The sequence below is a fragment of the Anopheles merus genome, chromosome 3L, assembly GCF_017562075.2.
Source record: "Anopheles merus strain MAF chromosome 3L, AmerM5.1, whole genome shotgun sequence".
Classification (NCBI taxonomy): Eukaryota; Metazoa; Arthropoda; class Insecta; order Diptera; family Culicidae; genus Anopheles; species Anopheles merus.
The window spans coordinates 25,114,682-25,384,003 of record NC_054085.1 but is presented as its reverse complement, the minus strand read 5'-3'; the positions used below and the strand labels follow the sequence as shown (position 1 = coordinate 25,384,003).

Genomic DNA, 269,322 nt, shown 5'->3' with positions numbered 1-269,322 from the left:
GGTCGTGACAACATTTTTTCGCATGCGATTTTATCGGACGGCCTGTAAATTTTTTTAATGGGATTTGACAGATAACGCTGGACCTGCAATTTCGTCGTCGTGGAGTCTCGCCACAACTCAGAAGCAAACATGCAGCTCAATCCTTCGTTGGCATATAATCCCTAGTACAAATTTCTTCAGTTTAAATTTTCACAACCTACCGAAAACTACCGAAAAACTGATCCTCCTACCGAAAACTACCGATAAAATTTTGCTGCTGCTACCAAAAACCGCCAAAATAATCTGGCCACACTGGTCGAACCAAGGTCGCTCGCACAGTGGGTGTTTGGTTTGAATTAAAAATCGATTTTCCATACAAATAGGATTTTCTTAACAATTGTAGAGCTTTTAATAATTGCGTTCATAGCATTATTTACATTCAACTTCGTTTCATTGGTGTAAAAGCTGTTTGCTCAATGAATAAAGTTAAAAAACGGCTTTCAACCGTTGATCGATGAAACGGCTACATCGAGGTCGTGTCTTTCGTCGACACAGTGTCGACACCATGCGTTTATGTGTGTATGTGTAAACAGCGCTTCATATGTGTCTATCCCGTCGCTGTGAGATCAACACAGACTGCACAATTCTTTCCATTTCCTGCTAAAAACTGCCACAAAAACCCCGCTAAACTGTGTCCCAAGACGGGTAGCGTGTAAGCTGTTCGTGTGTGTGTGTTTTTAACAGTGCACTGCGCCCGAAAGTCACACTCAGAGGGACGCCGCGGTCAGTGCGATGGAGTACTACGCCATTTTCATACCAAACAACACATCCAACTTTGGTAAGTATGCGCGCAGCCGACCGTTTGGTTTCAAAACCCCTAAAGGTCTGAAATGACTCTCCTCTCTGTGCTGGCCACCGTAGCCATCAAAAGCTTTTACAACGACAAGGCGGAGGCGCTTGCCGCCCTGAAGGTGCACAAAGATGCCCGGATGAAGTCGTTCCCGTCGAGCGAGGAGGCCGTCTACTTCTACCTGCACGGGCCCGCGGACGGCGGGGGGAGCACTGGAGGAGGCGGTGGAGCTGCTGCTGCTGCTAGCCTAGGTAAGAAGGATGAAGACACTATTTTTTATTTGCGTTTAATTTCATCAAACTCACGGCGTTGAATTACAATTTTATTTATTTTTAATGTCCCCCACTCCTCTCGCCTGTCCCCTGTCACCATGTTTTCGCCTGTGACAGTGCCCCCCGGAAGCCCGATACCGCCGGCCGAACGGAAGGTACCGAAATCGCCCTTCATCGCACCGTCCAGCCAGAAGCTGGTCGCGTTTCGCAAGCTGATCGAAGCAAACAACGTCGAGGAGGTGCGGGCGACGATACAGCAAAACCCGCGCTACCTGATCAGCTCCGGCGACACACCGACTATCCTGAAGGAAGGTCCCCGCTACAACGCACTGCACATTACCGCGATCGAGGGACGGGGCGAAATCTGCCGCCTCATACTGCAGACGATCGAGAGTGCCACGTACATCGAGCTGCTGCACGGGCAGCGCTCCGCCTCGACCGACGAGGTCACCGCCATCCTGCTCGACCTGTACCTGAACACGCCGGACAAGTGCCGGAACGAGACGCCACTGCACTTCGCGGCCAAGCTCGGGTGGGTGGAGGTGGTGCGCGAGCTGATCGCGTTCCCCCAGTGCCAGGTGAAGCCGAACGCGGACGGGCTGTACCCGCGCGACATCATCTGCAGCCGGGCGCGGCCGGCCAACAACACGCCCGAGGTGCGGGCCGCGATCGATGCGCTGCTGAGGGAGAACTTCTTCGTGCCGGTGATACGGGCGGAGGACAACACGCTGCCACCGGTCGTGGGGGAACCGTTCTCGCCGACCGAGCTGCCCAAGCTGGAAGGGGCGGGGCCCAGGGACAAGCTGGGCGCCCGGCGGGAGATAAAAGCGTACGCCGGCCCGATGGATCACGACAAGGCGCAGCGGTTCTGCAAGCGGTGGAAGACACCGCCGAGGCTGAAGGTGTTGGGGAGCGCCGCGGCGAAGGTGCAGAGCGACGGGAAGCTGTCGGAGCTGCGGCAATGCTCGACGCCGATCAAGGGTGGCACCGCGCGCCGGCTGCTCTTTGCCAACCGCTCGTTCGATGGAAGGCTGGAAGAGGTAACGGCAACCGGAATGGATGGTGAGCAGGTGGAGGAGGAGGAGGAGGAAGAGGAGGAGGAGGAGCAGCGCAACAACAATAACCATAGCCTGGTGGAAGCGAGCCTGGACGAAAGTTTGGTGCAGCCGGTGGAGAAGCTCCTGCCGGACGATAACGGCAATCACCTGCGCCTGTCGGTCCCGTACACCCCGAACCGGCTGTTCTTCTCCTACCGCACCAACCACCTCGCCAACGCCAGCTTCGACACGAACGGCTCGTACTGCGACAGCGAGCCGGACGAGGGCAACTTTAGCTACGTGTGCGAGGAAACGCAAACCCTGTACGGGAAGGCGAACGTGACGGAGTCGCCCTCGTTCAAGGAGCGCTCGATACGGCTGGCCGATCCGGCCAAGGGTCTGGAAACGGTGGGCCGCATGCTGGCGGAAAAGGAGCAGGTCGGCTGGAAGGAGCACTGGAGCTTTCTGGGCACGTTCTGCAACATGGCGGAGGAGGCGGGCCTGACGCTGCTTGACCGCTATCTGGCGCAGCGCAAGCAGCAGCTGGAAGGCGCCAGCCGGCAGCCAGAGCCCATCGTCCCGCCCGCTGACACCGGGGAGGAAGTGCCGGCGGTGCAGCGAGGCGATGCGGGAGACCGTTCCTTCAGCGACGAGCTGAACATGATCTGCGAATCGACGGAAAAGATGACGCTCAATATGGCGGGCGATGGGGAGCTGCACCGGACCGCCGTCTCGAACCCGTACCGCTGTCTGCTCAACTCGCTGCACGTGTTCGGCACCCGGCTGGTGAACAACGTGGCCAAAGCGACCGCCAAACCCGGCGACTGCACTGCCGCCGAAATGTTCCAGGGCGAGATACGCAAGGTGGAAAAGCTGCTGGAAAACTATCGCAACGATGGGGCCTTCCGAGTGGTCGACTTTTCCAAAGTGCACTCCCTGTTCGCCTACCTGATCGTGGCGAACGTCGCGCACAACCGTACGGGTGAGGAGCTGGCCAGCATATGGCGTCCACTGGTGCAAACGAACGGGTCGCTGCACGACGCAGCCAAATGTGTCGGCACGTTCTTGGAACAGTATTCTAGCCTTGCTGCAACAATAACGCCCCTCGACTTTGCCGACCAATCGGGATGGAGCGAGAACGAACACATCGCACCGTGCGGGTGTCGTACCGGTGCGACCACCATCCACGCCGGCACCGGCGGCGCTCCGGGCATAATGGAGCGAATGAACAAACGGCGCGAAAAGCGTGCGATTCGGACCACTCCGGCGTCGGAACCGGCACCAGCGCCGGTAGTGGTCGACTTTCACACGTACCGTAGCGGTGGCGGGAAGGAGCCGCTCCAGCTGAATGGGTCGAAGGACGAGGAAGAGCTGTACTACAGCTGCAGCGATTCCGAGAACGAGCAGGAAGAGGATGCGTTCTTTACGCCACCGTCAAGCCCGAAAGCGCTGCGCAAGGATCGCAACGGCAACAACAGCAGCGGCCACCACGAGACGACGGATGGTTTACTGAACGGGGCGGTACACGCCGACGAAGGAGCACTACTGAACGGATCGATGGATACGAGCCCGGTGGTGGAGGAGCGGCAGGAGCAACAGCAGAAGGCAAGCTATACCGCATTCATTTCCGAAACGATGCCAACCAAGCAGGACTTTGACGTGTGGAACGTGCTGAAAATGGTCGAGATCGATCCGCAGGCGCATCCGCACGTGCACGCCTGGAAGTGTGCGATGGTGGAGTACGGTTCCTAGGGGCGCGCGATTATCTTGCGGGATTGTGTCTCGAACGATTGTGTCTCGAATCTCGAATAAAACAGGTAGCGAACAGCTGGTTTGGAAAATTGTCAGACGAAAGCATGAAATGCTTAAGAGAGAGGATAAAAAAAGGATTAATGTTTGTTATTGGCAGTTGGTGGGCTTTGGTTTTGTATTGCGTGGAGTGTCTACAAAGGACACATGGAGGGATAACCTACGAACTGTAACAATATAATTGTCATGCTGGCGCACGTCATGTTTTTCATGTAGAGGAGTTGTTGTTTTTTTACAAAATGTTTTTATGCGATCAAGTTTATTTTTATTGAAAGGATTGAAGGAGCTTTTTTCGTTCGAGGTTCTGAGCAGGGCAGGAAACAATCAGCACGCACATGACTGTACTCAATTAAAATTAAAGTAAATTATTAAGACTACCTCATACTCGTCTTTTATTTCGGGTGATTCCACACAATTTAATGAATATTTTGTCCATATTCCCTATTCGCTGCATGCATTTTCATCCGTTTTTGTCGTTAATCTGCATTTCTAGGCGGTGGTCCCGTGGAACAGTCGTTTACTCAAACGACTCAATAACAACATACCCGCCATGGGTTTAATACGGACGTCACACGAGGCGTAAACTCAAAAAGTTTACGCTTGATTTGTATGGGAGAGCGTAAACTTCCTGTCTAAAGATTTCAGGGTTGTATGGCTGAAATCCAGTTTACGCCAAAGTTTACGCTTCGTGTGACGTCCGTATAAGCCTAGAATGGACTGACTTAACTGGCTTGCGTGGTAATGAATTAAGTCTCGAAAGCCTGTATAAGGTCGGCCGGCGGGGCATCACCGACAAACCGACGTGACACTTCGAACAAAATGAGCTTCAAAAGTTGTCTCCTTATTTCAAATGAAAATACGTTAAACACTAGCGCCATCTCTATAATGATTCGCTTACTACACTGACACAGAAAAGAAACTGCTAAACCCCCTTTTTGTTTTTCTTCGCAAATTCCAATGCGTATTGTTTTATGTACTTCCCACATCTTTTGCATTGATTTGGAAACTTATAAAATGATTTTCCTGGGTGTTTTGTCCAATAATTCTCACAAAATCTTGCCTCACACTTCCTTCGCCATTTGTATTTAGAAAAGTTGTTTACATCGAAGCAGCAGTGAACAGAGCTTACTTTGACAGAAGTGTTCGCCTCACTGGTAAATGACAGTACTTTCGTGTGGGACACTTTTGTAACACCAGTGTCACGTCGGTTTGTCGGTGGGGGCATGTCCGCGTAGGACGTTACGCCAAATAGAAGAAGCATTCCAAGGCCTTACTCCATTAATTGGTAGTAGAGTAGTCAGCCTAGTGATGGGGAAATTTTAAGTTTTCGTCGGAATCGATTCCAGCTAGCTCCGAAACGTTGTCTAGAAACGATTCCGGATAGTAGGTTCGGAATCCATTCCGGGATCGAGGTCCGGAATTGGATCCAAAATAGGCTCCAGAGACGGCTCCGAAATCAGAATCGGTTCCGAAATTAGAACCAGTTCCGGAATCAGAATTGGCCTCGAAATCGGGGTCCAGAGGCGGCTCTAAAATCAGAATCGTTTTCGAAATTAGATCCGGTTCCGGAATCAGAATTGTCCTCGAAATCGGAGTCGGTGTTGGAATCTCCGTAAGAATAGACGTTCGGGTCGAATGCTGATGCTACGTATTGATATCCGCAAAGAATCCAAAATGATTTGTGAACGATCCATTCTCATGGAGATTCCCGGACTGATTTCGTCTCTGAAACTTCTTCAATTCAATTCAAGAAATGATTCTCATTCCCGGAGCTAATTCCAATTCTGGAGTCAATTCCGATTTCGTTTCCGGAACTAATTGCGATTTTCATGTCGATTCTGGTTCCAGGGCCAATTCCGATTAACGAATTGATTCCGGATTCGGTGTGGAATCCGGAATCGGCGCTGGAATCAACTCCGGTATTGGCTCCGGTACCGGAATCATTTCTGACATTAGAATCGGCTCCGGAATTGATTCCGAACACGAAATCGGAATCGAGTAGGTCCAATTCCGCGCTTTCACCCCATAGCCCAGTCCGTATCATCAGCGTAGGCCAAGGTTTGGGAGATACCTCCCCGAAAGTTCGGTGACTTTCATAAACGGAGCAAAGTTTGTTGGAGCTCGTGAACAGACAAATAGGAAAGGAGTATCCTTGGAACCATGTCAGCACATCGCACTTAATTGTAACAGGACCACTGATCATGTGGAGCATGAAAAGAAAAGAAAATAAGAATGTAAAAACGGTTAATTTGAAATTTGTACGAAAATAGCGCTTTGTTTACCTGTTTTTTCTTCTCTCGAACGAAACGTCAAAAGCAGCACAGCTGTGGAACAGAAACCAAAACAAAAAGGGGCTGATTAATCAGCTGGATGGTTTCCTCGTTTCGTTGCTGATTTGGCTGCTAGAGTGGTTAACAAAGTTCCTTCCTATTCCTTTTCCCGAAAATGGCGAGCGGTGGTGTGGAACCGAATATAAGCAAATATTTCGCCAATGATCCACCGAGCTGTTTCGATAGTTTGACCGCCGGCGAAGGTACGTACTTGAGAAAACAGCACAATAACGAGACTGAGCGCTACTATATGTGTTTCTACTTCTTTCTACTTCTGTTGCAGAAGGTCTCTCGCAGGGAGCAGTGGCGGAAGCGTACCTGTCCTACGACTACCTCGCCAGCAGCTCGATGGACCTGCAATCCCAACCCAACATTCCGGACGGCGTGCGCGATCTGTGGCAGCCGCCCAGACGGACGGCACCGGGTGGCCTGCCACCCGCCAACCTAACCATGCCCGGCGTAAGCGTGGCGACCGATCTGACCGATCCGGTGCAGGACGCGGTCGGGTTGCTGGTCGACGCGAGCGAGGCGCAGCAGCGCAAGCTGCTCCTCCCGGACAACGTAACGCAGGACGAGCGGGGATTGCGCGAGCTGATAGAGAACGGGTGCTTCCGGTCGGCGGTGAACCTGACCGCCCGGTTGCTCACGATCAAGCAGCAGGGGTTCGGGCACGCCGGGCATCCGGTGAAGCACAGTCCCAACTCGCTGCAGCTCTGGTTCACCCGGCTGGCGCTGCTGGTAAAGCTCGGCCAGTACGAGATAGCGCGCGTGGAGGCGGAACCGTTCGGTGCACTCAGCAATCCGGACGTGTTTTACGAGTTCTACCATCCGGACATGCACGCGGACAGGAAGGGCTCGATGGCACCGTTCTCCTTCCGGCTGCTGCTTGCCGAGCTGCCCGTCTATCTCGGTGCGCCACGTGTCGCGCTCGATCGGCTGACCGATCTGTTGGCGGTGGTGCATCAAATCCGCTGCTACTTCGAGCGAACTGCCGGCCTGCCGAACGGTGCCGTGCCCCATGCGCAGGAAGCGTTCGGCTTTTGGACCGCGCGCGAAACGCGCGTCCTGCATTCCATCGTGAACTGTGCGCTGGCGGTGAAAGATTTCGGGCTGGTCGAGCAGCTCATGGAACGGCTGGCCGGGGCAGCGGCCAACCCGCAGAAGCGCATACTCCTGTCTGCCTGGGGCCGGATGCGGCTGCAGTGTGGCGATATGGCGGGTGCGGAGAAAAAGTTTGCCGAAGCTCGAAGGCTCAAAGAGGAGTAAGCCGTTTTCCTTTTCGAAATTCGTCTTGCGCGCTATCGTACGCAACTCTCACACAAGTGCTTTCGATTTTTTTTTATTTGTCACAGGAAAGCCTCCGAGGTGCCGGATCTGATCGACCGGGGGCTGCTGGCCGTCGCCCAGAACGATTTCCAGAGCGCATTTGAGCTGTTCCAGAAGGCGTCGGCGGCCGCGCCCTCCAACACGATGCTGTACAACAACATGGGCGTGTGTTTGCTGTACTCGGGCAAGCTGAAGGAGGCGATCAAGCTGTACGAGGGCGCAATCGAGCGTAACACCAAGGCTTGTCTGAACGAGTCGCTGCTCGTGAACCTGTCCACGCTGTACGAGCTGGAGTCGAACCATGCGAAGGAGAAGAAGATTAAGCTGCTGAAGCTGGTCAATCGGCACCGGGCCGACCTTACGGTCGGGCTGGACGTTTGTCTCAAGCTGCAGACGACTGTGTAGGCGGGCGGCAAGGGCTAAGTGATGCAGAGGATAAAGACAATTATATTTATGCTTTGTAGGCAGCCGTAGTGACGCAATATAGAACTGTTTTTTTAGGTTTAAATATTAATTTTAAAAGGCTTCAAAAGGTATTTGGTTCGTAAGTAGACAAGGTAGAAATCCAGCTAATGCAATTAAGATTGATCATGTGAAAGGAATGGAAAGGAAGAGAAAAAAAACATCTGTGCTTATAAAGTATTCATAATAAAGAAAAAGGACTAAAAATAAGAAAGCCAACGCTCTCGAGTGAAGCGAAAGATAACTCCTTCTCGGCAATCGAAGACTCTGCTCGTTACATATGGCGGGGCATGCCGCTTCGAACATTTTCCATAAATGTCGGAATTAATTGGCCCAGATGGTTCTCCTACATTTTGGAGCAAAGGAGTGGCCTTCCCAGGGTTTTTGAGCATTGGTGCGTAGTAGTTATAGGTAAAGTTCGCAAAACTTCTGAGTCGACTCCGACCCGACTCCGATAATATCGGAACCGACTTCGGATGGTAGGATCGCCCAGCATTATTCGGAGTCATTCGGAAGACTGGAAGACTCCGGACGACTCTGGACGACTCCGACTCTGGGCAGAGCTAGTGGTTCCGAGCATTAATTCAGTAGCCGATTCCGGAGCCGATTCCGAAGTCGGCTTGTGAATCAATTCTGGGATCGAAATCAGCTCCAGAATCGGAATCGACCTTGAAATCGCAATTTGCTCCGGAATGAGAATCAGTTCTTGAATTGAAGTAAGAAGTTTCAGAAGCGAAATCAGTCCGGCAATTCCGATTTCGGAACCAATTCCGGAGCCGATTCCGAAGTCAAGTCCGGAAACTGATTCCGGACCTACTATACGGAATCGATTCCAGAAAACTTCGGAGCTAGTCGGAATCGATTCCGACACAAATTTATTTTTTTCCCATCCCTACGTGGAAACTACACTCAAGGTATTTTTTAATTGCAAACGAGAAAAATTGCAAATTATATAAAAGATAAGTTTAACTTCTTTTTTAATATATTTATATTTATATATTTTTTTAAAAATATTTTTTTTATCACCAAAATGTCCCATTCAAATGACGAATCGCGTGACCGCAAGTATGAACCACTGTTTCTCCAGTTTGTATTTTGTCGCTGCTAAAAGCAATTTCGTTTTTTGATTGCGTTTGCTAAAGAGTGTTTTAAAATGTGTGGGAAATTGAGCCTCAAGACAGGCGCAGTGTTAAACTAAGTGGCAAATGAAATTTACCGAAAAAAATAACGGCCACAGTGTTGCCTCCAAACTCCAGTCAAACGGCAGGAGCCATCCCCTCCCCTGCGCGGCGTTTGACATCAAACGTCAGTTCTGGAGTAGGGGGAGAGGGCAGCAGCAGCAGCGCAAGGAAGAAGTTTAGCTCGAACCGAACGCATCAAACAACAGCTTATTTCATCTCAACAATCCCTGGAATCACCATGGCGGCCGCGGACGTTGCAGTGATGAAGGTAAATTTCGTGACCGGGGACAATGCTACCCCCTTATTGTCTATTGTTTCACAACTGTGTGCGTGTGTGTGTGTGTTTGTGAGCTAAAAAGTGTGAACCCAACAGTGCTTCTCGGCAGGGTGGTCGCCCTGGAAAGGGTGCGTCCTCCAGTGGCAGCAGCAGTGCACTGATTCATCAGCATAAATCATAACAATCGTACCAGAGGCCGGAAGTCGGCACAAAAAAATAGTGTTCGTGAGAATATGTGTGAAACCGTTGCGAGGGATAGGGAGTGGACCGTGGGGTGGCACGTTCGGTCTGGCGTGGTACATGTCCAGAAAGAGCCCCCTAGGGGAAGAATAAACATGACTGTTTTTTTTTGTTTTTCCATGAGTGCATGTGTGTGGGGCGGTGGTGCGGATGTATTGGTGTTGTGCGTGAATATATGCCGTGTGGGCCAAGAGCTGCATAAGAAATAACAAACTTTGTTGCAGCAAAGTGTGCACTATAAAGTAAAAGAAGTTTTCCGAAGTAAGAAAACAAAAAAAAACGGAACAACCTGAAGGAACATATTTAATGGAATTTAGGATGGCTCACATACAAAGAGAGCCTTTGAGGGAGTTATTGAGCTACTTATAAGTCTGAGGAGATTTTCACCCTCACTAACGGAGACACAAAAGCAATGCCAAAATCCCCCAACCTGAATCTTGCCGGAAGCGTGAGTCTTGCGACAAACACGCACCAACACATACACACAGGCACATGCCACAGTACAAACGGAGCAGAACGCAGCGCAGCCAGGCATCGAAGCGCATCCAAGAATGCTGTGGTGGACTGTGCAATATGAAACGAATGCGTTGTTTATGCGTCACCCGGCATTCGATTGTGCGAAGGAAGGAACGAGGAGGTCGTCGGTCGTCGGTCGCCGGTCGGCTGCTATCTGGAGAACTGGCGCGTCCTTCGCGTTTTACTGCCTGTGCACTTGGGAAGGTTTCAGCTAGCGATGTGCTCTTTGGAGCGCACCCACGACTCCGATCCAACTCCGGCTATTCTGAAGTCCGATTTCGACTCCGGCCAAATCCGAACCTCTAGCTCTGCGCGGAATTGGAGTCGTCCGGAGTTGTCCAGAGTCGTCTGGAGTCGCCTGGAGTTGTTTGAAGTCCGAGTCGTCCGGAAAAATCAAAAGTCATAGGAAAACAAAAGAAACAGAAAAGGAGAATGGACCCTGAATCTTCCTCCTTAAAAACAGATTTTTAAAACTCTGATTATGGCTCCGTATGACGGAAAACATAGGAGAATATATCCCATCAAAGCTAATAAGAAGTTCCAGGCGCTACCCAAACAAAGCTGCGGCGCATTCTTTTACACCTACATATACCCTCCCCCTGTAACACCGCACTGCGAGCAATCAGGAAAATGTGTAGGGAAATTACTATCGCCCCTGGAAATGGCCCGTATCGAAGAGGGGTTTGCTGTGGTGGGATGAGCCGTTACCCGCCATAATAGACTCGTTACCGCACACAGCTCACAGTTAGCGTACGGATTCGGCACACACTTTCTAATTCCGGGTGGAGCCGTTTGGCCCGCTCTCGAGGGTCTGGCCGCTGGCCGTTACACGACTCAACATAGGAAGAGGCTTTTCTTTGAAGAGAGAGAGAGGGAGAAAAAAAGATAAATAAGCAATCCAATGCTGCGCGTTCATATGCTGGCGTACGTACGCAACGGCAGCGCGTGTTGTTGCTGGGAAAAACGCATAAACAGCAGTCGGAATTGAATGCGAACGGGCAATGGAAATCGATCCGGCGGGTTTTGCTCTTTACGCCTTTACGGAGGAAACGATCGCTGCCTGGAAGTGATCCAGTACAGGCAATTTTTAACGTTGAAGTGTGATTAATGCGTTGATGCCGCTGTCCGTTGAGGCGGCTTTTCAAATGACGCATTAATTTGTTCAGTGGATTAAGCTGGACAAGGGCATCTTTTACGGGCTTTAGTGTGTGTTTTTGGGCGGAAAAGTTTGACTCAACATTTTTCACGAACACTTTTGCGTAGCTATAAATGATTTTTTTGTAGTCTAAGGAAGAACCTTAATGTCGTTAATCAGAATATCTATCAGGATCGTTTGTATTACATGCTATTTTTAAAATTGTCAAAACTTCCTAAACTTAACGGGCAACTTTGCCTGCTAATATGTGATAGTAATTTTTATCAAAATCAATCAAGTAGTAATGGAAAGTAAAAAAAGGCCCGCAACATGCTATCCGGCCCCAATTTTGAACCATTCATGTTGATTGATCGGTTCCCTTTAATCAAAAAACCCCGTCGATCGATTGGTAGAAAATGCTTTGCTTTTTAGGGCCATTAGGGACAACGATTTCACTGCCAAAAGCCAAAATTGATCAGAAATGCTTTCTCCCGGCAAGCGACAAACAGAAAACGCTCAGCGGTTAAACTTTTTCAAATCAAACCAATTGTCTGGCGGGTAAAGTAGGTGACATCGGAAGAACAACAATGTCAAGCGTCTAGAATAGGCAATAGGGCCACCCCTATCCCGAAACGGGTCGGTCCACTTTCTCACCCGTCGAAAGGGGAGAAAGTGCTCCAGCCAGTACTTGTAACGTTTTGGGTAGGCATTGAATTCTATTACGGTGCAACAAACCTGCAACCAAACTCCCCGGCTGGCTGCATGAGTAATGAGGCCTTGAAAAACTTTGTCTCGCGCCATCACTCAACAACCCCCGCGGCGGATTGGACAATAAATAAATTAACCGATTGTTAGAAAATAGGTGGCCATATCTCTTTCCCCTCGCGCGAACTGCGCGGGAGGTCAACTTTCCGGAATTGCCCCACATTTTAAACGGTTGAGCTGTGTTTGCTGTTGCTTTACTGTTCGATAAAACGCATCTGCGCACGCGGGTGCTTTTCTCGATCGTTTCCTTATCGGTTTACAATCCTGCCTCTTGCCAAGCGGGGTGGTGAAATATATTGACCGGTAGAGGGATGGCACCATGTGGCGTAAAAACATAAAACACTCGACCACACATTCTCTTTGGACCGCTTCGTTAGGAGTGTGGCCAAAAAAAAAGCTCACTATTTCATTTCAGTCACGGAAATTAACAAATCACGTACTCTACTGCAACACACTCTTTTCAGCCTTTGTGTTGTGTTCACAGTTCGCTAAGACGGTGGCGGGCGCGTTTCGTTTGGAGGCATCCTCCTCCTCACCGGGGGTGGGTGGTTTATGGGTGACCCGATTGTCTAGCTTCCCGGCCACACGGATCGATGACGACCGTCGCCCTGACCCAAACGCAGCGTTGTGGATTGTTGTTTGGAGTACATTAATTTTCATTTATCATTTGCCGCTTGGCGAAGAAAATTGGGCGCCGAGTCGCATGAAATATTGATGGGTGACGAGGGATGGCATCGTCTTGCTGCTTGTTGTATTGCTGTGTGGCGCTTCTTTTGCAGCATTCATTGGATGCACTGCGGGGCCAAGTGTAGCGAAGCGTTACTCTTCTCTTCGTCCACTTTGTGCGGATGAAACTGAAACCTTCGTGGCTGGTAGTGGTGGGGGATGATGGCAAGATGTTCAAGGCGTATGGTTAATTTAATCTCCGTAACATCGTTTCGTTTCTCGCCAAATGGCCAAACCGTGACGTACGGTTAATGTTTTGCTTGTTTTGCTCGGTTTGTCTGTGATGCGATTGCAAAATGGGCTTGTTGAGGTTGAGGAAAAGCAAGGCGATGATGAAATGGATGATCCACTATCATGATGATGCGATGTATGCAGGTTTTTAAAAAATGAAATCCAATCAGGAAACTGCATTCCTTCGCACAGTGAAAGGATTATACAATTGATCTGACAGTAAAGTGTGGATAGCATGGGATGTTACATACGTCTGCTTAATCTTTGCGTTATCGTGTAGAGGTATGGAATTTAATTTGAAATGCTCGTTGCTCCTATTGTGTGACACAGGGGGCAGCGATAAGAGCAGCCTTCTTCGCATTCTTATGGCACGGTAACGATCTGTTGAAGCCAAGACATTTTTGGTGCAATGATCTACACGATCATGCCGGTCTATACAGACCTTCGAGACTTATGGATAGTATCACGCAGCCGGACATTCAGTATTTGCTACGCGGTACGGTCCATATGAGGCTTGACGGACAGGTTGTTAAGTTGACATAGACTTAATCATGGCATGGATAGTTAAGTCCTTCGGGACAGTCCAGATGATGACTACGTGCAATCAATATCGATGGAAAATGTCCTGTACCAATTTACAGCGATTCTATTGATGATCTATTGATTAACACAATTAGGCACCAAGTCATGTTCATCTGTGAAATATTGGTTGAAATCGTAGATTCTGGTTTGGGTTCGTTACAGGGTGTTCCGAGTCAATTTCCGCTTTTCTACATTTCTACATACAACATTTTTCATTGCTTGCTAGTTGTTTTTCAACAGCTGTCAAATGTAGTATTTGCTTCTCAATAATGTTTCAGTTCTTCTAAATAATTTTCAACACGTCTCATTCTGGATTGAGTTGAACAGTTCTTTGTGATGTGTTGAATGGAAATCATGTGTAAGAATGGAAATTTTATTATGATGCAAATCGACCATTTGAAAGCTGTGGAAAAACTTCTTGAAGGCGATGAATAATGATGTACACATCCGAAAGTGACCTGGAAAACCATGTATGCTTTTCGAGGTCTAATTTACAAAACATCCTTCTTCAACTTCAACTTTAAGATAAGAAGTTTTTACGTTGGGATCTGCTAACCTAAACGATTTTGAAGTTTACTAATTGAAAAATAAAGAATAGGACACTATTGAATTTACTGGGGCCTCTGATTGCCTTCAACTCCTTCGCTAGGTCTGTCCACTTTCATATATTTTGGATCGATACATGCATGATGGCGGTAAACCTTAACTTAAACCTCGCTTTCAAAGATGAGATAGACAAATTGACGTTGTGTTGTGGGCATGATCACTTTGAGACTAAGTTACAGTAAAGTTAGTTAATTTGAGTCATGTTGATAAGAATGAAGAAGGGTGTTTGTTTGTAGTTTGGAATTAGATTGATCTATTATTGTGTGTTCTAAATCTACATCGATTTGAATATTTCTGCTGATATTATTTTTTATAAGTGTAATAAGTGTAGTGCCAATGTCTCCCATCAGCACTTTAAAGAGAGAACATCATTTGACATTACTTGCTTGCTTCCATTCTAGAACGATCTTACTCGTACACTGAAGCAATCGGGACACGTCGGATTCGACAGCCTGCCCGACCAGCTGGTCAGCAAGAGCGTCCAGAATGGGTTCGTGTTTAACATCATGTGCATCGGCGAGACGGGCCTGGGCAAATCGACGCTGATGGACTCGCTGTTCAACACGAATTTTGAATCGCAACCCAGTCCTCACACGCTCCCCTGTGTAAAGCTGAAGGCCCACACGTACGAGCTGCAGGAGAGCATGGTTCGGCTGAAGGTGAGAATCGAGCGAGAACTGTAGAAATGGATGTAAGTAAAAGTTGTGTGTCTTTTTCCCCTTTTTTCTTCCCCTCTCCAGCTGACGATCTGCGACACGGTTGGTTACGGCGACCAGATCAATAAGGACGATTCCTTCAAGTCGGTAGTCGACTATATTGATCAGCAGTTCGAGGCGTACCTGCAGGAGGAGCTCAAGATCAAGCGCTCCCTGTCGACGTACCACGACAGCCGCACGCACATCTGTCTGTACTTCATCTGCCCGACCGGCCATGGGCTGAAGTCGCTCGATCTGGTCTGCATGAAGATGCTCGACTCGAAGGTGAACATAATACCGATCATCGCCAAGGCGGACACGATCTCGAAGACGGAGCTGGCCAAGTTTAAGGCGAAGATTAACGAGGAGTTGCGCGCGAACGGCGTCCAGATCTACCAGTTCCCGACCGACGACGAATCGGTGGCGGAGGTGAACACCACCATGAACTCGCACATCCCGTTTGCCGTCGTGGGCAGTACGGACTTTGTGCGCGTCGGCAACAAGACGGTGCGGGCCCGCCAGTACCCATGGGGTACGGTGCAGGTGGAGAACGAGGCGCACTGCGACTTTGTGAAGCTGCGCGAAATGCTTATCCGCACCAACATGGAGGATATGCGCGAGAAGACGCACACGCGCCACTACGAGCTGTACCGGCAGAAGCGGTTGGAGGAGATGGGCTTCACCGATGTGGACAGCGATAACAAGCCGGTCTCGTTCCAGCAAACGTTCGAGGCGAAGCGTAGCAACCATTTGGCCGAGCTGCAGGCGAAGGAGGACGAGGTGCGTCAGATGTTTGTGGTGCGCGTCAAGGAGAAGGAGGCGGAGTTGAAGGAGAGCGAAAAGGAGGTACGTTGGTGTTTTAATGGCGGTTGGTCTTTGTTTGTGATAGATAATTAATTTCATTTCCTTTCCTTCCTAGCTCCATGCCAAATTCGACAAGCTGAAGAAGGACCATGCCGAGGAGAAGCGCAAGCTGGAGGAGTCGCGCAAAAAGCTCGAGGAAGAGTTCGTCGAGTTTAACCGGCGCAAGTCGCAGATGACGGCACACCACACGCTGACGCTGGGCAAGAGCAAAAAGAAATGAACGAGCTAAAGAGGGGCGCTTCTGGTGGTGGTTGTGGGGAGAGCGCCTTCCAGTGAATTTCCCTTTTTTTGCCGTTGATTCTCATTGCGTGTGCTTTTGCTCTATTATCTCTCTATGGTTGCAGCACTGAAAAGGCTTGCTTTCAACAATCCCGAGGAAGAGTTTTTTTTGTTTCTATAATGAAAAAAGCGCGATTTTTATTCACTTTTTCACCATCTTTCCCATGTGTATTAACTTCAGATAATATTTTTTAGGCTTGAAAGTATTTTGTAAATTTAACTGATTTCATTAAACCCGTTTTCGTTACAACCGAAGCAGTAGACAAGCTTTTGCTTAGGAAAGTAAGGGAAACTATCGAACCAAAACAAAGAAGAAACCGAAACAAAACGTGCAAAGTTTTTACTAGCAACAATACAACAAAACGAAGCAAAACAAAAGTATAATGTTAAGAACATTGAACATGTAAAATCTTCAGAAAGGAAATCGTTTTAAACTGAACAAGGAGCAGAGAACGCATAGCCAAAACTAGTATTGCAGTAGGACGAGTGGAACGAAGGATAACAAATGGTAAGAAGATTTTCTTTTAGCAAAACGATTTAGGAAAACGATTTATTCTTGGCAAAGATGCTTCACGTACAAACTATGGCTTTCTCGTAGTAGCTGCACTGGTTAATAGATAGAGTTTTACCTGCTCAACCAAAAAAAAGAAGCAAAAAGGAGATTATCGAAGGAAGAACAAAATTCACCTAACAAAAAAAAGTAGCGCGATATCAATTTTAGTTGAAGCAGAATGTTCCGACCGACGAAACTAGCCACAAGCCAGTCTCACGTTGAAAGTGAACGGTTACAGCACGGAAAATGCGATATAAACAGGGTGAGGATTAGGCAATCGACAATCATGTTTGTCCCCGCCTTTAACGTGTCTGCCGTTCGGTGAAACTGTGTCCATTTGTGCGTTCGTAATTATAAAAATGCTTGAAACAAAAGCCAAACCCGTTCCACGTTCTTTATCGGTTCGATCAAATGCAACCGTTTTAAATTGGTCTGCGTATCGCTTTATTTTAAAATCTATAGCACACTAAAAGCAAGCAAGAATTACAGAAAAAGTTAAGAGAAAAACATACAAGTGGAGCATACGAGAAAGAAGCGACCAAATTTTATTTACTTATGTTTGGTTTTGATTGACATTGCTTAACCGCAAAATTGCCGGCAGCGTTTTTATCCGGAGGCTACGTATCACAACCACCGTTGTCTCTGTGTGCCGCGTTTGCGTTGTGCAAAGCTCATCTCGATTAAATGTAATACTATACCGCCTAAAATACACACAGAGTCTGTATGACGATAGAAATAAGGAAAGCAGGTGTCGTACGGTTTACATCTCTACTGCTGGAAGGAAAGAAAATACAACTGTTCCATTCGTTTTCCCCACCTGAAACACTTTCAAGTGACGCGCTTCCTAATTTAAATTGTTTTAGAGATGGGAACGTAAGTAATCAAAAGTAACGGAAAATAACTCGTTAATTTTCAATCAGTTACTAGTTACTGTAACTAGTTAAAAGTAGCTGATAGAAGGATTGAATTGCAGTGAACGGTTACAGGTAACTAGGAAAAGTTTTCGAGTAATTAATTATTTTTAACCAGTAATTATTCCTGGAAATTCAGATGAGTAATTAATTAAAAGTCGCCTAGACAACATAACTGGGTATAACAATTATATTTACTATTATAGAGACTAAAACTTAGGATATAGAAAATATTGAGAAAAACTAGTTATGATTGTATTAGATGTGGATGATATTGGAATAGGTAACACAAACTCAATTTTAAACTGAATTTTGAATCGCAAATTCGTTCTACATGTGAAGAAATAGGATTTAAAACTGATTCCAATTCCACTGATTGCAATCTACAAAATCTAAAACTAGACGAAACCGAAAAGAAAATAGCTTATAAAAACTACTCTACGAACGGGCATTATTTTTAGTGAACTTGAAAACAATAGTAACATGGACAAATGGTAGATGCCTTCACTATGAGTTATTCTACTGTATTTTTGTTACCTCATGATTTTAAGAAAAATAACTTTATTTCTACCTGAAACTGCAAAATATTCCCATCTCTAGCCCAAGTAAGGTTGTTGCTCTGTTTGGGATCGAATTTGAAACTCACAATGTGTTACAATGTTTAAACTAAACAATGCGTTCTGCTGCGGTACGGTAGTGAAAGCTGTGCAATGATTTAAAAATAAGTTTCTTTATTTATCAAGGGTGGCATTAACAGTTACTCTCAATCCCTGATCGGTCACTACTTTATATGTTCAAATTTATCCTCTAATATTGTTTTGATTACCTTTAGAGATCCTCTTGAAGCCGTTTCAACATAAACTGCAAATCATCAACAGGCATGTGAACGTAGAATGTTTAAAATGTAGACAAAGTAACCAGTGAATCTACCGACAACGGATTTCTGCCATCAATTCAATCCTGCAATAGCTTAATTTTCGATCAGTTTAAACGATTACCAAGTAGAGCATTGAACAGTGCATCTGGCTTATATCAATTGCCTTTAGCTGGTGACGTGCTAGGATTTTAAATTCTTTTCCAACTAAACAATGTACAGCTTCGTAATAGGAGAAACATTATCGCAGGTAAGTCGTTGCATCATTCACTGCTAACGTTAGCCCATCTCACAGAGCAACAGAAGATTATCCTATTCAAATGATCGGTGTAGTGTTCTTAGAAATCCTAATTGTTAAATGAGCAGCTCATGTTCGTTACGGATTTGTTTACCAGTCGAATCGAATTTCATGCGCACTAGTTGTGGATGTGCCTCTAAAGCCAACACAATCGAGAACCGTAAATGTGGAACTGCATTGTGCAAGTCGAAACAAGGTTTCAATTGCACAGCCATGGTCCGGTGTTTGCCAGGTCTATGTTCCCGGTTTTCTGACATGGAACGTCCCATTATTGTCGCAACCAAGCTCCCCATGCACCTGATGCCCTTTCACAACCGGTCATCCGCCGTCATTCAAGAAAGCTCTATCTCAGTCGTAGCCGTCCTAGTTCCTGCTTTCATTTATCCACCTACTAGCATCGAGGGAAAATTTGACGTGCATTGTGGAGTAAATTGAATTGAATTGGAAATAAAATATGCAAAACGGTACTCCGGCTTCTGTGAATGCCACCCATAATGGGGACGAAAGGGGCCCATAATGAAACGGGGTAGCAGCTGACTAAATCCGAGACACACAGTTGAATCACGATAATCGAACCCCCCCCCCTCCTTCTTCTGGTTCTGGTTTTGTTGTTGACCAACACGGGCAATTCTTCCCCGTAGAACCTCGGGCCTTAAACAACAGGAATGTGAAGAAACTGAGTACCGGATTTCGGTAGTTTGAAACACACAGCATTTTCATCCCAAAGAAAACAACAACTTCTTGATAAAAACGAAGAGAGAAACAGATGGGAGCAGCCCAGTGCATGTAAACTCAATCATCAACGAGTTGGAACCAGGTGACATCGGAAGTTCTGCAGGGTGGAGGAAAAAGGTAAAATATTTATCAATCAATTTCATTCGAAACGATTCGGGTTCGTTCGTTCGGGTTCGATGGTTTTGCTATACGTCCTCTCCTGCGTATGTGAGGCGAGATAAATGGGTCTAGAGAAAATTCGTTGGAAAATATTATTTTTGCCCCATAGAGAGTAAACTTAATTTGTTGTGGAAAATGGGAATTTTTTTCTCCCATGCAGCTCTGCCTTTGCAGCATATGCTAAATAACTGAACGGAGGGCTCACAACAGCGGAAAATAGTGGAAATGGGGAATGTTTTCAATCTGCTTTTTTAATGTTTTAAAATTTATGCTTTTTCTAGAATTCCGGTTTTTTTGCTTTAAATAGTATTTTAAAACATCCCATCCCAGATATGGTTGGTTAGTCTTTCCAAGAAGCTGAAAATGAAATGCTTTTATTTTCAGGTAAATTCAAACCATTGCTGCATAGCATCGTTGCGAATTGAAACAACTATCGTTTTTTAAACACAAACTGTAATGCTAGTTTTCCTGTAATATTTTTTAACATGAACAGGGCTTATTAAAATCTATCTTTTTGCTATACAATTGGTACCAATTTGCTAAATGGATTTGAGTTTCAGAAGACTATGGGCTCCTTATTTCTAAGGAATCTGATTTAATTGCACCCATTTGATCGGCAATGGATTTGATTTCAACAAATTCCTGGAATTGCTCACGAATCCATAAAGGTCATGGAACTGATCCTGAACCCATACAGGCTCTGGAATATATCCTGACCCCATGCTAATCCTTGAACACACATCGGCCTTTGAAACTAAGGTCTAGAACCCATACCGGTCCTGAAACTAATCCTGAGCTCATAACAGTACGGGAACAGATACTGATCCCATGACGGTCGGATCCCATAATGATCCTGAACCTCTTCCGGTACTAACCCTGAGGACTCTTCTTGAACTCATATCGGTCCTGAAAGCCATATAGACTTTATAACGGTACGGGCACTGATCGTAAAGGTGGGGATTATGGTTTCATATCGGTCTTGGAACAAATATTGACCCCATAGCGATCCTGAAACATATCATAGAGCAAAGAAGTTTGTAAGACGATTTCAAATCAAACCTTTTTGTTCAATGTTTGACGTAACAGACATCATATTATTAAATTGTTCAATGTAATTTATTCAATTGTACAGATAATTGCACCTTGTTTTCACTTGAATATTATGGAATGCCTGTAAAACTATGTAAACTAAAAAACAGAAGAAACAGACTGCATCACTCATTAACTAGCCAGATGTCCGATGTACAATCGCCCCCGGGGTACCTAGAGTCACCGAAAGAGAAACAGTTTACTTTCACTTCAACTTCAAAAACCAATTCTCAATCCCGCTGCTTACCGCATCTCGTGTGGCAACCCGGGACCGTACGGTTCGCCGCCAAAGTCCACCAGGAAATTCTCGTTCAGCCTCATGCCACCGTTCTCGACGTCGATGTCCAGCTGCACGATCGTACCGCCGGCCGCCACCATCTCCGGATAGAACTGCTTGTCCCACGGCGAGAACAGGCTCGAAGACACGTACAGTCGGCGGCCGTCGAGCGATAGCTGTAGCATCTGCGGTCCACCGAGCAGGCGGCGCCCCTTCAAGAACACCGGTGCCGGTGCTTCCTTCAGCTCCGGATCGTTGAGGACGCGTCTCGGCGCGTCGCGCTGGATCGCACCGCCCAGAAACACCTGCCCGGTAAGGCGTGGATTGGCCCGATCGCTGATGTCGTACTGCCGCACGTCACCGTGCCGCCAGTTGCTAAAGTACAGGTAGCGATCGTCCAGCGAGATCAGTATGTCCGTCATCATGCCGCCCATCATTTCGATCTCGCCGTTCTCGCCCTGCACCTTCTTCACCGGCACATCGATCACCTTCTCGGCGGTGTACTCGTCCGAGCCGGGCTTCTGGTAGAAGCGGTACACGTTCGCATAGAACGCGCACCCAACGTAGCCCTGGTTTTCGCGCGGATTGTGCAGGAAGCGTATCTCGAGCGGCGTTAGCCCATCGTCCCCGAGGTCGATCGTTTGGAACAGTTCGCGCTCCTGCCAGCGGTAAAAGTTCAGCCGGCAGCCGTACTGCGTCCGATCGTCACAGTCCGTCGGGTGGTAGCCGCGGCGGAACAGCTTCGGGGCGCCCCACTCCGACGCGACCATCACGTTAAAGTGCGGCTGATACCAGTAATCGTACCCGCAGAGTGCTTTCCGATCACCCCGGGACCAGGTGCCGACCAGCTCAAAGTTTTTGTCGAACTCGACAAAGTCACCCTTCGCATTGCCGTCCGCATCGCCCATGACCGAGATCATGATGTTGCCGTTCGGCAGACAGTGCGTGGTGTGCGGTGCGGTACAGTCCGCACCCTTCAGCACGTCGCCCTCGATCACTTTGGCGAGCTTGGGTGCGCGAGGATCGGTCCCGGTATCGATCACGAAGATGCGGTCCGAGTTCAGGCAGGGCAGTACGAGCCGATCGCGCGTAGGCACTTCCTTGCCGCCTGGGACAAAGTGACAGCTGGAGCAGGTGTTCCAGCCGCTGTGGTGTAGCTCATTGTGCTTGCTATTAGTGTACGTACGGTGGATAACCTGTTTTGGAAGGAGCGGAAGAAAGAGCGTTTAGGGGTTTCTCCTAGACATTGATATAGGTAGTTTCTCACTCACCTGACAGTACGTTGGACTGGCGGGATCAACGTCCACCGTAGCGAGATAGTCACCATGCTCCTCGTCCAGGTTCGGCTGTACGCATACAACGTACAGCAGCTTCTCCACTGGACCATTCCGAACCGCGTCCAGCGGTGTTGCATAACCCGGACCACATTTGCACTCTGACCAAAAGGCAACAAGGCCCGCTTAATTTATCATGTAACAAAAACCTTCCCAATTGATTGCTAAATTAGCTCACCCTTACTTACTTGATTCACTCATGTTGCTACTGCTGTTCCAGACCACCGCACAATAAGACAGGCAGCGAATGCACTTGATAAGGGGGCCTGTTCCTACAGTGGAGCGATAAACGATTGGCCAGCGCGAGACACAACCGTCGTCTTCGGAGATCTATCACACTCCGAGTTTGGTTTGCGATTGCGAGAAAGTGGACGCGGGACAGTTGCTATTAAGTGAGGGAAATTGCATGTCATGCCCGACAAGACCAACTGGGAGAGTGCGATGCGGCTGCTGCTGCTGCTATGGGACGGAAGAGCATCCCACAAATAAACTTGTAAACAACGCGTTAGCGTTAGACCGGTTTGCTCGAGCGTTTGCCGGTGTGTTGGTGTGATCGTGCTCGCGTCGGCGCTTATCTTGCGACGGCGGAACACAGTGATGGGAGTGTGAGTTTGTTCAAAATTATAAGCCACAAAATCAATTTGAGATAAATCTTTTGTATGAACATTTCAAAGAGATATGAGTTGATGGAAAACAGAAGAATTACGTACAAGAGAAGAATTAAAATAGTATTTTTCTTTATTTTTTACTTCAAGCAGTGAAGAGTGATTGTAAAAAAAACATAAAATTTTTGTTGAAATTTTGCTCATCTGCTATCGTTGCGCTCATTGTTTTGACCTTAATACTCGATCTTTTTTTCGTCCACAGACTATGCTTATCCAAATAACTTCTTTCAACTGGATCAGTACTGGATCAGACCAGCAAGGCATTAAACATATTCTCAGAAGTAAATTAAATCACTAATTCTATCACTGATTGAATCACTGAAACTAATTCTTTATCTCAATCCTTAATCTCCACTACAAACCATTAGACAAATTAGTAATTTATATATATATATATACAGCACGGGAACTTTTGGTGTAGACAACAGGACAGTCCCGTTAAATACGGTACGACTGGGGAGTCTACTATGAGAGATTTTTGCTTCCACTGTTGATAACAGCCATTATCTCCTCGAAATATTAATGTTCGATAGCGCTTTTGGAAACCAATCGGCTGGATTTGCATTTTGATAAGGGATGGTAGATTTCGTTGAAGCTATTGTTCAATGTGTACTACAGTATCAGTTCAAGGAGCTGTGTGGATTTTGGAAAAGCATCAGAATCGATTTGGTGTAGAGGTACATTAGTTACAGATATGCGATATGCGTACAGGAAGTGTCTCAGTATTGGTCAGTTCCATGATATTTTAATACCATAATGTCCTTCAATGATGTATGAAATCACACCTTAATGAGCTGCAAAACACTATTCAAGATAAACATAATTTTGGGAAATAAACTATAGCAAATGGACAGTAGAACGATTACTGTAAACACGTGTTTCTCCCTCATCGTTTGCTTGATCGTTTGTTGCTGTTCCTTTGAACTAAACGAATATCAACGACACACCTCCCATGATTGCTGTCAATGATCTGTTGCGACCACGGTGAATCGTAAATCATCTTCAACATCGAGTTTTTCCGCTGCTGTTTTGCACATTCGGCGTCTAATATTGTCTCTCTCTCTCCCCGGGCGCCATATTTACCCCTAGTGCGCTCCGCAATCTACGCATAGGGCACTATTTTTAAACCCGAAACTCGAACAGCGTACGCTAGATGCGCCGGAGGTTAGGGACAGCAACTATAGCACAGGCGAAAAGGGAACCCATCGTCACTATGTGGCGCGTGGCGTAGCGCGTTTGCGTGCGAGCAGTGCACCTCTGCGCTACACAAGGCGGAACGTCACAGCGAGGCAAACGTGCAGCACATCCTTGGCAAAGGTTCACCGCTTTAATGGCGGTGTCTGGCCGAAATCGAAACCTAACGGTTTGGCACAAAACGCAAATAGTCTGCGACTTTATTGTGTCGACAAGCGGCAAGTTCGTTCGTTTGTCTGCATACTGCATCACATGGTAGGATCGTTACGAAATGAAGTTCTGCACCGGTGTGCAGTAATGGATGCACGTTTGGTTGAGGTAGGCCCGCGGTACGATCACGTTTAATGCACATCTGTGCATGCACGTTTGGGCAGTGATAGTTCATTGATCTGCCGGCCGTTTGAGCGAAAGATCAAGCCTATGCTTGTCTGCATGCACTTCTAGCCGCTCAACGGTAAAGTCAATCCAACGATGATATTTTACTGCACTGTATACAGACAAGATCGGTGACCCTTTTAGCGTGATTTCTAGCAGTAGATCGTCCAAGATCTTTGTGTGTTTTAAATAGCCGCAGCTAATTAGGGATCACAACACAATGCCAGGACAAAACAATGCTCTGGCCAGCTGTTGCTCTGTGTTTCAAGTACTTTGCGGCGAAGATCACCTGATCGAACTTGAGCGAGTCTACATTAATCCTGCAAATGGACTATTTGTGGATCATCCAATCGATAGTCCAGAATCGCGTTGCCTACTATGCTAATGTGCAGTACTAATCTGGTCCGTTTATTTTCTCCTTTTGAATGATCTTTACAGCAACTTTACACCACAGGTCAGCGTCGTTTACTTACCCTCAGGGAACCGCGTACGATCGCGGTAAAGGAAATAAATAAATAACCCCCCAGCACTAATTTACGTCCGCTGCCGATTCAGCTCTTTCACTCTCTGCCGGCTTTTCCAGATAAATCATACCGCCGATGGAGCGTGTGTTCATTTCACGCGTGTTGTCTAAATAAACTAATGCTCTAGTTAATGCGTGACTAGAGCAAACGGGCGGCCAAACTTCCTACCCCGTGACACATTTCCGAATGCTTCCGTCAGTGCAACGGTTTCCCAAGTGTGGTTTACGCTTGCGCACTGCCGGGCCAGTTTGTTCATTTTGTAAGATGAATTCGTCGGTTCGTCAAGACGGTTTCTAATGCCAACGAGCGAGATTTGGATTTAGTTGATCTTTGCAAGCCGCCGGGAGGGAAGCGTGTCTCGTGTTTTGGTTGACGTTGGTTCCGATAGATCTGTGACGAAACGTGTACTTTAAACATCTTAATTTTGAAGATTTGTTACAGGAAGATCACAGTGCTCATATCGATTTTTTCACCCAATAACTAAAACCTAAACTGTCGAACCCGGTCGAAATCGTTGCGTGTTAGATCCGATTGTTAAAGATTCTTTTTTTTTTGTGGCTTTTGTTGTACCGCTCGCTGACCCAATGGTTCGTGTGCCAGTGTGGTGAAGATAAAAATACCATTTCCTGGTGCTGACACACTGAACACAGAACTGGGGTAGTAATAGTTCACGTCGGGAGTAATAGAAAAGCCAGTTAGTCGCAGTGATCGTGGGTTTCTGTGAGTAGAAGCATAAAGTGTGAACGGTACAATGCTGGAAGACGAAGATTCCGATCGCATCGAGAAGATCTGCCCTGTTTGCAAGAAGGAGGCGAGCAAGCGATGTTCCCGCTGTGCCATGGTGTATTACTGCTGTGTGGAACATCAGCAGCAGGACTGGAAGGTGCACAAAACCACCTGTCAACCGTTTAAAGTAGGTTCTGTTGCTGGTTTGAAGTTGAAGAGATTCATTTGCTTTTGTTTGGTGATAGTGTAGTGAGAGCACGCACATGTACTTGTTGCTGCAATATGCCACTTTCATTCAGCCACGAGTAACGTTAGTTACTAGTGTGTTGGGATTTATTCGTCTAACTGTTATATTCTGAATCTTCTATTTACGGTCAGATCTTCTCGAACGAGCAGTATGGACGGTTCCTGGTGGCAACGAGAGACATCAAAGCAGGCGAGATCGTACTGAAAGAATCGCCGCTTGTGCACGGACCGGCACAGATCACCGGGCCGGTATGCGTTGGATGTTTGCAGGTGAGTTAGGTTCAGTTTAAAAGTGTTTTATCGCTCTTGAGTTATGTGTTTATTAATGTTTGTTTGTACATCATCTACAACGTTTATGTTTGTTCCTTGTTGAATAATACTGGTTTTCCCTGTAGAGCTCGTTGAATTCTATAATTCACTTGTCATTTGAACTTCTTGTAGTTTAGATGTAGTTCTCATTAAAAATATAACCCATTATTTTGTTCGGAAGAATATGAAGTCCTTTAACCTAATCGATGATATTGTCTCATTATTTCGAACTCTTTCTATTTAACTGCTAAAGTTCAAGAATGTCTGTTTAATTAAATTTGTTTATACATAAATTGAGTAAGAGCCTCAAAAGTTTTTGTTTAATTAGGATGTTTATGTATGAAGAATTTGTATGTGGAGAACCAAAGATTTTCTAGGTATTTTTTCCAAAGTATCCAAAGATATTTTTCGCAAAAAATCTAAGATATTTAAAAAAATATTGCTTAGAATTTTGTAATACAATTCTTTAAGTTATGCAACAGTAAATTAAATTTTTGACATCTTCGTATACTGTTCGTCTTTCATTCTTCTAGGGTTTGGAGGAGAAAAAATACCTAGACTGTGAACGCTGTGGATGGCCAGTCTGTAAACGATCCTGTCAAGACAGCCCCTCGCATCAGGCAGAGTGTAAGTTTACGATCGCACGTGGTAGCAAGGTAAGTTAGGATATGAGAATATATGCTTATAGTTATCTAAAAACATCAAAATGTTCGTCAAAATTGCAGATCTCCATCCAGCACTTCTACGTGCCCCATCCAACCTACCAGTGCTTGATGCCGGTGCGCTGTCTTCTGTTAGCCGAAAGTGATCCGGCCCGATGGGAAACCCTGTTGAAGTTGGAGTCCCACGAAGAAGAGCGGCGCGGCTCGGAACAGTGGCGAAACGATCGCGAAGGCGTAGCAAAGTTGATTCCACGGTAGGCCTGGGTGGTGCTCGGCTCTACGAAACAACAGCCATTAACACCGTACGTTTCTTCTTAGCTTCTTCAAGTGTGAAAACAAATGGGACGAAGATGAGATACTGCGCGTCGTTGGCATCATTCAGGTGAATGGGCACGAGGTACCGATGACGGAGCCGTCGTCCGTTGCGATCTACAACATGGCCTCGATGCTGGAACACTCCTGCCGGCCGAACCTGGCGAAGAGCTTCACGAACCGCGGGGAGGTGGTGATGTGGGCCCCGAACCCCATACGGCGCGGCGACCGGCTAAGCATCTGCTACACTGACGTGCTGTGGACGACGGGCAATCGGTTGGAGCATCTGCAGCAAACGAAGATGTTCCGGTGCGAGTGTGAACGGTGCAGCGATCCGACCGAGTACGAGACGTACTTCAGTGCGGTGCGTTGTTCCGGCTTTCAGAAGGACTCCAAGTGCAAGGGTTACCTGCTGCCGGTGGATAACGCCCAGTGGACCGGCGAGTGGCAGTGTTTGCGATGCTCGAAGGAGGTGTCGGGCGCGACCGTCTGCCAGATACTGGAACGCGCCCGGATGGACCTGGAAGCGATGGAGAAGCATCGGGAGGATCATTGCAACCGGTACATAAAGCACTACTCGAAGTGGCTCACAGCGAACCATCAGTACATGGTGGACGTGAAGATCTCGTTGTCGCAGGTGATCGGTGGCAAAAATCCGGAAGCGATCAAGAAGATTCCGTACGAAAAGCTGATGAACAAGATAAAGATATGTCAGGATTTGATCGCGCTGTTTGAGAAGATTTGCCCGGGTAAGTGAAACACCGACACGTGCCTCTTTTGTTGTGCACGGTGCCTAACTTTAGGCGCTTTTGGAAATTGCAGCCATTGATTAAACAACTTTAACCACTCGTTTTATGATTATTTGTTTCCCTTTCTGCGCAGCGGAAGCTCGTGCCTTTGGAGCAACCCGTTTCGAGCTGCACGCAGCGCTGGCGGAGCTTGGCAGACGCTCCACGGAAGCAAACAATCCGGCAGCAGCAGCGGTACAGCTGGAAGATTCACTGCACAATGCAAACGAGTGCATACGGATGCTGCTGCACGAACCGTCCATGCTGATGGAGAGCAAAATATGTGCTCAGGCGCGTATCAACGCAAACACGCTGAAGGCATTGCTGGGAATTAAGGAGTAAAGTGCGACAGCGCGTTTGGTTCTAAGCTTCAGGGCAGGAAAAGAAAGCGAGTTTTGTGGATGGATGGATGGATATGGATTGCACTTAGAATGATGATACTTAGTAAGTAAAACCACCGCAAGTGATTCCTAGAAAAATAGTCAATATGCACAGTTGAAAAGGTGTGTGAGTGACTGCACACGAAAATAAACGACGGCTAATCTACGTTATACATCATGCGGATGTTGCTATTTAATATACGCTTCGCTTTTGCGAGTTGCTTTTCGAACAGATGAATGAACATTCGAATGCATAGCGATGAATCGACCGACGCTTTCCATTCGATGCTGAGGTAAGGGAATGCTCGATAAATATTTTACATGTACGTACAGGTGCCCGATTCACGGGGGAAATGCAAACATACTGGTGAAATTTATTGAAAGCCCGGCAAGCGCTCTCGTGCATCATTACCGGTTCTAAAGTGCCCTACTTCACCGTGCTTTTGCTAAGCACCGTGCTTCGAAAAAAAAAGAAGGGTGTATTGAATGGCAAGTGTTCAATGAATAAGCAAACGGTGAGGCGGAATCGTTTGATATAGTTGCTTCTATTAAGTGTGGTATGTGCTGTATCACTTTTGAAGCAGTATGTTTGATGTTACTACTGGGGGCCTTCACGATTCTAGTTAGTTTTTTGTATGGAGTTTGACAGTTGGAGGCTGAAATCATGTAAACACTCCATACAAAACCACACAAAAAACTAGCCTGCAATTTTCAGTCTAAATTATTCTAGCCACAAAGCTAGAATTAGATTCGAGTACCTGCTCGAAAACACGGTATTGTTTACATTTATCCCATTCTTCTTCTTGTTTGGCTCAACAACCGATGCCGGTCAAGGCCTGCCAACCCACTTGTGGGGTTGGCTTTCAGTGACTTATTGATCCCCCCATAGCAGGATAGTCAGTCCTACGTATGGCGGCACGGTCTATTTGGGGCTTGAACCCATGACGGGCATGTTGTTAAGGCGTACGAGTTGACGACTGTACCATGAGACCGGCTACATTTATCCCATTATATTATATTATTATATTTTTATTGTTTACATACATATATTTAAAGTGCATTAAAGAGATCAGGTGGTGGAATCTGGAATCAAAGTGTATGTATTCCAGGTGGTCTCATAGCATTTTTTTAAAACCAATTTTGAACATCACTTTTTGACAGAACGAGTGAACACTTTTGATCCAAAGAGCTTTCTGGAGGCTTGACGAATACTCAAAACACTCTTACAATCTTCATTCAGAAGCAGAAGCGATAAAAATCAGCCTTCTAAATTCATACACCTTGGAATAAGCCCACCTTTATATTATACTCACTTAGATAGCTGCTCGAAAACTGTTATACATGCAAACAGCTGAAATCTCTGAACCGGCTGTAATTTCAGCCTACGAAATTCAAACGGAAAGGGCCCCACTGTTAGATACTTACTACCGTTGGATAGTTCTGTACACCAAACAATTACATAGTTGTAGGAAGCATCTGCATCCATAGGTTGGTAGAAGATTTTATCAGAACTCTTCGGCATCAGAAGATCCTAATTTATTAGAGATTTTTTAGTAATAAGTAACACGCAATTTAATACAGGGTCTCCCACGATTTATTGGTTGGTTCCCACCAATTTTTTTCCATATTTTTTGGTGCGTTCCCATGATTTTTTGACCGTTTCCTACAATTTTTTGGTCTAATTTTATTGATATCCAATCGGAAAATACCAATACATCGAACCAAAAAAATCATAGGAACTGACCAATAAATCGTGGGAAACCCTGTAAGTTCAAAATTTAAGCACTATATACACTGCGAAGTTTGCTGATGCAACTGAAGACCTTGACTAGCAAATGCGAGAAAGATTTAATGTCTCAGAAGCGTGTTTCTCTTCATTTAAATTAAATTAGTAAGCAAAGGCAACAAAACCCCTTAAAAGCGTATGAAATACAGTGTGAAAGGTATGTAAGTTAATGCTACTGCATGTATGAATCATTCTGAAGGTACCCTTCTTTGGAAATGTTCTTCCTAATCAAGGTATCAAGCATTGCGCCGTAATGTATGCTATTAGCATCACAAAAGTCCCCTAGTAGAAATTCAGCCGTCAGCACCGATCACAGGTATTATCAATTGATACATTTTACTGCACGCTAATTTCACAGCTCAATAATTCTTTACACCCCAGCAAATACAAGTCTTCCGAAAACCATCTGCCAAAAGCGTGTCGTTTCATGCCAAAAGCGATTAATTAGTATTCGCTATGTTTTCAAAAAAATGTTTGAAGCATTTAATTGCTGCGCTTTGCTTGCTTTGCTTTCCGATCCCGATTTGTCACCGCGAGTTCCGTGCGAGCTCGAAAGATTGGTAACAGATGCTCGCCGCTTATTGCTATCTTTCACACCCGCGTACAGCGAAAGGTGGCACGGGGCCGGCAATCATATCTGTCGACGTGCTGCCGACTAATTTGATTACAATTTCATGGGCGTAAAATTTTAATCAAAACCCATCCCCCGTGTGAGTGAATGAGCTAAGCGCAGTTGTGTCTGTACGTCTGATGCTTGCGCGGAGTGGATGCTTTTAATGGTTACCATATTTTACGCCCTCAAACTTTAATCGAAATAAACATTTTAAAATTAAACCAAGAGAGTGGAGATGCTCCCACAGACATTGTTTTTAATTTTAACCACGTTTGTGATAAGATATGGCCCCGTTTCATATTTCTACGAATGCAACATGTATGCAGTCAAATGAGAGAAACGGTTTGGGATTTGCATCGTTTTTCTACCCTTTGTGTTGGTAGCTATCTTGTCGGAACAAAAAAAAACTGGAGCAAACTCAGCGAGAGAAGGGTGGCCAAAACTTTATTCATTTAAAAAGTATTCAATATTGCTTGCTGCTGCTGCTGCTGTTACCCTTAGCCGCAAGTGTTTCAACTGTGTCGCCGTGATATGTTTTTTTTCTCGTGTTTTCTTTTCCACATGGTCGTATTTATTTTATAACTCAAAAAGTCAAACCTTCCAAAATCAAGACGCCAGCGGAATGGGTCGACTGGAATGGGGCCGGTGGTAAAAACAGTAAGCACACTTTCGGCGAGAGCTTTTGACTTATCAACCGTAACTGGCGAGTGGTTTTATTTGCCGCAGCCAACCGTCTCGCGAGGGTTTGAAGTTTTGGACCCGGGGTTTTTGGCGAGTTTTTAATTAAATCTAATTTATGCATAACCGATTGCAGGCTGTGATTAAGAAAACCGAGCGACCGACCGACCGAGGTGGTGATGGTACGGGTTCGCCGCTGTTCGTAGTCGTTGTGTCGGGTTGGTGCAGGCATTGTAAGACCGTGGCAGCATTGGTTCGGGTTTGTACCACAAAACCTACAGTAAATTGGGTAGTAAAAGAATCATTCGCTAGTTTTATTAATGTAAACTGTGTGTGTGTGTGTGTGTGTGTGTGTGTGTGTGTGTGTGTGTGTGTGTGTGTGTGTGTGTGTGTGTGTGTGTGTGTGTGTGTGTGTGTGTGTGTGTGTTTGTGTGGTTGGCATACTTTTGCCGACAGTCACTCCATCGTTTTAAGTGAATGCAAATCGCTTGAAGAAAGCGCCTAAAGTTATGTAATAAAGCTTGAATGCCGCGCAGCAAACGAATAGTTGCATAAAGTAGTCTAAATTCAGGCGCAACACAGTAAAACGCTTCATCCTAGTGTACCGTCACACGAAGCGATACGAAATGGTATGATAAATTCAAAACACAACAAATAGATTAAACAAATGACGTATACAAACAACTTCACATTACGAGCGCATTTCCCGGCAGTTCAAAGCGAAGCGGACATGAAACGTGATTTTCCAGCGTAAATGGTTTGCATTCACGTCGCTGGCACTGGAAAACCAGCTGGGCAGCACCGTGTCATGGAGAGTATGCAGTGGAGTTTTGTCTTTTTGTTCCTTTTATCTCACCGTTCCCTTCCACTTGTGCCGCGAAATGCATTACGAATTTCACATGAACCTACACGCTCCATGCACGAACAGTGGTGCAAACGTGTGGAAAATAATAATTCAATTTACTGCATACCCTGGGCCGGTGAAGTGCCAACGAGTGCCAGCGAGGGTGGAAAACAAGCAGTTTATCTGTTATATCCTTTGAAGCTGGTACTGCATCGTACGTTGGTAACAATGAGAGTATGGAGTATGCAAAGAATTGCTCGGGCTATGTTTTGTTTTGAAGGATGACTCTATTGGCTAAAAAGGGAGCAAAATAAAAACAAAGCCAAACAAAATATTGTCCATATCGAGCAGGGTAATTGGTGTGGCTCGATTTTTGCAAAGGAAACTATGCAATCATGTGCTTTATTTCAAATATGTTCGCAAGTGACGTAGATAGTAGCGCAACAAGTGTATGTGTAAGTCAAAGATCGCGTTTCTCAGTTCAGTCCAATCCACGTCCAAACCCTCGTTGTGCATAATTTGGAGTTTGTCTAGGTGAATTGGATGGTTCATCTCTTAGATGGGCGTAAATTGATGATTGCAATATATGATTTTAAATCAATATTGGAGTGTTCCTTAGCGCAAAGCTCATACGGACCGTGTCTTCCATACGTAGGACTGACTATCCTGCAATTAGCAATTACTAAGTCATATATATCCAAGCCAGAAACAGTTATCATAAATTAAGTAATAATATTAAAATACACCACATCTCGTTGCACCTGTAAAAACATCACAAGCAAAGAATTGTGCCATCCAGCCACCAGCGGATGGCTGGAAAACTGCTCGAAAAATATTCGACAAACTCTGCTCGATTGGGAAATCGTGATTTTGGTGGCCATTTTTTAGCCGGAATCGTTCCGTGGAAACGTCCCTATTGAAGTATTTGTGTTGAAGTGCGAAAGAAAAATGAAGAATAAATGCCTGAGACATCTAAGTAGTTATAACAATGTATAAATCTATCCTCACACTATATATTAGCGTCATGCAAAGCTTACATAATATGAGCAATCTTGTTAGTCAACAACATGACGTGATTGTCATACAATTGTGAGAAAAGCGAAAGCTGTAAATGTAAATCTACCTAAAAGTCGGTGAAAGTACAAAAATAAAACTCAAGAGTGCGTTCCAGTAAAAGCAGTGCTAGACAAACCAATTCAATCCGCTTCCCAGCAGACGTAGAACATACTGGACGGCTGCTTGCTGAGAGTTAACGTGAAAGGTTTCGGTCGTAGTAGGTAAGTGGTGCACGCTGGTAAGATAGCTAACTTTTCCATCATATCAACTAGGTGTGGGGTTGTGCTGTCGGACCACCGGTGCTTTCGATAGGTCAGCCGAGAGTGGGCAGCCGGACCGGTCCGAAAACGAAAAACCCACAAACTCTTCCCACACCCCGATCGCTCCGGAACGACATTATTGCAGTTTGTGGTGGTGAAAGGTATGCACTTCCGGGACGATTGCTGACGGTCGTTTTGCTTCCCAAGCGGAAGCCGGCGTCCGAGGCGGGTAGATTGAGTAGAGTTGCAAACTAAACACGGTCCCACAAGTGTCTTGTGCCTGCCAGCAGCACGGGAAGACGTCGAGATAGAAGAAGAAGAAGAAGAAGCAGGGCTATGTACTCGACTCGACACACCGACACGAAACCCGGCACCATTTCTAACACCCTGTAATCCGAGTGTTATTCCCTGGTTATTATTGGAAAGAATATTGAAATAGGTCCTTACCGCAGGCGGCCGACTACTGCCCAGATGGGAATATAATGTACCGAACTGCTCTCTCTCTCTCTCTCTCTCTCTTTTTCTTTTCCCCTTTCTCTCTCTCTCTCTCTCTCTCTCTCGCTTTGTATCGTCCTTGCTTGTACTGTCATGTTCATTTATCGTTCCGTACCCGTAGATTGCATACATAAACAGAGCACCGGAGATTGGGGAATGGTCCGGCACAATGCGAACGAAAGACAGCTGCGCAACAACGCAGACACAAATATACACTCTCTATTTGCTCGTTGTTTACTCTGCTGTGGCCGACAGTGCCGGTTCAGTGCGATATACGTTGCCCGGTCTCCGTACACAGCCGGGGAGAGCATCTTTCAGTCGAATGATATGACAACCGAGCTCAAATATTTGACCAATCATCCGTACTGCCGGTAAGTACAGCATAATGTGTGTGCGGGGGAAGGAATGAATCGGTCGGTCAGTTTTATGGGTCACCAGCAAGGAAAATTATCTACTGTAATGTGGTCTTTCTCGGGATGATAATTGTAAAATAATGAAGCATTGTGGAGTAATACGGCATGTGGTTCGTCTTGTGTTTTTTCTTGTTTTGTTAGCTTTTGATAAGCACCAGAATTAATGCTAAATGTTTAATATTAGTTTTTTTTAATTTATTGTTATATTCTGTACCCAATTATTATATAATTTAAATTATAATAATATAATTTAATTTTCAAAATTATTAAAAAGTAACATTTCGTTGAGTTGCATACTTCCCGGCGTAATTGTTTTTAAGGGATGCGCCTAAAGGTATGCTACATGTACAACAAGTTTACAATTATTTAACGAAAATCTGCCAAGAAGCTATTTATAAAACTTAAATGTCGATGAATTGACGTTTGGCCAGTTCTTTAAGAATCTAAAATTACATTAGTTTAGTTAGTTAGAAAACTTTGAAAAAAAAAATAGCTTTCGAAATGAACATAACAGCTCATTCATAGAATGTACGGTTCCAGCAGAACAAACACTATCAAGCTTTATACGTCTTAACTTGGATGTAAAGGTTCAATGTTAATCATTCCTTCACTGTTTCTACTTTCCTTCCTGGTCAGCAGTTTATTGTTCACCCCATCCGCCAAAGTGAATAAATCGTCGACATGTGTTGCCATTGCTTTCGGCTTAGCTGCCCCGGGCACAGGCTATCCCATCACATGTTCGCATTATTACGTGAGTGGTGCCGGATCGAACGAGTGGTAAAGATAGGCTGTTCGGAACGTTTGAAATTTAGCTGACGTGGAAAGAAACACTCGAAACGAGCACACGCGAGCTGTGGATTTGCTTTATCTGCAAAATTGGTTCAGCTGTAGATGTCATTGAAAAGAAGGAGAGAGAGAGAGTCGAAAAAGATGTGATTTAATTAAATGAATCATCGAAAAAGGGAAGATTGAATGTGACAGTGACATGTGAAAAAATAGTGTTGATTAATACAGGATTTTGCTGCGCAAACCTATCCAAGAAGCGCCTAAATGTAGGCAATAGAACTGAATCGGATGGATTTTTATATTTGTGGAATCGTTTATACATTCTCCACCATTGCCACAATACAACATATATTAACACAAATTTTAATGTTGTTTTACTATACTTAAAAACAACATCCAATAGAATAACAACAAACCAGCTGAAAGCCACTCTCATAGCTACACTATGATTAGAGTTGGCAGGGGTTGATTTGCATCGCGATTGCATTTACATTTATTCTGTCCCGGAAATGTTGTTTTCATCGCTACCTTGAAACCTACACCTATCGTCGAATCGAAACTAAACCAACTATAGCGATGCACAAATTAGCATAATTGAGCAACCTTACTGCACCTTGTATATCTTGCAGTATTTCCAGTTGCCATGAAACCAGTTACTATGATACTGTCTGCGCCGTCAGTGTACCTATAAGCGGCGATTTCTTAGCAGGAAGTCACGAAGTAACTCCGGAAGCTTGGTGAACAGTGCAACGAGCACGCTTGCATGATGTAACGAGATCTATGTGTAGGCGAAGATCGAATTGGCAGGGATGCGTACTGTGCGACCACGAACCTAGGGGCGCCGGTGGGCTTTGCTGGGTATGAAATTTAATGATGCGTAAAGCTTACACATGAAGATAGAATGGCCGGCTTAAGCTTTGCATAGCGAGATTGATATCTTGCAAGGTGGCAGTAAATCTTGGTCGGATCGGAACCGAATGCTTGAAGGTGTAAAGCGTTGAGGAATTGGAAGGTAGAATGGCGGCAGAATTAATATTGCAATGTGCAGGACCAGCGTTGTCAAACTCAACACGTGCTGAAGCTTAAGTAATGTGGTGTGACATTACTGAGAATTTAAAATATGTAAAAAGTATAAAACAGGATTTGTCTCACAATTTTTTTAAAGAAATTCTCACATGGCAGCCTCACAGCCTTGTGTATGTGATTGTTGTTGGATATGGAATTGTATTTTTTTTAACAGAAATTTCTCTTTTTTTCTACTGCGTTGATGTATGAGTTTCAATATTATAAAAAGGAGCAAATTGGAAACCCTAAAAGATTTACATGAGTCGAATATTTTTTTGGGTCACAGCGTATTGTCCCTGAACTGGATGTTTGACATCTCTGGTGTAGGAAATGCAAGGCTTGTTATTTGAAAGCTTGAAGGGCACTAGGCGTCTCCATTGATTACGAGAACTTTGGTAAAGCATTGCACTGAATATGATGCTTTGAAATGATTATAAATTGCTTTTGAATGGAAATTTCCAACTGCTTATTTATGTCGTAAATAGTCTAATATGACTTTTAATTACCTAAATTGCAGCACAAAAATGCAAATTTTCAAAAGCTTAGCAAGGACGATAAGAAGCAAAAACGGCACTATTTGATTCATATATTTTAAACATAAGATCTTTACGCCAAAACCGAATAAGAAAAATTAATCAAATAAAATCAAAACCGACCATAGCCGACAGCACAGACGTACACTTCACCTACCCGGGAACAGCGGACTGAAATTCGATAATTCTTCCAGTCCCTTTATTTCGTTTTGCCCTATTCACCGTGCTCAATCAGTCATAAGCGTATGTAGAAGGTAAATTGTCCAAGCTGGTGTGCAAGGCTGCTCGGTCCTTTGCACTAGCGAGATTCTTCACAGGAAGAAGCGCCTGCTGAAACGACCGGGTGTGTCTGCCGCATCTGTCCGCCGAACTCGGTCACTGTGCAATATAGGATCACGCGGTACTTTGTGGGCCAGTTCCATTTGCCAGTGCACTGTACTGCTAATGCTGCTGCTGCTACTTCTGCCATTGCTGCGTTGCTGGTCCCGTTTGGTGGTCCCCGCATGCAAGACGGGTGTGATAAGCGCGTGAGCCTGAACAGGGGAACAGTACAGGGCCGGACCGTAATGAATTCGTAATTGAAAAGTGAAGCGGAAAGATTGCAATTTAACACTGGCCGATGGCAATACTTGCAAGATCTTTGTTCGGGCCGGTCGTGTGCGTGTGGGCGGTGGGCTCAGGACTCGGTGGTGATTTGAAATACCCTCTGTCAGCGTATGTTCTGGCGTGGTTGTGATTTTCTTCCCTCATCATGTTTCGCTCGCTGCTTCACGTTTGGTGTGCGATGCAATCGGGTGAAATTTTGAACGAACGTACCAGATTCAATGCAGAGGCTGGTGCAGTTTTGCAATATTGTGTTTTGTCATTTCTGCATTGGGTATAGCGTGAGATCAATGAATGTCTGTGGAAGAGGGAAAGAAATATGTTTTTCGACTCGAACAGTCACTTGCTCAAGCTCAATCGAAGAGAAACGGGAGTTGTCTACATACAACGGTTACTTTAATTTATTCCATAAAGGTGCTGCTCAGTAAAGCAAATCACCATTTTATGTCATTTTTGACGTCCGCTTCAATTGTTTCTGCTTGAATTGAGTTTAAGAAAGTGATAGTGATAGTATTATTATAACGATAAAACATAATTTAAAAATGCATAAACATTCCATTATTTACTACATGTTCAAACGCCTCAAGGTATGCAATGCAGAACAACGCTGTTAACATCCAAAAAGAACTGCTAAAAGTCAAAAGCATTTTTTTTACTGTATCATGCGTTAAAATGTATAGAAAATCCTATAAACTTCATCATCCCTCCACACATATACAGGGATAAAACGATACCGAGCTGTGATCGAAACCGAAACTATCGGATATCGAAACCGAAGCGAAATAGTTGCAGTAGGTCAAAACTTTGCACATTGCATTTACATTTCCAGCGCACGGGCAACTCCATGTCCGGCAGGTTCCAGTTTCATCTGGCAATTTTTCATTTCGACACTAGGACTTTCGGTTTGGTCCGGAAAGTATGCAGCGTAAGCTTCATGGTGCAAAAGTTGAGTGGTAGTTCGTTGATTTTCGATCCACGGTTGTTTGGTGCATAGCTGCAGGGGGTGTGAAGCTGGTTTTACGATATCGAAAAGCCTGCGCGTTGGTGTATTTAAAATAATTCGTAAAATAATGGAAAGTAAATTAAAAATATTGGCATGATGAACCTCTCAACCCTAACAACAGTAAGTGAACTTTGATTTTAAACTTCGCCTAAATGTAGATGACATCGTTAAACAAACATGTCTCTAAACGCCGTAAAGTATGCAGTAAATTATCTACATGCTTTTATTCAAAAATACTGCTCATGTTATTTGCCCCTAATAGTCCGCATTTATTTGCCACGATTCTGGCAATGTTTGCGAACCACTGCAGTACAAACCATCTTGCAAAAATACGACCGTGAGAGCTGAAAATGAAACTTCAATCAATGCCCCTTCAGTGCCCGACCGTATCGAAACGCGTATATCGATAGTCGATGGTTGTTGAGCAAGTTGTTGAAAAAGTTGTTATAGTTTGGACAGTGCAAAGTTTCATCGTGCCGCGTCTACCTTCTCCCCGCTGGCACTTACAGTCAGGTGATCCGCTCTTTGTCTCTCTCTCTCTGCTGTGGTAGAACAAATACATTCGTTCTCCTTGCTGCAGCAAGTGAAAGCAACGTTGGATGTAAACATGAGGAATGTTTTTTTGCTCTCTCTCTCTCCTGAATAATTTTTGCTGTTCCAGCAGCAATCTCAGGAGAACGCAATTGACCAGCCAGGGAGCGTTGCATTTGTGACGTGACGAACCGACAGGTGACGGGGTGTACCGTTGTCTAATGACTTCGGGTTCCGTCTTTTGCTGGTAGCCAGAGCTATACGTGTACGTGTGCTTCTCTGGCGGTGGTGTATGCACATGTGCTTTCCGTGTTGCAACCCTCGGAACCTTTCCCTCACAGCTGCAGTATTATTGACCCAACCCAACGGATACGGATCCCTGTTTTGGCTGAGTTTGGGGTTTTGTAAGTGAGAGCTGGTTCCGGTAAGCTAAATGCAAATATTTTCCAAACTGCAATCAGCAGCGCATCAGCAGTAGAATCTCTTTGGGGGTGGGTTGCATGGGTTTTGTTTGCCTAAAGGCTAAATAGCAGGCAGCCGGTATCGTCGTCATCGTCCCGTAACCGACATTTGCAGGAAAAACCTTCCACCGTCTGCCGGCTTCCATCCTTACCGGGGGATATCCGATTGGCTAAAAACACGGCAGCTTTCAGTGGTGGACATACATGCTTCCGGATATTTCCGAATAAAGTTTTGGGGGGAATGGGGAGTGCAGGTAATTTCGGAAGGTTAGGAGCAGGAGGAACTTCCTTATACGGACCCTTCTTCCTGCCGTGGGGCGGTGTATAATCGCATTAATTAGGATTTTGCAAACTAACTAATGCAAACGATCCCATCATCGACATCAGGGCTCGTCTCAAAGTTCAAGCGAGTGTCTGTGCCGTCCCAGTGGTGTGTGCTGTCTTGGCAGTACCGAATGCAGTCACACATGCAACCCGCAGCTGTTCCTTCATATTCTTCACTGTCGGAGCTTTTCTAATTGGAGCCGAGCCGAGGAGAAGATCGAGTTTTTCTTTCCATTCCAACAGACAAACATACACACACATACACACACATTGAAGACAAACGGGTGGCAATTATAGTGGTCTGGCATTGGATTTCCTTATCGTTTCGATTGGATCCTAGGGCCTACCTGGGCTTACGTTGATGATGACCAGCAATATCAGGAGAATATTTGGTGTTGCTTTCGAAGAGGAAGGATTGCCAATGCAAACGCTCAAATTGGTGCCACCCGGCAATGATGTGGCAGCAGCAAATTGATCTTGAAAATTAGTTTCATGAGGGTATGGTAAGTCTAAAGAGAGAGCAGACAGAGATTATATCTGGAACGGAGTATTGAAAAATCAATCAATAATAACGATTTGTTATGGGTTGTATTTATAGTTTCATCCATTTACGTATGCATGTAGCTAATTTGAATTCTATTTTGTTTGACAGGAATGAAGAAGTAGATTACATTCGTCTCTGTTTAATACTATTAAATAATTTTACATTTTTACCTCATTCATTACGATTTTCATTCAAAAGCTGCTTCCAGTAGCGTCTCAAACGGATACTTTGCAGCAGTTTGTGGGCGTTGTATAAGCCTGTTTCAGTATCTACAATTTCTTGACATTATTAGACAACAATTAGAGCATCGAAAGAATGCACGGTTCCAAATGGCCGTCAACCCTGAGCAACTTGAGGCTCCAAAGGAAGCTGAAAATGAAGACAAGACACAATCGCTGCGTTAGCTTGGCCGGAAGATCGATGCCACCCGTCAAACATTGAAATAAATACCTGGGAAACATGGTCAAACATATTCGGAAGCAGTAATCGTGTCCACAGACTTCGCAGTGGCAAGCAATGACGCCAAAACTTAATACGATTATTTCAAGCTGAATTTCGACATGACATCATACTACGCGAATAGGTCCAACATCCCTCATCTGCGTCAAATCAAAATGTCTTCGTCCGTCGTGGTGAATAACTGACGAAAGGCAGCTCGCAGGGTCGTAGATTTATTTCTGCAAGAAAGCCTTAATAATACTCTTTCAAAGGATGTTCATGGAAAGAAATTATCTCTCTTAGTTTTTTTTTCAACAGCCATTTGAAAAAAGTTACTTTTTTAAATGCAAAGGTTTGTAACGAAAGAGTTCACATGGACCAAAATCTCTTTAGTATACCAGTCAGCCAGCAAAGTGTAATGCAATAATTTGACAATGTTTTTTCTTGATTGAAATTACCATTTTGTTTTATAGTTTTTTTAAAATTATTTTAGTTATTATAATATACTTTCTAGAAAATGTCATGTTTTGCTGATATTCTCAATATTTGCATTTTACTATTAACAGTCCTCATTTTTATATGATTACATTATTTGTGTACATTTTTACACAACAACTTCAATTCACCAACTAGTGTGTTTCAATAAAGTATTTCTATTTGTCTCTTTTATCCCCTTCAAATCACTTCTGCTTAATTGCAATGCCCATCTCCAAACGAACTTAATAACATTTTCGCTCGTTCAAAGTAATAAACCAAGCGAAGGCAGTGAATCAAACGGAACGTACCGCTTTCCGAACGTTGCGCCCTGTCACAAACGCTATCAGTAGAATTAAAGCCCAAATCGAACCACTGCGCGTCTGCCTGCTCCGTCCAATCAATGGAGTCAGCTGTAGGAGTTGGCTTGCGGTTTGGCTTTATGCAATATTTCACCTTAATATCATGGCACAAATCAAGGGATTATATCCTCGCTCACAACCCTCTAGTTTCTTGCATCCCACGTCCCACGAGCCAAAACGAACGCTAGCAGGAGAGAGACGCGAGCGAAAGATAATATAGATGAAGCGAAAAAACACCTCAATCAAACGCCGCCCAATTCGCTGGCCCGCAAACCAGCACAGCGTCTGGCCGTAGCGTTCGATCGCAGTAGCTCATTTTCGTTCGCAGCGCCCATTACCGGGGAAGGATTCATCAGCTTTCTGTTGCGGCAAAAGGCGGCATTTAGTAGCGGGACGGGAGTCGGCGGGACGAGAGCCCGTAAAGCGGAATTGATCTTTTCATTTTAGAGTCCAGCGGGCCCGCTCACCATCGCCCCCGGGGATGGGGTTGATGGATTTTTGGCCCAAGAAGGAAATGTTTCTCGCTATTGAATCGAGCTGGAAATGGGTGTGGGATGGGGAGAGCCCACCATGAGTTGCCCAGCGCGAACCGGAGCAAGTGGGAAATTTATCTTCTATTTTTCTGCGGCTTCCGTCACGCTCACGGTGCTGCGGGAAAAGTTTTCGTAGGTTTTTCAGTTTGCTTTTTTTTACTTGTGAAATGAAAATGTGTAAGCGCAACAAAAAGAAAACGGAAAAGTAAAGTGCTTTCGAAGTACATTTTTCAGAAGGATGTTCACCACAGCTGGCCCACACCGATGCGGGGGGAGATGAACACATGAGCGGTGACAAGGGTTGGGGTTTGATTTTTAGTGCAATAAGCGAAGCAAATGCACCATGAGTAGGGTGAAAGCTTTCAAGATTGCTTAGAGCTAGGATGGGGCTAAGGTTGGCGGTAAAATGGGTAGGCCGAAAACAGATCTCGATGCACGGTTCCGTATGCTGTTTTCGTTTCGAGAACGGTTTCTACAGACAGCAAGAGTGAAAAAATAAAAAACTACTTGTAAAAAGTGTATTGTTGCTACACTGATTGCATACTTGTAGGCGCATATATTGATCAGATTTTAAGAATTAAATGTACTTTAAAATTTGAAGTATATCAATAATTACTTGTAGTGCAGTTTATTTAAAGCGCTATTTAAATTGAAAACAAATCTGACAGAGAAGTATAACCTATGCAGAGCCGATCCAAATATAGATCTACTAGTTGAATTATACCATCAATTACTTGTCGGTGCGAGGGTGGCTTCCTATCAGGCAGAAAAGCAAAACTAGAACACAAGCAATCCCCGGAGCGGACATGAAGCAAACCAACAGCTCTTCCCTTTATATTCCTCGCACCCTTTGCAGGCGTATTTAGCAACCACCGTAGGAAACAAACAGTTCCAGGTCACCCACATCCACATTGTGTCAGGCTCGGGCAGTTGCAAAACGCGTCAGTCGAGCATTCGCTCGGGCAGGCCTTTGATGAGCCGAGTTTACCCACAAACCGGCTTGACGACTAACTTTTCTCTTCGCTTGCTTCTGCTCGAAATTGACAGGTTCGGCAGGCATTGGAGGTGCGGTGCCAGCTGCGGTATTGGTAAGTGCTTTACAGCGCTGGAAGGAAACGGGAAGCGGGTGGAAAATTCATTTCGATGGCAAAGTCGACGGCATCCGTGTGCAGACAAGGCATGCTGCTGGTGCACCTGGTTGTGAGTGGCATTTCTCTCAAAACAACGATCAGCAGTGCAAGATTTTTCCGAATCTGTCAAGCTGGCACGGCGAGGCGAGGCAGTGACAGGCCCGACAGTCTGAGCGTTGCAAGCTGCAGGAGTGTGACATTCGTCAACGGAAAAGATGCTACCGGCTGCCTATCGGGCGTTCGTGCGGTACGGTTTCCTTGTTCGTTCCGCTTCTCCTATGAAGTGAGATAAGCACGGTAGACTGAATACGTCAGTGCAGTGGCAGGTGTGCTGCTGCTGTCATTGTTTTGGGAGCGGGCTCTGTCCGAACAGTATGGTAACAATTATCTGCCATTGCTTGGGTAGCGAGAAGGGGGTCGATGCTGATGAGGTAGAGGATAATTAAAGAATATTATCCTTTCATGCTTAAGAGCTTAGCCTCTAGCTAGAAAGGGGATATTGTGCTGGGACAAGCGTTTCCGATGTGCATCCATTCATCGATGTGCTAATATTCACAAAATAGCAGCTTAGTGGACAAAAGATTGTACGCATAAGGCTCCAAAGAAAGGATATTTGGATGGAAAGAAAGTGAGTGGATTAGATAAAAATGTTTAACTTATAGGTATTGTGTGACCTAATTGGACTACATATAACATATAAATGATAATATCAATAAAACCAGTAATAGTTAACACCAATTACTAAGCTGCGTAGATAGAAAATACATTACTAAAGTAATGCAATCAAGTTGTACTAAAAATCGCCTGCGAATTAATTTAATTGTGTATGGCATCGTTTGTTAAAAACATATTACTAAGTCTTTAATCAAATAAACATTCTTTTATTAATATAAATTACTAAGGTGTATAGATAGAAAATAAGCTCCTATTATAATGAAATTAAGTTGTACTAAAAATTGTTAACGAATTGATTTAATTTTGGATTGCAACGTTCGTTGAAAAGTCGGGTACTGCCTATAATTAACTAATCATTCTTTTATTTTTGTAATAAATTAAATCGTTGCTACTGTCATATATGCCTCCTGTATTATTTTATCCAATTTATTCAATTAAATGCGACACCAACAATCGATTAGAGTAGCGCCTGAAGCTATGCAATGTGCATTTCATTGGTTTAGTTTTAATACATTTCGTTTGGTCGCTGGCTTGTTGTTTGTAGTCTCATTTTCTGACCGTGTAAATTTCAATTCCAGATTTTAGTTCAACTAATGTCATGCATAGGTAGGCTTAGACCAAGCGCAATCATCGTTACAAAGTAGAAATTAAATTAAATGCAAAGAGAAGAAAATCTTCATAATGATTGTCGATTCTGTGGTAATTTTCTCCATTTTCTCTAATTGAAAGAAGAGGACATTACAAGAAAAGTTAGAGCAAAGTACTTTTCTACAAACAAAAAAGAAACCACTCACTAGAACAACGCCTCATCATCGTTTTGCATGTTTACGTGCCATAAAGATAGCATTTAAATAGCTATCAGTCGATGACATGATGCTGGTGCTTATTATGGATTTAATTCTTGCTGGAAGTTCATTAGCTAAAATCACTACTCAGTGTTCCCAGTCAGTGGGTAGATGGGTGGCAAATGCGTGTTTAATTACCGTACCGATATTTAAAGGTAATAATCCTTCCCATCCATCCAGAAGCTCAGCTATAAGTGGTCGATGCAGACAATCGCAAAAATCGTCCAACGCCAGTGTGGAGCCATTTCAGAGCTCTCAGAAGCCATACGTAATCCGTTCCTTTCTTCTGTGCAGCAACGGCTTCCAGGATGGAGCAAAAGCTTCATCTGCTTTGTGTGCGATTTTCTTGGAATCTGATTAGTATCTATTGTGAAAGATTCCTGCTTGCCAGCGTTAGTATCTTGCAGCAATTCTTGGTAACCTTCTTCATTGCCGTTTATTGTTGATTGGTGGTTTCAAATTAAGGAGGCCTATGCGATGGTTAGGGCTTACTGCTAGAAGGTTGTTATACGTCTCGCCCTGCAAGGATGCACTGTAGGATAATTTTAATCGCAACTACTACGCCTTGAAAGCCAATTTTCAAGCTAGGCAATATTTTCCCCCATTATTGTGAGAAGCATATTACAACATATTACCGAAAGCATGATCTTTTTACCATAGATCAAACCATCCACGCTAACGAACGGATAATGATACGGGTCAACTGCGGTGGAATGGGATGGCTGGGTCGTTACGGTTTAACGCTCGCCTCAGTATTATAAAGGGGCAAGGAAAGCACCGGCTCGAGTTTGTCGTTTTCGCACTGTTGCGAAGGGTGTTGAAGTGAATGGCAAATATTTACACCGCCGCAATATTCCACCCATTCCCGTCCGGCTCATTTCTAGTCGACTAGGCTCTCGGTCCTGTTCCTGGTACGCGTAAATGTTTGCGGTAATAATCCGAAGAACGCCAAATTTGTGCCAAAGTAGAGGAAAAAGCTGCACTGCCTACCAAGAAGTAGAGGAAGTGTGTATCTACACCAAATGGGCATTAGGGATGGAAGTTCATTTTGTTGCATGATTTCGGGGTAAATCAACACTGTTTATTTTGCAATTATTGGCCTATTGGTTTGATGGGTTGCTGGTTAGAATTATTTTTGTACGCCAGTACGTGCGTCCCTTTTTGGTCGATTTTTTTTTTTCATAGAGACTGATTATCATATCTGATGTATTATCGTTTGGAACGTGTAGGCGAGTATAATGCTCGAGCGAACGTTAACAAACATTGGCGCATGGGGTGAGGTGAAATGAAGATATTTGTAGAAAGCATTTCTAGCAACGCTAGAAGGATTGCTTCCAGGCAGCGCGAGCATTAGTGTCAGCGCGATGTTTGCCGAACTGATAATCGTCTCAAACCGCGAATCGATCATGTCACTGCTTCTAGGGAAGCAATTAGCAGCTTTGCCGTATCATTTGTTATGGCAACGGAGCGTGCGAGGCGTTCATGAGCTACACAAAATTGGTTGGTTTACGTTGTTCGATGGCGCAATGATTGGGTTTTGACAGTTAATGTGGCATGATATTTTTGTTCGGCTTATTTTTATCATAAATATGTTATTTTAAAGAAATTAAATGATTTCCAAAATGGAACAATTTTAACACGAAGAGAGTTGCCTGATATAAGGGCATTGAAAACATGTTATATAGTATACATTTAGGCGATTGATATAATATGCGAATTAAAAAAGAAAAATAAACGTTTTGATCTAAGACCTACAAAATAATGAAAAAGATAATTTATTGCCATCATTCAGGCGCTTTATTACTGCGTAATAATAAAAAAGTAGTTCTTGACTATTGATTGCAGCTTTATGAATTAAGTGATAAATATCATAAAATTATTTGTTTAAAGCAACCAACTCCTAACACGGGACGCACGTTTCCAGAACACCTTCTTCGGCTATAATTATTGTACATAGCATACATTTAGGCGTTGAAAAAAAAATTAACAGTTTAATTTGGAAAGTAAAGTAAGCAAGCCTATATATCTCAGAACTTTCCCCGCCCATTTTGTGCTACCTGCGGACAATGTGTTTTAACAACATACAGCTGTAATGAAAGCGCGTTCGAGCGGCAATATACTATTAATGTATATTTGATGGCAAATCCTTTTCCGAGAGCCGTAAACAGTTTGAAGTTACTCTGACCTTTTTACACCGCTGAAGAACACACAGCGTTGCGAAAAACCTGTTTTTAATTTATTTCGTTTTAAATGAAAATGAACATTTCGATATGTGTTCCCACTTTTGGGAGGCAGTCCCAGTACGGGCAAGAGCTTCAGCGGGTGTTGAGTGAATATTTTGGGAAACCGAATGTCTACATCAGCTTTGCGATACTGTTCAGTCCCCGGACTAGCTTATATCACATAAGTATTGAAGTCAAACGAGGACGGCAACGAGCAGGGACATTCGTTCCATGTGGATAAAGCTCGGAGTATGTACCGCCACAGCGAGAGGGGGCAAAGTTTTTGGAAGTGCTTTCGATGGGAAAGGGAGAACATTTTGTAATGAGCTCTCGGAAAATCGCAGGCAAAATTGTGTTGCCGTAGGTATTTACATTTCCTGGCCAGGATTATTCCCGTGTATGCGGCATCGCTGGTGGCTGTGTATGAGCGCTAAGCTCAAAGCAACACGCAAGCGCTGGAGGTAGCATGAGAAACAGGGAAGGGTGGCCAAATCGGCAATGCATAGCCGTGAATTGGTAGTGCGAGCAAGAATTTATTTCCGTTCTTTGGCGTGCGAGCGAGCCCAACCCTTTTCCCCCCTCACATGCCTGAGGGATAGCATAATTAAGCTCGCTTCTGTCATGTTTCGGTACCGGTCTGGTGTCTTATCTTATCGTGAAGCCGTACCCAAAACTCGACTCCACACTGGCTCTCACGAGCGAATCCTAGGCACTCGTAATACCGAGTAGAAAAATACGGCCTCCGGGTGGAGTTTGCAGCACTGGGGAGTGCTGGGGAAGGAGTGTAAAGTAAGTAAGGGAGGCTAGGAATTATCAGTGCCTTCAAAGTGGGTTTACCGATTAGGTGAAAATTGGCTGCCAGAACCACCAAACGAAATGTTGGGGTTGGCTTGAACACCGAGAAAGGAGAGGAGAGCACATTTGTAAGAGATTTTCCACCACTGTGACACACACACACATACACACACACACACACACACACACACACACACACACACACACACACATTTATTTGGGACTGCGGTATGCAAGATTAGGCTGCGGTGGGGAAGCTTTCGACAGTCAGTCTAATGGATTCCTGGGCTGTGTCCTGGCTCTGGAAATGTGAATTAATGAGTGTGGATGCATGTATCTACTGTGGGTCGCGGCAAAACGTGCCCGGCGAGGCGTAAAATTTTATGCCACACGCTTTAATGGTACACGGCACGGTTTCGTTCGAATTAGCGGCGGCAAAATCATTTCCGAGACATCGCCCCGCGGGCGTGACGGAGAAATTAGCGAAAGGATGCTGGGCTCTGGCGCTTCGATGTTTGAAGAGGAAGCTGAATTTACTCATTAGTCTGGCCGATTGCTACGGTATGACAGAAAAGCAAGGGTTTAGTTTTCTTCTGTACGTGCGAGGCGATTGTGAGGCAAGTGGGGTGGGGGAGATTTTAAATGGAAACGTTAGATCACGCTTGCTGCCGAAAGTTATGTAAGACAGCAAGACAAAGGACTAACCAACTATAATATAGCTGTTATCTGTAATATCCTATTTAAGCGGAATCATATTCAATTACGTTACGTTTATTTTTTATTCATTTCGTGAAATAGCTTAGAAATATTGGAGAGCCTTTGAATAGGTCTTGACTTCTATCTAATCTTGCTCTCAGCTGCTGGTACATAAAATAGTTTTATCAGCTTATTGTTCATAGCTTGTCAGGGCTGAATATAATAGGCGTGAATCAGTGTGATTATCAATTTGGACGCTCCATTTTACAAGATCGGTTTCATCTTCATCAGTTCATACCTCAGTTTAGCAGCGCAAGCTCAGTTTATGTTGATGGTAGAGCAAATGGCAGCCTTAATGGCGGACGCCACCACGCCATCGTGCCTCCTCAATTTGCCTCCTACTACGCCTCCTTGTGGACGGCCTAAAAAGCCTTTACGGACTGGGTCGGCCGTTTTCATACGTACAACATGGCTAGCCCACTGGAGCCTGGAGAGCCTGATAGTTCTTCACTGTTCATCTCGTATAGGTTGTCGCTGTAAGGAGCGGTCCCGCGGTACAGTCGTCAACTCGAACGACTCAATAACATGCCCTTCATGGGTTCAAGCCCAAAATGGACCAACCCCCCCCCCCCCCCCCGTAGCAAGAGTTGACTATCCGGCTACGTGTTAATGAATTAAGTCTCGAAAGCCTGCATAGGCCGGCATGTCCACGTAGGACGTTACGCCAAATAGAAGAAGAAGTAAGGGCTCCTCCATTGTCCTTCTAAACACACGGGGCCAAGAATCCTTCTGAGCCTCTTCCTTTCCAACGAGGCTAAAATGGTTTCAATAGATTTGAACAGTGTTCATGTCTCAGATGCGTATGTGAGTACCAGTGCTATATAACTGCTCTATAGTCCCATCATTGTTCGTCGCGATATGCTCTTAGAGGTGAACTGATTTCTCAGGCTCTAGAATGATCCTTGCGAGCATCTCATCTACCATGCTATTGTCGTTGCTGACCTTTGACCCGAGATAGGTGAATTCTGGGACGATTTCAAAAGTACAGTGACCTATCTGTACGTCATGCCATCGTAGGTTTGGATTTGTTGCTGGTAGGATCGCTGGGGTTGCCACTATCACTTTGGTCTTTGCCTCGTTTATATGAAATCTGTAATGGTAGGCTTCTGCTACATAGAAGAGCCGCAGATTAATGATGTCTAAATCATCAGCGTAGACCATGATCTGGGTTGACTCTTGTGATCTGGGTTATAGAAGATGGTTCTCGAGTCTCCATCCTCGATTCCCGTCGTCAAGAACGTTAAATCCTGTAAGATTTGTTGGCACACAGCTACCAGCTTATTAATAACATCATGCATTATGGATCTACAGTTCAAAATAAAAAAATACCCCACCTTCAAATAAATCTGAGCAACTTAAAAACTATTTTATACTCAAACTAAACCATCAGTGTAACGAGCACTTGAAAAAGAACAACTTTTTGCCGACTCCAGTTATTATTAGTCTGATTCCGACTCCGGCAACGCCGAAACCACTAGTTCCACCTGGAGTCGAAGTCGAATCGGAATCAAACTGGAGACGTAGTCGGCAGGATTTAATTTCGTAAAGTTTATTCGTCTTTCGCTTTGCGTGAGCATTTCGTAAACAGGTCTTTATTTCTAAGAATAGCTCTTAGCGACGACAGCAATGCTTGGTGATAGTATGCTGCATCAGGCGTCTCCGGTCCCTACACTGATCGACTCTGGTCGAATCCGACATCAGACGACTCTGCGGAGTAGGTTCCGAAACTTTTGGAGCCAGTTCGGAATCGACTGCAGATTATTGCCAACTGTACCCATCTCTAGTTTTGATACTTTTGGTACTTTTTGTTGACTATTTCTGGTTATAATTTCCAATATGTCTTCGTTATAAAACATTCACTTAAGTGCCAGCTTTACCACAATTGCGACAACAGTATCACTTTCCGTGTGAAAGATTCAAGAAACTGTAGCAGTTTGGTTCGAAATTGATGTTTCAGAAGAAATCGTTTTAATCTGTTTTTTAAATGTTTTTTGACAAATTATTTAGTTTAGTACTCGATTTTGTGTTGAGTGTCGACATAGCATCCAAAGGCGCTGTAAACTAAGTATTTGCAGAAAATAATAAAAATTGACTTCTGATGAAAACTTTCCTTCTGAAACGAATTAAAATGCACAATTATGGTTAAATAGGTACATAGGTAAAAAATGCTAATGCCCTTATAGATAATGCCCCGCGATCTGCAAGCAAAAAGCTGCTTTTAAATACAGCTAAAACTTCCTAATCATTGTTGCGTGGTAAAGCCTCTTTGTTTGCCGTGCCACATAAAACATACATACACAAGCACACACCATTCAAAAAGCTATTCAAAACGAACGCAAATCACAACTGTGAGTAAAAAAACGGGAAGGATGAGAAAAATCGTAACGAATCCATTCAAATTACTCGTTCGAATTTGCCGTTGCCCGTGGTGGTGGCTTGCTTTACCACCAGAACAGTTGAGAAAAGTTGGCGCAGCGTCTCTTGTGTGCAACTTTTCCACTTAAATTTTCCACTTGAGCAACCGGTAACGGGCGACTGGTTTAAGCATCCCGCTGGGAGTTGAGGGGAAAAATGAGAACAGGACGTGTAAAAAAAGAAATGATCTTTTGCTAAGCATTTGCCGTGGTTGTCATTTGATTTGGTGCCACATTGGGCGTAGCCTATTTATTATTGCTTACCGATTTTTATTTCAGCCATGTTACGAGCGTTTCCTTTGACTTTTGGTAAAACTTTGCTAGAGGTTATTTGTTCCGAATTTGCTAAAACTTCTTTGTGGTGAAGCAAATGTTTTTATTACAATATCTCAAAGCACTCGGTTACCACGAAATACATGGTTGGTTGTTGTTGAAGGCTTATAGAAAATATTAAAATATTTTCTCGGACCACTGTGGGTCGAACTTCGCTCTGTGGTAAGCTGGTAGTGTACAGGAATAAACGCACCGAACCGAGCGCACCCATCATTTGCGCATTGACGACAACAATGGCCCTATCTGGTGTTATTTACCGGCGACCGGTATCTACCCGGTGGTAGATTTTCCATTTCCCGATACCGGGCAGCTTTTAGTGGTCACACTCTCGGTGGACAGTTGCTGGAATGATTTATTATTCCAACGGCTTGTGCGCTAGCTTTACTTGCTTTTTTTATTATTTTTGTTGTGTTTGCTGTATTTACCTTGCTGGCTAGAAAGAAAAAAGTGCGCTGTAGACTAAGCACAAGCGCTAGCGTTCAAGTTGACATCCTTCGCACAGGAATCTTATTCAAAGTTCCGCAATGTTCGTTTTAAGTATACACACACACATACACGTACACGTTTCTATGCAGCCCACCTGAGGTGGAGCGAAGAGCCAGTAAAAAACAACAACAACAACACCTGCCGGTTGCAGTGGTACCGCGACAGGGTTCCGCCGCTGAGCGTTGGTGATAAGTAAAATTAATAGTGTTCTAAGGCGATAAATTTGGCTGGTGGCATTATTTGGGCCAGCCCAGTCATCCGGGCCAAGCGGCTCGTGAATAATTTGGAATCACCTTTGGTACTGTGCCTAGTGCACCGGACAGCTAGCTAGTGAAGGTTTTATTGCAATTTTGCTGGTACTAGCTCGCTTGAAAACCTGCTCGATTCTGGTAGAGAAAAATTTGTTTCTAAATAATTTGATAGAAAAAAACATATGTGAAAACAAGAGTTCTGTACCAACTTGTGTTCTTTTGTGTATACATTTAGGCGCATAAAATAATTGATTTTTTTAAGTCTGAGCATGTTGGCATCATTTGCATCTTACAGGCGCTCAAATCAAATTCGCCTGGTGTTATGCAATTGGATGCCAATCGATTTAAAATTTGATGACTTTACTTGATTGTGTTAAAAAAAAACACATTTTCTTATGATTTACATTAAACAATGTTTGCGCCTAAAAGTATGTAATATTTAACAAAAATATACAATAAATCGTCACAATCATTCGTAATCAATGGAAGTAAATTGATATTAAGTAGAAAATTTTAAATCTAATTCCTTTTACTGCCAATCTAACTGGCTAGGTTATACAGTCTGCTATGAAAAATCTTATTTAAGATAAATCTCAATACAATACAAGAGATAAAGCAAAGTAAGAGCAAAAGAAGAGAAGAAACAAAATCTAATACAGACGAAGCAAAAGGAGCTTGATCATGAGGTAAGCAGAATGGCAACTCACAACCAGCAGGCCCTTAAAGTAATACGTAAAGTAAAAACAAGTCTCTTAAAACATTTCTGTACACCCTCACTGGCGAAGCTCTTTGAAATATGATGTGTTGAAAATTATTATAATCCTCTTGTTCTGGAGATGAACACGTCGTATGATATTATATTCTCAATCTTTACCCAGCGAGACAATGTACCCTCCCACTCGTGCCTTCGAACAGGTCAATAAGTTCTAAACTCGTCGCCATTCCATTGCTGCCCCGTTACCAGTCCTGCTGGGTCCGCCAACCGTTTCGGGCCTCACCAGTTCAGCATCAGCTTGTGAGGGCTTCTTGTTAGCATAGACGGGATAAAGATGTTCGGTCCGCTCACCGCGTGCAGCCGCTTAACGCTTGTTATCCCTCCCGGTAAATTGGCATGCTAAAGTACTGTCTCTACTGCCGTCGCGGAACAGGTGCCACGGGCCGTCCCGGTGTGGCTTAGACGCTGATTAAACTTTATCCTCATTCGAGAGCGAAACACGAGAGTACACTTGTTAGCCCCCCCCCCAAACCTGGTACCTGTACCAAAAGGAACCGGTCGGGCAGAAAGGTGGTGCGCGTTTTCCGCAGGCGGACGGCACTTCTTCCGTTCTTATTTTGGGAGCGGTCCCATTTCCGTGGATCGATGAAAATTGTCTGGGAAATGAAAACAGGAGTCTTTAGGAGCGGCGCTCGGGTCTCATGCGTTTATGGGAGGTGTAGGAAGAGCTAGGGTGAGAGATTGTAAGGGAGAGAGGATTGGTGAAGTATTTTGTATGTAAAGAAGAATCGGCTCGAGCCTCCGGGTCGATTTGCATAATTGTCGTACTGATTTGATTAGGATTTACACGTTTGTTTTGGGGAACTCCGAACTCCATCGTTGGCCGTTTGCGTGGGGCCGCCTTGCCAGGGCTTTGGGCCAGCGCGTTGCTCGAAATTTAATAGCAAACGAAGCTACAGCATTTATCGTTGATTTATATTGCATGGGCAAATGGGAGGTAATGTAGATTTACGGTGCAGCAGGCTCGCTTAACGTGTAGCGGAAGCAATGGCCCGTGTTGATGGCGCAGCTGACAACGCGTAAAACGCGAGGACTTACACGTTTCGCTGCTCGATTTGATTGTGGGGAAAAGGGAGCATTTGTTGTAGAGCATTTGAAGCCGGTAAGGGGGGTTGTCTTAGTATATTACGGCTTTCTATTTGATACATTTTATTTTACTGTTTTATATGCAATAAGGTAATATTCCACTGGTACATGGAAATAGAAAGAAATTGAGAGAAAACTCTAAATGGAAGCTCAGACCTGAAGGTGTGTAAAATTAATTAGGTCGTTAGAAACCATAATAGATGTGGAAAATCACAAAGAATTTTGAAAACGACATGTTTATTCGATTTTTGATGATATAAGTCAATTTAGAAAACAAATTCTACATTTGATGGTTCGTGTCATAAACGTGTCATTCGTAAATCAAACTCGTGTCATAAACGCATTGTGTATGCTTAAATTAACGCTATTAAGCCATGTGCACTAATTGTTTTTACTAAAAAATACAACGCATGCTGCCATTCACGCGCAAATAAAATAATTCACATATTTCACACGGCTTACTGCAATACTGCATCAACAACGTAACACACACACGCTCTGCATGGAAGCTGCACGAATATTAGCCAAATGAAGTGCATTCACAGCACTAATTGCATCCCTTGCTCTACCTGGCATTCAGGAACGAAGAAAGGGACCATCCATGCTCAACTGTGCAACACTGTACAATTACCGTACGTGTACGACTCGAATGTAAAAGGTACGGTGCCACTCCTTCCCGAACTTTCGGACGCCACACCGATGACTGCACTTGACCTGCCTGCCTGGGAAAAATCTTCCCGGAGAAAGAATCTCGAGAGCGAAGGCACCATTAAATGAAACTAATTTCAGCTGAAGTGGAACCTTAATTGAAGCAAAACATACCCAACGTTCCGGAACCATCCGTCAAATGCTTAACCACCAACACGAGCTCGGTTATTCTGTTCTGCTCCCGGGTTTCGTACACTGGTGCTCTCGGACCAGAACCACCTGCATTTTCTGTTGGTCTGAGGAAACTTCTTGCTCTCCGAGCGAAACGGCCCGATGTGGGTCAACAGAAGCTGCAGCAACTGTTGAGCTGCTGACAGCCCCGCGTGGGGACGCGGAGGTGGCCCTTACCCTTCCACGGTGCCGAAACCGATTAGTTTCCTGCACAATGCCAATCGGGCTGCCCATCGGGATTCCGAAGTCCCGCAGTCGGAAATGCGATTGACGAGGACGAGGACCCACTTGTGATAGATTATTTTCCCAATATGTCGAAAACGAAAATAAATCACCCCCACCAGCGTAACCGCTACTGCCGCTGCTGCTGCTACCTGATGCTCCATCTCTCCCTCTCTGTGGCTATTTTTTATTTGTCTCGGCCCAGCTCGCCTCTCCAATTGGTCATCTATCAAATGGAAAGTGGATCTATCCTTTTCGGGGATGCTTCCGATTCCATTTGGGTGGCATGGCACGATCCACCACGTGTGGCGTGGTGTGAAACAAACACTGACAAATTGGGAGGCCGGCCGGGTTTTGGAACGGGTCAACCCAGCATTGCTGTATGATCCAAACGATGGCATTGCTTTATTTTTAAACGCATGGATTAGCTTCCGCAATCCCGATAAGGGGTGGTGCTTTTCACTTTCGCCTCATCGAACCACTCCGGGTAGCGGGCACCGGGAAGTGGGGTCGTTAGAGCTATAGCTCAATCGATTGTTTGTGGACAGTGGGGGAGAAATGGAAGAAAGGAAAATAAAACGATAATGTGTCAAGTGTCGTCAACAGATATTGTAAAACCGTCCGGCGAGTGGCTGTACCGTATTTCGGGGTTGAGTGCTTTAATTTGTTGTCCATCAAATAAGTGCTCCCCCGCTCCCCCCCCCCACCCCCAAACAGATGATTCGATTGATGGGATGTGCGTTTTGATAAAGTGGAACTACAGCACACTGTTCTGCCTGTTGAATATAGCGAAGGTGAAGGTCAAGTTCATTGAAGTGAGTCATCGGTGAGAAATTAGTTAGAGCACTGTTTTTTTACTCCAATCATTTCTGAGTGTCCAGCGAACGGAATGGTACTTATTTATTTGTAAATCAAGATTTGAAATAGTTTACTGTACTTGATGAAACATTATAGTTACAATTCCGCATATAAAAGTTGATTTTTTGATTGGTTATTCATTGAAGGATAGTCAGTTCTACGTACGAAGGGACGATCGATTCCGGTGTTTAACCCTTGACGGTCATGTTGTTCAGTCGTACGAGTTGTCGACTGTACCACGAGACTAGCACAACCATACATTATACACTTTTTAACTATGGCATCATCCATACATTACGTATCAACGTTATTGACCAAAAATAACATTTTTTGACCTCATCTCTCCCAAATGTAAGAAAATAAACTGCAGGTAGTCGATGCTCCTGAGTTGGGATCTTGCTGGTACAAAGAAATAAACAGATGGCAGTATCGCCGGGCAGTATATGCTTTCGTTGAGTAATCCTGTGTTGAATACGGAGATCTAGACGTAGGAACCCGAGTAGCAATCAGTCCGAGTCCTGTAATCAACAGCTGTAGAGTCCTGTAATCAAATCAATGAGCTGTAGAGCGTCGCACCTTATTACAACATGGTGCAGCTGTATCTAAAACGAGAGTTTCGAATCTCAAATGAGAGTCTAAAAAGACGCCTATATCCTTAACACAGTCTGTTCTGCTCAGTCTTTGTCCTCTTACTTACTAACTTATCAGGCGCTACAACCGCTCACGGTCTCGCGCCTTCGTCTTCCAGTCCGTTATCCCGGCCTTAATGGCGGACGCCTCCACGCCATCTTGCCACCTCAGTTGGGCTACCATGCCTCCTCTGTCAATGTGGACGGCCTAAAAAGACTTTACGAGTTGGGTCGTCCGATTCCATGCGTACAACATGGCCAGCCCATCGGAGCCTGGCCAGCTTCATACGCTGAACGACAGTGAGGTCACCGTACATTGTTGTCCTCTTACAGTGTAAGTCCTCTTACAGTGTAAGTCCTCTTACAGTGTAAGTCCTCTTACAGTGTAAGTCCTCTTACAGTGTAAGTCCTCTTACAGTGTAAGTCCTCTTACAGTGTAAGTCCTCTTACAGTGTAGACATTTGGGATCGGCTGAAAGTGATGGTCATCATCACCACACTTCTCCACGCTGAGGGTAAACGCATTACGCTTATTTCAGCAGTCAAAATCACACAAAGAGATTTGAAGTTGTTGGTTGTCTTCTGGGCATCAGATTCTTCGGGAGGTTTATGCATCATCCGGATATAGGAGGTGAACATTCTCTGGCAGGCAGACCATTGACAAATCGTTAATATACAACGTAAACAACAAGGACCCTAGGTTGCTGACCTTGTTGTACATCGGAGGAAACATGAAGAGATCTAGACAGATAGGTCTTAAAAGTTCTCGGAGAACGTTGAATTGTGTTGCGTAAATATGAATTCTCTCTCTTCGTCCTAACGCGGCGTTTAATGAGAGATTTCCTCGACGAAGGAAGAAAGCCAAATCAAAATATGACAGGTGCCTAAGGCAAGGAGGAAGATGTGCTCCAAAGAGCTAAAATAACTCCTCTCTATAACAGATGTAACACACTCCCATCTGTAAGTAACAGATAACAACAGTATTCTTGAACCGCTCCCCAGTCAGAATAAGGTAATTTATTGATCTTACCTATCACTTCCTTCTTAGCTTGACTGAATGGTTTTCCCAGTGTATTGCTTAAACAGTTCAATTCGTTTTTCGATCCATTGAAGCGCTGCATGCCAGCTCGAATTTATTCTGAATCAATTATGTGTCAGCTGGAAGTAACTAACAAGTTCCATGTAAGCTTTGCTCCATGTAAGGTAACATACTTAGACAAGTTCTTTCCAATGCATAGGGAGCCTTAAACGTCAATTTTTCCTACCCAAACTTAAGTTAGTTGTACCGTGTACCGATCAAACTAGACCAACGTTTCTATGAGCCCGAATGGTGCTTACATCTTCTCCGTTCGCATCAAAGAGATTATCGATGCATGATCAAAAAGCTTTCGCTACATGACACCAGATTGTTGGACGATTCGTTAAAAAGCGAATACATTATGCAAAGGTACTTGTGGGTACGGTTACTGCGGTACCATACCCTTGTTCCGTAGGTTGTTTACGGTTGGGCAAATTTATATTGTCCGAATTTGGTCCTACCAGAAGCGACATCAAACTCTTCTCGATCGCCAGAAGCTAAGCGTGCCCCAGTACATGATGTTTGTGAAGCATGTGTCGGCATGGGTGGAGAGGGTGTTTCCTTGTCGTTACCTACACGGAAGCATAATGCTAATGGCATGTTTCAATTCAACCCGAACACAGCCGGGCTATTAAAGTGTAAGTGGGGCGGGTTGTGCATAATTGAGGTGTGGTTTTGATATTTCCTGCAGGCGATTGGGTTAGGCAAGGTGAGGAAAACACACGTAACAAATGGGGATCTTTGATGTTGGTGATTAGGCCACAGTTGTGTAGTGCAGCAACTCAGCTGGGAACACTATAAACTCTCTTCCCCAAAAAGTGTCAATCGTGATGGGTTGTGTCATGTTGTAGGAGTTTTTCGATAGAGCTCGTAAAAGAAAGGAATAAGCGGGGAGCTGGAGAAATGTAAGTGTGATGTAGACGGTGATGTATGTGATGCAGTAGGAAGTTACCCAAAAAAAGCGTCAATTGAAGTTACCCAAAAAAACGGACCAAAATTTGCCCGAAAATGATGTCCAGCTTAAATAATACTTATAAAATAATATTGTTTAACAAGGGCTAGAGCCCCGGTTTATGAAAATGTTGAGTACTCAGAGTCTAGCACTAGATGTAACGCCTCCCGAAAGAATGGAATTGGCTTTTTTTCATATTATTTTTAGACGTTCCGTACACACGCTAAGCTATCTTTTCATTGTGGCCCCCACACAACTGTCGTGTTAGGCCCTTAAAGGATTATTAAACTTTTCTCCGAATGTTTTAATTAAGCAATGCCTAGAAACCATTCCACCAGATACACTGTATGTAATTTGTTGACGCCAAATTTCACAGAAGAAATCAATCTTGCGCCACCCTGACAAGAGGCGAAAGCACCCCGGGGTACGTCGGCGAGTGCTACTCAGGCACCCACTTCATTTACACCTCCGGGATTCGTTTCTCATTATCGCTACCATGTCACAGTCGAGTGCATCCATCAAAGCGGTTCCTTCGGTCGGCGACGAGCAGGCAAGGAAGAAGGTGAAGGAAGATTGGAAGCAGGAAGCTCCATAGCTTAAATGTGATTAAACAAGTCATTAAAACTGTGTGCCTTCTCGCAGAATGCTGACTGTGCGGTGCAATGTGGGGGAAAGGGATGATGCTCGACCATCATTTGAATTTGTCTTGCCGAGTCGGTGCGCTGCACACCGGCGGGCAGATATGATAATAATCCCTCGCCGGTTTCTAACCGTTGTTTGCTATCCGCAGGTACAATGTAAGCCAGCTGCCTGAGGTTTGGATGGTTTTACATTGTGCGAATGTGTATTGTTTGTTTATCTTTTTTTCGTCGCTTTTACAACTTTTGGTCGCGCTTACACCCATAAATCAAACGCAAGAAATGAAAAAGTTTCAGCGCTGAGAAACGATGATTTAAATTTGCCGTTGAGGAGCGAGATTGGTTTTCGAAGAATCGGGGAAGCCTTTGGGCGGGATGGTAAACATGGCCTTTGAAATATAAAATGTTGCACTTAGAAAAGTAGAATTAGCTTAAACAAGGTACTAGAAAATATTTAATACTCAAGACATTTTAAATATTGTTATTTTATGTATTGTTGCCCAATTCTACAGTTGTGACCTGGCATTTAAATTATGAGGATAACTTTAGAGCTATATTAAGTTTAAACAACAATTTTCCTAAAATATAAAAATAAATCTTCTTATTACAATTATTCTAGTTATTTTTAGAGAAACATACTCAATTATTCCTTCATGTCAGAGAGTAGAAGTAATAAATTATTTAACTGATTTAAATGATATTTAAAAAAAACATTTTACTGTTTAATTTCCATACTTATTCAACTTTCAGGGAGGGGACTTAACAGACCGGTTTCATAACGAATATTATTTGGTGTGTCAAAATGCACCAGGATCAAAAATCGTAGAAAAACCACCGCAATGATGCTTGCATTTTAATATTATTCCGTCCCACAGTACTAAGCAGCCTTGTGCTGTTTGTCCCGCTGTTTGGATGCTTATCAATATTCATAACCCTGCTGAGTTATATTAGATCAAAGCGCATCCGATTGGCTGCTAGCAGCGGGAGGGAACCGGCTGCATTTTTATGGCTCTCGATGTACGAACGGAAATGATGATGTCCAGTGCAGTGCGGTGCTGGAATGGGTAGTTCCATAGCTGCTTACTAACTACACCGGCGGTGTCAGCGGTCAATTTGTAGCTTCGTTTGAAAATGGAATTGATTGTTGGAGAGGGTTCAAACCCTGTGGAATGTCGTTTTTGATATTTATTTTTTTGTAATAACGTTTTGAGACCTGCAGAAAAGGAAGGACAAAAGCTAGACTTCATGGTGAGTCCTGCTTTGCGCCGTAAGGTATTCCATGGTGTGAATTATTATAATATTTATGTGAACTACTCTTTATCAGATAAATTGTATGCGTTTGTTCAACCAATCGGTTCAATTTTATAATTTTAAGAATAAAAGGTAAAAAAGATATAATTGATTTCGTATCAAAAAGTTTATTTGTAATGCGTTTTGCTGAACAGTAGACATGCAGTTAAAGCTTTGCTTGTTTTGTTGAAGACAAATAACGCAATTTGAACATAGTATTTTGTGTTACGGCCGGGGGACACTGTCCGTACTCGCTAGTTAAATTTCGATTTTCACTAGCGCATCTGGCGGCGGCTGGTGGAAGCTTTTTTTGGTCCTCGAGGGAATGGTCATGCCGGATCTCCAAATTAAGTAGTTTTTCCATCGTTTTTGTCATGAAAATGGATGAAATGCGTACAGGACATGTGCATGTACCTTTTACAAAAAAAATCCTTCTCCGATTTAAGTAAAAAACATGCAAACAAATAACGTATTTTCTGGAGCAGCTCCAAATTGTTTGGCAAAATGCTTCGGTCAGCCGCCGCCAGATGCGCTAGTGAAAATCGAAATTACACTTGCGAGTACGGACAGTGTCCGCCGGCCTTTATGTTTTTATTTTACTCAATTCAAAATCGTTTGCAAAACAATCTTACCATTACATGAAAAAACATTCTTTGCTAATCGCTTGACCGAACGCTTGTGGCGAAGCCGCACTCAACTAGCGGCAATTGAAGTAAAAGCTGCAAACGCTCGTTTAAGTGTCGAAGCAACTTTGCTTGCAAAGAAAGAACATTGTTGCACTCTAAACGAGGATGTCTTTCAAGAAGCATCCGATGCTTTGTTCACCTGTGACACTTTCATAAAATTGGCAAATGCTGCAGCTGGACGTTTTTAAGCTAATGGCTGCTCGTATGAAAGGATCAAGCGGGGAGTTGTAATGCAAAAGTTGGATGAGGTTGATCCTTTTAGAACCAAATAGGTGACAATTGTAACTCATTGTGATCGTTTTAGCTAATGTGAATGCATTATAGGTAAGGTTTCTAAGATAAGTAAGTAAGTAAGGTTCTAAGTATAAGGTGAGCAATATTTGCAGCTGCATTAAACGATATGAAACAGACGCATGTACACGATGTAGTTCGAACAAATAGTTCAATTGCTGATCATTTTAATCGATTACGCCAAACAAGCGACAAATCAGAAGCTTTCAGCGCATTTTTGACAGCATCTAGTCACCCCCAGCAATGCTTAAATTTCCTTCACCTATCAGTAAGGATACAAAACTGTCTACACATTTGTGCAAATGGATTGATGGCTCCCCCCGACCGAGAATGGGTATCCATTTGTTCTGGAATTAGCATGATTACGTTTTGCTTTTAACGAAACGCGCCTGGCTTGGAACGCAATGTTTGGTCAGCATCAGGCGAAGCTGCTTGCGGCTAATGTATTGCTGCTGCGGGCCACCGTGTCCACCGATCGGTCCACCGGCGTCGATGGCGGCAAATCTAAGTCATCTTGGTTCACCGTGGTTCACCTTGGGGCGGTACCGGCATTTCACTCTCTCTCTCTCTCGCACGGCAACGTATTTTACTTATCTTAACACTTAAGATTGAGCAGCCAGAAACACGTACAGCGTAATGCAAGCAACTGTCGCTTTTCTGTTGTTCTTTTAGCTCTACAGATTTTCCGTAGCGAAGAGGAATGGTGCAAGCCGTTCCGCTAACGATGGCTCTAGCTGTTCGATGAAAAATCAACACTGCTCGTTCCGTTTCCTTGCTGCCACTCGCCATGACGCCCAGGCTTGCCGGTGGAGTGTTTGACATACAGCACAGACGCTTGCCTTTCGCTGGAATGGAAGAAATTTGGACGCCCACTCGCAGACTGATGACTTTGAGCGCGCAAAGTGTTGATTATATCAATATTTTTCCACGAACCGTTTCTCTGCACCGCAAATCTTCGCCTGGGAAAAGGCAAAGGGACGGTCATTGCTGCTGCTGGTTGTTTCACGAATGTCGGCCAGCGTGAAGCATTCCGGCGAGAAACAGACGGAAGCTGATAAGTGTAGAAACATCGGTACGGTCGAATGAATGGAGCGTTTTTGCCCCCCCCCCCCCCGCAAAACTAGGTCTCGTTTACGTTCTAATCTAAACGAAAAAAAAGGTTAAAGATTTCACTTCCCCGATTCGTAATCAACTTTTACTCTAACTAGTTGGACCCAGGCTCTTTATCGGAGGCAAATACGTTCTTTAAAAAAAAAACCAACTTGATGAGATGCGATGATGCGAAAAAGATTCGCTGCGGATCTTAACGATGACTTGCCCCGAATCTTTGGAAGACAATTTTAATGCATGGCGGAAATCGCTAAGCAGAAGCTTTTAGTTGTGTATGGTGCCTTTTTTTTCTTCTTGTCGCTCGCAGCAGCCAATGCTGCTCAATATCTTTGCGAATGTATTTTCATTTCCTGCCAGTCGCTCTACAGCTTTCAAAGACATGTTTCCGGGTCTTGCTCTCCTTGCCAGAGAATCTTATCGATAAGCACTCGCTCGAATGGGGTGTTGATCGAAGCATAATGTTGATTCTTCGTACGGTTGAGTGGAAAGCAAACAGGATGGAACCATCATTTGCAGATGTTGAGACAAAACGAAACCGTATGCAGATGCTTCGAGTGTGCCTGTGCGAAAAAAAAAATACATGTCGAAACATGCATTGAAAAGCGTTTAGCTTTGTTTTCGTTTTGATAATGGTATCGATTGTATTGATGTTCTGGTAGCAATTGTTGTGCACATTGTATGTGGGACGGTTTTAAAATGTTGCTTCTTGTGGTGAGATGTGTTCGCATCACATGCGGAAACAAGAGAAGAACTGAGCTTTACGATTGCGTTCGATTCAATCCCGTGAACTACGAACATTTTTCCTCAGTTTGTGTCATTTACGAGCTCATCTTACCCAGCTAACGCACAACTTACCTTACAGATTGTGGAGGCTAATGGAGCATGTGATTGACATTTCTTCTGTGCGAAAATATATATATTGCATTGGAAAAAATCACTTGCAGATCAGAACAATCGATAAACAACTTACATACACTCTTTCTACTGTAAATAGCTCTTAGGTCACATAATTAAAATAAGCTAAATCGAAGCACCTGTACGAAATTAATTTATTGCAAAGTAATAGAACGCATGAAATACGCACCACGATGCCCAGTAGCGTGGGAAAACAATTAATTCCACTGTAGCATTAATTTATTGTCTACCTAATACCGATCGGTAACATCGGCTCGCTCGTGACAGGCGTTTATTTCATAGATCACAGGCCGTTTTTGTGCTCAAAACTAACGCCAACAGCGACAGCCGTGCCCTGCGTTCGGCATTGCTGGTAGCGGCGTGAAAAACAATCAAATCCGCGACTTGATGGTGTCGAAATTTAGCACCGGTACGTGCCGCGGTTTAATAAGATACCCGGTACCGGCACCCGCCAGCGGAAAAGTTGCTCCACCATCGTGCTAACGCATGCAGCATCAGTTAACACTCTGGTCTGGGAAGAGATTTCCGTGGAAAAACACAAACAACTCAATGGAGAAATGGTGCCCGGCGGCATCCGAACAGTGTCTGTCTGTCCCGGAGGGTGGCTGAGAGGGTACAGTACAATATTTACCGACTAACGTGACCGCTGATTGGTTAGGCGGTGCGTTTCAGTGAGTTTGAAAGCAGCACTTTTTTGCGTAGGTTTGAATATATTATATTTTGTTGTATCGAGAGCGCATTGGGCGGAACGTTTTGGGCGATGAATTGATCAGTTTACGAAACAACTGCACATTTTGTTCGCATAAAATAGTTTGAATATGTACGCAGGTTAATTTGCAATCTTTTATGTGAACAGGGAACTGGAGCACTTTCGGTAGGACTTAATGGTGCACAAATTAAGGAATTATTCATTGTGCGCCTAAAAGTATGCAATTGTCACCACAAATGTAGCCTTACAGTGCAAGCTTGCAAGTTAATTGCATCGGTATTAAAATAAACCATTTCCAACAGATGCATCTGTTTCGTAGAAGCAATTCGTTCGCATGTTCTGCGACTTTATTGCCTTTGCTAATAAAATTGCTCGTTAAAGTTAAAGTAAAATTGCACTCACTGTACCTGCCGTTTGCCAGCTTAGCCCCGGTGTCGCTAATGTGCTGTCGGTGTACCGCATCCGGGCTAGTGGGGCTCCTTTCGTTGCAATTCAATTAAAAACTCATTAAAATTTTCCTGGTAAAACACATCGCCTCGCGGTCTGAAATACATCGCGAAACATGGCCTGATCCATTTCAATGAATACACGCTCGGTTCGGAATAAATTACAATCGCATTGAAAGCACTAAATGTAGCTGAAATATTTACCAAACCTTCCCACTGCTCGATCAACGTTGAATATGACTTACCGATGCTGGAATGTGGGTAAATCACTCCCCGGCCACTGCCGCCACTTGCATGCGGAATAATCCGTGAAGTGAAGAAAGTCACTGTGAGGATGTGCACCCACCAGGCAGGTTGCTGCAGGTGTGCCACTCAATTATCTTTCAATTGCTAATGGAATGAGAAATTTACATCGGGATGCGCTCCGTTCGGGAGACACCGTGCGGAGCCGGTGGCAGGAACTGCACTTTCCGAACCGAAGGCAGCAGCAAAAGGGTTAGCAGGCTTAGCGCAAGCGTTTCCCTGCGCTGCATTACTATTTGCTGGCGGTGGAATTTAATTTCATCGTTTTCAATTCGTTAGCAGCGTAACCTGCGCCTGCACACTTGCTCGCGAAGGCCCGGCATCGCTGCTGGAAATTGAGTGAGCTAATCTGTTTTTGCCACTTACTTGCTTACAGGCGTTTCGCTTTTTCGCGCTCGCTTCCCTAGCACATCTTGCCCTTGTACATTGGGCGAAAAGTGGGCCGCAGATGTAGTTGGAAGCTAGCGGCGAATGGAAATGAATCTGGCGTGAGAGCTGCAGAAAATGTGTGTGTGTGTTCGTAAATGTACGGTCGAAGGTGATGTGATGGGTGCCGTGACCAGGAATTAAGTGTGCTAGTTTCATCTTCGATATTTATCGCACTAGGAAGCAGCCGATGATTTGGTGAGTTATTCATTTTAAAGGGTTGAATGTGAATGTGAGAATTTATATACAATGAAAGGATGCGATCATGGTCGTACGGGAATATAGAGTAAAATTCAGTTCAAAACTATTATTTCCAAAGTAGTGGTGGGAGCTCGGAATCGGACCTACCCGATTCCGATTCCTTGTTCGGAACCAATTCCGGAGCCAATTCCGATGCTGGAATCGATTCCGATTCCGGAGCCGATTCCAGAGCCGACACCGGAATCGATTCCGAAGTCGACTCCGGAATCGATTCCAGGATCGGAATCGGCTCCGGAGTTGACTCCGGAATCGATTCCAGGATCGGAATTGGCACCGGAATCAGAACATGACTCCAGAAATGGAATGGTTTGAATTGAAATAAGAAGTGTGGGAAGCGAAATAAGTCCGCAAATCTCCATGTGAATAGATCATTTACAAGTAAATTTTGATTCTTTGTCGCTATCAACACATAGCATCCTTGGACCCAAACGCCTATTCCTATGAAGATGGACAAACCGACTCCGTTTCGAAGCCGATTCTGATTTCGGAGTCAATACCGATGTCGGAACCGATTTTGATTCGGGAGCCGATTCCGGAGCCGATTTCGGAGCCGATTCCGGAACCAATTCTGGAGCCAATTCTGGAGTTGGTTCCGGAGCCGATTCCGAAATTGGTTCCGGAATTGATTCTGCAAACTCATTCCGGACCTACTATCCGGAATCGATTCCAAAAAAAAAATCGGAGCTAGCCGGAATCGATTCCGACGAAATCTTCATTTTCCCCATCACTATTCCAAAGGTCATTGGTGCATTCTTCAAAATCTTAAAGTTGTCAATAATCAAATAATTTCCAAATCCTTCCATCGATAGTCACAGCCTTGCAAACATAAACAGAAACTAGAAACTCATTCACAGACGTCTCTAAACCCCCTGATTAAAATGGGAAAACGCCTATCGCAACGATAGGCTCTACAGGAACAACAAAAAAACTACTACACCCTCCGATCGGAACTTTTCTAGCACTTCCCACACGGCTCAATTCCCTCGAGCGCTTTCGATCGGCTTAGCTGGCCAACAATCAAATTAAAATTCACTTCACGATAATCTTTTCGCACGTTCTTAGCAGGCAGCCTGAAGCACGGTTGGGCTCTTGTAACGTTGCCGGCGTAAGATAAATAAAAGAAACGGCAGGTCAGTCGAATAACCTGCCGGCCTGGAATGCTTTGCCGGAGGAGAGGGGAAGCCGAGCATGCAGTGGGAACGTTTTTCTAGGAAATTTGATTTTTCACTCGCTTGCTTGGTGAGCCTGTCGGAAAGTTTTTGTTTGCTCGAGGGGTGCACCGACAGCCGACTGAGAAGCGACGTTGTGCGTGCTTTAGTGACCAGGCGTTAGACCAGGCGCGGTATGGGAGTAGAATGAAAAGCAAACGTTTAGAAGGGTGCTGTTTATATTGTAGAAGATATCAAGCGTAGAAAAGGGTATATTAAAGAACTTCTAGTGGGTGTTACTATATTGATAACATAGAAATCACTAGATCAAAAGAGTGATAAAATACTTTGCAGGTTGATGTGTTGCAAAAATAGTTTGACCTTACATAAGAAATAAATTGTATTCTTGTATTTTTTAATGTATTCTTCAATAACAAGTTTAAAGATCTTGATGTCAACATCATATAACATTTACAATGGTTTTGTGGGATTTACAGGAGCAGTTTGCCTTATTTACAGAATCACTGAATTTAAGCGATCCAATCAATCAAGATTTAAAGGTAATGTTCTTTGCAGGAATAAACTTCTCGTAAAATATTTACCATATCCATACCACCTTGGCGTCACCCGCTAGTTAAGAAGAATTGAACCAATTCCGGTCGCAAACTGGTCGCTAGCAAACCTAGCATGCAGCACACCGTTCTCTTCGCACCCGTACACCGCATCCCCCGGTTACCGGAAATATGTTCGATGTGATATATGTTTATTTGTTCCGGGGCGACATCGTATTACACTAGCAGATGATAAACGGGTAAGTTTTGCATGCATGCAACTAGCGATTGCGCACGGTTCGCACGCGTATATACAACACGGCAGGGAACGGGGGCACAGAACCATCCATTTCCGTAACGGTGGCGGTGGTGCCTGAAGTCCCACATAGATCATATTAGCAGAAACGGCAATGGCTTCCAAGCGTCGGGGAAGCGTGGTGGACGCAAGATATCGATAGTTGGCGGTAACAATTGCTAAAGCGTACGCTAACGAACGCCGTGTGGGAGAGAACGTCGTTAGTTAGTTTAAATCCTTTTCATAAGGGAAGGCGAAAAAAAGGCTCTTAAATCAGCTCTGGATGAGGACATTGGCAGTTTCATAATATAATGTAAAATATAAGCGAAGGAATGGCACGGAGCAAAAGGTTCCCATTGATGTCTAACCGGTTCCAAGAATGCAAATCCTGCCTCGATGTGCTGGAATGGTTTCTAAGAACTTGTTGCAAATTGCAATTGCATGTTAGCATCGCCAATAAAACGTTGTAGGATATTGTTAACTGTTATGATTGTATAACGTGTTATGATTGTTGTTAACTTTATTAACTTTATTAACGGCGGATGATTTTACCGAATGAATCGAGGTGTTAAAAGAGCGTTGTTTAAACCTTTACTTATGATTGTTGCAAATGTTTTTGCCTAGAAAGTATAGATAACTGTATTGTCGGTCAATGAAATGAGAACATCAGTTGCATCAGCAACGATACGACTTTCACCCGTAAATCGAATTACAGTCATTTAAAGAACATTTCTTCGCTTCGATAACAGACAGCTCGAGTGGGTAAAGCGGTACGCTAGAAAGACACTTTTACGATATGCAATTTTACTGCCAGTGTCACTTTATTCGAAGCGCGCCAATCGGCCCCATTTCCCATGCTAGTAAATAGGGAAAGGATTTGCGCCCGGTTGCGTTCCCACCATATGAAAGGGATTTCATTCGCATTCAGCGTCATTACTCACTTACTTTAGGGATCAGTCCGGCGTTTCGGTTTAGAAATGTACGTTTCCCGTTGTTGAAATCCTGTGTTACGGTGTCATTATTTCCTTACAGTACAGACGCATGACGATTGATACTGTCCTAAGTGATTCGAAGCAATGGAGAGCAGGAACGTAATGGTTAGATGGGTAGTAAACATGATTGTGTAAACATGTCGTTTAAGGTGATGACTGTTCTCTGATGAATGGTTAAAACTTTAAACCCTAAATGGTGTCGGTGGCTTCCGACCATGGTCTGACATCACAACAGTGTAGAAAGGGTATAAAATCGTAAGATAATAAAATCATTAAATGGGAATCTTTCAATTGTATTGCGTTACTGTCGTGCATTACAAAATATCATTAAACGAAAGGTTTTATAGATTTGATGCTGACGACACATATCTTTTGGTGGATTGTTTTACTGCAGCAAATTAGGCGGCGCTCTGGAACCAATCGAACGAGACAAACAAACACGACTCTGTTGGATAGGTGCTCTGTCAGCTGTTCGATGTCTTATAGACCTGTCATGAGGCACTGCAATACGCCTATCTTTTCATTTCGAAAATGAAGCATTTTCATAGTTTAAATGAATATTCATCTACAGGGGGAAGATTTAACAAATAATTTACTAGTTATTTCCATCAATAAAACCATAAAAATCATTCAAATTTAATATTGATAAATGTAAACAAACGTCCATGCCAAAACACATACAGTGCATACACATGCATTGTGTACATGTAAAAGTTTTATACGTTTCAAACCTTTATATTTGATGTTATAATTGATCGTGAAGCATTGCAATAATTATTGATATCTATTTAAAATATTTTACACGCAGTTTTAAGAAGAAAAAGAGACAAACTACGAAAACAAACTTGAAAATGTCGCGAATTGAATTCTATCTACTGTAGCTGTGAAGCGTTTGACGTTTGAAGGATTTTTTTACAAATGTCCAATTAATGTTAAAAACGTTTGTTATTTTCACTCGTTAACGATCTACATTGATTTTACAAAAGTCAGAATTTTGTATCTGTTGTTTTACTTTGGTTAATTGGTATCATTAGCCGGCATCGCGAATAAATGAACTCTTTTTAACAGTCGTTTAAAGTTCATTTTGGTTTAACTGAGTTCATTAGTTGTTCATTCCTGTTAAAATAAACGATCGTCAAAACAGTTAACTACTGCTCGATATCGCATATAGGCAAACACGGGGAAAAATTCGAGCAGTATAATTAAACGACCGTTCATTTGTATCGCATACGCTCTTGACAGTCGTTTGTTTAACGACGGCATAGGACCAGTCGTTAAAATTAACAAACGAGCTCAATGCGTTCGCGATGCCAAATTTTAGCAATTTTTTAACGACTCTGGTGAATTTTTAACGACTGTTAATTTTAAACCATTTCTTTCGCGATGCCAGCTATTATTTGCTTAAACTTATATGCTCTATTTAAAAAAATGATAGTAAGCATATATTTGACCTTATGAGATGCATGATGTTTTCAACATATTGTAGAGCGTGACGCATTTCTTCAAAATTTTACTATTTTAGTCATTCTAATCGGCTGGAACTGATTAAATACAGAATCTACGTGTTTGATCTTAGCAAAACCTCGCATAGATTACGAAGCAGTTTCTTGATCAGAAGAGCAAGGAGTAGTAGGAGTATTTCTTTTGAATATAAAGACACTATTTGTCCCTTCTATATTTTAAGCTGGAAAGCTCAAATTTTAAGCCTGTCAGTGGAACAGTATTCATCATCCGTATTGTATCCACGTGACAGTTACGGTCCGCCATATTGGATTTCAGCAATTGTGTACGAACAAAGATGCACTTTAAAATTGTGCGCCTGCAATGAATCGGCGCTTGTTGATAAATTTTACAGGCTTAAATAATTTAGACTTAACATTGGAGGCTAGTTTTGCTTGTGGTTTTGTATGGAGTGTTGGCATGATTTCAGCCTCCAACTGTCAAACTCCATATAAACCAGCTGGCTGATATCGTAAAAACCCCCATTAATGAACATATTGCCTACATGGAGGCGCTTTTTTATGCAAGTTGCATAGTTTTAGGGGCTTTTGTGCATTAAAATCAAGAACCTTAATAGTTAGGCAATAAACTGTAGCTTTACTTAGCAAAACGATACCTTAATTGAACGACAACCCACAAGTAGTTCCTGGCACAATGTTTGTTCGCGTTTTTTCCCCCGTTTCACTTGGCTCAATTCAATTCCATTGCTCATCATTACGAAGCTAAACTTCATTGCAACTAGAAAGCCACTGCTCAAATTGAGGAGTGTCGGGTAGTTTATTTACGTCTCGGCTCCGGTTCTCGGTTCTGTTCTCGAGTTCCACGCAGCTTCCACGGCTGTTACCCATTTGTTCGTCAATATTTATGTGATTTTCTAGACAAACAAATCACGCAAACCGTGTGACGCGTGGTGCGTCCGCAAACAGTAGCCCGGGTGGGTCGGTAAACGATGACGAGCTGACGAAAGCGGTGCGTTTTTGCGATCGCCGTCGTCGACGTAGTGCAAAGTGCTGGTGCACAGAACGCTTCCTCCAACGGCATGCGCTTCAGTGCGAGTACTTTCGCAATGGCCGAGGTTTTTTTAGGTTGCTGTTCATATTGGTTGGCCATCGTTTCTTTTGCGTCATTTTTTTTGCACCATCCCATACACACATTTCAGCTTGAGGTTTGCCAAGTTGCCCGAGTCGCCTCGGGGGAGGAATGCTGAAAAAGCTCACCACTTGTGAGGTTAGTGCAGCCGGAGAGTGTGTGTGGGATCTTTTTTTGGAACGCGTGAACCTTTTTGCAAGGGAGTGGAAGGGTGTGCCACATGATGCATACCGCAAGCTCGATGGCGTCCTAGCCAGACGTTCGGCTTTCGGTAGGACCGGATATGGTTTTGGAGCTTTTTGATCGAGGCGAAAACGATGTTTGACCGGAAATGATTGGTCGGATGGGAGCGACTACTTGCGTACGTTTTGGGTTTGTGTGTGTGAGTGTGTTGATGCAATTCCGCCCAGGGAACGGGAAGCACCGGGCTTGCCCGAAAAGAGCAAATCAAATTGGTCCGCTAACGAACTGAGAAGTGGCAGGCGAATGCCCCACAATGTTCCCCTTGCGTACAAAAGCACCGAAGGAGCAAAATGGAGGGACCTATTGGGAAGACTTTTACTCCCCCATCAGCCGCCACCAACCAGAGAGAGAGAGAAAGATAAAAAGAGAGGGTGAAGCCATTTTGGAGCGTTTTTCGGCTCCGGCCCAGCAAATGAAGTGCAGTCCGAGCGTTTGTGTTTGTTTGTGTTTGGTTAGTAGATTTGCTCTGTGGCCACCGTTCGCGTGTTTCGTGCCGGAGTGAATGTTGCCGTTTTTTGTGGCTTTTTTAGCTAACATGTATGGATGTGTGTGTGTCTGCAGTTTCTCAACGAAATAAAGGGAAATATGTTTTCCTTACCGACTGCATCATACGTCGTGTTAACTTTATTTTCGTTGTGTTGTTGTTTTGACGGTGCTGTGATTTTTCGCACAAAAAGGTAAAATGATTCGCTCGCATGGCCGATGGTGCACATGGGCATGGATGGGTAGTGTTTTTGTTTTGTTTGTTAACGAACTACTTTTAGTGAAGTAATTCGCCGAACGGTACGTTTGATGAAAGTCAACTTGATTGTCCTAATGGATACCGTTGGTAGTGGTTTTGAGACTATAGGAATCGGTAGAATATGAGCTTTTGTTATTTAATTGACTTTTAGGAGAACTTATCAACTTTTTGAAACAGTTGAGCTAGAACGGACAGATAATGCAGATATGTTTAATAGGATTTTATTTAATTTTAACGATAATAAATGTCCTTGTTTTGTTAAAAGCTTCTCCACCAACTTAAAAACTATTCTGTCTATTTTTATCAACATAAAACAGTTCAAAACAGAGGAACTTTGGAGAATTTGGAATTGCTCCATCTTACTCTCTCTCTCTCTCTATCTCACTCTATCTATCTACCTCTCTTACTCTCTCTCTCTCTCTCACACTCTATCTCTCCTGTTGGCCTACTCGTTACGTGCCCCAGTAAACAACAATTCTCCAAGATGATCGGTCCCTGGCTGCAGCCTCCCATCCCGATCTCCGACAGTCTCGCTTCACCTGATCCTGCCATCGAATTCGCTGTGCTCCCCTACCCCTCGTGACAAACTGGAGATCGCTTTCGAACACCTTCTTGGTGGGGCATGAGTCCGGCATCTTCATGACATGCCCCAGCCATCGTATCCTGCCAGCCTTCGCCACCGTCAGGATGCTCGGTTCGCCGTACAGCTCAGCAAGCTCGTGGTTCATCCTTCTCCTCAAAATTCCATGCTCGAACACACCGCCAAAGATGGTTCGGAGCGAATCAATTTGCGATATATCTCACATTTCGTGTGGGCTCGAAGTCTCCTGGATCTAAGCAGTTGGTGAAGCTCATAATATGCACGACAATGTGTCTCCGGATTTCGACACTGATGGCGATGTCCGAAGTAACGACCGTCCCGAGATAGCAGGACTACTTTACTACTTTGAACTTCCCAGGTAGTCAGTGTCTCCGGCAAGCAGGTACTTCGTCATCGTCGCATTGATTCTCAATTCAATTCTTGCTGGTTCAAATGATGCCGATGATGTCGATGCCATCCGCGAAGCCAAGAAATTTGAGAGACCGGTAGAGGATCGTGGACACTTTCCAGGGCGATGTTGAAGAGCAGACAGGTGAGTCCGTCACCTTGCCTCAAACCCCTGTGACATTCAAACGATTCCTACGTCAAGTTCGATACTCTTACCTTGCATTGCACCCTGTTCATGGTGGCCTCTAACAGCCGAATCAACTTCAGCGCGAAGTGGTACCGATGCATGATGTTCCATAGCCCATTCCGGTGTATGGTGTCGTAGGCCGCCTTGAAGTCGATGAATAGGTGGTGCGTTCGAATCTACCTTAGAGTGAAAATTTGGTCGGTGGTGGATTTGCCTCCAACAAACCCAGCTTGGTAGCTGCCGACAAAATTTGTAGCAAGGGGCGCAAGTCTGCAGAACAGGATCTGGGACAGGACATTCCATACAGACTCGAAAGAGATTTATAGTCCATCCGATTAATAAACACTAAGCTAAACTTTCGTCAAATATTTCTGTTTTGTAGCTAAAGCCACTGTCTAAAACATATATCCATTCAATTAAGTATTACAAATTTCGTGTACGATGTACTATGCATCTGGACTACAATAATAAGAATTGTAGACGAAATTATGGGGCCCTTTCCGTTTTAAGTTCGTAGGCTGAAATTTCAGCCTGTCAGCTGTTTGCATTGTATTGCAGTTTCCGAGCAGCTAACAAAGTGGGTGTAGTATACAGGTGGGCTTATCCCAAGGTGTATGAATTTAGAAGGCTTATTTTTATCGCTTCTGATTCTGAATGAAGATTTTAACATCGTTGAAGATTTTAAGAGCCTCCAGAAAGCTTGTTTGAACAAAAGTTTTCACTCGTTCTGTCAAAAAGTGATTTTTAAAATTGGAAAAAATGCTATGAGACCACCTGGACTACATACACTTTGATTCCAGATTCCACCACCTGATCTCTTTAATGCACCTTGGGATAAATGTAAATAACCCCGTGTTTTCGAGCAGGTACTCGAATTTAATTCTAGCTTTGTGGCTATAATAATCTAGACTGAAAATTGCAGGCTAGTTTTTGTGTGGTTTTGTATGGAGTGTTTACATGATTTCAGCCTCCAACTGTCAAACTCCATACAAAAAACTAACCGTTTTGAAGCCAATCTGCTTAGAATACCTCCGGCGGTGAACTGACTGACAGGACCTACTAGAGATCAGACACACGTTTAATTGATAGCAATAGATCATATTGGAACCATATTAGACGTGTGTAAATCGATGTTGGACTAATAAAATTCCGTAGAAACTGTCATCAAAAGTTCGTGAGCGACAAAATATGCCGAAAACATCGCAAAAGGATTTGGTTAATTATGTATGTTGCAGAAGCCTTTATTGGCCAACAAAACCGATTTGATATGTAAGACAAGGAAGAAGCCATTTACATTTGAAAAAAAAATGTACAACAAGTTACAATAATCAAATGCATTCAATGTAGATTAATTTTAAGGGATCTTTAAGGGGAATATTTCAAACGATTCCTTGATAAGTTAATGACAATACGTTCACGAGCTGTTGGCTGATGTAGAAAACGAGGTTTAATGAAAGCCATGTTCTTATTTTCTTCAAGTCTGTTTACTTATTGGCGTTTTTTTAAAGGTAAACTTAACTACAAGTCATTGTCTGGTATGGTAATTAATTAGCCAAAAGTTGTAATTTCATACTGAGTGAAAAGTGCAAAACAATGGTATTTTAATTAACTTGTCTATACATCACACGATAGGTATGAGAAATGAGACTTCCCTGCGGCTCACGGCGGTTCCATAAACAAACTACTCTATAAATAAATAATCTACGGCTCGTAACCGTACAATCTTGCACACGACACCCCAGATACCCTTGGGGGGGGGGGGGGGGGGACTCGCAGTGCAAACGAAAACTTTGCCAAACTTGCAACTTAGTTCAGAACTATAGCTTTACATGCCCGCAGCCAAGGGTTGCGAGCAGAGAGTTTGGCGATCGAGCCATACCTGCCGTGCCGTGGGGCACTTTAACTCGCCGACCAGTGTTGCCAAGTGTTTGGCACAGCAAAAGCGGAAGGAAAAGTTCAATTTGCTCTAAATAATAGCCGATGGCTGTTAGTGCGAAGAAGTATTTCCTAGTTTCCTACGGGACTTTTGGGCCAGGGCGGCTGGGCCAGGCAAATGGACCTGGGCCCAGTAATCGGCAATCTATCAACGGACTCACATGGCCGCAAATGAATTGCCCCGGGGCCATCAGCATCCCAACCTCTTTCGCCGCCAGCGTTATGATGTAAAAGTGTGCAGCAGTGGCAGAAAGAAGGGTGCAACTTCGCTCCGGCTAAGGAGCAATTTATTGCAGGTGCGATAATTTATATCCTTCCCTGCCTGTGTGTGTGTGTGTGCGAGCATTTTTTCTTCACCATTTCATCTTTTACCTACTTACGTGAGCCAGAAACCGATCGTATGATTTTCCATTAAATTAAGCCGATCGAATGCCGTGTCGCGTGATAGTCTTGCTGCCCTTACGCGCTGGAGGGACGAAAACTTCCCCAAATGGGACGTGCACGGCAGGCATGAGCACGTCGACAACATAAATTAAAGGGAGGAAATGAAAGAAAGGGTAGAAAACAAACTTTCCATCCCGAAGTCGAACCCGGCGGAGGAATATCTCCCAAGCATTTCGTACGTGTTGGGGCTGATTATTGGGACTTTACTTTTTGCGAGCAGTGACCAGAAACTGACCATGAAGTTCGTTGTGTCGTCACATCCTGCTTCCGCAGCTCTGGGGCTACTGGAGTGTACTGGGGGGTGGGACAACGGTCGCAAATATCTGTAATGGTGATACGAATTATTGAACAGTTGATGAAGACCACCGCCTGCACACCTGCAGAGCTGTTGCATCAAACGGTGCAAAGTGATGACTGCATTATGCATGAAGAGTACATCAGGCAGTGAGATCCATTGAAAGTGAAGCTGTGTTTTTTGTACACCATGTACATATTTGCCTGAGTTGAGTTTCTTTAGTAATAATTGCATGAACTTCATGACAAGTGGACATGACTTTTTGAAGGGTTTGATGAAGTAAATAAAAAGGAAGAGAGCTTGTTAGAAAAATAGCTTACCATTGGAGGGCTGAAATATTCTTACGTGAATGAACTTTTGAATCTGAAGTCCAATGAAAGTTGTTTTCGAACTTGAAAAATCGATCGTCGGTTCATAGAATTTTGGAAACATTAGGTACTTCTGGTAAAATGATACACCAAAAACTAGACACGACTTACAGGGTTTCCCACGATTTATTGGTCAGTTCCCATGATTTTTTTGTGCGTTCCCACGATTTTTTGGTCGTATCCCTTAGATTTTTGGTTCGTTCCCATAATTTATTGGTATTTTCCGATTGGATATCAATACAATTGGACCAAAAAATTCTGGGAAACGACCAAAAAATCGTGAAAACGCACCAAAAAAATATGGGAAACCACCAAATGGGAACCAACCAATAAATCGTGAGAAACCCTGTAATAAACAAAGTTATTTGGTATTTCACATAGCATTTACCGTATTATTATTTCTACCACTAGAGTGGATTGGAATATCTATGTAAAATAATAATTTAAATTGTTTACTGCTACATTATATAGGTTTCAAAAATAATAAACGTCAACAAAGAAAGAATAAAAAATATAAATATTGTTAATTGAAGGCACAAATGTGTGAGCAGATCCGCTGTAGGAGGGGTTGGGAGTAGCCGCATACTTTTGCTGCAGTGAAACAGCTATTTCATTGACTGCTAGCGTGTATTTTGAGCTGCACAGGTGCAATTGATGAGCTATGTACAATTGATTTCCACAGATTTTCCCAGCTGTCATAACTCCGAGCTCGGAATTCCATTGCATCCATTGTGTTTATCCATATATAACTAATTTTTAGCTTTGAGAACGTGTGTTGAATTAAGTGTTTATCGTCAAATGAAGCAAATCGGAAACTAATTCATTTTGAATATTTTTTCTTACTGCTTGAACGTCCTCTCATTCTCCCAGCAGGTCTTTTTATAGCACCAATTATTGGCCGACATAAGCCTCGACTTTGTTAATCTCCTGATTTTCGCTTGGCATCGAATGATGGAAGTATTGAACTTTTCACGGCATTACATTTTGCGTGGGTGTTGGGCGCAGGGAATTAGTTTACGCACAAACAAGACAAACAAAACTTGATACGAAGTGCTTAAAGTTTTGGGCGAAAGGAGCGTCTTTCTCCGTTCCTGCGCTGCTTGTATGCCCTACTGTCTGTGTGTGTGTGTGCCTGTTGTGAAGCATAATTTGGACCAATTTTCCCACAGCACACACAGCACCCGTGCGAAAAGCCTGCTGCGAAGGTGGAGTTAAACTGCCGCCGATCCTTCATCGCAAACGCAGCCGTGGTTGCGCTTCCGCTTTGGCATTTCTCACGCCTGCGTTCGCTGTCTGCTAGATGATGATGAAAAATGCAAACACCTCCTTTAATCGCTTTTAATAACTAAATTAAAATTAATTTGGTCTTAAAACGAGATTAAGATTAATGAACCGCGGCGTTTTCCGGGACAGGTTTTCCGGGCACGCGCGTACACTCGTTCGCTCGCTTTCGGGCTTTCGTTTCTTTCCCCGGGAACCGAAAGGCTGGAAATGACGGCAGAGTTTACAGAGGATAGCCAAGCTACAACTTTACAGGTATGTATTTGTTTGATTGTGTATTGTTTAAAAAAGGAATACATAACGACATAAAGAGTTTGCCGATTACCACTAAAATATTGCTGTCTAGTGTTTATAAATGCTATAAACACCGACGGACTGACGCGGCACTTGCGTTACAAAATTGTCCATCACGAATGTACTGTCATTTGCAATTGAGGCGATTACTTTTGTCAAAATGAGCTTTGTTCGCGGCTGGTTAAATGTAAAAAAACGAACTCAAGTATAAAATGCGAAGGAAGTGTGAGGCTGGATTTTATTTATTTATTTATTTATGTATTTATTTACCCAGGACAACCATTTTATAGGCTTTCAAATCAGTACAAATCATGCGAGAGGTGGATAAAACATTCCACGTTGGAATTTGGGAAGAAAAACCAAAAGAAGGATCAGCAATTTCTTGTGTGTGTCAGTTTAGTAAGCGATTCGTTATAGAGATGGCGCTAGTGTTTTCGTATTTTTATTCGAAATATGGGGACAACTTTTGAAGCTCCCTTTGTTCGGTGATATAACTGCTTCAGCAGTTAATCATGAAACTAATCTATTGGTTTCGAAATATTAACACTCGAAGCTAATAACTCATATCATCTGCATGGATGGGAGGCTGCAGCCAGGGACCGAGCAGCCTGGAGAATTACTGTTGGACCGGGCCATGTCACATCGACGTGCTCTATCGTGAGCAGGCCAACAAGAGAGAAGAAGAACTCATATCAAAGCGCGTCAACGGTTTGATCGCGTCCCACTTGAGCAAATGCTTTAAAATGATCCTTTATGAATATATTCATTATCCTCCAGATTCGATGATTGCTCGTATCGATTTCCAATGAGTGGATCAATTTCAAATGCATGCCCCTTTTATATGCCACCATGCAAGACATTCCGTGGCTGAGAACGCTAGATCCCTGCACATTCAAATGTGCCAAACAGGTGCGATTATATTTATCCACCGCTTGAACGAAATCCAAAATCGATTGCTTCGTTCGGTTGCTGGCGTACGAAGAGTGGCAAGCGTTCGTAACGCACAGTTCCCATCCAGCATCCGAATCCGCGAGCCGCTCGACTAGAAATTGTTGCACACATTTCAATTGCATCGCCACCGGAAAGTGTATGGGGGGTTGCAATTTGGTGTGTGTGTGTTTGAATAAAATGGTAACGCACGCCACAAAATGGTGAAGAAGGCGCCCGCCCGACTGCAGCGCTGCACTTGCCCGGGGGCTCAGACTACGGGGCTAGGTAAGGTGAGTCAAATTAATTTCGTCACATCCACGGTCACATCCTCCCCCCGGGAAGCTGCCACGACCGAGCTGGATGGCAGTACTGAACGGCTACATGGTTGTGGTGCACATCCGGAATGGGCACTTACGGTTTAGTGTGTGCGTGTGTGTGCAGGTGACTTCCAAACGAAGAAAATGTTAGCCATTTGCCAGGCGGCAGTACGCTTAAGCACGCTTCCATCGGGCACACATATCGGCAGTACGGGGTTTGCGAAAATTGCGCGGAATGATTGCGATTCGGAAATTGGGAAATGCAATATTGGATTAGTAATGTTCTGTTTTGCAGGCGGTGATAGGATAAAGGCCCTGCAGGTTGCTTGGGAAGGAGCAATAATTATTTATGAACGCATTCAGCTAAGTGGAATCGTGCAGCACGGTGCGGAAAACCTGGTCGATTGAGCGTGGTACGTTCGGTGGTATGCAGCTTCGCGTTAGTATTGGAATGGGAAATGATGGAACCAATTCGAGGCCACTTTGGGCAATGATCGTATTCCGCTGTTGGAAATTCATAGCTAGGGAATACGTAAAATTTCTTCGGGCTAACAGGCTTTACGACTAACAGATAGGTTAAACTTAACTTTACGAAAACGCCTAAATATATGCAAACAACATGACACAACAGTACATCATTCAAAATTCTTTGCTATCGTTAAACGCGTCAAACATCAATAACGTAACGCTAATAGGGGGGAGGTTGTGTGACATTGCAAGGGGACCGAAAGGATATAATACGTGACATTTGTTCATACGAAAGGATATAACGAATAATGTGAAATAGACTAATCAGTTTGCTGATGATTCAATATATAAAGCCAATTAGAAAATAAGGCCAATTAGAAAAAGTCAGAAACATTTGGAGGAAGATGCACAAAGGCCTGTGTCTCAATGTATTTAGTACAAGTTATGCATTGCAATACAATTGAGCCAAAAATTCTATCAAACGCTCAAAAATTATAAGAACACCCCAAACAAATATAAGAAGTAACCAACAAATCCTTGGAAACCCCTGCAATTAGTTCCTTTAAACGCTATGATTGCTCACTATGGCCAAAAAATTAGGAAAAAAATGTGAAAAAAATCAATGAAGGTTTAAAATTATATCTTATATCAACTTTCTAGCATAATAGTCCATAAAGCTGGATATAACATTTACCAGCTCAACGAAGTCTCAGTACACCGCACTGATTGTACACGGGTGTGCTAATGTAATTACGGAAGTAAAGGTTTAATTATTCAAACCAGTGCCAAAATTTGTTACCCAAATTGCTTATCCGATCTGGGGATGTAAATGAAAAGCAGGACAGTTGTATGTGTGTATGTGTGAGTGTATGTCATGATTGCAATCACCCCATGTTACCAAACAGCGTTCGCAGAACTCTCGAAACTCACGAGTCATTACGATTCATTTGGTGCGGCAACAATGGTTTTGTAGGTCAGGAGTCTGTTGCACCGCATCAGTTGCACACATCTCGCTGGCGGTGCGGGCCGTAATGGCAGCGAGCTGTGAAAAGTGAAAGGTTCTAGCTCCGCCGGGCCGGAGCATTGCAGGGCACGAACGGCTGCTGTCTTCCATTATTCAGACATCAATTACATGTTATAAATTTAAAATTCCCACTTCCGCATTTTGAGCGGGATTGTTGGTTTCGTTTCGGGCGCCGAAATGTAGGCAAGCATTACACAGCGCTTTTTAAGCTCGTTAGTGTTGCTTCAGTGATCGCTGTGTGTGTGAGTGTAGGGCAACCGAACCCGCAGTCAATAACTCGCTGGTGCAACACTCGCTGGCACTGGAAAATCCTTCCCGGGAAATTATGCTGCCAGCCAGAGTTCAAACGACCAGGCAGATCAACGAGCAATGGATGCAAACTTCCTTCCTTCCCGGGGTGCGCAGAGTGCATTGTCATCCGGGCCCCACATCCCGATATGCAATTCCGATTCTGTGCTGCCCTGCTCGACTAGGGCGATGCAAGTGCAAGTTTATGAAGTGTTAGCATTAAGACCGCGCAAGTTATGTTTCTAAATGGTTAATGTAGCACAGTTGGGTGCTGGATGCTTGCGGAATTTGCTCCACCTCGTTGGTGTGTTTAGCATTCGTTAGCGTCCGTATGGCATGGTTTTCGAGCTGGATGGCTTTATTAAAACGGCTTTCACGTGAAATTCGGTCACACTAGGGCACTTGTTTGGGGATGCTATTGCTGGAAGGCGATGATGCTCGGTCATCACTGATGAGACCGTTGAGATGCATTTGCTTACTTCCCGTTTCTGTGATAACGATAGTTTACCACTCAATAATTATGTAGAGCATTTTCGAAATGAATGATAGGTTATTGGACTTTATAATACTGCAATTGCTAAATTATTTTATTTCTTAAAAATTGCATAATTTAAACCTAACTTTTTTATTGATTTGTACTGAAGATACAAGCATTTATATAGTACACAAAATATGATAATAACATCATAAATCAAACGCATGAATTGAGAGCTTGTTCGCTTTTAACAGGTAGAGCATCTTTGACATCTTCACCGAATAACTGGGAGCTCTAATCGAATCCATAATGGCCTAACGTAGAAGCGTCCAGCGGTCCTTAATTGAAAGACACTTGAGAGTAGGAAATCTGGCGTAGGATTTCTGGTGTGCAAATTATGCACACGGCGACAAGCGAGATGAAACCCAATGCCATCACTTCGCAAACACTCGTGAGCTGGTGGTCACGAACTGATTATAGAATAAGCTTCACTTGGTTGACTGTTTATCCAGACTAGCAAATCAAATTACTATTCATGGCGAATATGACGCGGCGAATTTGTGTGTTTAATTATGACCTAGCTTTCTGGTTTGGTGATATTTTGTTGTTTTAAAGGAGGAACAAAGGATTGTAAATTATATTAACCATATTTAATGATGATTTGTATTGAACAATCATAATAATGTTTTATTTGATAAGTGTTTCATGAGCCTGTCATGGTTACCTCTTATATGATTCTTTTTTTTTTTATTCTAGACTCACAGTGAAAAACGCCTAAATGTATACCATTATGTTAACTTTTAACTAGATATTAACTTTTAACAAGATAACCTCTTTTATTTTGTTGTGAGTTGTTAACCAAGTTCACAGCAGTGAGTAAACTGTTTTCAAAATGTTTTCTTTCAGATGGAATGTTTGTTTTTCTGGTGACAACGTTATTTTAAAACATTGCATATCTTCAGGCGCATGGTTCGAGCCTGGGGAATGTATAGAAGAATGATTTAATGCAGCAAATGTGTTGTAAGTAGCCAAATGCTGGCAAAGGTCTGTTAACAGTTTGAAAAACCATTTCACCTTGTAGTTTTTCTATTGCAGTTATTTGCGGTGAAATAAATTGAAAAATAAAATAATCTTTTAAGCTGGTATATTCTTTCAAGATGATTAGGCCTTTCAACCATTTTTTTGTAAGATGCTGGTTTTTATTTTTTAATTATAATATAATTATTTTTGGCACGCAAGCATAGGAGCATAGCATAGCATAGGTAACCCAACACACTAAAAAACTATCTTGCAAGCAGCTAGTGCATGCACACTATGCTTTTAATTTCTTTTTAGAACGTCCCGTAAACTTCGGATGGAAACAGCCAGAAGGAACTAGTCCGGAACAATGCACCAAATTAAGTGCAACTTCTTGCGGTTAACTTTACCCGCTCACAGCCTGCTGCCACGCGGTCGGTACTGATACACCGGTAGGACATAAATAAAACTTTGCAACGCGATCCCGAAAAAGGGTGCATCAAGGAGTTTAATGTTGTTTGATGCGGAGTATGATGATGGTTGGTGTGGGATTTTTTTTTTTTCACTCTCCTAAGAAGACATATTAAAACATTTTTCACAACTTTTACCATACCGAGGGATGAAACGAGAACAAAAAAGAAACAAGTACTCACTGATGGCTTCTATGTTGGTGCGTGCATGCATGTGGGGAGTTTGAAGCAAAGTTTGTGCATATTTTCTGTTGCAATGAATGTACCCGGGATGCACCATTGCAGTCGGTTGCTTCTCAGCTTACCACACGGAAATTTTTTCGTAACTGCAACGATATTGCGATACTTTTGCAACTTGGTTGTGCGAGTAAAAATGGTAAAATTAAGCTACCACCGGCAACTGTGCAGCACCGCCCTAGGCGCACTGTCGTGCGGTGAAATTTACATATCGCCCGGGGGGGGGGGGGGGGGGGGCAAAATAGTTTTGTTTGCCAGTTTTGGCCAGCATCGTGCAAACGTGCTTACGTGAATTGAAATTTAACTCTTTCACGCACGAACTTCGGCCGAGTGATTTCGGAAGTTTATAGTTATCTGTTGCATACCCACTAGCCAGAGACCGTTTACCTTGCGAATTTAAAAGTGCAAGAGCAAAAATAAACTTTCCACACGCACCGGAAACAGCCAGCAACGGAAGGAGTTTTTTTTTCACCAAAAAAAAGGTACGAACAAAGCTACCGAAAATAAAACGAAAAAAAAGCGGCACGTAAAGAATGCAAGCGAAACCTTAGAAAATATGCACACAAAAAAGCTGTTACAAACATTCTGCTTAAACTGGTTCAGCATGACCTGATGCCTTGGTTTGGCATTTGCCTTCCCCTTCCTTCACTTTCTCCAGCCCTCCCGCACCCTTTTTACCTTTTCCTGTCATTTGCCTTTGCTAGCAACGTTCCGGATCGATGCCATAATGTATCCTGCACTATTTAGGTGGCCTTTTCCCCGGGTGGGCTTCCCTGCAAGCTAACTTTGTTACGCTTTTGACTTTCGACCAGTTGGGACAGGGGGATATGGTTTCGAAACACAAATCGCTCGGTGCTTCCGATCCGCAACCGAATCTGCGAGGGCTGCGAGAAACGGGTGAGCAGCCAAGACAAGATGCATATGTATGTATGGGTTGTGCGCAACTTCCGGAACGCCTTGAAAGGTAATGAAGTTGGTCTTTTTTATGAGAAAGTGTGTTTATGGTTCTTTTTCTTTTTTTGGTGGATCTAGCTTGTTGCAAGCGAAAACCGAAGAAAACTGAGAGAGAATTGAGGGCTGAGGTAGGGCAACCGGCGCAAAGAGATGCATTTGCGAGGAGAAAAGAAGTGTAAGTAAGAAAGGTTTTTTGAGAAAGCACAAAAAACTCGTTCCGGCTGGTGGTTCAAGGTGAAGAGTTTTGAAAGAAGAATTCCAGAAAAAAAACGAACACGCAAAAGGGAGCATCAAGCAAATTGAGCTAATTTTTGTAATGAGAGTTTGCAGTTGTGCGGGACTAGCTGTGGTGGTTAGTGTTAGCAATGGAAGGAATGTATTTTGTGTGCGCTGAATTAGCATTTATGCACAGCGTTTAACTTTGTTTTTTTTTCTATTTAAATTGTAATGTTGAGGATTTCGAATATTTGTTTTCACTGTTTTTACAATATAAAACAAAATATGCATGAGAAAAAAATATCATAAATAAATTATCTTCAACGCCTAGATGTATGCAAAGTGTTAATCATTTAATTATTTTTAGTGAGAATAAAAAATGACTAGCAGCACACTTTTAACAGTTTTCTACATTCTAGAGGAAGTTCTACTGCACAACAGCAATGGCTACTCCATTGGAAAAGGGAGCAGATAATGCTCATTCAAAATCAAGCAACTATTCATCAGCCGAGGAAGGTGCAATAATTGCTGTACATTTTACAATCATTCATTAATTATCATTTGAAAAAAAATGACCTGGAACGGCTCTTTTTCAATTCTCTTTCATGCACCATGCGGCTAGTTATCTTTTCCCACCTTTTTGATGTTGGCGTTGGTGCGACCAGTTTATCTTTCGCTGCCGCCGGCGCGTTGGGGCACAGAATTAAATGACCATTTTATTCGACCACCAGTCCAGTCTGCTAGTTTTTGCATCCGTGTTTTTACTTTATTTTTCTTTTCTGTCACAAAGAAAATCTATTCCTTTCTCTGTGTGCACACTTTTCATGCAAAGTGCAAGATGAAACCAGCCGTGCGGTGTACTGCATCGGGCCGGTATCTTGCTGTGTTAATCAAAAGGCAGCGCGAGCTCGATTGCAGTGACGGACTGACTTGAGGCGAAGGCATTTCGGTGCGCCATTTACGCTCTTCTCGGAGCTCTTTTGAGGGGCAGCTCTTTATCAAAATAGACCATCTTGCACTGGGCCGTGTTCAGTTTGACCCCCTGTACACTCGGTGCCATGACCGGGATACACCAGGAGGTGGGATTGTATGAGCCGATTAGCAGCCGACCTTTTGGAATGTGTTTCGTTTTACCCGGTCCCGTGGTACGACGAGCGAAAGATTAATGGCATCTTGGCATCCAGGGTCCCGGTAAGGACTGCTGGACTCTTCGGGCTTTCTTTGGTAGAATGGAAAAGCTGATTGTTCGAATGAGATAACGCCCTGGAAGTCATTATAATCTCGCGCGATGGCCACCGGGCATAAGCGCTGCACGCTGGTTGGATGATATAGGAACGTGAGACATTCGGTTCGGCCACTAGAGCGATCTCGGATGGGCGTCCGATGGTATGGGAACGGTTTCAGTTTAACAATCTTTCGCTGAACAAAAGGCTAAAACGGTTTGTTTTGCTGCGCGGTGGAAATTGTTTGCGTTACAGAAGCGGCTTACGGTGGATTAAATGTTTTATGTGCAGTTGTGCACCACTGCTCAAGAAAGCTGGCAGATACCACTTTGACATCGGATGAGGTAGCGATGTAAAGCCTTGGGATACGAGAAAGAAATGGAAATGAATCTGAATAAGTGTTTAAAAGTTCATAAGTAAATGTAAGTAAAACCTTTCAATAAATCATACAGACATGGAAAACGTTATATTTATAAATGAATTTGAAGCAAAACACGCCTAAATGTATGCAACAATCATATCAAACTTTTTTTTTAAACCATACCTGCACTGTTTTAATTCAGTGAATTTTGACGGAAACTATTATACCACAATTATAAATTTAAAATAATGTGAATTTTCTTTTTTCAAAAATTTTTGAAAAAAATAAAATGAAATAAAATGATGTGTTGGCGTGCATAACTTTAGGAGCTCCGCAAGGCCATAGGAAACTTGTAAAAAAATTTGGAACAGAAACTTGCAGCGTAAAAGGGAGGATGTTTTTTATATTAAATTCTATGAAATTTCATACAGTAAAATGCTGTACATGTGTATTACAAATAATTTGTTGGCATGCCTGTTAGCAAACACAACAATAATCACCACCAACTGATACATGTGTTTTACATACAAAGAAGAGCCATGATGGAAATGACAATACTCAACTGTAATCTATTGCATGCCAAAAATTCAAATGCCACAAGCTCTGCCGGTGTGATTGTGTGTACGGAACCGGAAGCAATGCCAAAATGACAAGGTTTTGTCATTTTCTTTGGTCTATCTATCGTTCCTCTGCTAGCAAAAAAGGGAACCAAAACGGCCCGATCCTTCTTAACCATTGGTTTGACTTTCGCAGAAAGGTGATTGTTAGGGGTTGCGGTTTGCCTTTAAGGCTGGTGTTTTTTTTCATTTTGCTACTGGTTTGTTAGAAACCGCAAACGATGGGGTTTCTTTTGAGAAGGTGAATTGTTGTACTTTACTGCTTTATACAGGGTTTAGATGTTGCCTTGAGGAGAGTTGTCATCACCTTATTTGGAGTGAGGGTTATCAAGCTTCTGTTGCACTGATCATGTGTTGTGTTTTGATTTTTTTTGTATAATTGACATTAGTTGAAGGGTGTTAAGAAAATAGCCACCTTTACTTTTGATGTTCTTGTATCTTGCCCGATAAATTTTTAGTACAAAAAAGAGCTATCAGCTGCGTGTTCCCAAATATGAGTATTTTATGACTGAAACTTCTACAACACCGCACTCTGGGCTGACCCGTCCGAAAAGAGAGAAAACAAACAAAAAATACATGAAAAGACCAAGCCGCTTTGCATCCAACATTAACGAAGCGGTTCAGAAATTCATCGACGTTGATGAAAGGAACAATTTACCGCCAGTCCCCAAAACAAAAGTGCGCACTGGTCCGGCGGTGCACAGCAAAAGTTAGATCGTTGCCGAGATGGTACAAGTTTTTAACCAATTGAATGAAACTTAGCTATTAGTTTTGGACACCAACTCGGCCAACCGAGGGGCAGAGTAATTTGATCGCTCGTCGTCGGTTAGTGCAAAAAAGGATGCCACTTTTGCTTCTCTACCCAAAACGGGCTGGCATGATGCGGATGCGAACCAAACCCGAGGGCCCGCCCGGTACCGTCAGTTTGTTTCCCATAGTGGAGTTGTTAGTAGGTATTGCTTTTTTGTGTGTATGCTGTATAGATTCACTTGCTTATTGTTGGTCGAGAGTTTCATCTTTTTTTTTGTTGTTTCTGTGCAAGGAAATGAATAATTCATCCTTACAGCACGATCGCTATTCTTATGAACACTTGTCGGGCAAATGGGTGGGACGGTTGGTTCAAGTTCCACGACAGAGGCACCGTTCAAAGCGCGTGCATGAAAGAGAGATAAGTTTGAAACAATTTCAATCAAATTCCATCATTTGTTTGTCACAATCACTGCTCGGGGTTCGTTATTTTCTGCTTTCGGGGGGGTGGAAAAGAGGGCTAAGTGCAAGCATGGTAAAGTAATAAATAATTTTCCACAACTGCAACTTTGGGCCCCGGTGCACAAAAGTGCAAATTAACTTCTCTCCATGGCTGTGCAGGGCGTGTGGCAGGATGGAAATGATTTTTTTTATTAGGAAGTAATTTTGGGGATCAAAAATGGTTCATTAAGTTCAAGTGGCTCTGTGAGAGGTGTAGGCTTTTATGAAGGATTTCTAAAAGTAAATAAGAGACAATTTTGATGACAAGCGATATAGCTGAGTGTGTTTAAATTTGAGGTCTTTGTATAGAACGAGCTTTTGATCGGTGCATACTACAGTGTCGAAAGATTTTAAAAGAGAAGCTCTCGCATATTGTTGTATTATTCAATTCTCCATGCAGCATGTGGAAGGAATTGCCTGAAGGTATGCAATATACATAGCAAAAGCTGAATTTGAAGGAATAATGACAGCTGTAGTATTGTTTTAATCTCAAATTGGTAATAAAATGATGTTATTGAGTGCGATGGCACGCTAACATGCTTTATTTTCGTTCAAATTAGATAAATTCAAATCTAACAAATTCATAATTAGACCTAAAACATGTATCAAATGAATAAAATATAACGCCTTAAAGTATGCATTTGTTCTCAGCAGCTTTGTTGATGTTCATTCTGCAATGTTGATAATTGTAGCCCGTAACATAGAAAGACATAATAAAAGTAAAAATGTTGAATAAAACCATATTTGTACAGTTCGATTCGTGAAGCAGACATATGCACTGACCGTCGCTCGGTTCGATCGAAATCGATTCTTTATAGCACAGGAACTATAATCAACAATGCACGTTGATTGCCAAACAGCTCAATAAGTAGTGAAAGGAGCAAACGCCTCTTCAATTCCCTTTGTTCCCATCTTAAACCCTCACAGTCTGCTTAGTAGATTGTCACCGAAAACACAACGACAAGTGACGCTATCCTTTGTGAGAAGTACCAAAATATGCTAATACACTAGCACCGTTGGTCGACGCGAAGCAACGCGAGCCATCGGCGCTTGAGCCTGTGCAAATCCTCACGCCTTGCCAGCGCTATCGTCATGATTGAGCTCTCCTCTCCTAGTCGTATGACCGGGCACGGGTGAATGCTGGACCGTTTGCTGCATGTATAATTGTGCGATAAAATTATGTGACAGAACCTCACAAACCGAAGGCGTACGAGTGGGCCAGTACGTGGCCAAATCCAAGTGTGGTGGTTCATCTTCGGCCGGGCGTTGGCGTGCACCGCTGGGGGATTCGGGAAGTCTTTGCTCGATACTACGCCGAAATGTTCCCGTTAATGCTCGACGAAGGGCTCGCTAATACCCTGAAAGAGCGCTCGGTTTGGCTTTTTAGTGGATGTTGTAGCTCAGCATAAAATGCGTGCCACGCTCGCCGTGAGCCGTGTGTACGGCGCCGTTGCATTTGCAGCTAGCGCCAGCACGGTACTGCCTGGGGAATATTATTTAACAAGCCTTGTTTCCAATTCGACCACAGACAGTGCCGAGCATGGACACAGGGACGGTTAAAAAGGCAACGCTTTGCATTTGCGTTACGGGGCTGCCATTGAGGTTAGGCATGCGGAGCTAGAGCCTGTTTCGTGTTCCCGGTGCAAGGATGTTGAGGTCAACGGCAATCGTGCATTGCATTAACTAGACTTTTGCGGGCTTTAAGCGGGGCTGATGCTCGAGGAAATGAGATGTTGAGGTAGATAGGGAGGTGCCGGTGCCGGTGTACGGGTCGCACTTTGGAATGAAGAAATAAATCATACAAGATTTTCGCTTGTTACGTTAGCTTGCGCTGGCCGTGCCGGGGGTTGTCGCCGGTAATGGTTCTAAATGGACTGGCCCGTTGCGGCGAGAGTAATGGGGAAATGTGAGCAGTGGAACTCATTTCCTACCATTGCCAACTCGTTGAGATGTTTGCTTGTTTCGGCGGACAGAAAAGGAAGAGAGAAAGGTTATTGGAAAAGTGTAAAATTTTAATAACCAAATCGAGCGGTTTACTCCGTCCTTTTAAAGGAACCACAAATAATAATGCAACAGTAAATAAATTAATGGTTTAGCGACTTCATAACTTCTCTGTTGATGGACAGTTTGTTCGGAGAATTTATTTTAAATTGAAGGATGGTGTATATGAGTGATATTGCATACTTTAAGGCGGTTTTAAAAATTTAAAGTAGAATTGCATACTATAGGGCGTTTTGTAACTTTTAGTGATATTGCATACTTTAAGGCGTACTTTAATTTAAAAATATTGACAAATTTACATCAAAGTGTATCTGATTTCACTCATGAGTTACTTTTTTATGACACCGGAGTATTGACAGAATGTAAAATGTTATAATTCCTACCGAGCAGGGTATGAGTAATAGCTAAATTTTATTTGCGTTATTGGCATGTGAACTTGAGCACACTAAACCAACACAATATACTTAATGTACCCCCGTTAATGTAGGCTAAATGCTCCCGAAGCATAAGTAAATAATTGGATGACCATTTTAAGAGTATGATTTTGTGTTGGACGTTTTGATACCCTTCTCTCTTAAGTGCAAAACCTTAAAGACTTTCTATCAGGATTTCTTACAATTAAAGAAAAAAGAAACTTTTTCTCCCTTCTCTACTCATTCCAGCGGGCGAAAGCTAGCATCCATTTGCAGGTGAGATTGAATTTTAATACCTGTCAAGTGGTATAATTTTAATTAACCTGCTACTCGCCACCTTCTCCGAAACCGTAAGGTGTGTTTGCTGTGCATGGCAAACGGGACGCTTTTCGGAGAAATGTCACATACAGGCATTTAATTTTGCTTATTAGCCGTGGGCAGCGTGACACCGGTTAAAAACGTTGCTAGCTGATAGGGGCGATGGACTTGAATGTAGGAAAGTTTTATTTTTAAGTGGAACTTTTACTTTATTGTAAAGATTGTTAAGTCAAATAACTCATATTAACACAATTCTCTATTTCTATTAATTAAATCAATTCGTCTCGAGCGCCTGAAGGTATGCAAAAGCAAGAAAGCTTAAAGTTTCAATTTATTTATAGTACTTTGACTTAGGTAACACACTTTAAGGCACATCTTACTGGAACAATTTGTTGTAAAATTACGAAACGATGAGCTTGAAATGCATAGAAAAGGAAGAGTTTGACGTCAATTCGTTGCGCGGTAAGCGTCTTAAGCCGTCCAGATTTATAGTCCGTTTGTGTCCGGGGCTTCGGGATCGTAGTTTGGGCAAAGTTTGCATTCCGGTGGTTTCGGTCCCATGCCCTCCCACCCTTCCTCGAGTAGGTCAGGTTGCAGTTCGCAATGCAATCGTCCACACCACACGTACCTAGCCAGTTTGTTCCCACACATCGCTTCTCTTCCATTCGGTGGGAGAAACTTTTCTCACCCACCTTCTCGAAGTTGCTGCAAAACCAACGTATGTTTGCGGCCGACGGAAACGAAACCCAAGGCCGTGGGCCAAGATCTGTGCTCCGCAAAAGGCGCGTTGCGCTGGGGGACTTCGTTTGGAAGCACGTCAAGATCAAGCGTGTAGGTCGTAATGCCGGGCCGGTAAGGCGCTGGGAGCACATCTGCAGGACAACGGAACGAACACGGCGTTAGCACATTATCGGTTGGGATGGGCTGAGCCAAAGTTTGACTTGCCCTGTTGTTTGGCCGGTGAAAGTTTAGGAAACTATTTCATATGTTCGCTTTGTGGTTTACGGGGTTGACTTGCTGGAGCACGAGCAATGCGCACTGTTGAACCGTGCTTAAAACGTATGCCAAAGAATGGTTTACCGTCACAAGGTCTGGCAAAGAAAGGTGTTGGATTATGTGTGAGTGTGTTTTTTGTGTGTGTGAGTGAGGTTTGGACGAGTTTAACACAAACAAACGTTTAAATTTGCTACTGAAAAAAGGCGTAAGATATTCCTAATACCATGAATATGTAATGCATATTGCATACATTTAGGCGTATGTATTGCACAGGCAGTGGTTTTTTGGCTTTTAATTATTTGATAAGTGTTGCTTTTTTCATATAACGGTTTGATGTTAATTAGGATTGTAACAAAATTTCTAACATGAAATTATTCAAAATTGCATTACGACAGAATTTAATTTCGGTTTTATGCATAACATTCATAAACCTTAGTAAACATAACAATACGAATCCAGTTTATATTAAACTTTTGACTGGTTTTGAACTTTTCTTTTTAAATTCAATCAAAGGAAGTTGTTAGGAGTGTTCAGTGAACACTTCTTTACCTAACCAAACTGAAAGAAACTAACTCAAAACTCGCTGAGGAGATTTGTTAATTAGCTTCTACAATGCCGATGAAGTGCTGGCGCGTAAGCTTACAAACAATCCTGTACTGTAATCAACAGATTAAGTCAAGTGGGGCATTATTTGAATAAATAAATAAAAAACAAAACTTCGTCACGGTTGATTTGCCCGAACAAAGTCATAAATAAATAACGGCAGAATTTAGCCGAGCTGATGGAATCAGGCGGAAACTTTCAGCAAAACCCCCACCACCATCATCACCAACTCGTCCCGAAAACAATCGTGGCGCAAATTATGCGCCCTAATCCACCAAAAACACTTTCGCAGGTACATAAAGGAGGCCCGCTGGCCGCGCAAACTTTGTCCATTACTTGGTCGTTTAATTAATTGATGATCGCGGATTGAAGCCCCATTGCCGCGGAAGCGGGCACGGGACGAATGGCAAAAAAAAAAAAAAACTTTGCGTTTTAAGCCAAACGATGCCACTCCTCCCTTCCCGGCGTTCGGTTTATACCGCAAACGGAAATTTGGAAAATTAGCGTCAAGGAAATTAGAAAACCGGGGAAAACCTATCGGCAAGACACCGTGGTACACAACGTGGTCGGTCGTCGTTCTAGTTTGGGGTGCGTTAATTGTGATGATTTTAATTATTCCGCATAATGGGAGGAAGGAGTGAGCGGCATTGGGTGCATGGGTGGTACTGGCACGTGGAAATTGAATTTAAGCGCCGTAATTCAATGGACAAACCTAAAGCCAATCATAACATGTGAGTGGAAGGAAACTGTCCATTAATGGATGCTTTGACTGGGCAGAGATTTATTTGGTGGATTGTTGTTATGGCGAGACATTTAAGCTGTTTTAATTGTTTCCGAAATACTGTGAAAAGTAAATAATTAGTTAAATAATGAGTTGGAATAATAACGAATGGAGCTGTGAGTACCAAGCACTTTTTGTTTTAATTTGGATGGCTATCATATATGATAGGTATGGACCCCAGGAAAGTGTAATTTAATATAAACAAATTATAAGTTGAAGAAAATAATGATTTTTAATACAATTTGATTTTTGTTTGTGTTTTCATTGTTTTGCTTTGTTTTGATCATTGAATCAGGAAATAACAGTTTAATATTATGTGCAGATTTGTTTTCAACAGGATGCCTCATTGAAAAACGATCATGTAAATAACTTATGTTGACATTTAGATAATATTTTTGCTAATATCAGCTGTACATTAGATGGTTCGAAAATTCAAATTATAACAAAAATATGTCTGGCTACACTATATTGATCGAAAGATTGTACATTTACAGGATTTTCCACGATTCATTGGTTGGTTCCCATAATTGTTTGGGCTCTTCTCGCGATTTATTCGTCGTATCCCATAGATTTATGGTTTGTCTTCACAATTTGCTAGTTTCACCCGATTGGACATCAATACAATTGAATCAAACAATTAGGGAAACCCAATGGACCATATAGAAGAAAAAGAAAAAGAAGAAGAAGAAGAAGAAAAAGAAGAAGAAGAAGAAGAAGAACAGAAGAAGAAGAAGAAAAGAAGAAGAAGAAAAGAAGAAAAGAAGAAGAAGAAGAAGAAGAAGAAGAAGAAGAAGAAGAAGAAGAAGAAGAAGAAGAAGAAGAAGAAGAATTGTATAAAAAGGAAAAACAAGTAAAATCCTTATACATTACAAAGTTTTTTCGTTTATATTTTTTTATCTTTATGCAAACTTTCATAACAATACGCCCTATCTGTTACAAGATATTAAGATTTAAGTCAGTTATCCCTAACTATGAGATGTAATAGCCATGGCCTTCAAAGTGTTAGTCGAACTGATAACCTCTACCGCATCGCTGCATAGCTATACCAACCCAACTAGCTGTTTGTTTTACTGCACAGTGTGATAAATTCTTTGGAATTACTTTGAAAGCTATAAATAGAGTGGAGATAAAAACCAGGCAAAACAAAAGCAATCTCCAACGGTTAATTAATTCGACACAATCACGTTATAGGCTTGGGGTAGGTTTTTTGTTTACATTTCGCACACAGCAAAGAGGAAGTATTGAACAAAAAATAAACAGCCTTTATCCCTACAACCGTCTCAATCACCGCCCTAGTTGAAAGTAGATTTCAATTCCGGACCGGGTCCTGCTCGCACTCCGCCCCGCTGTTCACCTGCATTTTTCTTTTCCACATCCTGATTTATATCTTCGTTATCACCAGCAGCTAGAAAGGATGCGGAAGTCATAAAACTGCCGCCAGCGGAAGCGGGAACCATTTCATCCGAAGCTTGACGTGGCACGCGTCTCGGTCAGCGCTTTCCCGCGGCGGTCGACAGTGTGCCGTGCGGAAGAGTAATTTAATTTAAAATATTGTTGCGGTTTTTCTCACACCAGCCACGTCTCTCGGAGGCTCAGTGTATGTGAGTGTGTATGGAGCCACACACCGCTTCCTCCACTGCCACTGTAGCCGAGCACTCCTGTGGAGGAAAATTTATTCAGTAATCAGTTCCCTCTCTTCCACAAACCGGGAAAAAGGTATGCTGCTTTTCTCACCTTCCTTGGGTGCCTCATTTTGTGGTCAGCGTGGCAGCGCCTGGACTAGTTTCGGTGTGCAGTGCAGGGATGAAGCGCGGCAGCGGCGGGGGGACCTGAAGGATGAAATTAACATTCATTACCCGTTGCCGTGTTAATGAGTTTTTCACCCAAAAATGTCGCCGTAAATGTGGACACACGACAAGCGGCTGGTGGGGAGACGAAGCTCAAAAAAAAAAAAAAAGGCCGCGACAAACCGGAGCAGTTCCCGGTCGTTCACGGGGGGGGGGGGGGGGGGGGGGGGCTGGCCAAAATCGTTTGCAGCAGAAATAGTTTGCCGTTTTTCCATCGCGTGCGCGTGTGTCGAATGACAAATTGTAGCTCCCGCGAATCGATAAAGCGAGTGCAATCAACAAGCTGTCGAGAGGCTCGCTGTGCTGGCTGTATTGAGCATTCCATTCGTATGCAATTTATTTCGCTCGCACACAGATGTTTTTTTGTACTCTTCTCCATCACATTCCTGCTCTGTCTCGCACGCTGCGTTGCTGTATTGCAACATATCGATGAAAGCTGCATTTATTATGCGATGAGTGTTACTCATTTTCGAGCAAGCGTATTTACTAGCGGCGGTCTTCTGATGTGCATGATTCGATCTGCTGTGTACTGCATACATCATCATTTCGAGCAGGGCAGAAACAGTTTGTTGCACATTTTTCGCACTTATGTGTTCGATGCTACTACTCGCTTTCTCGGTGGCCGGGGTGCAGATGCGCTGAGTGTGTTCGGTTCTGGCGGTGGTGTATGAAATTAGGAAACCGTACGCTTTTCGGTATTTAATTAATATCGTTTTAATTGGTGCACGGAGAAATCGTATTGAATTAAGCCTTATTAAGAAAAAAAAAACAATACGAACACGGTCTATAAAAAGTTGAAAAAGCATTGAGAATGGTACGCTCTTACATTTGCTTGTGTGTATTTGTGAAGCATAACTAATTTTCAAACTTAATTGAAATTAACTATAAAATTGTATCACTGGAATGCTCCGTGCATATTACTAGCCAATAACGAATAATATAGTAACACAATTAATATGTGATGCATACCTTTAGGCGCATGATAGACTTTAAAGTATATGTATGTGAAAGACTCCCGAAAGTATGCAACACGCTGGAAAAACAATCATTCTTCTACAATTATAGCATTCGTATGAGCTTAATTAAGTGTTGGTACGATATTGTATTACTGATTAGCCTGCAGCTCACACTAAATTTAAAGGTCGCATAATTTTTTTTTTTTTTTTTTTATTCAGGAGTAACGGTCCAAAAAGGCCGTATTGCTTAAGGTCGCATAATTATTGTTTGCAAAATCTTGGTCGCAAAAGTTTTGGTAGCATAACCCTTGGACGCAGAATTATCGGTCGCAAAATTCTTGGTAGCAAAATTCTTGGTCGAAAAAGTCTTGGTCGCAGAATTTTTGATCGTATCCTCTGAATACTTACACTTTAGTCATAAAAAAACAACCAGTACATGTAGCATACATTTAGGCGATTCATATCTTAAGGCTCTTCTATCTTTCAGCCCCCTAGAGCATTATCCAATTCAACAGGAGCCATACTAATTTCATCTTTCTAAAAGCTCCCTTTTATTTTTCTTGAACAAAAACCGAAATTTATGTTCACTGTTTAACTTGCTATCGTAGGACAAACTGACGCAAGTAATGTCAAACGGAAGCGAAACGCAAAAGATGTAGCCCACAGGTGTATGCAACGTGCGGGTGCGTGTTTGGAAAATCATGAACGTGATTACTGTAGGGAAGATGAAAGTTTCCTTTGCAACTACAAAATGCGTCCATGCCATGCGAGACAGGTGGCCGGAAACCTGTTGAATAAAAGCCGCTGCCATCCCTCGTTTCGACTGGCTCTGGACATATTTCGGTACAGTGTGCTGGGTGGAGGGAACAAATGTCCCTTTCCACATTTCTTACCCCAGCAGGGATAAACTTTCCCAACTGGTGGATTGAGATGTGGAAGGTACGCATTTATGGGAAGCTTGCGCTTCGGGAAGAACGGGACGTGACGGGAAGTAAAACTTTAAGCTGGGAGCAACGAGCAACGAGAGCTTATTTGCCAAAGGAGAAGTAAACAGGGTGGAGCCTGTTATGGGGGGGGGGGGGGGGAATTAATTAAAAATGTTTCACTACGCTACCATGAATGTACCTCGAAAAGATTGGTTAGAAATGAGTAAAGTTCACAAAGCGATGTGGACGAGGAAGTGTTTGAGAAAGGGCACAGCTTCGAAGCCAACTGTTGCCAACGCAAACAAACACGTGCTGGATTTCGGAGACATTTGATGAGTATCAAATGTCTTGTTTTGGGTATCTTGATTGAAGGCTTTATGCTGATGAACATTTTAAACAAATTCATTTTAATGAAAGTATTTAGGCACTTGGACCGAACGTGCTAGTAAGTATATGAACAAATCACAGACAAGAAACGAAACGCCTGGAAGTATGCAATCGAAATGTTTTTTTTGTTTTTCAAAGGTATCTTAACAAGGTAGAAACCCTTTATACAGACTTTAGATGTAGGTTTCCATAAAAAAAAACTTTCTCACGTTCACGATGATCCATTTCTGTAAAGGATTCATTTTGCATGTCTCACGTACGGTTGTGCTTCTGGCTTACCCTCGCGTAATGATGGCTATCGATATAATCGTAGCCATTAAATAGGTTCACCACCCCTGATTTCCTGCGCACAAGTTCTCTTGTGCTACACAAAGCTTATCCCCCCTGCTCAGCTCAAAGAAAAACTATCCCAAAGCATCCTTGGCAGTTTCACGTTCCACCGTAGACGTCGTTAGAGATTTTCATATAATACCGTCGTCGATCGCAGACCGGCGATAAGCAACGACGTGCTACAATAGTTAAGGAACGATCATCATCGTACGCACGACGTGGTTGCAACAGCACGTGGAAGCGGAAATACGCTGGTACGCCGTACCGTAAACACCGAGAAAACCGGCCGCCGGTCCTGAAAGGGGTCAAATATGAATACTTATTGGAATATTTTATGAGCAGAACAACAGAGCTAAATGGACGTTTCGTCCCCCTTCCTTTGTATTTGGGGCCGGTTAGGTTTTCCTCTCGCCAGCAGGTCTTATAACCTCCGTTCAATGGCCTCCTTTCGCCGAGGGTTAAATGTGTGTCATTGGGCTGCATGTGTGGTATGTCTCACGGCGGGATACAAATCCATGACCGGAATCGGACGTTATCAGTGTGTAAGAAATGAGCTGCTTATCGCAGAAGGGAGCAGCATGTGAATTAATTTAAAAGAGCTCCCCGGTGTCTTGATGCAAAACAGCAATGGAAGGCAGGAAAGGGAAAGAATGGATGCTGTTGAAGATATTGTAAGTATTGAAATAGTTTGCCGAATAGAGTGAAGGTTTAAAAAAAAGGATAAAACAAGTGTAACTGTAGTGTTAGATTGTTGAAGATTTGAAACTAGCAAACAAAATTATTTTTGAAGCATTTTTTAGTTCATTTCTAAAAGACATTTTTGCTTCCAACTGCTATTTTTTGTTATTAAAATAAATAGTTACATCCTCTGGATATTATAACAAACTACTTATTTTGATTTTATAACTTATCTTCCAGTCATACCTTGATGTGTAAAAAAAACCATATAAATCCTGCATACCTTTAGACAATTCATTGTCTAAGCTTCTTTTGTCTTTCTGCCCACGAGGGTATTAACCAATGACCCTGAAAGACTCAGAAACTGATCACTATCATTTGAAGTAAAGCCACCTTGCTTCATAACTTCCTTTACAGCATCAAAACCCCCAAGCCAGATGATAGTCCACCAGCAGGAAATACGATGCAGTCCGTATCTGTAGTGAAGAGGGCGAGAATCCGATTTGCATAGCATTTAATAAGCAGCGTGCTCACAGCGATCCGGAACACACAGCTCCGGGATCTCCTTTGGGTCCTGCTCGCTCGTTGTACCATCCGTTCCGTCGTTATTGGAAAAAAACTGAATGGATGGTTTGTGATAGCAGCTAGTCTCGGTAACTGGTCTGGTCGATTGGTTGGACCCGGTGGACTTTCCCTTCCGCAGCACTTCCTCAGCGACGCTTCGCTGACCAAAGTACCTTTGACTAGTGATGCAAAGGGTAACGATATCTTTCCGTTTTTAGTAGTTGTTGAAATGAATCCCGACATGGGCAGGATTGACCGATCTTTAGTCACAGCAGCGGGCGTAACTTTAGCAAACGAATTACAGTTTTTCGATAGCGACCCGCGCACCTGGCGTGCTTTGAAGTGGCAAATGAAAACGGATGCTTTGGAATGGCGGCGTGATTTGTTATGAGCTAGCTGCAGGTGCTATGTCGGATAATGAAACTTGACATTGAATGTGACATCAAAGAACAAGTTAAGATTTTAATCGATTTGAGAGAAGGTTGAAGTGTGAGATGCTACTTTCTTTGTCCGCTGGGTTGATTGTGTATTAGCCAGAAAAACACTCAAAAATTTCTGTTCAATCATCTGAGGAATGTGATAACTTAAAAATGTATATATTATCAATGTAGCTTGCGATAACGAACGCTGCCATATGCATTCAGAATCGTCCATTTTAACGAGCACATTGGTTCGAGCTGTAGGAATACATATACACTCAAGCAGCAGGACGTTGATTCATTAGTTCCGTCCGGTTCAATGGCGTTTTTATTGATACTTCAAAGGTTGGGTGGTTGCCCGGGCACCAGATCAAAGTTGTTGCAATGCGTTGGCCCTTGATTGCTGTCGTATGATATGATCTTACTTTAAACCGGGCTGCAGTGTAATCGTGAAGTAATCACTGGCATCAGTTAGATAATAATCAATCTTTAGTTAATGGTGGCTTGTTGAAAAATAAAACAAAGTAAGAGAGCATCATTAGTTGTGTATAAAATTTAAATTAAAAATAAAATTATGACAAAAAAGTACCGAAATGTATACTTTATTTATTGAAAATAAATTGTAGTATTTTTTGTACACCCCTAGGGTCACATATCTTAAAAATATATTAAAATAATTATCGTAAGGTAATAATAGGTAATATAAATAATAGTTTGAATAATAACTTTTTTATGTAGTTTAGTACAAAGCACAAATTTCTTTATAATATTATTGACTGACAGGGCTATTTTTAATGAATAATAAATAATTTTATAGTATAATATTTAAAAAAAAACGGAAACACCTTTTAAAAAAATTGCTTTCGGATATTTTTTGGATCTTAATCATCAAAAAATGTTTTAAAATATTTTTTAAGCTATTAAGCGCTTCTTACTAGATGTGATTAATTTAAAGAAGTTAAACAAAGCGTTTATTTGTTAAAAAATTGAGATTAATATTAACTTATTTAACTTATTTTAAAATTGAAACTAACTGCAGGATCGTAATTTAAGGAGACGCCCAGCTCGAGGTAGGTCCTGTTGCGGGTAAGAAAGAACCCTAACCAGCACAATGCGAGAGAAAATGACCATTTTCTCTCTTTGACGGGGGGAGAAAAGCACGTGAAAACTCCGCCGGTCTGACTTGCCAGCAGCTGGCTGCCCATCACTACTATTCCGGAACGTATCTGTTCCGCGTTTAAACTATGGGAGTTGCCGTGAAGGTAATGTGGACATTTGTATCGCTGTAGAGGCATGAAAAGAAAGCTAAATTTGATTTATTTTGAATTTATTATTATTATTTTATGTTTTTATTAGCAAATAGATTAAATGTTTGAGCTTTAACGACTATAAAACACGACAGAACGCAGGAAATTCATTCCCATGATGGCTCTAAACAAATCCAACATCCAACGCGGGAGGGATTGTGAACCATCCAAAGAGAGAGCACGGCACAGCACGACAGAGAGAGAGAGAGAGCAAACGTCAGTCACCCCAACGCAATTCTCAAAACATTCCCCCGCACGATCCGTTCATGCGAGCGCCAAGTTCACCCCATTCATTCCATTGGATGCTTCGCTCTCGCACACAAATGCTCTCAAACTCACCCTCGCCCGGTTCATCCGCTCGTCCAGCGGCTCGTACGCGACCGCATGGTTCACTCGCGGGCTGCTCGGGCCAGTTCAGTTTCTCGATGAACGCCGACCCGAGCGGGGGGCTTTGATTCTCGGCTGCGAGTGCGTGCGTGCGTGCGTGCCTGTGCCCCAAACAAAATAATCGCCGTGTGGTTCGATTTTATCGCGCGCGCCCCGTGTGTGTCGCCAGGTATTCCGGTTGTGTGCTCGTTGTGTGTGTGTGATTACGTGCGCGTGTATTGCTGCATCCACACAGAGTGGGATTCTAATTCGGTTTGGAGAGTGCGGTTGGTATGTGTGTGTGTGTGCCCCCAAGTGATAGCGATACAGTTTGGTTTGAGCGTTTGTGATTGATTTGCTGCACTGCACTGCACAGCCCTTTGAATGGGCGCATTGTAAATTGCCAGCCGCAACAACACAGTGTTCTTTGTGTAGGTGTGTGTGTGTGTGTGTGCGCGCGGGCCAAACGCAATTGAAAGAAAGAAGGCGCCATGTATTTACAGCAAAGTAAAGCCGGATTGAAAAGAAGACGCAGCTTCCTACCTCACCCGTGCAGATGTGTGTGTGTGTGTGTGTGCGTGATGAGTCAAAGAGTGCCAGAGCGCCATTCCAGCAAGGCCGGCAATAGCAGCAAACAACAACAACAACAACAACAACAAAATGAAACAAGAAAAAAAAGGCCGCACAAAAGTTAACTTGAAATGTTGCGAATGTTTTGCTGGCAAAGTTGTGGCGTGTTGGTGAGGCGTGTCTGGGTGTGCGTGTGCGGGGCACATACTTTGTTGAAGCCGGTTTACTCTTCCCACCGGTCCCTAATTGGATGCCACATCGGAGGGGGATGGGGGGGAGGGGCGGGAAATCAATAGGAGAGCTCAACAAAGACCGGATAAAGCACTGGTTGGAGCGCAGCCACGCGTTCAAGATCATTCATGTTTGGCGTTCTAGTGTGCACAAACTCACACACACACACACACACACACATATATACGAATAAAAGAAAGAATCTGCAAATCTCTTCTTCTGCAGCCGTCCGAGGCCGTCCAACGAACCTGACCTTTGAGTGGGATTATTGTGCATGTGTGTGTGTTGGTGTTTTTTTTATTGGTGTGTGTTCTCCATCCGTATGTGTTCTATCTGTCGGTAGTGTTCAGTCTACTGTGAAGCCACCGCAGAGGGAGAAAAAGTGAATTAAAATTGCGTTTAGCTTGTGGTTTTGTTTATGGTCCTTCGAACCGGATCAGTGACCGCGTGGCCGGCTAATGTGTGTAGCACGGTTTTTTGTTTCTCAACACAACCACAAGTATGGACACAGAGCAATTATAATATCATTTCAATGACAGCATTTGCCACACTTTGGGGGTCGTCAGAATTGAAATGATATGCTCGCAACTCTGGGAACCAAAACGCTTCCATTTGCCCAAGACCCGCTTCGTGCCTTTCCATCGCAGCAGCAGCAGCAGCAGCAGTAGGCTGGAGCAAAATCGATTCCCGGAGCCTGCTGTGATTAGACAGCAGCTTCTATTTTTCGCCTTGTGCCTGTGCGCGCTAGGGATATTGTGCTTTTGTGCGAGGAAAACCATATGGTTTCGAGGCCACCGTCTGCGGGGTGTTTTTGTTCGGTTGGGCGTTTGAAATATTTTCCTCGCCCTGTTTTTTTATTGAAGGGAGCCCACGATAATCGATATGCCTACGCAAAGTTGGTGGAAAAGCCGCCCTTTCTGCACTGTGTGTATGTGTGTGCAGTAGTGTGGTTGTGCCACCACCATAAATCAATGGGAAATATCTACCTGCAAGCAGGGCACAAGTAGCTTTATGCAGCTTTGAGTAAGCAGGAACGTCGGAATATCGAAAGAAAGGTTTGGGAACAGGTCGGAAAAAACCTTCCTCTCCCCCGAAAACGAAAACACGTTGGATGAGGGCGAGCTGAATCGTTGATGAGGCGATTTTATCGAGCGGAATTGATCGAAACATTAAGAGTTTGCTGTTGAGCTGCGACTGCTGCTACTGCAAAAAGGCTTGGAAAGCTTTATTTTTGGGTATTATTTTTAAAAGGGCAAGAAGTGGAAGCTGAAACCATTTTGCCCTACAGAAGAGAGGCTGCCAATTGAGCCCACCCTCGACACCGGCTCTCGATTGGCCCAATTTCGATACGCAAGAAAAGATCGGGGTTGCGAGAAAATCGATTCCTTGAAGCCGGATGGATTTTCCTTCTTGGGATGGAGAATTGCTTCTCCGGACAACTGTTTGCTGAAAACTTCTAGGGTTTGTATTTTTCAAAATTGCACCCAACTGCAATGCATTAAAGAGCCCCCATAAAGCATAGCAGAAGCCGGCAAACCACTCGGTCGGTTGATTGTGGGCTAATATTTGTTAAATTCCCTTTTTCCAAAGCAATTTGCCCGCGGTCCTACGATGAGCTATGGTTTTTTCTAATGCAATCAGGGAATTAGCGCAGAACTGTTTCAGAACTTGGGTGGATTCTCGGTAAAGGAGAACGAACACGGCAAATCGAATTGTAGCTCGCCAGGGGGAGAATCACGTTTCGTGTCAATCGCTCATCAGCTCGTTACGTTACGGTGTCTACGTCGGTGCTTGATCGGTATCATAAGAAGTTATTTTTATTACTTCTATCTACATTAAGTTCTTCGTTCCCTTATCCTCCCATTTTTTTCCTCACAGGACCAGAAGGTTTATGTGTGTGTACGTGTGTGCGAACGGTATTGCAGGAAGGAAGCGAGAGCAGCGTGTACGTCAGCACGTCAGGTTTGGAAAGAGTTCAGTTCATGTTTACTGAAGGTGTGCCAAAAAATAAATAAAAGCAAAAGCAAGAGAGTTTAAATAATCACATATCAGCAGCCGTGGGGTAAAAGTTTCCGAGTGTGTAAAAGTGCAGGTTGCAGTGCAATTAAAATAATAATTTTGTGTGTATTTTTTCGAATCTGATTGTTTACGAAAGAGTTGATCAAAGCAGAAAAAGAAAAAAAATCGCGTGAAAAATCCTATTTTCCCTCAGTTTTGTTTGCAAAAATAGTGTGGGTGTGTGTGTGTAAGTGCGGTTTCGTTTGTATTGTATCCTTGGCGTTTCGTGTGTTGCTGTGTGTTGTTAGTTCTCGCCGTTTCGCGTGTTATCGCGTGTGCAAGCGAAATCTTTTCCTGTTCTGGTGAAAGTTTTTTTTTTCTGGTTTGGGTTTGGTTTTGGCAAATAAAAAGCTCACGAAAAGGAAGGCGAGTGAGCGAGCGAGGAGTAGGAAGAGAGCAAGATTGAGCAATTTGATAAATAGATAAAGGTCACGCAAGGCAGAAAAGGGGTTCAAGCCCGGGCAGCCGGCTACAAGTGGAAGTTAATTGCAATTTTCCCTCAATTGGAAAAGTGCAAGTCGGCGACGGAAGGCGGTTGGTGATTTAGCAGAGTTTTGGGGAGCGTTTTCGTTCGAGCATCTATTAAAGGTGAGTAAAATATGAGTTTTTTCTATAAATAATTGAGGGCGATAATAATGGGAATTTATAAATATAAAAAGAGAATTTGTCTCTTCTTTTGTTTGAGGCCATGTTTTGTCTTCAACTTTAAATCTATTTGTCAACGGAAACCTTAATAATTGATCTATGTGTGCTCAAACGATACACAAAATACTTCAAAATATAGGGTTATACGATTCAATTTCCAATTTCAACAACATTTTCCATTGCTTGCCAGATGTTTTTCAACAGCTGTAAAATGTTCTATTTGCATCACAAATATTTTTCAGTGCTTGCACAAGATTTTCAACACATCACAAGCTGGACAGAGTTTGAGAGTTCTTTGTGATGTGTTGAAAATCATGTGGAAGAACTGAAATTTCATTGTGATGCAAATATACAGGGGCTTGAAAGTCACTTCCGAATGTGCACATAATTATTCACCACCTTCAATATGTTTTTCAACAGCTGTCAAATGGTGTATTTGATTCATAGTGGAATTTCAGTTTTTACACATGATTTTCAACACATTTCAAAGAACTTTCAAACTCTGTCCAGCCTGTGAAGTGTTGAAAATCATGCTGAGGAAATTAAAAATTATGATGATGGAAATGAAATTTCAGATTGATGTGGATTAACATGTTGAACGCGATGAATGACAATGTTTAGATTCGAAATTGATGTGGAAAACCTTGTAACACGTAACAGCTGTTGGAAAACATCTTGCAAGCGATGAAACGCTGTAACATATGATTTTAGCTATTTGTTGTAGTAGCAATTAATTATTTCTGAAAAGGCTGCAATTTTTTATCAATTTGCACACTACCTTGAATCCATTAAACATGACGTCATTTTACATGTCTCGTTATAGCTTTGGTTTCATGATAGGATCTGCTCTGAGGCTTGAGAAAAATCGAAATCTGCCTTTGAATCGATGAGATTGTAAATTGTCTGCTGTTTTTGACAGGTGAATGGTAGTACGCCCCAAATTAAATACTGCCTGAATTCAAATAATGCTTTGAACATGGCCATTTCCAAGGACAAAAAAAACCCAAAAATGTGAATTTGGCACATGCGAACGAAGCTTATGATGGTTCGATTGTTCTCCGGGGAGAACATGCTCTCCCCGAAGTGACCGGCATTCAAACGGGCCATTCTGCCAATAAAATGTGTACTGCTGGTTGCAAAAATTCCAACGCATTGTCAACTGCAACCCGGTTGTGCTGCGTTTTCGCGCATTTTAATGGAATAATTCCGATTGGCCTCCAAGTGCAAGGGGAGCGAGCCACCAACGACTGGTACAATGTACGCAAAATGCGGCTTTTCACCGTGCACGTACACCACACACACACATGCACACATAAGTACGTATGTATATTTTGTACGTCCCTTATTGGAGCCCATATGGATGTGACACGGTCAATTGCGTTTGTAAATATTTTCGTTGCCCTTTTTTTCTTGCCTCCAGCAGCAGCGCTGCGCCGGTGGCTTCAGAAAATGCACAAAAGTACAATTTGCACAAAAATACCGATACTTAAAAGCTTTGGTGCAGCACGTTTGCCGGTGGCATTGCAGGGATGCCAATTTTTTTTCCGAAATAGCGGCCGATGGGGAAGGTTATATGAAAAAAAAAAAAAAAAACATACGAACAATCATACACATTGTAGGGGCATTGCAAAAATACACATCAAGCCGAGCTTATGCTGTGCGGTGGGGCAGGTATTTGCGCAATTTTTTTTTTGTTTTTCACATTGATTTGCACCCATCAGGCTGTGCCGGGAGCACTCAGATTCGCTTTCGACAACTGGTTGCGGTTGACTTTAGTGACCCGGAATGAAGTGGAATGTGTATGGTGTTTTTGGGATGTGTTTGTTGCCCACTCCTCCTGCCCGCTGAAGGGTTTTTCCTTCCATTTCTTTTGCACACATTTACGCACCGGTGGGCATTTTGGTGCGAGCGAGGCGGATTTTGCTGCTGATTTTCGGTTTGCAGCTTTGGGTTTGCATTGGATGGGCTGTGTTGATTTTTGAACGTGCCTTAATCAGCCACGAATCAAGAGGAAATGTCTGTTTGTGAGCTTTCAAGCATACTTAATTTGAAGTTACAAAAAAAAAACTTTGAAGCGTGATTTATAAATCAAACCAATGCGAGTCAATCAATAAAGTTATATTATGATTGAAAAAATATCACGAATTAATTGAAAACATAAATTAAAATAACTCAACCATAAATGGTGATTTTTTACGCATGAAAGAATCATTAGCAAAGGATAACACAATTAATGGACGTCGAGTAGCTTGACGTCAATGACGTCACTGTTGTTTTTTAATTTTATTAAAGCAACAATGTACACATCATTGCATACCTGTAGGCGCATTATTCAGATTTTTCATAACGATGACTGTTAGCAGAGCCGGATTTATCCATCTCGAGACCCTAAGTGAGGGATCCTATTTTCCCCAGAATTTTTGTTCTCATTTTTATGATTTTTTTTATGAATACCAGATACATAATCCCTAATGAACCAATGAACCAAACAATGAAAAGATATACTGTCATTATTGAAACTCCAGATTATTCATATTTCAGCACTTATCTAGCTTGATGCAGTTACCCAGACCATGGCCAATTTGACCACTGTAACGATCTGTCGATTAGTTTAGTACATTTAAAAGGCATAGTCGGAAAACATAACCGCTATATCGATTTTTACTATCTTGTACTTCTGATTATCCTATACTCGCGAATTTGTGGACTTGTCGTCTGTGCAATCGACACCAACGACGAAGCTCTTAGCACATTAAATTAAACGTCCCAGAAGCTTTTTCATACTTTCTTACCATGAGAGGTTTTATAGCTAATATGGAAGAGTGCGAAAGTATGTCAAGTTATTCATCGACTTCAACAATCAGCTCCAAAGTAACATCTTTTAATTGCGATAAACGTTATCAATTATACATTATACACATTTCCTTATAAGAATATACTACTTTGAGAATGATTGAGTTTTTCTTTCATATGTGCTTTTATAGAAAAAGCAATCGCTTATAAAAGAGAACTAACATGTGGAGATGTAGCTCGGGGCCCCCTTTGGGTAAAGGCTCCCCGCGGCCGCTCAGTCCGCTTATAGGAAAATCTACCTCAGACTGTTAGAACACATTTTATTTCAAGATTTCCATTCCTGTTTCAATATTGGGGACTATTACGATTCGTACTAGATTTTTCATACGAAGGAAGACATTTCCCGACTGCAATAATGTCTACATTTCATGCAAAAACACGTTCCATTCTACAGTATTTTAATTTTATAAAAAAGAGTAGTAAAAAAACAATTCATTCCATTTTCCGAGCTGGGCTATGGTATACGCATTTAGTATCATTTTGTGAAAGGAGCTATTTTGAATTTAATTTTGAGCGACTTTGAGTCGCCTAACGAAGTAAGTGCCTTTTATTAGGTAGTACATATTTCCTTCACGAAATGATGTACGTCCAATTGTATTCGTCTGAGCACAAATCTTTGTTTATTTTTATCGCTTATTGATTTATTCAACTGATTAAGACGACGTGAGCACCGCAAAATCTATTAATAGCCTGTCAATCGGTCATTGAGCGTGATGCAGCTGTGGAGGATTTCCCAACCATGCAAACGACCCGGCCAAGTTCGGCTACACATCATTCTATCATAATTATTATCTATCCGGCACCCAAAACCCCATTATCATTGCCCATGTCACCAGCACGAGCGGGTTACATTTCCCTAAACGTCCCCACGAATGTCCAACGATATTGTCACTTGTGCGGCGTGTGCGTATGGCGGAAAACAGTTGTGGAAAACATGAAAGCTCGCGCTTTTCACACCGCCGGAGATCGTAATTTGTCGCCCAACAGTCCCCCTCCACACATGCGATGTGTCGAAACCGCAAAACCAGCGCAAGAACACAAGAAGCTTAAATGACAACCGGGTGCGGGATCCACCCCAAAAGTGCCCCATTCGGTATCTTCCTAATTAGCGCAAAACCCCATCTTTAGCGGACAGCATTGTCACGACCTGCTCCATTGCGGGACGGGTGACGAACGATTATGCCCCGCGGGGAATCTGGACCATTCCGAGCTACCCTTCGCACGAAATGAACCAAACATGACTTGTGTGTGTGTGTTGTGAAACGTAGCCAGGGGAGACAGGGCTTTTCGGTCAAGGTTAGCGAAAGAGCGAAACCAGCTAATCTCCGGGGTGATTTATTTCAGCCGCCCCGGAATGGATTTGACTTGAATTTATGCACCACAGCAAGGGATGGGGGTACTAGCTTGTATTTGCAATTAGTCATAAGCCATTGAATTGTTCCTTATTATCTGTCGCGCCATATTAATGGCACTTTTGCTGAAGGACGCTTCAGCGCGTCCACTTCGGGCACACTTCGGCCGGTTTCGCGCTGAGCTCACTTTGACGCCTGGCTCGAGAGCGCACTTTCCCATTTGGCCGTTGTTGTGTTGCCGTGGGTTTATTCTACAGTTTATTTTCTACCCTTTTTTTGCTACCCTGCTTGTGTTCTTTATTCCCGGTCTCGCTCGTAAACAGTGGGATCAGTGCAAAGTGCAATTAGTCGATTAAGCGCACGCCTCCATTTATCCGTTTTTTGCATTGAATGGAAGTAAATCAGGATTGCCTCGCTTGTCCCGAGTGTGTGTGTATGTGTGCAGCATGCCGGTCATTAATCGAACGCCAGTGTGACATGACGTTTACTGCCTTTATGAGTGATTTTTACGCTGCTCCACGCAGCCCGTCGACTAATCGATGTGTCAAACGCAGTTGGCAGTTTAAATTGTGCGACGCCATATGCTTGCACTACACTCCTCAGGGAGAGAGAGAGAGAGTGCGGAAAGTTCATAAGTTAACATCACTGACCATGCCTGTAATAGAACGCCGTGTGGTCATCGCATAGGCCTTGTGACAGAGAAACAGCACAAAAAAAGAAACATGGAGCAGCCACGGTCGATGGCTAGAAATAACTCATGCACTGTGCCCATGCGACGACGGTGCGCATCGATCGATCGGGTCGCCACAATGAAGGTCCGCTGTTGCATAACCGTCCGACCTACCTCAACGCGTGTGTCGTAGGCGCAAAGTTTCGTTGCACATGGTTGGCTCCGGTGTCCCTTTCGGTGCCGTTGCAGAAAACCGGGTTCATATTGTGCCGGTTTTAGCACTTCCGTGCTTCGCTGCCTGCTCCGCTATTGGTACAAATTTTGCAGGAAAAAAGACGCCACCGGCTACCAGCGCTACCTGCCCTAACGTTTGACTAATAAAAAAGTCAACACCTAATGAAATGTAAACAGTGCGGGCATGGGGGGGGGGGGGGGTTGACACGGACCCGCACACACACGGGTAGTGTGCAAAAGCCAAGGTCCAGTAGTAAAGAAGCCGCTCGCTTACGGTGTTTGAGTTCGATGCTTGTTCGGAGGGCTTTGTTGTAATGGAAGTCCATCGTTGTTGCACTATTTGGCATGGAAATGTGTGTGTTTGTGTGTGTGAGAGCGGATGTTAATACAAACACCGGTTTTACTTTGTATCTTTCACATTTTTTTTATGCTTGTACCTTATCTTGAGTTAAAACAAATATGTCCCTTATGTGGAATTCGGTACTCTTTAGCGATTACTAGAAAAAATATTGAAAAATAACGAATTTAACGCGTTGAAGGCATTAAGAAACTCTAGTAAGAATTCTAAGAATAAGAATAGACTACAGGATTTCAGTAGCTATGATGGGTGTAGATATCTTTGGCGATTAGCAGATAGGGAGTTAGTCCTGCTAAGGACTTTGTATGAGTTGCTAAGTATCTTTTGACTCCCTAGCTGTCCTATGAAGATTTGTCAAAGTACACTCAACAGATCGACCTGTAGTAATTTATGGACGTTGTGCTGACGAGGTGTTTTGTAACAGATGTCACATATTACAGGGGTTTCCGAGTCAGTTCAAATTGCTATTTCATTTTTCAAAGCGCTTTTAAATAGCTGTCAAATGTCACATGTTAACCCATCACATTACTTTTGTAGTTCTTCCACCTAATTTTCAACACGTCTCTAGCTTATTTACGTTCTTTGACAGTTCTTTGTGATGTGTTGAAAATCATGTGTAAGAAGATGCAAGTACAATTTGTGACAGCTGTTGACAAACATCTTGCTGGTGGTGAATACAGGGTTTTCTAGGTCAGTTTCGAATGTAAACATTGTTATTCACCGAATGCAAAATGTTGTTCCAGTCATCCAGCTGGTATTTCATTTCCATCAAAATAATTTTTAATTTCGTCAGCATGATTTTCAACACGACACAAGGTGGATTAAGTTTGACAGCTCTTTTTGATGTGTTGAAAATCATGAGTAAAAACTGAAATTTCATTTTGAAACAAATAAACCATTTGACAGCTGTTGAAAAACATATTGAAGATGGTGAATAACAATGTTTACAATATGACTGACTGACTACTGACTAGGAAACCCCTGTAATGATGTTGGTCATTGAGAAGTGGATTTGAAAACCCTGCATATTTGCATCGCAATAATTTTCAACTACTTTCACATGATGTTCAAGCTGTTCTTTATGATGTGTTAAACATCACGTGGAAGTACTGACATTTTGTTATAATGCCTGTACAGTTTATGCATTTCTACTTCCTATCGGCATTGGAAAATATTTATGTGAAATTAAATTTAATTATACATGCCGCACAAAACATTGTCCATATCTATAACCAAAAAATCATGTTAGAAACTAACAACAATCAATTGGAACAGGATATACGTGTAACTGCATAGCATCCACAAGTTATTGTTACTTTAATCTGTATTGGGCCTTGGTATCTATTCATGAGCATAATCATGATCAAAAAAATTGTAAAGAGTAAACCAACATTATCTATTGTTAAATAATACTTAAATGCAGCAAAAGATCATGAAAAAATACCTTTTGCACAGTGTTTATTAACTCTCTCGCACACAAAGGCAGCGCTCTGCACTTTACATTTCATAATCATTGTTTTATGTGAACTCCACCTCCAGCGCTTTACATTTCATTGAATAATAACATTCCCCATTTACACCATTACCATTACGGTGGCCCCATCCTCCTCTCGCACTGACACCAAAACCATCTCCTGCGGCCCGGTGTTGTTTTCTTCGCCCTAAGATTCCCCCTTCGTCGCGAATCCCCGCCCATCGAGCCGCCCGGGCCAATTCGCTTGAATTACTCGTAAAAGCTTTAGCCGAAGATAGGAGCGCATGCATAAGTAATGGAGGTGTTAGCCAGAGTTATGGCAGAACCTTACCCCACGAGCCGGCTGCTACTACTGCAGTCGCTTTGCAGGTCGCCTGCAGTACACTACCCGCTTAAGTGCGCTGCTGCTGCATGTTTATAACTTCTGCTTGGATGCGACGAAAAATGGCTCTCCAGCTTCGCTCCGCTTCCGTGTGGCTGTACCTATGCGTTTTTCGCCCGCTGTGTGCCGTGTGTAAGGTTAAGAATATTTCTGCAGCTTTCGGTGCGGAAAGGCAGCCCTATTGTACGTGTGAAGCGGGGCGGACATTTGCTTTCTGGCCCGAGACGGAGTTTTGTTTGCTTGTCCTCCGAAAAGGGGAAAGTAGTCGCTGGTTAATCCTAACCGATAGTTCCGTAAGATGTCGATTTTGCATGAAAGAGTGGAAAGAAAGTGATCCAAGCTGTGAAGCAAGCGACTCGAAGAAAACGAACCTCTGCTCCCTGTATCTCAACCCCGGGAGCGGGTATGTTAAGCCGTAGCTAAACTGGAACCATTGTTAACGAAGGCATTGCTGCTGCTGCTGCTGCGGAGGTAAACTCGGTCAAGGCGTAAAGACGAACACACACTTTGGAAGTTCTTTCCGATGTTCGATGTGTTTACCGGTACACCTGCCGCCCGTGCCGTGGGGAAATCAGTGGGTAACGGGAGGTAAGGGACCGGAAAGTTTAACCAATAACCAGAACCAGAAAAATCGGTGACGCTGGTGGCACTTTGGCTCACCTGAAGCAATAAGCTTGGGCTCCGTAGCAGAAACCCTAAGGCCAAGTACACATCGAGCCTCTGTTAGTCGTGTTAGTCTCGGGAAGATATCGAGTGGTTCCGTTTTGTCGATTTGACTGGCTTCCAAAAGGCACACAAAAAGAAATGAGTTAGTCGGAACTTTTGAATCATCTGAATAACACAACAAAAAAACACCCATAGGCAATACAAAACAGACGATAAGAAACGTTCGTACCGAATCTAAGTTTGCCGTTGCGGGCAGAGCAGTCGGTGCAAAAACGAAAACGGCCCAACGGCTTGTTTAGTTTCTTGCCGAACAAAACTAAAACCCCATGCCCATGCACCACTTGCGAACAATTTCGATAGTGGTTTGTTGACAGGTCGGTGTACCGTTGGGGGGTGGCTGAGGAGGGTTGGCCAGTTAAGAAGTTGCTGCAAAACTTGTGCTATGCCAAAGTGGTTTGGCCCGTACTGAGGGCCCTTTTTTTCGGTACGACGTTCTTTTCGCATTGTTTCTGGGAAGCTTGCGGGCAGGGGGAAAAACTTCCGAAGAAAGCATTGTGAACGGGGGGAGTATCAGTGATGTTTCGTTTAAATATTTAGCACACCGGCATGGCACGGGGCCGGACCAGGACTGTACGGGCAACAAAGTTGCCCACAAGGAATCGAAAAGGCAAAACGGTTTGCAGCGATTGTTTAAAGTGTTTCTAATAAAGGAGTTTTTAGCCTAATGGGTAACGGTGGCATAAGTGTGACCAGTTGACAAGTGCTGCCGGTGTGACAAGGGCACTTGCTTTAATTGGTTTCTGAACTGGTTCGGGGAACGCACTTTACGGTATTGCGAGAGGACCTTTCATCATGAAATTCATTTTGTCCATTAATTTATATTTCCTTTAAAATATTTAAAAAAAGCAAAATATTAAATATTGTTTAAAATTATTGTGTAAAACCTACCAACAATTTCTCTACACAAAACCTTACTATCTTAATTCAATTATTTTGTGGTCTCGTTCCTACTAAAACTCGTTCACCTCAACTGGCCCGTCCAGCTGGCTGGGTGTGCACACGTCGAGGAAATAATCAGTAAACAACGATTACGAAGCGAATGGGTGCGCAGATAAAGCAAAAAAAAGCGAACGAACTAAACGCCTTGAGCAATTTAACGCTAGGTTGACTGCACCGGCAGCCGCTAATTTGGTGTCATTTTTCACACGGAACCGATAACCTGACCTGCTAATTATCTGCCCGGCGCCCCGGTTAAGCTGTGGCTTGCGGTGTCGAACCGCTGATATTGGGTGCGTTAGTCAAATGAGGTAAGGGCGGTATCAAATAATCTGCATTATTATTTATTTCGCTCGCGAAGATAAGGTTGTTGGCAGTTTATTTTTAAGATTAAGATGTCCGGTAGATGGAAGAATTCTACGTATAACATTTTTAAACGCAAAATTTGCAATATTTAGTCTTATTTTTATTGACATCGTTTCATTTAATTCCGTATTGCAGTGCAGATTGCATATATTCAGGCTCCAATTGGATTATGCTAAAATGTTGCCTACATTTAGGAGCATTACATTTCAATATTAGATTTCAAACTCACTGGGAACTCAAAAACTAAGAAAAATAAAGCAAATATTCTCGAAATAGTTCAACCATCACCAATCATCATAAATAATGATAAAAAAGCACATTAAAATGCCGAAAAGCTATCTCTACCGCATGAACAATATTTTTCTCGTTTTTTCTCACTTGATTAGCTCATCCTTTCGTGTTTGTAGGTAAGTTTTGTGCAAACATTCAAACTCATTTACGAACCGTACTCATCGTTCATACACTGCCCTTTGTTCAAAACTTTTTCCACTTTATCAACTTTGTTATCGTATTTTTTGTTTTGTGTGTGTTTGGCCTCACAAATCCATTCACCGGTATGTAAAGGACTGTGCCGCTCGAGTGTAAAATAGTTTTCATTAGCCGCTCGTAGCGTCGCTCGGCAGTGTAGCTGTGTTGAAACTTTGCCAACAGTCGGGCCGATTCGGGTCAGAACCTGGGACCGGTCGGTAGCAAAAGTCACAACCCGAACGTTGCAAATGTGTGTTGCACACACACACACGCACACACCGAACAGGCAGCAGAGGATAATGTGCCGTAATTGGATAATAAGTGTGTCAAACAGCCACACCAATTATAGCTGTTTTGTGATCGAGTTTGGCGTGCATGCATGAATTCAGGCGCTTAAAAGTGTGCATTTTGTTGTTTCGTTTTGTACAAAAGTGTGCATTAGGTTGAAAGAGGATTTTTGTCTTTGCGTTTCATCGTAGAAAACTGTTCTGAAAACGTGACAAATAGTATTATAGCTCTCGTTATCGACGTTATTTTTCTTTTTGCTTAAAAAAACACCTTTTAATCCCTGCGTTGATCTTCCAGGAATTATTTCGCCGATAAAAGCTCCCATGAAGTTGTTCAGCTTACCGAACGGTTCAGCTGCTTGGGGCTGGCTTGGGGCGACAGCTGCACCAGGACATGAGCTGCTGCGGCGGTAAAAAAAGGTGCTATTAAAACATGTTCCGCTCACATAGCTTCAGGTAGTAAAGATTGCATAAAAACAGGCGCTACCGCTATCTGCCAGACAGACGTTTGATGCGCACGAATCCGTCCACTATGCGCTGCTTTGTTTCAGTGGTTCGTTTTTTATTGCGCTTCCGTTTTTTTATTGTGCTGAATGCTTTCTGGTTGGATTTTTTATTTATAAATTGCACCTTCAACCGATAGCAGCCAATAATCGACGCTTTTCATGGGGCCCCGCTTTCCTCCGTGTGCTCCAAGGGAGTTGTGTGAAATTCGCAAAAAAAAGAAAAACAAAACACATTTTATGTCCATTCCCTTGCGGTGTTTTACTTCTGATCTGATTTTGCACTCCCGCGCAAAGGGCGCAGTGTTGTTTTTAAAAAATTGAATGTAAAAAATTGATCACCTTTCACGTGCCCCAACGCGTTCTGTGTGTGTGTGTGTCTCGGTGGTTTTTGTTTTGCACCGCCTCTGCCGCACCATGCCGTGTAGCAGCCCGGCCAGGACATTAATGCGTGTTTTTATTTGCTCGATAACGATTTGGCGATGATTGTCAGCAGTTTCGTGCCACGCCGGGATGGGTCAAAGTTTTGGTGCGTTGTATCGTTTTACTTCCCTTCGCGTTATGTGTGTGTGTGCCGGTGGGAAAATTTTAATGTTACAAAATTTAGGATCCCTTCACGCGACCAGCACGCAGTCAGCAGTGGGAGAATATCGAAGCATGACAGAATGAAAATGGTGCGCCGGCGTCGAAAAACGATCGCACAGGGAATTATGAAGCATAAAGCACCGTCACAGGCATTTCCATTCGCCTCGTCTAGACAGTCGCGTTTGCCCGGTGCGTTGCAGGTCGGTCGCTGCTCGCTAATGTCAAGTGGGGAGTATGGGATGGGCTGCAAAAAAAAAAAAAAAATGAAAAAGCAATGACCTCGGAACCAAAGTCCCACCGGATAATTGGTCGGTTCCTGCTGTTTTTTGGGTAGGGCCAACACTACCGGTACTGTTTTTTGTCGTTTAAAATTGTATATGCCCCGTTTCTGGCTGCTGTCCTTTTCAAAATTCGCGCTGGAAAGGATGGAACGACCATGTGCGTGTTTGTGCGTGCTATTATTTCATTTCTTGTTTTTGGAACTTTGCTTTTTTTATTGTCTGCTGCGAGACGGAACAAACAAGCTGCCAAAATGGTTTCAATTTTGGACCTGTCAGAAAGCAGGAAACGTCTATCGGGAAAATACCGGCCAGAGATAAATACTGGTGTACAAAAAAAAAAAAACATAATGGTAGAAGCAAGCGAAACAGACAACAAAACTATATTTTACGCTTCCCCCGTGCCTGTTAGATGTCTTTAAAAAATAGATAACCCGAAGCGGCACACTGAGCGCCTGTTGGGCAGAGTTTAGCAACATACCGGGCCACTTTTGCGAATTGGATGCTTTAAGAAGAGTGCAATGGTTTCCTTACAGTTTTGTTGGCAGGCTGGGGCGCTCGCTCTCTGTCTCGGGTGTTTTGTTGGCTTTGCGTTCCGGAAGATAAGAAATAAGCAATAAAATAATGGTGCGGACGGTCGTAAAGTTGGAAAATCATTATTGCTAGAATCTTTACGTAGGAAAGGATGATAATTGGTTTTTACTTTTACATTCGGATGAGCGGTAAACACTGTTGTTTGATTTTTTTTCATTTTTACTGCTCTGTTAGGGCCTAACTCGTCGTTTAGCTAGGCAAATGGTAAAAAGGGTGAAAATCATGTTTGTTTGCGTTTAAAATTAGCCTTAAGAATATTGATTCATCATGTTCCCTTTAATCATGCTGAAGGAAGCTTATAAATGATGAGGTGCATACAAATTGCATACATTTAGGCGTTTTTCTACTTTGATTGTTTTTAATCGTACATTGAAACATGGCGGGATTTTTTTTTCTTTTTTAATAGCCAAACCCTTCATGCTAAAAATTTCAAAACTATTCCAAAGATTTTAATTGTGATGTTATTGTTAGTGCGGATAAAAGTTCTGAAAGATTTTTTTTTAAACACAATTAACCGTAGCCCAGGAAAGGTTTTCACACCGCTCTCGAAATGTGGCTTGAATATTCATAATAACCCACGCCAGGTAGCTCAGCAAATCGCTCATTAACACCGAAAGAAGCGCTAAGCGTGTAATAAAGTGGCGAAATAATCACGCCACTCAGGTACGCGTTAATTGCCCCGACGAAAGGAACAAATTGACTGTCTAACTGGTTGTCATAAATCGGGACGCGATCGATAATTATAATCGTGCCGTGGTTAGTTAGCCAGCTCCCGAGCGAGTGAAGCTGAATGTGACCAAAGTACTAATAGTTAACGCTTCTAACCACTGCAAACTGCACACCCTGCGGGACGGCCGGCGCCCAGTATATAGATCACGCAATAAAGTGCAAACTCACGCGTCCCTTTCGCATCCGTCAAAGGGTGGGAAGTGCAGCATTTCATTAGCCACGCAGTGCACAAACTGCGCGAGGCACTTCCACGAGCCGGACGCTAATGCACACGCGTAGTACGTGCCTAGCGTGGTGCGATGGGGGTGCTCCCTGTACGCACTCACGCACCCTGCAAAAGGTGGTGGTTAATAGTTATCATTATGGAAATATATTACCCAGCACGCGCGTCCGGGAATCGTTATCGTTTCCGGGCGCCCGTTTTTGGTGAATATTGTGAAGTGGATTGTAAATTGCTTTAGCCTTGATGGGCCGGATTCATATTATCGGTGGTTGGACAGAACTAAAGCTTCGCTGGTGGTATACCGTGCCAATCAATAGGGTGTGTTGTGCTCATGAAATGGATAAAACGCAAACATTTTCATAAAACAGAATAGAAAACAATATATGAAGCTCGACTCACTGTTTGGAATCAGTTGATCGATTTTTTTAAATTCATCGCACATGTATGCTATCGCTTGTTCATCTCAATATCCAGGAAAACAAGGAGCTAGATTCGGTGGATGAAAATTGAAGCATTTGCTAACAATTGGTAATCATCGTACTCAATCGTTTGGTTTTCGTGTGTGTTTTTGTTTGAAAGCCGTGCGAAAACACAAGCACTCTCTCGATACAGTTTCCACCGATCAGCACATCAGCACAAACTGCTGGCGCGGAGTCACAAAAACCGGGCGATGCAAGAGACCGGAAACTGATTGTTTACGCTCAAGTACGTGCAAAATGAGCTGAACGGAATGTATATTTGTGCATAAGAGGAATTTGCGATTGTGTGTGTATGGGTGAGTGAGCCAGTGTTTGACGGTGCAATGGCGATGATCGTGAATTGCATCGTGGAAATGCACTCGTCAGCTGGCCCCTTATGGCCTGGTTGTGCATCCATTAAGCCGGGCAGTTGGGACAAGTGCCACAGGATTGGAAGGCATTTGCTTATGTGTGTGGTTGCGTGAATAATGCAATTGCCGTGCGTCTGTTTGTTTAGTTTTTAGAGAAGAATATGCTTATGAATGTGTAGTAAATGATTAATTGAATAACTAGTAAGCATTAGAATTATGCTCATAAGCAAGCTGATTCTCAAGCTGATAATTCTAACAATAGGAGTGGCTGGAGAAAGAGCATTGAATAAATTGAAGCATTGGCCTGTCAAACTGTCAGACTATAAAAAAACATTAAAAATGCCGATAAAAAAAACCGATAATTCCTCGTCTTGCACTTGTTGATCGGCAACTTCTTGTTTTTTGTGACTTGAAATGAACATTATCAATTGTTTCTTTAATTTTAGTGAAAATCTTTAAAAGCTGTTATTTTAAATATTATTATTTTCCCCTTTTTATTATTTGCTTCTTTTCATCAGTGTTTTAGTCTTTGTTTTATTATCGATTTCTTTTTGTCTCAAATACTCTTTCAATTTATAGTTCTATTGATTTGTTTAAACCCTTTTGATTTTTTTTTCAAATATTGGAGCCCTTCACGATTGTAGTCAGTTTTTTGTATGGAGCTTGACAGTTGCAGGCTGAAATCATGTAAACACTCCATACAAAACCACACATAAAACTAGCCTGCAATTTTCAGTCTAGAATATTCTACCCTCAAAGCTAGAACTAGATTCGAGTACCTGCTCGAAAAATGGCAAAAAAAGGTGGTGTTTACATTTATCCCAAGGTGCATTAAAAAGATCTGGTGATGGAATCCAGAATCAAAGTTTATGTAGTCAAGGGTGTCTTTTAGTATGTTTTTTATAACCAAATTTTAATATCACTTTTTGACAGGATGGCTGAAAATGGTTGTTCAAACAAGCTTTCTGGAGGCTTGACGAATACACAAAACGCTCTTAAAATCTTCATTCAGAAGCAGAAGCGATAAAAATCAGCCTTTTAAATGCATACACCCTGGGATAAGCCCACCTGTACATTATACTCACTTAAATAGCTGCTCGAAAACTGCCATAGAATGCAAACAGCTGACAGGCTGAAATTTCAGCCAACCAACTTAAAACGGAAAGGACCCCATTAGTTGTGTATTTTCATTTTTTTTTCATTTTCATTTTTGACAGTTCATATGTCAAATCAGTACAATTTGCTCCAACAATTGTCGAATTGAATTATTGTTAAATGATTGAAATTGCTAAAAAGTAAAAAAATGTCCAATCTACTATACGATTTGTATTAAATGTGTAACTGAGTACAAATAAGCACTAAATGTGATCAAAAAACAACATTTATCAACAATATTTAGGCTTGTTTTTACATTTCACACTCTTTCGACAGCTTTCGCTTTGGGTGATTTGTGATCTTGATTTAATTATTGTTCCGCCGTACAGATACTATTTTATATTTACTACTAAAGAGTCTGTTTTAACACAATGTCGCTTTTAAGTAACATTACCATTGATAACGTTTCATTATCACTTTCTAATTAAAACGAAATCACCACATTTCCAATAAATTACTTCCCACATTGCTCGTACCCAGAGAATCCTGGACAGTCATTGGTATGGACGTGCAGGGCACGGTTATAATTACATATCATGTTGAATTCCACGTTCACATGATACACGTACGTACACTCCACGGCGTAACCTGTCCGGCGCATCGCCCGAACAGTGCGCGCGCCCTTCAAACTTTGCAAATTGTTGCACATTGGAACACCCCGTTCGAGCAGCTGGAGCAGTGTGTTTACTCAATTGAATTTGTTTCCATCCCGGTCGCATTTATTCCAGAGCAGGGTCGGTGCTGCAGAAGAAGTACCCGAATGAGCTCGCTCTATCGTTCCACCCCTTGTGAGGCTGATGGGATTGATTCCACTTACTGAGGCTGAGGTCCACCGTGAGATCAGGTACACGAGTTTCGGGGGGAACCGTGGCTGGCTGGTGTTGTGCAATCGTGCCAATGGTGCCACCTTCGACAAACGTACAGCTCTTTCGGTGCCAACATTCGGTTGCCACACGAATTGCGCAGGCTACAGTTCCTGCAAATTTGCTCCATCGTAGTTTAATGTGTGTTTGAGGCGCGAAGAAGCTTCAGCTTCCGATACGAAACGGGCTGTGTTGGGATGGACAAGACAGCACGCAAGCAAGCTGCCGTGTTGGTGTCGTTTTCAGCGATTGGAAAATTACCTCTGTGCGACCAGTGTGTGTATATTTTTGTTCGCCACCACACTTTTCCCTGGGATCATGCATCGCATACGCCACTTCAACCATTTCCAGGATACTTTTATGCATTGCGTAAATGTATGCATGCGTGTGTGTGTGTGGATGCTTTTTGGTGTTTGTTTGGCGTTGCACTTGTTTTCCCCTTACCAGACCGATAGTGCCTCGTTGTCTGACGAGCTCGCTTCCGAATGTTAGTTCATTTGCATACATTATCAAATTTAAATTGCATCCATTGCAGTCAACTGCAACGACGGACGACAGACGTCCCTGGGGGAGCTGGAGGTGATAGTACCCTTGCCAAGCCGCTCGCATTCTTCGCTTGCATGTTGCAAAATCTGTGTGGGTTTACATTATGGATCCTCGCGAGGTGTGTGTTTGTGTATCCCTTTTCCATGTAACGCAACTTACATTGATGATGATGAGCACCATGATGATAATGATGATGATGGCGGTGCGAATGGGGTTTTGGGATGGTTTTGGCCCGCAGTTGCCTAATGGGGGGTTCTTCTCGGAGCTCCCAATTTTCGGAAGTCATCTTGCGCTAGCAGCCGATGCGGTGCGATGCGGCGACCGTTTGCAATTTGAATTTATTTCTCGTGCGCGTGCCAACATTTACTCACCAATGTAATTACACAAAGAAGATACGGTTCTCAGCAGCAGGACCGGGGCTGGTGCACGTTGCTGTTGGCCGCATGACTGCAGTTCGCTTTGAAAAGTATGTGCATGTTGATGGTCACAGTTTGAGTTTGATGTGCTTTTATGTTAGTGAGTAGAATCATATTTACTATGCAAACTACTCGTTTGTCTCATCGGTGCAGTAAGTAGCTTATTATTTGCATATTTGGTAGGTTTATGTTGTCTTTGTGCTGTTTTTCAATATATTTTTTTAAATGATTTTATTTACATTGCAGCCATCTTTACAGTTTGGCAATTAGGACGGTTCTGCAATTTTGGTTTGTTTGCAAGTTTGATGATGTTTACAATAAAGTTACTAATTTATTATTAAAATATTACAAGTATAGTTATAATTAACGTGTGTTACTAATTTCATGTTGTTAAAAAACTAAATTAAAATGTGGAGTTATTACATATTTTTCATCTTCTTTTTAAGGAGATTCTCAAATGATTTAAGTTTAATTAAATTATTAACTTTGTTGGTGTTATCTGGCGCTAAAACCGCTTGCGGTAATATAATTATTAACTTTATATATGTTTATAGTTGATACACATTACAGGGTTTTTCCAGGAGTTCTCATAGCTGTGGGACACTTTATTGACTCTTTCTTACGTGAAATGAACTTAATGTAATGGGAATTCAACACTATAGCATCCTTGTTGGACAAATCCAACAGGAATTTTCAAGGAGCTTGTTCAAATAGAATGCCATGGAGTTCAATTATCATCATATGAAGTACGCTTCCGATAAGAAAGAGTGAAGGAAGTGTCCCACTACTATGAGAACACCTGCAAATACTAAAATAATAAATTATGTACTTTTTATTATTCATTTATTCACAGATTTTTATTATTATCTTTTTATTTATTTATTTCAACCAAAATAATAGATATAATAAGTAAACTATTTTCCTCATTCTTGGCCATCAGACAATAATGATGTTGTGTTATGATGTTATACAGGGTTTTCCAGGTGTTCTCATAGCTGTGGGACACTTCCTTGACTCTTTCTTATCGGAAGCGTACTTCATATGATGATAATTGAACTCCATGGCATTCTATTTGAACAAGCTCCTTGTAAATTCCTGTTCGATTTGTCCACCAAGGATGCTACATTTTAGATTGACCTTCCTAATGCATTTTAGCGAAAAAGTTGTAGTGTTAGAAGTAATTTTATTTGTTTTGAATTCTGCTCTATATCAAGAATTGTTTAACCTCTTAAAAAACGTTTCATTTGCAAGTACCATTGCATCGTTACATAAACAATATTTCCCTTGACTCTTCAACAATCGACCTGACCAAGCTTTTCTTTGTATTCCATAAAAAAACGACACAAAACCATTACATCCAGACAAACTTCGTTCGAGAAAATGTCAGCGAAAGGCGGCCTGCGATAAAAAAAACCCTCGCCCCCGCCCATCACGCCCTCCCCGCAGCAGGGATCGAGATTGGCATCGGTTGATTAGCGTTCGTCGATTGTGCTTTATTTTCCCTGCTGCACTTTTGTGCCCGGTGCACAACCGCAGTTTTACCATTTACTTGCGCGGAGGTTTCCAATGGTGGTGGTGGTGGTGGCGGCTGCAGTTCGCTTTGCTGCGAACAATCGCTTACAGCTCTCTTGATCGTTTATTTTCTGACCGGTATCGGTTTCGCTCGAACGCGCCCCGGCAATGGGGCCCGCTGAAGTTTCTCGCTGATCGAAATCGCTGAATCGCCGATGGAAGAGCAGCGGGAAAAAGAGTTTTTCGTTACCGTTGGCGGCTTCCCAGCCCACAAACCTTACCCACCTCCTCTCATTTGTTGTTTGTCTTCCATTTGGGGACGCCCCACGGTTTAACCTTACCACGTGCCTTTGGCCCGTCGTTTAGCGCGCGCGGATAATGCGAAACACTCGCGAGCGCTGCAAAATCGAAAGCAATTTCATCTGGATCTTTATTTACTTATCGGCTTTCGGGTATTGGGTCGATTATCGCAGCCGTGGTAAGGGTTTTTGGGAGGGAAAGAAGGGAGGGACTTTCGGAGCCGGTTTTTGCACCGCTGGCATATCTGTGTGTCGGGGGTCTGGTGCACTGGAAGTCCAATCTTGGATTTGTGCTTCATTTTCGAGCTGGTTTACTATCCTGGAGTTTGTTTACGAGAGCGGTGCTCTGATCATTATCCAGAGTGGTCGATGTGGACGAAAAGAAGAGGGAGTGCATTGATTGTGCTGCTCCGTCAAGGCTGTGGGAACTATTTTTTTTGTTATTGGCTGAATTTAACAACGAAAAACAGCAGCAAAATATTTAGGTGACATTTATCTGTCCCGCCGAAAGGTAAGGTATTGTTTAATTGAAGGTAACCTTACGTCATGAAAATTTGTCTGCTAAAAGTGGGACAGTAAAGAGAAGTTGGTTTGTTATTTTATTTGCTGTGTGGCTATTATGAAATGTGATTGCTCAATTAGTACGGCTTGGTAATTTTGGCAGCGAGTTGTGAGAACCTCCGAAATCTCTCACGGTGGAGCTATTTGTGTACCATAACAATGTTGGCACTGTGGCGGCTACATTTTGGCCATAGTATTGTATTTACCTATGTCTACCGTGCTTTCTTCAACCTTGAGAAGCGTACGAACCTAGTGAAGGTAGATCTTGTTCCTACTGCAAGCATGAAGTAGGCCAAATCTAGTGCTTTAAAATTGGAATCATTGCACTTAATTTGATTACTTAAAACATTCAAATTGATTTAGCTGAATGTATAAATGTAAAGATTATAGTTAGTCTTCTTCATAGTACATTGAAATATGTAAGTTCTGAGCGTTTGGGAATGCTTCGTTGATAGATTGTTTACTATTTTTACATTTTATACCCAATAAATAAGTTCGGTTACCAACGCAAGGGAGCACAACTAATTTTATCTATTACATCTTCATCATGTTTATCATTTTGATAATGTTTTACGTTTTTGCTATATTCTTAAAAGGTTCAAGCTTAGATTGCAATTATCAACTAGCTAAGCATTTGAAATTGACTAGTAGATTTTTATTGCAATTGGATTGCAGTTGGAGAAAGTGTTTTGGTGAGTATAAAAACTTGAATAATGCCTCTTAATTTTAAACTTTGACTGGCTGTTTCATCTTCTTGGAAAACAATCGTCTATTTCAGTAAAAAAATCTCCTTATGAAGAATTACAGTCGTTGCCACTGAATTTATGCCCTAACTCGACTATTTTTGTTTCTGGTGAACCAATTTTTTACAACTTGTCACAATTTTTGCCTTTTTGATATCAATTTTGTTCTGTATGGCATCACATTTTGACCGTAAGTGAATCGTTTTTTTACAGAATTTTAAGTAATATCGTTTTTTTTTACAGAATTTTATGTAGTATCGGAAACTTTGTGTTCCAAAATTATTCAATTTTGTTTGAATTCAAAGTTTTAAAAATTTGAGTTCAAATTTTGTTTATGTCAATTTTTGAAGTTTTAATGAAGTGAAAAAGTTGTAATATATTTAAAAGTTTAAAATTTATCAAATTGAATTATCTATTTTCTACAAGAATAAATAAATTATGCGTTTTTTGTTTTGTTTTTGTGATGTAAAATTACAATTGTTAAAAACCTGCTCAACTACCTTGTAAAAAAATTATTATTCTTACAAGAGCTTAAACTGGACGTCTTATTGACAAAAATAGGTGCGTTAAAAATTGATGCCTTAGGGGCAAACATTGATGCACACTGACAAGCATTGATGCTTTACAGCTAAAAATTAGCGGCAACAGCTGTATCGTGAATTGAAATTCCACCAACACATTTCTACTAAAAAAAGGTACATTTGAACACCTCGTAGATGTATTGACAAGCTCTTATAGACAGTCGTGTTGACATCTGAAGTTTAATTAATTTTAATTACTGAGATTCTTTAAAATCAACTACTATTTTGATTCTTTAATGTGAGAATGTTTGTTGATGTTCTGTTCATAAAATCCTTACTTTAAAAGGTGAGCAAAATAAACCATCTCACACGCATGTACGAAATGTTCTTTTTATCCATAGGTAACAAATTATAGCCACAACACATGCAAACCTACCACCTCGCACTAAATGAATTTTAATTATCTTGACACTGCAAGTTTGACCTCCACGAAAAAACAAAAAAACACCAATGGCATATGCTACCTTTAGCACCGTAGCAACAGCTATGCTGCGGTGCTGGCTTTCTCTATTTTATAATTTATGACCGTTTGTTACACAGATTCAAAGATTCACACTCTACCACCATCACCATCAGCGCGGGCTGCATGGCAGGTTTGTGGTGGTGAAAATAATTAAACCAACTTTAGTTAAGCCTTCAAACGAAACCGAAAAATAATACTAAAAAAAAACCGCTCACCCAGCAGCAATACAAAGACCTTTCGGTGCGGGCTTAAAAAGGTAACCCTTTCTGCTCTAGCTAAAGCTGCACACGGTAGCAAAATGGGCCATTCGCCATTTTCAAAAGCTTGCGCGCAAAATAAACGACCACAAAAAACCCCGATGTTTTATAATTAATTATTTAACGGTACATAAGCGCGCATGCAGCAAAAACCCGGAGTGTGTTACACTCTGGCGCAATAAGAACCAACGGCTGTTTTGTTTTGCGGAAAACAAACTGCTTACGTTTTTGACGATGCAGCGTTAAAATTTATAAAACGGCGCCCAGAAGCTCGGAGCAAATTTGTTTTCCGAAGTTTAATTGCAGCATTCTTTCTGAGCAAGACCTTTCGCCCTGTTTGGAAGAAAATATTTACTAGCGATATGGTGGTGATAGCTTGTGGTGGGTAAGTTTCGTTCGCGCACAGCAAGTGACACATATTCTTTCACATGCAAATGGACCACGGCTGGAGCGATCTGTACCACAGCCAGAGAGCTTGAATGCACGCTTGGGCTGGGGGCAACACAAACTGTTTGAACAAGGCTTGCCAAAACATTTGCTGATCGACGGTAAGGTGCGAGACAATAATTTTCCAACCCAAACCCATGCACACACACACACCCACACCCATGCACAAAGCCATCACGATGAATCAGCGTCAACAGGGGGCGCTAATGGCTAGTCGGACCGAATTCGCATAAAGTTTGCGGGGGTTTTTTACACCTCTCTATGCGGTCGAGAATAGCGCGGAGGATTTATCTTAGGGCTGTTTGTATTTTCTTTGCCATTCGTGCTCTTTTCTGGTCGCTTAGTTTTTGCAGCGCAAATTTTATACCGCTCTTGCATCCCATGTTGGGTGGTGCGGTTTCGTGATGAATCATCCGCTTACGTTGGATGTTGGAAAGAATGGTTCATTTTGGAGAAAGGTTCTTTTGTGAGTGACACGGTTTTTGTTGGTATTTATCAATGGTTAAGAAATAAAGAGCAGAAAGAGATTAGGTTTTTTTCGGTGTATGTATTAGCTGCTAGCAGGTTTACATTCATTAAAAATTAAATAATGTCATTAGTCAAAAAGTGTTATTGTATTTTTTTTCTTATTGCAGTTTTACAAACGAATCGAAATATGTTTAATCCATAAAACATAAAATAATTCTGCATTAAATAATTAACGGAAGTAACTAATTAATATTTGGTCTCAAAAGTTAAGTATTTTTTCTGTAAATAGGTCGAACAGATACCTTAAACTTATAGGGGTTTTACTTGTTTTCGCAAGCGGAGCAACGTTTAATGCAACTGCATCATTTGACAGGACAAGCGCATCAGTTGTTTTCGGAACGTTATCATGCTTTGGACAACCTTCGCACTTGATATCACAAATCATAATTCCAGTGTTGTGGATTAAAGCAAGTATTCAACTAAATGTGTAAAAACGGATTCAGATCAATTGACAGCTTGAAAAATTGATTGAATACAAGATTTAGAGAAAAATATTTGTTCACGAAAAAAACGATTGCTGCAAGCCGCAGAACCCTTTGTGATATTGTTTACAGTACTTGCGATATCAAGTGCGAAAGCTGTCTGAAGCATGATAACGTTCCGAAAACAACTGATGCGCTTGTCCTGTCAAATGCTGCAGTTGCGTTCAACGTTGCTTCGCTTGCGAAATCAAGTGAAACACCTCCCGTCTAACGAGTGAGCCACTGCCACGAGTTAAACTCGTTATCCGGAGTTCCACTGTACTCTGGTTTAATACCAAATTTGAAGACAACTCACTGTCACCTCCAAAAAACAAACATTAAAGATGCATTGGCACATTGCCGACAAAGATCTTACTTCAGTCGGGCGTTGGAAGCGGAACAATTAATAAAAGAGAGCGAAATAAAGCAACCAGCACCAAATAATCACTCTCGTCTCACTTCCGGGCTCATCAAATAAACATGAGCTTAAGTGTGCCTCAAAATAGATGCGAGCGTTTTCTTTCCCTCATTTCTCATCCCACGCGATGAAAGCTTCTAAGACCTTTGCCCCATCCTCTCCCGTGCCGGCGGATGAATGACTTCATCGAATGCAAATAAAATTGTTCACAGATTTGACGATTTAACAGCTTCAGCATTACGCACCCAAGTATGATACCCATGTGCAGTGGGGAGTGGTGGTGAACGAAAGGTGGTCGAATAATTCGAAACGAAAATAAACTGCGTGTTACTTTAGCGGTCGGGGAATTGCAAGGGGAAGTGTAAGACGGGGAGGGTAGGAAATAGCGTGCTCTGCCCGCCCTCGAGCAGTACATGCAGATGGGAAAGTGCGCGAAAAACACGTACCGGCTTTTATGTTTTGTCATTTATTTTGCAAATCTCGCCCGCTTCGCCTCTAAATCAAACGCAATGGAGAGAACATAAGAGGGAGAGAGAGAAAGGACGCGTGTGCGAGAATATAAACGGTAGGAAATTTCGACACAATTTACTAAGACTCGTGGCACCGTGTTTGGGGTCGGTGAGCTTTGGTAGTGAGCGTATGGAAAAAAATGTTTTTTGGCCGTGACTGATGGTACTCAAGTGTCTGGTACCGATCGCGCAAACCCGTGGTAATTCAATTGCAGCCTTCTTGTGCGAGTTTTTTTGGGTTAGTATACTTGCTTGCTTGCTTGCTCTCTTCCAAGCCATCAAACATTTAATAAGCAAGTGCGTGCGCGAACCGTTGCTGGGAAAAAGGCATAAATACCGCAATCCGCATCAGTTTCCTCTGGAACTGGGAGAATCCTGTAACTTGGTTTTCATCCACCCGGAAATGAGGTCGCTCGCGGTAAATAATGGGTCTGCCCGTTTCCTTTTTTGATTCGGCAGGATCTCGTTCTGTAGTAGCGCTTCCGAATGCGATGTGTTGGTAACAAAACACGCAACACCATTACACACGGGCACACGGTAAGACTGCTCCGAATGGGTCGTTTGAAATAAATATTAATTAAATTCACCTCTATCCTACGCGCTCTATCTTTCGCTTACAAAATCGCCCAAACGCACGGCTGCTTACCCAAGGAGCCCCTGGTTTCGCTCCGGCACAGGTAATTTGGAGCAAATTTGTTTCCATTTGGCGTATTTGTTGTTCTGTTGCGTGTACGCATTTTATCCACACGCAACACGCCACCACAGCACAGGAGAGCGAGGAAGGTGTGCGATACGTTATCGCCGACGCCGACGCCGATGTTTCCGGTGGAACTGGGGCCCCTTGTTACTTCCAGGGTACTGCGCGAGCGTGTGGCACTCGATGACACTGCCGATGACGCAATCTTTGGAGCGGTGAAGCTGATAAGCGGCCCTACTTCAAATGACAGTGGGGTTTTTTGTTGTTGGGGGTGCTAGAATGCGAGAGTTTACACACGTCTGGAGGACTTTTGGAGCACACGCTAATTGCTACATTGGAGTTGGCTTTTTTGGGGCATTGCGAGAGGACCTTGGAAATTAAAGTGGAAATTGTTCGCTTTGTGTCTAGTTATATTGCGATTAGCAGCAGGCTATGAGTTGGGTAGGCATGAAATTTTGTAATTGGTTCTGGAACTGCGATACTATTCATGACCTTAAAAATCTCCTTAAAGAGATATACCAGAGCAACCCTCGAAATATTAAACTCCTGTAAAGAGTATGTTCCAGTTCATGTGCCACGCAAATTTGCCAAAAACAGTGACATTAACGTTCGAGAAACTCTCAAACACACTCCCGCCTCTCAAGTGCCACAGTACACATATATAACACGAACCATCATCAGTACGCTCTTTACAAAACTGTTGTTCGTCTCGTCAGTGTCCTCCACAAAGTGCCAAGTAGTGATGTGCTCTGTAGGACGCTCCCACGACTCCAATCCGGCAAAATTTCGACTCCAACCGACTCTTGACGACTCTAGATGACTCCGAACAACTCCGGACGACATCGATTCTTGACGACACCGGATGACTTCAAACGTCTCCGGATGACTTCAAACGACTTCAGGCGACTCTGACTCCTGGGGATGCCGAGCTCCAGACGATTCCGAACGACTTAGGATAATGTTGGGCGGACCTACCTTCCGAAATTGTTGGAGTCGCATCGTATTCGACTCCAGATTTTTCCCAACTAAACCCATCACTAGTACCAAGTGCCCCAGATCACTCCCAGTGTTTTTGTTGTTGTTGTTGCTTTTCTGCTGCTATTTTGACGTAAGTGCATTCTTGGCTGGCCTCGTCATAAACTGATGATTAATTCCCCATTTGACGATGGTGGCGGGCGGTGTGTTTATTAACGATGTGATAACGATGGCTTGTGCGGCGGTGCCTGGGGGATGTCTGGCACCTTTTTTTGTTGTTGGTTGCTGTCCGTTCGTGTGGGGGCTGGAAAAAATGTATCCAAGTGGCAGCAAGAGGACACCAAGCGGAAAGACGAAAAAAAAAACCGTGATGTTTATTGATTGGTGTGAGATGAAACGAAAGCAAGCGAAAAACATATGCTTGTTAGGACGTGTTCGTTGCACGTGTGTGTGTGTATGTGCGTCTGTGAGCATGTTTTTTTTGTTGCGTTTCACTTGCTTGCTTGTCATATTCAGATTTGCTCCCTGGAACCAATCATCTTTTGCTGTGGCAAAAGTCGCAAATCTTTCCACCGCCCGGATACATGCCGCTCCCCTTGCTGACCTGGAAAGTCTTAAAGGTTATGGTTGCCGCAGCTGCCGTACGAGCATCTGCCGCAATTCTGTAAGCATGGCACTGTACGTTGGTGTGGTTTTGCCTGGGCGGCACAGTTCGGTCGATCGATGGTTCGGTCGAAGGCACACTTCCCATGCATGCATGCTTACAGCACTGCTGGCGAGTTCATCGATCAATTTGGTTGTTGGGGGTTTTGACACTATGTTTATTAAATTCGCATACCAATTGATTGATTAGCTTCTGGTAGGTCAGATTCGTTGCGGGGAAGTCGGGTGAATTCGATAACGATCAGGTCGTACGGGAGGGGGAAGGCCATCCTTGGAGTGTTTTGGGGGTTTCAATTTTAATTTCCATATGATGTAATCGTTCGTTTTATTTTATTTTTTTAAGGTTTAAGGGTAAAAATCCAGAAATTATATCCATCTATAGACATGTGTGACATCTCGTCTCAACTCAATAATAGTTACAGCTACAGGAGTTTCAAGCAAGTATCTGCGTCTCATGTTGGTGTATTTTGAAATAGTAAGGCCTTTGTGGCAACATTTTCTTCGCATTAACTATGGCGAATCAGAGAGCTAAAGCAAACAAATAGTACCATTACGCAATACTTGGCCAGACCGTCGCCTTGACACACAGTTACAAAAGCACACCTTTAAGCCGGCCTGCCGACGCCTGTGTGCCGCTTGTGTGCCGATTGGGAATTCTAATTATTTATAAATATTATGCTTGCAAACAAAGCGGCTCAGCGCGCCAGTGCTACCGGCGGTGGGGCCGACCGCCCTGTCGTGCAAATGGGCATCCGGCATGAATATTTCGTCGACCGGTACCGTGTGAAAGGATTGTTTGGTGTGATGTGTGTGCGTTTTTTGTGTGTGTCTTAAAAGTCGTAGTCATGCGCGTGCTTTTGGTGCGTGAACCACATTTCACGTCCCCGGTCTAACGTGAATGAGTGGCTGTGTTTGTTTTGTTTTCTTCTTTCCCCCATACATATCCTTACGCTCCTTTTGATAGCACACGTGTCAAACGGAAAAAGTGCTTCACAGTTTGCACTGGAAATTGCAAAAAGGTTGCCAGAGAAGAGGGCGGCGAATATTATTACTGCCGGTGTGGCGTTTTTCGGTGTGCGCCCGCGCTGGGTGAGATGGGACGGGAGTCGCTCGGTCGGTACCAACCTCTACATGACTTCATCACATTTTCACACCATATCCGTACGTGAGCGGATGGAAAGTATGCGCACTGTTTGGTTTGCTTCATATCGAGCTTTTTGTTTTAGCTGATGGAAGGTTTTTTTCTGTCTAAAAACAGACCACGCCAACAAAGATGCAAAATGAGTTTGAGTTTTAGGAGTAGCGGGCAAAATAGAACCATTTCAAACTGATGCTTGAGCCTGACTGTGACGACAACGAGTAATAAAAACCGTTTGCCGAGAGGAAAAATGTGTTTTAATTTTGTCGTTGATTTCGGTTCGGTTACTTCTCAGGAAACAACGTTCTTGTGTTAGCCTTGACATTGTTTGTTGATTGTTTTGTTAAGCGAAGCTCTCAATGTCTGTACTATTTGATAAAATAGAGGAAAAGTATTCTGTGTTGTTTCTTAATGAGATAACTTTTGTCACATTCAATTTTAAATGACCCTAAAAAAATGTATATTCAGTAAGATTGAAGAAAATGCATTTAAAACCCCTTTATCATTTCTTTTTGAAATAAAACTTTAAACTATTCTAAAAGTTAATGCGGCTATGTTTGGTATAGATGGATTAATAGGCGCCTAAAGGTATGCAATATCCATTACAAAATCTGTTTGAATCCTTGTTAAGCAGGTAGCTCAATCACTGTGAGAGACTTAAAATAACAATATTTATTTGTTGTATCTTTGCGTAGCTTTATAGAGCTAGAGAGAACAGAGGATTTTAACTTCTTTAAGATAATCTCCTTTATGTATGCAATGAGCAGTACAAAAGCCTTTTGTCATGCTTTTTTATGTAAGAACGTACAGGATCTAACGGAATTGAGTTTAATGTTTGGCACCGTACTGCTACTGAACAATCAATTTAAGGACTGTTTTACGGACCAAAGTATCACAGGATAATGCTTTCAAAAAGTTTGAACCTAATGTATCAGCCTACCTGCTACAATGTAATCCAGCTAACAGCGTTACAACAACTTTGCTTCAAATCCAAACCTCTCCACCCGGCTATGGTGGGTTACTCTGTCGGAGAAATTTTACACTGAATCCTGCAATGTGCCACCTTACCTTCCCTCCGCAGCCACACACGTGGCACGTGTTTGATCACAGTGGCTTTGGCCGCTTTAAGTACGCTGTCATTTCGCTCGCAAACAGCAATTTATTGACGATAATTTGCTTCGACACCGTGTGGCCTGACGCCGGCCTTGGGCTGCCGGAAGCGAAGCCTGCACACATCGACGGAGGGCCCACGAAGCGTCCTACTTTCCTGCTGATGGTGGGGTGTTAGTGCGTACCAGGGGGTACGCAGAGTGTGTGCGAGATTTTCCGGAATCCCTGACGGAGCCGACGTTGTTGTTGTTGTTGTGTAGTTCGGTCTAGTACGTTATGTGCGGCAGAAATCACCCTTAAGCCCCGCTAAGGATCGAATAGTAGCAGGCTCGCCGGCAGGTTGCGTTGTTTGTCCGCCTGTGTGTAGTTCATGCGTTTTCCGGTGCCTGTCTGGTAGCATTGTACAGGTAGAAGCGGTGTGTCGAGTACGGTACTATGTGGGTGCTTTTTGCACATGATCGATTTTATTGAAAAGACTGATCCCAAACACAACGGCTGTTTACAGCGATATCTACCGCATGCCTGAGAATGCGTGGCCAAATATAATCCCGCTACGGATCGAACGAATGGTTTTGATGAAATTGTCACAACTGCGTGCTGTTTTTGGGATTGGAGCACTAGCAGATTGGAAGGTGTTGGAAGCATCGATCCGGTGGTTTGGATGGACATATTTTTTTTGTGCGCGAAAAAAAGCTCTTTTCACAATCTGACCACCATAACAACCGTCTACCGGTGGATTATACGCCAGTCGGGACATTCTTCCTGGAAAACAGCTAGCCCCCTGCCTCACGCGGATCAGTGAAATTTTCTTCGAACGAATGCCATCCGATACTGTGCGCCAGCATGTTTGTACTACAGATTAGAGGTGAAACAGTGGCGGAGATGAGCGAATGCGAATTCGTACTAAAAAAAAAGGTAAAATATTTATGGTGCCAGACAAATTTCAGCTTTCGGTTGAATTGTTTACGTGCCCCTTGGACCGCACGGAGCTTCCAAGCTTGCCAAGGGTAGCCGCGTGACTGATCGTTATGATAGCGAGTACAGTGCTCGAGATTGTTGCTGATTGCAATCGACGAGGCGTTTTCGGAAGGTTTAGCGTTCGCCTTCCGCCGCAAAGCCACTTAGAGCTGGGCGATGGTAACGGCTGAGCGGATTTAGAAATGAGATACTCAATTTTCACTTTCCGTGGAACAACGGTGGAAAAGGTTAGAAATGATGAAAAGGAAAGCCACTGTAAGGATTTGCACTGTTTGGTAGCTTTGCAGTGCGGCTCGAATTGCGTTGGTAGTGAACAGATCCTTCTGCGTAATGTTAAAACATGACAAGAAAGTCAGCCAAACGCGGGGGATGTTACAAAGCTCTCAGGCACGTGTTTGAGCGATTACTTATTAATATTTTTGATGTAGCACAAAAGTATCTATTTCGCAATGTTTTGGTATGGTTTTTATCAACGTTCAGATGGGTTAATAATAAGTTCAATGTGTAAAACGCCTAAAGATCTAATGCATCACTAAACGCCTAAATGTATGCAAAATGTAAAACAAAATTATAGTTTTATCCTACAGCAAGCAACTTTTAAACTATTATTTGAATGTTTTCACATTACAAACCAAACTGATTGATGGAAATTAAAGGTGACGAATAGTGGGAAAGTTTTTGCCTTGCTCGTGACTTGCGTGCCTTTTACTCGGACTTCGCTGTTTGTAGCTTAAATTAGCGTGCCTAGGAGTTAGATCACGCGAAAGCATAATTCCACTGTACAGATCAAATACGGCCGAGCGCTGGCTGCGGACGGTGGAACAATCGCACCGCGTACTCACGCCCGGGTGACAGATACTTCCGCTGGCCGCTAACTATATAATGTGCGGTAAAGAAACGGCTCGCAAGTGCGGGGCGGCGGCGCCAAATGGCTGAAGTATAAGGGTGACACTGCCCGCGTAATTAGCATATTAAGCAAAAGCCGCGAGCATGGTCCGCGTGAAATGTGCATTATTTCGTAGATCGCACACTGTCCGAGGTTTCGTTTTTTGTTCGCTTGCTCTTTCTCTCTCTCTATCTCTCTTCGTCTCTTTCCAGTGCCGTATGGTTCGTTTGGCAGTGGCAAGAAGATATCCAGCAGGAATAGCAGGCAGGCAAAGGCACGGCGGGGTTTGCGCGGCACTTCGTTTCCACTTCGTTTCACGTGTCCGATTGGGGTAGCTTCAAACCGGGTTGGGGGCAGCTTCATTTGCCCGGTGACACCTGGGGATTTGAATGAAATGGACATTTTGGAACCGCATCCGGTTGTGGCCGTTCGGCTCCATTCTTCTCGCTCTGCCAGCCCAATACCAATTGGCCTCTCCGGCACTCGATTGTGTTTTGAAGAGGATTAGAGCTTTTCGATTAACTTAATTAGGTTCGCCCGTCCGGCAAACGCCATCCAGCCGTTTCAGGCTCGTATTTGCGGACTGTGTGTGTGTGTGTGTGAGAGTGTGTGTGTGTGTATGTGTGTGGAGGCCAAAGTCCAGACCCCGGATTCGGCGCTGGAAGCGTTCCAAATGGGGCAGTGTGGCTGAACCGGGACAGCCGGCAACAGCCGGGGTGCAGGTGACACTAAAACTTATGGCTTCAATTTCACAGTCAAGCTAGCGTCCGTGCGGTTGGTTGGTTGCCGGGATGGTAAGGGTGCCTCGTGTTGCTATCATTTATCTAATGCCTAGCTAATACGGCGGATTGTACACGGCTAACATCGTAATTATGCTCACGAATTGCTATCCTGCGAGAGCGATTGTGTAGAAGCAACATAATCCCGCTGGTGATGGGATGACCCAGGACCCCTTGGTTGGGGCTGTTGGAAAGGGGGATGATCGCTGGCGTGATAGTTCGATACGGTGATGAGTTTGTGCAAGCTATTTAAGCATGACACTGATCATCTCTGCATGCTCGATAGTTTGTCAAATGGGAGGCTATTAAATGATTTAGAAAGTATGGTTTGCGCGTCCCAAACGTGAAGTATTTGTTAGTGAAGTCATGTTATTGTGCTAAAGAACTTATATTCAGAAACAATTTGCTCATTATGTTGCCTTGCCTATGCCTAAAGATCAGAAAACAAAAACTTGGAAGGTTAATTGTACGCATAGAACAAACTCCAATGTCATGTAGATTGCCATATTTACCTTAATAGGTACATATTGGAGCACTTAAAAAATATTAAAAACCTTTGGTGTTCTCTAATGTTGATTTCAAACGTCTCCCGAATTGATTGGATTGAACTATTTTTCTCCCATCTACCTATGTCTTCAAAATATTGGGAAATATTGGAGGATAACAACGCTTACGTTGACGCTCTTCTATTCATCTTCAACTACCGTTTTCCTTGAAAGCTCCCAACTAGGGAGGAAAGATTTTATTTTCGTCTCGTTGTTTCTAGGAAACTCGGTGAGAAATTTGTATGAATGTTCGTGTGTGTGTGCAACATTTGGATGCTCAGATTGTGGCTGCAGTGAATTTGTTATGACGCACGGCCGCATTGTTTGGTTCATTCAGTGGTGAACATTAAAATAGGGTATAAATAATCGAAGATTTGGTGTAGTACGTGCTGATGTTTATTAAGAAGTATAAAGTTCTCCTCATTTACTCTGCGAGCTGCTATTGTATTTATCAATTTTATGATCAAGTCCTACATTGTTTTTGGGGGTTTTTTTTTTCTCGCATTTATGTGCTTGGTTGTATTTCTTTAGCGAATGGAAAATTAAGGGAAGCCAGAATATAACACACAAACTTCAAAACGCCCCAACAAGTCAGAGCCCATCCACCGGTGAAAAAGGGATAATAATTTATATCCCTCCCATCGAAAAGGACATACATTTTTAAATTTCATCGCGAAACACCTTCCTCTACACGGGCGCGCGCGCGCTTGAGAAGGTCGGAAAAATTGCGTAAATTTTTCAGCTGCCTGCCTGCACGTCGCCACGGCGTCAGGATCCCCGGCAGTCGCCTGCGAAGCGAGCTTTCCCATCACTCGGCACGTTTGACGTATAGCTGCACTGCTCCACCCACGGACACTGCTGTCTACACGCTTTCCGGCAAAGAAGTACGACGACGCTCGCAGACGGACAGTTTTCTTCTCTTTGCGTCCGTGTGGTGCGGATTATTTTTTCCCACTGCGAGTGAGAAATATGGAAACCATTCCCCCGTAACATACCGGCTGTCATCGCACGTTCCGGAGCGCAAAATGCACGCGGCATAATTCCAAACGCCCATTCAATATGGTTCGCTTTTCATGCCTTTGTTGCGGCGGGCGCACACTCGGTTTTTGTTTGCCGGCTTGTCCCATTTGAATAATGGAAAATTGGAGTAAGAGAAAGAGAGAACCTCGGGGGGAACCGGTGCCATTTCACTTGATGCGAAAGGACGTGACATCAAAACTCAACCCTGTTGTCTGTGTGTATGGTAGAAAACGAAAAAAAAAAAACAAATGAGGTTCAATCTGCAGCCAGCCGGTTCGCATTTGGCTGGTAATGTTTTGTGTTGGCGAAAAATGAAGCGGCCGAAGTATTTGTGGGCAAGTAATTTTAAACGCAATGACTATTGGAAAATAATCCTTGGACCTTGGACGGTGGTGGTGTAGGTCATGGTTGTGAAATTGAAGTTCTTTGTTCAATGCCATCCGGCGATTTTGTACTAAGTGCTCTCAATTCTTATGTTCAAAATTATTTCTTTGATTGTTTTCTAAACAGTTGTACCATAAAATTAGCACCTTTTCCATTATTTTAATAAGTTTCATTTAAATACCTGATAACTTCCTAGAATGACGAAGATTTTTGCCAGAATACAATTGGTCTGTGAAGTTGACAATCAAAGGACCTTGATAGATAGATATAACTTAAAGCGAACGAATAGATATATAAAACATTAAAGTGAGAATTAGGCTATGTGTGAGAGAATGAGTAAATCGCTTTTTATTTTGATACAGTATATTCTATCTTTAAAACTGGTTTTAACGACTGTCAATATATATTTAGAATAGAATTGCATAAATAATCGATTAAAGCCCTTGATCGTCTTTTAACAATTCTGAACGATAGTATGAATGAAAATCACATTGAAAGTAATAAATGTACAAGGAGTATAGGACAACAAAGTATAGGAGGTTGAAAAATGATTGAAAAAATAAATGAAAATAAAATAATATATTCAATAATAAATCAACGAAAATGTAGAACTGAATAAAGTTGGAATTTTTAGGTAATAGAAATAATATAATATCTAATCGTGATCGTATCAGTCCGAAACGATTGTAATAGAAAAATATCTTTGAACTAAAAATTGTTAATTAAAATTAAGGCGAGAATAATAAAGACTTCATTTCAAATTCTTAGTTCTTAAGCGAAAATCATAAAAGAAATCTTTTGGTAATAAACTTATATTGTTCATGTCTTTTCAATAAAATTGTATAATTTAAAGCGCAAATGCGCATCAACAATGAAAAAGTAGATGTTTGCTTGACTGTACGCATCACTGAATAGCCTCACTACTCATGTTAAGATGTAACCGATAGTTCAAATGAAACACAGCGCTTGAGCACCTGTACCGGATATGTTATTGATCGGCCCGGAACAAATGAAACCCTGTTAAAGCAATATTGCTACACACCCCCCGGACTGGTCTGATGTCGTACTTAGCTGCCAGCCCGACTCCGAATCTCCCTCCCGAGCGATGCATTTTTACCAGCCCACCGATCAATAGGCCGCTCACGTAATTGATTTACATTCATATCTTCCCAAACTGTTGGAGTGTTGTGCGTTCGTAACCGTTCCATAGCACTCCCCCCGCGGGCGCTTCACAAACCTGTCGCGCACTGACACCGACACTGTCATCGTTAGACGCCGCTTGTGTTGGTTCTGTGGCTCCGTTCCTCCGTGGTCTCCAACTTCCATTTGCCGGTGCCGGTTTCCAGCGCAGTAGGCTAGGCGGAGGCGGAGAGCAGCCGCATTGTATGTTAATGAAACTCGACTTATTGACTTCCCATGTTCAGAAACCACCGGTCTCCCACTCGAACTCACACCCTTGCCGGTTTCCCCTGATGCAATGCGGTATGCACACCGGAGCGGGCCCAAAACCACGGGGAAAAACATATTCCAGAAAACTTTGGGGACATCAGCAATGCGCGGTTTCGTATGGCATTCGTGTCGATGATTATAGAAGCGACGTGGTTGGGTGGGAGAAGAAGGGGACGGAGACCGTAACGATGTGGATCTAAAACATGTTTCGCTGGACCGGTTGTTTAAAGAACGGTAGCGCCAGCGCACCGGAATCCCCCAGTACATCTTCTCGGATCATCCAACATTTTCCGCTCCCGAAATAGCGCCACCAGCAACAAAAACAATTTGACCGTTTCCTGTGGGGAGTGCGGGGGAGGGTTGTTCCTGGTGGTTTGTGTTTCGTGGTGGCAGGTTTAGTTTTTACCGACAAGCAGGTCGCTAAACTGCTTCCGAAAGTCAAACGGAAAAGGAAAACAACATACACCAAACGCAGCGTCGCAATAGGTTCTGAAACTAGCCTTTTCATCATGTGACGACGTTGTTTGAAGATCCTTAGTTCTTTCCACTGTCAAAAAGTGCCCCGGAAAACACCCCAACTCACTGGTTCTGGTGGATCTGATCTTGTCATCACGTTTAGTTGTTCTGTTTTTGTTATCAGAGTGGGTTCTCTTCTCTTCTCTACTATTTCGTTCTTTCTTCCTCACTCTCTATCGCCTTTTAATGGGAATTGAAAATGACAGCCGTGCAACAGCAAAAGCAACAACTGCAGTAGAATAGGCACGTCACGTGACGAAAATTTATGAGTTCGATGAAAATTCTACCGAGCGTGCCCGTGGCGGACGTTCAGGAATTCCTGCTGCAGCACCATAGGCTAATGCACTTTGCACCACATTTTTTTCCTGCCCCACGGAAACGGAACAAAAGGGGAGGGACTGCTGCCGGGGGAGCAAACAGCTGCACTTGCACTCTGCGGTGCTTCTGAAAACTAGTGCGGGTATGGTAGTATGGTAAATCGGGAACGTTGGTCTGTAGTTTCGGTATTTAGTACACTGCAGAGAATAATAAGACGAGTTGATTCATTATTGATGAGTGATAAGCTACTGAAGATGAAATTAAATTTTGAGATCCGTTTGTTGGATTTTGGGTTTATACAGTTAATGTTTCGAATATGAATTCAAATAAGAAAACACATATAAATTGGAAGGTAATAAACTATAGGATATAGATAGAATTACTTGACTAATTTGGACTGCATGAAATGAACTGCTCGAACTACACGAATGAACTTAGTAAAGAATTATGGAATGAACTATGGGACAAACGAATACACAGTTGCAAACAGATCGGCAATTGAGGTGCACGATTGTCACCAAATTTATACTAATATCACAATCCAGTACTTAAGTAAATATAATGCACACCGTGAAATTATTGTATTGAAATGTATTCTGCAAGCAATAGTTCATTTTGACTTCATTTATTCATTCAAATTGAGTCGAAATATCTGTAAAGAATAATCCGAATATAATAATTCTGATAAACAAACAAATCCACTTTCCAACAAGTAATAATAGGAAAAGAATACCCAATATTAAAAAAGTGTGAAGCAATTCAAGCATTACTCATACGACCAGCACTGTATTTTGTTCTATTTATGTACTAGAACGTTTTCTGTTTTTGCTATTTCCATAGTTTATACTTTATTTTTGGACGCAAGTTCCGTTTCCCAACCCTGCACTGTACTGTGGATATATCCTGTCTGTAGTGAAACGTACTTTTTTTACGTATACCACTGCTTGTGAAACATTCAAACGCTCGGTCAGCGGTGCAGACGACTTCAGCTTCCAATCTCTCGATGATACTTCTCTGAGGAACAAATCATAACAGAGGGTTGCAACGTCTTATAATTCAACCTTCTCCAAACGAGCGATTGTGTTTCAGGTGAAAGATGAGATTCCTACCGTTGAAAACAAAATACTTTCGACCAAACTGCGGGCCAACGATCAGCACGATTTTTGGTGCTGTGCCAGCCGGGGTAGTTTCATCCGTGCTGTAGGGGTAATAATATTTACTTCTTGTGCCTTTCTTCCGGAAGCCGCCGCACGGACGAAAAGATGAAACATGTGCACACGCGCATCTTGCCGCTTGGGTCGTATGCGCTGGTTTGGTGGCTGCGGAGTGCTGCTCCAGCTCCAGCATATTCATCCGAACATCTGTTTTGACTTTTTGATTGGTAGCGCGTGTCGACAGACACCAGATTGTCTCGTCTACGGGGTTTTCACGCGTAAGATTGAGATTTTTATGGTGCGCTGGGATGCGTTTTTTTGTTGTTGTTGTTTTCGTGCCTTCCTGCGCTGGGCGAATGGGCGACGCGTCTTGTCACATTAGGAGCTGATGCTTCCTGCCAGAAATCGTAAGCATCATCACAATAACGACGTGCTGTGGAGCATCGGGCGAGGTGCACATGTGCTGCGTGAGGTGATTGCTCGCCCCCAAACATTTTTAGAATCACACCCTTAACCCTTTTAGTGATTTAAGAACATTTTTCGATGTGTTTGGATGGGGGAAAAAAGAGTGTTGGGTGGACTTGGCCGATGGTTCGGATGTTGTCAGCGATTCAACCGGGCGAATGGTGTTGAGTGGTAGAAGTGTTGCAGCAGACTGTGTTATGAAGTGCATGGGATGTTAATTTACCCAAAACATCCAACCTTAAATGGCAATAAAAATGATTTATGAGTCTGCACCTATTATTAGTTTGAAAATGTACATGCGGGGATATGCATGTATAGCAGTGTTGTTGAATTATAGCCATACGCTGTTGATATGTAGTTTAGTTCACGATATTGTGGTTTCGTTTGAAATATTTTGGTTATTTGGTTAAGGTGTATTATTGTAGATTGTAGTATAGTTTGACTTTCATAATTTTTCCTTTTTTGTAAGTCCATCTTTTATTTGATGTATTTGTTTAGTAGTTTAGTCTTTATATCTCTTGGAAGATATATATCATTTCTGTTGTAAGTTACATCCATTGAGCAATTGAATTTCAAACTTTTACGAGTTCTTAATCGTCATACTTGTTTGCATATCTATTAATCGTTTTACAATCAGATTTCAGATTCTTTCAGTTGTTTTCTAGTAAGTTATCCTGTTTAGTTATTTTTACATGTTTCTTATGACTATGACACTTCAATTTTCTTCTACTTCTGTTTTTTTGTGATTTCTATTTTGATATTTTGCTATTTTTTTGCTTATCCTACTTATTTACTTTCTTATCCCTCGTTTCTACATTTGTACATTTGGCGTTTCTACAGTTTTATATTCTAATTTGTCTTTGATTTGCTTCAATATAAATGATTAATTTGTGAATGTTGATCATTTTCTATTTCTATTTTTGTTGATCATTTTCTATAGTCAACAAGTACAATAGGAGAACAACAAAAAGGAAGAAAGTAATTTATCACAGCACTGTAATTTGAATTCCGGGTTTAAAAACAAACTTGCGTCAAAGGCATGAACAAAACATGAAATATTTTCGTTAAGCTGTCTAACGATGAGCTCCAATGAGTAATAAGTAAAAATATCAACCAAGACCTCTGAAATGGTGATAAACTCGTTAATTAACGCAAGCACAGTGATCCCATGGGTCCCACACCATTCCTTCCACCTCCGCTTTGTAGCCTTATCCAATAATGCCTGCAATGATGGTATCGTTGGCATTTCCCTTTCCCATTTTGTCACACCGTCCCGCATACCCCATGGCTACCGGCTTCCTAATTTCGAGACATTTCACAAATGCCACAAACCGCCAGCATGACCTCTTACACAATTACTTACATCCCCGGGGCGATTAATTTCAATTTTCCTGGTACGCGCGGGAGCGCGTGCTCGGGACACTGGTCTCTGCCACCTCCTCACCAGCCTCACCGTACTATGTGCATTGTGAGGGCAATGACTGGAAGTTGTTCGTCTGCTTCGTCATCTGCTCCGAACTCTCTGCATCTCAGCCAGCGTGGCCACCTCCGACTCCTTTGCTCCACCCGTCCCTTCAAGCACGGGACGTGCGTAAAACACTGACTGATTTATGTCATCACAGTGAAAACAAACCGTGAACCTACGAACAGACCGCCGCAACAAACCAACCGACCGAAATGGAAGGCCCTCCGCGTGTGTTTGGCTTTTGTTGGATGGCATTGTCGTCGTCGTCGTTGTCTGTGTTTGCGGTATGTGTTTTAGGCCCTCCGTCTGGGGACGGGCGCGTCAAGAAAACGTTCGTCTTTCGTTCGGGGTTTCCCCGCTCTTTTGGCTGCAATGGAGAGGCTTTGTGGCTTTGTGCCGGTGCCGTGCTCAAGATGGTTTTCAGCACCTCCAGAGTGGACCTGGGAAAGGAACTACCGTTCCGGTGGCAGAAATGAAGAAGAATGCATTTTCGTTGTTTGTTGATGCTGTTGGGCATTAGATGAGTTAGGTTTGTGCTGGGTTGTTTTTCTCCGAGGTTGAGGTGTGTTGGCACTACTTGACATAGGGGAAAGGTTTGACGGTGCGGTGGCTGAGGTTGTTGATGGTACATTCATCCGGGTTTCCATTCGTTTGGGGTCGTCTTCCAATCAAATTTTTGCCCCTGGGAAAGGGAATTAGTTTTGATGTGTTTGAGGGCAGGAGGGAGTGGCAGTTGCGGTTGCTTGGCGCGTGTAACTGCTGACAGTGTGAAGTATGGCTTCGTTTTCTCATTAACTCGGGCTCGTTTGGAGTAGCAGGGGCGGGCGATGGGAAATAAGTGACGAAAATCAAGAATATCTTTTCTTAAGGAAGATTTAAGGCATCATTAGGAGGTGATAGAAAACATAAATGAGACAACAATTAAAATTTGATAATGTCTATGCAGGGAAGATAGCAGGAATATTGTTTTATGTTCCCTTTTATTGCTGTTTGTTGCTTTGTTTTGAGCTTCTTCAAGGATTTATTTATGTTCCTTGTTTCGGAATTTGTAATTATTTTTTAATTATTTATTTATTTATTATTTTTGAAATAAATTTTGACTTCTTGCTAAGTAATGACAATTTTTATATAATTTGAATCTCTATTTCATGCTTTTTCTTGGATTTGATATATTATTTGCTTATTTACTTACCAACTTATGTGTCTTACGCTTTGGAGGCTGAGACAAACTGAGTACTAATAGCTATCTTACACCTAATACCAGCAGGCGGTTCCGTGGTACAGTCATCAACTCGAACGGCTCAATGAAATGCCCGTCATGGGTTCAAACCTAGAATGGACCGTCTCCACGTAGTAAGGACTTGACTATCCGGCTTCGTGGTAATGAAGTCTCCTAAGCCTGTGTTAGACTGGCATGTCCGCGTAGCACACGTTACGCCAAATAGAATAAGAAGAAGAAGAAGAAGAAGAAAAAGACACCTAATCCTAAAAATTTTATTCCTCTGATAATTTTCCATAAGCTTTTTAAATGCGTTGGTTGTAAAAATGAAATATTAAACTACATCAAATGAAATCAAAAGCAGTTTTGATACGATACTGTTTATTTAATTATCATCTTTGCACTGTTTTGCATTGCTGGTTCTTAAGCAGTGCTCCAATTTTAACACAGTTTTTCTTAACCCTGGCGATCGCGTCGCGGCTCAAATTTCGTGCAGCTGCATATTTCATCCACCCGGCACCAAATTACGGCCACCCGGCATAGTGCAAACAGCAATCGTGCATGCATGGCATGTGTTAAAATATGAATTGATTTAAATTTTGCAAACACACATCCACGCCGTGTCCCGGGTCGCTCGGATGAGCTCGGATCCCGCATCCGCATGGCAGTTGATGAAATGTATTAATGTTGATTTTTCCATGTTGTTGCTTGACTATCAGCAGCCGAAAAAGGAACACAGCATTATCGGACCGGATGGAGAGAAACGCAACAAAAAAAAAGTTATTCCCTCAGTAATTGTCTTTTCGGAGTTGTACACATTCCGTTCGAGCCTAGGCCCGCGGAGGGTAAACGCGCGAAGTTGCGGGGGAGCCGTAGGGTTAATCACGTGCATGCAGAGCCGGGAAGCGAACGCGAACTGCACACCGGTGGTGTGTCATTGGCGCATTGGGCTCTGCGAGCTGATTTTCGTCGCTCGTAGCCCGTGTAGCCTGTGAAATGTTTTATGAATTTTAATTTCACTGTTCTCGCTCCCAATGGGGAACATGGGAAGCGGGGAAATAAAATTTGCTTCAGCAAAGTAACAAAAATAAATAAAATAAATGCACGCAGTGCGATCAAACATAAGCAAAAAAGAGTTTTCTTTTTTTTCGTTGTATCACTGTAGTGCTGGATAGTTTTTGTGGCCCGTTTTGATTGTGAGTATATCGTTCAATTATTTTCGTACATGCGTTGTTGTGTTAACGATCGTCGAAAGCTGGGAGGGACGGATTCGCATTCTTGTTGCGAAATGTCACTCATAGGAAGCATTCAAAATGAGATGGATTTTTTTAAACTTCAATCTCCCGATAATTTTTTATTGGCACAAATCAGCACATCTCACCCCCTCATCCCTGCAGGGCAAAAAAAGTAAAACGGATCAAAAATGATTGCAAACCGATCAACAGAACTGCGAAACCTGCTGGGGCGCGCTCGGCCGGCGCACGATGCAGGCGAATTTAATGAAATGAAATAATTAGTGTGAGCTTACCGGAGCTTGGGGGGGTCTATAGAGAATGCTGCGATGGCAATGTTTTTTTGTTTGTTCTTAATTCATCGACATAAAGGTATGTGTGGCATTTTATTCTTAACTATCGCGAGGTGCTGCTTGCGGGTGACACAAAAAACAATGCCATCATTACTCGCCATTCCGGCGTGCGGCACTCTGCTGGCTGGCTGGACGGGAGTCCTCCCATGACAGGTGGATAAATCATGCAACAAATCCAACGCGGTGTGCGAGAAAAAGTGCAGCGCAACTCAAAAACTCAATTATAATGCCGATGGGGCGTACGTTGCAGGTGGCTAGGGCGGGTGGGGAAATACTACACTGCGCGATGCAGTTTTCCCCTGCGCTGCATCGTGCAACAGTGCTGCCGGCAGAGATGATATGAATTAAAAAAATTGTCAATTTTATTGTGGCATTTTTTTAGTGAAGATCGTACCTTTTTTTTGCGTGCTTCATCCTTTCAACCTGCTCCGTGGGAAATTATTTAACCTGGGTTGTATTTATATTTTTCGCTAGCAGAGACATATTGTTTGGCGCAGAAAATGGAGCATGTATGCAATGTGGGAATATTTAAAAAAACTGGAAGAATTGGGTATCTTAATTTACTTTTAATCATTTACGAGGTGTAGTGTGGTTTATGCTAAATTTTAAATGAAAAAACTATTAAAGGGGGTGTTGATTTTTTAAATTTTAAACAACAACACAGATGAAATTTGAACACAATTTATCAAAGTTCAATTATGTGATTGAACACTTTTATGTATTATATCCAAACAACACCATGAGTAAGTTTCGATGAATAATAATGTTAAATAGTGGAAATTCTTACGTCTCTTTTCAATAAGCGATATTTTCCTATTGGTATTCTACTGCCATTACATTCAACAAGAACTTTCCACCAAATCCTATAACATTCTGTGCAACAATGCAATAAAAAAAAACATAGAAGCTTCGAACCATCGCAATCCCTTCCAGGAACGATTATAATCGAAACGGTTAATTTAATCAACGTTGCACCGAGGTAAAATTCATTCCCGATACTGGTGGAAAGCGATCGGTGAACAAAAAAAAAATGAAAAATGGAAAAAAAGAAAACCGCTAAATGGTTCATTCTTTGCATCGAGCCAGATGATTTCTTTTATGCTGTCCCTTTTTTTTGTTGCTTGCTTGCACCCTTAATTGTCCTTCTATTATCGTCCCGGTTTTCCCACCAGCACCGGGCCGGGAAAAACCGCTGTGGTCGATGTGCGAGGAAAACAAAATGAAATGAAGAAAAAAAGGTGCACGGGCAATCGACCATCACCGGAAACGTGTGACAATGGGTTTTGGTGGTGATGGTGCGTACAATTCTACAGCGATAGCGGGTTTACCTAGCATAAATCGATAACCCGCTGAACCTGTAGCGCTGTGGTGAAGGGCGCCCCTGGGTTTGATTTATAATTTCATTACTGTATACTGATTGAATCGAATGATTTTAATTACCAACCAGTGGGAGTTTGAGGTGCCGGTTGTGCTGGTTTGATTGGTGAACATTTGGGCGGCTTTTTGTTGTATTTGATCAACACTGGTGTAGTTTTGAATGGAGTGGCATTACACAACATTGTGATTACTTTATGCAGAACATTCCACACATTGAGAACACTCCACACATTGATTATTCATATAAATGAATATTGTTTGTATGTTCTAGTTGGTTGACGAAATAAGTATTCCGAACAAGCGAATAAGTGTATACAGTGCAACCCCTCATAACGAGTATGATTCTTTCTAATGACTCCTGATGAATTTATTTAGGTGTAAACTTAACTTAGGTTTCAAACATAACTCGACTATATCCTGGCGCAAATGTGGCCTTTAAACGATTTTAGAGACGGATCAAAATCGAAAAATTAGTAGACTCCGTTAAAAGCCCTGCACATAGAGATTAAAGTGTCTCCTGAGTCATAGTTCGTTCGACGACGAGGGACATTAAGCAGAGGTCGTGGGCGAATAGGGACCTTTGGAGCGTAGATGTCCAGTCGTTGGAGTAGGACGGACAGTCCTACTGTCGATGGACAGTCGATGTTCCCCGTTAGGAGACCTCCATTTGGTACGCTGTACGATACCTGTCACTGAGTCAAACTGTCATAATGTCAAATAAGAAGGAAAGGATATGGAGCAATAAGCGCAGCAAAACTCTCAGCTCCGCCATCTGATTTGAAAAGAGTTATCTGGATGTGGTGTGAACGCGCATACGGCCCGCCCCGGCTGTTTTGATTTTTGTATGACTTCGTGAGTTTTGGCACAGGCAGTGTGTGATTAATGTGTTCTCCTCTTAGTATTTAGACACACTAAATGATCACAATATCTAATCGGGATCAAAAATAAAAGTACTCGTTATGCGAGATGTTACCCGTTAAGGGAGGTAATTTGTAGAGCATTTAGCTCGTTATGCGAAAAACGCGTTATAAGGGTTATAACACTCGTAGTGAGGGGTTCCACTGTACATATTTAAGAACGGTTTTTTTTTAATCTATCACAAGCATACTACTTCATCAATACTGCAAGGAAGCGACACCAATCTAATCGCATTTTGTTTTCCTTTTATTTGCAGGTGAGCAAAGCACAGCAGAGAAACATCGGGCCAGCACAAAGGGACACATTACACATCAACGACAGGTCCGGATTCCAAGACCAGCCATGCGTATCAGACGGAAGTAGAAATAGCAACAGGCGGCACACAGAGCGTTAACAGTTCATCGATTTTCCCACAGCGACCGATAACCCTTCCCGGCTGCTTTTCTTCCCTTTGTATGGGAATCATGCTTTTAAATCTCGACTTCAAACCAATCCTCCCGTCACGAAACCCATATGATGACTTCTCTCCCTCTCTCTTTCTCTCTACCTATCTTTTCGTCCTCTCTGCTGTAAAAGGAAGCAAACTTCCGGATCGCTGGAACCCTTTTATCGAGCACAGTTCGAGCGTCCCCGGTCTGGTTCCTGTTTTGATTTTCAACTATTACGTTTCGCATTTTATAGCAGCGCGTATAGAGAAAAGGGAAAACCGAACCGATCCTGTACCGAGTAAAGGGAGAATGATCAGGGATCGCCGACCGGAAATAGACCGTAGCAAGCTTCGCTTTAAGGAAGTGGTGGCAGAAAACGTGCAGTCGAAGCAAAACGCCACGCCACGGCGTCGCAATAGTATTCGTATTTTATTGCGACCGTGTTATGGGAGTTGTTCGTGCGCAACCTGCATGCTAAGGTTCACTGCTGCGCACACTATCGTGTATTGTTCGCTTTGAACGCGGCCTGTTCAGGGCATCGGGCTGCATTAAACATGCTGAATGCACCACCGCAACCGCCGGAAATGAAATCTCTGACCCGCCACGAGCCCTCGCACACCACGAGCGAAAGATTGCATCGAAATGGCACGCTTTATGACACTGAAAAGCATAAAAGTTTTTTTCATTTCAAGCGAGCTCTTTACCAGCTTGTTAACTAGCGAAGTGGAAGCAGAAACGCAACCAAAAAAAATGCATCGATATCAAACCAATCGATTTTGATTACTTGAAGCACCAATCAAGGATGAATTTATGCTCCCTTAAAAGCTCATCATCGTCCCTTCAATATCTTCGAATCCCGCTTGCTCGCGATCAATTTCCAACTCTATCCATCCACTCAGTTGGCGGTGGTTTGGGATTTTTCCAGCCAAGCTGGGTGCTGTGTGCGAGTGCAGCGAAACTTTTAATTTTCCTCCTCCAATACAGACACTCTCACGGCCACGGAAAGTGAGATGTCTTGGCCCGGGCCCGATCGATCCATCCATAAATCAGTTCCGATGTGGCGGCGGCGGGAAGAAGGCAAAACTATTCCCGCTATTGCACCACGTTCCGTTCTTCGTGTGCGAAAGTCGGCCTGTGCGACCGAGTTTCTTCAGCTAAATAGCCGTCATCTTACCAGGGTAGTGGATTTATCCCGGCCCAGGAGGGATGAAAAGAAAGTGAAGAATAAAAAAAGCTAAAGAAGCTAAATCTTCGTTTGTATCACTTCGAGGTAAACTACTTTCACTGCACTTTGCTGATTCCACTTTCGGTAAGGACCAGATTGGGGGAGGAAGCAGTTCAAGAAAATTCGAAAGCAGGAAGCGCACTGGAAGCGGGAGTATCTATTTGTTGAAGATTGATTTGCTGAGCAAAGTTGTGGGATAAAGGCGATATCGGAGACTGATCGACAATGCTCGTTTCTGCTGCACACGTCTCCCAACCTTGGTCGGCCGTGCGCGATAATCCATCTTTCTTTGGTGTGCAAAATCGAACGAAAAATCAGTAAAATCGAGCGCACCGAAACTTTTGGGAGGGATTTCTTCCTTTCTTCCTTGCTCCATTGTACTGTCTGTGTGTAAAAACTTTGCCTCCACAATGGACGGTTTTGGTAAATAGTCCGGTTAGGTAGGCTGCTGTGTGCGGAATATGCTTCTTAATATTTCGTTTCACGAAAGCTGATTGCTTTCAAGAATACTGTAAATCCTTTTCCACCGACAAAGCTCTGCAAAGAGAGCGGGGGGTAATTCGGCAAAGCAATAAGTAAACTCAAGCGGTCCAGAAGTGAAGCGCGGACCACTCGGAGGGAAATTTGAAAAGTAGCGCAAGTGCTCAGTGCAAATCGAACCGATGCGATCCGAGGTGTGGTGGGCTGCGTGATTGAAAATTTAAATCAGGTTCTAATCGATCTTCTTTTATTTTTTGAATGAGGAAAACTTTATCATAGCCTACGTGGAAAACTGCTGCTCGTTGCGGGAAAAGGTAAATGAGATTTTATTACCGTTGCGGCGCAAAACGGCACCCACTCCGGTTCCTGTTTTCCGCGTATTCATTATACATGTAGCGCAGTACTGGTGGATGTAACGCGATTGTTAAAACTTCTCTTTGGGTTGTTGTTTAAAGCCGTGTTATGCTGGCCCTTAGGGCATTAGGTCTCCTTAGGGCTTATTTGCTATCGCAAACTTATTATTCTGCACGTGGAATGGAAGGGTGAGTTTAGCTTACTAACTCTTCTCGTGACCAAATTTTGTATTCAACCGAGGTTCTTAGTATTGATGCTGTTAATTAATGACTAAAAATAGATGCTTTACTCTTTGACTGAACTGCAAACATATTATTTTATTTTCAAAGAATATATTACACATCTTTTCTGTCATTCAGTAGACTTAAGACAATAAAGTTCATAAATGATAGAATATAAATATAAATGAATGTAGATGAATTATCAAAAAAGACCAAATGAAATTTCATTTCATACAATTGAACAGAAATGTAGTTTTAAATTATTCTACAGGTCAACGGAATCAAATATGTTACCTCAATTAGATGGCAGCTTAATTTGATAGTTCATAAGTTTAATTTCTATCATGTCAAAGACCCCCTATTTTTATTTCGATTTTCCCCAATTTAAAGAGCTTTGAAAAAGGTCACACAAGGAAATAGAATGTTGTTATCCTTATCAAAATTAAGTGGAACATTTGGAAATGATTGAACTCTCTTGACCGCCTTTTAGGGAATGGATGTTGCCCTGAACAGTTTATAGGTTCTTGACAGAGGACATGCTTTTTGATGATATTACGAGCTGACGAGTCAAATGAACTTTTGCAGTATTCATTTGGCTCGTCGGTTTTAGCTAGTGACCATATATTATCAGAGCTGTGCTGCATGATAAATACTCAAAAGCTCTTTAAGGAATCTTAAGCGAACAGAGAAAAATCCAAATTGATCCAATGCTCAGGCACCTTGTCCTTGACCTTGGAAGTCTTCAAAATGTGTTGAGTAGACACAATGCATTAAAATCGTCAGAAACTGAAGGATCGACGATACGTATGACTGCCTGAAATATACTATAAGATGTACTAGGATGTACAAAATGAGTTCGCAAGCCCAAATAAAGACCTCATCTTCCAGACCAATTCTTCTATTTGGCATAACGTCGGACATCCCGGCCTAAGGCTTTCGAGACTTATTTAGTACTAGTGTCTGAATTTTGGTTTCAACCTTACAGGGTTTCCCACGATTTATTAATCAGTTCCCATGATTTTGTGGTGCGTTCCCACGATTTTTTGTCGTATCCCAAAGATTTTTGGTTTGTTTCGATAATTTATTGATATTTTCCGATTGGATATCAATACAATTGGACCAACAAATTTTGAGAAACGCCCAAAAAATCGTGAGAACGCACCAAAAAAATATGGGAATCGACCAAAAATTGATGGGAACCAACCAATAAATCGTGGGAAACCCTGTATACAATAAATGGTTTTCGTCTTTGTTAATTACTGCTAAATTAATATTAAACTGACCTTATTTCGACAAAGTCTAATCGATCTCGCTTCATTTCGAACGAATGCTCTCCACGCGTGAAACTACTTTACCAAATTCATTAGGTCCCCAGTGTGCTGCAGCTGCTTAGAGCATTTACCTAATCAAATCACCCAGTACCGATTATGTCCGCTGCACACGCTTTCAATTTTGTACTGCAATTCATATAAATGCGTGTCCAGGCTGCCACTAGGTCAGTGGTTCAATCGATCACAATTTGATTCTTTGTTTCCCCGAAACTCCCGTGTCCGATTTTGTCCCAATTTTTGTTTCTATTGGTGACTCAAAAAGCCGTTCTTCCAGCTGTTTCCCTTTTTTCCCTGTCGAACCGAGCTCTTTTTATCCAATTGGACGCCTCATCGCCACCGAAAGCCTTTCACTCACCAAAGGCCGAACGTCCGCACGGAACGGAGGAAATTAGATGAAAATAAAGTTGATTTCATTTTCCAATATCATCCACTTAGTGAGTTCGGCACGGGGGGATGAAATTTTCAACTCTGTTGGCGGGAAAAGGGCGTTCGCCTTTTCGCGATGAAGGCAGCTGCGTAAAGCCGATTTAGGATGATCAAATTTCGGCAAAAGTTACCAGAAACTGGTGCGATTATGTTGTGACAGAAATGTTTAAACACTTTCACAGAGCCACAGGTGGACTAGGTCGTTGCTGGGGATTTTTGTGCTATTTCAAAATAGAGAGAAGAGGTTTTTAACTAGTACAAGCCTAACTTTGTAGTGTAAAGGCTGGGTTTTGTTAGCGTTTATATTGGAAAACATTTTTATGACTTGCCAAAACTAATTTTGTCACACACTTTTGAAACACAGCACTCTCGCTCTAGTGGTTCCTGGTGTTCCCTTACCTCGGTGTGATTGACGTCATGGCTCGGTGGTGGACGTTTGCATTAACCACTTCAAAAAAGACAGCCATCAGACAGGCACTCCAGCACCTTGCACGGGAGAAGCAATTTAAATGAAATTAAAAGATACAAAGCGAACAGCAACAGCGCGCTGACAACCGGTTGACCCCGACACAGAGGAAGCCTCCCGAACGGGCGTCGTGGCAGTCGCCTCTCGATGGCGCACGGTGGTGTAACATCGGAGCGAAAGAAAATAAAAGTTCCACTCCTGCACCCCGGTCAATTAAAATCAATTGACATTTAGTCGTCGGTTTCTTCGGGCAGGGGGGGTTTGAACTTCAAACTTCATTCATCGAGACGAACCGTCCCTGCGTCTTGGTGGCGAGGTTTACCCGCAGTGGGAATGAGTGGACACAACCAACGGACTACGAGTGCAACGGAAACATGAAATTGATTCAATCACCGTTTTGGTGGCTTCGGTGCGAGTAGACGCGATGCGGCGGTCACTTGGCACTGGCCTGGACCGACGGTATGGTGTGTTTTGATGGACACTGGTGTTGTGGCTAGCCAAAGTCAAGTGAGGTTCTCGAGCAATGCTTGTGTCCAAGTTTCTGCGAAACTCGGGGAATTATGGCGAACCGAGTGAGAAACAGCTCTGCACACACTCGCTGAGTGCCGGTGCCGTCACTGTCGCTGGATGGAAGAGATGCCATGCAACTTAGAAGCTGAGAAGTTTTAAGCACACCCTAATTACTTGCAGCGAAATGTGCTCGAGAGTCGTATTTGGGGGAAAGTTTTGCTTACTTTGCCGTCTGGAGATGTTCAGGTTGTATATCGATCCTCAGGTTTCTGATGGTTTGATTTAAGCAAGCCCGATTGAATGTTTCAATAACGTGGTGTGTCAATAGTCAATCGTGCGTTTAATTAACTTAGAATGTTTTATGAGACTTGTTTAACTTTCTAATGCACACTTTAGGTTTGCTCTTTTGGAATAAATTTTGGTTTCGCAGTAAATTTTGCAATAAATGAAAAAAAAAGATTCGAGCAATTCTTCAAAGATGTATTAATTTTGGTGCAAGTATGTACTATGTGACGTAATGCTTTGCTTTTTACGATCTTCTCGTCGTTTTTATTTGCGTTTACATGCATTTTGTTGTGTTGGGACACATTTTTCAATGCAATTTGTTGTTCAATAGAGTAGAAAAAATAGTAAAATTGACTAAAACCCATGTAACAGATGATATTTTTTATTAAGTAATGCTTTCTAGCTTTAGGCAACCATAACTCATTTACCTTACTGATATTTTTAACCAAGTAACATGAACAAGAACAACAACTTCATAACAAGTATGTGACTAAACTAACAAAGAAAAAAAAACATCATAAAACATCAGATCAATTCTTACTTTGTATCCTAAGATTATTAACACTAGCGCTTGGATCAACCATAATTCTTGTAGAGCTTTATCATCCAATAATTTTTGACAGAAGGTAACTACTTCTAGAATCTATAGACATGATCGGTTCACTACTCAAAAGTCGTGGTCGTTTTCACATTCTATAAGGTTCTCAAATACTTTCTAAAGAACATGTTGTGTCACGAGACCATGGCAAGTTCATCGTATATTGGTAGACTGCTTTGGTGGCTTATGGTAGCCATATGCTAGCGATGTTCCATGAAGATCTTGCCCAAACACACCCAGAACTCCCAGAAGATACTTGAAATCGTATACTCTAAAACACTGATTGGGTATTATAAACCTTCAATAAGATATCAATTTTTCACAAAAAAAGAAAAATATTTAATCTAAAGCGCTAGAAATGTCTTGGTACTTCTACCAACTCTGGCCACAAAACAACATCTGTTTCCCGTGCGCTACCTTCTCGTGTTGCAATAACAAGCAGATGCTTTTCCTTTACTACGCACCGTTACATTGATTACATCACACATGGTCCCAAACATGGCACTTAATCGCGATGAGTCACTCCGGCCCCGATTGTAGGCAATGACAGCAGACCTCCACTCTTTCATGAAAAAGCGTATCACATTTCGCGATCATAAGCGTGGCACTATGCCTAACGTGAGTGGTTCATACTGCCGCTTTGCGCCCCTACCCTCTGGCTGTGCCTCGATCGGGTGGAAATGGTGCGGAAACGGTGTCAAATAGAAGCGTTGACTGAGCTGAGCTGAGCTAGGTGTGGGATGGCACGTTGGCTGGTGAGCCGCAGTGTAAAACCATTTACATGCTGTTTGCATATGCAACTCTCGCTGTCCGTAGACCACTTGGCCGGGTCGGTCAATAGCACTTGCAAATGGTTACGAGGCTGACGTAATCGGTCTAATCGGGCGCGAAGACTAGACCTTAGCATAGGGGGCACTGCGATGGGTCGGAGGCAGAGTAAAAAAAAGCATATCTAAGCTATCGGCAGGGCACACACAGGCCGCTCGCCCGTTAAGGTGAAAAAAGAGCTTGATTGTTTGCTGTTGGTTGTTGAGTTTTTTGTTTTCTTAGCGGGTGTGCCGGCGAGGCAAAGCGGGCATATCCAGGGCCGGGATGAATGTTTTCCTCTATATCCGAGCGCTTAATCATGGGTGCGGAATGTTGCAATCGTTTTTCCAAGCACCATTTGTTTTGCGAAGCGGCGTTAGCGTGTGCTATTGAGTCCAAGGGAGTCGAGAGAGGTTGAACAAAAGTTGTTTTTTTTTCTTTTCGGAAACGGTATCATAGAGGTATCTATTCATGGGAGTTTGCAGGGACTATTTGTAAATTTTTGTAAAGGTATTTGGTTATGGAAATTAAACAATGAGCCCGGTACATGAAAGATCTTCAATGTATGAGAATGCTAGGAAAGTTTTATATTCTTTTTGTCAAAACATATTTTCGAACTGATAAAAACTGATAGTATTTGATCAGAAATTAGCAACCACGACTTTACAATAATGGAAGCGATTCTCTTTGATGTGTTAACGTGTTGATTACTCCTAAAAGTATGCAATGTTGCAAGCAAAAGAGGCTATTTGTGCCCAAATAGGACAAAACTAATACAAAAAAAAAACCTTTTTTCATGAGAATCAAACAGTTTACTTGTGTTAAGTTTTTTATAAGACTATTAATTTTGCAACAAAATAATTCTTTAATCCCCTTTTTTATTTTATTATACTGCTTTAATTATAAACAAGGTTTACATAATTTGAGTCAGTTTCGGATGGTACGAATTATGATTGTCGACCTATGGGAAAGGGATAAATAAACGAATTTAGTTGAGTGGGGCAGCTAACCGAAGGACAAAATAAACGATCTCATTAATTGCATTGTCCGAATCCTATTAAAAAACATAGGATAAAATTATTCGCCTATCTAAAGTTCACGGTTGAGCCAGACCCTTTGTGGTGATAAAATACACAAAAACCATAAATCCGTCTGTTGTTATTATTCACCCTTTTAGTGGTGCCTCTCGATAGGCTTTTATTTCCGCCCAATCACCTGCCAAGAGTGGAGAAACACAATTGGCAAATGGGGGTGGTAAAAAGATTAAAAAAGTTCTGCGAAGGTGTTTTTGCAAATGAAATCATTATTTTGCGAGCAAAAGCAAGGGCGAAGCACGGTTCCGGAAAAAAACTCCCTGAGCGCGTAATCGAATGTATTATGGCACATTATTCGCACTTTAAAGTTTGCTGTTTTTGTGCTGGTCGTTCGGGTTGTTGGCATTGCGGTAACACACACACACACACACACACACACACACGGTTCATTGATTGTATCGTTTGAAATTGTTTTTGAACTTCACCGTCGTTGATAAATTCTTGTTGCCGAAACACACCTTGGTTCGACGACGGAACAGTTCCGCATCGATAAGCAAAGGAACGTGCGGGAAAACGGAAGCATCAAACGGTCAGGTGGCTGGGGCGTTTAACCTTCTTACCCCGTTTGAAAGAAAAAAAAAAAAATACACAGGAGCCTTGTAAGCGAAATAGGAAAACACAATTTTGGCGTTAGTTTGTTTTCCACAGGAACCGGGGGCTCGTTGGATAAGCGCGTGAAAAGTTGGTCCTTCCCTTTTTTTTATTTTTGCTTAATCTGTAAGAAAAACAACGAACCTTGTTTGGCCGCGAAAAGTTAAAAAGTGCTACCATAGCGGAGCGGAGTGCTTCCTTTCCAAACACAAAAATAAAGAGTTTTGCAGCAAAACTGACAAAAAAGTTATCAACGGATAGGAAGCATTTTTTGCTGTCAATGCCATCCTTTCCATTTTTCCTGCGTGAAAGAGGGTTTCATGTGTTTAAGAGACAAGTTTTTCTTTCCCTTGACCGTTTCATCCCGTAATGATGTTTTAAGGCACATTATATGGAAAGGGCAGCACAAGAGAGAGAGAGAAAAGCCATCATACCATTAGCCCTTCCAGCTGAAGGATCGAATGAAGGGGAAAGCCTACGTACAGCGAGAAAGGGAAAAAAGGACATCCGACACCAACCGGCGGGAGGGACCCGAACTAAAATCGGTAATGACTTTGTTTATGGAACCTGCAATGAACTTTTGCGCATTTTATGAGCATTTGAATGGTTTAATTTGCCCTCGGGGCGTTTTTTTGATTGGGCGTTTCGCGGACTAGCACCATTTGGGTAAATGATTTTCGCTTCAGTAAGATGAAGGTGTCCGCAACGCTTCTTTGTGTTCGTTTTTTTTTTTGCTGTCCCTTTACGGTCTAATACGCCGCTTGCACGTTGTGTTTTATTAATCTGAAGATGGCGTCTTACGCATTTCCTTCATTTTGCTTGGCGCTTGGCGATGTGCTAATTGATTAGAATATAACCGTGGCGTTGGTACGTTGGTACAAATCAGTCGCCGGTATGCTGGCAATGCTGGCTGAAGCTTTATGGCCGCTTTACGTAATTACAACTCCGATGGAGGCGCAGCACAACCTTTTTTTCCCTCTCCTATGTGCGTTCCGCGAACGAGCTGTAATTCAATTACGTTTATTTCACATTGAGCGATTGCAGCACCGGCGAGGATGGTCCGGTGTTTAGATGCCTATAAAAATATTAATTACAAGGATTGTTTTGATGGCTAGGGATGAGCTCGTTCCGGTTGATGTGTGACCGGGGGCCGAATTTTGTACCATTTCGAAAAATTACATACAAAGGTGAGATGTACCAGAAAAGGCATTGCAAGGAAAAGTTTTAACGATAGCAATGTACTGAGAAATACTTGGTATGTCCTCAAACAATTAACACTATCCGATAATAATGAAATGGTGTGTAATGACAGGATTTAATCATTGCAATTATTTGCTTTGCATGATTTTTTTCATCATGAGGATGTATACGATTCAAACAAAATCTCGCTCTGCTCATATTAAAGAAGATTCGTTAAGCAAATTGCATAAATGTAGGCGTTTATGGAATACAAAATTATGGAATTTTATTTTAGTGCACTTTTCTTACCTTTCAATCTCACAAAGGAAGCGATATGAACTCTCAAATGTTAGTGTACCGTCTTGATGGCTTAAACTGTTGGAATTGAATTTCCTTGTTCTGTGACACACACTGTGTCTTGTGCCTATTTAAAATCACCCTACTTGAGCCTACCGGAAGATCCCAGCCAACGCTGGCGTGCAACAGTAACGAGAACTTCTCCTCCCCAGAAACTTTAATATTCATTAGCGGCAAAACTTTGTTTCTTTCCCAGTGGCTGCAGGCGCCCCTCCACACCGAGCACTAATAGCTACAGCAGCAGCCTGCCTTCGGCAAGTTAACGAAATTAATAATGGCGACATTTAAACGACTAGCGGCTGCGATTGCGTCGTCATCTTTAGCCGTCCAATTTTTTCCCATCCCATCCCACAACGTTTTCGGCGTCTGATCGGGCAGACTCCAGACGCTAACGTTTTGAAAGGGCGTGTACGGCTGTCATTCAGCTCGTTGCACTTGCCGGCAACACAGTGCGTTCATTAGCGGCGACGGATCTGTGCTGCCGGTTGTGGCTAATAAAAGACGCGTCGGGTTGATGATTCTGGTGTTTTCTTTTTTTGTGGCTTTAGGAAAATTCTGAGAAATTCCTAATGGTAAAGAAGAAGCGCTTAGTGTGGTGCATTTAAGCCTACCACCACCACCACCCAGATAAGCGGAACCGGAAAAGGCAACGGAACGATGGTTGGAAAAGTGGTGGCATTAAAAAAAAAAAACAAAACCGACACTTAACGACAAGCGCTGCGAACGGTTTTTCATCTCTCCCCTCGGTCGTTACTTGAGCGCGAGGCTTTCCACACGGTTTAACACCGTACACCGTGTTCGTACAAGATTTCGGAAGAATTTATTTTCGAGCAGTGCCCTTAGCTTTGATCCGTTTCTCACCAATTCCAGCTCCATTTACTTGTCGAAAGTTAGTGTGGGCCTAGGCCTTTTGGGAGTTTGCCGTAAAAGCAGACCAGCGCGGAATGTTCTCACATTTTTCCCTGCAACTGGCTATTCTTTGAATTTCGATGGAAATTTTGATGGCCAATTATTTTGCCAAAGCCTGCGCTGCTCAATTTCTTTGGTTGAGTGGTTTTTAAAGTTGAAAGAATGCAGTGGGATGTTTTTCTTTTGCGTAAAACGACTTTTATCGGATCATTAAAAGCGGGCGGAAGAAAGATAGAGAATATGGACAGGGAATTAAAATTAATTGGTCCGGTCTTATGCGGTAAGCTATTTCGGGAGCATGTAGAGTAGTCTTTATTGGATTGAAAACAAGCATTTATTCAATATAATAATAAACTATTTGGTCCACACATCTCTATTTTTTATAATTTACAATTGTATCCAAATCGCATCAATAATCAAGAACAAAACAACTTGAAAACATCCGCAAACACATTTTAAGTCGAAAAATACTCAAATACTTAGCAACTTCGAGATGAAAATAAAACCTCCTTTACAGCGCTTTGATCTAATCAGCTTGCTCGAGAGCGCACAGGAAATCAAGCGTTGTAAAGAAAAGCGCCTACGTGATAAGACACAGTTTTCCACTAAATCCCACTCATCCACCTCCCACCGGTGCCTCACGTACGTGCGTGAGAGTTTTCAATTAATTAAAATTTAACCTTTCCCAAAAAAAAAACAACCCCCAAAACCCCAGGAACGTGTTCGCGCGTACTCGCCGGTACTCGCAGTGGCGTAAAACACATGGCGGAACCTTTGCTGTGGCGTATGCTTATGAATTTCGGTACACTCTGAAGTACTGCGCACCCGGGAGCAGCACCCAGTAGAGTGCTGCTGCTTTGTCTGGTGTCGCCTCTTCGGTGGGTTGAAAATCCGTACATTTCAGCACGCGCTCCAGGCACACACGCACGGGCTAATCCGTTCGATAATAGCCGCTCCATCGAGCAGCAGCAACACTCGGAAGCGAACGATCCTGCAGCCTAGGGATGCTCCAGCCGCACCAATCGGGGAAGTAATGTGGAAAGTACCGAGGGAGGGAAAGTAGGCATTATGTCCCCTTTGGGGATCAGCAGGACCTCGCCCCCGTAGCTGTGTTTCTCGGAAAGCTGAAATTGATTCACGTATAAATCCGACCGAGGCTAGAAATCTTTTGGTGAAGTGTAGGGAGAAGTTCGTTTTTTTTTTGCATGTGTTTCACCGCTCCACCCCGCTCAAGAATGAATCATATCCACTGCTCAGAGCGCTGATGATGGGAAGATGGCAGGCAACAGGAGAAAAATCGTACGTAACCAAACCAGATTATGACGAGATCGTCGTTCCCACACAACACGGGATCCAATCCCGGCTTCAGGCAGCCCGAGTGGAAGCAGGAAGCAACCTGAACTGTTTACTCAGCCAATCGTAGAAAGGCTGGCAAGGTCTTGGTTGGTTGGTTGGTTGGTTGTTGTACGCAAACCGCACGTACGTGTAAGCATCTGCAAGGAATTAATCGAGCATTAGATACATTTGCCTTCGATAAATCCGGCTCCGGGAGCTTCCTTCGTTTGTGGCATGTTGCGAGTGCCTGTGCGTGTGCTATGAATATCTGTTGAATGGGATAAAATTAGCTATGATGAACGCCGCCGGTTTGCTGGGTGGGATTTATGAGCAGTCGGTACCCGTTTGCGAGCGTTGCACTACGCGGAAGGGATCTGCTTTCTTTCGGAATTTTGGAATCTCTTGCAAATGCTCCTGTTGATAGAGAGTTCCGTGCGTTCTGGTGAGGGCGAAACTGGCACGTAATTAGTTATAAGGTTGTGCCGAGTGCAGGGGGCGATGATTCAGCGATGTGAAGCAGACAGCAACGTAACTCTTGCCAATGTTTGTTAATTACTGTAGCAATTATGGACGATATATTTCGATTAGGTGCGATACTTCATGGTACGCATATTTATGGGCGCGCAAAGATAACAGATACATTGTTCAAATACTATTATGGCTGTTCTGTTGAAAATGTTTGCGAGAGTTGAAACATATAATGAAATCACCTTATAAGTATAACATTAATAGATGGCTTCGAATTCTTGAAAACTTGTTTAGATGCATAGAAATACACCTTTAATACTTCTTTACTTCTCTCTGGACAACTTACGCAAAACCGGTTTAGTGTCCGGATACCTAGGTCATAGCCGTGAGTGTCTGGATGTGAAAGAAAGAACTAGTTAATCCAACCGGGTTTTGATTCGTCCTCCACAGATTGAACCAAGGTTAAACTAGGTTGAACTCTGGAGTAGCTTAGTAGCTGGATCCAAACTAGACGGAAGACTTCAATAGTTGGGAGTTTATTAACAGACACATCAACAAATTACATTATCAATAATATAGGTTATCACTGTTATTCACAGAAGTTTAAGAATATCATATTTTTGTATATCTTTTAGATATTCAAAGAAAACTGTATTTAACTTCAATGTACTCGCTCTAAAATGTTGACTTTCGTAGGTAAGCGACCGTTCCGGTGCCGGAGCCTAGGTACGAATCAAATTGGTAACAAAACCCTTGTTTGTTCCGATGTGTCTCTATTCCTAAACTCTATGGACTTTGCATAAACTTAGGATTCTTTAGTTTCCCCAGTTTGGAAATGGTCAGAAATGGAGATGTCTCTTATATAATTGAGATTAATGTTTGGATGAAACTAAAGATACCACAATTTATGAACTACTACTGAAGATGCCAGCATCATCACTAAGCGATCACTCTAAAGCAATATCCCAAACCTCCGGAGATGGAAATGTAAAATCTATGTCAGCCAGAATCTACCTTTTTGATGATTTCCCATGAGAAACTCATGACCACACCCCTAACCCCCCCACCTCTATTCCACCACCGTGTTTATCTGTGTCCTAGTTAGGTCCAATTACCACCCAAGTCTGGACAAAGTCTGTCCAATCTCACCATCGATCGATTTTTTTAGTGTCGATCCAGTTAGATGTATATCGCAAACGGTGTAATTGCGCAACCCACGTACCTAGCCGTCTTTGTGGGCAGTACAAACCACACCGACCAGTTTCCCGGAATGCTGTTGCAACCTGTCTGGGGGTTTTTTTCTTGCTTTCCTTCCGACACTACATGCTTACCATGGTAGAAGCGGTCAGAGATGAAAGACACAAATCTCGCAACCGCCGAAAGATTGGATTATCTCACTCGTACGGATATATTAAATTAACCTTCGGGTTTTTAGGGTGCCCAGGGGGTAGGAGGCGGCTTGAGAAGCAGGGAGGGAAAGCCGCACCGCACCGGTGATGAATGTTTGAAGACGGTGCAGCCTGTAATCAATCATCGGGGTAGTCGTATGCGGCTACTGCTCGCCGTATGCGGCATGTAGCTTGCCAAAGAAAGTTTGTCTGTTTGAGCAGCAGCCGGGCCCATAATCAGGGGCAAACGAAAATTTAACCTACTCAGTATAAACAGCGCGCGTACCGGCGATCGTACGGCATCACGTTCAGCGGTGTTTCGCTTCCAGCGAACTATGACGGGTAATTGTGGAGGAGATTGATTGAATCAAAAGCAGCAGCCAGCAGTTTTGTGCGATGCGGAGCAGCTCGTAGAAATGATGTGCCAGAGTTAGAGTTTCCTGTAAACTAACTCCGAAAAACAACAAACACCGAATGCAGCGATATCTTGAGGTAATGGCATACAAGCTCCTCGCGGTCGTCGTAAGTTGAGCCTTGTTTGGCGCATGCATCATGTTCAGAGGTGTGCGGTTCGGGTAAAACTTTTCAGTCGGAAGGGTTAAAAGGCTTTGCATTTGACCTGGCGTAAAGAAAAGTTGGACATGCAGCAGGTTCCAACTTGCGCCGCTGTGGATGCGATGCACGTAAGTTTGCAATCCGCGCGTGTGTGTGTGTAGCAAAGAAAGCAACATACTGCAGGGTCTTGGGAGGTAACTTTCTGTTGCCATAAGGTTGCTGGATGTAAAGCTACTCCGCATACGACATTGGAGAGGATTATAACAAATTATTGCTAACTTCTGTTCAAGTAGGTACGACGTATATCCATGAGCTGCTTCACATTCACTACGAGAACCCTTGGCATTGTTTCATTGAAAACGTCTGGGATTAAGATCCAAAGAGAAGCATTTTGAAACAGCATAGAAGTTACAAAAAGGACAATTACTAGTAGACCTTCTTGGTAATTCTTCTGCCAGAAGATGAAAGAGTCCTTTCAGTCCTTGTACTGCTACGGTACATATATTAACAACCAATTCTGTATTATGCATGGGAGAAGTTTTTTGTTGCGAATAAAACAAAACATAATTTCAAGAGGATTTATACATCTTGAACGAGGTACGCTATTCGTCAAACTACCAACATCTATCAACAGCATAACCGACAAAGGTTCCTATTATGCAAAATAGGAAAACTGTGGGGCTCTTTTATCGGAGATGTGTGGCGTCCTGTGATTGAGTGGTGTTTTTTTTTGAATCTGAATCAAGTTGTTCTGGGGGAAAGGTTCGAGAAAATAAAACATAAGCAGCCACTCCAACCCCAACTCAAGCGGTACTTTGCCAAAGGTATTGGGATTTATGTTTGTTTGAAAACATAAAGGAATTCATACCTTTCTTTAGAGCATGTGATAGAGGATGAAGGAGCTAGAATGTTTCCCAAGGATGTGGAAAAGTTGAAGCTTTTTTTGTTCTAAATTATTCACAATATTAATCAAACACTCCAATTTGAGGCTTGAAACATGTTGAATGTATTCGCATTCTCGTATCTTCTACAGGATCCTTCCAGTGTGCATTTGGCCCCTGTGTCCCTTCTTATCAAAGCAGCAACACTCAACAAAAAAAGAGAACTTAAAGGGTTCCGGCTTACGGTTCACAATGCAGAATGATGATATCTTGAGTTGATAAAATGGTTTCTCCAGCCAAAACCGTGTAAAAGGGCCTGCTTGATACATTGCCTTGATCGTGTAACGCTCCGGCAAAGGAAACCCCGTCCCAGATTTAAGCTCGGCTGCTCCACCGTAGATGGTTGCCGTAGCGTGGAAAAAATCCGTTCTTTACAGAATTTGAATAATGCATTGATTTATTTCGTCAGAAGTGAAACCTTCAGGAATAACGATGGATCACACGCACCCGGCCGATGATGCTCCTGTGCCCAGTGTATGCGCTGTTGAGATATCGTTCGATAAGGCTTCCTTTTTCTGCCGAGTGCTCCATTCAAATCTGCCACAACTCGGTTGTTATTCTTTTTTTCCTCTCAATGCCATCCTTAGTTGTCTTTTTAGCGAAATCCGTTCGGTGAGAATCGCACCTCAGCAACAATAAGCCAAACAGCGCACAAAAACCGCCATTATAACCGCCCAGGAAATTATTTTCCACAAACGCGGACACAAACACACACACACACACAGTGGCGGAAATATTATACCCAGTTGAAAGAAGCCGGCAACATCGACTTCCCAGCGACCTGGTTACTGGCCCTCATTCCTCCGCCTCAAGCGCGAGAATGAAAACCGTTGTCGAACAGAAGGCGATGTTGAAAAGTTTCCTGATACGCTGCCAAACCAAAACCACCCGTTAAGGATCCGTCTGCCGTTTTTGAGCTCGTTTTAAGGCCATTGTAAGCGAAGGGTAAAATGTAGACCAGGATGGCGAGGGTTGGCTGCAGGCATGTATGTGAGACAATCTTGGGTGATTTCTTATCAGCCAGCCAGCCAGCGTCGCAAAGGGGATCATGCAGATGCACGCGGAATGGAATGGAAAAGTTGGAGTTCTTCTTTCCTCGCCACTAGTCCACACGACTAGTCTAGCACGATTGCGAAGTAAATGTCGTAAACAATCAGGTGTCAGGTATCGGCACTGCGGATGGTACCGTACCCGGCTCCGTATACACTACACGATCGATAATCGAGCATAGAGATCTGAGGTTTCTGTGTTGCTGCTGGCGAGTGTTGCTGACAGAGCTGCCGATATCAGCAAGACCTTCGGTTGGAGAGTCAAAGCTGGGGAGTGCTGCACCGTATCCAAAATCAATTTTGTAAACATGTCAAGTTGGCCGCTCCAACGTCTCCCGGGCTTGGCTTCCCCACAGTTCACAGTCAACTTAGTCTGCAGCATACACATACACACACGTACTAGTGCAAGTTGCTCAATGGTATAGTTTCATGGCTGTGTACTTGTATTTCCCACACTCTCCTCTTTCCCGTTCGACCAGTGGACCACGTCTCGTAATAGAAATTAATGTCAGAATTTGATGTCATGTACACCGGGCGTTGCTTGCATTCATATCTACCACCCCAGCCCCTTCCGAAACATACTCCAGAGAAAGGGGGAGATACGGATGAGTGTCGGTGGTTCTGTTTTATGTGCACTTTTCCTTTCGCGCTCTGTCTTTCCTATCCATGCAGCACTGCGGGCACGGTCCCAGTACGGTCCCACAGTTTGCTGCGCTACGTTCGTTTTGCACGCTTCCGGTCGAATGTGTTGTGGGGACCACTGTGTCATCATAATTGTATAAACAACGATGCATAATGCACGCGTGACACACACACATACATTCCCTTCTTTTGTCCACTTTACATTCAAACCTCGGTCTTGGCTTTCCCTGCGAAAGGTATCGATGGTGCTTGAGCGTTCTCCGTCAGGTGTCGTCCCACTGTCCTGCTGGCAAGCGCATCAGGCTCTCTCGATAGTGCTGTAGACACGATGATTTGCTCCTCATCCGTGATGCACCGAGCCCGACTTGGAGTGTTGAGGGAAGTTTCACCATCCCGCACACACACACACACACACGCCATCTGGTCGTGCGGTTGTGGATAGCGAAAGGTCCGACGGACCAGTGCTTTGAAGTGTGCTCGGAGCGCTTATATGGGGCGACGAAGGCACCACCCGGTAACGATGATGCAATTTTAAGTTTTGTTTATCATTATTGTTATTATCAGTGTTATTATTACATAAGTGGTACGTATACATAATTGAGCAGAATTTGTCGTATCCGAAGGTGTGTGTGTGTGTGCCTGACTTCCTGAGCCCGGATGTTTTAGGTCCAGTTTATCACAAGCGTTCAGCAAGGGATAGCTTCCCACACCGTATCGAGAGTTTTCTGTAGTGTTTGTCGAACTTTGGAAAGGCACTAAACAATAGACTATCCACCTGGTCCCCTTTGGAAATGCTGGAAAATGCAACAGAAGTTGGGACCAACAACATCTAGTGTCATACATTCAACGACCTCTCCCAAAGCAAGGTGATGCTAAAGAGCCTGGTGTGTGTAGATGTGTTTGCGGTGTTTCTGTTTATGCTCTTAGCTGCTACTCAAAATGGCTCTCACGTAAGGACCCAACCGACAGTGTGTGCTTAGTAAAAGTTTTACATTGCCATCGTCACTCTTTCGCGCTCCAAACTCCTTTATTGCAGCGACTAGGAATGGTGTGTGTGTGTGTGTATGTATTTTTACAACACAGGAAGTTGCAATGCCGTAAAATGAAACGAATGTATTTCGCTAACGAACTGCTAATGAGCGTGTTCCGCTGAGGTATTAGTTTCCTAGCTGGCGGGGACCGTTGATCAAAAATGCTCTTTTAACCAGTAGAACTGTCCTGTGGACTGTGGCTGCCGGACTGTGACTAGTAGCGTATAATTATCGTTAGCACTGAGTATCGCATCACATGGCCAGAATTTCATCAGCGCGGTGGTTACTTACACTCCCTGCAATTAGGATGCTATTAGAAGTTACGCTTTTGTGTATACAATATACATTTTGAAATGTAAGTGAATCGAGATAGAATTAGTATTGTGCTATGTGGATGGTTACTTTACTGGAGCTTCCTGTTATGGGCACCACCTTAACGGAACGACGATTGCAACATTAAATCATTATCACTGCTACTACCCTCAGCTTCGGTCGATTCTGAACTTCTGAACTCTGGTACTCTAGCACCATCTCATATTCCGGGCTGCAGCAGTTCCAATGCGACAACGTTTACCTTCTGCTTCCCGCACTCTAAGCGTCGTCGCCTACGCCGGTTTCAGGTTAACTTTTTTCGATTACCGTCGCACCACAAGTGTGCAAACAAAATGAGCCAAGCAGCCAGCTCAGGAGGCAATGTAATTCCCCGCGCAAAAAGTTTGCTTTTTTCGTTTAGTTCGAGTTCCTCTCCGGTTGCAGTGCCTCCGCGAGAGGGGCACTGCAGCATTGCGACGGGTAGGGTTTAACCTGTTACAAATTCATCGTCCGTGTACGGCAGGGAAAGGAAGATCAAAGATCGCCTGAACCTCGGAAATTGCGGTCCGAGGACTAGAGTTCGAGTAGAGAAAAAAACCCTCGAACGGCAACCTAACGATTAACAAATTATGCATAACCGCTACCATTGCCACCATGTGTCGACAGAAGGGTGTTTTTGTTGGTGGGTGTTCTGTTTGGTGCTCTCTTTCCTTTGGATTTTACCAAAATTGCGTTTTTTTTCATCGTTTTGAGTTTTTGGTGGTTTATGAAATTTTGAAGCTCTACATTGACCTAAGGTGAATGGATTTTGGGATGGGGACAATTCTGCGTTATGGTGGTATGTGCGTGTTTTTTGTTTGTTCTTTTTTTTTTTTTTTTTGAAAGTCCTATACTCTCCTCACAAAATACAGTTTAGACTTTTTCCCTACAAACGACCTGGCTTTTTATTTGGCAAAATTTCACCGCAGTGGAAGTTGAACTGAAAGCCATTTCGTACAGTTGTCACCGCGTCGGTGCTGCCGGAATTGGTGCGCCGCCCGTGTATTCGGGCAAACAGGTTGACATTACCGCCACCTGGGATGGGCTGCTCAGGTGCTTGATTGAAGCAGTGGTGAAAAGCGCGCAACTTTCATGAATGGTGGTGTTGTATTTTTTGTTTTTTGCTTGGCCTTCTGTAATCTGGAACACTTTCCACTGCAGACGGCCTCCTCCGATGGGACTTAATTTACAAAGTTTCATAAATATTGTTAAAAGTTTATGAGGTTTGAAAACCTCGCCGCCACCGGAACCAAACACTGTGCACGGGCATGGTGTGGATTTGGGGACACGGCTTCCGCTTTGTGTATGATGGAGGGCGCTTCGTCTTTTGGCAGCAACTGAAAATGCCTTGCTGCCCGGGAATGGTAAAGAAAGAGGAAAAACTTTACCATTTACGTCAGCTCAGGTTCAGGCGAAAGAGAGGAAGAGAGAGATACAGGAGGTGTGTGTGTGTGTATGAGTGTCGCGCCTTGTTGCTTGCAATAGACACAGTAAAATCCCCTCTCCCATCCGGTCGAGTCTAGCGTCCTATGAAGCGTAGCACCAGAATACCGGACGAAGGTTTCGCGTTGGTTGGCAGCCTTTAAAGGGTTACAGCCCGCTAGCGGTGGCGCGTAGGTCGAACTACACGCCATTTTCCAATGGGCAGCATCCGGTTTTACGGCTGTCAGGGAAAGATATCAATTCCCGAGGTTTTCGGTTGTCTGTTTGTTCTGTGGGATTTCCAAAAGGCACAAATTGGTTTTCGCAAACTTTCGACTTCTGCAGCAAAGTTCGGCAGACGCACAAGTTGCAAAGTATGAATGATATTTCAATCGAAAGATAGCAGCTATTTGGTTTGTGCTTTGTTTCATAATTGGCTTCGCTACGTTAAAGTTTCCCAAAATTAAGGCAACGGCTATTTTGGAAGGAAAGGAATGATGTACTCATTTTAAAGCAGTTAAATAGAGATCTTTCTAAGATGAGCTTTTCTTAATTAGTTAATTTTCAAGTAGAAAACTTATACATTTATTTTATCTGCTCATTTTCTTTGATGAATTATTGACATCGTAACATTTGTCAAAATATTGGTATGAAAAATAGATGCAATAGAGCTTAGCAATATTAATGAGGAGATCTAGTAGATTTGAAGAGATTTGAGATTTTGAGATCTAGTAGATTTGAAATTCGAGATATAAATGATCATTCGATAAGGATCTTGCAAAAACTTGTTGAAGCTGAAATGAAAGAAGTCCTCTCCGAAACGATGATGTGCTTCGATGACTGCGGTGTTTCGGAACAAGCGTAAAGGTCTTTGTGGGTTTTCTTCCGCAACAACATGAAAAGAGAACAACATCAATCACACTTCCCCAATGTGTTCTCCAACATTTGACAAGATGATGAAGAACTGATTGATTTTCCAGAGTAACAACCTTTGAATAATGCGGACATAAGGTTTGAGCCCAAAAATTGGTTTTAATTTAGGAAAACACGCCCTGCAAACATTTCACAAAATAAAACAATCTTTTATGGAGCATTACCAGGTGACCCTTTGTGTAGATCCCTACAAACAACATCCTACACCCAATTTTGCAACGATCAATAATCGGCTTTACCCAGCAGAGTGGACGAAAGCGAGCGAGGGAGCAAGAGAGTGCAAACGAAGCTTCGTTGCATTATTTGCTTTAGTTTTATTTTTCCTTTACTCCGATTGTGTGTGTGTGTGACCTGTGCGATGTGTGTGCGTCCTCAGCGGAAAGCTTGGATGGCGGTAATAGGATTACAACGACTCCGGCTTCCTCTCGGAAGCCAGGTGCTATCGATAATTCCCTCTTATTCGGGGTTTGGCGCATGGCGTTCTTCCACGTGCGTGTAGGTGCGCCACAGGAGGGATTTTCGATGATTGGCGACGCAACCCACGATGCCGAGGGTTTGATTTATGCGTCCACCGTATTGGGACCAAGGTGGGACAAGATCGAGATATTACCGTAGGAAGAAGTGTTTTATTAAGTGGCGTAAGCTGCGATCATGCGTGTAGTTTCTTGCGTGTACCGCCGGACCTGTGTTGGGAAGATGTAGTTGCTGTGTGTGGTCTTGCTTGTTGTGGCCCCTTCCCGCAAGCTCGAGTGTGTTAATGCTTGTTAACGTGGTATAAAAAAACACACAAAAACCGGCTCTAATTTCCAGGAAGTTAGACCATGGTTGAGATATCCGAGAACACCATACACCGTAGCCACTTACTTAGCGGTCCAATTAGCACCATATTTGGATGACATTTGTTGGAGCGTGAAGCGCCTGAAGTGTGTATCATATTTCTTCTCTTCTTTTCGTTGCAGGTACGTACGGCGGAGCTTTAAATCGGTTAACGCGTGTGCGGTAAGGGTTAAGCATATTGGCAACTCAATTTCAAGTAGGGACCGAACGAACGATCGTATGGTGATGGGACCATTAGTCAGCGTCAGCGACCCTGTCACAGCCAATTAGATGTGAGTGCGTGCGCACCCCGGCCAACGGGGGGATGATATGTTCCCGGTACACACCAACGCTCCCGAAATGACTTTCCACAACCCGTTCGGGGTTAGGTGCGGACGTAGATACCCTACAGTTGGGCCGAAGTTTTTGCCTGCTGCTTGTTTTGTACAACTTTTCGTCGTGTAATTAAACTTCATTATTTATTTGCCCAACGAGACTAGAACCTGCTAGGAGATGGGTGGGTGGGCCGATTCCATCAGCTCGTTGGGCAAACAGTCCAATCTTCGTTTCGGGGCTTCTTCACAAGGAGATGGTGTATGGTGTGGTTTTGTGGTTTAAAGAGCTTTGGAGATTGCTTTGCCGAAAGCAATATCTCACGTGAAGTTTTTCGGTGAACTTCCGGCTGCGCCGGGGGAAGGTGTCCGCAGCACGTTTTGTCGATCTCCAGCACTGTGAGGCACATCCTAGTGCTAGATGTACAATATACTCCAAGCAAGATGTGTGATGGAGTACATATGGAGCAGTAGGTTAGTGGGTATGTGCTCTTTAGCTCTTGTTCCATCTGGTCCTTCAGGCTTCAGGGGAAATCCCGCTACGGCGCTTCGTAGGAGAATTTGTGTGCTGGCTGTAGCGTCCAAAGCATTGTTGTAAAGTTTTGGAGGACCACACCAAACTTTTGACATAAGTAAACAAATTCTACCCATAGCGGCGGCATGAAGTAGAATGGTCCCACAAGGGAGCTGAGCTAGGTTGTGACTCCACAGGCGCATGTAGGAATTTATAAGCACCAATTTTTGATACATTTTGCCTTGAAGGTTTGATATCATTTGTACAGGATCATTAAAACGTCCCTTTGGAGTAAAAATTACACGCACAAAAAACCAGGCGACCCTTTTTCGGGGAATAGTTTCCCAGGGAGTTGTACGGCCATAGTTTACACTGCTCGTTAGCTGCATACACATATAAAAGGGCCGTGGTCTCATATCATTCGTTATGGGAAGAAATAAAAACCTCCCACAGTTTTTTTTTTCAGTTGCTCATTTGCAAGTGCTGATGGTGGAAGTTTGCTCGGAACAATTTATTTACTCCCCCAAAGAACCGCTCGGGGTTCGTTGGCCGCTTGTCGACACAACCACAATAAACTACGCCCGGTATCCAATGTTTTGGACCGGTTGTTAAGAGCTACCCGAGCTAGAGGGGTAACTCATAGGGGAAGTTTTTGCGGTTTAGATGCTGCAACGGGTAAGATGCTGCCAAGTTAGTGCATGCGTCCAGCATTGTCGTCCGATCGCTGCCGTCGGAAGTGGCCATAGAGAAAGGGGCACTAGAATATCTCATCGTTTTCGAAACGTTGCTTTTGCCCCATTTCTCTACCTCTCAGGAGCTTTTTTGTGGGCTTGTTTTCTGTGTGTGTGTGTATGAAGTGCTGGACGTACAACTCCCATAGTGTGAGCGGATGTCTTCAGCTTTTTGCACAGAAAGCCACAAATTATGTTAACTAACAATGTTCTTCCATTACCATAAATTGTTTCCTCGGGCACAGTCGGGCCCACAGCACAAAATGGAGGCCCAGCAAACGAGATCGTCCAACACACGGGGTACGCCCCGTTGTACAAGAGTTCGTGGCTTTCTGGGGTGTGGCTGGCAGCTGTAAGAAGCCTCTGGTACAAAACTTCCTCTCCAACACGGCGTTACGGTGTGCTGTTTTGGTCGAGGAAACCATACCTTAGGACGTTATTGTAGAACAATTGGTTCCGCCGGGTGGAATCCTACCATATCGGGTGGACCGATACCTTGCATTTGGTTCCGGTTCGAAGGACCAAGCAACCTTGTTGTTGTTGTTGTTAATAAATAAGAAAAGAACAACACAGGAAAAACTAAGCAAGAATGTAAAAGAGCAAACAAAATCCGCGTGAATGGGAATGGGGGGGAGATTTGGTTGGAAAATTTATAACTCTCAGCAGAGTGGCCCAGCACCGTTCGGTAAGATGAGCACCCTGTACCGAGCAAATTGTCAAGTGGGAACAACCCGTCCCCTCACCCACCCCTGGCGGTGGGCCCTCCTCGGTCATCATTTACTGGTTTATGTAATCTCTCATCGTGTTGCGGCGGGTAGTGGAGGTGGTTGAAATGAGAGTAAAATTGAAAGTAAAAGATTGCCCACGTTCCCCGCGGTCCGGATTTCTTACTGCTGCCTGCTTGCCTACTGGTTCCGGATTGTTGCTGTCAGCGATCGATATCGTAAATAAAGCCTGATTGTTCCTTGCTTTGTCACCGATTACCGCGAAAGGGATTTTGTATGGGATGTTTTATGGCGTGTTGTTGCTTTAACTTGTTAATGTGTGTGTATACTGTGGAGTGATAATGTGTCAACTGGCGGATTAGTGTTAAACTTATCAGATAAAATTAATAGAAATATTGTACACCAACAAAATAATCATGAAAATAACAGAATACTCAAATTAAATTGGAATACATTATATCAGCTTTGGGATTAAACTCTCTAATTGTTGTTGTAATGATTAATTTTATTTTTTGTCAAAATCCTCAGAAGTTACTGGAGGAAAGTCAGATAACTTAATTCTGATGTTATTTCTGAGTATTTTACATTTCAATGAGGTTGATGGCATTTCTGAAGGTAATACAGACTGTCTATAAAGTAAATTTATAATAAAAATTAGCTGGAATGATCATAAAGAATAAGGTAACATTTGGAGGGTAGATTGTAGTAGCATATGAAAGAATTTCATACTTCCCCAATTTGTTAACTTTGTCTTCTACATTGGAATAGTTCCAAAAGATCACATGCACCCTGTGGCAATCTTGCTTGGTCACAAAAATAATTCTCTACAAGCTTTTAAGCTTTTACATCTCTATCGTACAGCATTTGTATTAAATTATTCGTCGCTCTGCAACAATCCGTCCAATATCCATTACGAGTATCATAGCCAGCGTCAAAGAACTTCAAACGAAAATAACAAGCACAGAAACGGACAGCATATCGCTCCTTCTCTCGGTCACACTCTGCTAAACAGCTGATGTACTACTTCCTTCCTTCTGTGCCCAAAATGCCCGGCAGCAGATCAACAACTCATCAGTGAAACAGCGCTTGGACGTTGCCAATGGACCATCACCCCGCACCCCATCATCCCATGCCCGCTCCAAAAAGCCATAAGCTCAAATGCTGTGATAATTTGTATGTTAAGTAATGAGGGTCTTTGCCTTTATCTGTCGGTCACCAGCCAAACCACAAGCCAAGAAAGTACTGATGGGCGGGTAGAATGTTTCGCTCGCTTTGCGGGCCGTTTGTGTGGTGAGATTTGAGACTGCCAACTCGGACTTGGACTACTGATGCTACAAAGTGCACTCTCGCATTAATAGTAATGTGCTGATCATTTTGGACAGCTTCAGGCTCTGCCATTATGAAAAGAGCAAACGGGTAACTTTGGTGGAATTAAAGAAATTGTAAAAAAAAGTTCACCAAATAGTTGTAGGATTAACTACATGGCCAGTTACAAAAATACAACCGATCCTCTCGTGAGCCAACTCGTGGCCTCAGTTTGACTCTTTACCTTTCGCTGCATTTCCCTCCTTTCCCTTTTGTGCAGTGGCATTAATCACACTCACACTGCCCTTTACACAGCCGTGCCCCTGTCCCATCGCAAACACGGTTTCACACTTTCCGTTTTATGTTTGCACGATAATTTAACAAGCCCTGCGCCGCTTTGCCGTCGCTTTGCCTTTCATACTTTTGCGTAATTACTGTGCTCGCCTACCGGCGTTCACTTTCAGGCCGCCATCCCAAAAAACTCGAAGCGCATGAAGCGCATCGGCGCAAAACGGCAGCAGCATCGTTGTTTTCGGTCGCAACTCGAAAAATGGGAAAACATAACTAATTTTCATAAATCCGTCGCCTTTCCGCATCACCTCTAATGAACCGGGATGGGCGAGAGGGCGTCCGATTAGTGTTGCCGTTGTCACCCTGCAGCTAATAAACAACTGCCCCGCATGTTCAGCGGCTTTTTTGTGGATTGCCACCGGCTACCCACCGTGTCGAACAAAGAGAGCACCAGGTTTTGGTGCCGTGACCAGGACGCGAACCGAAAAGACAACCGCGCTGATTGAGAAAGCCGCCCTCTGGGAGCTCGCGGCGTGTGTGCATGCGGCTTCATTGCTTGGCTACCTCGAAAAAAAAAAAACAGCAACCAGTGGAACCACCACCCATAAGACGGTGTATAAGATACGGTGGTTTGAGTTTTAGCACCGCGGTGCACTGCATGATCCTAGACTGGCGGTACCATTTAAGGTGGCCGAGGTTGTTGTTTTGTTTGGTCTGTTTTTAAAGAACCAAAGCCGTTCGGATGAAACTCCCTCGAATACGACGTCTAATAAAAAGCGGGAAGGTGGGGCGAGTTGGCTTGCCGCTATAACTAACTGTAAAGATCTTATCTGCTGCAGGCACCGGAGTGTTGGGCACCTGGTAGTTTGAGGCACCTGAGGGAGTTTTTGAGTAACCACCACCACCGCCGGGCGGGGTCCTATCGCGAATCGGAGTCGATGAGATCAACACTTTCCTTTCGGTCGTACCGGTCTGGTCGGTTTTGGGGGCTGCCACCATCGTAGCTGTGTGTCATGCTGGCGAAGGCCAACGACTCGCCTGGGACGTGAGTTTGTTCCACCATCGTTCTGCTTGGTGAGCGGGGGGTTTGGGCGCAAATTGCCACTTGCCTCGCCGGGCTGGCGAACAGCTTGTGCCCGTTTATTGAACGAGGTTTGCCGTTGGATCGAAATCGGCAAGGTGTCGAATGCAGACGTTGGTCGTATGTGAGAATTTGCATACTTGCGCACCCCTAGTGTCCGCATTGTATGTTCTGTGAGTGTACGGCAAGCGAGGAGCTCTCCCGGCTGCAGATATTGGCAGCAAAACCTTTAATCCGAGCAGCTCGGAAGAAGGAATTATTCCACCGGTTCGCTCTTGGGGCACCGTTTTGGTCCTGGGCTGCAGAAGATACACTTTCCGATTATCATTAAGATTGTGTGTGTGTATGTTTGGGGATGATGGTGACGATAATGATGTTTGCACAATTAGCTGCGATTGCAGTTCTGCAGGCAACAGCGTCACGCGCGCGCGATGCTTTGTTTGCGCTTAGCATCATTCTATTGGCGTTTGGCATTGTTGGACGAGCATTCCGATGCTATCGGAGGTGGAATGAGCCGCGACAAAAGCGATAAGCTGATGGGGTAAAAGCTGGGTGGGGGTTTACGGGGGAGCACGCAGCAAGGCGTGACGGTGTGGATGCTTGAAGCTGGTGATAGTGAGAATCTAGCTAAGGGCATGTAAATGATTACAAACGATCGAAGTCAGTGTTTGAAATACTCTTAATCGTTTATTCTTCAATTATTTAAGCTTAAGTGTATAATAACGATGAGTTATCTTGTCGTTAACAGCTAAAATGCAGATAAAGGTGACAGAATAATTAAATCTTTAATTCAATATCTAATTTCATTAGCGATTCTTAAAATAAGTTTGAGAAAAGAGGAAAAAAGTCTCATCTAAGAGTGTTAAATCTTTGTTAAAACGTGTTTGAATCGGGTTTGAACAACACAAGCAGTGCTGCAAAATGTCACTGTCAATGTCATACAAAAATCTGACCGGAACAAGCGTCATATACTCAATTGTGATTACCAAAGGCGATACTCAAAACGATTTTTTGATCAACACATGTTTCATGACATTTTTGGTGCGTCATTATGTCATGATTTTTTTTACTGTGATCAGTTCTGCAAAATATCACTGACATAGTCATGACAAATTCCGGCAGAAACAAAATCATGTCAGCGTCACGAGCTCTACAATGATGATCAGAGTTGAGACTCAATTAGTTCATGCGACCATCATATGCTTGGTGACATTTTATGAAACCAACTCTTGGCCAGTCACTTGGTCGCGATATTTTCTGTCGTTGATCATCACGATTGTTATGGGAGATATGCGGTGATTGCGATGAATTCCACGAAACAAAAAGAACATGTTTCCTCGCTCGGCGTGTTCAACTTGTCATGACGCACTTTCACTGAGTATCAGCAATGGACATCAAGCTACCACGGATATGTTCATTGTTTTCGTTGGTTAACATCTCGTGATTCTCATGACATTTTGCAGCACTGATCACAAGTTTACTTTTATTACTTTAATTCGCTGTCACAATTACAACAAATATTACAAGTAGTACAGACAAAGAATGTTTTTATCGCTTATAAAATATGTTGCAGTAAATTGGACACGATTTGTAACGGTTATTTGTTGGTTGCTTTTAATTACTAATTGTACCTCAATACCGGTTCAGCTTATCTGCATTTAATCAATGCTTGCACTGTGCTGTGTTAGCAACTACAATTACGACACACCAAATTATTACACCGAGTGCATCGCGATCACGATGATAACATCTACCTGCAACCAGACACTGCGTGTTTGGGTGGTGTACAATCATTAACACCTATTGCACAACCGCAACCGATCGTTGACCGAGGCTTCACGCGCTCACCCCAGCGCTTCGGGCAACGGTGCGGACAACCAGCTCACACCAATCGTCAGAGAGAGAGAGCGAGGGAGAGAAAAAAAGACTGCCCTCAAGATTTAAACACTTTAACCTAACCCGCATCCATGGCCGGCAGCACCGATTGCTACGGGGTTTGAATGAAATCATAAGGAGAAGAAGCAAAAAAAAAACAACAACCCAATGGGCTTATTAACTGCCCACCAGCACCGATCGCAGGCTACGCAATTTGAATTTGGCGTTCGGATTCGAGCGGATCCAATTAAAACCTCTCCGATCAGCCGGGGTGGATCGCCGCTATCGATCGTGGGTTGGTTGCCTTCCTACGAACGATGGATGGTGAAAATTATTCACACCCATGTGTCGCTTTATATGAGGTACAACACCGTCCCGGTTGACCCGCGTGTGCAGTATGTCATTTCGCCCTCTATGCAGCTAAAACCTGTGTAACACTTCGTCTGCACTTAATCGCGTACCCGCTGATGACGATGCGTGCGCCGCATTCGGTGGCAATCACTGGTGAAAGTGTTGCTTAATCCTTACCTTTCCCGGCGAAGGGGTTTGCTGTTTTGGAAGTGTTATCTTTTCTTTCTCTCAGCCTGCCCTGCCACGGTTGTCGTGTGAATCAAAGCTAAGTGGCCATCATTTATGGTGCATGCTGGCTCGTTTTGCTGTGTGTGGTTGCGATCGTTTGCTGCTCGCGGCTGATTTGGAGATAATGAAGCGTGACCTGAAAAGAAAAGGCACGCTAAATAAAATCTTTGTTTTTGTGACTTTTTGATGGCGAGGATTGGTGCCTTTTTCGGCACTCATGCCTGGGAAGGTGTGTGAAAATAATAGATGTGATGATTTAACGCAGCTGAGATCATTGTGTTATTTCACTCAGTGATCATGAGCGGTAGAGATAATTATTGAATCAGAGGACTTTAATACGACAAAACCGTGAATAATTGATCATAGAATCGTGAATCACTTACTTGAGATAGTTTTGTTGAAATTTAATATGATATCTAGTAGAATTTAAATAAATAATAACCCTATCATCCAAAAACTTAAATTATAATCAATAAAAAGTATGGTTATCTTCAAAGTAAGGATTGAAGTTACACATTTGTACTCAATAAGAAACGAATTACAAATAACATAACCTATATCGAATGGCATCTGATAAAGTAATTATTTATCTAAAGTAATATATTTCACTTTGATGGAAAACCAATTCTTTTCTATGTATCAAATAGATATTAAAACGAGAAAACGACTTATTTGAAGTGATTTTCAGATAGTTTTTTTTTCGCTTCTCATTCTTCAGAATCAAAAGAAAAGCGTCAGAAATCTAAACTCAGTATAATTTTAATGCAACATGTCTAAAATCTAACTTTGGCTCAACTTCCCGCATTGATCTTAAACAATCAAAGCTGTAGGCAGTGAAAAAGTGGAACATATTTCTCGCTACTGTTTGCCGCAAAATCACATGTATGCTGTTCCACTGTTTGTAGAGCTTTTTTTTTGTTGCCTCAACATTTTCACCCAACACAACCGTGCCACCGGACGATAAATTACAGTTTTTTACTACCTCGCCACGCCTCATCGTCACACACACATAAAATCAGCCCAAAAACAGCGCCGCACGAGCCCGGGAGAGCAAGATAAACATCCTTTTACTGAGTGCCACCTGCTAAAGGAGAAGGCGAGTGCCCAGGAGGCAGAGGCTAAAGTTTCGTTTCCCTTTGGCTAGGGACGAATTGGTCGGTGGGGTGTAACTGTAGGCAGAAGTGCATCGGTGCGGAAAACCGGAGCCTGTGCCTGCTTCCGGTGGCTGTGTGTGTTTCTTTTAGGAGGGAAAACCCGAGAGTGGGTTTATTAATGTTTGGCTCGACTGGTTCCAGACAGATATTTTTGAACGAGCATTAGAATGGTTCTTGATTTCCTTTTTTTCCTTTTTTTCCTTTTTTCTTTACCCAGCAAAGTTGAAACTCCTATTTCGACAGACGCGTCGGGTGGCATTGGAGCACAGGAAATCTCAACATAAATAGAGAAACTTTACTAATACCTGCCTGTTGACTGTGCTGTACGCTTCACTCGTCAGCCCGGTAGCTTATATTTAACACTGCGTCGGTTCGAATGTTATGGTGCAGCACGAAGCACGACATGTTTGTAATAGTTTTGGCCTACTCGTTGGGAGGCAATGTATTGGCTGTTTGAAAATAACAATAAACTGTCGCTCGGTTAAAATACCCCCGGGCGACGAGAGAAAGAGAGACAGAGAGCCAAGCGTTTGTTTGCATGCCGATCGAGCGACCGAGTTAAGCCAAACACACATTTTCTATTTAATGTTTTCCCGTCTGGTGTTTTCATTGTCACTCGCACTTGGCCGCGCTGACATTTTTTCGTTGTTGGTTTGGTTCGCCCATCCACCGGCCATCTATCACGCGGCCGGAAGATAGATTTGATTCTTTGCTTCAGCTTGCGGCGCGCGTACCCTACGCGCTATGCGTCGTCGTTTGCTGGCGTGCAGCCCCGTAACCGTAACGAAAGCCTGACGGGCTACGGCTTGTCTGACAGCTCTTCCCCGGCGCTTTGGCGCTGAAAAGTGGACAGAAAAAGTCAAACTCTAGATAGCGCCCGTACCCGTCACGGGGAACGTCAAAGCGAACGGTGCACGCGCTGACCTCAATCCACGGCTGAAGATGGATGGGCAATCGTATCGGGTCCGAGTTCCGGAAACTGCACGGTTCGCTCGCTCGCTCTCTTGCGTTGGTTCCGTCCATCATCACACGTGTAAAATATTGCAACGACTGCAACTGGCCAGCACAGACGACGTGACGTTCAACGGTAGGGGGAGATCACACACACACACATACGCAATCGGGCCGACGATGATGACACCGCAAACATGTCCGACATAAATCTACCGCACGGTACCAACGGGTGCAACGGGCCACGGTTCCGATGACATCAAAAAGCCCATGACGAGGAGCCGATCGTACAGCTGGAATGCTGTGCTGGGGTGGGCTTGTTGAAGTAGTATTTTTTTTATTATTTTGGTTTTAAATCTTCAGTGCATGTGACGGTGTGAGATTGAATTTATTTTCGGTGGTTCTTCGGTGGATGGGTTCTTTTTTGTTGTTGTTAAGACATGTTTTGTGTCATCTGCAATGCGCTTTCTAGCTCGCGTGAAAATATGCTCACTGTGCAGTTGCACATGGTGAGTGTTTGTGTGAAAAGGATGCAGCTGGCATTTGATAACACTTCAACAGACTTTTTTTTTAAATAAATGTTCAATAGGAAAGGTTTGATTTATACTACTTTTGATTTAAACTGCTCGAGTTGAGCAGCTGCACGTCACAGCGACATTTAAAACGTGACAAGGATAAGAACGTAAGATCTAAATTTTTGGAAGTAATAAAGAATTGCTTAAGCACATCAAATGTTTGATAAAAAGTCCTCAAATATATTCCAAATTAAACTGTGGACCATTAACGTATGAGATTTTTACATAATTCATTGCAATAATAAAAGAAAAATTAGGAAAAGATGAATTATTTGACAAACACCATTGTTCCGTTCAAACAAGAGGTAAATAGGGCAGTTGAAATAAGCGTAAAAATATAAATTCAGCCGTGGAGTAACATTGAAGAAAGATAGTAGAATCATTTTGCTCAGCTTGGTGCCGTGACCAGGATTTGTAGCAATATTACTTCGTAAGAACATGCAAAGAACAAATGTGTGGCCATGCACCATTTCTAAACCCACCTTCAATTAGTAGAATATATCATGCATCAGGTTTAATCAAAGCTTAACTCATAGGTTCGTTACAGTAAATCAGATTTTACTCTTACTACGGATGGTCATAAATCTATCTAGAAAACTCCCTATTTTTTCCTACCTTGACAGAAATAAATCTAAACTACAGTTTCCATCCCGACTCTCTAGGTTATTTTTTGCGTTATTGATATTCCCATACATTAACAAGTTAGGTGAGCAAGTGTGCGTATGTGTGTGTGTGTGCAAAAATCCAGGTTTTACCGAATAGTGTCCCTCGTGCGGCCAAATGGAGTTAATTTTCCTCCGGCGGATCTGCAGCACGAAATTTCTCTTGTACCACTTTCCGTGTACACAGGCTGGCAGGCTTTCGGCAGGTTGTGTGTACGCTAAATTTGTTAGTTATTTATGATAGCACTATGTGCGCCCGCAATACTACCATTCGTACCAACAATTGAACCCAGTGGCCCGTTCCGGCCATTATTTCCCCGGGTACGGGTACGGCCCCAAACCGGAACACCCGTCCCGTTCAGCCTGCCGAATGTGCCGAGGGTGCAAATGTTGTGGCTCCGGGAATTTTACATTAGCCTCCCCCGAACACCCTAGAATACTTTATTTTCACTAGTACAGGGTTACGGTTTCACTCCCTGCACCTGTTTTAGCAGAGCGCGACTCTACAGTTTTGGAAGTATGGTGAACCTTTGCACTTTCACCAAACATTTTTGTGTGCTCTCGTTGCTGTTGCCATTGTGTATCGCTTAGATGCATTTCGGTGCATTTAGAGTGCACTGGGCTTAATTCGACCAGTACACACACACGGATGTACATTTAGGTGTCGTAAGTGGAAGGTGGCTCGGTTCCAACTCGGTACAGCTCGGTGCGCTACACCTATAAACGAGCCAGAAGCAACAGCAGCAATGGCAGGAGCCACCACCACCGGTCGGACACCGATTGAATCGCGCGTCCGGTAACACGAATAACTTTTTCATTTATCTTCATTGAATTTACTTTACCAACGGAACCGTACGGAAGGAGCGTGTAAGCGAGGGGAAGCAGTTTCGTGTGCGGAAGCAGCAAGCCCTAAAAGTTAACCTTCACTCGCGTAGTGTTTTCCCGAGTCCGGAGGTGGGCAGCATGTTGCTGGCGTTGTTTTTTTTTTGTGTTTTGTATTGGAGCGTCCCCTATTCTAATGGGTTTGTATGTTAGGGAAATTGGTTTTTCCGATTGAAGCGCGCAAGCCGCCAACCTTTTCTGGCAGCAGAGTTTTTCGGGCAGCTGCGTTCGAAATCCTGGGCAATCACCCAGGGTTGCCTTGCGAAATTTTATTTAATAGCAAACTTCCTTCCACCGCTGACGGTGTGGCAACCGTCCAACGGTTTTGGCGAGGGGCTACTACCTTCCATGTAACTCGTCCACGGCAAAGTTGAACGAAAATTAGCATTAGTTTTGGGTGAACAGTGACCGGTCAGAGCGGGAAAATTCTATCCCTAGCCGCAGCGAGACAGCTTCAGTTGTTTGGGGCGATGGAGCTTTGCTGTTGCAGTGCGGGCTATCAACCGGCCAATTCGGAATGAGTTGTAGCAGTGTGGTGCTACCATCAGGCTTCGCAATGGTGTACGTAGTGCATTGAATTAGTCGTTGAATGAACGGGAAGTAAAAGTTTTTGTCCATACGCAAACGAAAACGTTATTTGATGTACATTATTTGAAAATAAAAGGGAAAGGCAAATGATAGTTCGCTCTGTAGTTCAATTTCATTTTTGGTCCTTCGAACCGGATCGCTAAAGCATTATTGGTAATTCTGATTCATACCTTTAATGAAAATCACTCACTTTTAAACACAACCATATCAAAGCTAGTAAGCAATTCCCCCGAAACCTAATTCCACGTTTTTGTAACGCTTTGTCAGCAATGTTTTGATTTAGATACGTCGGGTGAGGGAGCGTGAAAGCAGCAATTTAATTTGCAGCTTTCTACCATGCCGACTCCTTTAAGACGGCGGTGGCCGCCGTCTTTCTGCAGGTTGAGCGTGAAATGGAAACAGCATCTGTTAATTTTCTGCCACCGTTTTTCTTGTCGCTAGTGCCCTGTAGCTGGCAGTGTGTCACTCATAAATAAGATTGAAATGTTGCTTTGGCCGCTCGCTCCAGCCACTGGGGGGGGGGAGGGCGCTGCTCGGCGGTCGGCACACGGGTTTTGCGTACGATTTATGAACTCTACATCCATCCCAAAAGGAATTGGCCTTGGTCAGGGGGAGGAAATGCACGGTGGAAGCTTCGTAATCGAACATACCTGCTACGGAGCCGCTGGATATCTTGGTCGGCGATCTTTTGCAGCGCGCCATACGCCGGTGACGCCGGCTGGCAATTTATTTCCGATTTTTCTGTTCACCCAAATTTCCCATGACCCATCGATGGGAGAAGGTTACGTCCAAACAGCGGAGAGCACATAGTCGATCGAACGCTAGCGCTGTCACTAATTTATGAGTTTGGCCAGCGTTTGGCACAACATCATCGCGAGCGGTTGGAGCATAAATTTTGAAAACCGGCCCTATGAAAACTACACCCGCGATAATTCCCGCCGGGAAAATAAAGCTTCACGCTAGGCCTCCAGGAAAACTAAGGTTGAACGGTGCAAAAAAGGCACGCATGCATGAAGGCATGGCGATCATTTCTTGGGAAGTGATTTCTGCGCCTTCCCTGTGGAAGCTATAAATTTTGCGCCGAAACAAGTTAATTATAATTTACGGAAAATACATTTTTTCCGTCTCGCTGCTCCGGTACCACGTTTTAGGGGTGTTGTAGGCGCTGAAAATGTGATGTATTGCAAGCGGGATTTCTTTGCGTTTTGGAACTAACATGTGATAATGGCAGATGTGCGTAAAGTTGCTAATTAAAAATCGTTCCCATGTGTGAGTGTGCTAATGGGTATCTGCTCAAATGTGTCCAATTTCATGCACTGATGATACACGTTTAAAGTTCAAATAAAATAGCAAATGATTATAAATTTCTCAAAAAATAATTATAACATAGTCATTTTATAAAGATGCTTGAAATCAAACAAGATTTTCATTCCCTTGTTACTTTTTTCTGTTCAAAAACAATGTAAGATAATTGGTACTTAAACAATCCTCTTCTACAATCCCATCAGAGCTGTTGCTGTGTTCGGCAGATAAATTGGCAATGAAACTCTCCGGGGCTGCTTGTGTATCGCCATCGACATCTTTGCCGGTGCGTTAGCTGCGTTTGATGTTGAAAATTAAATCAACGTTAACAGCATGTGATGATGATACCGAAACACCGGCATCGTGTGCCTCACGAGCCTGCCCACACACGCCGGCCGGGCTGAAAAATGATTTATCACACGGTGCACGTGCCAAACAGCTGGAAAAGTGGTGCTGCTTTCGGTAACGAAATGCCCTTACCGCAGCCGTACCTTTTTGCCTAACCCCATCGAATCGAATTACGACAAAATAGATGCGCACAGGCACAGACACAAAACCAAACAACAAGCACAAGAGAAAAGAAAACGGTTAAAAAGAAGTGCACAAAAAAATGTCTTCAAATAAGCGAACAAGCGATCCTTCAGACACATCACGGGCGCGGGCCGGCGCCCGGGGGCGATGTTAATTTGGTTTCATTTTTGGGGCGACATTATGGGGCTGCGCGGAGCACACAGCACGGTGCGGTGGGTTTATAATGCGCCCACGGGTACGGTAATGAATTTTCGACGAAGAATAATGAACATTGGATGACGTGTGGAAGCGACAGGGATATGTCAACACGCAAGTGAACACGCAAAACAAAAAAGAAAGGATTACGCTGTATGCGAAGGACTCACGCTTTGACAGTTATTCTTATCACGATTCTAGCAGCCTCATGACGCTGCATGTGATGCGAGCTTTTGCGTTTAGTTTGTGTCTTGTAATGTAATAGCAAGTCGTTTTGTGGCAGAAACCAATTCGATTGATGTCATTGAGATGAGCTTATAGCTTGGCAATATCTCAAGACGCTTTAACAATTTACAGGAAGATAACGTAATAGAGTTTGACGACGTGAAAAATTGTCAAGTTGTAATGCAAAGGGATCGTTATGAAGAGGATATTTAATTGTACAACCAAACTTCACACACTCTGTGCAGCAGTGAAGTCATACATCATACACAATCAATGACTTTCTAAACGTTTCTTTTCTCATCCCTCATTGTCAAGAACCAAGACGTTAAAACGTTGCCAAGCATCTCTCGTCGTCGGCTTTTGCACCGCACTGCTGGGCAGAATAAATTCAATTTTTCAATTTGTGCTCCCCCTTTGCGAGACATTCCCCGTCGCCGGAAGTCTGCGGCGGAAATCCTTTGACGCTCCGGCACTGCCTTCATACGGGTGACGCTGGCTCGAGGGTGAAGCATGTAACCCCGGCGAGAAATTGCAAACGGTAGATCGTCTGGACGATACGGTGTCTAGCAACGGTGGCGGTTAAGATATGTGAAGATTTTCATCTTGCTTAAAATCTTACTCGGAATTCGCCGTTTTTTGGGTGTGTTAGGTTTCTTGTCTTGCTTTGGGAAAAATGATATGGTTCCAAGAGTGATGCCCGGTTTCTGTCTCCGCACTGTGTGTTGCCATCGAATTTGGTTGGCTTTTGGCGGAGTTAGGCTGACGAAGACGAGACCTAGCGAGCACGCTAGGTGGGATCAAAGGCGACGTCGGGAATGTGGACTTTCCTTGCGGTTGAGTAATGCAATGTCTACATTGATTCGTTCTGTGTTGGTCGGTTAAATGTTGTTATTTTTCTCTTTCTCTTCTGTGCTGCCTGCTTGGATACATCGGTTTAGTTTCGATGAAAAGTCTCAAAGAGCTGCTGCTGTCTCTGGAGTAGATTCGAACCACGGGGGTTAGAATTGGGGCGGAATTGCTTTGATGTTTGGCCGTTGCCGATATCTCGTACGATATAGTGAATCCGATGTATTACTGTAATTGAATATTAATCTCATCTGCTTAGGGAGTACCAGTCCGATTGCTGGCGGGGAATAAGTTTTCTCGGGAACACATCACACAGGGAAGGAACATCGTTTCCGCACGAAACTACTGCCAAGTGAATATCTTGGATCTCTTGGGTAAAGTATCCATTTTATTGGGACTCCGCTTTCAGTCCGGTGTCCAAAGATCTAGGGCAAATCAAAAGAGATATTATGCGTGGCTTCTGCGATTCTAATGCCGAGTAAAACGGAAAAACAACAGCTCTCGTTGTACTCTCTTCATAGTAAAGACTCAATCTTTAAAGGTTAAATTGTACCTACTGTCTTTTTTTGTGGACGAGTTGCTTCAGCCTTCTACCCCGGAAGCAGACACTCTCAATTTAATTTGATCCGCTAAGTACCGTGAGGTGTAGAAAATTGAATTCATAAAAAAAATAAATAACACAATTCGTCGCCTTGCTCAGACGCAAACCATCAACCAGGTACTCCGCCGTTCCGTAGAACGCAAAAAGCCTAAAAAGGATACTCCTTAGTGGATTAACGACAGCGAGTAAGAAGTGGGGCAAAAAACGCACACCCAGAGAATGCAAGAGAGAAGATACCTTAATGCGCATTTCCCGGCTTCCGATTGCCAGTGAAATTATCCAACCGAAGTGAAGCACATTCTTTGCTCTCGTCTCGAGAATCGCACCGAAAACGATTGAATACCGGATGTACCATTGCGAGTTGTTTTCTTTTTCGCAGCGCCCTCCCAAAACCTGATTACGAAATTGGATTTTGTGAGCAGGAAGGCGGAGTAGAAAAGACGGTACAGTGGAACCGAATGATACCTAAAGGCGGAAAAATGGAAAGAATTTTGAGTGACAGCCTTAGAACGACGCACAATCAAACGAATTCATTGCAGCGAGGAGCGAGGCCCGAGAGACGGAAGATTAAAAGGGACGCATTGTGACTCAATTTTGAATTCATTTCGGGGGCATTTGTTTTCAAGCAAACGAAGCCGTCTGATTTGCATTGCTGGTTTATTCTATTATCATACAATTATAAGTTATGTTGACGAATTCCAAGTGAAAGGTTTTTATTTCCTGGCATCTCTTCGTGGGAGACATTTAATTTGTCTGCTAACTAGACTCACTTACACCGTGCTAATACTGCCCAGAATCGGGGCTACTTTTCTTGGGATCCGACTGGATCCTTTCCGGGGTGTCAATTGACAGGCTGAAGGATAATTGAAAGAAAATATTTGATTTAGTTTCCCTAATCGAGTGTACGTGGGTGAGAAATCGATTTTCAATTCCCCCCCCTGGTGAAGGTTGCGGAAAAGTGCGACCAAGAGAATCAGGAATAGCTGCAAGCAGACGCTGCGTGCTACTCTAAGTAAAGCTACTTTCCTTACAACCCTTTCGGATGATTGAGCGACGAGTCCCCGGGGCGAACGGACGGGCGAATCTGATTGTGGATCGGGTAAAGTGGATTTTATTGTTTGTATAGGTTTACGCTCAGAATTTCATGGCTATATAGCGACGTGATGCCGACCGTCTCGTCTTTCTGGGGAATGGTTTTTGTGTGTCCTTGAGTGTCCCTATTTCTCCACGCAGAAAATCTGGTTTGCTACAAAATGAGCTTTAACTTTGTTCGCTTTTGGTCTGCCTACTCGGAAGATTGATCGCTACCAACAGTGGCGGGATAAATATTTTCAGCCTAATAGCAAGCGAACCATATTATCATGTATTGATTGTTTTGCTTTCATTTGACTGTTTCGATTAAAATGAATTCCATCGAGACGCGCTGGAGAGATACTTGGAGAGATCGATTTCGAATGGAAAATGAGGGTGTTATCGACGGCTTGATGATTTGAATGATTGAATTGAACGATGACGGGGTGGTGCTTTAAAACTCTGGGTGCTTCAGTGCTCTGAATGCAGTGTTGCATCAAATTAAGTGCAAATAAAATGCTCTATTTATGAATATTGTTTTAAAGCTTTGTTTATCAGGTGTGGTTTGGAGGGCGGAGGACCAAGCAAATTATTGAAAATAAAAATCGGAGTGTCAGTAGCTTATGTCATGTGTGCAGTGCGGCAGTAAAACAAGCACATCAAAAGGGTGAATGTTAATTTTGCCAAGAGTGTTGATTAGAGGAAAATGAATTTACATTCTACTTGAACTACATAATACAGGGTTTTCCAAGTCATTTTCGAATGTAAACGTTGTTATTCACCGCGTGCAAAATGTTATTCCACATCGATTTGACATTTCCTTTCCATCATTTTCATTTTTAATTTCTTCAGCATGATTTTCAACATGTCTCAAGTTGGATTGAGTTTGATAGTTCTTTGTGATGTGTTGAAAATCATGTGCACAAAGTGAAATTTCATTTTGAACACAGTTTTCACCGCGTGCATGAAGTTATTCCACAGCACTCTGACATTTCATTTTCATCACAACAATTTTTAATTTCTTCAGCATGATTTTCAACCTGTCAACGGGTGATGAGATTTGGCTTGAAACTTCGGCAAAAAAATACGATGCCAGCAGCCCGTTGAAGTGTTCAAAATCATGCTGAAGAAATTAAAAAAAATATTATGATGGAAATGAAATGTTAGATCGATGTGGAATAACATTTTGCACGCGGTCAATAACAACGGTTACCTTCGAAACTGATTTGGGAAACCCTGTAATATGTATAGTACAGTGTATGCAGTTAATTAAATGTAGATTTTTAGCATTGATTTGTGCATTAAATAAGTGCAATTAAATGTTACTGGTATATCTATCTTAATAATTTTTTGCAGTTTTTTTTTAATTAATTCTTCTGAAAAAGTCTTCTTATCTTCTGAAAAAGTACAAAAAATTTGTCTCAAAAATTATCAACCGAAGAACTCTTTACATTACGATCGAGTCTCCGGAGCAAATGATTACATTTTATTAATCTTTGAGAATGATATCAGACCACAATTCCAATTTTGTGTGATACTTTGCTAACCATAAATTTGCGCAGTTACAGAACCACGAAGATGCGATGCATAACCCAGTAGTAAGAAGCTTTACAGTGTGTTTCTAGCCAGCTCAACACTGTAAGCTTCATTTCCTATCCTTAACATCCCTATTCAACATTGTCAAATGAATGTCGAGCGTATACCGAGCAACCAATGACAGATCATTCTGGATTTCATTTTTATTGTTGAAATGTATTTTACGGGATTGAACTGTTCGTTTCCGATGTTGAGCTGGCTAGAGAAACCCTGTATCAGTACTCTTCCAGTGAGATGCTAAGACGTATCCTATTATTCTTCCGCGTCTTCTTTTTAAACTTTACAAGCGAAATTTGTAAGTCAAACAGTATTAGCAAGCAACCAAGAGCCATTTGCACCGATCACCCGTCACCGTGTCAAATGCATCTTGGTATGCAGTGCCGACCTCCAGAGCACTGGGTCCATTATTTATTTACTTTTAATCCAAATGGCTCCCAGGCATATTCTCTTCATTTGTGCAACGGTCGCGCTTAAATCCTTTCATTTGCTCTCCCACTATTGCTTCTGTTTTGTGTCTGGGATCGGGAGGGAGCAAGATGCAGTGGCGGTGGAGACGATCCATAATATGCATCCTATGAATAATGGAGTTAATGCGTTCACGCACTCCATTTGCTGCCTGCTACCCGCTACTTTATAAGAGCGATGAAAGCGAGGAGCAATAACAACACAAAAAACACACCCCCTACAGCCACCCACCCGCCCACATGGGGTACTGCAACCGCTTGGAAGTTTGTCTTGGGGTCGTTACTTTTTGTTTGCATTTGCGTGCAACCATAAACAAGTAAAACGACTGTTTACCCTTGCGCCACCAGTGTGGACAGGGAATTGGGTGACGTCTATCGAGCACTGCGGGTCGAGCAAGGGACAAGGTTTGCTATATTTCCATTTTTGGTTTCGGGTCTGCCCGCGCCCGTGCGGTGGTTCCTGCTTGCCCGCTGCTCGATGTCCGAAGGCAGAGTTTCTCGAACCCGAACCCCCCTGTCGGTCAGTGACTCGTGCGGGATGCTTTAAATGGAGCAATCTTAAAGCACAGCTGAGCGCGTTTGCGGCCAACCAGCAGCATTCCTTTTCCCCGATCTGGCTCCGGAGATTGCCAGCAGAGACCTCTGCTCGTGTTGTAAACAAATACTACACATCAGCATACACACACACGCGCCCTCATGTCGTTTGAAGTATGTTCTATCGGTGTGTCTGTGTGTTTTTTATTCTGTTTGCCCTCTTGCAATGCATTACAACGTGCAAGACGACCAGTACAGCCAGTAGATGGTTTGTTTGAATAAAGTGTGATCAATTTTATTTCCGGGAAGTTAATACATGCACACACACATACACACACATCAATGGATTACAAAATGGTACGATGGTACCAGCAAGCGAGCCACACTGAGTAGAGAGCTCGGTCCCAGCATCATACATGGTTCGGTGTGTAAATAATTGATCGAAGCATTTATCAAATAGACGAGATTCCATTCCTGGGGAATTGCTGCTTAGTTGTGCGTAATGGAAAAAGGGCATTCCTCGAGCAGGCCGGGAGGCTGGGAAAAGGAAATTCTGTTGATTATTGACCTGGCAGACCATTGGGCGTCCGGTGCTTTGATCTCGCTGTGTAATTTCCTTTGTTTATTGGCCGCATTTTTCACGATGAATTACTTCGGCGAATGTTTGTGTGCGCTTGGAGCCTCCACATGTACAAGGTTGTGTTGTTGGCATCAGAAGAGCTTTACAGTCTTATTATAAAACATTTTGGAAAATATTATTGGCAGTTTGTAATGGAAATCCCAGCATTTCAAGGGACTCTGGTTTGGATTCTTTTGGGCGCTGCGTGTCAAAAATACGCCCACCTGACGGCTTCTCCTGCATTGACCTTTCGTGGGAAAGCATTTCTGGAGGTTCCAGCACGCATAATGTTTCTATTTTATGTCCCAAAACCGAAACACAAACATGACAAAGAGAGTCCGCTCCAATGCTAACCACTGTACAAGGAAGGGAGACTTTTCCCATTATGGAAAATCCCCACCACGTCAGGCTAGGAATATTTTGTGGGCTTTTTGTCTGTTTTTTTATCTTTCCCCTTAGGCGACACCAACGAAAATTCCCACGATGATACCGCACAAAAGTGCTACTGAGCGATCCGCACCGAGGCACGAAGCTTAATTGCCCGGTGGACAAGTTTGGTTGGGCCCGGAAAAATAAAATGCTGTCCTCCCACATACACACACACCGATTCAGTAACAGTAAGGAACCGAGTTTAGCCGTGTAATGTACTGAATGTGATGGCCATGATGTTGCCAGTTTAGGTCCCGCTTCCACCCACTCCAGTTGGTGAATTTGCTTGCTTTCTTCGCTTATTGAACATTTGTGAAAAGAATGCGTGTGACGAACGGCACCGGCTAGGGGACAAAACCACACAACGCATTTTATTTGACTCCAAACCAAACCAAAAGAAAATGTGTGGTATGTGGTGCCTGAGGGAAGATAGCTCGGGTACCAAATATTTTTTTGAAAGATTTTTTTTTTGCTCGTTTGTATTGCAAATTCAACGGCACAACAGCAGTGACTTGTAAAAAAATACATTTTCTCATAGTTTTTTTTTAAATAGGAGAATCGATGTTTACTGTTAAAGATGTTTGGTGTCGAAAGTACTATTCAGTCTATGTTCTTCACAAGTACAAACTGAACTAAAGCTAGTAGAGTAAACAAATATCGTAAAAGTTTGTTTCGATGTAATATTTTAATGTATTAAAATTCTGAGCTGCAGCGCCAAAGGTATGTAAGGTATGAAAAAGGAGGGTAAGGTAAGGTATGAAAAAGAAAACTATGGAATGTCAGAAAGAAGATGTTTGATGTGACAAAACATGTTGTCTATGCAACCAGTATATCCTGATTCCGCAATGTCAGAATCACCGCTATTTTGTGTAGTTAGCCGATGCTTTCACAAGGATTAAAATTGAACAATGTTGTATTGGTAGTATACGATCCGAACGTTTATTCTTGGTAATAGTGTTGAGCTTTTATGAATTTTTCGTTTAGATACATTCATTTGAATCTTCAGCCATGAGTGATTCGAATCTCACATCGAATCTTCAAAGTTTTTTGAAACTCTAAAGTTTCATGAATTCATCCTTTATGATTCATAAATTTCTAAAGATTCATTATTCCGAATAAATCAATAAGTGTCCAAAGATTTGTGATGCTCTGAAGGTGCAAGAATCTCTGAAAATTCAAGAATCTTGAGATATTTATGATTTTAAAGATGGACATGCAAGAATTTGCGCAATCACGTGGTAAAGTGGTCAACTCATGCTACTTAACAACAGCCGTGGTGAATTTAAACCTCATATTTACTATCTCGCCGTAGTAAGGATTGAATATCAAGCTGCGTGGTACTTTCTCAGAAGTCTCGAGAGCGTATATAGGCTGGCATTACCACGTAGGTCGTTACGCCAAGAAGAATGAGAAAAAGCAGTTCAAACTCTATGAATATTTCCAGATTCATAAATCCCTACAGAACCGTGAATCTTTTAAGACTCATTGATATTAGACTAATGTATCATTGAGATTCATGCAATCATTTCAGAGATTCATTCAAATTCATGATCATGATTCATGATCCGATACACCCAACACTATTAACAACTGCTCGTGATCTGTTCAAGCCCTCATGTCTCCCCATTAAGCTATGAGAAAATCAATCCAGTCGATTAGTAAAACATAGTCAGGTCCATAAGTAGGTTAGCCAGGCTTTAATCTGTCGTAGTTATAAAAGAAGTAAGAGATGGTAAATGGAGCATGAGGTTATGTCTTTTTCCTTCTGCATTATTTCAAAAACAACAAAAATTGACATTTAGAATAATTATTTGTCCTTGTACGTTGCACCGTTTTATTGTTTATTACATTAACTTAATATTCAAAAATATTCGCAATATTATGGAAATGCCATGTAATTCACCCAAAGGATCCTTTACCGAACAAACATATACAGTTGATTGTTTCTTTGCCAGTATTAATCAAACAAAATAAATATTGTACAACCATTTTTAGACATCGTTTGATTGGGACTGACAAGACAATTTTCAATGGGCTAAAAAGCCATTGCACGTCGTAAGGCATTGATCATCTCCATATCAATACACACCTCAGCAGCTACCGGGAACACTTGTCAACAATGTAGCTTCTCCCCAAAAACACTCATCATACAGCTGGGTACTATTAGAGCAATAAAAAAAATACTCTCAAAACGACAGTGCAGACAAAACCTTGCATCACGGAAATGCATAAAATTAAACGCATACTTGCACACGGCAGCATTTTCCTCATTTTCCCACCAGCAACCAGATTGCAAACGATTCGTCAACACTATTTGCATCTTCCAGCCAGTGCATCTGCAACGCAAAAGCTTTTTTTTTCTTCCCTCCAGTCCCAAAGTTCCGTGCAGTGCATACAGAGAAGCAAACAGGCACGCCATGGAGTTTTTAAACAAAAAACCAACCGAACAGAAATGAATGTTAGCCAGGGTGGTCGGAAAACGCTGTGAGCAGAAATTCTTCCACATTCTGTTGCTGGTGCTGCTGCTGCTGCTGGTTTTTCCTCGTGCGGGCGGGCAACAGCGCACGAACACGAAAAATACGGAGTTTACTCAAGTAGCGCTAGTTCTGCTAGGAGAGCTGAAAACAAACGCCAGCACACGCTCGATGAAAAACTTCTTTTTTCAGAACAGTGGTGCTGCGCAGTATTTTAGCTAGCACGCTTGCCTGTCCCGGCAATAAACCTCGTGTAACCACGGCTGCAAAAACCAATACCCTAGAAAAAGAGAGAGAGAGAGAGCTTCCGGAACGGTAAGCACAAAAAGGCGTACGGGTATTTTCTTGTTTTTGCTTTACTAAAAAACAAAAACCAAACACAAGCCACAGTGTGCCACAGTTGAATGAAACGCTGCTGGACCCGCGCGAACGAACTATCCGCTGAAATGCGGCAAAACGCGGGGTGGCTCCTTCTTCTGGGCGCTGGACAACCCCTTTCTTGCCCCTTCACGGGGCTGGGATTGGGTTTGTGTGTATGTATGGGTAGCAAAAGCAAATTAATTACCGAACATTAAAGTAAATGAATCTGAATCTGTTCTAATGAAAAGTGTTTCCTGTGTTTCCGTGCCACGAACGCCTGTCCGCTTCGCTTCGCCCATAGTTAACGAAAAGCGCCCACAAACACACGCGCACAAAGCTGGCAAATAAATGAACAAAATAGACAGTGACAACGATTGAAACAGACAAAGTACAAAGCAAAGCAAAAAAAAGCAGTTAAATAGAGCGAGAACACTTTGCCGGTTGATTTGAAATTGGAAAACATGACCAGCGACAATCGGGATTGCACAAGGGATTGAAGAACCGTAAACACGGCGCGGAACAAGCACGAACCAGTGTGCCTAAACAATACAAAGCGATGCTGTTCCGTCAACATCATTACTCCCTATGCTGTCCGTCCGGTTCCGGTGCCTCGGTCTGTTGTTTTTCCTGCCCATTTTCTGCTGGCAGCGATGGGCTTTTCCCGTGGACAAAGATGGTTCCATCGCCAGAAGCTTTGGTCGCTCATTTACGCCACTGTGTCACAGAAGCGTATTCGATGGGGGGTTGGGGTGGATGGAAATTAAATAAATGGTAAGTCGATTTTAAGTGTAACGTCAAGATTGTAAAGTTGGTTCGTGTGATGGGTTCGTGAAATGGCAGAAACAATCTGCTGGCTGGAGCGCTGAGACGCTCCCGCTGGAAAATGGGTTAAAATTTTGCAACGACAAACGTCTAGAACGATTTGGCATTGCATGGGATAAAATTTGCTCAAGCACTGAAGTGAGAGAAGGATATTTGATGGCAACGAATTAGCACGCATCGCGGAGAAATGGTAAATGTTCGTTCGAATTTGCTCTGATGGAGACCATATTTATGCAAATCATGTCGTTAGCTGCTCTATAGCTGCTTTGTTTAATTTACTTTAAAGCTTAACAGCATTGGTTTGCCTTTTTGTGTAAATTTTGTGTTTTAACGCCATTTTACAAAGGCTGTTTTTATCATTACATGCAACTTGAATATTTTATTTGGAAAACATATGGGTTGTTAAGTATCATCCTAAGGGTTGTGATACTTAACTAACGCTCTCCGACAAACATCGCGTGTCGCAACAAGTCGCGTGTGCAGTGCTGCAAAATGTCATGAGTATCACGAGATTTACACCAACGAAAACATTGAACAATCCGTGATAGCTCGATGCTCATTGCTGATACTCAATGTCATGACATGCCGAACGCGACATGCGCGAATTCTTGAGTCCAACGCGATACTCTGACTGAAAAGCTTAGCTTAATGCCAGCGCAAGCATAATCATGACTTTTTTTCTTGCTGTCAACAGTGCTGCCAAATGCCACTGTTTCAGTCGCCAACATTCATGACTGAAACGAAGCTCAAATCAGATCACGTACACAGCTGAGATGATCAGTGACGATACTCAAACAGTTGGAGAATCAATCACATGCTTCGTGACATTTTGATTAGCTCCCAACTCTTGGTCACTCACTTGGTTACGACATTGTTGTCGGCGATTATCACGACATTCCTCGAATATGCTTGGCGTGTGGGCTCAAGCAACAAAATGAGCATGCATTCTCCCTCTGTCTGTTTTGATTATCGGTCGGGTCAAACAGAGTGAAAAAACATGCTCATTTTGTTTCCTAGAACCACTCGCAAGCACTGCATATCTCTCATGAGCATCGTGATGATCACCGAATGAAAATGTCGCGACCAAGTGACTGACCAAGAGATGGTTGCACGCAATGTCACCAAGCGTGTGATGGTCGCACCAACTGTTTGAGTCTCATCGTTGATCATCACAGAAGAGCTCGTGACGCTGACATGATTTTGTTTCAGCCTGAATTTGTCATGACCATGTCAGTGACATTTTGCAAAACTGATCACAGTTAAAAAAAGTCATGACCGAGTGATGGTGGCAAAAATGTCATAAAGCATGTATTGGTCACACCAATCTTTTGAGAATCACCTCTAGTTATCAAAATTGAGTACGTGACGCTGAAATTGATTTGGTTTTAGTCAGATTTCTGTATGACATTTTGCAGCACTGCGCGTGTGTACACTGTAGAGCTCATGTAAGCGTGCGCTACCTTGTTTTTAATTTCTTCCTCAGTGAACTCTTAATTGGTGTCTTCCAAAATCACATTAAATACATTTTATTTTATCTCTAGTATACTCTAGAACCTGGTCACAAAATGTTAAAACAAAATGATCTTTTAAATTTTATGTAAACAAAATGTCCAATTAAAAACAGCAAAATTGAATGTACGTATTACTTTTTGAATTGATTTTATTTTTGTCCAAAATTTGATTGCCTAAAGCGTCCAACAATGACCATAAACCACACGCACTGGTTGTAACTTGCTTTAAGATTTCGCCCATGATTTCCACGCTCACACAACCAACGAGAAAAGGTGTGTTCTTTAATGCCGTCTTAGCTATCGATTACGCTTCTCGGTATTACGTTCCATGTTCCAAGTGCTCACTCCCTGCTCCCATCCTCAGTAACGGTGTCAAATGCGATCCGAAGTAAGCCATCCTGACGCTAGCCGAAGGTGTGAGTCGGCATCAACGTTCAGCATTGCAGGTGTTTCGGAGCAAATTTCGCCTCCAGTCTCCTCTGACCGTTCTGAATCACACGAGGGCCGACCAACGTTGGCCAGTCCAACATTGACCAGATCGTAGCTCGCTCGGTGCCGGCCGGGCTGCAGGGATTGCGGAATTGCTGGAGGGGCGGGGGAAAACTATTTATTTTATCCCTAATCGAATTCGATTCTATCGCATTTCGATAGTCATCGTACGGTAGTGGCAGTTCGGTCGGGTCGCATTCGGTGGCGTCTCCAGTGTTCAGCCACATCGACCGCGCTCGGGAGTGCCGGTTTTCCTGAGTATTTTGCACGCGCCTTTTTCCAATACCAACGCCCACCACCATCTCAACGTTGCTGGTGTGAAGTGGTGCGATTGGCACAACCATTCGATGCTGCCAAGTCGTTCGGGAGCTTAAAACGAACGGAACCAAATAAACAAGCTCGAGGGAATGGGGAGCAGAAATGGAGGAAGGCAAACAGTTTTCCGTATGGTTTTCGTTTGTTTTTCTTCCTTTCCGTACGATCTGCAGGCCAGAGAATGGGGATAGGCTTGCAGTTGGTTTTCTCATCCTTCTTTTTCCTATTCTGCCCGTAGATATACGTTTATATATGAAGACTTCCCAACTCACACACATCCAACTAGAATCCCATGGCCAGAGGGATTGCATCGTTTATGTAATTTAATAGCGAATGAAGGAAAACGAATTTTCCATTTCCTTAGGCAGCACTCCCTTCCCATCATGCTCGAAAACGTTTCGATCGCGCACCGTTGCTTCTCGCCTCCCAAAAACCAAACCGCCCGGAAATCCTTCTTGTTCACGCCTTCTGCTTACGCTGCGCTAAACCAGCAACAACGGCTAGAGGCAAGCAGGATGATAGAACCAGAAGAAAAAAAAACTGAAAAAAGAACTTACTTGGAAAATGGTGCCGAATCCACCCCACGAAAACGATATGACTTCCGGCAATCCGGTGCTGGAGAGGAGGAGGCCAGCACTTCAGCCTCCATCCTGCCCTGCATCTCATCACCATCATTTGCCCCATCATGATCAGCAGCATCAGGACCAAACATCAGTTACAGCATTGGCCACACCAGCATCAGTAGTTGCTCTACCAAAGCGACAGTGGTGGAGTGTTTCTCTGTTTGCTTCATACTTATTTGGATTTTGGTTTTTTGGTTCAGAGAGTCCCATTTGCTAGGCTCTAAAAGGTCTTGAAACACCAGGAAGAAGTACATATACAAACAGCACAACAAAAAAAAAAAACAGTAGAACTGGAGAGCAATGTGCAAACAGAAATCACGTTCTATCGCACAGTTTTGGCTTTTGCTTTACCGGTCGCCATGGCCATGGCACAGGCGATGGTTGGTTTTAATTCGGTCACTTGGGAGTCACCGTTGCAGCAGTGTCGGCCTATGATTTCTTTTGCTGTGGTGTTTGTTTCGCCTTTTTTTCTCTTCGTTTCTTCTCGCCCGTAATTGGACACTTTCTATCTGTTCAGAATTACACACCGAAGTTCGCAGCGCTCGGGTAAACTTTCGGTCAACTCTAAGGCCTATCTGTTTTTATCGGACCGCCCTCTCGGACCTCTTGCAATCTCCACCCGACCACCCGTACAAGTCGTTCCAAAATCTTCCTTCCTGAAGGCAAGCGAGACGATGTGCATACGAATGTTTGACTTTTTCTGGGTTGGTCGTTGTTTTTTCCTTTCTATATTTGGTTCGTGCCTTTTCCGGATCGCAAATGAAGTCGTTTTTCCCTACCCTCCCCGGCGTCCAATGCCCTAATGTTAGAAGCCGTATCCTAGGTCAATCAGTGCATGGAAGCGCTCACGATCCAGGATGATGATTATTGCGAGGTCCGTTTCGCTCGGTGCTTTCCACCATTTGGGGAGTTGGTGCTCGATGTACTCTCTCCTCGAAACATCTCCTCCCATCATGGGTCATGCAGCATCATTTTCGGGTTTGGAAGATTCGAAGTCTATCCTGCCAAGCGCCGGAGTGCCGTTATCATTACCGAGGGTCATCGGTGTCAGAGATAAAGAGGAGATAGTTAGAAAAAGGCCACTCCAGCACGCACACACACAGACCAATCTCAAGGACACAGCAGGGCATGAATGGACCACGGGATCCGTTTCGATGATCGGTGTGTGTGACACATTCGACGCTGACCAATCGATTCCTACTAATGAAAAGCTGCAAATGAAGCAAATGATACCTTTTTCGCCCTTGCGTGCAATAGGCTAGCGCTGGTGCGCTGGAACGTTGCTGGATCTATTGTGCTGGGGCTTCGGAATCATACGATACGGCGACCATTGCTTATTGCTCTTTAGGGGCGGTTGGGTGTGGGCTGTGTTTGGATGGACAAGGAGTTGCCACGATAACGATTGCATATTTAGCAGACGTTTCAGCCTCAGGGAGGGACGGATAAATGAATGACACTGCTGGTACGTTAATGGATGTGGAACGCGTTGGCACCGCCGGCTGGAAATGTAAATGAGAGACAAACGGTTGGAGCAATCTGCCTTTTACGCTGTTTGTGGGCAGCAATAAAAATAACTGGTGGCTATGAGACGTACCCGAACTACCGGCAACTCGTTCAACGTTATCCTGTGCTTTGATGTTTGTTGACGTTCGCACGAGACAAGCAGACTTAGATGTTTTTTTGCCGGTATCTACTGTAAATGGTTATTTTTCGAGAAGGGAAACTATTTTATTTGGTAAAAGATACCCTTCAGATCGGTTTCAGACATGTATGATCTTTTGAGAGGTGGAAAAGATAACAGTAGAATTGGTCGGCGTCAATCACCGGTGGCTATTTGGGTAGGATGGTAACGATAATTTTAAGAAAGATAAACGAATAAGTTGCCCCGAGACTCCATTAGATAGATTTGTATCATTGAACTGTTCAATATATGGATACTGTCGAGTGCTCTTAAATATAGCCGTCACTACTTTTATTGTTACTACAATCATTAGGAAGGGTCTGGGGCAATTAAACAGGTTGAATGTTGTACACATTGCAGTTTGGGGAGATTTTCGTATCAAATTTAACAAAATTTTGTACACAAATTGATGAAATATGCCAATATTACACACATTTTGGTGCTTGATTCTTCTTCTACTTCTTCTTCCTCTTGGCCTGCTCATGTGCGAGCACGTCTAGTAGACATGGCCAGGTCGCCAATCCGTTTCCAGGAAACTCGGTCCTGGGCTGCAGTCCTCCAACCACGGCTGCATCCGATCTCCGACAGGTTCGACTCCACCTGATCCAGCCAACGAGCTCGCTGTGCTCCTCTACGCCTCGTGCCGAACGGGTCGCTGACGAGCACCCTCCTGGTGGGGCATGAGTTCGGCATCCTCATCACGTGTCTCAGCCATCGTATACTTCCGGCTTTGATGACCGTCAGGATATCAGCACCGCCAAACAGCTCAGCTAGCTCGTGGTTCATCCTCCTTCTCCACACGCCCTGCTCGCACACACCGCCAAAGATAGTCCTTTAGCACCCGCCGTTCGAAAATAACGAGTGCATTGGCGTCCTCCGTTAGCATAGTCCAAGACTCGTACCCGTAGAGGACTACCGGACGAATCAGTGTGCGATATATGGCGCATTTCGTGTGTTGCTGGAGTCTTCTGGATCGCAGGAGTTTGTGGAGCCCGTAGTAGGCACGATTTCCCTGAACTATGCGCCTTCGGATTTCGCTGCTTACGTTGTTGTCCGAAGTTACGATCGTACCAAAGTAGCAGAACTCCTCTACCATCTCGAGATCGTCGCCGTCAACTGATACTCTGCTTCCGAGTCGGGCTTTATCATGAACAGAGCCCCTGGCAAGCAGGTACTATGTCTTCGTCGCATTGATCTTCAATCCAATCCTTTTGGATTGCGTTTTAGCTTGATTCTTCTATTCTATAAGTTTCTTCAGTTCCTCACGGTTTGATAATATCTGACTACAATTAAAACAATATTCTAGAGGATTCTTAGTCCATAATAGAGGTAAATCCATAATCAAGAATGCTTTCGGGCATTTAAATAAGGATCTAAGACAATGATATTCTAGTTTCATTATAAATTGTGTTCAGCTGTCCTAGGTTTTGGTACGCAGATAGCCTTCTATCTATTTTCAATAACGAAAAGCAAACCATTAGCTGCTCCCAGCCCGATACGGCTGGTTGTTTACACTGCTTCTCTGCACATTAAAGATTCCACCAGCAGTGATAAACCCGACATTATGCAAACGGAGCTACGGTGGCTGCTGCTGGTGGAAGTGTATGAGTTATGATCGACCGGTAGCATTTGCAACGCACCAGATATCACACTCCAATAACTCTCCCGAGAGTGTGAAGGTGCAATGTTTCCCTCACTCCGCACAGTACTTTCCGGCCGCTAAAGTATCGTGTCATACTGGCGGCTACTGCTACTGTGTGTAGAGCCTTCCTCCATCTCTCTGGCTTGACTTGTACCCCGTCGCAACTATCCGGCTATCTAGCAAATCTTCATCTTGTAGGCACCTTGCTGCAAGAGCACAAAACTGCTGCTCGGTGGCTCATGTTTTTCCCGAGCCACAGAGGATGCATTCTATCCCACCGAGCACGGATGGATGATAAATCTAGCAGGGTAAATATTGCTTAAAGACTTTTACGACCGGCAACTTGCGAGTTGAGGCGGGTGTCGTTGCATCGCACCCAGTCCTTCACGACCAGGTTCAGCTTGCGTTTGCGAACGAGAGATAATCTGCGTTTTAAAATCAAGAGTTGTCTCCTACCGTCTTGTAGGGGAAGTGGTATCGGGTGTCGGACACTGCTTGTCCTTCCTACCCATAGTTACTTGTTGATTGTCCTATTTTCCTGTACAGTTTCTCTGTGCCGTGGTTTGCAATATCATTGCCGGTGAAACCTCCACTACCTCCATTTACGTTGGAAATTAATGGGAAAATGCACCCGAGCTATGAGATAATAGATGATGGCACCGTTTGTGATTGGTAAACCGTTCAAAGTGTGTATCGTTCTGTGCAGTAGCCTCTCTGAAGTGTGTAGTCCATATCTTGTAGAAATCCTACCTAGGTTGTAAGAAAATGCTCCTCTTTCTCATCATAACAACCCAACCCGCGAGGCTCCAGGTGTGGCTGTGCGTGGCTGGCCCCGGTCCCGGGGGAAATCAAAGTACCGGATTTTCATTCTAATCTACGCATTCTTACCCATCGTTTAACTCCACCTCCTTGCTGGGCCTGTTCATTCTCCTCCATTTCGCTGCACAGAAGGGAAGAAATTGTGTTGGACATGCTGTGAAACGCACGTACTGGCCACCGTACGAGCGGGAGCTAATATTCTATACCATCCGAGCGTTGGGGTTTACTACTATTTACAGCGTATCCGTCCGCTTACTGTCCCACTGCTCGGCGCTCCTACGACGTATCGCTTACCCCGAATCTGGCACCAAGGAGCACTAAAACGTTAAGTCACACTGTGCTCCAATAGCACACCAGGCCGGATGTCTTACCCTCGATGCCTCGAGAGGCAGACCGGCACCGGTTTCCCCAACGGATGATTCTGCATGCCTTTTCTGCTGTAACCGTTTGGCCATGGGCTGATAAATTACCTGTCCGGTTTGACAACCTGTACTGCCGGGGATGGAAGCCGCCGGGAGGTTGAGTTGTAAAGGTTGTGTCTGTTGGGGTGAAGCAAGGGTTCTGCTAGACCTTTCGGCTGATCTTCAGCTTCGAAACAGCAACGCTACACATTCGATACATTCTCCCGATGACTTACAATGGGTGTGTACAACCCGTTCCGAAAAACGGCAGGTACGAAACGAGCAGGAAGCTAATGTTGCGCTCTGGCATGAATCACACACACACCTATTCGCCCTCAACGTGTTGGAAAGTCTTTTTCCTGGGAAGTCTTACCATACGGATACTGGGATGGGATGTTCAGGATTTCCAAGAATGTGCTACCTTGTTGCTTGGGAAGGTTAATAATTTAATTCTAACCATGCTCGGTTACTAGAGCCTGGCGTGTAACATTAACCCTACCAGGAAGTTACTATTCTCATACTCGTGTTCGACCCTTGACACGATTAGAATGCGAAAGAACTGCGCTTGGCTGGCCAAAGAAGGCGGAGGTCCAATGAAAATCTTTAGGAAATTAAGTTAGACATCACTATTGTGCCCGTTCAATTCGTTTAAAAGCAGTTTAATGACAGGCTAAATGACTTCTCCATTTCACTGTCACCGATCACTTGTCACAGGAACACACACATTCACTCACAGACACATCCGGGCACGCCGAATGATTCAATTTAAACTGTAAAAGCAGCATTTTCACACCCCATCTCGTACGTGTTGAAGTGCCAATAGCAGATGCTATACCGTGTTACCCAATTTTCCCTTTTCACCATTTCTGGAACTGTCACTTAAGCGAAGAACTAGCTGTCATATTTCTTTTCTTTTTTGGTTACTTCTTCGGCGCCCTTCTCACAGCTCACAGATCTTTGGGGAGCACAAGACACGGTTCCGGTGCGATTTCATGTCATCCAGAGTTTCGCTTGTTTTAGCGTTAGCTTTACCCCAGACCGAAAAGTTACTGTTTCCTTTCGTATCACACAAAAAAAAACCCTTAAAACCCTGGGAATGCTTTACTTTGCGTTGCGTTTTATGTCAGGGTTTTTTTTCGTTTTGGGAGTGCTTCCTAAAGGAGCATTGGGTTCTTCGGCTGGTTCTTGTTGCAATCGCTCCAATTGATTGACTGTCACGAACCGGTGCCATTTGGGACGATAAGAGCTACGGGGGAAAAGGGTACCGAAAAGCTAGTGTTCTAACAGAAGTTGTCGTAATAGGACTGGAAACTGACATGGAGCAGAACTTTTATACCCTTAGGTCGTCTACTGCCATCGGGGAATGGTTTATTAGAGTGTTTAAATGGAATCGATTACTGCCGGCGCGCAATGGGATCGTATTGTAGCCACAACGAAAGGGGAGTGAATGGAAAGTATGCAAGAAAGAACAATCAAATTTTGAATAAAGAATAACAAATTACCACACAAAACAAATATACTTTCTCAATTCTATCCTAGCGGTAGATCAATTTCGATTTCAGCTTTTGAGGCTGTTCAATGTGTTCCAATAGGACTTTCAATTCTCTGCAATAAGACTTTTAATTCTCTTAAAACCCCGAATTCAAATTTAACTGACAGCTGTCAACTTTATTTCCTTTTCATTCAAAATAACGTTCATACTTACAAGCAACATGCAAATTACGCTAATATTTGTTTGCAATATTTTAGCTTTTAATTTCAATATATCCACATCACAGCTACGAAGCGCTTCAAAGTATTTATGATCCTTACACCACCTAAAGCGTACCTTAACGCTTTCTTTTCTCGCAATTTTTTGCTTTTCACCATACAGCGGACACTTTCGAATGCACTTTACAATTTTCACCCCGGCTCACAGCTGAAGAGCGCTCCAAAAGATCCGCAACGTCAACACGATCCCGAGAAAGTTTGATTGAACACGTATCCTTGAACGAACGGCAGAGTAGTGCCGCAAAAAGAGCAACCCCGTGCCTGGTGGTGGCTGGCCAACACAGAAAACTGTGCCAACCGAAGGAAAGCTGGGATAGCGGGCATTTTCCTTCTTTTTCATCTTTTTCAGTTTTGTGCCCGCTTGCTTACATTCTCACTTCTCTGGATCTTGATCCACATGATGCCTTTCAAAAGTGAGAACTTGCTGACATGGTACACACAGTGAGGGGTTTTTTTTTATCTCAACGTTTCTTGTGTAGTGCGATATTGACGATGTAGGGAGCGTCGTCATGTGCAAGAAGTCATGCTTGGGTAGCTGCTGTGGTCAATTGCTGTTGTTTGGTATGGAAATGAATTGATTCTTGTTGGTGTGAAGGAATGAAAGGTGGAAAGTTCCGAAGGAGAATGTTTTGATTTAAAGGGGTAAAATTGAGTTGCTCGTTTCAAGGTTGCTTTAAATATTTTATGTAATCATCACTATGCGATGCAGTTTTCATCAGTTTTTAGTACAACCGGTGTAATATTGATTTTGTCTACTTTATGAATGTTATTATTCACTTTATTTCTTATATTGAAAGTTTTGTTGAAAGAATGAAGTTGAAATAGTGTTCCATAAATTAAAAAAAAAACGTTAATTGTAATAATTGTAATTGGTAGGTCAAATCTTATTTAAGATGATATTTCGATATGTAATGGCTACTGATTTTACAACAATTAATCGACAGAAGACTGAAGAACTGAAGGCGGAATAACTGAAGGTTGAAGACCTTAGGTGAAACGCTGAAGATGTTGCCTAAGCAACGATCCAAAGCAGAATGGTTCTTTATTGCGACACTTCAAGTGATCGCACAGTTGACATTATTATGGTCATAATCCGTTCGAATAATTTGACACTATGGTCATGTCAGAGGTCAAATTTGCCGGATTTTACAGATAGTATCTTTTTTTCATTCATTTAATAATTTGAACGTTTTTGTTGAATTGTAGTATAAATATGAAATGCTCTATTATCAAATTACACATTTTAGGAACACCTCCAGATATCGTCTAAAGCTCAAATTTTTTAAAATTAATCGTATTTCTCCAGTGATTCTTGAAGCTTAATATGTCCCATAAGAAATTTGATTTCATAAAAAAACCTGTCAATCAACAAGCTTTTTAAATAATAAGCCGATTCCATGTTAATTACTTAAATAGATACTGTTTTCTGGATTTTGCATTGTACCGCTAGAGGCCATCTGATCGTCAGAGCACTGTTTTTTTCTGTAATTATTTTAATAAATGCATGGAAGCCATCGAGCGATTGACAGACGAAGATTTCCTATTAACTTTTATTATCATATTTATCGCCCAGCCAAACCGGCAAATATTTCTTCGGAAAAACACTTGATGGACATTTAAGACCCATAAATCTCTGAACGCCCGCATTGATGGAAAGCACCGCAAACGCTGGCACGATTTATGCAGCCAGCAAGGAAAGGCGCAACCCGCTCTCGTTTACCGTGCGATTAGAAAGCACTTTTCGCCGCGCTGGAATCACGTGCACTGCGCTTCGTAGCCAGCCGTACGGATTGACGCCCAAATTTACGATCGTTTGATGAAGATAGGTCGTCCAAATAAACGTCCCCGCTCGTTGACGAAGACGGTTTTGCCCGTGCGATGCACTGCTATGGCAAATGCAGATTTGGCCCAAGAAATGGCCATCTCGGACGCCGCCGTCGGGTTTTTGATCGGGGCGAGCTGGCCGTGCGGTCGGACGGTCGGACTGCACTGCAAATAAATTGCACTGAGCGAGATGTACTTTCGAATATATGTATAAATGGCGGCGAAGGGCAAACCGAACGGCACTAACTTGATGTAGAAGTTCTCGTGCGGCGAATGGTTGAATAAGTTTGACTTGACTTGCCTGCGAGACTCGGGCTGGTGGCCCGAGGTTTCGAGGGAGCAGAGCGCACAGCATAATTCAATCTCAATTCCGCTCACCTGTGCACGCTGCTGGTTGTGCTTCGTCACTGGGAGCACCATTTAGCTGTGGAATGCATTTGCCCTCGGCAGAGCGAATCGAATGAGCACCGGCAAACATACACACACACACACACACACAGCCACCCACTTTGCTTGCAGGCCATGCATAAATGCAATGCAAGAAGACATTGCTTCTTGGCTGGCGGCAGGATGGTGATGTGCACCAGGTTCGTTCTGAATTTGCATGCACATCACGCGAAAACCCGGCAGATCGGGCGAGCGTCTTGGCTGCGGTTGAGGTGGCTGAGTTTTGTTTCCTTTCCCTAGCGCGCGCAGTGTTAAGATGCTGGCTCTTTGAAGAACATCACCATATCCCGTACCGTTGAAAGCAGCTGAAAAAGATGGAAGAATTCTGCTGGCATTGGTTTTGTGGTTGTTTTTTTTTTGTCTGTACCTCTCTCACAGGGGTCTTGGGGGTGTTTCTTTTCCCTCATTTTAACTGTGTAGCATGTTTTCATTTTCTCGCGCTCGCTTCCTTCACCTTTGGAGCATCGTTAAGAAGTACATGGTACGGTAAGAACGTGCATGCATACACTAACTGGGGCGTAAGACATACGGGTAGGCAAACACACTGGAGACACACGAAGTGGGCAGGAGTTTGCCAGGCTGTGGTAGTGTATCTTATTTACGTAACAACCATAACGACCACCGCAGGGGTTTGCATTTTGCATAAATATGTGCACACACCCACCCCGCACGTCATGCACACAGCCTGGACAGTTAGCTACGGTTCGGTTTACGGAGCCGCTGCAGCTACATCTTTTAGTAGCTTTTCTATTGCTATTTTTATTGCTTTCTAGTTACGAATGAAGAAAATGGTGTTTTTTTTTCATTTGTATCGCCCACCGTGGGTGCGCATTGGTTTCACATTCAAGCAAATAGGGTTTTTGGTTGAGGATCACACGTTCTTTTGCTTTGGAATCCAACGAGTGATGCTGTTTTTTTGAACTTCAATGTATGAGTTATTACTGCTACGTTTCAAAGATGTTACATACACAATTATGAAGCAGTATGTACAGCATGTCTTCAAACGATACTTAGAAAATTTAGATACTTTCTGCGTACTAATACACTCTTACAAACTTTTTTAAGCATTAAATGTGGCATTATTGTGTTCTGATGTCTCGTGATTCTTTGTTTTATATTAGGAGTACTGATACGATCATAAGAAATTGATATCTGATTGAACGCCATTGAGTTTTAGGCCATGGTAGGCATGCCGGTCTCATGGTACAGTTGTCAACTCGTATGACTTAACAACATGCCCGTCATGGGTTCAAGCCCCAAACAAAATGGACCGTGCCGACATATGTAGGACTGACTATCCTGCTATGGGGGGTAATCAATAAGTCACTGAAAGTCGTCAAGCCCACAAGTGGTACAGACACAGGCCTTGACCGACAACGGTTGTTGAGCCAAAAGAAGAAGAAGAAGCATGCCCTAGCGAAAGCAACTCGTCAAAAGTGGTTTGTTAATTTTGAGGGTTTATTTTGATTTAGAAGAAAGTTCTACGGTGCGTTTATAACATGAGGATCAACAACTAAAAGCAAGCCTCAATAACGATCCTACACAAACACATGGGGAAGTCAGTTGATAGACTCATTACTTCAAAGCAATGGACACAATCTGGATGATCCTATATGAACAAAAGCCGAGGGAAAGCGAACACCGTTAATTCTCCAGTGACGGAATTCTCTTGCACACACGGAAGGAAGTTTTCTTCAAATCATTGTACTACTACGACATTGCTCCATCGGATTATTGTCTGTTCTGGTCTATGAAGCGTGATCCGGTTGACCAACTCTTCTACAGTAGTGGAAAAGGATTTAACAACCATTCTTGTTATGGCAGTATCAGAATAAGATCTGAGATATCTCAGTAAATTGTACTATTCAAAAGTGATATTTGTTTGCTTCGCATATCTATTCATCAGCAGACCAGTGTTGTCAATGTAATGACGACAATATCGTATTATCGATAGAATCCAGACTATCCTGTTCTAATTCATTTCACGTGCCATTTTATCTAATGTTCTCATATAAGTAAGAGTTATGACATTTTTGTATACATCTTCACTTTGAATATTGTTCAAGGGTTTTTGTGTTGGAATAATTATCATTAGATTAAGTGTGCTTCAAATCGCTAGGAAACGCTAAAGCTCGATAGATTTTTTTAAAGTCGATATCATCCCAATAATTGTTTCCTGATAAGAGGGCTTTGCTGAAAACTTCCGACTAATCTCGATTGTAAGAAACACTCAAAGAAATCATTTATTACGATTTGTTCCCGCAAGTAATACACTTTCGGAGACAAAAAAAAAAGAATCCAAAGCACAATTTTAATTGAATAGATTGAAACCATTTCCAATTGGGAAACTGTTATGGCGAAAGATAAGTGATTTTGAAAAGAGAGAGAGAGAGAGAGGAAAAAAATACGTTATAAAAACCCGACGCCCATTACAGCAGGTATAAAACGGAGCAATTTAATTTATTCTTTCGTTTCTTGCCCAACCCCGTTTTTCTTGCGCACAAAAGGCAATTCATCCATTTTCATTCGGCCATACCTTTTTGGAAGACCTTGCGGACGCACGATCGTTTGTCAAACGCGGTGCGGACAAATTCAGGTTCCGGCTACTTGCGGATGCATGGAACGATTCCGCGAAGTGCCATAAAAAGGCTCCATTTGTGAGTGAAATATTGCGTGCGGCTGAAATATGGCAAATATGGCCGCCGACGATGCGCGATGGGGCGAAAGGTGTGAAGGTGCAAAGTAAAGCAAACCTGGGGCAGCACTGGCGAGCCTAATTGAAACGCGGTTGTGGAGGGTTATGGTTTTGCCGGCACGTTCTTCTTTCTTTTGCTCTCGGTTTGTGTGGATTTGTGCTCACATTTTTTTAAGTATGATGATAGAATATATTTTGTACTGTGACATTAAATGTGTAAATTTCAAGAAAATGTATCACATAATTGTTTGTAAAAAATATTAATTAGTTTCTGTTTGAACTCATTCATGTCTTTTGTAAGTCACGCTGGAACTAACATTTTACACCTTTTATCTTTTTTTACAGGTAAACAACGGAATCCTTGAACAAAATTTACTCGGATCCAGCTCATCCAAAAACTGTAATTAGATACTAATAAGATAATAAGACACTGGAAACAGGTATATTTTGGAGTATGCCCTTTTACAGGCTCCTTTTATGAATGATTATTAACCATACATTTTTAAGTTTTGGGAATAAATTAATCAATTTAAAGACATCTTTCATTTATTTTATTTCATTTCATTTTATTCTAGGTGATATGTTGCAAGTTTCTTGAAAATAGAACTAAGTATTATCAAAAGACGGTGTTTTTAGGGTATAATAGCAAACAAAAAATAATGTTTTGTTTTGAAAAAATAGCTGCAGGAATTGAAAAGAATACAAAACTGATGTGAAAAAGCACCAATTGTGTAGCGAAATGAAACAGAAAACACTCTATAAAAAAGGACACGATAAAAACACAGTGATGATGAACGTTTTTACCACAGTGATCGAGCGTACTCTTTTGCAACACAAAAACCCCTTGTCCGAAGCTTCAAGAGCCTGCAAAACGAGGAGGCATTTTATCATTTTCATCTTGAATAATGATTCCGTTTGCTGAGAATTTATCATCACTCTTAAACGGTGAGTTCCATGGAAGAAAAGAGAGAGAGAGTGAAATAGAGAAATGGTTCCACTACGTTTACGATTCTTCCTTAGTGCCGACAGAAACAGGGATCGGAGCCCTTGCTTTCTAATGAGAAAGTAGCGTCTGCCGTCATCACTCTTTCACGATCGCTGGCACTTTACTTCAACCCCCGGTCGGTAGGGAAACGCTCCCTCGTCTAGTGTTGCGGCTTGGTAGGTCGGTTTTATGTGAATTCCTGTTGGCCCGCGGTCTGGGTTGCTAGTTTGGATGTTGCCAAATAGCAATTGTGCCCATTAGTCGAGAGGAATGTATGCGTCAGTTGGGCGGCACAGTATTCCTCTCTAGTTGTAGTGTGTTTCAATAAGAATTGAACCTTTAAAGTGAACTTTTACTATTATTCAGTTACTTCATTTTCTCATATAATTGTTGATTTGAGAGGATGTTAACATGAACTAAATTCGTACGCGTTATTCTACATACATATATTATGCTTAATCCTGGTCATGACACCAAAAACTCGTTATACTCCTTAGTAAACGTTTATTTCAACGTCAAACCCTCTTGGAAAAGGATCCTTTTTTTCAATGACAGCCGGAAGGATGAACGAACAATATATCCGGATAATAGAATTATGAAGAAAACATTCACTCCCAAACATGCTCGATGGCTGCAGTATTCACTTATCCCGACTAGCAAAAGTTCACCAAACACCATCCCACACAATTCCGGAGATTAAACTAACAGTCATCGCCACCGTCTTCGCTGTCACCATCATAATCAACTTCCGCACACTCCTCTCCCAGCACAAGGTTGATGGACAAATAATGTGGCCTTTGGAAACCATTCTCCCCGTACGGGAGCCGTGGACTGGCAGTGGGTGGGATAAGCATTTTCGCCAGGGATTCGCGCACTGCAGGAGAGAATGATAGTGCCGCTTTAACTGTGTGCGACCCGGCTGGCACGGCTCCTTGACGGAGGTACTGACCTTAACTTTTGCCCGTGCTACCGGAAGTTAAAATCTTTGATAAATTGAAATAAGCTGTGGTTTCCCCAGCCCATGCCACCGGAACTGTGGAAGCAGCCAGTGTGATGGAGAAGGCGACAGGGTGGTTGATATCTAATTGTTTAATCTTACGATTGGTGTCTTTTGTGTGTGTGAAGGGAGGTCGGAAGTTGGGTAGAAGTAGTTAGCGTTGCGTCATACTTTCTTGATGTTTACGGTCGATAAGTAGCATTTTGCTGGACGTACTTGTGGCTTGTTTCCTAAGCGAAGGAGGAGGCTAAGCGAATAATGATAAGCAGATGGTTTTCCATTAAGCTTCAAGTACATTTTCCCCGAAGGGGAGGAAAAGGTACTTGATCGTAAATAGATGATTTCGCGTAGGAATACTTTGGTTGGAGAGTGATTAATTAAATGAGTGTTATCCTGGTCACGGCACCAACAATTCTTCCACGCTTCCTACATTTATCATTCATTCGCAGTTGTACAAGTGTTTTTCCCTGTCCAGAGCTTTGCATCTGGCAAGTTTAGTGCTTATCAAATAGCCTATTGAAATGCTTTATATTGTAATGAGAACGTAATGTTACGATTGAAACCATGTTACGGTTAATCAGTTTGCCAAATGAGAGCAACATTGAAATTGAAATGTTTGTTTTGACTTTTGGCTATATGCGCTAAATGGAAATAATAATATGTAGGCCTACCGTCTTTCGAACGCCCCAAAAACAGCATCATGAAGGCATAAAAATAGCTCAGCCTATCAACCAGATGCGGTCTTGATGCGCTTTTTCACCCCGGCGAGATATCACTGCAACTACGCCGAGCGTGCGCGCGCCCGCTGGTACCCGCACTAATGCGATAAGAACGGGGATGATTGATGAGACTTCGAATTCATTGATGGAGCTTCAGGGGGGAGGCACACATTCCACGCTGATGGCTTTCGATTTCGATCTAGTTGGCGAATGGGATTGGATTTGTCCAGCGTTCGGGAAAAAGGGGGTAGCACTTTCATTGAGCAAAAACACAAACCTGCGCCCGAGGGTCATCGAGTAGGGTGGCCATCCTTCTATCTCATTTGTCAATCAGCTTGACAGTTCGATGGTATTGATGTGATTGTGTTCTTTTTCGTGCTGTTGTTGCTACCTTCTAGCCATGCTTAGCTTGTTTCGACACCGATCGAGCGCACGCAACCATCTTGATCTTCGATCGGTGAGATGGTGCTAGACTCGCGTGCGTTAATTATCTCCCGCTCTTGCCACAGACGCTCTGACCTCGGTGTGCGCTTGGTTGTTAATTTTTGCGATGTAGGTTATCAGCTGTACGGGGTTCCGATTTGGCCGACCAAGTGTCCCGCAGCCTGCGTATGCCTGGAAGGAAAATGGAATACTGAATAATGGAAAAAAATGTAACAAAAATCAGCAGGAAGTTTGTAAAGCGAATGCACGGACCTGTGCACACGCAGATGTTATGGACACGCCACAGCCACTGTACGAAGTGACCTATGCCATGCAGCGGTCTATTGACTTGCGTTCGCCTGTCGTGTTGATAACGACTACGCAAGAAAGCGAAGTAAAGTGATTGCAAGCGGGAAGCAGAACTCGTTTGGTTAATCCCTTTATTTACAATCGAAGATAGTAACTACGGAGCCTTTTTTTTTCAATTTACTGACGCACCGAAGGCTCTCCTTGAAAATATGTCTATATTAATGTACATCACCTTCTGGTTGTGTCGGTTGTAAATAGAAAAAAAAAATCCATTTCATTTTATTGAACGCAACCAAACGGAGATTCTGGTTTTACTGTCAGCCAACTCCAGCGCTCGTTTTTTTGTTTTGTCTTTGACACTCATTGAGGATGGACGAAAAATTGACAGCTATAGAGATAGCTAGCAATGCCAGCTGTTGTCTTCAAATTTGTGATGAACCGCCGATCATTTGTATGTTGGGTATGTTACTTCAATCGTCCTGCCAACCTCCACCTCAGACGTACCTGGGGGCGAATTTGACAGGCAGGATGCTCAGATATCGCTTGATGGCCGGAAATGAGATTTCTGTACAATGATTGGATTTGCCATTGTGCGTATCGAACGAATTTTTATGTGAATGCTGCTTACGCATGATTCTCAACAACTCGGTACATAATATCAATGCCCTGAGTGAGTTCACGATGTTTCTTTTTCTTGCCCAGAAATGCTTTCGATTGCCTCAAACATAGGTAAAATTATTCCGATTCAGTTTTTCGGAATGAAAAACATCTTTATAAAGACTTTACCCGGAATATTGTACCATTCTCCAAATGAAATATTGCTGTTGACTAAAATCCTATTGATGCAAAGCAAAAGGTGATCATGCCAGCACTTATATATTTTGATCGACATATATTTTTTAGTAATCCAATATCACTCACTTCTTGTTACGCGATCAACCTAGAATCAAATAAATCCTTAATTTTTGCCAAATCCATAGAGATATTGTTAAATATTTTGTTAACAAATCCATATAAGACCTAGAAAGAATTTCCTGGAATACATAATTGTTTGGTATACTAATACCAAAAGAATACCTAATGCTAATGCAGTTGAGTCTCCTGAAATGATTACTTGTTCAAAAGTTTTTGTGACGTCCTTATTATGTGCCAGCAGTTGCAAGATTGAACTAAGCCCGTTGGGTAATCATTCCAAACAGTGTCATACGACCTACGAACTACGAACACATATCACAATGTCTCCAAACAAATAGCAACTGTCAGTCATGTAAGGCGCCTTCGCCAAGGCTGTTCCATAAACGCTAGCAAACAATAACTGGCAGCAACGGCAGGTCTGACGGTTGCACTTTTCATGCGTCATATTACACGCAGCTACTGACAGCTTCTCTGCCAACGTGCATAAAGTTCCACTGATAGGACAACCTCTCCTGCACTACGGCTGTGTGAACGTGTTTTCATCGAGAAGAAAGAAAGTGTGAAGTTGCAAATGAATATTCCTGTTTTTGTTCTGTTTTTTTTTCTAGAGCAAAAAAAAAAGAACCTACAAACGCATCATACTGTGTGATGATAGTTGATAAAGCCCCCCCTTTGAAGGTCCTGTGCTATGTTAGTTCGATTGCATGTGTGTGCCCTTTTCGCAACCGGATCTTGACGTTGGTGTCCTTGTTTTCTCCCTTCCTTCCCATCGTCATCATCATCAGCAGACTGTGCTTCCGGTTGTGTATTGTGCTCTTCGTTCAGCGATTATTTTTCCATCTTCGTATTTTGCTGGCTTTTTTCTCTGCTGTTGCTCATCTTGCGCTTGCACGCGTGCGTATGGCAAAAAATATGGCACACCCGTACAGCCGAACAATCGATGCAAAGCGATGTTGCTGCCTCGGAAGTCGTGATCAATTGACTGGCAGCGTAGTGAGATGCGCCCCAAAGCGAAACATACACACAATGTGCTACCATTGTTACGCCAGTTAGCGTTCGGTGAACGGCAAAATGGCGACGAGATGACGAGAAGGTGTCAATGTTTGTACCACCGACCAGACGCGGGCGCTTCTCGGGCTCGGGCTTTGCTTCCGGAGCCATTTTTCTTTATCGAAAGCTTTACAACCGTATCTCGTTACACATTTACACTTCCTTTCCGTTTGATTGGCGTGCTTGGGTTCGCTTGGCAAGTGGTTGAGTTGGGATGGAACCAGAACCGCTTCGCTAACGAACACGCCATGGTGATCTTGTTTGCGTGCCTTTGCCGCAGTTGCCGAGGATTCGAGCCAACGGTGCGCTCTGGTAAGCGCATTAATAACGAATAAAGTTGTTTTTTTTTTTTTGCAGCAGCAGGTGCATTGTAGAGTGGAATTTGTTGTATTGACACGAAACAGTTCCTAGAAATATTACGAATTAAAGAGTTTTTTCAATGATTGGTATCATCGTTTCATAAAGTTCTATATACGAGTTGATTACATTGTTCAATAAGTCAAAACGAATAGTCAAAATTAAGTTGAACAAGTGTTTATTCATTTCTTTTTATATTTCAATGCAAAACTGCTGATTAAAAAGCCAATATCTTCCAATATCTGACAAATCATTTCACTTTAAATATTTGCTAAACTTGCCGTTTGGTGATTGACAGCAATTGTAGTTTAATTAGCAACAGATAGTTAGCCGGATAGGTATCAGAATTTCCAGGAGTTCAGATATCCGGAAAGGCAGCGTTTTTTAGATTGCCAGGAACTTGCTTTCTAGATAGTTCTGCAACAGATCCCAAATACTTACTGTTCCTGGCACCTACTATCCTTACTCCAGGAAATGAAATCTAAAAAAATGTAAATTCGAAGAATTGTCATATTCAACGCCTACCTCGAAACTTCCCTCGAAAAAGCATCATTAAACAGTTCAATTACGCGTTAGGCCTGTGTAGGCTGTAGATAATATCCATCTAAACGTGTTTATCGCAGCGAAAAGCAACGGACCATATTTTACCTTAGAAACAGAATGGGCAATGTTTGCTTGCGCTTTAAAAAATCATCCAAAACTGTCGATTTGCCAAGGATAAGACCTATCTAAGGTATTCTTTCTTTTGTTTAGCGCAGCTGCTTTCATCAAACGGTCCGAAAATGATGATGTTTATTTTGATGATTGAGATTATAGGAAGCCAGCTCTAGAGAGGAAAGGAAAAAAACAAAAGCGAGAAGATTGCTTTCCCAACCTTAGCTGCTCATTCATTCGTTTTGTGTTTTTATTTCAATTCCTAGTCATTCAACTACCAGCATCCAGTTAAGATAAGATGTGCTGCTAAAAATACTCACCCGAACAAAGCCGAACGATGAATAAAATATTCGAATCAAAATATTTTATCTCGAGGGTGTAAATTCCGTGTAGGGGGTTTGCGCTTTTCTTCCACTTCCTGATGCTTTGCAACCGTAAACAGTGAAAACCTTTTTGGGGACCGTGGAATGGTTAGGGAAATTTGCTCCAGCGCATCAATGTCTTCATGGTGCGTTTTAAATGAAAAAAAGGAGAAAAAAACCCCAAACGTTAGGGACGTTGTTTTGCAATAATGTCTTAAGCATTCCGCTCAGGTTAAGTTGGTTTTTCCCTGTTTTTTTTTTTTTGTTATAGTACATTGTTAGCTGCCAGATATCTCTATCATTTCGTGCGTATGCATTCTCAAAGGTTAGTTTGCGATTTTGGTCCTTCGAACCGGATCGTTTGACGCTGATGGGGGACCTGAGCTGTGTGGGAACTTTGAAGAATTTGGATTCAGAAATGTAGGTCGGATTCATCGCATGATTCCCCCCCCCCCCCCCCCAACCCGAGTACGTGTTTCTGTAAAGCAGGAACATGATTCTTTGACCCATTCAACTTCCCTTCTCTGAAACGCTCACATCGGCACACAAAATGAAGGTTTCTCAACCGTTGATTCCGTTCGTTTCCGCTTTGCTAGGTTTGCACTGGCTGGAAAGTGTTTGACTTTACCTCCCGCCCCATGGTAGGATGGTTTGGTAGTAGATTGGGAGAGAGAGAGGGGAGCATTCCCTCTTTCATTCCCGCGCACAAAAGTCCCAGTGTTGCCTCCCCCCGGTACATCAGTAGGTTAGGGCGAACGCTATCATCATTCAGATTATTTCAAGCGTATTTGCATTTTCCATGGTTCGCGCTTCGGACCGGAAAAATGGCACACACCATCAACGTGATGGACGAAGGCGGCCACTGGGAAAACAAGAAGAGCAGGAGAGCAAAAAGGCACAAAAAAAAAACAAGCACAGCTTCTACACCACCCACCAGAGCTACCCGAGAGAACCACAACAACAGATCCCCTCCGGGTCAGATTGTTTGACCTGACGATGGTTTTCAACGTTATGTTACGGATTTCTGGTGCAGAGGTTCGGGTGGGGGGTATTTTTTGTTGCTTTCTTTATTTTTCGCCGCGTTGTTTCCGAAACAGTGCTGTAGGAAATATGTTCCGCGCGTTTTCCGAACCAGGCGAACCGTGTGCTCTTTTCCGCTGGCAGTGATTGTGGCGAGTAGCGCGGGTGGGTTTGGTTTTGGGTCCTGCCGGTCCGGACAGTGGAAGTGTGGTGTAATTTCATTACACTGTGCCTTGGGATGCGCGGGAAAGGCGAATGCTTGGTTGGTGATTTTTTTTTTGCGTTTAAGCACAACTGACCCAGTGTGTGTGTGACTTTTTTTTTACTCTCCGTCTTTCTCTCTCTTCTTTCCTCTGTCCACTCCAGTACATCCCAGAGTGAGGCTGGTGTTGACTGTTTTACGCCTGCAGATATGCTGATGTATCGCTTTTCCACAGTTAATGAATCATGGAAGCCTAAATAGCGCCCACATTATGGTGCGTATCAAATGGTGCCATCAGCGTCGCACGACAAAAGGAAGTTGTTATCCCTGTTTAGTACGATCGCAAGAAAAGAAGGCTGTAGGAGCCAGATGGGCAGACGTGTGGCAGGAGGCGATGCGTGGCTTGATTTAATTGCAACGAGTTTTAAAGTGCTCTCATTGCGAACTACGATACCAAGCACAATGAACATACGCTAGACCAGCTTTATACTCCTGCGGTTTTGCTTGTTTTTTTTTGTGCTGGTGGTTATGCTTCAAAAGTTGATATCCATTCTTTTCGGATTCCGCCCTACTGCTCTGATGTGGTGTCTGTGACTTTTTGGCTTTTCGTGGATGACGATGATGATGGTGATGATGCAACTTCAAAGAGCATTTGCTGGATTCGCATTAACTTCCACGCTTCGAGCTGAGTGGCAACGCCGGAAAATGGAAAATGTAAATAAGGCCACAAAAAAAAAGCGCACAAAACCGAAGAACAGAAGTTTCGGCTGGCAAGCAGAGCGGAGGATGAAATTTGCATAATTTTTTAATGATTTTACACGAAAGGAAAGAACAAAAAACAAAACTGGTATGCCAAAACTATTTCCACCTGCAGCGGGTTTGCTAACGGACAGGTTGAAACTTTCCAAACACAGGTTCGTTCGCTGCTTGCGGTGATGTAGTAGTGGTAGAGCTTCCGCTTCCGTCAGTAGCGTGTGATGAAATTCCGGTGAAGGAAAAACGGCATGCTCCACGCTCAGCATGACGTCTCTCCCGAACTGGAGCCCCAAAAAGGTGAAAAGTGAAGCGTCCCCACATCCCCACTTGCTGTCAGCGGTGTAATCGACGCAGTAGAAAGAAATAAAACTACAAGTGTTATATTCGTATGCAAATTGCCTTTACATAGCCGCCCCTGGACACCTTGTTTCCTGGTTGCTCAGGGTGCCGCTTTGGTCTCGTTTCTTCCACTGGCGTGCCTTTGGGGGAAGGTTTTATTCCGAGACGTGCCCAACCACTGTTGCACGGTTCGTATGTGTGTGACATCATCAATCTGTGCTTGGGATCCAGGAGCAATAGAAAAAAAATGAGCATAAAGCACCCCATGCAAGGCATGGATCAAGGGTGAACTACTTCGCGAGTGACCCTTACCGTGAGCACACCTTGTACGGTAGAGCTCAGGCCTAATCGATGAACAATGGGCTGTAGACGGTGGTCTTTTTTTATTAAGGTGGATGGTGAATTGTGACTCTAAGTTAGTTTCTTATACAGCGCTATGGGGAGGCTAACTCCTGATGAATGGCCGCTAAAGTGCTTTAGTTTTGATGCGATTACCTTGAATGTTTCATACCCTACGGTTCGGTTAGCGGTTACATACTCCAGCACTGCATCGAACGGTTGTCACGAAACTTTCTCCCAAGCAAGGATTTTGCCCCTCGAACCTTTGCGGAAGTGTCCTACTGTTTATGCAAAATAGGAATGTGTTGAAACATTAGGTTTGTTTTGTTGCGCACTGACTTGATGTATTGGTACAACTGCTTGCTTTCCTGTGTTTCTGAAATTGATCTAACTTTAGAGTATTTCTATCAGCATGCAAGCTGCTTTTCTAATATGAAAAGCGCTGCCCCTTTATTTTTCCAATTTGATGGATTTTGGAAAAAAACATTGGAATATTTTAAGCACACCTCCTCGTATGATAACGAATACTTTACGCATGGATAATAATTTCATACATTCTGCGTATTTAGGCAATAATTAAAAATTCTTCGAAAATCGTGCCGCGTCAATAAATATTTATCTTCCATTCTAATATTCACTCTCTTTTCCTGAAACAGCCGTTCCAGTATTTTTGTTTTAATGCAAATTACGTATTCTCTCTACAACGAGCTGTACCAATGGTTCGACCGGGGAACGTCGAGCAAGTGCGCCTGGTCGTACCGCGACCTAATTTCCCAAATGACGTCAAAATATTTACCCCTTTTTCGCAGAAAACCTAACCCACCACCTAACAGGCGCTAGGCGAAGTTAGCAAAGCTTGAAGCTAAACTCGCTCCATCCGGTTGATATGGATTGTGTGTGTGTGAGTGTTTTTTTACTGCCAAACGTCAAACCGGTATCCCACATCGTTACCTACCGACTTCACGTTTGAAGCGAGAAAAATAAAGAAAATTTAATGAAGCCAACATGACATCTAAGAAAATGGCGAAAAAAAAAGAGAAATAAAAACAACAGATTCACCCTGCGGTCTGTATGCACGCCGCGGGATGGTTTGTTTATGGATTATGGGTTCTTTCGATATGGAAAATTTGTTGTTCGTCGTTTGTGTTGCTTCTGCTCATCTCTGAAGCTCGTAATCTCTCACAAACGCGAGTTTGTTCTTTTTTTTTGGTGCCCTTACCTTTTACCTTTTTACCCATCTTGTTTGGGTGAAGATTCGTTTGAGAAGCGGTACCTTGTTTTCCGAGCTGAGGCGAGTGTGCCGTAGTCACGAAATGGTACTTCATCGAATTACAGTCGACGGTTAATCTTTGGTGCTTTCGGTGGCACCCAACGGAAAGGTGGTACGTGACACCATCGTTGGGTGGTACCAACTGGGCGGAAAATGCCCACCCGGGGGTGTCTCGGGCGCTCGCGGTCATGGGTGATGATACACCGTGATGATACACCGGGGTAGAGGATGAAATATTGCGCAGATCGGAAAGCTGTCGGGGAAGTTTTATTAAATAATATCGCTACGTGTCGGCTAAAATGGTATCGATCGAGAGGGGTGAATAGAACTTTTGTTATATTTTATTTATTTTCATACAAGTGTTCATACAAATCTACAAAACATGCATTTAGACATAGGACTGTTTCGTGGAATAAATGACGCTGACACTTTCGTTCAAAAACAGTCCCAAACAAATAGCCAATTTCAGGCAAAACTTAGGCAATACATCAGGAATGGTAATGAGTTTTCCAAAAAAGTTACCAAAATAATTGTCATAATAAATATTCAAATTCTCATCTTTGTCAGTGCCGTTCTTTTGTGAATAATGGGAACAGACACTAAAAGTCTCTACAAAAATAATTGATCATCAATGTTCATCAAATTACTGACATCATTAATTTCTTGAAGCTTTTAAGACAAAGTTTTTTGTTTGCCTGAAGATCTTTCGTTCGAAATGATGTTCACCTTTTAAATTCCCGCAGGGTTTCCTTAATAAAGTTACTAAATCTAGCAGTGCTTGTTTAAATGTCTAATGTGACAAAACATAATAAAAAAAACCCTACAAGTTCGTCGCGAAGACAAACAATTCTTTAAAAAGCTTATATCAATAAGTACCTAAAAAACCTAAAAATAAACCTAAAGACCGAAAAATAACTTAAATTACATGATGTAAATATTTTAACAATTCATACTAATTTTCACCATGTTAAAAATGGGCTTACTGCTTCTGGGTCTCTTTACTCCTTCAGTCTCTTTTCCACAAATATTTAAGCAGCTCGCATCAACTGTTCTCGCCCACACAAATCATTGTCGGTTACGACCCAAGGAAAGGGTATCCCACGCCTCTCAAACCAACCGGCAGTCGGGGTTCTAATTGATTAATATCTGTACAAACATTGAGTCAAATATTCGTCCGCTCTCCTTCGCACATTTTTGTTCCATTGTGTGTGTGTGCGTGTGTTAAACAGCTAACAACATTAGCTTTATCCGTCGGTCTGGCCGGTAGTGGCGGCTCTTACGCCACCGGTTAGCAAAGGAACGAATGTTGTTTTTTTCCATTCTTCTCCCAACACAAACTTCCAGACTTTCAGCCACAGCTCGATGGTTGGTTTGAATTTGCATTGCATTAAATATTTCCAGCTGAGAAATGTAGCGGAAATAATGTTCATTAGTATTTTTTGTGTTTTTTATGTGTGTTTATGTGGGTGATGAGTAGAGCACAGTGATCGTGTTATTTTTTTCCTATTTCTATCCCTCTTTCTCTCACTGTTTTTGGCTTTCTATTCGTGGAACATTTGTTTGTCAGAATTTTTCTGCTCGATTTTTGTGAAATATGCTGCTGCGATTGCCTCAGTCTCCTCGCCACAGGATCGGCTCTGATTGCCGCATTAAAAAAAACAACCACCGGCACAAGGACTCGGAAAACTTTTACCCTTTTGTACTGGTGAAAAGCATGGGGTTTGTTTATTAACCATTGTTATCTTTCTGCTTTCTGCATCGGGGCGGACCGGTGTTTTTTTTTTGCTCCCGCCTCTTTCGTCAATGATAAAATAACAAATAATCATCACGGCGTTTGCTCAGCACAATAAAATTGTGCTCCGGTGCATTAAATGCATTTTGCAGCGAGCAAACATTTGATCATGCAAATTTGGTCGGTGACTCGTGGCATAAATTTGCCTGCAATTGAAGCGTTAGTGTTATTTTTTTAGTGTCTGTTTTGGGGTTTGCGATAGTAATAATTCACCAGAATTGCCCGTTTATTTCGCTTTGCTTTGGCGTGTTGCCTATTAATGTCACAATTATTGTTATTATTTTGATAAAGTGTGCAATAAAAAGTGTGTATCTTATTTATACTTTTGAAAGGTTGTTTTTTTACTTGATTTGAAGTAAAGATTTCTTTTGTTTTTACTTGTTTTGTGCACGTTTGAAAGATTAATTGGTTTGTGCGAGACCTATTTGTAGTTTATTCCTACGATTCGGATACCTTGAGTTTGAAAAATATTTTTCAATAAAATAGGGATCGTAAAGAATTCCTTCTCGTTTCCCCCAAAACAAACACTCTGAAAACTATCAATCTGAAATCCACTCACAACTGCATGCCGCAGCACCGTAGCAATTTTCAAATTCCCAAAATTACGAGCGCACTATTCCATTATTCCTGCGATCCTCTTAAGATGCCTTTCGTCGCGCTGTTTAGCTCTTTTTGCATTCCTTGGTAGCCGTTACGATTTACGATCAGGCAGAAGAGTCAGCCACCGAGGATGCGAAACCCAACCGCGCCAGAACGCTAATTGGATCTTTATTAGAATCGGCGTAAATCGCCCATCAGGGGCGCCCCCGCCCATCGGAGGAACATTCTTCTCGGACCCGGGCTGGAACTTTATGACCGACATGCTCGACGGATACTTTAAGACACACCGACACCCGGGGCGTCGTTTGCTAGCAGCAGCAGCAGCAGATCAGCAACAAAAGCATCTGGCTCGTCTTGCTTTGCGAAACCTCTCCCATTCTGGCAGCAGTGTGTGGCTTATCACATCGCATCCATCTTTAAACCTCATCAAAAACCGTACCCCGTCGAGGAGAGTTTTTGACGGAAGCGGGACATTTGGTGCGTCTCAGCAAGCAAATTTGAAAGGCGCGTCAACCAAATGCGTCCCCGCGGAGCAGTGGATTAAATCAAACCAATACCACGGTGTTGCGTTGGTTCGCCGATGATGATGATGATGAGGGATCCGATATCCGTCCGGCTTCGGGAGCACCCGATGGCGGCGCACCGTGACCTGTTTCGCGGGATAGATTTTAGCTCAAGTTTTAGTGGCGCCTGTATCGATAGCTGCAAGGTAACCGAGAGGTCTTCGTTGCTGAGGAATAGTGGTTATAAATTTGGTACCTTACGTCCAAAGGAAGGTCTAATTTGAGCCCCAGCCGGCGAGTCCACGGGGATGCGATGCAATCATTAGCACGAGCGCGCAGTTTATTACGAAATCATTGGCAGGTTATTGGTTTTGTATTTTTTTTCTCCGCGCGAGATAACGATCGACCGTTGAGGATCGATATATTTGTGGGTTCTTTTTTTTCTTGCTAGCTCTAAAACAGGTTTGGTAGGAAGGGAAAGAACTTAAGGCATTATTGCTTTTGGGCGTTCTGAAATCGTCGGTGATTGTGAGGGTTTTTATAGAAAACTGTAAATGTTTGACAAAAATGGAATACGTTTGCCTTCGTTTGCCGTTGTTTTGTCTACAGAAATTTATTGTTATTGTTTGACTTACATCTGGCCAACTATTGCTATTGTTACATCAGAGTTTAATGCAATCCTACTGATTGGATAACATCACAGAGACCGTATGAACTAGAGACCGTTGGAACTAAGATAAAGTGCAGACTTTTCTTTCATCTGTCATATATCTCCAATCACAAAAGAAGAAAAATATTTCAAAAACGGTTTTAAGTTAAAATAGAAGTAAATTTCGTGACCCTTCACGATTCTAGTCAGCTTTTTGTATAGAGTTTGACAGTTGGAGGCTGAAATCATGTCCAAATCACTCCATCCAAATTCACACACAAAACTAGCCTGCGATTTTCAGACTAGATTATTTCAGCGTCAAAGCTAGAACTAGATTCGAGTACCTACTCGAAAAAAAGTCAAAACAAGGTCGTGTTTTCATTTATCCCAAGATTCATTAGGGAGATCAAGTGGTGGAAACGAAAACCAAAGTGTTTGTAGACCAGATGGTCTCATATCATGTTTTTTATAACCAAATTTGAACATCACTTTTTGACAGTACGGGTAAAAACTATTGCTCAAACAGGCTTTCTGGTAGCTTGACGAATGCACAAAACACTCTTACCGCGAGGCCACATGAGGTGAAATATACAGCGAAATGAACTATTTGACAGGTGAAATATCTGACGGATAAAGCATCACAGCAACCAGCTGATGTGTAATGGAAACAAATAACGTGCACAAAATCGTATTTAAATTCATTAAATAACTTTAATATCGAGCACTTCATCAATTTTGAGCCAACAGTTCATAATTTCTTCGAATTAGGGAATGTTCTGCATAAGAAGATATTATTGTTAATAGAATTTCGAAAGCGGATATTGTGTCTCCCCCAACCCTGTAGCCGAACCTGTCAGATATTTCACTTGTCAAATAGTTCATTTTGTTGTATATTTCACCTCATGTGGCCGCGCGGTTAAAATCTTCATTCAGAAGCAGAAGCGATAAAAATCAGCCTTCTAAATTCATACACCTTGGGATAAGTCCACCTGTATATTATACCCACCTTGACAGCTGCTCGAAAACTGCTATACTAAGCAAACAGCTGACAGGCTGAAATTTCAACCTACGAACTTAAAACGGAAAGGGCCCCATTGATTGAAACTATTGAATATTGAAGGCTCTTTTGTACTCTTTATGTTTATCTATTTCATTCAACAGATAGAGATAAGCAGCTCCGTACTTATAAATGATAAATAATGTAAGCAATACAATAAAGTTATCGAATTCATGGTAATACTAGAAAACAATGTTGTTCAGTTTCAAGGTCAATAAAACCTCTAATGGCATCATCGATATAGCGATACCGATAAATAAGAAGTCATAAAAACAAGGACAGCATCAGAAGCACCATCAAACATAATTCCAAAGAACTTGACACATTCCCGTGGTATTTAATCAATGCAATCAATCTCTACGGTATCGTCCTATTAATTTTTGAGCTGTGTAATTAAGCATTCGTACAAAGCATTCTCATCACCTCTTCCGTGTTGGTCCCGCTGGCCCTCCCTCTGTGTGCCCTAGGGCGTCTCAAAAACTGAGATAAATTTTCAATTAAACCTCGGTTGATTAATTTCTCGGCTCCCTTCATAGTTACAGTTTTCAGTGGCCACATGCTTCCATTTGCCGCTCCACCGCGAACCATCATTGCTTCTTATCGTAAAGATGCTCTGCCCGAAAGCTCTCACACAGCAGCGGGAAAGCATTTGCGTACAGGCAAAAACCACCGAAGAATGAGGTGGAAAAAAAATTGCACGATGTTTCACCGCCCGAAAGCATTTCTTGTCGACAGGGGTGGTTTTTAATATAATCTGATAATCCGGTAGCAACCAGGGACGAATTTCCCGGGCGTTTTTGTACCGATGCCGTCCAAGTGGCAACCAGGGCGAGGCATGGAGCAAATCGTACACCCCAACGCACACCACGAAAAACACCCCAAATGCGGGCGCAAAACGATGAGCTTGAATTTATTATATTTAAGCTTTATTTATAATGCCCCGTGTATTGATTCTACGGCTAGCAGGCGGTCCCATTTCTTCGCGCTAGGAACTGGGAAGTGTGCTGCCATTGCCATGGCGTCCCAGCGGCTTCCCACTCGTAGGAGCCGAACCCAACGGTTCGATTATTGAGTTGTTTCGTTTCCGTTTTCCGGAGCGGGAGCGCGCGCGCCTGTCAGCGAACGAGCATCGAGCTGAAAAACGCATTCTGAGAAGCCCACCAAAGTGTGCGTCACTGTTTTCCCCCGCCCGTTCTGGGAATGGGAAAAACCCGCTTTCCGAGAAACAATGGGAGCACTTGAATGAAAGAAAGGATTCAAACCATGCAGTCCTTCAGTCCAGAGACGATGGTGTTTGACAGAGAGAGAAGAAGCGAACAAAAAATAGACACGCTACAAGCTATCGAGCTTGGAAGTTGAGGGAAGAAATAGGACGGCGGTATGCTGAGGAGAAGGAAAACAGCGGATAACCAACTGATAGAAAAGCGGAAAAGTGGTTAAGGACAGCTCGTTCCAGTGATTAAATGGTTCATTTGTGCCAGGAGTGCGCCATTGCGCTTGGAGATGCGCGTCCTTCTGCTTTCCGTTGCGAATGAGCATACTCTTGATTGGAGTTGTCTTTTGTTGTCGCCATTTTTCTGGCGTCTTTTTTTTTTGTCCTTTCTCTTCATTTTTCGATTCATTTAAAACCACTTGCTATCTATTCTTTCTTTTAATATTTTTTGTTTGATTAAGTTTTCCTCAATCACACACCCAGTGCCCAGAGCGCTCATTTGAATCCGTCCTGACCCGTCCGGCGTAATCATCGCCGGTGGTAATTTTCCGCTTCATTGAAATACACAATGTATTTTTCATTAGGCCGTTTCGCTTTGTGTGTGTGGACAGTGTCGTGGTGTTGGTCTGAAAGTGCGGGCAAAACGTACGGCTTAAATAAAATAGAACTCAGTAATTGAATTTCAGCTCGTTGCTTTTGGTTGGTACGTTAAAGGGAATTAAATTATCTAGCGTAAGAGATTAACGTGTTCAACTACTGCGTCCTTGTCTGGTTTTTAATTCATCATTAAAAATCACCTTGATAATGTTAATAATAAGCAGCTTTTGCGTCGTACATTGCCTAACTACAGGCGCTTTTTGGTATTAATTGCGTATTTTTTTTAGTTATTTTATCTTTCAGCATCAAAGTATGCAATCCGTATTTCAAAATGTATTTTACTTTTTTATAGAGAATATTGCAACATTTTTTTTTAGAAAAATGATTTTTTTGAATTATTATACTTATTATGATATCTTCGACGGTTTTTATTGTGAAATAGTACACTCATTACTATTGATATTCTGCTTAAGCCAGGAGGAACTCATCACATACATTTATTATCATATTTTTGAAATTATTATTTTAATAAGCTTAAAGCTTCATTTTACTTCATTGCCAGAGACTATCATAAATCACACTCTGGTCAGCACACAGTAGCTGCTTCTGCTAAATATTCCAACACAACCGTTGTCGATCTTTACCAAACGGCCAAACGGTACTACAAACCAATCCCAAGCACGCTCTCGAGCAATTACGCTTCGCTTTTGACCGTCGTCATCTTATGCCTCATTTTCCTGCCCAAGGCCCATCAAGTGAGCACTTCCGGGGATGACCATTTATGCGACGGTACCGTACCCGAACGGTTGTCATTTTGCACACTTTCCGCTTATTATCTATCATTCATTCGAAAATGGTTCACCAGTTCAGACACCTCCTCGACCTGCTCGACCAAAAGCTCCCCGTCCGTTGTTTGCCGAGTCGCCGTTCTCTGGCGGGACGTTCGCAAAGATGATTCGCAGTTTTTTTTTGTTGTATCATGAACTGTAAAATAAAACGACAACAAAATGGGCTCCCAAACAAGGCGGCCGCAGTGGTTGCCACTGCTGGCCAGTGCTGCGAGCCATGATTTATTTCACCATTGCGAACCATTGCGAACCGTTCCACCGGTTCCACTCCTGGTGCCGCCGGAAAGGGAAGCCTTCCTTTTTGGCGCGTGAGTGTAGGGCAAGGGCCGGATCCGGTTGGGAAATTGTTTCGCTGAATCGACGCGATGAATTCGTCAGTAATTTTATGCTCATTTCATTGCATCTTCCGGTGCGCGTTTCGGCGGGAGCAGTTGACCGGACGCGCGGTAAGCAGCTGTAGCTTCTGCCCTGGTTGGTGCGCGTGTACTGCCAAGGGTTTTCGTTGGAAGCCAATGAAATCGGCCAAGCAGCAGGCACAAACTGCCGCCCGGTGGAATGTAAAGCGAATTAACAATAAAGCCAAATTGAGTGTTTTTTTTTGTGCTGCTGCTGCTGCTTTTGCTGCCGTGTAGCTTATCTGCCACGTTTACGAAGAAACAGATTGCTCTATCCTTGGGCAACGCGAAGCTAAGGATGCTACCATGAAGTGCCTAAGAAGGTGAAAGATTTCCTAAATGGATGAATACCGTCTTGAATTGTTATTTCTTAAGGCGTTCTCTCTTTGCAGCCTGCTTAAGATAGCCATTCATGTTTTTGGACATATTTAACAAAAAGGGGATTTAGATTCTTTTACTCATTTTTAGACATTTTTAGATACCTAAAAATATTCGTGAAACTGCTGAGGATTTGGAGTTATTTTTATTTTTCATTTGGAAGATTATATGTTCAACAAATATTCGCATTTTTGCATTTTGTAGCATTGAGTTTTGACAATTTGTCAATTCGTGATACGAAAACCTAGGTCGTTCTTAGTAGAAAATAAATAAAAAAAACATAATAAATAACATTAGATTCAATCCTTTATGGTTTTCCTAGAAATTATGATTAATTTAGCAGACAATTGCCTCGATTGACGATTATTATTAAATGTTTGAAAGGAAGGGTTTAAGGGTAAAAAACCATGCTATAAATTCTTATTTTCTAATATAATTAATTCAAACATCGAGATCTAAAATTGAACTGAATAGATTCGGTTTTAAACAAATGACTTTCATCCACGTCATTCACTAACGATAGGAGTGAATTATTCCGTTGTAAGTATGACCTTTAAATTTGTCAAACCAAACTTCTCAAGAATCGTACATCAAACAGCAAAGCATTTAAAGAAAAACGTCTCCAAAAAATACTCCTCACTTCCAAAAGCTCAAAAAAAAAGAACCACATTCAAAAACGCTTTGCTGGTTTAGAAAAGGGCGGCCCAAAGTGAAATGTGCTGCTTCTGCCGTTGTGAATAATTTAAATGCATCTTTGCTGTCACTGGCAGTGAAATGAAAAATATGAATACCGATTTTCTCCGACCGGTTTCGTTCTTTTTTGTGTGCGTTGCCTACTTGCCGTTTCTTGTGCAATCGTTCGGGGGGACGCTTTAAAAGATGCCATATTTCGCAGGAACCAAGGAAGAATGAAGCTGCATGAAGCGTATCCCATTTTCGTGTGCTCCTTCTGCTCGCTTTTGGTCCCGACAAGGCCAGCCCCCCTCCGAAGGACGCGTCTGCACAATGGAAGCCACCTGAAATGAGGTGTGAAAAAGTATGATTGATGCTCATTTTCCCAGCCACAGTTCAGGGAAGCTGGTGACGTGCTGACAGTATTTCATCGAGGTTCCGTTTTCCATCGTTCCACCGATTTCACGCCCGGAAGAGTGTTCATGGGGGGGAAAGCGATCGTGCTCGACTGGTTTGCGCCCAGATCGCAACCCATTCGGTGATGGAAGTCCTGACGCAGGAGGGGGGAAGCAGAGAGGTTGAGGGAAATTTCGAAAATGAATCCCACTTTTCCAATGGAAAGTTTTTAAACCGGGTCGGCAAAACTGAAAATGATTAAGATGGGTTTGCTTTCAATGGTTCTGCTGATTCGAGGTTGTCTTTTTATATTTTCGTTTTTTTTTTGTGAGTGAGCCTCTGGGTCTGGGTCTGCTGCTGACGTGAACGTTTTATTCATTTTTCGTGCCAAATAATCCAGCTAAGTGGAATTGAACCGAATATGATGCTCGAAAATGAATTAGTTATGAGAAATCTCTAGCATACTTTTTCATCAAGATGAGGGTTTTTTGCAGTTTCTCAATCCAGTTAGAATATCAGTTTTTCTGATGTTTCTTTATTCTAACAGTAAAATCTGCTACGTTATTCAATAACTTTATTTGCTATTTTATTACCCAGGTAGTCGTATCCTCGAACGCAGTCTTCTTCACAAATGAACTCCAAATCTATCTCAAAAAAGCTACCATACAATAAACAGCGACTCAATCAAAGCTCACTCAAACGAATCAAATGCATCTGCGAATAAATTAGATTGCACTTCTTGGTCTCACTGTCTCTCACAATGTCTCCAACAGCGGTGGCCCTTGGGGAAAAGCTCCTGTGCTTCACTGTAAACCCACACCAAACCTTGAGCCCGTGCACTCAGCACAACTTAATCAACTACACGTGTACTCCAATTGTACGCTGGTGCATTCGGGCTGCCGTGTCACGAGTGTCACTACTATCCGCGTGATCCGGGCAGATTTATTGGCCCTGAACGGGGTTCGGTCGGGAACGTGCAGCTGTAAAACCGTCAAGCCAGACAGCCAGAATCGATTGCCGCATGTCAGCATCCCATGCGGGACGGTAAGATTGAAGCACATCAATCCTTTTCGCTCTTTGTCTTGCGCTCAGCGACAAGGGCCGCTCCCGGGGCCTGGATGGGTTTCACCTGCGCTGCACGCCATGGGGAAAATGGAGAGGACCTAATTTTAAGCAGCGTGCAAGAAAGTTCATCCCAAGATGTAGATGTACTTCAACACTTTTGAATTCAATTACAAACTCATTAAAAATGTTTGCAAATTTAATTTGCTTTGTCTCGCCGGCATATCCCCCGGTTCAGGTGAAATGGAAGTGTTTGGAAAGTTGAAATGAGCTGCGGAATGATTTAACAGGCTGCGTTCTGTAGCGTGTTTGGAGCTCATTTTTCAAGCTGGAGTCGTATTTGTGTAGGAGTAGCAATGGAGCTCCTCGGCAAAATATAGCGAAAGTTTATCTATTGTCTGCATCTATCGTTTTGTTGTACAAGAGAGCAGTACTAGAAGCTCTAAAAGTGGTATGTTTTACATAATAAGGTCTGTCAGATATACTGGTATAGCTTTCAACTATCGGATTGTATTTTCTAAACCTAACTCTATGCAGAAAAAAAAATCCTTGAAGCTCTCCTGTGAAGGCTCTGACCGTATGATGAACTCTTCAAGCTTAAACCATGATTGACTTATTGGTGTCAATGTTTACTACACCTTGCTGCAGCGACGAACGTTTTGATTGCATCACCCTTCACGACCTAGTGATGCGTTCGCGTTGAATAACTTTATCACCACCGCACTCACCTAATGGCAGCAAACAGAAGCACCTGCGACATTTCACCTGCAGTCTCGCAGTTCCTTCCGAACGCTTGGCACTCAATTACGATGCTAATGGTAGCGAGCGTTTCTGTCGGTGCGCTCACCGCTTCCTCCAAGCGACCGTTGCATTTCCTTAGCTCCTAGAAACGAAACGCGCGAAGTAATTCAAATTTACCCACTCTCTCGAGCAGGCGAAAGATGCACCTGGAATGCACGGGGGCCCAGGATCATTACGTCGGGATGATTCTTAAACCCCTACGTTACCAAGCTACCGACGCGATGGCGCCCGGGACTTTCTCACCTTCTAATCCCGCCATCCGCGAACGCTGCAGAGCAGATTCGATCGCTGCGTCCTCGTTAGCGCGTGTTCGGGTTTCGGATTTAATTTGCATTTTCACCTTTGCATTCTTGCTGTCTCGTTCGGTGCTGTTTTTGCTCTAGTTGGGCACCTGATTGGATTCAGCGCCAGGCTTGGGTCCAGAATTGTGGCTCAACTGATTATGCCCGATAACGATATGCACTCTCCGGTGCTGATGGTTGATTAGGACGGGTGATTACGAAAGCTGATCAGTTGGCTGGCAAGACGCAGATGAACGTTGCCGTTGCAGGAAAGTGATCTATCACAACATTTCTTGTGGTATTTCTATCATACTTACTTAACAAAGAGCGTAATTTAAGAAATGTTTGATATCAATATTATTAGTTATTAATCATCAAGAATGGGTGATTTTGTTTTGATGATGTATTTCTTTATTCGCTTAACTTAAGTTTAATTTGATATGAAATATTTACTTGTGTTTTTTTTTACAATATTTTCAGCAACATCATCAACATTAGCCGCTATTGTATAAGAAACTGCACGCTGAACAAAAATAATAGGTAAGTTGTGGTTTCGTTTTTGTATATGATAAGATATACCTACATTTTGATTAATTGAGCCGGTAAATAACAACATTATTCATTCTTTCAATGAAGTACACTACGTTTTTTTTAACCTCAAAGAAACCCCCTTTCCATCATATTCATCATTGGCTGGCTCACATCAACCCGGTTGACAAAAGCTAAATCATTTAAATTTAATTGCTAACTTTTATTTCTTTGTGCAAACACTTTGACCATTGTAAACAGCCCAGCGTCAAAGAAAACCCACGCGTATTGCGTTGTTCAATTAATGGAGTTTTTTGTGGTTACTTCTCAGTTTCTGAGAAACATTGCTTTCCAGAAAAAAAGGCGCTCTCCAGACAAATGACATTTTTACGGTTGGTTGCTGCCACTTTGGTCCGTTTGGTGGCTGGTGTAAAGTGATATTAATTAAAATAAATTATTGTCGTAATTATGATCTACTGTACTGGAGCAGAGACGAAGCAAAACCCCGCAAACGAAGGGTGTGCTTTATTTTTGGATCCAAAAAGGTGAACCATAAGTTTCTGCTTACGGTAGTGTAATGAGCGCCGTTCCTAGAAAGGATAGAAAGGTTAAAAGCGGATGGTCGTCATCGTCTACTCAGGTTGAAAGCTTGCCCGGCAAACATTTAACGTTGTAGATAATGTATGTGTCTTTTGCACAGATCCCCGGTCGACCTTTGTCAACCTCCTTAATGATGAGTATAATGCTTAGTAGTTCAGCTCAAAGGATTTGTTTCTATTGTTGCAGGAGTTTAGACAACAGAATAGAAAATTTCTTTTAAAAAAAGCCCCTAGAAGCAAACACTTTTTCCACATAATTTGTTTTTTAACATCGTTTACTATTTCCTAGGAACATCTTCCTCGCTATTTCGTTGTTTCTATTTAACTGATTTACTACACTTTCCATCCGACGAGCAGAATAAATAAGCTTCCGTTCGTATCGCTCGCATCAAAGTTTACGACTTCCCTAATCAAATATCTTCCAATCTTCCCTCCATCCAATCGGGAAATTCTTTTTACATTTCGTCTTCTCCGATCAACAACAAAAAACACACACTCCAGGCAGCGAAATTGGCACTCTAAATGTGCTTACTGGCGCTCGGAGCCAATCGTAACGGAAGCGGAAGCTTTCCAGCCGCGCTGTCATTTAAACTGCGGAAAAATAAAATTCGATCCGACGCCCGGTGGACTTCCCGGTCCCAAGTTTTACGATCGCTTGGCGTTGATTTTTGGCACTCACGTATGGCTGGGCTGAGAATGTGCGTGTGATCCCTGAATGTCCAAGAGGGCGTAGTAGTAGTTGTTGTTGTTGTTTGATGAAATGATTACGAAACTTAAACCAAAAAAAAAGTCAAGGATCGCTGACGCATACAAACTTTGGGCACGGCCGGGTGAAGGTACCATTTTATAGCCTTTACCCAAGCACTGGACTAGACATGTTGAGGCAACGGGGGAAGCCGACGTGGCAAAGTTTCCCGTGCACAGATGGTGAATTATTTTGAATGATTTTCTAGTTTGTCTTGTCTCCGGCTCCCGAGCACCGCCGGAACACTTCTCTGCGGCGATGGTGCGAGTCTGGGCAGGAACCTCGGCTCCAGCCAGAAGTTTGAAGCCGTCCTCTACGTGGCTCGGTATGATACGGCCACACCGTGACGGCTAGGTCACGTGTAAGGACTATAAATAGGCAGCTACTGCACAAGAGCACCGCCGGGCGTGAGGCCGGGAGAAAGCTAATGAAGCGCCATTAAACGCAGCCGGTGCCCCACCGTCGACGGCCAGCTGGTCGGAATGGGAAATTTATTGACGCCGCGGAAAAGGGATCATCGGCAGGCGACGCTTTACGACCGGATTCGGCCATTTTTTTAATACAGTTCTTGGAATTGGGCCTTTGGTGGAGTGGAGTTTGCGAAAGTGCACTGTCTGGCAAGAAATTCTAATCTTCATTGAATGGTTAAGCGGGTGAAACTGTTTGCCGGGGAAGGCAGAAGGTCGAAACGTTAAGTGAGTTTGGCAATAAAAGATTTGATCTTGGGCAAATTGGATTTTAATACTGGAGTGCACAGCTACCTACGACTTACGATTGATGGTTTGAAGCAATAGACATTCTTTTGGATATCACTCAAATACTAGGTATTAAGAAACGAGTCTTTGTGTACCAGCAACATATTACAGTTGTTGAATTCTGGTTCATTTTGAGAAGAATTTGTTTAGGTACGATCGATTGATTCTTCAATACAGGGTCTCCCACGATTTATTGGTTGGTTCCTATAAGTTTTTGGTGGGTTCCCATATTTTTTCGGTGCATTCCCACGATTTTTTGGCCGTTTCCCAGAATTTGTTGGTCCAATTGTATTGATATCTAATCGGAAAATACCAATAAATTATGAGAACGAACCAAAAATCTATGGGATACGACCAAAAAATCGTGGGAACGCACCAAAAAATTATGTGAACTGACCAATGAATTGTGGGAAACCATGTTGTTGTTTACCAACAGCGGTTCTAGTTTGACAGATGCGTTGTGGTGAAGTGAGAGAGAGGGACAGGTAGCACAGGCGAAACAAACACGGGCGAAATAGAGAGAGTAGGAATGGTTCATCCCGAAGGAGCTTCGCGTGCAACGGATGAACCTGCGCAAATTAAGTGGAATGACCGCAATCGTTTTGCGTGAAGTTTTAAAACGGGCACGAAGACGAAAATCGACCTCTTTCTACCATCGCGCCAAGAGAAGAAAGTTCAGTGAATTTTTAATACAGTTTAATGAAATTAAGTGAATTAAGAAAACTGATGTTTCAACTTTAAATTCGCGAAAGAAAGAGCTTTGTTGCTGGACGCAACACATGTAGTATAATTTAAAACGCACATATAACGACAAAGGGAAAAGAAAACATGTGAATTATATTTGCTATGTAACAAACACATTGAAGCACTTAAACAATCAGAGAAGATAACTGCCTCAAATTTGATGATTTTTCTGTGTACTATAATTATGTTATAGCACAGCAAGGATATTAAAAAAAACGTTTTCATTCAATAAAAGAATAATTATCAAAACAGCAAGAATAAAAAGTTCCAGAAACGAACCGTTTTTACAAGTTTTTCGATTGAAGCAAATGTTTTATTTTTTAGTAATCTTTCCATATCGATCTCCTTTTATCAAGAAGAAATACCTAGAAATCCTTAAATGGTCTCCATTAATCCTTTTCATTAATTTTTATTTCTTAGAATTTTGTTGTGTCTTTGCCTATTCTAACGTTTTGTGTTTGTAACAGACTTTCCCAACTTTTTGTTTATAGAATGTAGGGTTTTCCAAGTCAGTTTCGAATGTAAACAATGTTCTTCACCACATCCAATATGTTTTTCAACAGCAGTCAAATGGTTTATTTGTTTAAAAATGACAGTTCAGTTTCAACATATGATTTTCAACACATCGCACAACACAACACATAACTGTCGAACTCCATCCAGCTTGAGTTGTGTTGAAAATCATGCTGTAGAAATTAAACATTATGTTGATGGAAATGAAATGTCAGATCGATGTGGAACAAAATTTTGCATGCGGGGGATAACAACGTTTACATTCGAATGTGACGTGGAAAACCCTGTAAAAAGTGTCTTAACTGACCTTTTTATAATGTCCATCCTCTTCACGGTATTAAGCTGCTTTTTGCATATTTTATAATATTTATTATTATTTATATAATAAACCTAGACTATTGACAAAGAGTTATGCTCTATTATTTAGCATAAAGTAAAAATCCTTTCCCGTAATTCAACCTACACCGCCGCAGTTCACTTCATTCCCAGATTACTTACTATGCAAAACTGGTGCATTTAATCTAAAATCCATCCCGACCGGCCCACCGGATGGCTAACCGGATTGGCACGTGAGCAATTTTTAATTACTGAAGGATCAGCAGGTTTAATACCCACCACCACCCCTGTCCAACACACCCCACACACCCTGTGGTTGGGTACGGTTTAGGCCGTGACGTGTGTGGGCAGCGGCAAAACCGATTTACATTTTATTACTATACCCATTCGCACCAATATGAACGAGATGCGTCCGTCCCATGGATGGTAGACCACAAACCGGGAGTGGAAAGCAGGGCGCAAACCGGTGCATTTATCGTGCGCTTTTCGCGCGGCGAGACGATTCCGCGAACACAGGCACCAAAACTTTCGCGCATATTTTAATTGCGCCAAAACAGTCTCGGTCGGTGGTCGGGTCGGACGGGCAATACTATCCAGGTAGCGCAACATTTTTATCTTTATAGGCAAAGTTGTAATGGTTTTTATGGGAGTTAAAAATATGTTCCTGAGTCGGTACCCCTTTTTACCGCCCCGTGCCGTAATGGCTCTATCTATCTCGCCCGGAGTGGGGTTGCGGATTATTCAATGCTCGTTAACCGGTACCGCTTGGGCGGGTGTGAATAGCAGGGAGTGAGACGATCTAGCCCCTCTCGTGTCCAATAGGTGTGTAGGGGAGAAAAAACTTCAGTTTTTTTGTGCGTATTCTGTGTATTATGTCAGCATGAGAAAAGAAAAAAAAAACCGGAGGGCCACGATTGATAAAGGCAAAAGTAGAGTTATAAAATGGGATAATAATTCTGATCCTTGACAAAGGGGGAAAAATGGCAATGCTTAGGCTGGAATCAGACCCCGGTAAGTGCCGGTGGGTCGTAAATTTAATCATGATTGGATTTTGTGCCCCGCTTTATTGCACTTCAAACACTTGCACACTTTATGGGGAAGGGTAGTAAATCATGGACGCAATCATTGTGAGCTATTATTATCCTTTCAAGCTATTGCAGAGCACATGCAGGGAGTGGAAAAAAATGGAATATTTATTGAAATTGGGAATAGGAATTTGAAAAATTTCCACGCATCCTCAGCATGAAGAAAGTTCAGTTTGTTCGTGGCAACATCTTCCACCCGGACAATTACGGTTAACGAGTGCGGCTAAGCTGCTTTACCGTGCCCACATGCCCATCTACACAGCCCACCCTTTCCAACGTCCCGAACAACCCGTTTTGCCAATGACTAATCGAACCACCTTCAGCTCTAATATCTAATCCCGTGCGAGCGAAAACTTACTACGGTGACTTTTCGTGTTTGCGGTTGCCCGTTCAGTCCCGGCGCCCCACCCAAAAGTCACCGGCGTCAGCAAACTCTGACTGGCTCGGCATTACGTGACACGGAATTGAGTTTGGTGCGGAATTAATTCCATTCCATGCAGTGTACAGAGAGGGGGGGGGGGGAGGGTTAAATGGCACATTGGAAAAGCGTGGCAAATAATATCACTTGCCGCTCACGGAATATTCATAGATCACACACCATCCACCCTCAGAGCCACACAAAACGGTATGTTTAATTTATTGGCATAAGTCGGTGGGATGGTACCGACGGTGCTGAACTTTCGCTCCCCGTTCGCTAAGAACCGGAAAACTGATTTCTTCTCGTTTTGGGAAAAGCGCTTTCCACACCTTTTCAGCCCGGTGTGCGCGGGGATGCGGGTACATTTCGGAATGGGTGTGCTTGCTAATGCTAGTTTGTTCCTGTGGTTTGACTTACAAATTGAAGGGATTTGCGCGTTTGCGGGTAGTTTGTATGTGTGTGTGGGTGTGTGTTGGGTGGTAAGTGAAAAGCTTCTTGTGGGTGGCAAGCAGCTTAGTGGAATAGAAAGAGCAGCCTTTTGGGCCGCGCAGAGATGCCGTGTGGTGACTTTTCGTAGGCATTTACATTTTCAGCAGATCTATCTAAGATACTGAAGGATTGAATAGGTCTTTTCATGTCTGCTCTTAGATATTCACACAATATAAGTTTATGCGTTATATTAATTTAAACCTTTTACAAGTCAATGCATAAGTTGAATAGGACGCCAACAAGTCGTATTTATGTTCTTGCAGATCAACGAAAATTCGGATCGTTATAAAGATAGATACTGTTTCTGGATCGAGTTTGGATTGGTCTAAGTTCCAGGTTACTAACTGTATAGAATTGGTACTATTCCGTATAATTTTTGCTATTTTTGAAATCATTTTCAGAATTCAAATAAGTTCACCAAAATTTCCAAATTGTTGACGGACTTGAGACTAATCCTCCAACAGTGGGATTCGTTGTATGCTAAAACAGATTATGATAGTAATTATTACTACGATATTACTTATCTAAATTTTAAAGTGTGACAAAAATGATGTCACGATGACATTTTTTCCCGTGATAAAAGAGGATTGAGTATTCTTAATGACGTTATTTTACAAAAAGATCAATGGATCATAAGATTTAATATCCAATTTTTTAGGTTACATCAGGAACGGCGGGGTAGAACATTAGTGAAACTGTTTTTTTATTCTTCTTTGGCATAAAATCCGATGTCAGTCAAGGTCTGACCATATTAGTGATGAGTAAAGTTGGCAAAAATCCGGAGTCGACTCCGAAACGACTCCGATAAATTCGGAATCGACTCCAGAAGGTAGGTCCGCGCTGCAATATCCGGAGTCGTTCGGAATCGTCCGAAAAGGCCGGGAGTCGTCCGGTGTCGTCCGGAATTGCCCGGAGTCGGAGTCGTCCGAAGTCTCTCGGAGTCGGAGTCGTCCGGAGTCATTCGGAGTCGTTCGGAGTCGTTCGGAGTCGTCCGGAGTCGTCCGGAGTAGTCCGGGGTAGCGACTCCGAACGACTCCGACTCCGGGCGGATCTAGTGGTTCCATTTGTCGGAGTCGGAATCAAACTAATAATAGTCGGAGTCGGATCGGAGTCGTGGGTGCGCTCCATACAGCACATCACTAGTCCATACCACTTATACGTGTAGGCTTAGTTAAAACTGTTTTACAAAATATATTAAAATGCAGCAGATGCCTCTATTTTGATTTTATTTGTTCTGATACAGTCGTTGTCAACAAATTTTGGCACTAAGGCATCAATTTTTGACAGTGTGCATCAATTTTTGCCTCTGAGGCTTAACATTTTGACGTCAATGTACTTATTTTTGTCTGTAAGTCATACATTTTTGAATTGCGTATATATTTGCATATATATTTTTAGTAAACTATTACTTATTACTTTTTATAGGATACCAGAAGATCTCCCAATTTGGAATTCAACGATCACTCAAACGTTCACGCTTTTATTTAGCAAGGTTGTTAAAATAACCAACAATGTCTTCCAGTCATTGCCATTATTTACTCACGTTGGCTTGCCATTCTCTCCCAATAAATGAAACGTTAATTGAATTAAGAGCAGTTGCATTGGTTTTCATAAACCATTCCTTCCATCGGAGTTGAAACCTTTCTCGGTGGGAACTCCCGAGTCACTCCTTGAAAGCTTGACCTCGCGCCAACTTAATTAAGCAAATAATTTGCTCAAGCATTACACTCATTGGACATCGGTCCTACTGCCCACCGCAATGTCGGCAAGGAGCATGTGCTTCGCCAATCACACTGTGTTGGAAGAATGTGTCACAAATAGTCAGTCTGAGAACGGTCCCAAAGAGGGCATGAGGCTGACGCAAGGAACATTATTGATGCACCCTTTTAGGACGAAGAAAGCGGAACTTAATTTAGCTGGACATTGTGCACATTGTGGTGGAGAATAATTCCAGCGCAAAGTCAATTGATAAGTCAAGCGTAAACAATTTATAAAGCTATGCAGTATTATTTGAATATCTTGCACTGGTAAAAGAGCCACCGAAAGAAAAAGGAAAATATGGCTGGAACTATTTAATCACAGCTGCATGCTGAATTTATTAGAAGACGTGCATCCCACTGCACACTTCATGAAAGCTACAGCATACGGCTCTTAACATATCATCCCATCGCTTGATTTCCAGACAGCTTCATTAAATGGGTTGATGGTAATCCCCGGTCCCGGGGCTTCCTTCTCCCAGCCTCTTGATTGCAAATGCATGTAAATTGAGTGCAATGGCGGCCAGATACATTCAAATAAGTACGGATCGTTTAACATACGATTTAGCATAGATTAGGTGCCCGCCGGTACGGTCGACGCCTCGGTACCGCACTGGTGGCACCGGAGAGGTGTAAATCTCTGTTGCGCTTGCATTCCTTCGCTCGCTCCCGACCAGCGTTAGCTATGTGCAGTGTACCGCGCGTTGCTCGATGCCTCTCCCAGGTGCCCCCCCCCCCCCCCCCCGCTAACGGAGACGAACAGTATTTGCATTTTGAGAAATGCTCGCCTAAGTAGCATCCGGCAGCTAAATCCGATGAATGGGAGAAAGTCTGGAATGTGTCGACCGTGGTGACACTTTTCTACGTGGTTTTTCCCTATCGTCCTGCTCCATTTTTCTCCGTGAATGTGAGTGTGTGTGTGTATGTGGCGGCACTCACTCCATGCTCACTTTTTCCCCCTCCACTTGCAACAGTATGCACATTCCCGGTGGAACATTTATCATGCTCAAAAGGCGCCATCTGATGGCACGGTTTCACTTCTCGCCGTGCAAGCCCCCTTTCACCCATCACCGTCATCATCATCGTCATCATCCGTTTGTCTACAAGCTTTGTCGCCGTCGTCGTTGTCGTCTAACCTTTCGCATGCAAAATATTCCACCTCCTAGTGCACAATGGGATTTGGTGAAATGAACGCAAATCGTTGTAACAAAACGCAGAACCAAACGCAAAACCACAATCTGTAGCTTTTTCCGTTCAATTAAGCTTTCGCCCCCCCCTAGCCAACGAGCAAACCCGAAGAACCTGCCTGCGGTGGGGATGCTGTTTTTCTCTCTGAGCCGTCGCTCTGTTTCAGCATTTGCAGTGCGCAAGGAAAACGGGCCAGGAAACTCTCCGGAGATCTTTTGCTATGGTCGATTTGAAAGAAACACTCGTTTTTATAAGCTGCCCTTGCCCTTGTCGAAAAAGGGACTCTGGTCAACCCGTGGCCTGTAGTTGTTGGGAGTGGTTACTGCAACGTATTCGGTTTAGCCTTCGGACAGGATGATTAATAGATGGGTTCCCCTGATTTTGAAGACGAAGGCAACGCCTGGACGCAGATGAACCTTCCACAGCTGTGGCGAAACAGTGGCGGTTAGATAACGTTTGGTGCTTATGTGTCATATTGTTAAGATAAATGATAATTCTTGTTAGTGTGGTTCTTCATTCATTCAATTATAGCGTATTGGGTGAGTGCATTATTACAGGTTTTGATTGTGATTTTCAATGAAGAAGCTATACCACTCATTAGTAATTTATTGTAAATAAATATATCTCATCTGTTTGTGTAAGAAAAGACAGATAAGCTCTGATATACACGGTTGAATAGCTTAAAAGATCAGAAAACAACATTAAATCTCGCAATAAAACATGATTGAATAAATCTGGAATGATATGCTCCATACTCCAGACGAAATTTAGAGAGCAATCCAATATTTTGAATAAAAAATACACTCTTTTAATAGCTATAACGGCTGCTATAAAATATTACAAGCAGGAAAACGAAACAATAAATTAATCCATTGTCCTCTTAAAGAATACATTTTTGCTGGAAATGCTAGGTTATCAAGTAATAAACTTATGACGTTTGTTCATATCAAACACATGCATGACCTAACCTAACAGTTAGCAAAAAGAAATAAAAATTCTTCGGTCAGCACTGCCAATACTAACTGCGCTTCTACAGTGCTAGGGCTCAGCCTGCCAATGCGACATCTGTTGAAAAATGCATTCATCCAACCAAAGGCCTGCTGCTGTGAGCGTAACGCGTTCTGCTTGATGGCATGAATATTTCGCGCCAAATCAACGATGTCTCACTTTTGGGACAGCTCGCGCAGAGCTACTGAAGCGACAGAAACCGATACGGCCACTGTGTGCTGTATGGCAACCCACCAGTGCCAGAGCCATTGCTCAAATGGGGTTCAATTCTGCCGTGAACGGATGCGTGCTGTAGAATTGCTCACGACAGGGCTATTTCCCAAGTTCAGTGCCTGCTGCCGGCGAGCCGACAGGACGCGGATCCGGTTCGAAGGACCAAAAATGCATCCCTCAAAACCAGCTGGCGCACCATATTGCGGTCAAATTGGAACCGGGCGCTTTGAATTGTCATTTTTCTGCGCTACCCCGCGGATCACCCCCCCCCCCCCCCCCCCCCGCTTTGCACTGCTTTTGGTGCACAATTGCTCCAGCGTGCGCTGGTGTCAGTTGCGGAACCCGAATCCCCACGGCCGTCTACCCACTGCAGAGATCGCACCGGTCGGTAATATACACGGCCTGATGGATGACATCGGAGGATGTTGGTGGTTTGAGATAGTCTTTCGAGGTGCCCTTTTTTGTGTGTATCCAGCAAAGGGAGGTACACAGGATCTATTTGCTTTCGAGGATCTCGCTTCTGGTTGTGTTGGCAGTCTCCGGTGGAAGCTTTTGTTCAGCTGTGGTCCAATAAACACGTCATATATCTCACGGATGATAGATACGACCGCTGAGCTGAGCTGATGGAGAGTGAGTGCTAGATAAACATGAAGATTAAGGTTTAATACTTCAAAATACACGGCCAAATCTATTTCAAAACATTCTCAACATGGAAAATATGTGCAGGAAAATGGTCCGCATTTGCTTAAATTTTTCAATTTTTACAATTTATTTCCGTATAGTGAAACTTTAAATTTCTCCAAAAATACGCAACTGAAATGCAAAAAAAAGCCAATTCCAAAAACCGCATTTTCAAGCCTGTGTAATCCTGTTCCCTTACTTTGCCCAAACACATGTTTACATGCTTTACTGTGTGCACTTGACAATCACCGGTAATGCGCTGAGTAATAATGCACAGCACGACACCACTGCACAGAAAATTGCATAAAAAGAGTGCACTACCACTTGCTAGAGCCGGTGCACTTCAGGTTACTTGATCCTGTTCCGGACCCGCCGGGATAACTTGACGCAGGGCATCATAATCCTTTCCCGGGCGCTCGCTTCCCGCGCGATGCTGCAGTATCAACATCCTGTAAAATAAATCAACATCAGTGCCGCATCAAGTGCCAATGATAAGTGGCAACAGTGGCAGATCCGAGCGGTTGCACATCCTGAGAGTACAGAAGACAGTTGGGTGTGTGTGTGTGCGCGCGCGCGCGTGTTTGTGCTCTCTATACGGTGGAGAATGTATACATTTTAAAAATGCATACGACCATCGGTACAAGCTTGGCGTTTTTCTTTTTCGAATGGCAGCGGTTGCGCCCACCACTTCAATGAATGTGCGGCTGCTTCTTTTTTTCATTTCTTTCCTCTCATTTCAATCTTTTATTCCTTTGCTAAATCCCGCTTATGCGAAAGGGGGCAGCAGTACCGGCCGGGGCTGCACGTGTGCTTGAGCAGTGGGGAAACGGAATGGGTGGAGGGTTTACTATTGTGGCAATAAATGCAACTCATTCACCCGGTCGGATACATCCTTTCGGAAATGTTTTGCATACAGCATTGCATCAGCAGAACGTTACGATTTCTTTCTGTATTTTGCTTGGGTTTTCGTTTGGTTTTGTGTTTTTCTTCCTTTCGGTGGTCTGCAGCGGTTTGATAGGTAGCGGGTGGAAGGTTGGGGTTGTGTATCTGTGTAAATGTTTATTCCTTACCATGTTGCATGCTGGTGTTGCTTCATGTTTATGGGTTGTAAAGGATCTAGGGAAACGCACTAGAAATAAGCGAGGCAATAGTACAAGCATGGCCTCCTCAGCGTGGCATTACATTGAAATCATTTACAAATTATCACTCAATTCGAAAAAATCTTAACAACTTGAATAATTTTAAATGTTAAGTAGAAATAGCCGGTCTCATGGTACAGTCGTCAACTCGTACGACTTAACAACATGCCCGTCATGGGTTCAAGCCCCAAATAGACCGTGTCGCCATACGTAGGACTGACTATCCTGCTATGGGGGGAAATCAATAAGTCACTGAAAGCCAACCCCACAAGTGTGTTGGCAGGCCTTGACCGGCATCGGTTGTTGAGCCAAAGAAGAAGAAGTAGAAATATAGAAAATATCTCCGAGGTACTGCAAATACTGGCAATGGAAAACATTTAACTATAAACGCCTGAATGTCTGACATTTTACAACACATTTAGAATATAGAAGCGTATTCATAAAGTGTGTATTACCAATGTGTAGAACATACAGCAGCACATGTGCAAGACACCTGGAACTACGACCCTTAAGCTCTACCCCGAACCGCTATTAACTGCAAAGCGCGTACTGAGCTACATTTAACGCGTGAAGTTCTGTTGATTGACTGCGGAGCGACCCAGAGCGTGTGGATTTGTTATTGAGTAAACTTCCTCATCTCAATCAAAAGAGCCTCTTTACCTAAACACTTGAAACAACCACTCGGAGAGCGGTGCCTTGATGTTGGGGTTGAAATGTATGTACCTAAATATTAGTTATTTGTTTGACACATAGGAACAGGATCGTATTTCAGGTCCTTGTTGATGGCCAAGTGTTGTTTGTTGAATTGCTGTTTGCTTTGCTATCAACCTTTTTGATCATAAGATGATGAGTTGGCTACATCATTTAAAAATGTGGCCAGGAATAAATTTAAGGGTGAGTAAAACCCTTAATTAAGCAAGCGAGACTACGTTTCAGGTTCCAGAATTTATCATCTTACACTTTGAACATACTTAACAGTATCTGGAATTTTTTAACTCTTGTTGAATTCAAATCCATTGAATTAGCATGTTACTTTTATAATTAAAACTGCAGGTGAAACAGTAGTTTCTCCGTACACTTATCAATCCGCATCGCCTGATAGAGTACAAGGGATGGGATTGAAAAGACACGGACCGAAACTTCCTCCCGCACGTGTGGGTAATGATGCACTACGGTAGTTACAACCACTCCTGAAAAGAAAGTTGTTATTCCGCATGTAAGCACATACCATTTCCGCTCCTTCGACCGGCTTCCCATTTTCGCATCTCGCGGGATTGCGGGATTTTCCCATTTTTCCTCGCGTGAGTGGGAGATTTCAACCGGGAAATGTTGGGGTGCATTCTCCATTTTTCACCTATCACGAAAGGCCACAGGATTGCACTTTTTCCCCATTTTTGCAGAAAGGATGAGCGGTGTGGCAGAGCGTTCCTCAGAATCCGAACCCTCAGACTTTTCTTTCCACTGTCTCCCGAGCAGGCCGAAAGCAACAGAGCGCGATGGATGAAGATGTGTACAGAGATGCCTGTGTCCCCGGGCCCCGGATGGCTAAAGCAGTTCGGTGCACATGTCCTCCCTACCCAAGGCTGCCTGCCAAGCTCCCGAAGGCAGTGTTTGCATACAGCTGTCCAAAGCGCGGCAGGCACTTCATACAATCGTACATGGTGCGCTACCATAAATACAATTTGCACCAAGTAGGAGCCTCGAGAATGGTGGAGGCGAGCTGTTTGGCTACAAGAAGCTGCAACTGCGCTAGTGCACGAGCGCTTTTGGGCGAAGGAAAACGGCAAGTCGCAAGAAAACCGCCGGATTGTTGCAATCCGTGTGCTGGTCTGCCCACTTAGTTGTGGAAGTTCCATCCTATTCTTCGCTACTTTTTTTTGTCGACATTGTGTGCAAGCGCCATGTGCCATCCTTGACCTGGAACAGTTGATTTCACACACATATACACGCCTCCTTGCATGTAACCTGTCAGGAAAACTGTAGATGCCCATTCCTGCTCTGGGTTTGGGGGAAGACCACCATAGCTGAGAAGCTCGCGGATGCAATGATAGGAAGTGCATTAGCATGTTTCCGGTGCCAGTTTCCTTTTACCTGTTTTTTATTCTTCCTTTTCCTACCACACGTACACACACACACACACATACAAGTCGAGGGTGGTTGAAAAATGTGTGCAGCACAAACCTCGCCACCTCACGCCATTGATGGTCAGGCGAGATTCTTTTTTCCTTTGCGAGAATCCCAACACTGGCCTGCGGCTCGGTTTCCACCGTTGTATCCGTAGTTTGATAGAACCAGATGTTTGTGCCCCCCATTGGTGTGTGTGTGTGTGTGTGTGTGTGTGTGTGTGTGTTTCCCTGGTCCGGTGTGGGTCCGGGGGACGAGGCTTCAAAGAATTCCAACCCACAACCCGGAAGGCGAGAGCGATGCTTATCCGATCCACTACCAACTGCGTCCGACTTTCCCCCGCACTTTTTTGGTAAACAGTATTTATTTTTCCGATTCGATCTCTCGAGTGGCCTCGCTCGAGAAGCAGAGCTGTTTGTAGCAGAAGAATGTGCGTGGTGCAATGCTACACACACAGTTGTAGCACTCCCATGCAGTGGATGCCCGCTGTGGAAATGCTTCAAGTTGAGTTTTTAAAAGCGACGGCCCCCATACATGCTGCTCTGGACTGGCCTTGGTTGAGTGGCTTTCCATTTGCATGCAGTGTCAGTGAAGAACGATCGATCGGGGTGATCCAGAACGGACAGGGGCACACTTAGAGTTGCACAGATAAGGATGGAGTTTTTTTTCTTCTTCCTTCGTTTGGTGCTCTGTTGTCGATTGCAAAACGGGATGGCGATGGTGGGCTTGAATGGTGGGAATTTGTCGGCTGCGTGACTATGGCGGTACGTGCATGGTAATGTCGCCTGTTTTTTGATGATGATAGGGTTTGAACGCTCATCTGAAAACTTGTATATTTTCTAAAATTGGTGCATGTGTGTTAAATTTTTGATACACGAAGACAAATTCGTCTTTTTCTTTTAATTTAAATATAACATGATCGCTTCGAGTTATTGTGAGCTCCTGCTTGCCAGACGAGTATATGAAAAATCTGGAGCATCATCGGTAAACATCTTCTTCTATTTGGCGTAACGTCCTACGCGGACATGCCGGCTTATAAGGCTTTCGAGACTTCATTGATTACCACACAGCCGCATAGTCAAACCTTGCTGCGGGAGGACGGTCCATTCTAGGATTGAAACCTTGCCGGGCATGTTATTGAGTCGTTCGAATTGACGACTGTTCCACGGGACCGCCCCATCGGCCATCATCGTAAAAGGTTATTAAGCTTCTTCAATGATTCATCTTGATTCTCCAATAACATGTCAATTCAATTGGAGAGGTGTAAACATCCTTTTTACGGAATGTTAAATCTAGCAAGAATCGTGAAGTTTAAGATCACATTTCAACTCAGCATTATGTCTTCGAGAAACTCAAAAGGAGATGAGAATTTTGAAATTTTCATATCGGGTAGAATAACTAAGATCCAGCTTCAGACTAAAAGACTCTAGTTACTTACTTATCCGGCGCTACAACCGCTTTGCGGTCTTGGCCTGCCTCAGGAGTGTCCGAAACCGCTCACGGTCTCGCGCCTTCGTCTGCCAGTCCGTTATCCCGGCCTTAATGGCGGACGCCTCCACGCCATCTTGCCACCTCAATTTGGGCCTACCACGCCTCCTCTGTCAAAGACTCTAGTTACTTGTGTGTTTATCAGAACTGCTTTAAAGCAATTGAAAATGTAATTCTGACCTAATATCACCGAACAACATACGAAACTGTAAAGGAGTCGAAAAGTACACCTTATCACATCGTTGTATGCTACCATGTAAGCGAAGATCAAACTTTGGCATGCATTATTACCTTTGCACTTGACAGCTTTGGTAACAGTAATTAAACATTAAATTGGTTGAAATATAAAAATCAAAATGTGGTATTTACTTGGATTTTGGGGAGAAGCTTTACACCAGCCTACAATCAAGATCAATCGGAAGTCATTCAATATCCTGTCACGCTTATATTTGTCTGTCCACAAAACGTCTAATTACTTCCGCCATTCAATGAACCTTCCCTACCGACCGAAATTAAAGTAAATTCTTGGTTTGGAGAGTCAATCCAACTGACATTAGATAGCATCGTGATCAAATTTCACGCTTAGTGTAAATAAAGAAATCCCATCCCCACTAAGACTCTTTGTGTTTCCAGTGCCTGAGTTAAATTAAACGCTGGCTTTTGTGCCTCATCATTCCATTCCATCAATGAACTTGATATGTCTTAATGTGTGTGTGTGTGTGTGTGTGTGTGTGTGTGTGTGTGTGTGTGTGTGTGTGTAAGTGTGTGTGTGTGTGTGTGTGTGTGTGTGTGTGTGTGTGTGTGTGTGTGTGTGTGTGTAAATCCGATACATAAGCATATGTCTCTACAACTTTGAATTTCGTTGTTTTTTGGTTTGTTCGCCGACTGGAAGGTGTTTATAAAACTGCCGTAAGGGGCTCCATCCCCATCTTAAACCTCATTATTGCTACCGTCAGCGTAATCAACCAACAGTACCCCGAAAAGAATGAAAGGAAAAAAAACAGCTCCAACAACCATCGAATCGGTCACTTGAACTGCCACTAGTGAGCCACTCGTTCAACTCGTAACGCGTTTTTTTTACGGTTCCATTGCCCTTTTGGTCGTGAAGTGTTTTTCATTACAAAGTAGCTGTTGCTGTTCGAAATTTGATTCCTAAAACCGTACAGCCCGATCATACCCCGGCCGTTGCAGTTGCATACTAATCTTGCGCTGATGTTTATTTTGTTCCCGTTGGCTTGCGCTTGTCCTCGATCGCTCGTTTCGTTTCCTTATCTTCAACGGGGAGTGGTGGCCCGGTGTGCTTCTTCATCCCCGGAGGAGTATGTTTTGGAGTTTATCTTATCTTAGTTGTTTTTTTTTTTCCTCTCTCCTGTATGTGTTTGTGTCTGTGAATGTATTTCAAATGGTGGCTGGGGTTGCGTTTGTTTTCACTCATGGAGGCGGCAACTGCTGGAGAGGAGGGTTACCGTGTTTCTAAACAAAATCTCGAACTAAATAGAGCACGCGAGTTTTTTTTCGGGCTCATCGCATGAATCTGGAACACAAATAGAAGTTTAGGGAAGGGAAAGCGAAAGTGAATAAAAAACTACCAATCAAAAATGAACAATCTCGTTCAAATGCTCATGTATGGTGCACCCATGTAAGCAGTAAGAGGGGCATCGAACACTGAGGAGTAGGAGATTGGTTTGGGGTGATCAATAAAAATGATAAAGCAATGGTATGCTCAAGCATTAGCAATCGGGAGCCTCTGCAATAGGGCTGGGACAAAACAGTTACAAAGTAGGTTCGGATACGTGTAAAATGTGAATATTCCTCTCATTCAACTGCATTACAAATAAGTTTGATAAAAATGATTATTTTTTTTTGTTCAACTTATATTCCATGTTTTATGTTTAAAAAATAGTTGAAAGATTTAAAAGATGTTTCCATTATTCGATTAGATACTAGAAGCTTAATGTTGTTGAAAATGAAGCACATTGATGTTGTTTGTGATGTTCAACCGTACCATTATTTGAAGGTTTTGTTACGTTTATATCAAAATCTTAAAAAATAAACATATTTTTACAACCCCAATGTGTATCATCAGTTGAGTTGACTGTACAAAAGCTATTAAACGGACATGAAGCATGTTAGATCCTAACAATTATCAATATTCAAATGCTTTATTTATCGTAAACTCCATTAATTGACTTCTAGCATTAGACTGCGTTCAAATTTATGTTTCATCTTTTGTTACTCTTAATAAATACTTTTGGGCCGACTGCCTTCAATTGTATTTTATTCTAAGCATTGATCTACATTAAGAGGAATTTCATTAGGAGGAAGATGGACTCAATAAAGGAATTGGATCTGATTAAAGCCTCACATTTACTCTAAAGTCGTGTTTTCAGTTCAATTCGTCTTCATAGTAAGAGGCCCCTTCAATTAATCAAATCAATCAAATTATTGTTTCACTAGTAAGATTACAAGATACATTAAAAAAATACATTTTCCACCTTATATTCGTGTCCCCCGTTTTTTGGTTCGTCTGTGAGTTTAACTTCCACAATTTGCATATTGATGATTCGTTCATTGAATTTGAATCCAATCTAATAATTGAGCAAATCAATTGAATTGAAAAAAGAAATTGCTTTCCAAAATACAATCGAACAGATTGAAACCCTCTAATTTGCCTTATTTTCAAATTTTTAGTTTGCATACGAAAGGAAAGAAGTAAAAAACCCGTACACCATAGAAAACAACCCCCTCCGTTGGCGCACTAAACAAACCCGGTAGGAAATGCGCCCTACGCATCGCGGGCGCTTGTTGATAATTTTTGCTGACCTGCAGTGAACCGATCACAGCACCAGTCCGCACCGTAAGTCTGCGCCCCAGAGTCACAATCGTTTAAAGATTTCGCCTACCTTCGGCCCGGCGGATCGACCGCAGTAGAGAAGCGGGTTCTGGGTAGCAGGACAGAAAGGTACGAAAGGGAGGCGGAAAAGGGCGGGAGAGAGGAAAAAAACAAAGCCCTATGTTGCCCTATGCTATGCAGCCAGCGACGGGCATACAAAGCACTTACGCACACAGCCACACACAGACACAAACACACACAAGAAGCGTATACAAGCGACAGTGCATTTAAAACCCGCTCACCAACACACGCGCTAGCCGGCCAGCACCGTGGTGGCGGCTCTGTTCGCGTCCCGTTCCCGCACGCAACATTAGTTCGCTGCTCGCGGTCGCTTACGGCGAAGGTCTTTCTCGGCGGACGCGCGCTTCTTTATGCTGGCGAAGATCAGTTTCGAGTGTGTTTTTTTGTTTTTTTTTCTCTCGCTCTCTTGTTTTGTGTGGTGAATCTGCATCGGGTTTTCAGTGTTGGGTTGTTCACGCAGCGATCCAAGAGTGTAACTATTTCAATTAATTGCGGGTGTGCATTTTGCGAAGGAAAGCGCAACGGGCAAAAGTGGCTTTCGTGTAGGTGTTAAAGGTGCCTAGTGCATTGCAGGTCGTTTCGGTGGTGCTGGTTGCAATTTTGCATCGAAGAAACCCCTTCTTCCCGCTGTCTGTGGTTGTGGCTCGGTGTATCTTTTTGAAGTGTTTTTTGTTGTGTTTTAGTGCTGTAACGTCAGCGTTACAATTAATTTATGCCTGAAATGAAATTCCCGGTTTTAATTTCGAAACGGGCAAAAACGTGTTTGATCCATCTTCCATTTTTCCTGGAATTTGCCCAGCACAAAACAGCACAAAACGGGGCAGCAGCTGCATTGCTGGCAAATTGATGCTGTGTGTGTATCCGTCGGTCCGCCGTCCCGCTCACTCGCATGCACGCCCAGCTCTATCCAGCTTCCAATCGAGCCGTTGCGTTTACGGGGCCCGCTCGAAGAGTCGAAGATCGAACGCGTGTGTCGGCGGCACCGCGGTGTGTTGGTGTGTGTACGTGTGTGTGCGCTGGTAGGCTGCATGTGGTTTACGCAGTCGCCCAGTATACCCAGTTTATGCTCTCTTGTGCGTCAGTGTGTGTGAGTATGTCTTTGCGCTTTATGTTGTACGAGCAAAACCGGATCATGCTGCACCGTAAAGTGTTGTTGCTGTATGTGTGCGTTTCTGAGTGTTGGAAAGGTGTATACAGAAGAGAGAGAGCGCGGGCACAGGTAGAGCGAGCGAGCAGGGAAGGGTTTTTGTGTGTCTCGTCTCGGAATACTGCCGACCCACGGGTGCGTGTTGTTTTTTGTTGTTTTTTGTTTACCGAAATTTCCAGTTCCGAAACAGATGTTCTTTGCTGCGGTGTGTCCCGGGAGCCGCTTCCCATTTCATGTTTTTTCCGGATCAATCGTTGAATGAATGTTTAATAGCGGAAAACAAGGGGGGGGGGGGTTAAATGTTTAATTAAAGTGATACAACACGGGCACGGAAGGAAGCCGATAACGAGCTGCTTGATTGAAATTTTTGCAGCTTAACCGAGAGCGTCCCCCTCTGTGGAGTGAATTTTAAAGTGAATGGAAGAAATAGAATACAAAAAAAACCAAAAAAAAAGAAGCCCTTTTGATGCCCTTTCAAATTTAGGCCCGTTTGCGTTTGTGTTTGTGTGGTGTCGTTTTTTTTCGAAATTGTGATTTTGTTTTCAAACCTAAAATCGTGCATTTTCTTGTCGCCATTATCTCGCAAAGGTGCTTGTTAAAATAAAAAGGTGTTTGAAAGTGTGTCGGTGTGTGAGTGTGATTGTGCCTTCTTTCAGTCCGCTTTGCGTTCACCGCGAAGTGTTTGTCAAATAGAAATTGCTATCGGAAGCGTGTGTGTACTGGTGGTTGGGATCGGTTGCGGCTTTCCTCTTCTAAGAGGTCCAGTTTAGTCTTCATCTTAAGCGCTGCAGCAAACACCACAACCAGCGTCGAAGAGTTTCTGAAGGCGTTGATAAAGTGGGCCACGCGCGCTTCAAGAGGTAACGAATGGTAGCTTTGGGGAAGCATTGTGGGAAGCGATTGATTATTTCATTAGGTTCCAGTGATGGTCAAAATTGAAGAATTGGAAAAAACATAAATCCTAACAAAAAAAGATAGATCTCCCAGCGTCGAATTGTTTACGTGTACGTGCGAGCTGTGTGCATCTGGTGCATTCTTACGTCTAACTGCGACTAACAGAAAGCGCATAATAATCTTTGAAACGGTAAACACTCACCCGAGCGTGTGTATGAGCAGTGATGTTCCAGTTGCCTGAGCAGCGAATGTTGTGGCGGAGGGTTTAAAGTCGTCTTCTAAAATATGTGTGTATTTGACTGACAGTTGAAATGGTAGCAAAAATAACCCCACACCATATGTTGTCTCATCCAAACGGGTGCAACCATTTGGAACGATAGAAACAATAAATTCGTTTTCATTCAGTTTCACTTTACTGGGTACGTGTATGTGATCGTTTGGGAGCGTAAATTTGGCCCAGTATGTCAGCAGATGTTTTAGTTTTAAAGTTTGATCGTGTTCGAAGGACCATTTGTTTGATTGGTTCTGCTCAGTTGAAATGGAGTGTTACTGGTTTTTTTCGATGCAAATGTTTTAAGATCCTTATGAAAAACATTGAAGGACAAAACAGAAAATAGATATAAGTGCTTCAACTGTAGAAGCACGTAGGTTATCCGAAGCTGGATTAACCGGGAGCTATCCAATCATTACAACTCAACCGTATCGATCGAGATGATATATTGGGAGCAAAACTAACATCTTTAGTAGATGTTGTCATTCTTTTAAATTTGTTAAGCCTTCTGACATGAACATCAACATTGAAAATTACTGTATAGACTTCTTTAATTACTCGATAAGGTTCAATTCCGATAAGACATCAACCACCCAAGGCCTCAGATGACAATGTTTTCTTGTTCATAACTATGCGATACCTTTACTTTACCGAAAATAAGATATTGATATTACAGGGTTTACCAGGAGTTCTCATAACGGTGGGACACTTTATTGACTCTTTGTTATCCCTACCCTACCTATTACCCTAGTTGGACAAATACAATAGGAATTTCTAAGCACCCTGTCCAAAACAGGATGTCATAGAGTTCAATTTCCAACAAATGAAGTTCACTTCCAATAAGAAGAAAAGTTTAGGAAGTGTCCCACTACTATGAAAACCCATGGAAAACCCTGTATATCACGGCTCAATATTGAATAAAAATTGGCTTACAAAACATTGAGAGATGCAAAGAGTCATTAAGGTCCTGTTAACAGTTGAAATCGATAAACCTGCAAACGTTTGTTCTGGGTATCCTCCGGTGATCGACATTCTTCTGTACATTGTTAATGAAATCCTCAATTTTCCTTTTTTGTGGTGAAGTATTATTGCCACAAACACGAAGAACAAGCAGATTGGCAATTAAGTTTTCCGAATGTCCCCGTATAATAATCCATCTAGCATCTCTGCATATTTTTCTTACGTTGCTGAGCATTGCCTTAGCAGTTCATCGTCCACGTCGTAGGGCCGGCCCGTATCATTGCGCCATTCACAACTTTTGTAGCCAAACGCCCGCTTCACGCCATTGATGGTGAATCGCTTTCTACAGCATTTTGTAAGCGTTCCAAAATACTGTGCGGCTACTTTTTCCATCATCTTCTTTTTTCCTACATTTTCCTCCTTCCCCATATCCCCTCGAGCGGGAAACCCTTGACAGCAATAATGGTTACGAAACCACTTCCCACCGTTGCTGTCCATTGTAGCGCCCCTCACGGTTTATGATAAATGGTCAACCAATTTTATCTGGACAATCTTTTCCTTTCGGACCACACCCCCGTCCCCATGGTTCCTTAGAAAAGTGTGATTTTTCCTACTGCTTAATGCAGAAAAAAAAAACATTCTTTTTGCTTGTGGTTTGTGACAAAAGTAAGCGGGAAAGTGGCCGTGAAAATAGGTTCTCAAATAGCTAACCACGATGCAGGAGGCGTCTGCCAGGGGGAAGAGATGGTGTTGCGGTGCGAAAGGGCAGTGAAAGACGGATAGCCAATCATGGGGACGCACTTTATTTGCTAGCAGCACCTTTTGCTGCAGTGTGTACACCCTCGTCGAGATGATCGATTTGTGTTTCTTTCGGTCGACAAAAAATGGGTGGGTTTTTACGGTCAATCGAGTTTAAAAGTTTTGAAAAGTGTTTTTTTTTCTTCTTTTTTGGAGCTTTGACTAGATTTGTTGATAACTGTGATAGCTAAATGGTTTCGAAAGAAGGAAAGAAGGTTTCGAATCTAAATGTATTGATAATGTTTCAATAATACTGATATTATAGGTCTATTTTGTATAATTTCTTTCGCTGTATTTATTTATTTTTTGTTGTATGATATAACTGTTTTCGTTTATTTCTTCATTGTTTAATTTTATACCTTGGTTTAGTTTAGTTTAGTTTGTTTACCTTTGTGTTTCCAATTTTTGCTATTTGTGGTTTGTTTTATCTTATTTATGTATTTTTTTTGTTGTTGTTCAATTTCATTTTATGCTGAATTTATTTGAATTATCCGTTTTAAATATTGTTATCATAATTTTTTAAATAAAATTCCTTTCCCTACTTTTCTATTTTTATTGCCTTAAACAATGGGCTTTAAAACAATGTCTTCAACAATTGCTTTACACTGCCTGACTTTTGCTTTTAAAAATGTATATGTCTTTCATTTCCTCTCCACGCAACGCGAGCAGAAAACTTAACGAAAACATCTGATTCTGCTTTCGCTGCCAAAGTTTTCCAGCTGTCGTCGAACCGCTTCCGCTTCCGCATATCTTCCTATCATAGCCGCGGGGCAACTTCTTCCGTCCTGTCAGCCGGATGAAGATGAAGATGTGTCAGCAATGTGCTCATCTGACCAAAACAAAAACAAAACCAAGGAAAAAAGTACGCCCCACGGACAAAGTATGACACATTTGAAGACCGCTTAGTAGCACGCGTAGCAATGGAAGGAGGAGAGAAGAATCAAACCCCTGGCTACATAATCTTCACAAGTACTCGTTGTTATTTGATGCCACGACATGGAACGTGTCGTTTGGCCGCTACCGGACGACGGGGCAGTAGGGTCGATGGAAACAGGAAAACATAAAATAGAACACGAAACATGAAGCAGTTCAATTGCAGACAGGCTCTCGAAAGCAAAGTTGCAACACAACGTTGTTGGAAAAATGGAAGATGACGACCAGATCCAGGGCCAGGGCGAGGGAAATAAAAATCTGCTCCCTAGAAGCTGTGACAATTTATCATCCATCCATCCATCCACACAACCGTCTACCGGTACCTCGTGTGTGTGGTCCCGGCAGCATAGGTCAAATTGGTTGCGATTGTTTTTGCTCCCGTTGCGCTCGAGCACACCAAGGGCGCTCCTCCGTTGCCAAAGAACAGTGCAAAAGTGCAAAATGTTTTGCAAAAGTCGATGCCAGTTGTTTTTCACTCGCTTTGCGGCGCTTGGTTGTTTTACCGCTTTCCGCTTAGTGGCTTGTGACAAGTGTGTGTGTGTGTGTCTGTGTCCTGTGCTCCGTTATCGGTACACCAAAATGGGAGAAAAATGAAATCAAATTCCGTATCGTTTGCTCATCGGGGACACAACCGGCACAAGTGGACCAAGATTGATAAATTCTCATGCAGCAATAGGAATCGCAATAGGAAAAAAGGTTGCCCAAATGTATTCACCGATCGCTCCGGTTTTCCTGGAATCGAATTGGGTGCATTTTCATTTGATCCCAATTTTAACGTTCCCCCCAACTTCCTTGCTCACTCCAAACGGGAACGTAAGGAGTAAGGCATAAGAAAGAAAAAAAAAGTTTCAAAATAAAACATCTTGTCCTGGTTTGCTTGTTGGGAGGGACTTTCTCGTCCACTGGCAAACGATCGTTACAAATATGATTTGGAATCGATCTGTGCCAAGCTATTGTTCTCGTTGGTTTGAATTTGGGTTTCCTTCTCTCGTGGGAGTGTTATACGCTTTTCGCTGTGTTGAGTACAATGAAATCAAACTCACACATACACGGTCTAGGCATGTATTCGATTACATATGACATGTTTGCGACACTGTGTTTCTCTGCAGGATAACTCACTAGTTCCTCGACACACACACACACATACCGGCTTGGTGGGCACGAACACACGAGAGGGGTTTTTTTTTGTGGCGGATGCCGGTCCGGAAAAATATATATACGATTACGAGGATAACATAATAAAGAAATATATTTGTGATAATAAAATCGCCCAAGGGTGCCTTGGGCCTGGACCTGGTGGGTTTGGGTCGGCTGGCTCGTACACAGGCACGGTCACAGTATTGGTTCCCACACATGGGGAAACTTTTTCCCTTATCATTCCATTCTGGTTTGTAATACACTGGCATAAAGTGATAGTAAGAGTGGTCAAAATTGAAACATAGCCTCAACATAATTTATGACAAATTAGTAAATATTTTCATGAGAAGTAAAAAGTTCAATTAATTTGTGTTGATAATGTTAGCGAAGCAGAGTTGTGATGATGGTTTGTTATAACTAAAGCTTAAAAAAATCATTTAAAATGACCTTTGATTATTTTGCATGCGTTTATTATTAATTCGCAATTAGTATTGAAAACAAACCTTAATAAACAACATTTGATGAACATGTTGCATACATTTAGGCGTTTTCCCAAATTCATTTGGCATATTTCATGTTGATAACATTATAGGATAGTGTTTACTTTAATTCTATATTATTATTTTAAATCAATAAAAACAGGTTCTAGTTCTGGCTATCAACTCTTCAAATAAGAACTGCTGATAGTTTTGACTATGGATATTTAATTATAATTTTTGACTTATAGGATATTTTCAACGGCAATAAAAACGATACCCATTCTTATCTTCCAAAAATAAAATAAACCATACCATTATGAAAGAGCACGTCCCTCTCTCTCTGCCAGTCCCACTGTGCACACACACAGACGATCCGTGGGGGAAAAGTTTTGCTGTACAGCTTCGTCATCGATGGACGGCAAAACCGCCCGAACTTATCATGCACGTTTTCCATCGCGCTAACTGGACACTTTCCTGGACCCGATAGCCACGGTGTTCGAATGTTTTACGCTGTTCTTTATCTTGCACACGGTGCCTGTTAAAAAAGAAAAACTACAAAAATCTCCAAAGAATAGCTCTCACAGACACACACACACACACATCAGTAAAAAAGGATCCGATAAGTGTATGCCACGGTCGCTTTTCATTTCTACGGGACAAAGATAGTCCAGACCTATCGCTGAACAGAGCGGGGGGAAAATATACATATCGACACACTCACAAAAGGCTCACACACAAGAAAAAGGAAATCCCCGAATTACGATGTGCTGCTCCTCGCTCCCCTTCCACGTTCTCGTTAGTTTCGTGTACCGTGTCCCTCAACATAATCATGATGATATTTCTTCCCACTACTGTTCCTCCCCCACCCACACCCTCCCCCACCCACCCACCCACCGAAAGGCAAAGACGTTCGATCGAGATCGGCGCTCACGTCCTTGGGCGCCTGGTTTGGTCACGCGTCCGTGTAACCTCTCATCCTTTTTTTTTGTGGTACGGAATGTGATGGTGATGGTCAGGGAAACATAATTTATGTCCTGCCGTCTACCCGCTCCGCCGCCCCATGCAAGACGATCGTGCGACATCGATAAGGAGTGGATTTAGCTTGCTCTCGAATTATTGAATGTGGGATATTTTTGGAGTGAATTCAGTCTGTGTTGGAGCGCGCTTGGACGCTCGTTATCCTGATGCGCCTGCTTGGGCGCTCTGGTACTCGTTAGCCCTCTGATTAAGGCACGCGCGCCTCCCTCGGCCGATGGGGTCGATATGTGTATCGATTTGATTTTCGTACAAAAAAACATGCGGACGACATTGTTCTCCCCCGCCAGGCGACTGGTCAAAGCGGAGCTAGGGAGAACATTAAGAAATAATAGCGCTAAAGTCCTTCCTCAATCGCGTGCTTTTTATATGCGCAAACACACACGCACAAGCTCCTCCCGGAACGTGTTCGTTTATAGCGCACAGCCCCAAATGGATGACAGCGCGCGCGACTGGAACACTCTATGCGATCCAATTGCTAAGGAAAGCTTCGTTTACATTCATGTATTCTGCGTGTGTTTCCGGGCTGTGCCCCAACGTGCTCCCCGCCCAGAGAATGCTGAGAATGAAAGTTAATTTGATTGCTGGCACGGGTTTCGGGGTAGCTTTACTTTTTATCTGGCGCCCCTAAAGTGGAACCGTTGGAATTGATTTAAAGCAACCAATCAGCTCCACACTTTTTTCGCGTCGAATTCCGCAGAATTGATGTCCCATTTTGCAAGAAACCCGGAGGAAATGTAAAAGTTTTTGATTGTGCACACGCAGCATCAAAAAATTTTGTTATCTTCCTTCTCGAAACTGGTCCAAATCCAAATGGGGTTTTCTTCCCGGGAAATGTAAAAATAAAATGTTGAAATCCTAATTATTGCATTTGATCCGTGCTAGAGCCTAACCAGAACAGACGAAATGAAACATTTCCTGCCAGCCAATTATCCTTTCATGCCGAATCCCACCACATAACCACTTTATGGGTTACGAAACATTTCAATTTCCAAGTGCCCAGAATCAGCAGTCGCATGACTCCCGCCAAATGTGTTACTCCGAATCTGCCCTCAGTGTGTGTGTGTGTGCGTGATTTTTTGTGCCGTAATCGTTTAGCGGTAATGGTCGAGATAAAATTTCCTTCTCTCGTAACACACACACAGTACGTCCCCCGGTATTCCCGGACGTTAAAGTACCCGTGCCGTCAAAGTGGGCGACATTTTCCCGCTTAACCACGTGGAATAATAAACCTCGCATAGGGAGCTCATCGCACGTCTCAGACCGTGTGAGAGCGAGAGACGGGCGTTTTGCCTTGTTGTTTGCTCAATGAAGATAAGAGATTTCATTCATGAATTTTCCTCAATCAAGGATGCATGAGATGGCGGCGGTGGATGGTCCACAAATAGAGAAACGGTGACATCTTCGATAGCTGACCCTCCCCCGGTCCCCAATCTTACTGATCGCTACTGCTGTGTGTGTGTCGTCTGATGTAATTCCACCGATCAAATCTTCGGTCCCTGCGTCGGGTGCGAAGAATAGGATCCCCCGTCGAGGATGCTATTTCCATTGCCACGCGTCCTCCACGCGATATGACGATGGTGGATAATGGGATTTGGAAGTTGCTTTCCTTTTGGGCAGGGACTTTTCCTGATGTGTGTTACTAATGCTGTTTTTCTCTGCTTTCATTCTCTCTCTCCCCGTAGATGCTCTGCTGACGTTCGAAGATGAGTTAACGGTTAGCTGAAGATGATACCGGGTGTGGGCGGAGTGCCACGAGCGCGGTTACTTGCACTTCTCCTCCTAGCGCTGGTGGAAGTGATAGCGCGCGCTCTAGGCGACCCCGCTCCCTACATCGCCGGCAGCAGCAGCAGCAGCGGCACTTTCCTTGATGCTGTTGTTGGTGGTGGTGCCGTAAGCACCACTAGCAATGACGTTACGGCCGAACCGGTCCGCCATCAGCGTTCGGCATCGGGCCGGGCGGCGCAACCACCACCGTACAGCTTTCACTTTGCCCACGCGGTGTACAATGTGTCGATACCGGAGAACAGCGTCATCAAGACGTACGCGGTGCAGCCGCCGAACGAGCCGCGCATGGGCCTGCACGTGACGCCCGACCTGGAGGTGCGGTACAAGATAGTGGCGGGCGATAAGGACCGCTTCTTCAAGGCGGAAGAGCGCGCGGTCGGCGATTTTGTGTTTCTTGCGATCCGCCTGCGCACCAACAACATTGTGCTGAACCGCGAGAAAGGTGACAGCTACCGGCTGGAGGTGAAGGCGACCGGGACGCGCCGGGAAGGGAAAAGCCGCACCACGCTCGAGGCGGACACGACGATCGATGTGCGGGTGCTGGACGCGAACGATCTGAGCCCACTGTTCTACCCGACCGAGTACGCGGTCGCGATAACGGAGGATACGCCGCTGCACAAAAGCATCCTGCACGTGGTGGCGGAGGATGCCGACCTGGGGCTGAACGGCGAGATCTACTACAGCATCCTGGACGAGACGGAGCAGTTCGCGGTCCACCCGACGACGGGCGTGATAACGCTGACGCGGCCGCTCCGGTTCGCGGAACGGGTGCTGCACGAGCTGACGGTGGTGGCGAACGATCGCGGCATCGGATCAACGAGCCGGAATCAGGCGAGCAAGGCGCGGGTGAAAATTAAGGTTCTGCAGGTAAGTTGCGGTCACAGGACGAAGGATGATTACTAGAATCTATTGGACGTACGCATTTGTCTTGGTGGAACCAGACTGCTGAAAATGTCATGAGCATCACGAGTTCATGTATGAAGTATGGAACGTGCGTGCAGTACTCAGACTGACAAGTCGAGCTTAACGCCATCGCATGCATAAGCATTACTTTTTCTGAATGTGAAAAGTGCTGCCAAATGCCTCTGTTTTAGTAACCAACACTCATGACTGCAACGAAACTCAAATCAGATTACATATACAACTGAGATGATCAGAGGTGAGACTCAAACAGTTGGTGGACTAATCACATGCTTGATGACATTTTGTTTAGCATCCAACTTGATTGCTGAGTGATTTGTTCTTGATCAATCACTTGGATACGACAATTTCTGACGGTGATAATCACGACATTCTTGGAACATACTTGGCGTGTTGTCCCAAGCACCAAAATGAGCCTGGTTTCTCGTTCTGCCTGGATTGATAGTCTGTCCGGTCAAACAGAGCGAGAAACTATGCTCATTTTGTTTCTTGGAACCACTCGCACGCACCGCATATCTCTCATGACTATCGTGATGATCACCGACTAAAAATGTCATGACCAAGTGACTGACCAAGACTTGGCTGCACAAAATGTCATCAAGCATGTGATGGTCGCACCAACTCTTAGAGTCTCACCTCTGATCATCACAGAAGAGCTCGTGACGCTGACATTATTTTGTTTCAGCCGAAATTTGTCATGCCCATGTCGGTGACATTTTGCAGAAGTGATCACAGTAAAAAAGTCATGACATAATGACTGACCAAAAATGTCACGAAACATGTATTGGTCACACGAATCGTTTGGAATATCACCTCTGGTCGTCACAATTTTATTTCGTGACGCTGACATGGATTTTGTTTCAGTCAGATTCTTGTATGACATTGACAGTGACATTTGGCAACTCTGGTTGGAACCTTCTAAAATGGAGAAAATCTCAATAAAATGTAATAATTTACATGTGATATAACTTTCGACTTTCGTTATTTCTTGCTCGTATATTCGAGTAACTATAATATCTTTTGAGCGCATGAATTGCCAAATTTGAGAACTGACCGTGACTCAATATCAATTCCAGTCCATAAATTCAAAAACGCACAGGCGCCATTACAAGAATATCTAAAAAATGATCCACTCCATCAGCTTGCTTGCGCGCGATGTGGGCTGCGTTAAATGAAATAATTGTTCTCCAATTTCAATGTTCCAAACCAAATGTGCCACAGTACCCAAGGTGCCACCGCGGTACGGGATGTACATAAATCGCGGCTCAATTATTTATTGTCCCATCGGGAATACTAAATTAGGATCAAACCGTTTTTCTCTCCTCGTCCCTTTAGCCATATTTTGTCATTGGCAGTTATCTCCATTTGGCGACCACATTTGGGGGCGAAGCATTTAATTTGCAGCTTAAATTTTTGCTTTATTTTCCATCCATATTATTGCAGCCCACTGAAAAGAGGTTATTTTGCTTTCCCCTAAGGAGATGTACCCTAAAAACCTCTCTCTTGTTGAGTGGTTTTTGTTTTCTTTTTTTTGACACGAACGTTTTGTATGAGTGAATCAATAAAATAATTGAAAATATTGCCCCATCATGCAACGAAGCGTGGTTGCGGGTTGCCGAAATGTCGATGGGTGGCATGAAATATTGCCTAGCCTTGTATTGGTCAATATTTTAAGCTGGATTTGCATTTACAGCAGGGTTGTTGCCGCCACTGTTTTTTTTTTAATAGAGAAGAGAGTAGTTTGTAACAAAATAAAACTTCGGACATTGCAGCAAATGCAATGAATTGTTCACGCCAGTTCTTGCCAATAGTTATATCTTAATCCAAAAACAAGCTATATTTTTGATTTTGGAAATTATATGCCATAAAGTTGTGATTTTTAAACAGAAATCCTGGACAGATTAATTTCTTGCAACACATTTGAAATCATAAACATAAACCAGGCAAGAAACTCTGCATATTTGGCAATATATTGTGCTCCACAATCAAGAGAAATTCCTGTTAAAATAACATTCCATAAACTATCTTTTTCCGTCGGCAAATAATAATTACTATTTCGCTGTGGAATTTAGAGCATCGCTGGGTTCCTTGCAGCAGCCATCGAAATAAGGGCTCATATTTTAATGAAAGATATGTCCCACTTAGAAAACAGGAACAGCTCTGTTTTCCATCTCCTTGTTAAAGTGACATTTTCTCCTCTTCCAAGTTTTGGCATTTACAAAATGCCTTCAAGAATGCTAGAACCGCACAGTTTTTTTGCTGTAAGATGGGGTAAGCATTGCATAATAACCACCCTGTACCGAAAAACATACTCGCAACAGAGAGTTTCATGAAATGGGTCATGCCAATATCTCTTCTGACGCTCGGTACACTGGACCCATTTCAGAAAACGGAGCAACCGTCGGACAGACGGACTGACTCCCGTTTGCTGTGTGTCGCTGTGCATTGCAATGCTCGAAAGATGAAAGGAATTTCAATATTAATGTTGCCCTGCGCTGATAATCGCTTAGGGCAGCCGGGAAGGATGAAAGAGGGAAGCGAAGGCGGGAGCATAAGGGCTGACCTTTTTCCCGGGTTATTGGTCCACCACAGTGCCATTACTGTCACCCGATCGATACCGAGCGCTCTGGACATTGTTGGACAGACACACACACACGCACACACTGGTTACTGATGGCTCTTGGGAGATTCAGTTCTGTGCAGACTTCGGACGATGCTGTTGTCAGAGTTTTCATCCATTACGGAACGATTGCACATCGGAGAAGCTGTCCGTCTATGCGTTGAAGGTTGTGGTGCTAAATGTTTCGAAATGCAAGTTTTTTTTTCGGCTTGTCTTTCGGTTCGTTTGTGTAGCACACTGGAGCAATGAACAGGGCAAGAATGCTTTAATAGCACCTTTGTACGGTGTCGTCACCGTCAATAGCTGCAGAAATATTTACTGCCAAGTGAACACAGCATTCCATCTCGCTGTAGTGTGCACTGGAATGTACAGTAATTATTATTATTGTCAAAAATATTCACTTAAAATCGGTAACCGCGCCACCGGAGGGAGACGATTCGCCTGCTACTGTACATCGGCTGACGTCAAAAGCTCATCATACATTCCAATGCGCAAGGGCAACCAAATTGAGTGCGGGACATGCGGGGAGCAAAAAACCGCACCAATTTTTTTTGGGTCATTCCCGGGTCGGTCAGGCTAACCCGACGAACTAATGCGAGAAAAAAGTGGTGGTCCCTTTTTCTCCTGGGAACGTTTGCACAAACCCCGCATGTGTTGGGTACGCGGAGGTTTCATCGCTCGAACGACCGTCACAACCTCAACCGATACCGCCACAACGCCCATCTTTATACCTTTGGGTTCCATTGGCCTACGAGGTATGGGGATTTGTATAGGGGCAACAAAAAAAAAAACCCAGTCTACTGTCCCATTGTGTGATAAACGGTTCACCAGCGTAGGCACGCACCTCTCAACTGTGCAGTGCCTTGGAGCGGTGGTTCTTGCGGGAGATAGAATAAGGAATCTTCTTATTTTATTTTTTTCCATATCGCTCTGATGCCATCATTGCATTTCAGCCCAGTATCCTGCGGGCGGCGCACTAGTTTGTGATGGTTTGGAGATTTTTTCGCTGATGCGAGTGCCCGTTTGTATGCGAATTTTACATTTTGGTGACTCTCAACGTGAACGGCACCAAAAATAGTGATGGGTAAAATTGGCAAAAATACGGAGTCGGCTCCAATCAGACTTTGAAAACTTAGGAATTGACTGCGGAAGGTAGGCTCGTATAGCATTATCCGAGGTAGTTTGGAATCATCTGGAGTCATCCGGAACCGTCCAGAGTTATCCGGAGTTAGGCGGAGTCAACCGAAGTCGTCTGGAATGGGAGTCGTCCGAAAAGGGGGTCGTCAAGGGTCGGTGTAGTTCGGAATTGACAGGACTCGTTGCATTCATTGGAGTCATCTCCAGACGAATCTGACCGACTCCGAACGACTACGGTCGACTTCGAAAACTTCTACCGGAAGGTAGGTCCGCCTAGTATGCGGAGCAGTTTGGAATCGTCTAGATCCGTCCATAATCGCCCGGCGTCATCAGGAGTCAGTCGGTGTCAATCGGAGTCGTCCGGAATTGAAGTCGTACAGAGTTGGAGCAGTCCAGACTTGACCGACCGACTCTAAATTCGGACTCCGGACGATTCCGGATTACTCCGTATGAATATGGACGATTCCGGTCGGCTCCGGACAACTCCGGACGACTTCGGCCGTCTCCGGACGACTTTGGACGACTTCGGATGACTCCGGACGACTCCGGACGACTCCGGATGACTCCGGTTGATTCCGACTCCGCATATCTGTGTAGAACTAGTGGTTCCGATATAGCAGGAGCCGCAACAGCAGGACCAACAATAGCCGGAGTCATATCAGACCTGCAAGTGCGCTGCAGAGAGCACACCGCTAGATCCAGAAACGTTCATTGAGAAGGATAAGAAGAGCCTGCCAATACGGATGGCGGATTTTTTTTCCGCCTTTATGTGGTGGATTCTGCTTGAACTCTCCCAGCGGTGTTATCCTTTCAAATATCGAGTTTGATGTGGTTTTGTCATGCCCCTTGGTACATACGGGATGTCCTGGCATGTCAGTAACAACTATCTGGGGGCGCAGGATGAGAAACACATTCGGGGGAGCTCTCGGGTATGGTGGCGGAACGACGGGGATTGCAAAGAATTTGCATTTGCAAAGGCAAAATTGCATAATAAATTGATTTTTATGGCCTACGGTCGACTAGGTTTGATGGCGTACGTAGAATATTGTTCGTTGCGGCCGCTCCCGGTGCGGGATCATTGCGTGGATCAGAACAGGAAGCAGGATGTTGTTGTTGTTTCACGTTTGTTTTTTGTGTGCATAAATGTTTTCCAGCTTCCAAACAACAAAGCAGGCAATGGAAAACTGCATCACAAACACTGCCATCCGCTACTCCGATACAACATCTCCAGTCCCAGCCGTTTCCGTGTGCCGTGCCATCAAAAACGAATCTAAAACCTGTTGCCGCGGAATGATTGAACCGGGTGGAAATAAAATCATAACTACCCCCTGTCCGTAGCACCGAGGTCGTAAAAATGCTTTATTACCGTCAGCTCGCTTCCCCCGTTCGCCATTAACCCATTCCATTGAACCGTTTAATGGGATTTTACATCCCGTGTGTTACGTGCGAGTTTAATCAAACGATTCCAGCGCCTCCGCGCGGGATGTTTGCGTAACCCGACTGTACATTAAACACTTTCCGTTTTTTTCTTTCCCTCTCTCTCTCTCTCTAGGTGAATCTGTTCGCGCCGGATATTTACGTACAGGCGCTGCCGGACATACTGGAAAACTCCAACACAAACATCTTCGGCATCGTGCGCGTCACGGACAAGGATAAGGGTGTGCACGGGCAGATCAAGAGCCTGGACATTGTGGACGGCGATCCGGATGGGCACTTCCGCATCAAGCCGACCGACCGCCCGGGGGAGTATGTGATCGAGGTGCACCGGTTGCTGGATCGGGAAACAGCCCCCGCCGGCTACAACCTGACGCTGCGGGCCGTCGATCGGGGTGTGCCGCCGAAGCAGAGCTACCTCGTGACACCGGTCCGGCTCGCCGACATCAACGACAATGCGCCCGTGTTTAATCGTGAAATTTACGAAGTGTCGGTGCCGGAAACGTCACCACCTAACACGCCCGTCATCCGGCTGAAGGTGACGGATCGGGACGAGGGCAAGAACGCGAAGGTGTTCCTGGAGATTGTCGGCGGCAATGAGGGGGGCGAGTTTCGGGTGAACCCGGAGACGGGTATGCTGTACACGGCCGTGCCGCTGGATGCGGAGCTGAAGGCGTTCTACACGCTCACCGTGTCGGCGATCGATCAGGGCAACCCGGGCACGCGCAAGCAGTCCTCGGCGAAGGTGAAAATCAACGTGCAGGACACGAACGATAACGATCCGATCTTCGAGACGGCTAATTTGACGATCTACGTGGATGAGAATGAACCGGCCGGCACCTCGGTAACGAAGGTGACGGCGCGGGATAAGGATCTGGGCGAGAATGCGTACATCTCGTACAGCATCGCTAACCTGAACGATGTGCCGTTCGATATTGATCATTTCTCGGGGACGGTGCGCACCTCAAAGCTGCTCGACTACGAGAGCATGCGGCGCGAGTATGTGCTGCGGGTGCGTGCCTCCGACTGGGGCCTTCCCTACCGGCGGCAGACGGAGATGCAGCTCGTGATTAAGCTGCGCGACGTGAACGACAACCGGCCACAGTTCGAGCGGATCGACTGTCTCGGCCGGATACCGCGCTACACACCGATCGGGACGGAGATCTTCACGCTGTCGGCGCTCGACTTTGACTATGGCAGCGTGGTGACGTACCGGTTGCTGTCCGGGTTTGAGGACGGTTGCTTCAATCTCGACTCGGTGACGGGCATCGTCTCGGTCGGGTGCGATCTGAACGATGTCGGTGTGGAGCAGCGCGAGCTGAACGTCACCGCGACGGACGGGACGCACTTTGCCGATACGGCACGCATTCAGATCAGCTTGGTGCGCAACCGGCGAAACCTGGGCGCAAACCTGAAGGCGGAAGACGGCGCTACGTTCGAGTGTCGGGAGACGGGTGTCGCGCAACGGTTGACGGAAATTATGGCCGCGGCCGAGCGGAACAATATGCCCGGTCGGGAGGCAGGTGCTAGTGGGGGAGCTGCCGATGATTTCGCCATGATGCCGAGTCGGTACGGGGAGAATGTGCACGCGCCAGAGTTTGTTGATCTGCCGCTGGAGGTTAAGATCAATGAGTCGGTACCGCTCGGTACGACGATTACCTGGATTAAGGCGCGCGATCGAGACCTTGGCTACAATGGGAAGCTCGTGTTTGGCATCTCCGGTGGGGACGACGACTCCGTGTTCCGGCTCGACCCAGACAACGGGGAGCTGAAGATCATCGGCTATCTGGACCGCGAGCGGCAGGACGAGTATCTGCTCAACATCACGGTGTACGATCTCGGCAAGCCCCAGAAATCCATCTCCAAAATCTTGCCCCTCACCATCCTGGACGAGAACGACAATGTGCCGAAGTTCGAGAAGTCGCTGGCGAGCTTCCGCGTGACGGAGAACGCCATCAACGGCACGATCATCTTTCGCGTGAAGGCAACGGATGCGGACCTGGGCCAGAATGCCAAGATCACGTACAGCCTGGTGACGGACACGAAAGACTTCCGGGTGGATCCGGAGACGGGGGTGCTGACCGTGGTGGCGCCGCTCGATCGCGAACGGCAGGAGGTGTACGAGCTGAAGATACGCGCCACGGATGGGGGTGGCGATCAGAACACGCCCGCCCTGTACTCGGACGCGCTGGTGCGCGTAACCGTCGACGACATCAACGACAATGCGCCCGAGTTTGCGGTGCAGGACCTGACGGTGCGCATACGGGAGGATGTACCGCGCGGCACGGTAGTGACGGTAGTGTCCGCGATCGATCTCGACAGCGGCACGAGCAGTGAGATTGTGTACAGCTTCGGCGAGAACGGTGACGGGGAGGGCTCGTTCCGGATCGACAAGCAGTCGGGCACGATACGGACCGCGCGGATGCTCGACTTTGAGGAGCGGCAGGTGCACAGTTTGATCGTGAAAGCGATCGACCGGGGCACACCGTCCCTGTCGTCGGAAACGTCGGTGATAGTGGAGGTGATCGATGTGAACGAGAATCGGTTCGCGCCTCAGTTTGAGGACTACGTGCTGACGGGTGCGATCGCGGAGAACAAGCCGCCCGGTGCGCAGGTGATGCAGGTACTGGCGAAGGATGCCGATCTGCCCGGGCCGGACTCGCGCGTCACGTACTCGATCAAGGGTGGCGATGGGCTCGGCATCTTCACGATCGACAATGAAGGTAGGTGGATGTTTTATTTGTTTGCTTAGTGTGTAGTTGATGGAGCGGCTCTGTGGTACAGTCGTCAACTCGAACGACTCAATAACATGCCCGTCATGAGTTCAAACTCTTAGTGGGCCGTCCCAGGGTAGCATCCAGGGTCTTGAAAGCCTATATGTACTGGCATGTCTGCATAGGACGTCTACGGCAAATAGAAGAAGAAGTTTGATTTTAGACATTGTGATATTGATCGTTATTGATAAGACAAGACCCTGGAGACGTTTGAGACTTGCGACCGGTGTGATTCTGAGGTTTCAACGCGAAAGATTGAAATATTTCGATGACAGATAGCACGGAACTTTTTGAACTAGTGCTGTAATGACGAATTTTGGAACATTAGCATTGGAAATTCATTCTATGAATTCCTTCTATTCCATAAATTCTTCTTCAAGATCTTGTTCTCTGTTTGGATAAATTGAAATGAATCATAACTTCATCAGTTTGCTTTTCCAATAATTCCACATAACATGATAGAATATTGTTCAATGCTTGCTCAAAATTTTGGAAACATTTAGACGTTTCCCAACCTGCTTCTATGAGGGTTTATCTTGAATTTTTTTCCATCCCCTGCTTGTTCCGCCTTCCTGCTGTTTTCCTATTTCCTAAGATAGCGAACTTTTCCATCCATTGGCTGCAGGATTGCTTTCCCACGCCTTCGCACTCACGGGCTGGTCGCTAAAGTTTGGTACCAGCAACTGCCGCAGCAACGTCTTAATGCTTATTCCCCAGACGGATGCTTCTTCAACGCGCCCGGAATGCTCCGCTGCCTGGTGGTAAATTAATTTTCACCCTAAAAATCAGGCCAAAGTTTCCCATCGTCGGGGCGACGGTGTTTTCCGTTTCGTTTTTTTTTCTGGCCGCTCCCGGTAAGCCTGCTGCTGCAGCTGACAAATAATTAAAACAATTCTTACACTCAGTCGTGTCGTGTGGTTTTTTTATAAAAAGAGGGAATTTTACTACTTTTACTACTTTTGCACAATCGGCGAAAGATAAGGACAACGCGATAGCGATAGTTTCTGCTTGTTGAAAGGTTCTTTAAACTCTCTCTGTAGGAGAGAAGAAAAAAACGACCATCAAGACCGAATGGCTGTCATTAAGTTCGGGAGCTTTCATTGCGCGATCTTGACTGTTGAAGTTTTCCTTTTGTTTTTTGCTCAGTCCTTCCATTTCTTGAACACCAAAGTGGGAGATGAATTTGCATTTTTTATTCATAACTCATGGGCGCTTGTTTCGCTGCTATCAGCTTCGTATCGTTATTTATGGTACCGACTGGACGAACCAATATACCAGCTCTGCGCGTCTGAGCCGAAGTGGAAAGGAAGAGCGAAAATAAACGAAATACTTCACAAGAAAACTTGCTGCCGCATTTAATTCCTTTTGTAAATGTTTTATTTTATGTCTGGTAGCAAAACTTTTGTCCGCCAATCACCCGCTCGCCCGCTAGGACCAAAAAGGTTCTGACTGGTAATGGCATTTAGCAGCCATTTGTGACCCAATTCATTCGCTCATTACTGTTTGTATTTGATGTTGCCCGCGGTATAATTCATACGAATTCGTTCGATCCAACTTTAACCGGGCATTAAAGGGCATCAGATCAAACGGTGCAAAGCGGCTAGAGGCGTTGGCGAGAACGATGAAAGTGATCACTGGCGTCGGAAGGCAAGTTTAAAGGGAAAGTTTTGCGCTCCACGGAATGGCTAAACAAGTCGAGGAGGAGTACTCTGTATAGGAATATGTGAAAACTTACCCAAGCTCGAGGTGAAAGGGATTTTCTTGAAATTCAATTGTTCCCTTAATCGAGTTGTGTCTACGCCCCCAAAAGGGCTAGTTGTCGTCTGGCGTCGGCTGACAGACATTAGTACCATTTAACAGCTCGAGCTCGAGTAACGACGGAGCACATCACTGGCTGGAATTGTATTTTAAAATGTTCTCCCATTGTTTTA

General features: G+C 43.4%; 6 protein-coding genes across 15 annotated transcripts; 5 read left to right on the top strand and 1 right to left on the bottom strand.

Annotated features, from left to right (window-relative positions):
• Window positions 1-560: 560 nt before the first annotated feature.
• On the top strand, window positions 561-4,329 carry LOC121599799 (ankyrin repeat and LEM domain-containing protein 2 homolog). The gene is made up of 3 exons (XM_041927869.1): window positions 561-817; window positions 901-1,080; window positions 1,219-4,329. Exons 1-3 carry the CDS (start codon window positions 772-774, stop codon window positions 3,888-3,890), a joined length of 2,898 nt encoding a protein of 965 aa, XP_041783803.1. The 5' UTR covers window positions 561-771; the 3' UTR covers window positions 3,891-4,329.
• Window positions 4,330-5,131: 802 nt separating this feature from the next.
• On the top strand, window positions 5,132-8,296 carry LOC121600309 (trafficking protein particle complex subunit 12-like). 5 transcript variants are annotated; one of them, XM_041928777.1, is made up of 4 exons: window positions 5,132-5,232; window positions 5,950-6,480; window positions 6,561-7,539; window positions 7,630-8,296. In XM_041928777.1, exons 2-4 carry the CDS (start codon window positions 6,393-6,395, stop codon window positions 8,006-8,008), a joined length of 1,446 nt encoding a protein of 481 aa, XP_041784711.1. In that variant the 5' UTR covers window positions 5,132-5,232; window positions 5,950-6,392; the 3' UTR covers window positions 8,009-8,296. The 5 variants fall into 5 exon arrangements, with proteins under 5 accessions (XP_041784711.1, XP_041784709.1, XP_041784708.1 ...); XM_041928775.1 differs by having other exon boundaries at window positions 5,796-6,480; XM_041928774.1 differs by having other exon boundaries at window positions 5,132-6,181; window positions 6,267-6,480.
• A 1,074-nt stretch (window positions 8,297-9,370) lies between these two features.
• On the top strand, window positions 9,371-16,799 carry LOC121599703 (septin-2). The gene is made up of 4 exons (XM_041927721.1): window positions 9,371-9,514; window positions 14,726-14,983; window positions 15,065-15,865; window positions 15,939-16,799. Exons 1-4 carry the CDS (start codon window positions 9,485-9,487, stop codon window positions 16,101-16,103), a joined length of 1,254 nt encoding a protein of 417 aa, XP_041783655.1. The 5' UTR covers window positions 9,371-9,484; the 3' UTR covers window positions 16,104-16,799.
• Window positions 16,800-18,573: 1,774 nt separating this feature from the next.
• On the top strand, window positions 18,574-28,770 carry LOC121599812 (SET domain-containing protein SmydA-8). Of its 2 annotated transcripts, none has more exons than XM_041927897.1 (6): window positions 18,574-18,750; window positions 26,255-26,392; window positions 26,965-27,087; window positions 27,157-27,347; window positions 27,412-28,154; window positions 28,288-28,770. In XM_041927897.1, exons 1-6 carry the CDS (start codon window positions 18,715-18,717, stop codon window positions 28,533-28,535), a joined length of 1,479 nt encoding a protein of 492 aa, XP_041783831.1. In that variant the 5' UTR covers window positions 18,574-18,714; the 3' UTR covers window positions 28,536-28,770. The 2 variants fall into 2 exon arrangements, with proteins under 2 accessions (XP_041783831.1, XP_041783830.1); XM_041927896.1 differs by lacking the exon at window positions 18,574-18,750 and adding an exon at window positions 25,832-26,063.
• On the bottom strand, window positions 20,047-22,894 carry LOC121599814 (methanethiol oxidase). Its single transcript, XM_041927898.1, has 4 exons — window positions 22,581-22,894; window positions 22,330-22,493; window positions 21,029-22,254; window positions 20,047-20,955 (listed from the first exon to the last, which is right to left on the bottom strand). Exons 1-4 carry the CDS (start codon window positions 22,591-22,593, stop codon window positions 20,907-20,909), a joined length of 1,452 nt encoding a protein of 483 aa, XP_041783832.1. The 5' UTR covers window positions 22,594-22,894; the 3' UTR covers window positions 20,047-20,906.
• A 72,220-nt stretch (window positions 28,771-100,990) lies between the features above and the next one.
• Window positions 100,991-267,384, top strand: LOC121598570 (fat-like cadherin-related tumor suppressor homolog). 5 transcript variants are annotated; one of them, XM_041925592.1, is made up of 5 exons: window positions 100,991-101,114; window positions 103,604-104,371; window positions 230,820-230,879; window positions 258,403-259,372; window positions 264,736-267,384. In XM_041925592.1, the coding sequence occupies exons 4-5, from the start codon at window positions 258,446-258,448 to the stop codon at window positions 267,367-267,369; spliced, it is 3,561 nt and encodes a 1,186-aa protein (XP_041781526.1). In that variant the 5' UTR covers window positions 100,991-101,114; window positions 103,604-104,371; window positions 230,820-230,879; window positions 258,403-258,445; the 3' UTR covers window positions 267,370-267,384. The 5 variants fall into 5 exon arrangements, with proteins under 5 accessions (XP_041781526.1, XP_041781527.1, XP_041781525.1 ...); XM_041925593.1 differs by having other exon boundaries at window positions 100,991-101,211; XM_041925591.1 differs by having other exon boundaries at window positions 100,991-101,215.
• Window positions 267,385-269,322: the final 1,938 nt, after the last annotated feature.

Excerpts from the sequence above, each read along its gene's own strand:
- LOC121599799 (XM_041927869.1), top strand. The coding sequence starts at position 772 with ATGGAGTACTACGCCATTTTCATACCAAACAACACATCCAACTTTG. Across the intron at positions 818-900 it reads AAACAACACATCCAACTTTG|CCATCAAAAGCTTTTACAAC; the intron begins GTAAGTATGCGC and ends TGGCCACCGTAG. Across the intron at positions 1,081-1,218 it reads TGCTGCTGCTGCTAGCCTAG|TGCCCCCCGGAAGCCCGATA; the intron begins GTAAGAAGGATG and ends CGCCTGTGACAG.
- LOC121600309 (XM_041928777.1), top strand. The coding sequence starts at position 6,393 with ATGGCGAGCGGTGGTGTGGAACCGAATATAAGCAAATATTTCGCCAAT. Across the intron at positions 6,481-6,560 it reads TAGTTTGACCGCCGGCGAAG|AAGGTCTCTCGCAGGGAGCA; the intron begins GTACGTACTTGA and ends CTTCTGTTGCAG. Across the intron at positions 7,540-7,629 it reads GCTCGAAGGCTCAAAGAGGA|GAAAGCCTCCGAGGTGCCGG; the intron begins GTAAGCCGTTTT and ends TATTTGTCACAG.
- LOC121599703 (XM_041927721.1), top strand. The coding sequence starts at position 9,485 with ATGGCGGCCGCGGACGTTGCAGTGATGAAG. Across the intron at positions 9,515-14,725 it reads CGGACGTTGCAGTGATGAAG|AACGATCTTACTCGTACACT; the intron begins GTAAATTTCGTG and ends CTTCCATTCTAG. Across the intron at positions 15,866-15,938 it reads TGAAGGAGAGCGAAAAGGAG|CTCCATGCCAAATTCGACAA; the intron begins GTACGTTGGTGT and ends TTTCCTTCCTAG.
- LOC121599814 (XM_041927898.1), bottom strand. Across the intron at positions 22,255-22,329 it reads CCAGTCCAACGTACTGTCAG|GTTATCCACCGTACGTACAC; the intron begins GTGAGTGAGAAA and ends CTTCCAAAACAG. Across the intron at positions 20,956-21,028 it reads GGGTTGCCACACGAGATGCG|GTACCCCGGGGGCGATTGTA; the intron begins GTAAGCAGCGGG and ends CGGTGACTCTAG.
- LOC121599812 (XM_041927896.1), top strand. The coding sequence starts at position 25,902 with ATGCTGGAAGACGAAGATTCCGATCGCATCGAGAAGATCTGCCCTGTT. Across the intron at positions 26,064-26,254 it reads CCACCTGTCAACCGTTTAAA|ATCTTCTCGAACGAGCAGTA; the intron begins GTAGGTTCTGTT and ends ATTTACGGTCAG. Across the intron at positions 27,348-27,411 it reads GTAGCAAAGTTGATTCCACG|CTTCTTCAAGTGTGAAAACA; the intron begins GTAGGCCTGGGT and ends GTTTCTTCTTAG.
- LOC121598570 (XM_041925592.1), top strand. The coding sequence starts at position 258,446 with ATGATACCGGGTGTGGGCGGAGTGCCACGAGCGCGGTTACTTGCACTT. Across the intron at positions 259,373-264,735 it reads TGAAAATTAAGGTTCTGCAG|GTGAATCTGTTCGCGCCGGA; the intron begins GTAAGTTGCGGT and ends CTCTCTCTCTAG.